This window comes from Manacus candei, unplaced genomic scaffold, assembly GCF_025592945.1.
Source record: "Manacus candei isolate 608988 ecotype Guabito, Panama unplaced genomic scaffold, ASM2559294v1 h1tg000074l, whole genome shotgun sequence".
NCBI classification, from domain to species: Eukaryota; Metazoa; Chordata; class Aves; order Passeriformes; family Pipridae; genus Manacus; species Manacus candei.
In genome coordinates this window covers 2,441,654-2,730,011 of record NW_026138122.1, presented here as the reverse complement: position 1 = coordinate 2,730,011, position 288,358 = coordinate 2,441,654, and the positions used below count along the sequence as shown (strand labels likewise).

The 288,358-nt window shown below is 39.3% G+C and overlaps 9 protein-coding genes and 1 long non-coding RNA gene across 28 annotated transcripts; 3 read left to right on the top strand and 7 right to left on the bottom strand.

Annotated features, from left to right (window-relative positions):
* Nucleotides 1-7,069: 7,069 nt before the first annotated feature.
* On the bottom strand, nt 7,070-24,654 carry CAAP1 (caspase activity and apoptosis inhibitor 1). Of its 2 annotated transcripts, XM_051809073.1 has the most exons (6): nt 24,488-24,654; nt 23,105-23,305; nt 21,520-21,604; nt 20,835-20,910; nt 12,569-12,642; nt 7,070-7,994 (listed from the first exon to the last, which is right to left on the bottom strand). In XM_051809073.1, the coding sequence occupies exons 1-6, from the start codon at nt 24,617-24,619 to the stop codon at nt 7,651-7,653; spliced, it is 912 nt and encodes a 303-aa protein (XP_051665033.1). In that variant the 5' UTR covers nt 24,620-24,654; the 3' UTR covers nt 7,070-7,650. The 2 variants fall into 2 exon arrangements, with proteins under 2 accessions (XP_051665033.1, XP_051665034.1); XM_051809074.1 differs by lacking the exons at nt 20,835-20,910; nt 21,520-21,604 and adding an exon at nt 8,969-9,045.
* Nucleotides 24,655-28,009: 3,355 nt separating this feature from the next.
* On the bottom strand, nt 28,010-47,355 carry PLAA (phospholipase A2 activating protein). The gene is made up of 14 exons (XM_051809027.1): nt 47,158-47,355; nt 44,721-44,914; nt 43,662-43,762; nt 43,451-43,571; nt 42,958-43,125; nt 41,829-41,964; nt 41,158-41,327; nt 39,482-39,639; nt 37,867-38,086; nt 36,860-36,928; nt 35,258-35,329; nt 34,572-34,673; nt 31,907-32,071; nt 28,010-30,456 (listed from the first exon to the last, which is right to left on the bottom strand). Exons 1-14 carry the CDS (start codon nt 47,304-47,306, stop codon nt 29,891-29,893), a joined length of 2,391 nt encoding a protein of 796 aa, XP_051664987.1. The 5' UTR covers nt 47,307-47,355; the 3' UTR covers nt 28,010-29,890.
* Nucleotides 47,356-47,423: 68 nt separating this feature from the next.
* On the top strand, nt 47,424-84,195 carry IFT74 (intraflagellar transport 74). 2 transcript variants are annotated; one of them, XM_051809032.1, is made up of 20 exons: nt 47,424-47,534; nt 48,066-48,207; nt 48,669-48,804; nt 49,288-49,336; nt 50,153-50,251; nt 50,420-50,480; nt 50,954-51,013; nt 51,958-52,019; nt 62,429-62,567; nt 63,516-63,578; nt 64,502-64,645; nt 65,744-65,784; nt 67,019-67,098; nt 69,780-69,833; nt 73,132-73,229; nt 74,128-74,254; nt 77,923-78,086; nt 78,651-78,776; nt 81,162-81,222; nt 83,027-84,195. In XM_051809032.1, exons 2-20 carry the CDS (start codon nt 48,091-48,093, stop codon nt 83,140-83,142), a joined length of 1,797 nt encoding a protein of 598 aa, XP_051664992.1. In that variant the 5' UTR covers nt 47,424-47,534; nt 48,066-48,090; the 3' UTR covers nt 83,143-84,195. The 2 variants fall into 2 exon arrangements, with proteins under 2 accessions (XP_051664992.1, XP_051664993.1); XM_051809033.1 differs by lacking the exon at nt 47,424-47,534 and adding an exon at nt 47,584-47,778.
* On the bottom strand, nt 52,551-59,301 carry LRRC19 (leucine rich repeat containing 19). 3 transcript variants are annotated; one of them, XM_051809065.1, is made up of 5 exons: nt 59,171-59,301; nt 56,714-56,806; nt 55,275-55,788; nt 54,875-55,075; nt 52,551-53,677 (listed from the first exon to the last, which is right to left on the bottom strand). In XM_051809065.1, exons 1-5 carry the CDS (start codon nt 59,195-59,197, stop codon nt 53,352-53,354), a joined length of 1,161 nt encoding a protein of 386 aa, XP_051665025.1. In that variant the 5' UTR covers nt 59,198-59,301; the 3' UTR covers nt 52,551-53,351. The 3 variants fall into 3 exon arrangements, with proteins under 3 accessions (XP_051665025.1, XP_051665026.1, XP_051665028.1); XM_051809066.1 differs by having other exon boundaries at nt 55,275-55,785; XM_051809068.1 differs by lacking the exon at nt 56,714-56,806 and having other exon boundaries at nt 59,171-59,287.
* A 7,128-nt stretch (nt 84,196-91,323) lies between the features above and the next one.
* Nucleotides 91,324-128,351, top strand: TEK (TEK receptor tyrosine kinase). Its single transcript, XM_051809021.1, has 23 exons — nt 91,324-91,630; nt 102,165-102,476; nt 107,509-107,619; nt 110,873-111,025; nt 111,868-111,999; nt 113,174-113,314; nt 113,510-113,638; nt 114,287-114,441; nt 114,717-114,858; nt 115,234-115,395; nt 116,208-116,342; nt 117,085-117,378; nt 118,649-118,948; nt 119,441-119,598; nt 120,861-121,071; nt 121,992-122,102; nt 122,418-122,608; nt 122,985-123,098; nt 124,031-124,101; nt 124,683-124,723; nt 125,840-125,936; nt 126,193-126,292; nt 126,404-128,351. The coding sequence occupies exons 1-23, from the start codon at nt 91,579-91,581 to the stop codon at nt 126,476-126,478; spliced, it is 3,387 nt and encodes a 1,128-aa protein (XP_051664981.1). The 5' UTR covers nt 91,324-91,578; the 3' UTR covers nt 126,479-128,351.
* A 13,119-nt stretch (nt 128,352-141,470) lies between these two features.
* MOB3B (MOB kinase activator 3B) lies at nt 141,471-233,639 on the bottom strand. 12 transcript variants are annotated; one of them, XR_007907990.1, is made up of 8 exons: nt 233,469-233,639; nt 213,008-213,104; nt 202,393-202,490; nt 193,898-194,506; nt 163,861-164,063; nt 145,351-146,265; nt 144,215-145,233; nt 141,471-144,007 (listed from the first exon to the last, which is right to left on the bottom strand). XR_007907990.1 is itself a non-coding variant. In XM_051809078.1 (6 exons), exons 4-6 carry the CDS (start codon nt 194,313-194,315, stop codon nt 146,236-146,238), a joined length of 651 nt encoding a protein of 216 aa, XP_051665038.1. In that variant the 5' UTR covers nt 194,316-194,506; nt 202,393-202,490; nt 213,008-213,104; nt 233,469-233,639; the 3' UTR covers nt 141,471-146,235. The 12 variants fall into 12 exon arrangements, 1 of the variants encoding a protein (XP_051665038.1); XR_007907988.1 differs by having other exon boundaries at nt 141,473-144,547; nt 144,990-145,233; XR_007907987.1 differs by having other exon boundaries at nt 141,474-144,547; nt 145,039-145,233.
* Nucleotides 219,663-227,831, bottom strand: LOC127480692 (uncharacterized). The gene is made up of 3 exons (XM_051809079.1): nt 224,706-227,831; nt 221,931-222,040; nt 219,663-221,600 (listed from the first exon to the last, which is right to left on the bottom strand). The coding sequence occupies exons 1-3, from the start codon at nt 224,994-224,996 to the stop codon at nt 221,396-221,398; spliced, it is 606 nt and encodes a 201-aa protein (XP_051665039.1). The 5' UTR covers nt 224,997-227,831; the 3' UTR covers nt 219,663-221,395.
* On the top strand, nt 227,816-228,728 carry LOC127480699 (interferon alpha-2-like). The gene has a single exon (XM_051809087.1). The coding sequence runs from the start codon at nt 227,816-227,818 to the stop codon at nt 228,188-228,190; it is 375 nt and encodes a 124-aa protein (XP_051665047.1). The 3' UTR covers nt 228,191-228,728.
* A 2,805-nt stretch (nt 233,640-236,444) lies between the features above and the next one.
* Nucleotides 236,445-244,492, bottom strand: LOC127480697 (uncharacterized). The gene is made up of 3 exons (XR_007907999.1): nt 241,962-244,492; nt 237,721-241,051; nt 236,445-236,841 (listed from the first exon to the last, which is right to left on the bottom strand). It is a non-coding gene; the product is annotated as an uncharacterized LOC127480697 (long non-coding RNA).
* A 12,104-nt stretch (nt 244,493-256,596) lies between these two features.
* On the bottom strand, nt 256,597-273,491 carry C9orf72 (C9orf72-SMCR8 complex subunit). 4 transcript variants are annotated; one of them, XM_051809042.1, is made up of 11 exons: nt 273,452-273,491; nt 270,900-271,385; nt 267,930-267,989; nt 266,940-267,035; nt 266,244-266,308; nt 265,420-265,492; nt 262,481-262,597; nt 261,553-261,788; nt 261,001-261,058; nt 260,367-260,476; nt 256,597-260,284 (listed from the first exon to the last, which is right to left on the bottom strand). In XM_051809042.1, the coding sequence occupies exons 2-11, from the start codon at nt 271,341-271,343 to the stop codon at nt 260,098-260,100; spliced, it is 1,446 nt and encodes a 481-aa protein (XP_051665002.1). In that variant the 5' UTR covers nt 271,344-271,385; nt 273,452-273,491; the 3' UTR covers nt 256,597-260,097. The 4 variants fall into 4 exon arrangements, with proteins under 4 accessions (XP_051665002.1, XP_051665001.1, XP_051665003.1 ...); XM_051809041.1 differs by lacking the exon at nt 273,452-273,491 and adding an exon at nt 272,954-273,073; XM_051809043.1 differs by lacking the exon at nt 273,452-273,491 and adding an exon at nt 272,868-272,917.
* Between the last annotated feature and the right edge of the window lie 14,867 nt (nt 273,492-288,358).

Sequence of the window (288,358 nt, the reverse complement as noted above, 5' to 3'; positions counted from 1 at the left end):
GAAATTAAGTAGTAAGACAAAATGTTGATTGCAACATTTTACCAATAAAAATACAGGGCTGAAAAGAGCAAATATTTTCTCTTCTTTGCATATCAAGGAATAAGCTATGAAAATATCTAATTTTTATATATGGGCATATATGTCATTGAGAACACTAGGAGTAAATGTATCTGCCACTTCACAATATAATCACAGACGTACAAAACCAATCCCATTCAGTTCAGTACTGCTTTTCCTCCTGTATACATGCCTTTTGTTTAACACATGATGAGGGCAGATAATAGAATTTTTCATGAGAGGTTTCTCTGTTCTTTGTTTAATGATATAATTAACTTCTTATAAATCTTATAAATATAACATAAAAATAAATAATATAAATATAAAATCTACTGGTCTGTATAAAATTTGGCATTTGGAGACCTGCTTAATTGGTATCATTGCTGAAGTAACAATGAATTAAAGTTACTCTACCAAAGACCCTTTCCCAAGATCAAAGAGATAGTGTGAATTGCAATTCTAACTAGGGTTACATGTCAACTGTATCAAACACTGCCTGCTGATTCTTGGCTTCAGCTTTCAATGATAACTGTTTATTATACCCCAATAGCTTTAGGAGCTGCCATTTTTCACTGGCTACAGCTCTCACCCTGGGTAAGCTCATTCCTTTTGGGGAGCTGATACTTAGTGAAAAATACTGGCAACACTACCTTTTTTCTGCAGCAAGTGGAGGTAAATTAGGGGCCCAGGGGTTCCCTGTTCTCTCCTCTCTATTGTTTGTGGTTTGGCTTCCCAATACAAATTTCAGTGCTAATTTAGGCCTGTAGCAGTGAAGCAATGTATTTTTTTAAAAAAATGGTCCACTAAAAAGTGTTTCAGGTATTCACATTTTTGACACATCATGCTTTCATGAGACAATAAAAATCTAAGTTAACCTCATTTCTCAGTTCTCAGACAGCCAATGTTTTCATTAAAACATCCCAACTGAGCAAAAGTGCAAGGAACAGGATTCACCAGACTGGAATGACCCTGACCTGCAAACAGGCAGAGATGCCTGCAGAGCCTCGTTATTCATGCTACAGGACCAAGATTCACCAATGGGGCATTCAGTAAAAACATGATCTATCAATTCCTGTACCAGCTTATTTCACCAAAAGAGAGTAATTTACTCATAATAAACATAATTATGCCAAGACACGTATGGAGGCACTCTAAGAACAATTAAAACAGAGAAATTTTCATAATGGGCTCTTCTGCAAAGTAGATATGACTTTTGTTATGTTTGAAAAGAATATGCAGATCACTTAGTGAAACAAATGAGGAAACTCTAGTGTTATGTGACCTAACACTAATATTTGGTAGGAAGAGACATTTGAATGGCCTAAATTCTATTTAAATCCTGATACCTAACTCTTTCTAATAGGGATTCTACCTCTTCAGAGGTGTCCAAACAATATTAAAGAGTAGGTTCAGTAATTTAAAAGCAATTTATATTGCCAAAATAGGGCCCTACTACAGTATATGCTTCCTATTTTAACTTCTTTGGAACAATATTAATAGGTCTATAGATTTCAGTACAAAGATAAATTCCATAAGAAACCTGTTTCTTTAAAATACCCTTTTTTACACAGTTAAGGCAATGAATTAATAATATTGTTTAGATGCACTAAGTATTTATAAGGATTAGTAGAAATCGAAGACAGAAAAGACATTACCTGCCACTACAACAGCAGAAGACCCCTTCAAATTTTCCAATACTGCATCTACTCAAGTTCCAGCATACCTCTATCTCAACGTCCTGATTAGGCCTGGAAAGTAGGTTGGAGAAGATATTAAATAATTAATATTAATTTTTCTTGGGATATAGTGCAGGTGGCTTCCTAAAAAAAAATAGCTTAAGAAATGCCTGTATTTGTAACAACCTGTAATGATACAGGAAGTGGTGCAGTCAAAGAAATAGGAGAATAAAGCATAAGCACTGGGATACGCAGTGTACAGAAGAATCCCTTTATGGAAAAGAAAATGCTACAGTTGTTAAATCTTGATGAAGAGCAACCTACCTGTCCCCAGCTCCAGAAAACTGGGTTATGCATCCCACTTCTGAGGCACCACATTAGCACTGAAGTAACCAGGGTTCCAATCTCAGCCTTCCCACTCATCTCATGACAATGACAGCATCACTTCATCCCTAAACTTCACCTTTTCAACTTTTCATCTAAGTACACAGATAATAAAACTTCCTTGCTCCTACCTTGTATTTGTCTAACTTGCAAGTCATTCCCCTTTACTTTCTGCTCCCATCCACTTTTTTATGTAGGGAAAAGTACTGCTTACAAATTGTTTTTACAGTTTGGGCTCTGCTCTTAGTACATCACTCTTTGAAACATTGTTAATGCAACACAGCCCCCTAGTGTGGATGCAATCCAAGAGTTTAATTCACATGGAATTATGAGGCTCTAACTTTAACCAGACTATACATGGTAACAATTACACTGACTTCACTTAAACAAAACAACCAACCAACAACAAAAAAAATAAAACCACAAAAAAAGCACAGCCAATAATCACATATGTAGATTGAAAAATTTAATAGCTAAAATAGTTTACATTTGGAGCAGTTCAGCTACCATTTATGAGTGAAGGTCTATATAATTTCAAAAAGAGGGAATTAAATCATGGACCTTAATTCTGATGGCTCACATCTTAAGGACTGGAATATCCTGGAGTATCACTTATGTTACATAATTCTGCACCACTTTCAGCACTTGGATTTCCCCTCTCATTCTATTGTGCCAACACAGCAAATTCAATCACGATGCTGCTCCAGGTTAGGAAAAGCAAATGGGCAGGATTCCCCGCTAGAATGAGCTTCCTGATACCCATATAAACACTAACTGTACAACAGTGGTACAGGAGGTAGGAGACAAAGAGGCAGCCTGGGAACAAGCAACCAAACCAAAATGTATGCATAGTTCCTCACCAGCATTCATATTCAGCTTAAATGTTTTTTCCAGTATTTTATTTCTGCCTGCCTTTAAGGCTAGTTTCAACCTGCTTGGACAAGCTTTTCTAGTCATGTCTCATGTCCTGCTTTCCTCTGGTGATCTCAGAAGAGTTTGTCTGCGTCTGTTCCACTCCCAACAAATATGCCTTCACTACAATCATGCAGAACTGCACCCAGTATTCCAGTGAAGTAAAGCTCAAGAATTTTCAAGCAAAGTAAGATTGACTGGAGTCTGAAAATGCAAGATGGAATGCAAGACTGTAGATTAGACAATTCACAGTGTTACATCTTCATCTAGAACAACTTTGCAAAACCATTAGATAAAAAAAAAATTCAATTTTGAGACTGACAATAATCAACAGATCCCAGGGAAAAAAACCCTACATTTTCCCAAATGTTTAAGAAAACAACAAGGCACTGAATGAATAGATAAACATTAAATTTTGGGTTTGTTTTGGGTTTGGGTTTGTTTTGGGTTTTTTGGGGGGAGGAAGGGTTGGAGGGCTTTTTAGATGATGGCTTGTGCTGTATAATGTAATAAACATAAAATACTTAGATTTAAACTTTTCCCTGTTTCACTACAGAGTCAGATTGATTAAATGGTACATGGTTAAACCTTCTTAAAAGCCTCAGATTTTTCTTCACACTTTTATATATTCTGTTTACATATTTTAATATTAATGCCAAGAAAGGCCCACGTAACCTGAGACTTGACCCCTCCAAAACCAAAAAAATCTAGTATTTTAGCATTTATATTTGGCCATAAATAAGGTGAACAAACATTTTTCTATATGTATATATGCTGTAGATTAACGTAGCAATAAATGTGAAGGTTTATATTACTGTGACTAAGTTGTAGGACTTCATAATCAGTTTTTAATTTGGTGTCTATGCTCCTATAGTTATGCTATTCTTTATGTTTCTGCATCAACTAACCACCTCATCTCCCTTCCTGACTAAAGGGTTTATTTCACAATTAATCTTCAATAATCTTCTGTGAAAAGGGCATATTTACCAGCATCAGTGATCTCATAAAGCTAAATCAGTGCTTATAGTTTTAAGATGGGCATGTGAAATACAACAGCTTATTATGTATGCACTCATGCACACAAAACCTTTTTTCAGTTGCTGTTTTTAGAAAACCACTGGCAAGCTTTATCCACAGATGAAAAAAAAAACCTACTTGATTAGGGAAACTGCTTTTGTAAACTAATATGTAAAAAATAGTAGTAATAACCAAGCAACCATTTACAATCTTTAAGGCTATGACCTTGTAAGGAATCAGCTGGTGAGAAGATATTTTGTCCCATTACAAGGTTCCCCCGAAGTGGCTGTTGTTTTTGAAACCACGCTCCCTCAGACAGACAGGGCTGCAGGGAAGTGCTACCCCGCTGATGCACTTGGTGATTCACAAGGCAGTGCCAAACTCCTCATGTTTAATGTGGCATTTTGACAGCATCCACTTAGAACAGCAGCATCCTACATCACCTACACAGACTGTTTGACTCCCTGTGTGCTACCTTCTACCACTTAGAAGAAACCTGAAGTTGATCAGTGATCAAAACTTCCATTTACTACAATTAATAATTAAAATAATTTTAAACAGCAAAGACCATATTTTATAAGATAGCTTAAAAAGAAGTTACAGCACCAACTCTCTTAGGCAAAATATATTTTGAGACCAAATACAGTAATGAAAAGAGTGTTACAAATGGAACTAAATATTTACTGAGGTAATGCTTGTGATTTGTCTCTCAAAACTTGCATCTTGAAGTCTAATTATTATTCTCTATGAAATCACCAAACCAGCAAAGCCTCTAAACAGAAATAAATACTTTTGGTTTTCTGGGGAGTCATGCCTTTTTATTTACCTAATGCAAGCATAACCAACCTCTTCCTCCTCAAAAAAGTACTGTGCTTCATCTATGAGGACAGCCAAAATTCATTAGAAACTATTGGTGTTGCAGTCTAGAATATGATCAAGATCTTTTTCATGCTGACCAATACCCAGCGTATAACATATTTTCCTGTCAAAATGGTTGACCAAAACCCAGTAATATTATTTTAAGGTTTCTACATAATTCATTACTTCATTTTACATACAAATTGCCTCTTCTTCCAAGTGAAATAATAAATTTATTTCTGGGGGGGAAAATTACAGACATATTTAAAAGTGTAATAAGCAGCTGTATAATAAATATTTTAAATATACTAGATTCTTTTAACCGTTCAGTGATATTACTCAATGCAAGAACCATGTAATTTAGCTGATCTTTTGTACTGTTGCTAAGCAGCAATAGTACAATATCCTAAAAATGAATTAGCATTTGTGTAATCAATCACATTAAGTATCTCATATGTTTTTATTTTATATTATTTTTGTAAACAGCTTAATTTAATTTTCTTGGAATCCTTCTCATCTTTTAATTTCAAATTTAATTAGGCTGTAATTACAAATCTTCTGTCATATGCATAGTAAACCTGTTTCCTCTCTGTCATCCTACATATTAAAGTTAGCATATGCAACTTCTTGATATAGACCTTGAAATAATAACCTTTAACAGTTCAACACGCTACAAAACAAACTTTTAGAAGTGACCTGGGAAACCAATAGGAAACCGAATGTCAGTTCAGAACTAAATGTCATATACCTCCAGAGAGCAGGCAGCAGAAGGCAACTACATTCTAGTTTATCATTACTGCTAGCAGTATGCTAGTTGCCAAATAACTGCAAATGTGTTGTTCTGTAGCACCACTGAAGGGACTTCATACATGTGGCTGTATCACTTCTCCTGGTGACAAACGAAATGTCCTTGCAGGTAAGCTTTTTCGTTTCCAGAGCAGGCAAAGTGAGGTATTCAGTGCCTTAAGGATTTAGGTATAGCAGCAGCAAAACATATTTTTGAACTCTGACACAGCTCCACAAGCCTGCCTTTACAAATAGGAACACATTATTTTCTTTTCTAATTACTTTTTTGTCTCTCTGGACTCAAATAAAATGCAAGTTCAGTAAACAGCTAAATGAAACTAACCAAAGACAACACACACAGATTCTCATACAGTAAAGTTACCTTTTGAATTGTATATATTTTTTTTTTTCTTACTTTCACTCTCCATTGCTAAAAAACAATAGAAAAATGTTGGTGCTGTGAATAACTTTACAGTCAGTTATACTTTACTCAGGTCACTGCCATCACTTAGGGAATGCACATTGAAATTTTCTCAGGTGAATTAAATAAAGGATTTCGTTTATAACCAAATTTTCACTATACTAACATTTTATAATACTGTTGATTCTAGAGGAAATCAATCATACTTTAAGAAATGTACAAGAAGGTTTCTACTGAAGACAATGCACTTGATTACCAACAGAGAAAAAGAAAAGGGTTTAAAAAGAAACAGGTAAAAAGGGAAAATAGAGAATAAAGGGAAAGAAGCAAAGGGATAAAAAGGAGGAAGAAAAAGAAAATTGTAAACCTTGAAAGAGAATTCAAGACATAATATTTGAATAGCACAAGGTTTGTAGTAATATTACAAAACAGCAAGTAGAAATTATCTATGCTACTGTCACAAAGTATGTAATTTGCTTTTTAAGTTTCAATCAAGGAAATATCAGGAGTAAAAATATTCAATACATCATTTTACTTAACAAAGACTACATTTGTAAACTTCATACCTTTAAAAAAAAAATTGATGTGTGCATGTGTGAACCACCACACAAATATTTTAATATGCATTTGATTAGCAGGCAGACACAAAACCAGCACTAATTCTAAAAAAAATTTAAATTATTTTAATTGTTGTAAGATATTACAGCATGAAAATTAATCCTAAAATTCAATTTACTTGTAAAGAAATACCCTTGAAGTGGATAAAAATAGAATTTTTTATTTTAAAACCTCATAAATAAATTAAATGTCTTTTCTAAAAAGCCATTTATACCAAAATTAGATGGATTTTCCTACTTAAAGGGTACATGAAATGACTACATCAGTTGAATGTTAAAAGCTCAAGGTCTTCTCAATGGTTTCATTGCTAAATATTATGCCAAATATTCCAAAAAAAAGCTTTATAGTCAGGAAAAAAAACCTGTTTTCTTTATTTCAGCTATAACACAGAAGACAAACAGTGGACAAGTGTGAAAAATTGCATGACAGGCTCTGTCTCTTTCAGGCACTTTCATAACTCTGAAAATAACATGTTCAACTATTTATTTGAAAGGTAAAAATCCTTCCCTTTAGGAATTCAAATTTCAGGAAATTACGCATTCTTTTAAATGAATTATCACTCGACTAGAATACCAACATGATGACGAGATGGGTCCCAAGGAGAAACAAGCAGTCCATTCTATGACTCCAAGTTGATACAACAACCTTTCTGGAAGGCACCAGGTTCCTGGCATACGTTGTGTGACTCCTTGAGGAAATAACCCAGTAAAAGGACACCTCATCTCAGGGAAGCACCAACCTCTGCTTATGCATGGCATGGAAACAGCACACTAAAGGCAACAAAACCAATGGATCACAGGTCAGGATACACAATACAGTCTGAAGGAGGAATGTCATACTCAACCCAAATACACAATAGCACTGAAGAGAACAGATGTCACCTTCTTCAAAGCAAATACTGAAAATTAAACCTAAGCAACCTCAGGGCTGTTTTTTTACATCACCAGCCTTCATCAGGGCCTTAATAGCTCTGGCCCTCATCTCAAGCTCCAGAAGCTCCAGCTGTTGTGCTGATGGCTGAACATCTTCTGATGGAGGAACAGCTAAGGTCGACGCTTTGGGCTCCTTTGGGCTGGACTCTGCCAACCCCAGTATCTCATTCACACTTTTCTCAATGTCCTTCTGAAGGTCATCTATCTGACCAGCTCCACTCCTGACAGTGTTTTCTTGCACATCTGGGCCATCTTCTTCATTGCATGGGCCTTCTATGTCACTATCATATGCATCTGCATTTATGCTGAGGACATCACTATCTTCTCCCTTGCCTGTAACACAAACACAGTAATCACACAGTTGCCTAATAGAACTGTTTTTATTTCAACTTACAAAACCATTTCTGCTTAAAGTACTACTCTACAGATTACGAGAGGGGTAAAAAGATCTATGATTATAAAACAACCAATTCCTATTCTTTTTGTCCTTCAACTTTTAAGGCTGATCTAATGTATACAATTGCTAATGCATTTTATGCCAATTTAAAAGAACATGCTGTATAGCAAAGCAGCAGTACCAGAAAAATTTATTCTATCCTATGAAGTTACATGACCTATTTTCCTAACTAAAACGTCTTAAGATATCACAAGAAAGCTTCTGCAGTGCAAAATTGATTATTGTTTATTATTTCTTAAGTAAACTTAATTTTCAAAATGCAATTGCAAAACTTATTCTCAACTATTTTATGTATTTCAAGGGGAGTGGGACACTGTAGTCAGGCACAGCACTAAAAATTAATAGAAAATCCACTTATAGTGCAACTATTCAGAATCTATCAAAAGTATTCCAGATGTATTTAACTTGATAAAAACATGGAGGAATTTGTGGCTTTGGCTTTTAATGGTGGCTGAAAGTTGAAGTATGTTTTTAAAAATGTGCTTAGAAGAGGCAGTGCAATAAAACAAAAGCAAAGGTCTAAAAGAACCTCAGTAGATGTTCTCACAATCCAGATACAAAGACACTTCGGCCTCAGAAGTTATTACTCCTTTACCAACCTTCGGATCTGTGGAAACTTACAGTAGGATTGGTTCCTTCTTAAAATAAATAATGTATATTCAGATGATGGTAAAGTTACTTATTCTAAAGACTTTATAGTAAATAAATCTTCATAATATAGGAAGTCTTAATATATATAAAGACTTCTTTTGGTAAAACCATTTTTATCACTTGCACAGGGGAAACAAATAAGGCTTTAGAAAAATATTACCCTTTCTTTAAACATTTTAATATGCCTTTAGGTACCCACATGCATTTGGTTTTAATCCATGAAAAGTGCCCAAAAACCTTAGGAAAGATCTATTTTTCTCGGGGTTTACAACATTCCTGCCATCATGTGGGTGTGAGGGAAAAAAAAAATCAATACTGGCTACTTGAAAAGCTATAAATGCAATTCCTCTGCTTAAAAAACAAAGGAAGGGAGGACCAAAATATCTCAAAATGGTTTTATAAATTATACATTTTAAAACATTAGTCCAAGGGTTTTACTAATTCAGGATTAAAGATTTTTTTTTACTATAGATACTTCAAAGAAGATATTCAGATATCCCATCCTGATCACTCCATGTCAGGCTATGATTTGTTACAGCATTTAAGTTCAGATTTAAGAATACTGCACATTTACCCTGAGAATGTACTCCTGATTTAGGATCTTAAATAGTCATTAATCTAGTACCTCATAACATGGGTTTATTGGATTACAAAAACTGGCCATAATACTGGTAAATACAGTATATTTGGGAAAATACACAGCTAATGTATGAGGCATGTCCTACATTCCAATCAAAGCTTAGAGGAAAGCAAATTCAGCTCATGCAAATGTGTGATAAGACATAAAAAGAAGTTTACAGATAACTTTTGGTCTTTGTTTTTTGGAAGACAAATCACAATTTTGAAGCAACAAAATCTAAAACCCTAAAATATAAACAAAGGTACAAAAAAAATCCTCCTCGCAGCAGTGTATATAAAAAGTACTCATAAGATGAACACATCAGGGTCTTCTTTTGATCCTAAGTAGTCTTGACCTGTCCCTACTGTGACAGTAACTTCAAGATTAATATTTCAGTTTCAGATGCAGCATTTCACATACTACTTGAGTTACCTTTGAATATTATTTTTTCAACTTGACTTTGCAAGAAAGATCAGAAGCAATGGGAATCAACAGGATAAAGAAACAGAAATTCTGCTGCCTTGCTGCACTTTATCAGTCAGCATTTACCTAACATGTTCATCAACCAGGGATCAGAAAGCTAGGTGCATCAATGGATCATAGTTCAAAAGCCTAAAAGTTAACTTCTGAGGATACTCATCCTAATTCACTGCCAAAGTTAAACTGACTTTGTACTGAATCTGGCTGGGATGGAGTTAATTTTCTTCACAGCAGACTCCATGTTGCTGTTTTTGGACTTTTTTTCTGAAACAGTGTTGACAACACACCAGTTTGGCTAGTGCTGAACAGGGCTTGCACAGCCTCAGGTCTTTCCCTGTTTCTGACTATGACCCCACAGAGAGTAGAGTGGGGTTGTGCAAGAAGCTGGGAGGGATACACAGACAGGACAGCTGAGACAAATTGACCAAAGGGATATCCTCTTCCATATGACATTGTGCTCTTGACAAAAGAAGGAGGAAAGAAGGAGGAAGGAGAGATGTTCAGTGTTATGGCATTTGTCTTCTCAAGTAACTGTTATGCTGAGGCTCTGCTTTCTAGGAAGTGGCTAAAAATCTGTCAGTGGGAGGTTGTGAAAAAATATCTAATTTTGCTTTGTTTCAGTGCACAGCTCTTGTTTCACTTGTTAAACTTGCTTCTTAAGTTTTTCTCATTTTACTTTTCTGATCATCTCCTATACCCTACTGAGGAACAAGTAATTGAGAGATTGGTATGTGCCTACTGCTGGCTGGGCTCAGCCCACCATAGGATTCTTTTTGGAATTAAATGGCCACATTAAGAAGAAACAAAACATTAAGTCCTTCATGATTGTCCCAAACTTCATAAGGATGAGGAAGGTGGGCAGAACAGTTATGTGTTCTATTCAGAATTTGGAACCTCCACTACTGTATAAATACAGTGTTCCTACAAGCTTATTAGTCTACAGATGTTTAAGGAGCTAAGGGGCTTTATTTTCCTCTTTTGCAGCTGTATTTTTACTCAGTAGTAAAGATCGTGGCTGGCATTTCTTATTATCTTTTTCATTTTGATAATTTCTACTTTTTCCTTCATCTACATTACAAAATTCACTTTAACACACTTAATTTCATTTTTAAATTTTATTTTATCCGCTTCTGCTTATCCTCTCATTCTATCCTTTTCTTCCCATAGCATCTCAGGCTGCAGCACAGCAGAACGATTGGAGTTATACTTTTTAACTTACATTGATATTCTTAGTAGCTCTTTAAAGCTAACAACTTGAGTGGAGCCACTGTTATTGTCCAAAGCCATCATGACACTTTGGTTGATTAAGTCATAAAAAACACCTATGCAATCACCCGCAACCATCATCAATTCCCTTTGATAACACAAAAGTGGAAGAAATCTGCAGGAAATCTGTCAGTTCTAACATCCCTCCATTTAGTACAGCAAGCAACATTTAAAGGATTCCTCACAAAGTCATAGCAACTCACTCCTAAAAGTTTTGATGCTTTTATTATGACTCTTTCCTTCTCCATTTAACTCCTGTCACTAATTGCTTCAGAAAAGAACACATTTCACAAAGTAAATACAAAAGACACCTCTTAGAAAAGCATTCTAAATTGTGAAAAAGAAGTTGAAAGACACAAATAATGTTACATTTGTGCAGAAGAGAAATCAAGCTTAGAAGAATTTGCAACATTCTCTGATTGGAAAAGCTATTTCTGATGTCTTGCATACAGCTAGTCCAAATGAAAATAAACATACTGAAACAGAAACACCTACAGTTCTAGTGCTTCATGCACAAACTAATACAAGCAGTTATTATTCAGTGCGGATTTAATGACTGAAATAAAATAAATACTGCTACAGGTTAAAAATACTATTTCCTTGTGTAGGAAGTACTCAAATGTGCACCACCAACTTACTTGCCTTTGCATCTTCTATTCTACCAATCACTGAATGTCTCACCCACTATAATTTTGCATTTAAAAAGAGAAAGTAGAGAAGACAAAACGTTCATCCTCAGTGGTTCAAAGACTTGAGTGTGTACTTCTATTGGCACTGATTTCAAGTAAAATATGCCAGTTAACAGGAGTGGTGGGTGTCAAGCACCATTTTGTTGGACCTTGGCTCTACACAATCAAAAAAGGAAAGGTATCATATATCAAGACTGAAAAAAGTGACTAAATTACAAGCAGTCCTTTGGCAAACAATTATTATAATGGATTTGTATGAATGCAAAAACAAAGTACTGTAGACTCATATGATCATTTCAGTGTAAAGTAAAACTGACACTCGAATTCAGCAAATAGTAATAGCAGTATTAGCAATCACCTACACATCAATAAACTTTAATGACTGAAGTTCCTCTTCAGCTGAAAAACAAGATATGAAGAGCCAAATGACCATTGTAAGAACTTTACTCATATCCGGAAGCTAAACTAGCAAATTTTGAAAAGTTGCAATTTGTTTCTACCCATAAAAAACTCTCCACTCCTACAGACTTAAGAAGCCAAAGTTCCTACAATGTCTTCTTCAATGCTCCCATCAACTTTTCTGTAATTGGGCTCAGGGCCAATGTTGTAACCCTACATCAGCTTATTTCTAAGAGAATACTTCTCTGTGATTGCAGCTACTATTCACAAGAGAGCTGTGCATAACCTGGAATCAGTCACTGAGCAACACTGAGAAAATGAAATTTCAGCTTTCTCTACTGCATACCTTGTTTTGATTCCTGACCTTCCAGTTTGCTGTCTTCTCTCAGAGAAGAAGTTGAGTCTATACTGTTGTCCTGTCTGGAAAAAATTAAGAACACACTGTAACCAGCGTAACGCACAATTTAATGTAACTTTTTAAAGAAACTAAAGAAATTATGAGGTGGTAGGCCAATAAGCCCACTGCAGGGAATCAAGGAAGAAGGAACATACAGAGTGTTAATCTGAGCAATTGAAAACACACCTTTTTTTTGCTTTGCCTAGTTATACACAAGGATAAAGCAATTATTTCCACTACATCCTAGCCTTTCAGCGTAACTATCCTCAGTGGTTACAGCTGAGGAACCACAGCTTCTCACATTAGGAGCTTTTCCCTAAAACTCGACATAAACTGTCACAGAGTTAAACGATTTGAAAAAACAACAGTTTCTGCTGCATTCAAATACTATTTACTGTTTTACTTCGAAAGTAAAAAGTTACTTTCATGAAGTTATAATTAGCCCACCACTACCTAGCTCTCCAAAACAACAATCTCATGGTTTCACAAAAGGATACTTTTAAATATTAAACTGCAACTGAGCTGTTACATTGTATCCAGTACCTGCATTTCTCTAGTCCGTCTATTTAAAGATTTCTACCCTTGACTTGTAGCGTTTCAATTGCATTGTACAAGGGATAAGGAGGAGACACTTCCGTGAAATGTTCATGTACTTCACACACTTAACACCTATTAGTTATAAAAACTGCGAAAATACAGCGAAACATGCAGGAAGGGCACAGGTGGAAGGACCCAGCAGCACAGGATGGATTTACGTTTATGCCATTTTTAGTGAGCATTTTAAAAGCAGAATTGCCCATTTCCTAAAATGGTACTGCTGGTGTGGCACTGATTTCATATACAGTAATATGGAATCAGTGCAACTATCTTGCCTGTGGGAGCTTAATAACACTATAAAAAGGAAGCAGTACTCTGGCACCACAGATGTAAATACGATGACTAATTGTCACTGGGTATCTGTCGAAGGGTCTCGGCTTGAAGGGGCAAAAAGGACGGACGACACACACGAGGATGGTGAGACAAAGAGATGTCTGCCTGCTCAGCGCAGCAGGCAGCCTTTTATTAGGTTCTCCCACTTCTACTTTCCCACACACACAACACAAACACATTTCCACAAAAACACTGAGGAATGCGCATCTGCACTTCAGCCACACAGCTCAAGGCTGTGTCCATGGGAATTATCTAACCGGCTCCACTGCTCCCACGGAAAATGGCCTAACACCCCGCAACACTCCAAACTCCTCAAGCTTCAGTTGTGGGGCTGTGACTTCACCCCACAACTAATAACTTGTTTTTCAGTAGTGGCCTTAAGGGTCTTCCTAAAATCGAATACTGATCTACTTTCCCCATGCTCTTCAAGTTGTCTTTTTTTCCCTAGGTGTTCAACATTTATGTCAGGGAGGAGAACACCGTAATACTCCTGGACATCCTGGTCTGAGAGGCAGCTATTTTCACTTCTATTTCTTTTTCTGAAGTAGCAAAGGCTACAAATCAACAAATTCTTTTTTTTCTCCCACCTTTTTTAGCCATTGGAAAATAAATGTGTAAAATAGTATACAATAATTGATTATGGAAAATGTGAGCTATTTTCATAATGCACACAGCACCCCAAAAAATAGATTTTTTAATGTTATGCACCTCAATAGAAGACAGACAAATGTACTGCCCAATGCCATTACAATAAACTGAGAATAGACTATTTACTGTGACAAATTTTTCTCAGAACTCAGTGGTATCCTTTCAGCTTGTTTTCCTACTTGGTCAACTCAACTGGAAACTACAAAGAATGAAAAATGTACACTTCTTCCAAGATTTTCAATGTCATGCATCAGTATGCAGATGCTTGTAATTCACCCTCAAACCTCAGGCTAGTCTAGCCAACAAGTAGGACGAGAGGTCTGGGAGTAAGGTATCAAATAGACTGGAAAATCAGAAGGTGAATTCCTAAAATACACCAGGCCCTGCAAGCAGGCAAATTCAGGGACCTTAATGGAGCACTAAACACTCCAGAGATCAATAGTCTGTCAGCTACTGGGGACAATCACAGGCCTGCACCTGCCATTGGACAGGCCTACATGCACAAGGAGGTCTGATCAGCAGCTGGAGTGGGGATACAAACCTTGTGGGCTTGTGTGCCAGCAGCTGGGGAGAGCTGTGAGCTGTATCGGATCTAGTCCAGCTACCTGGAAGGAACAATTTGATTTTTTCTTTTTTTCCTTTTTTTTTTTTTTTGGTAAACAATTCCTAGCAGTTTGTTATACTTAGTCACCTATCTCTTGACCAAAATAAGGTTGTGATATACCCTTTAGCAGAAGCTGCTTGGGCTGCCCCTGCTCCTACCCCATCCTCCTTCATGCACATGGTTCATCATTTTGAACTGAGTAGTCAGCTCTGCACTGGAGAGCAATATGTCACCAGAAAAAGCCCAAGCTTGCACCAGTAGCATCAGGCAACAAATTTTACATCTCTGGTACCACCTTGAGATCTGATGAGGAATTATAATCACCTCTTTGACAGAAAGAGGTGATTGAACCTCTACAGTTCAAACAACAGCTGTGAAATTATCTACACCCATTTTAACAGCCATGTAAAAAGAAATTATCAACTGAAAAAATTCACACACTGAAACTTGTAAAGTTTCCTCCTGTTTCCTTCATTCTATCAATGATTATACCAAAACCACATTCCATAAAAGACTACCTCCTTATGAGTAAAAGAATTTTTAGAACCCACAAGTACTTTAACAGCACATTTTACTCTCTCAGAATTGACAGGATTGGACTGTACTGCTGGTGAACCTCCACGACTTCCTTTCACAGGCAAGCATTTTGCACCATCTACTGGCCCACCAGATGCATTTCAGTCCAGTTCAGTTTTGCTTTCAATTTGTTAACCTTGTTTAATTTGTTTGCTAGTGAAAAAATATTTTTCCCCTAATTATCTATACTGTGGTTTAGATTTAAAAAGAGGTAGTACAATATCTTGTCTTCAAACAATGGGAGTAGAAGATATGCTAATCTAAAATTAAGGGACAGTACACAAATTTAATACCCTCTTCTTTCATGCTATGCTAGTGACAACAGTAATTCAGAGTTCCCTCTTTTTATCAGCCTTTAAAGATACTTCTCCCTCAGGGATGACAGTTAAGTTCAAAGTCCCTCTTCCAAGCAATAAACTCAGCATTTTTAATTTATTTTTTTAACAGAACAACAATTTCGCAGTATGATCTTTTCAGCAGAAAGAAGCTAACTACAGTTACAGTTTGTTGATGACAAATGTTGTAAATTAAATTTACCTTGTTTTATGTAGAGCATACATTTCATATTGGCATGCTCCACACCAGTGCAATGCTTACCTGGGTTCACACATGTAGATTCTGTATACCATTTGTTACAGGAATTTGCATAGTTGTCAAAGACATTTGGGTTTGAGGGTGAATTCATATCACAACTCCAGTAGATTATGCAAAGTGAGGTAAGACAGCACCACAGGTTAGGAAAAGGGCTACTGGCCATAGGCGTGGATGGCTAAGGATTAAGACAGTAGCACTGCAGTACTGGTGTCTGGGATACCAAGTTTCAGTGGTAACTGGGGTTGGAGACCAGGAGGGAAAGTCTTGTGAGGGAAAAAAATATCTTAATGAAGTGGACTAGAAGAAAGTCTGAAAACATGAGAGACAGTCATGCTGATACTTTCTTTACGGGGCTTTCAATAATCACTAAGAAACATTCACCTAAATCTCCTGTGTGAGGCTTGAGTTCAGTATCTCTGCTATTCTTGACATAAAGATGATGTACTGTCGTGAATTAAAATTTGCCTTTGCACTTAGTTCCAAGTCTAAAAAACATTTCTACAATCCCAAGTCCTTGTAAGATTCTTGCCAATTTTCATTCCAAGGATAGTTTTCAATGACAAATGAGAACTAAAATAATTATCAGGAAGCAATTAAAAAAAGTAAGGGAAAAAAAGTTCTCATAAAGTAGTGTTCCTTAAGAAAGGTATCTCAAATGACAGATGCTAATCAAATAGTTTAATGAACTATAAAAGTTCCCTCAGTCCTTCTATAGATGTTGTTTGAGGACATCACAAGAATAGAAAACACTGAACCAAATTAGCCAAATGCTAATGTATCTGTTCACTGGCTCATGTAGCCTGTTGTTTCAGTGATTCCAAATGGTGAATATAACCAAATTGTCCCCCTGGGGTAAATACCACATTGCAGTTCCATGCTTGTGAACAGCCCAGTACCCAGGAGCACATGCTAAAACAAGGCAAAACTTTAAACTGCCAACCTTTCTAAAAGAAAACAAGCAGAAACTGCACTTATGACTGCAAAGCAGTAAAAAGCCTATAAATTCTTTAAAGAGCAAATATTAAACTTCAAATTTTCATTCAGTGAAAAAAATAAGCCCATTAAAATTTTGAAAGCAAAAGGTCATTTGTTTACACACATGTGAACATATGATGACTATAATAATACTAGCATGCTTGTTCTTTCAATTATGTTTTACTATTACAGCATATAACTTACTTTCATTCCTTCTGCTGGAGGATATTTAAATAGCTGCATTTAGGGTTACAGGAAAGAAATAGCTCAAGAACATACCTCTTGAATGAGGTGGGAAGAATGACTATTTGGTTTCCCAAGGCATTATTTGGCTCCTTTCAATTAAGTATCTGAAATTTAACTGGAAGCTTGGTATACGGTAATTCTCCTGGTTTAATGGTACTCCATTGCAGAAAGTAACACAGAAACAGTAACAAAAATCTGAGAACTGCATAGACAAAAATCTATACAGAGCTCACAAGTAATGAAGTAATTTATTGCAACAGCAATTTCCAGTTACTGTCAAAAATAGGCCCTGTCTCTTCAGTTCTTCTGCACAGTTATTGCAGGATTTCTAGTGCTTGACATAGAAGAAGCTAGTGACAAAAGAGCAAATGTTTTACATGTTAATGGAAGCATGTGAAGCTTTTATAGAGCTGAAAAAAAAGCCCCAGGACTTCCTCTTTTGGTGGCAGAATGAGGACATGTGCAAAAACAACAAAAAAAGGAAGATCCAATTTACACTTAGATGTGATACCACCCAAAAGCGTCAGATAAAGATCTGAATTCTGCAATTTTCCCTGTACCTGGAGAAACTTCTCTAAATCCCTGCTGCTTTTAGCTGTTGGAGACAAGAAGCAGGTCTTTAGAGACAGAGAGTCATTTGCCTATTTTAGGGGAAAAAAAAGACACAGTTCAAACTGTACCCTTCTAAGGAAGCCTGTAAATTTTCATACACTTGTAATTTCTTGAGATGTATTGATTAAAACTTTCTGGATTTCTGTTGATATATGCACATTTCTGAGGTTTGTCTGTTTGGGGTTTTTTTAAGGACAAAAATGAAAAAAACAAATTGATGTTTCCATCAGCTAATACATTTTGGATTAGAGTAAGACTTGGTATTCACTTTTTCCCTTTCCACATTTACGCTTCCATGAAAACAACTAATACAAGTCAGACTTAAAACAAAAAAGCCCTAATGCTTTACTTTTGCAACATTAATAGAACGCAGGAAAAAGAAGTCAATCACATGAAAACCACAAGTAATGAAGACAATCTAGGGAGAACCAACAATAAGAATACAAACAGAGAAACTGCCTTTTTTGTTATGAAAAGTCTTTTCTCTTCTAAGAGAAGATAAATTCACCCACTTAAACTCAGATTATAATTATAAATATACTAACAACTGAAATTGTTAGCAATGCAGCATTCACTATTTTTTCATGATTGCATGTTTAGCTTCTCTGCCAGCTGACTTGTTGCTGAAACACAGTTTCTGAAGTTTTGTAAACTTGCATTTATAATTATTTACACACAGGTTGCAAAGAAGCTACCCTAACACCCAAAGATTAGCCCTAATTAGTAAAAAGGGCTTGTTACCATTTACAGTTGTAAAAGGATAATACTAGTCTACTTACTGAGTGCTGGACTTTAACATAAAACCTTAACTTTCTTTGTTTCCTCCTATCCCTTTATTTTTCTACCATCCAAACAGCTTTCCCATTTTGTTTTTTTTTTTAATGCTGGCACACAGCTGAACCTATGAGCCACGGTCCTCAGACAGCACCCATGTGTATAGCACACTATTTTTTAAAGGCAGAAGAAAAGCCACAATTCCTAAACCAACATACCTTGCCTGCCCAGTTTGAAGGGGTCTGAAATCTTAAACTCTCAGGATAGAGACAGAGATACAAGAGCAGGGGGCACCTCAAGCATTGTTTCCAAAAGGAAGCAATCTGCTCCATAACTATGATCAACATCTCTCATTCTTTTACTTTTTTAAAACACAATTTTTTCTTGATTTTGCTGTCAGTTACTGAAACCTTCCTACTTGACACAGGCGAATAGGTTAAGTGTCTTCAGATATCCACTAGTTAAAAATGGTAAATCCTTCTTGCTTTTCTTATTTTATTGTTTTATCCATTAATTCCCTCTTTTTAGATTTTTACCATCTCAAATAATTTTCACATAAGCAAGAATTTACCCAATCTACTGTAACTAAGGGTCATAAATACAAGTATCAACATTAGCAAACATCTTTTAGACACAGACCCACCTCACTGAAACCCAGCAGCACTAATCCTGCCATAACTCTCGAAGATAAAGAACATTTAATATATTTTGCAATAGTAAAGAGCTTGTGAATTAGGCCTTAAAAAACGCCCAACAAATCCAACATATAATTTCTCCAGGAATCAAAACCCTGAGGCATTTTTCATGGTTTATTTAGCCAAAAAGTTTGTCTTCTCATTCTATTTAGAACTTTGCTGGCAAAACATCAATCACTTAGCAGAGACTCCTTTACATAAAGAGACCATATATTTAGCATATTTTGTAATTTTTGATTTTCTCTATTTGCTTTTTTAAACAGTCAGCAGAGAGAAATGTCCAAATTAAGAAAACTAACTTTCATGTGTCCTAATACAGACCCTATTCACAGATCATGTAAACAACAAATAGCAAAGAGGGATACAGTGACAAATGGGCTCCAAATGGAACCTTAAAAGAAATAGTGTCAGAGGGTTTGAAAACTGTATCATGAGAAAAAAAATGAAACATAATTTAGTATCACTCTGTTTTCTTGTGTTTATATGATGAGATGCGATCAAAGAAAATTACTTCATTCAGTAACTGCATAGCCTGTTCTGAATCAGACAGAATCAGAAGTTAGGTCTCCGTTAAATAAAAATACTGACCAGAGTGTGAAATTTGGATTACTACCAATAGTAATTTGGATTACTGTTACTACTACTGTTCCCATTCAGTAGGTTTAGATAAACCAACAAAACCAGCAGCTAAGAGGTACTTGAATCTGCCCAATATTGGTGTACTGTCTTGTACTCAAAGATTCATTAAGTGTGCATTGAATCTGTGGACCAGCTGAAACCAGGTCAGTGCTGAAAACACAAAAGCTTATTCATCTTCTAGAAGCAAATTAGCCTCCTAAGATTTGATGTGTTGTGAGTGATAACTAGTAACTTTCTTTTCCCCTTCACTACTTCCACAGAAACTATCAAACAGGTGAACTCTTTCTGACAAAGAAATGGTCTTTAAAAAACAGACAAGCATTTTAAGAAAACGTTAAAAAGTGTTGGCCTCTACAAAAGTGACAGATGTCAAGAATAAGAAACCGGAAGCCTCTGCTGTTGAGAAGCCTCTGTTCTTGAAATGCTACATTCTACATCATCCCTAACAGAGGACACTGAGTGTCAGTGCTGCTTCAGCTGGGGCAGGATGAAGGACCAGAAAGAAAACAGAAGGGATAAATCTCAGCTGAAACAAAAACACACAAAATTCACTGACCTAAGTGGGAAGGGGTTACTTAACCTGCTTTAGCTCACACAAAGAGAGTTAACCTAAATCAAGAGCCCTCTGTTGCAGGCTTCAAGTGTGAACGTTTAAGTACCACAATTCAGCTGATGGGTAGTATGCCACTATGAACCCAGTTATGTGCTCAAGACACATTTAATGTTATAAAGTGACAAATTCCTTTTTGTAAGTTTAGTGCTTGCCAGTGGTCACAGATAACTGTCATTCAACTGGAGTAATTACTTCATTAAGGATATAGCACTAGGGTTTTTCAATGATATATTTGATCATTTCTTATGAAAAATCTCTGTATTGTTCAGTCTTCTTAAAGTAAGTTTAAGTGTTTTTTCTTTTACTCACTGACTGACTGAATCATCTCCAGTCTTGTCTCCTCCATTTGTCTCCTCGTCAGTATCAGAATCAGCTCCCATCCTGCCTAGATATACACAGTTTCAAACACGAAAATTTAGGAAGGTGATATAATTAATACTACATAATTAGGCTTACTCTTAATTATTAACTCTATTACAATTAGCAGAAGAGGATTTTTTTCCCAGTTAAAGCATAAGTTCTAAAATTAGACTTCATCAAAACCAAAAGCCTTATTTGTGAGCTTTCTGCTAGCCACATGGTTGACATTTTTCATTTATACTGTATTACAAAAAAACTTATTAGGTGTTCCTAGCACAATACTAGAGGTGCTAAGCACAGGAGACAGAATTAACAGCATGATACTCCACAAAACTCAAGACTTGAAGAGTTCCACTTCACTGAGAAGACAACAATATGTTTACAAATAAATTCTATAGCCTTTAAATGTCAAGTGGAAATTCAATAAAATAACAAAAAGCTGGAGTGTCATATCCTTAATCCAAGTACATGAACTGTGTGTCCTGATGGAACAGAGGGACTATGTACACACTAATATGTACTTAACAGTGTGTGTAAAGATGTATAAGTATATAAAGCAGCTAGAAAGAGTATAAATCCTGTTGAGGCAGACTATTCTCTGGTGTACAGTGGAGTCTAGAAGTTTAATTCATACCTTCAAGTATCTTCAACAGGTTTTTTTCAGATAACAGCTCCAACTGCTCCATGCAAAGTCTTTTGATTTCATCCATGGAACAGTTCTAAGAAAACAGGTAAGACAGACAACAAACTACTAAAAAATTCTGAGAAAAGAGTAATTCTAAACATAAGTAGTACTCCAACTGTAATGAATGAAGAGTTAACTTGGATTGCAAGCCCCTCTCATGTTATCTGCATTGATGCAACTGCTGTAGAAAACTAGATGTTCCAGTTTTGACAACTACCAGAAATAGCATAGGTGTAGTTTTTCTCTGAAAAATTAAGCAATACACAGTATCAGTTACTTGATGTGTGGCTGGGAGTTTCCACTGCAGCTGCAACACTGAGCATTATAAATACCAGACCATATGTGTGAAGCATGGGACAGCAAACAACTGCAGACCTGCTTACTCCTAATTCTCCATCAGTCGGGAGGAAGTGGATGACATAATTAAGCGTGCAAAGACCAGAGCCAACTGTTGAATACAAGTTCACAAACTGAAGAAAATACTGCTATTGACAACACACAGTTGCATATCACAACATTGAAAATAAAAGAAATATGTAAACTGTGATTCATCTCCCACGCTCAATACATCTGTCATACCTCTTGGTGACACAATGTGGTAATTTTGCACTTTCAAATGAGCTATGACACCACATACAAGTACCAAAATTAAGAAGTGCTGAACATACTGTAACACTCACAGTCCTACAGTAGGCTAGGTTCTATACCACCAGGCAATTTCCTTACAAACTCAGTAATGTCTTTGCTTTCGGCTGCTCGACCTCTTTTCTTCTCCCAGAGATGAGAAACGGATGAGACTGTATGCAATTCCATATGTGTTTAAAATGAAGAAATCCTGCCTCACTTATATTAATAATACAACTCATTCGGATTAGTTAAAAACTAGAGACAAAAATTTTAAAACTACTAACATCACACAAATGGCACTTCACCTTCTTCTGTACAGACTGCTAGCTTAACTTATTTTTTTCTATGTCCTGCTGTTCACAAGACTCAAAAGGCATATGTTCAAAGCCAGTAAAACTCTAGCTTTAGTCCACAGAAGTTACAGCTTCAGAAGTTGTTTATCAACACAGGGTTTTATTTTCTTATCAGACACTACTTTAATATCATAAAAAGAAAATCAGCTGACATAAACAGAAATCAACAATTTATTAACAAATCATCATATTAATTACTGAACAACATTACTGAATTTACTCTTTGCAGTTATGAAATTCCTTTTGCACTTAACTAAACAGTACAGAGAGATAGTAAGCCTACAGTTCATAAGCCTACAGTTCAGCAACAGCTGAGCAGTATAAAAAGGAGTAATCAAGAATAACTACAGCAAATCTTTAAACAGTCTCATTTCCAGTCTAGAAAAACTTCTTTACTTAAGAAAAGTACTTGACTTGACAGTGACTTCTTTACTTAAGAAATATACAGGTAGCTTTTAAATTCTAAATCCACTAGACTTAAGAGATGAACATGCTTTGTTACACAAGGATTCAAGATCATAACAAGTATATCAATGTCAAGTTTATTTCGGTACCTTTAAAGTATCAGGCAGCATCCTCTGTAGTTTCTTCTCCCCTATGACACAGAAACATTGTTGAAGCATTTCCTTTTTGTCCGCAATGTAGAAACTGACAGGTTTGAGTGACACTGTGAGATCTAATCCTCCTTCTTCTACATCACTGGGTTGTTCAGTTTCTTCCACTTTTTCTCCAGATGGTACATTGCATTTTGCTTCCTAAAATCAAGGAGGGCAAGTATTGTTTTAACGGTTTTTAGTGAATTAGAGAAGAAACTTACAGCTTCACCTGTGCTTGCAATAGTTTTCCCTTCATAATTGCAAGGTACATCTTAGTGTGGACTTCTCAGGTTCCAAACAGTGTTTCATATTGCAAAGTAACCACATTACAGAAGTTACATTTTTGATTACTGAAACCTCCTTATGTTAGGGAAATTTTTTAAATCTTCAAGAAACAAAGACTACCTGTAAACATTAACTGGGGAATATCATCTGCAAATACTAGCTGCTGCTTACATATGAAGGCACACTTTAAAGCAGAAGAAATCCATCCCTCTGATTTGCTGTGCAATTAAATCACAAGAGTTCATCATTTAAAGCTACCCTGCTAAGATGGAAATTGGCATATAATTCCCTGTGTGACACAGTCTTCAGAGAACAAAGGTGGAGTTAATATTAGAAAATGTATCTTCTATACATCATAGATAACTTCTATGATATAATAATATTAATAATAATAACAATAAACAACCAGCTAGAAATATATTTTGACAGCCTCAGAATTCACTCAGACGTGCATGTACTCGCAGTTTTGTACTCACACTCAAACACCACCTTGAGCAGATTCACCGTGCCACAAGCGTGAGAACCACGACCGGGGCCACCTCTGGGCTTGTGACCCATATGCCTTAACATCCCTTATACCCGGGAAAACACAGACCGGTCTCCTGGGGCGGTCCGGCCCGTGCCTGCCATGGTGCCCGTGCCTGCCACGGTGCCCGTGCCTGCCACGGTGCCCGTGCCTGCCATGGTGTCTGTGCCTGCCATGGTGCCCGTGCCTGCCATGGTGCCCGTGCCTGCCATGGTGCCCGTGCCTGCCATGGTGCCCGTGCCTGCCATGGTGTCTGTGCCTGCCACGGTGCCCGTGCCTGCCATGGTGCCCGTGCCTGCCATGGTGTCTGTGCCGCGCATCTCTCCGGCCGCTCTCTTTGCAGCCGCACCGACGAGCCGCGTAAGAACCCCCCGGCCCGGTGCTTGTGCCGCCAGCCGCTCTCAGACAGCCCTTCCCGCAGCCATCCCACGGCACAGAAAACATGCAGGCTTCCGCCGGTCGGGTCGGGACGCGCCCGGGACAGCGCAGGAGGGACGGCACCGCCCAGACCCCCGGAGCGCCCGCGATACCTCCAGGGCACCGTGGGTGGACTCGGTGCTCCGCCGCTTCCTGTCGCTGCCGTCCGGCCCCGGGGCTCCCTCCGGGCAGCAGGAGCGTGAGCGGCGCCGCTTCTTCTCCTTGGAAGATTTCCTGCCCGGCATCGCCGCGGTCTCACGGCGCGCCCGGGCCGCGCCGCCGCGGGGCGGGGCGAGGCGAGGGGGCACTTCCGGCCGCGGGAGCGGCAGCGCCCCCTGCCGGCGGGCGGGACAGGCCCCGGCCCCGGCCCGGCCCCCGGTCCGGGCTGCGCGGAGCCCCCGCCGGCGGAGGTTCGCGGGGCCGCTGCACCGCCGGCTTTCGGAGCGGCCTGGGGGTGTTTGCGTGTGTTCGGTCGCGCGGTTTCTTGGCGTTAGCGGGGTGACGCTACAACGGTTTCCAAACGTGGGCAGTCCACCCATTCACACAAGTATCTTTGATCTAGGGTCTAGAAAACACGTCTCTGACGTGGAGCGGCTGAGGGAGCTGGGTTTGTTTAGTCTCGAGGAGGCTCGGCGGAGGGACACCTCGTCGCTCTCTACAACCCCCTGAAAGGAGGTTGTAGCCAGGTGGGGAACAGTTTCTTCTGCTGTGCCTCTAAGTGAGAGGACAAGAGGAAATGGCCTTAAGCTGAGACAGAGCACATTCAGGTTAGATATTAGGAAAAAAAAAAAAACAAAACAAAACAGAATAATTCCTAGCGTGGTGAGGCATTGGAATAGGTTTCCCGGGGAGGCAGGGGAGTCACCATTCCTGGAGGTGTTCAAGATCTTCAAGTTCTCTCTCAACTTTGATAATTCTATGATGATTCCATTGTCTGTAACTACTGTTTAATCCTGGCCTTTTCCCAGTCTCTCAACCTGTTTCAGCACTGCAAGGACCTGCATACTTTTCCCTTGCCGGCTCTTAAGCATTGCCAATAACTTTGGAAAAACAGTAACTTTAGTTTTACTGTGATACTTCATGCGTATTGGAGAAGTGAGACACTAGTTTTTTTTCGGGGGATGCAAACAATTAGGAATCACAGCAGAGAAGCCTGTTAAAGGCAGGTGATCACTCTGTGCAATTCAGTCAGACACTGATCAGCCTTCAGCCACCAACCACCAAGATTAGCTATAGAGGGAATTTGGTCTGTTATCCTAAGGAGGACAGTTAGTTGAAAATGAAGACCAGGGTAGAAAAATGTCCATCATTACACGGAGCGAATTGTATTAAGAACCTCCTTTTCTGTGCAGAGATATGCAATTATTTTCTTCTTTATTTAATGCACTGGAGTGTCCATTCTTCTGTGTCTGTTTCGTTTCCCATATTCAAACATGTTGCCTTTTAGTTTGTTACTGTCCATTTTGTGTTGGATCTTCATCAAATGGGTGGTATTGACCTATTTAGGTAGAGATCTGCTGAATGCAAGTTGTACAAAGCTAGTGGTGATCAAAAGTGCTGTCTTCAGATGCATGGGCTGACATTGTTTTCCAAAAGGGTTAAAAGAATTTATTAAGTACCATCTGTCCTTTTTTCAGCAAGTGTGAGTCTCTGCAGAGGTGGATAGTGTCAGAATTGACCCTGATTAGGTCTGTGTTGTTAGATTACCTGGATGGGTGGGAATAGATCATCATATTTATCATCAGAAAATGACTGCCTTAGTGTACTCTGAAGATGGCAGAGGTAATGTAATTAAGAAACATTAATGTAGGGTCTGTGAGTTTGAGATGAAAATGGGATCCCCTGAGCAACTATGAGGAAAATAAAAGGTTAAGTAGTGTATGCTTAGGCATGCAAACTGCATTTTCAATAAATGCAGCACCTACTCATACAGAATACAGAAGCTAACTGGGCATGCTGATAAAAAGATTTCTGATCACAGGCTTCGAATTCTACTGTCAAAAAGGGTAGTTCATATTGAACGCCTTTTTTTCTATGTGTTTGATACAGATCAACAGTGGTGTGGTCCACATTTGCAAATTTATCTTTGCAATTGGAAAGTCTAGAAACAAAATTTCCCACCAAAACTGAAAGCTCAATCTCTACAGGGAATAAACATCAAAAATCCATTGGAAGAACAGGACATCTGAAAACACCCAGATACTCTTTAGGCTGTTAACAGCTGCAATTTGTTGCTGAATGTTTTATTTCACAGTCTACTCAGTACAAATTTTGAAAAGTTGTGAAATGTCTGCTGTTCCTAGACTTTGGATTTGTTGACAGTTTAAAGAGAAAGAGACAAAAAGAGGAAAGTGATCAGAGTATATAGTAGTGGATCACATTCAGCTAAGACAGGTTAACTATTTTTAAATAAAAAAACTTCACACAACTGGAACCAGCAGGTTGTAATATTTCCTAAAGCATTTAAATTTTCCTCTATAGTACTGATCTATGGTACTAGTCTTTATAGATTATTTGAGCATATTACTTTATAAGGAAATGACTGCATCCAATGATTCATGAATGGGTATTTCAATGTACAGTGCTTTTAATGAAATAGGTTTGCAGACTGAAGTTAGTCTATTTGTCTGTAGCCTGAACACAACTGAGTAGCTAAAAGTCTGCATGATTAGGTCCTGATGAGAGCAAGGTGCATCATAATAATGATTTATATAAAACCTTTGTGACACAAGTATCCCAATTTATGTAACTGTAGTGTCCATTTGTCTTGGCAAGTACAGCAGTTGGTGCTGACCTCCGTCAGTTTTGGTTCCTCTTTCAGTTCCCTAAGGCGGCATTTTGTACAGTGTCCTGAGTTCTAGTCCAAGTAGATCCCAGGTATTTCCACTTTATAAAACCCAAGGCATGCCTAACAACAAAGCTTTAACATGAGGTGCTATTATGTGCTGTTTCTTGTTCTAAGAGCTTCCATTCTAGCTTAGAAGCTTTGAATTCTTAGCAGAAGACACAACTTCTCTTTAATGGGCTCTTGAAGTTTCTCAAAACATACTTTCACTATCCCCCAATGCATCAAACCAGGACCATGCAGCACACAGATCAACTCCTCTGAAGTTTACTGCTCTAGATAGCAAGCCAGCTCTGAGCTGTGTGATAGGCATGTATTTGTTTTCAATGTCCTCTGGTCTCAAAAGATTGTACACCATGGACATCGTGCCTGGCATGTTTCCTCAATATAGGTTTAACATGCTTTCACTGAAACAGAAAATGCATCCTGGTGACATTCTTAAGGCGTTCTACTTGTTTGTGACCTCAGCAGCAGATTGTGTAGTACTTAAATGTATTTGTGTGTTTAGGTACATGCATGCTGACATGAACCACACTGGAGTTTGAAAACACAAGCAATAGCATACAATTTCCCACTCCCTCTGTTCCCTCAGACAATGCTAGATTATGGAATGGTTGGATACCACAGTACCCTTTTAGAAGCAGGTGTCTTTCTCTCCAAATATTCCTGGTCTGCTTTGTTTATCTTGCCTAATATGCATTGCTGCAGGCCCTAGAAGAAGGATTTTTTTCCGTGCCTCATCATTTCTCCGCAAATTTAATCAAATTTTGTAATATCTCTTAATATACCATTTCTTGGAGTTGCCAGAGTATGTTTATTAACATAAACATTAATTTTTGGTCTGGGAAATTCATGACAATTTTCACGTGAAGAGATAACCTGTAACAGAGCAATCCCACAATAATAAAATCAAAATGTTAAGACAAGTATAGTTTTTTTAAAATAGCACATGTACAAACACAGTTATAGAGCACAACATTTAAAAGCTAAAGTTTCAAGAACAATTGTATAGTAGGCAACCAAAATTCAACAGACAGGCACATTATTTCACAGACATGTTTCCTAATGGTAGCTTCTTAGATGCTTTCGCAGGAAGAGGTTCATCTACTGAGCACTGTAAATCCCCAATAATCTCTCTGACTGCCTAATACATGAACCTGCAATGGATCAAATGAGAAAACCTGTGGCTAAGACCATGATTAAGACTGTTTGTAAGGGTATATATCTAGAAATCCATCAACAGTGGACACAGTACAAGTGTGCAACTAAGAATCTGAGAAGGAAAATTTTCTGGAAGTAGTGTAGTAATTCAGACAGTTCAGGTAGATATAGAAAAAAAAAAAATAGTCAGAGCTCTTGGTCACATAAACGTTCATCTGTGGCAGATAACACAGGCAGGTATGTGCCAGAACTCATGTGCCAGAAAAGCTTGCCCATTTTTTTTTTTCATGTTTTCCATTCTATTAGTCTAATGAAAAATGTAACTGGAACATTGACCATCTTCAGTTTATCTTAATTCTAAATCCAAATGTAGTGCAGGAGTAGTAGAAGGTAACATTCCCCTTTGGAGCCGAACATCTTAGATCTGCTGGAATGAGCTGTAAAATATTATTTCCCCTTTTCACAGTCACCACAGTTATGAAGTTAAAGCTATTGCATAAAACTTGACTTTATATTCATACAGTTTAGAATATTTCAGTTGTAAAGAACCTGTAATGATCTAGTCCAACCGCCTGACCACTTTTTGGCTGACCAAAAGTTGGCATATCTTGTTAAGGACATTGTCCAAATGCCTCTTAAACACTGACAGACAAGGCCACGTCTAGGAAGCATCTTCAAGCTTCTGCTGTTCGATCTGTTCTCTGCACCTAAATTTTTCTCCCGTTCTTCAAGATGGCTCCTCTTCTTTTTAATCATCTTGAATTTTACAGCATACTTTCTGGAGTAAGACACTTGCTATGAATTGGTGGGGTATTCCTGTCCTTAAAAGTTAAAAAGTCAGGTAAAAGCTTCTGTAGAAGTTCACGCTATTTTACAAGCTGCAAGATACAAACTTGTGAGTGAAGGTCATCATCCATATGCAATCAGAGATTCTACCCCTCTAGAAGTCCCCTAGTTTTGGGTTAAAAAACAGTAAGAGCCACAAACAGCTAGCTTTTGAAAGGAAGTGGAGAAAAGCTGATGAAAAAATTCCTTACCAGGCTATTTGACAAGGGTTAATATTAACCAATGTTAACTAATAAGCTTGTGAAATGCACTACTGAACAGTTCTCAGGACCCCTTCACTGCTGACAAAAAGCAAGTCAAGAAACAGACTCATCATGCTGAAACAAAGAAATGTGGCTGGAGTGGGTGTCAGAGTTGACAGTCACTAAATAACAGGCATTTCCTACCTTTCCATCTAGATGACCTGTAAGTACTGAGATGGTTTGATCTTGGTGATCTATTTTGATCTGAGCAGTGTCAGGACTTGTTGAAAAGATCCTGTGCATCATACTCTTCAGAAAAGCAGTCAAATGACAAACAGTGAAAAAATTTTTATTTGCTCTGCATTTTGCAACAAATCAAGTGTAATTAATCCCCAGTATTTTCTCAAGTATAATCTGTCATAAAATATGAATAGAAGCATCTTTTTTCTGCATACACTGTGTCTCCCAAGTGCTAAAAGTTATTATAGCAGATTAAGAACAAATCTACAGCATTCTTTTACTTTAGCTGGTTCCGATACAGAGGCATACTTTTTTATTTGAGAGTCAACTCCAAGAGACTTAGCTAATTGCACAGCATTTGTATCATCACTGATAAGCGTCCCAAGAGCCACAAGGAGTCTAAAAACGGCTTCAAGGTCTTGAACAACTTCCATAACTGTGCTGATGGCTGATAAACATTGAGCTTTGCCCTCAACATTGTTGACTTTATGTAAACATACAGCATAGTTCAATGTCAGTGTGGCCAGCGCAATGTGGATGTTCTTATTATTGCCCGATTTAGTTTCTATTGCTTGTGTCATTATTTCATCCCTCTGTTCCATCATGAGCTTCTCACCTGCATGGCTGACAAAACAATTGCAAAGAGCTCTAAGTGCCAACAGCTGGTTTGCTTGCTTTCCTTTAGGGTTCAGAAATTTAAGGAGAAGGACGATTAATTGTACATGCTCCTTTTCACTGCAGAAGTTTTCATTCACAGTGGGATGCCTGACAGACAATCTAAGAATGTCTAGGGCCGGAAAGACAATATCTAAGAAACAAAACAGAACAGAATTTTAGAATTAATATTGCATTTTGTGCAAATGTGCCAGTGAGTTTTCTTTCAGATACAGCCCTTAGCCCTGTAGCCTGGGGAACAGACAATAACAGTTTCATGCAGAGACTCAGGTAAAGCACAAGTTGTTTGAAATTCATGAAGTTAAATATTGACAAATCCATTCTATTAACACTTATCATAAAAAAAGACATAACCCTTAATTTAGGATAAATACAGTGCTTTGCAGAAAATCTTAAATCTTTCCAAAAACTTTAATTGATAACACTGAAGGCAAATGTCTCTGAAAGCTTCTGACTAAACATCCCTACATAGACAGCACAACTACAAAACTGCTTTCAGGAAAAAAAAAAAAAAAGAGAAAAAATATTTTAATTACCTTCATTTCTGAGACAAAATTTGCAAAGAAAATAGAAAACAGGTCCTCAACTGATCAGCTGGAAATGATTTTAAGTAATCTGAACTAAAAGTTTGTTCAGTTGTATCCCCCCTTGTCTGATTTTTAAACATATCTGTCTCCTTGATCTCCTATTGCTATCCTATGCTTATAATGAAATCAAAGCTGAACCTGCCTAACTACTTACTGAGGATTTTCCTTCAGACATGCAGAATCTTCAGAATTAATGCTTTGTACAATAGAAAGAGAGTCTGGAAAGTATGACATTAGCCATTACCATAGCTCCCAGCTATGCAAAACATACTTTGATTAAGTGATGTTATATAATGACCATAAATTTTTAATACTAAAATGTTCTTCCAGCTAATTAATCTTGAACTCCATCTTCAAGAAAGCAGTTAATTTTCACCACGTTTTTAGATACTTGTATATGCAATGTATGCTTTCTTTCCAGAATGTGCCTAAATAACCAAAATAGCCTTTCCAATCTATCACTGCTGATGATACATTACTACATGGAATTATATCACCTCCACTTGCATTCATTCAGAGTGTCATTTCATCAATGCAGTTTTGACCACATAGCCTAGAGGTTCTGTAACTTCTCCCTTTCTACCACATTAAAATAAGAGCTACTTTTGATTTTTTTTTTACATAATTTATCTCTACAATTTCATCTCTCATTTGATAAAAACATATGATCCCAAGCTCACACTTCCTTGCTGTATTTCCAAACAAGTCTCACACATTTTTGAGGATGACTCTGCTAATGAAATAACCATGACTGATGTTTATATCAAGTTTCTCATTTACATTTACTACTGTGACAACAACGAAACCTGATAACCAACTATCAGTTTTGCCTCTGCTGTTGGTCAGTGTTGTTAGCACCTGTTCATCATCTGTTTTCTACTGAGGCTATCAAGTCTTTGAGACAGACTCTGTGTAATAAACAGCATAATAAGACTTTTTGTTCATGGTGAAGTGTTGATGAGATGACAGTACAAGAAGTTAACTGCAAGTGTCTACCTTCTGGCCAGTTAACTGCTCTCCATAAAGTCTGAAGTTGCTGTGCTGTAGGTGTTTCTGCAGAGGTGTTGCATGTTGCAGATAATAACTTTTCTAGGATTATCAAGTCATCTTCTGTAAGCTTATGTTCTTCAGCTGCTGTGCCATTAAGTTCCTTTAATTTGCCTGTAAAACCAAAGGAAGAGGCATGGCTTTCTGATAAGAGAACTTCACAAATCGAGATCTTGAATGAAACACTACAAAAGGACTTTACAAACAAGTAACAACTACTGTAATTGGGGTTTTTGGGGGGGTGATGAATTTTTGAACACTTTTCCCAATTTCATAATTTCCTATTTTAAATTTTCAATTACCACAATGATCACTACTACTAAAATCTCCTCTAACCATGCAACAAAAAGATTCAGAATTTGTTGAAAATTTCAGAAAGCGCCTACATAAAGAGAAAAATGCAGAAAATAAACACAAGACCATTAGAGCTTTCATAACAAATATGATTTCTTTTTTGTTCTTTCCTATTATTAGGTCATAGAAACAATGAAGAAACCATATGTCCTTAGTGTGATTACGGGTTTTGTATTTTTTCTTATTTAAGTTTGGTGATCATATTTTGCTTATGGCATGTCCTGTATTCAAACTTCACTGTGATTTAAAAATCCAAGTATTGGAAAAATCATTTTAATGTAATGGATTGAGTGTTAAGAACCTGCCAATCATGGTTCTTCCAGACATAATGAGGGCCATGTCAATAAATACACAAGCAGACAACATTACATTAGTACACCCTTTTGTTTTATAGTATGCACAAAAAAATCAACCATGGGCCCTCGTGGAAAGAAAAAAATACAATACAAACATTCATCTATTAAATCTCTCCCAGTCCAGCCATAATATTTACAAGTGTATTTAACCATGCGCTGTTACAAAACTGCGGGGAAAACACAGTAAACCTAGTTTTCCGATTCTAAACTTCAAAAAAACAAACAGCCCACTAAGCCTGTGAGTAATACCATTATCCTTCAAGACTACAGGATAAAAATAAACTGCTGCAGTATGTTTTAAAGACTAAGTGAAAGTCTTGGCTTTGCTATAACATGAATGTCAGCCAGTCTTGCTGTTCTCCCTCTTAGGAAGTTCTGAACAAAATTTTACTGTTAACCTGTGGAAAATCAAAAGGAGGCTAAATCTCTTTAATAGCCAAAACCTCCAGGAAAAGTATCTAGTTTGTAAATCCCTTAACTTCTCCTTGAACAAATAACAGAGTGCAACAAAATTCAGCACAACAGGATAAGGCTAATTGAAGATTCTGACATTTTTTTTAATCAGAAAATAAAACTTGAACAACATGTAAAAGAGCAATACCACAGATAGAAGGCTCCAGAGAGATCTGACAGGCTTGAGTAGTGGACCCATGTGAGCCTGATGAAATTCAACAAGGCCAAATGCCGGGTCCTGCACCTGTTTCAGGGTAATCCCAGACATGAATACAGACTGGGCTAAAAAGGATTGAGAGCAGCAGTGAAAAAAAGACTTGAGGGTAGTGGTTAATTAGTAAGTTGGACACAAGCCAGCAATAGGTGCTCACAGCCCAGAAAGCCAACTGTATCCTGGGCTGCATAAAAAGCAGCGTGGCTACCACAGCAACAGAGGTGATTCTGCCCCTCTACTCTGCTGCCTGTGAGACTCCACCTGTAATGCTGCATCCACCTATGGGGTCCTCAGCACAAGAAAGACATGGATCTCTTGGAGTGGGTCCAGAGAAGGGACAAAAAAGGCAACCACAGGGGTTGAAGACCTCTACTACAAGGAAAGGCTGAGAGTTGGGGTTTTTCAGCCTGGAGAAGAGAAGGCTCCGGGGAGACCCTACTGCAGCCTTTCAATTCTTAAAGGAGGCTTATGAGATAGAAGGAGACCTTTCATCGGGGCCTGTAGTGATAGGACAAGGGTTGATGCTTTTGAACTGAAAGAGACATCAGAACAACTTGCCCAGAGAAAATGTCAATGTCCCATTCCTAGAAGTGCTTGAGATCACGCTGAATGGAGCTTTGAGTAACCTGGTCTAGTCAAAGGTGTCTCTGCCCTTGGCAGGGAGACTGGACTAGATAATCTTTAAAGGTCCCTTCCAAACCAAACCATTCTATGATTCCATGGCTGTAAAGTCAGGAGCTTGCCCTCTTCAAGATGCTGGATAAAGGTGAACGTATACTTTTTCTAAAAACTAGAGTCTCTTGTTCCTAAGTTTCCTCATCATACTGGCTAGACAGGTAAACATTTTCAAGGTCTGTGTATGAAAGGGAGATAAAGAATTGAGTTTTAATATCTTAAAGGCAGATACACTGTGAGTACAAATAATTTTACAAAACCCTTACAGAAATATACAGAAACAAACTGGTGACAAAAAAGGTAGAGATTCTATGGAAACAAGAATACAAGGCAATGGAAAGGAAAGAAAGGACATTCTGTGTTAGGTAAAAGTTCCTGTGAAGTACTCATACTTCTAAGCCTTCAAATACATGCACCAACAAAATGATGAATGCAATTTTAAAAGGTAAAAACCAAGAAACATTAAGAAAGCTATGGGAAATCGCTTAGGTTTGTTAAAAGTTCAAATGTCAAGTTACTTCAAACAAATGAAAAAAGTCATCCTTGATAATAAAACACTGACCCAGTATCTGCGTAGGATTGGCCTGATCAAAGGTGACAGCATCCTTCTTCGGAAAATAAATATTTTCAGCTTTAGCTGCAGCTGACTGGTAGGCACCCATTCCTACAGAAATGCAATACAGAATGTTCAACAGCACACCAAAGTGTCTAACAGAGAACAATATCCTAGAAGTAATTCTCTGCTGCTGAATGTCACTCAGAAAAGTATCTTCTGGGAAAAAAAAATGAACATTTATGCAAATAGCTGTCTTTCCTTACATTATTTTTAAATTCAAGGTTTAAAATTTAAAGCAATCCCAAAATGTCCTCCCCTCATGTAAAAACTTACAAGTTTAAATTATTAACAGTGATTTCTTAATTATGCGAATCATAATTCCCACAGCCATTCATAGGAATGGGTGTGGGAACAAGCTGAGTCAGATGCACCTGCATTCAGTTAAGTTAGAATCAAAAAGGAGTATTTCGGCCTTGACCATGTTTTGATAAAGAGCTTGTGTACCTAATTCCTGCATGTAAAGCAAGGCTCTGTTATCCATATTTGCTGAATAATTTCCAGAGTATAAGCAGCTTCAGTCTGCTCATTATTTTTAATAAAATACCAATTTGCATCAATGCAGAATTCATGTCAGAAGAAAAAACAAAACAAAAGATCAGGAATGTTTTTCATTGGCAGAAATCATGTCTTACCTGTAAATGGATCAACTCCACCCACTGCAGCTCCTGCATTTGATGCTGAACCAGGAACATAGCGACCAGCACCTAAACAAAGATGTTAAGTTTTTTAACCACCACCACTGGTACAGAAGTAATATATACCTGTATTTAGTCACTAGTTTTCAAAAATCACCATTAAAGGGATTATCTTGCACTAAAGGAATTATAAAGAAATCTTCAACACTTCTTTAAGGATTAAATCTATGCCTATGTGTGAGGGTGTTGGTGATGATAGCATTCACTAGCTAAATGAGACACAAATGGGAGACCACTGGCATGGTCTCTGGCACCCAGAGGAGCAAAGGCCCTCAGCACGGCAGGTACTTATCCATGACAAGCTCCAGCAGGAGGCCACTGCTCAGACCTGCTCTCTATGTGCATGGGGCCCGAAGTGGCCTTTCCTGTGGGAGGTGGACTCTCCTTTCTGGCAGTGAGGCCTCAGGCGAGACCTCCACCTGCAGAGATCACAGACAAAGCCACACAAAGCATGGGAGAAGAGATCGCTGGACAACAAAGTAGAATAGGAACAGAGAAAGACTGCCAGGATGGGGAAGGCTGAAGGCTGTGGGTTTTGGCAACGGCATGAAGGCTTCAGCTCTACCTGTAGATCTGCAACTGCAGAACAGGCAATGCCCTGGCACTGGTTAGGAAAAGCACCCAGCAGGTGTTTCCCCAGGAGAAAGGCAAGTGACAGTGACAGGAGGCAGAGTGTCCTCCTGCAGGGTATGGAGGCACCCACTACTGACACAGGAGTATATCTCCAGATATCTTGGGATAGGCTTGGATCCAGGATGCCAGAGAGACATTACCAAGATTGTTACCCTGCTACTCTTCCACACAGCCATCAATGGTATTGCCGAGGAAGTCCTGATTAGTATCAAGGGTGATTAGAGAGCCCTGGGAGCCAGGGTGAAGGGCCCAGGTGGTGGTTTCTTTGATGCTCTCAAGAAAGCAAAATTGCTTGAATAGAAACGGACTCATCACGTAGGTCAGCAGCTCAGTGCATGGCTGGTTTTACTGGCAGAGCTTTGGCATTTATTGACTACAGGACCTTCAAGGAGCAAGAGCTACTTATCGCAGATGGGGTAAGTGTGAAAAAGCAGGGCTACAACTGGGGATGTCTCTGCAAACAAGCAAAGTTTGTTTGTAAAAAGCTATCAATAGCTTTTTACAATAGCTATCCCAGTAAGGATCTAGGGTGCATGGTACTTATAAAAATCATGTAATAAGAAAAAATGAGTGACAATGAAAATAGAGAACTACCTTTATGAACATCCCCATTTCTGTGTTGTCCTTGCGTATGGATTTTTGCAAAACAAAAATCTTATGTCCTTACCCTTCTGCTTTAGAGAGCAGAGTGACATGAGGCAGAACAGACAGCAGAGGGCTCTCTGCTATTGAACAGATCTCCATATGCTTTGACAGTGGCAGAGCCCACCTTACCAGGCAGTCCCACACTACTGCCCCAGAGAGCTGCAAGAAACAGCCATCTGGAGCCGAACATGGAATACAACTGAACACGATTAAAATACGCATCTTACATGCTAGCCAGACAAATTACGAATTTTACATTACCTGTAAATGGATCTGCCCCAGGTATTGTATTCGATCCAGATGAAGAGCCTGGAACATAACGTCCAGCACCTAGTGAAACAGCAAGAAAACCAGTGACTATTAAACACAGCTTGATGTTATTCAAATGTCAGTACTTTTCAACCAGAAGCAGCTCAGAAATAAAGCCAAACATCATATATGTCTTATTGTTTATTGTGGCATTATAGGAAATCTGATCCTATCCCCTGATGCAAACAAATTCTTCCATACTAACTGAGAGTCAGAAGTTTGTTTTCTGGCACATACGTGCTATATACTTGGACACAACCAAATCAAAAGCCAGACTGGAGCGAGTCCAGAGAAAGGCAATGAAGCTGGTGAAGGGTCTGGAGCGCATGTCCTATAAGGAGGGACTTAGAGAGCTGAGGGTGTTTAGCCCTGAGACAAGGAGGCTCAGGGTGGACCACATTGCTCTCTACGACCACCTGAAAGGAGGTTGTAGAAAGGTGGAGGTTGGTCTGTTTTTCCAGGTAACAAGTGATGAGAGGAAATGGTCTCAAGTTGCACCAGGGGAGGTTTAGATTAGATATAAGTAAAAGTTTTCTACTGCAAGGGTTGTCAGGCACTAGAATAGACTGTTCAGGAAAGTGGTAGAATCATCAACCTGGAAGCATCCAAGAAACATGTGGATATGACACTTGGGGATATGGTGTAGTGGTGAACACAGAAGTGCTAAGTTAATGGTTGGACTCAATATCCTTAGAGGTCTTTTCCAACCTTGACAATTCTCTGATTCTGTGACAGTGAGGTGATTTAAAACTGACTGAACAATCAGGCCCAGAGGGTGGTGATCAGTGGCAGAACATCTAGTTGGAAGCCAGCCACTACCCTGGGGTCAGTACTGCATCCACTCCTGTTCCACATCCTCATTAATGATCAGGAAGGTCAGAGTACACTCTCAGCAAGTTTGCTGAAGACACAAAACTGGAAGAGTGACTGATGTCATCATTTAAGTTTAAAATTTTTACCTGTAAATGGATCTGAAAATTGAGCACTTGAACTTAACAGTGTTTGCCCCTTAGTGTTGTCCATAATAAATTTCGCCACCTGATCCAGAAACATAGGATTTAGATCATTCTTTTGCAGGAAGTTGTATGCACTCAGCCAAGGATCATCAGTGATGTTATATGGCAGTTTGTAGGAAGGCCCACTTTCATTTACATCAATAGTGAAAACATAGTCATACTCCTTTAAGCGGAATAAAAACAAAAGCAAATTACAAGTTTGACAGCATTCTTTACAAAAAGATGTATCAAATGTAGACTAAAAACAGCCTAGGAATAAGCCTAAAAACTGTAACACTGTGATGTATCAATAGCAGTGATACTGCAGAATGTATCAATAATACTCTCCTACAGAGATTGCAAGTAAACATTTGCTGACTCCGGGTAAACACTACTTAGCACCAGCCAGAACATCAGTATGTTATCAAGAATGTTGCTACTCTAAATCCAAAACACACAGCATTGTACCAGATGCTAAAAAGAATATGAACTCTATCTCAGCCAAAATCATGAGAAACTTAAACCTGTAGTTTCCAGACTTCTCTGTCTCAAGAACAGAACACTGAGTAAAACAACATATCATGATAACGTTTGTGTAGATATATTACAAAATAACAGATGCACCACATAATTCTCATGGACAGCTCTGGCTGCCTGAAAAGCTACAGGGAAGTCAGATGCCTCAAAAAACTTCAGTCTTAAAAGCACACTTCTAATACTAAAAACCTACAATTTTCTAACATTCTAACTTTCAAAACATGTGAGTGAGAAAATTTGTATCTCTGAGGCATTTTTTCTGCCCCAGACAGACTTTTCTGTGTATATTTCAGTAAAGGAAACATTTTCCAGCTATCTTTAAGTTCTTTGGTTACTACAGAGAAGGTATACAGAAGGCCCAGTACCTAATATTTTAGGTAAGCCTTGCATTTTAAGTCATATGGTTCGCTTCCTTTGGAAAGGAAATTAACTTCTCAAGTTATTAACAATAAATAAAATAGAACTTTGTCGTGGGGTAAAATGTCAATAGGTCTTGGTCCAAGAAGAAAAGAACACACATGACACACAACAAGGTGATGAGACAGAGAGCTCGCCCGCTTCTACTTTCTCACACATATAATATAAACATATTCTTGGAAAAACACTTAGGCATGCAGCACCTGCACTCAGCCAAACAGCTTTAACCTTGTACTCTTTATAACTCAAGGCTGTGTCCATGGGAACTATCTAATTAGCTTTACTGTTCTCATGGAAAACAGCCTAACACTTTGTAATATTTCAAACCCCTCAAGCTTCAGAGGCTTCTGTGGGGCTTCACCCCACAGAACTTGATCATTTCTCTATTACTAGTTTCTCCAAAATAATTTGTCTTCGTTGGCTTACTCATTTTACAAAATGTGTTTCAGAAGTAATGAAGCAAGTAGTACTTATACTTCTACCTCTGAGATCAAGGATGACAAGAAAGTACAAAACAAATACCTATTTTCTACATTATATTTTATCTGAACAAAGACCGGAATAGATTTTAATGGGAAATTCAGTATTTTACTTAGGAAGGAATAAAACTAAAGTTTGCATATACCTTTCCTTCAAATAAAACTTTTCCAGATGTCTGTTGTGTGGCTCCGGCAGAACCAACAACATCACCAATCTTTATCCATCTTCCTTCACTAACACTCCATTGATATGCTTCTACTTTACCATTATCTTTAATAAGCCGTGTCTGTCCATCTCTTGTTCCTGTAGACAGAGTATAAGAGTTTGAACAATTTCAAGAATACAATTTACTTTAGGAAAGTCTTTGAATAGTGCTTAGCATTAAAAATGAAAAAAACAGTTCAATAACATGTAACGTCACAGCACAGGAAGTAAGTAGATACATGTCATGGTTTAACCCCAGACGGCAACTAAGCACCACTCAGCCCCTCGCTCACTCTCCTCCTGGCTGGGATGCAGAAGAGAATTGGAAGAGTAGAAATGAAAAAAATATGTGGGTTGAGATACAGTTTAATAGGTAAAGCAAAAGCCACATGCACAAGCAAGGCAAAACAAGGAATTCATTCACCACTTCCCATGGGCAGCCAGGTGTTCAGCTGTCTCCAGGACTCCCATCATGCTTAACGGTTACTTGGGAAGAAAAATGTTATCACCAAAATCCCCCCCTTCCTTCTTCCCCCTAGTCTATATCCCGAGCATGATGCCATGTGGTATGGGATATCTCTTGGGTCATCTGGGCTCAGCTGTCCTGGCTGTGACCCCTCCAAGCTCCTTGTGCACTCCCTTGCTGGTGGGGTGGGGTGAGGAGCAGCAAAGGCCTTGGCTCTGTGTAAGCCCTGCTCAGCAGAAATGAAAACATCCCTGTGTTATCTACACCATTTCCAGCACAAATCCAAAACGCAGCCCCACACTAGCTCCTATTGGAGATAATTAACTCTATCCCAGCCAAAACCAGCACAAAACTACACGTCACAGCAAGAACAGCAGCTATCTTGACAACAGCATTTACAGTTATGGTAACGGTATCTGCCACCAGACTAACTTGCAAAACCAACCCTTACTTAGGTCAAGTATTTCAAAAGTTTATCATTTCCCCAGGGAGATGACAACCAAGAAAGGTGATACTCTCCCATGGTCTTAACTAGATGCAAAGTTCCATATGGTTGTAAGATTTCTACTTGCTGATCAGAGCCAAGGGTTGAAATCACTGTTTACTTCACCTTCGGAAAAAGTATTTGTCTATTTTAGAGTAATGTTTACTGCTGCTTCTACTGCATTCTCAGGAATCTCCTGAGTACCTAGGAAGTGTGAACCGAGTTAACAAAAACTATCTTTCAAGCCAAAAGCTAAAGCAGAAAATTTGCACCTAATGCTTATTTTAGAGAAAAAAAAAATTCCACATTCAATAGTCCCTTTGCAAAATACCTGACTCATATACCGTTGGTATGGCTGGTGGAACAGATCCAAAACATCTTGAACACATTGCAGCATCCTGAATTCTATCTTTTTCTAAATTATCCCATAAGATAAATATTTTTTTACCATTCTAGTCTACCAAAAAAACCCCCAACAAACAAACAAACAAAAAAATCTAGAGTCTTGCCTCCAAAAGAATCAGTGGAATTAGTAGAGCAAAATTAAGCTGTTTCCTTCAGCAACCCTACTGAAAGTGATTAAAGCCTTAATTTTGGAAACTATTAAAAGTTCCAATACCTCCAGATTTGGAGGCATCTCTAAAATCACAGAAGTACACTAACTTACCACGATCCTTAAGATGTTCTCTTCCAGGAAGGTCATCAGCATTAATATCTCCTAAATCCCCAGTTTTAGGGTCAATGGATGCTTGGGAAAGCTCATTTTCAAAAGCCTGAATCTCCTCAGCACTTGCTGTACGTTCCAAAGACTCTGTAAACACTCTTATAATTCCATCACTGAATGGAGAGAAAACATTCAAACAGAAATAGGATTTTAAATATCACAATGATTACATAAATTCTAATGGTGACTTCTACATCAAAAGAGACCATCACTGCTTTTAATTACTCCTCTCAATTATTCCTATGGAAGGAATTTACTGTCATGCTAAAACCACCCAGAGAAGTAATCAAGCAGCTAACCCTGTCTTTAATATAATTTTAAAATCAAGATATGATATGCTTATCAAAAACATTCTTTACACAGTATTTATACGTTTATTCTCTGTCTATTCATGGTTTACCACATCTCCAAAGAATTCACTCTACCTCTCTAAGTCATACAAAATTACATTTTGGATGAAGTATAGCACATGTTTAAACTTAACACACACGTGCACATTTTGATGGCTGCATTTTTAAACAGAAATGAAACTGATACTCCAAGTGATGTTTTCAATTTCATCAAGGACTTGCAGATTTGGATCTACAAATATATTGAGAATAAAATCTGGATACCTTGCACCAACTACGATGTCACCATTGTCTAACACACAGCAGCACCACACAGACTGAGCTGGGAGTCTGATTGTTTGAGCACATTCCCCTTGTTTCCAGATTCTGAGAGATCTATCCTCTCCAGTAGTCACAAAATCTGAAAATAAAAAAAATATAAAAACTTCTAAAGTATATTTTTAGCATCCTGTGATACTAGATGCCATTGTGCAACTGGGTATCTAAAAATGAGAACAGTAAAAGAACCTTTCTACAATTTATTACTTCTCTCAATTGTAAGAAGAGAGTAAAAGGAAAGCCACTTCTAATCTGTCTTGTCAAGTGCATAAATTGCAAACTACACACCCAGGCAGGGAATGCAATTATGCCCAAGACAAACAATGATCCCTTCCTCCTTTCAAGAGTGAAACAATTTGGTAATCATCACTGTTTCATCTTGCCCTCAACTCGCACAGTTTCACATTTGTTTTAAATTGAGTTTTGGATGGTAAGCCTGCTTTTTAAAAAAACATGCATAAAGCACTCTCAAACGTCTACAACTCCTCAGTGAGGAATTCTAAGGCATAGGAAGTTTACAATATACACATCTACTTATATACATGCACTTTACCTGTTGAACAAATGCACAAGTGTCCCATACACCACATAAAGGTCACTGACTTGGAATTTCTTCTGCAACTGTCTGCAACAGTTAGTTCTAAACCTCTAAACCTCTATTTCTGAAAACAAGTGTAATTTAGCCTCATACATAAAATTCTCAACCTAAACTATTTATAATGCACACTGTGGGATTATGTAAATTTATATTATGTCAAACTGGTAAACCACACATTACTACTTTACTCCTCTGCAACAGTGCTGAAACACGGGTGGCAATTTAGACAACAGTCTTGCCTACTGCTTCACCCAAGTTTCACTTAAGGCTTCAATTAGCCCTAACCCAGGACCTTTTATCCCACATACTGCCAGAGCAACTCTGACACAGGTGTGATTTGGAGTCAATCACAGCACTTTTTAAAATCTATTTACACTAGATGCAAGAAGTAAATTAAACACTACCTGAGTTCAACACCAGAACACCCACGCTGTCACTGCATTTCATATTGGGTAATAGTCACAAAAGTAACCCTACCTTTACATTGAGGGAAAACAGAGATGCTGTATATGTAATTTGTGTGTCCATAGTACACCTGCAGACATTCTCCAGATATATGCCATCTTCGAACACTAGCATCATTAGCACAGGAAAGGAATTCTGTTTCACTGAGAATAGCTAAACCTCTCACACAATCTTCATGTCCTTTATAAAAGAAAGGAAAAATTTAATGCAGTTTTTCCTCTCTGTTAGCAGCAGTACACCATTTCTATTTAGCTCACATCTAAATCCAGGCAACAAATCTTCATTATGGGAGAAGTTAAAAAAAAAAATTGCTCACAATTCTCGTAAAAATCTTAGTCTTTTAAAAATCATGTGACTTCTGAGCATACAACTTCAGAGACTTTAAAAATCCTGCCCAAGTATTGTTCAATTTATCCATGGTTTGGTAAGGTTTTAATGTTTTGTTTTTTTCCCTTTTAAAAGAATACATTACCCTAGTGAAATTATCAACTACAGCAACATTTACCAGTGAATGTTCTTTCACATCTGCCTGCCTTCCACAGTTTTATAGTTTTGTCAGCTGAACCAGTCAACATTAATCCCTGTTCAGGAAGTATTTTCACTGCCCATATTGCAGCTGTGTGACCCTGCAAAAAACTCGACATTGTTAGACTTGTCAGACTGTCAGAATCAAATTCAGAGTACTCATTTTATATTCATGTAGAGGAACTTCATACCTGTAACGTCATCATACATCTGTCATTCAACCACACCTTGGCTGTTGTGTCCCATGATCCACTTAATAATGTGCCAAATTTCCCCGATGAAAGGCTGCAAACTGGAAAAAATATTCAAGTCAGAACTGACAAGTGTCCTGCATTGCCACAAATCTCATCCAGTAACTTAAAGAGATTAACTTGAGGAGATTTACTTGGTATCAATAGCATAGTTAGTATTGAGGAGGCTGGGGAACTATAATTGCACTGCAACCTAGAAAGAAGTTGCTTCAAAATCTCTCAGCTTTAGGCTACAAAATCTGAAATATTTTTGCCACTCATATTTTCAAATTTCTTTTAGTACCAGACCTCTTCTCCTCAGATCAGAATACGATGACAAGCAGGTTAGATAACCAGTCAAGATACAGAATTAATGCAAAGGTTTAGTTTTTAAGATGTCACAGAAAACCAAGTTTTTTGCAACAGGTGTTAATTTGTGTCCTCAAGAAGCAAGATTTTGTTAAAAAAAAAAAAAAAAAAAAAGTCGTTTGCTTGGAAGGCAAACTACTACCACCAAGAAGCTGTGATGACATTTAAAGATTCAGTAAAAAGATAATCTGAAAATGCTCCAGTAATCCAGTATAAAACTACATATTTAAAGCACCAATTAATGTTATATCCTTATCTATGCAACAAAATGGGCAGAGAAAGTTTATTTAGGAAGCTGACTTTCTCTGCTCCAATCAGCTTTGACATAAAAATTAAGTTTAGTACATGAAGAAACAACTGCTTCTTAAAAATGCAGCCCTTGGCAAAAGGGTAACAATTCTGTAAATTGTCATGAGTTCACATATGCAGTAAAAGTCCAAACATTCATCAAGATAAACGTGGAAGTCCTTGCCATGAATGGTCACTGCATGAATTAAAATTATAAAATCCTGTTTGCAGAGGCCATAATTGTTTGCTACATTATGTACCAAATAAATCAAAACTGAGTTTTATAAATTCAACTTAATTTCCTCTCTAATAAATCATGTTAACTTTCATGCAAAAAACCTCCAAAATAAAATTACTACATACCTGTGTTTTTATGACCCTTAAGGATGTAAAGAGGAGCTGTGCTGTCAACTGTAAAAATGCAAATATTATGATCATTGCCACCAGTTGCAATCAGTCCACGAGGATAGAGGTCACTTGGAGGTATGATGCACACGCAAGATACAAAATTTGAGTGGCCACTCATACAGTGCATTTCAGTAAAACCCCTGTTAAGACTAAACATACGAGACAATCAATTCAGAGTCATGACAAAAACAGTACTTTCAAGTCTTGAATTAATAACTATGCTTGCATTGTGCTAAATAAATACTATGGATGACCCAAAAGGAATGAAAAACCTAAGAGAAATACTATATCCCAGCATTCCTACCCAGTAGTCAATACTTAAAGCTCTAAACTTCGTTTTCTGCAGTGGTAGGCCTGAAAAGACTTAAGTTTTCATTTTCCTTGCAAACATTATGCCAAATGTGATCAGAAACAGTAACAGTTTACCTTTACGAAATCTTTCGCTGTCTTAAGACTCAAATATGTATCCCAATACAAGCTAAAATAACAGAGCACACAAATGAAGAAAGTCTACTGCTTGCCATGGCTCTTCATGAGGAGCACTGTAGAGGTTTAATAGTTAAATAGATCATAACTGATTTAAGCAGCACCCTCATTTCTTCACCCTGAGTGAAATTCAATAGTTATAGAATAACTGGAAGAAGCTACTTATTCCCAGTACAGGTTGTGGTGTTGTGTGCTTGGTTTGTTTTGGTTTTTCTTTTTTCTCTTCTGTGTTTGTTCCCTCACTCTCAAAAAACATAACACATCACACTGTCATCCTCCATAGTCTAATGCTTGGAAAGCTTGATATATGTAAGGAAATCATTACATTCTTTTAAATTCTAAAATATCTGCTGAAGGTACAGTGAGCAAGTGAAGGCAACACATCTTCCTGGCAAATCTAAACAATAAAACCACTATACAGCAGTGTGCTTACCCACTGAACCCTGGCTACTGTAATCCCCAGGTCTTCAGGGCAGAGAAAGATAATCATTACCAACACTATGACTCCACATAAGTTACTCATGTCTTCCTCACAGGGTCCTCAAAAATTATGGGGTAAAATTAGACTTCCTTTTCTGCTGCAAATTTCTGTGCAATTTAACAACTTCTTTCCTTTGTGATGAGAGATTTAACAAGACACACTTAATGAGATTAGTCTTCCTTCTCCTCAGTTGCAGAGCTCAGTATAATGACACATGTAAGCTTTCAGCAAATTTGCCAATCATCTGTTTTACTGGAAGGCAGTGAAGCTGCCTAGCAGCTTCAGAATGCAGTTCACAATTTGAAACTATAGTCAGAAGAGGAGGTACATCCTGTGTCTTCCAGCAATAGCCTGCATCTCCACTCTCTGCAAAGCACATTGCTTAGCAGCTCTGCTTCTGGTCACAGTGATATCTTGAAAAATTCACTTTATGAATTCAACACAACAAATTCAGTAGGAGACAACCCCATGCAACACGAATATCAAAAAACCTAATGTGTTTTTCGTTTTTCAATGCCCTTGTGTATTCAAACTTTCTGTGCAGTTTTTTGTTCATATTTCACATTATATCCAAAGAAGTTTGCTCAGCAAGGACAAGAAAAGATGGGGGTTTTTAAAACATTCAAAGCATACTGCCTTACTGGCAAAACTTAGCAGGAATACTTTGGCATTGAATACCATGAGGTGGAAACAACATTATTGACACCACCCAGAAAAAAGATGCCCAGATTTACTGGCATTGTTATCATCTGCAAAGCAAGCTGGAACACTGACCTACAGCTAACTGCTTAAACACATAAAACCTCCCTCACAGCAGGCATGCAAAAGTTGGTGCTGTTCAGTCTGGAGAAGAGAAGGTTGTGTGGAGACTTGACAGCAACCTTCCAGTGTCTGAAGGGGCCTACAGGGAAGCCAGAGAGGGACTGTTCATCAGGAACTGTAGTGACAGAAAAAGGAGTAATAGGTACAGATTGAAAGAGGGGAAATTTAGGTTAGAGATACAGAAGGAATTCTTTACTCTGAGGGTGGTGAGGCACTGGAACAGGGTGCCCACGGAAGTTGTGGATGACCCATCCCTGGAAGTTCAAGGCCAGGCTAGACAGGGCTTTGAGCAACCTGGTCTAGTGAAAGGTGTCCCTGCGTATGGCAGGGAGAATGGGACCAGATGACCTTTAAGGTCCCTTCCAACCCCTTCTCATCCATGCAAGCGACAATGCCACTCTCGGGCGCCTCCAGAACAGGGTCCCTCCGCCCGCCGCCTTCCCCGGCCCCGTCGGTTCAGCCGCCAGCCCCTGAGGGGGTCACGGCCGCGGAGACCACCCCGGGGGGGCTCGGGCGGCTCCCCGGCGGCGCCACCTCCGCGCCCTCCTCCGCGCAGGGCGCCGGCCGGAGCGGGCCCGCCCAGCGCCGCGGCCCCACACTCACCCGTCCGGGGCCCAGAGCCGCGCCGTCCGGTCCCGCGAGACGGACACGAAGCCGCCCTGCGGGAAGAGGCCGCGGGTGAGGCCCCGCACGTCCTGGCCGTGCCCCAGGAGGGAGCAGCGCAGCCGGAACGCGCCTCCCTCGCCCGCCATGGCGGCAGCGCCCGTCTGACACAGCACGGCCGCGCGCCGGAACCCGCGCCGGAAGAGCCGTCACCGGGCGCGCCTCTTGAGCTCCCCGGGACTCCATGTCCCGGCAGGCACCGCGCCTCTCTCGCGATGCCTCCCGGGAGTTGTAGTCCCCGCGGGCTGCAGCGGGTGGAGCGGGATTTGCGCCCCTCGCGATAGGAGCGCGCGCCGTTGCCGCGATACCGCGGCGCGGTGAGGGGCCGGGGCCGGGGCCGGGGCCGGGGCCGGGGCCGGGGCCGGCCGGGCGGGAGCGGCTCCGGGGTGATAGAAATCGGGATTGTATAGCGGATATAACGTATTTAATCCATCGGGGGTAGCGCGGTCGCCTTGGTGACTGGCGGCGGTTTACAGACCGTCTCCGGATAACTCAAGCGGTTATTTGCAACAGCGGCTCGCTTCTACTTTGTTCCGTGAAAAACTTGCGTTCTGTGGGCAGGTGCTGAAGCAATAAATGCCACACGAGTAACCCGAGAGCTGATTGAGCACTGAAAAGGGGCTAGTGCCTCACCTTACTCGCGGACCTTGCGTGGTCTTTCCTGAGCCCTGTCGCTGCCTCGTACCGACCGGTCAGGAAGTGCTCTGCAGGGTCCAAAAAAGCCAAATAAAAATAAAATAACCCCCTAAGCTTATTTTAATAAGGGAAAGAGTTAAGCTTTAAAGAGTTGGTCTCCGACAGTATTAAGGACCCCGTGCAAATCAAAGGACTGTTTCTCTTCTTTCCAGAGAGAAGTTGAAAAACAGACAGAAAATGGCCAGCAGCCACAGACCTCCAATAGCTCGTTCTTCCTCAAGAGCAGGAATAGGGCTGACCTCCAGGCCTACCTCTTCATCACGGACTCCATCAGCAGCCAGAATAGGAACAGCGGTATGTTCAAAACATTTATTATTAACTTTGATATATTTAGATTTTTATCCCTTTTTTTTTTTTCTGCTTCTTTTTTTTTTTTTTTCCTCAGTACCATCACTGGAGTTGGTTTGTTTTTTTTTTAGTTTTTTTATTACAAACTTTTAGATTTCAATTTTCTAGAAAGTTTTCGATTCTACTTTTGACTGAAAGGGGTTAAGGAGGTCCAGCATCAAAAGTTCACGTGGGAGACCTTAATAGCATTAGTGTTGCAGACAGATGGAACAATGAACAGCTGCTCAAAGGTAATCCCTTACCCTTCTACAGCAGACATTTGACTAAAGCTTTGTTTTCCTGAAGAGATGTAAATGCTAAAAGATTCTTATACAATGAGTATAGAGGCTGACTGATGTTTTTTGATTGCTTTGGCAATTCCATTAGGTAATAATTAGGAGGTTTGTCGTTTGGCTTTTTTTTTATAGATGCCTCCTAGTACGGCAAGACCTGGTTCTCGTGGTGGTTCTTTGACTGCTGGAGGAGTTTTATCATCTCAGATTAAAGTTGCAGACCGTCCAGTGACTCAACAAGGATTAAGTGGAATAAAAACTGCGATGAAAGGTATTTTGTATGGAAAATAGTTGTTGAGATATCTGCAGGTGTTTTAAAGGAATATTTAGGTGTTTAAAGGAAAACTTTTCATTGCTGTATAAATTCCAGAGTGAATAGCTGTGATTAAACGGAGTATAAGAAAGAAAATGAAGGTTAAATCGTGCCTTTTATTGTCATTGCTCTTAGCAGTCAGAGAAGACAAAGGCTTTTCTGTACCTGAGCTGTGTTTAAGAATCATTCAAAACAATAGAACAAAATTAATTGCATCTTCATCATCACTGCAGAATAATTAAAATATTGTTATATTGTAATAGTAGTGTTTTTCTTCACAACAGTCTAAAAATGCCTTCTTTTTTTTAATGAGATATCTGTTTAAGGACACTAAAATATAACAGTTTTCTGCCAGTGAATTTTTCAAATTGTTTTCATAATTTACAGTTCATCAAAATTGGTTTTTTTCTAACAAGATAACATATTGCTCTCCTTTATCAGGTCCCCAGAGACAGATAATGGATAAAACCTATTACCTTGGGGTACTGAGGTACGTGTTTACAATACATTCAAACTACAGCAGATTTAGTGCCCTGTTCTCTTTCATACCCAGAGTTTAAGCTTAACAATAGCGTGGGACAAGTGGTGTTCACTTACTGAACTGTTACATGAGTCCTGCTATAACAGTTAAGGTTATTTTACATATAGTTTGTAGGAAGAAAGGAACTTCATGCTTATGTTCAAGTACAAGTAGATTCCTTTAACGATCTGTTGTTAGGCTTGCTAAGTTAAATGCAATCCCATAGCATTAGTAAGAGGAGGGTCGTGACTTTGAGCTTCTACCTGTAGTGCTTGATAGGTCCCATAGCTCCATTTGTATGTACCATTGCAAACAAAACACTTTTTAGTGTACATTACTTGGGTTATACATTGAGCTAACAATGACAATGGCAAGACCTGGTGGAAACTCTTGTGTATGGATCTTTTTCAGTTGATCATAATGCAGGTTTGAATAACCAGTCCTAAAAGATGTCATTTTAAATGTGAATGATATTCACATTCTGTGAAGTTATCCTGTTTTCTGTCCATTTAAGAATAATTCACACCTGTTTCACCAGCAGGAACAAAAAGCTGATTAAAATATTTTATTTGACATCAAAGTTTTATAGCAACTGCTTATGACTGTCTGATACAACCACTTTGCTTTTTTCCTCACTTATTTAGCTCTTCTTTGAAATGCTGATTAGAAAGAGTGCAATGCAGTGAGATACTAATTGTAAATCTCCTGTAGTAAAATTTATTTTCTAGCTGTATTTTAGTAGTACATCCAAATGTTAATGATTTTTTTGTTGTTTTTTTTTTTCAGAAGCAAAACAAATGAACTCACAACAGAAATTAACAAGCTGCAGGAAGAAGTAGAAATGTACAAGCAAGAGAAATCTGTCTATTTGTCATACGAAAAACGGTAAGATGTATTGCAACTAATGCAGTGCTGACTTTCTCAGACACAAGACTATTCTTGAATATTGGGCAGGCTTCAAGGAACCATTAAATAATTATTTTTTTCATTTTTTTTTGTTTTTACGTATACAAATCTTCCCACCTTAAGTTTGACTTTTTCTTTTGTATTTAGGGCAGAGGCATTAGCTAGTGAAATCAAGGAATTTCAAGGTCAACTAGCAGACTTCAACATGGTATGTTGATGTCAAATTTTGATACTGAGTGCTCTTCCTTCTCTAATTTATTCTCTCATTTACTTTGTTCTGCTTTTGCTTTACTTCAGCATCTTTTTTATTGACATTTCTCAATAAAAATGTACTGGTTAATGCTACATTTATTTGGTTATTGGAAAGGAATGAGATGGAAGCTAAGGAAAACATAAAAAAAAGGGAAGTGTACTGTACACAGGAGAAATGGCTGCCTATAGATTTAAGAAATTGGTGTGAAATATTTCAGGGTTTAGAACAGCTACGTATAATGATGATTAGTTTTGTTAAAGACATGTAATCTGTTCAGATTCCCATATCACATTTTTTCCATTTGGAATAACTGAAAGTTTCTGTGTTTTCATGAACGCTATGCCTGGTTTATTTATTGATTTTTTTTTTTTTTAATTAAAAAAAAAAACAGGAGAGCAATAATAGGCTGGAATTCTGTCTCATTTCAGGTTATGGATATACTTAACACCAGTACAGATATGGCAGAAGTGAGTCGCGATTACAATATGGTAAGAATTATGGTATTTGCTATGTTTTAACAGTGTGTGTTACATTCTTGGTGCTTTGCATGCATGACATATCTAAAAAAGCATAGCGCTAATTTGAAACTTATCTATTTTTTTCAGTTAAATTATTCATAATATTAGCAACATGTTTGTAGTTAGGTGATTATTTGAAGTATTGCATTAACAACCCCATAGAGTTTCCTGTGGTGTACGAAACCGACCCAAATTATGATTGTTAAAACATCTTCTTTTTTTTCCTGGGAGCACTAGTCATAGGGAAGATAAATTCAGGTAAACTGCACTGCCTTTTAAAACTGGCTGGTCTTCTGAACATTTAATTCTCTTTTGTCTTCAGCCTTTTAAATGTCTCTTGCATAATAAGTATTAAATAGGTCTCTGACATGGCCAGCCACAAAAATCAATTAGTTTTTTTCTTCCTTTACTTTCTTTCTTTATTTTCTAGCACAGGTATAGTGTTCCTCTAAGTGTTAAGGCATGAATGGCATTAAGCATGTTTCGTTTCTTGTGATCACTTTGTCCATAAACAAAAGAATCTAGTTTCGGAAAAGGCTGTTTTGCTCACTTGAAAAATGATCTGAATATTTCTTGGTCAAAACAACTTTGTTCCCTGATTAAAAAAATAAAGACCCAATGTCTGTGTCAAGAAAGAAAAATGTTTTGCAAGTGTTAAATTTTCATTTTGTCTGGAGGCTGAAACAGTATCTTACTAAGTGTTCCAGGACTAGATCCCACAGTAACAGTAAGTGAATCGATTTCTCTGGGGGCGTTTAAAAGATGCATAGATATGGTACTTAGGGACATTGTTTAATGGTGAATGTGGCAGTGCTGGGTTAAGGGTTGGACTTGATCTTGGAGGTCTTTTCCAACCTAAATGATTTTATGATTTATTACAAACTTGATTGTATTTCAATATTATATCTTTTAAGTTAAAGGTTCAGAATGACCAAGACGCTCAGAGTATGGATAAAATTTTCACAGAAAGACAAGCGTAAGTACATTAAGTATGTGCTTCTCCAAAGCTGTTAAGACCATAACTGAACTCCAGAAAATGGAGGTGTTACTTCCTACCTCAACAGTGGGATGCATATGACACATGATACCTGAACAGTTTCGAGGTAATGCATTAGTACCAGATTGCAGCTAGAGCTCCTAGGTTTAAACTGCAGTAACTGCCCTGGAGAGACTTACCGTGTCGTCCAAGAAGTTAGGTGGTGGTGGAGACTCCTGTCTTGGCAATCTGCTGTCAAAGTCCTCAGTTTTGGGAGTTTTGTTGTGGAGTAACAGAGTGGGAAAAGCAAGCAGAAGTGGGAACTAAATCTTTACCTGCCTGGTAAGGTAGGGTTGTGTAGAGGGAAAGATGAGGACAGCAGGATTTTTCCAGTAGGAATTTGTAAGCCAGGCGAATGGCTTGTGTAGCAATAGGCTGAGACAGTGACTTTTTGAGATGTTTGATTTAGGGACAGGAGATGTGCAGGAGAACGATACATGATTGTGCTTGATACCACTGAAAGCAATCTCAAGAATGAGATTTTATATATCAATAAGCACTTTGAAAAAACAGTTTACCAGTTTATAACAAGTCACATTTCAATAATACTGTTGCTTTCAACAGCTCACAAATGTGTTTATTCTACTGATTAATGCATTTTTAAAGTGTTAAGGAAATCTGAAGAGAAATTACTTGGTTCAGTAGCAAACTAAGGTATAAAGGCATTAGGTACACTGGAATGATAATTTGTCATTGTACTGTACATACACATTTAAGGGAATACAGCAATTGGTCTTTCTTACTCTGCTAATTTAGGTAGAACAATACCTAAATGCTGTGTTGTATGATTATGTCGGTTTTGGCTAATAGACTACTGAGCTGTGACAACACTGATTTGAATTCAATCCCCAGTCTGACTGTGGTGTGCTTCAAAATGTTGGAGAAATTATTTTTCTTTTCTAGACCTCTTTGGAATTAAAGCGTTAGTGATTGTGCCAACTTCACTTGCTACTTTTTAAAGACTTGTTCATGTTAAGCAATATACAGTAAGCACTCCCCATACCCTGACATAAGTAGCCAAAAAGATTTTCATAAATCGTGCATTATAAGTATTTTTGCATGTTTTGAGGTATTTGTTGTACCAGTAATACATGCATACCACCACATTTTTGAACTTCATGATTGATGCAGCAAAACCTTGTTATGGATTTATCGAGATGAAAGGAGATAGACTGCATAACTTCATTTTGTATTGTACATGAGTAGTGTAAAATGGAAGTACAAGTGTTCTACATTTTTGAAAAGTCAGTGCATTATTCATTGTTTAAGACATTAACTCTCCTCATTTACATAAGAATCAATGTATTTATCCTCAATAAATCCATCTTCTCCATCCCCAAATGCATGAATTTTCTCAAAGATTACAATGGGTTCTTCACTGTTTGTACCCAGTACTGAAGGAGAAGGGCTCATGTCAGCTGAGAACTCCTGTTCAAACCTCTCTGGGTCATTTTCTTCCAGACGACGGTGTCGGTAGCTGATCACATAATGATACCATGTTGGGCATTTTACAGCAGTAAAAATCAGGAGTGTAGTGCCTAGGACAAATCCTAGGACACCTGCCAGGAAGGTCCAACTTTTGCCAAGAAGTGGTAACTCTTTAAAACAAACAGGAAAAAAGAAGTGTAATTTTCATGAGGAATTCTAGCAAGGGCTCTAGTAGGATTTTTTTTTCATGGTTAAATTGAGAGCTCACAAAATAAACAACGATAGAGAATTAGTGAGTGTCTGCAGAGCTTTAGTATAATGTTATTGCTATGCTATTAAGGAGTCAGTAACATCACAGAGACCAAAAATATATGTGCATCTCATATTTCCTAGTAATATAAATCTACCATGCATATTTATAAAACATAATAGTTTCAAAGTCAGATAAAGTTCCAGGAACACATAAAAGATAACATAATTTTTTTTCAAAATTTAAATGCAAAAATTAGGCTTTGGAAAAAAATGATCAGTAATTGACTTCAAATTCTATTTCCCAGGCTTAATTTTCTGTGTGGAGATGATGTCTGCACCCTAAAATATTATACCTTTTGTTTGGTATATGCCTTCAGTTGTGTTTCTTTTGTAGTAAAAATGTCAATAAGACTTGCCATTAGTCTTTATTTAGAAGCTGATTTTGTGTGCCTGCCACAGTTCTAAAATAGATTATAGCCTGGTTCAGCTACAGAAGTGTGTGCCAGTGGTGGCTTATGATTTGTGTATATATCTGTAGATTGATATGGATGCTTTGCCAAAAACCAAACTAGAGTATTAGAGAATAATGATGGAATTAACATAGAAAGGTGAGGAGAGTGTCACTGAAATTTCCAAAAAATATGTGACGGGCGCATCCATGTCCTTTATACCAAACACAGCTGAGGGCAGGAGTAAAATCTGTAGGGTCACACTTTCACATTTTAGGAAAACAACTACCTCTAAAAACCAGTTAGTTTGGGAAAAGTTTGTTGGTTTTTTTTTTAAATATATATATATTTTTTTAAGTTGCTTCCTACTTCTCTTAGTTAGACATCTAGACAGTTATTTGAATTTCAGGGCTTTGAAATTTCATCATCATTTTTCAATATCATTTGGGAGTTTGTGTGGTTTATTCATTTTGAACACTTACTCAGTAGAGCTTAATGTGCACCATAATGTGTGTGACTGTCTAACAGAACCTGGAAATATGCTTGTTCTGTAGCCCTGGCTTTTTATGGAAAATGGGGGTGTGCTAGGCATACAAAATGGTATAAAGTCATGGAACAGCAAATCAAACAGCTTACAAGCAGTAAAGTGAAGCATCTGTACATTACCTGCATGTGTTCCATTGTTTCCAGTGATGTTTGGAGTCAGAGCTGTTATTAAGGCACTACTTCTAAGGTTAATGACAGGAGTGGAAGTTACAGTGTTTTCTAAAGAAGTTTTTTCAATTTTGCAGTCAGCTGGTTGGATAGCCATCTTGATGGAGATTTCTTTCTTGGTTGGTAGCGTACATGTAGTGTTGCTTTCATTTTCTGTGAATGTGAGCAGTGAAAAGGCTGTGAGATATTGTTAATATTTTGGCACCCTAGTCTAAAAAAATCTCGTGGATAGCTATTGTATTACTGCAAAATGCAGGTAAGTTGATGGTGGATTTTATCCACAGCAGAAAAAAAGGAAGGTAAAGCTGTTCGGTGTAAACAAGTGTGAAACGCTGCTCTTACCAAAACTTACCCAATGTAACATTGGAGGCAGTTAGCCATATCTGTAAGTCAAGGAGGTCACAGGAGCAGATCCACGGGTTTCCAGCTAAAACAATTTTAATCAATTTAAAAGATGATTTTATATGAAGGTAGTTCAGTAAGTTACACTGTAGATTTAAAACCGTCAGGCTTTCTAGAGAAGTAAATGCATCTGAATCTAATTGAGCAATCATGTTATAGGATAGATTCAACATGGACAGTTGATTTAATCCTGCAAATGCTGCTTTATGAACTGTGCTAATATGATTGTTGCTGATATCCAGATTTATGAGTTTTTTCAGATTGCAGAAGCTGTTCTTGTGCAGTTCAGTAATCCTGTTTTTATTCAGATGAAGTTCAGTGAGGTTAATAAAACGTCCAAGAATCTCTTTGTCACTATCTTTTAAAGTGATTTTATTGTTTTTGAGGCTTAATTTAGTAACGTTTTGAGAAAGGTTGGTGGGGATATTAGAGAGGTTCTTTCCAGACTCGTCACAAATGACCTGCTGAAAAAAAGAGAATGATGACAATTAAATACTGTACAAAAGTCTGGTAATGGAGATGTCTCACTGATGACTGTTAAAGGCAAATATGATCTGGTATTTTTTCAATGCTACCACTTTAAAAGAAAAGTTCTACTGCTCTTCATGCAGTTTTATTTATGTCTTTCTTAATTAATTTATGGTCTGCTGATACATGAGAATTAATCTTCCTAGTGGATAAAGACCTGAAGTTCCTGACGACTTAGTGCTTTAACTCTGAGCTGCAAGGCTCTTTTTATGATGATCATCCAAAATAACCACTATGACATGCTATTTTGGAATTAATAGGGGCGTCTGTTTTAAAATTTGAAATGAAGCTTGACTGGGTAGAAAAAGGATTTCTTTCCCACATAATCTGGAAGGGTGTCACAGAGGAAGTTTATTCTGCAAATTAATTCAAGTACACCTTTTAAAATGTATTGTTTTAAAAACACCTATGTTTAGTCTTTAAAACATCTTTAGAGCAGACCCTCAACAAAACATTTATTATATTTTTTTTTGTATCACCTAAATTAATTTTAATTTTCTGTGTTGAAGTTTAGCATAGCTGCAGTCTTTTCAGATTGGAGTGTTTACTCTCAATACCTTGAAATACTTATGTTTTTTGAAAAGAAGAGATTTATTTATATATGTACAGGAGGCATTCCTTTTGTCTGTGGAGGAATTTGTCTGAGATATAAAACCATCTCAAATGTGTTTCAGTGATGATTCACCCACTTACAATGACTGCCATCAGTTAATTGTCCATTTCTCAGAAAACCACTTCTTATTTGTCTTTTTGTACTTCTTTCTTCAGGAATTTTATGTTTTTGAAACAGTTTTTAAAATGCCTTTTGCTTCAAGTGTATCTTTCAAAAATAGGAGTAGTTGACATCTGTATAAAACTTACAGTTTGGGAAGTAATGTTGCAGTCAGCAGTCACTGGATTCAAAAACAATGTTCCAACCCATATCACAAGCCAAGAATGTTTCATGTTTAGAGCCTAGTAAAAAACAACACTTTTGTATACCAAGACCAGAATACCAGTGTCTACTGTTGTGGTAGTTTAATAAATTAATAGGTATAGTTATTTCAATGACAATTTAATAAATTTTGTTCTACATAAATACTTGGAAATGCAAAATTAAGCAGAAAAACAGAGGCTATCAGAATTAATGAATTCAGCTTTCCCTTAATTGAGCCAAACTTAAAATCCAGTAAGCAAACTGTATCAGTAAATAAAAAAGGGATTGGTTAGACGAGTAAATAGGTAAAAGTTTCATAGATGTATAAAACAAATAGGCAGGGCTGTACTCATTAATATCCCTGACAAAGCCATTATGGGTACTGGAAGACTGTGCTAGATGTAAACTGCAGAAAGTATTCAGGCTGGCATGTTCTCCCTAAACACTTTCCCTTGTTGCCACTGACAGAGGCAAAATACTGCAGTAGATGGATGGTTGGTTTGTCCAGTCCAATTTCTTTTATGTTCTTAAATAAGTTATTAAGCACTTTTTATGAATTTTTAAGTAGTAGATTGGTATTTTAATCTCACTGTTGTCCCTAATATAACATATCATATGACATAAACCTGGACCTCCGTATTGCACGAAGTAAACATGGTTCAATCTCTTGTGATGGAGTTTTTGTACAGATTTCAGCTTTATTTTTTGAAATTCAGCGAAGTTCCTACAAATTTCCTACACAGTTCCGCTGTGACATTAACGTCTCTCAGAGGAAGTGGCACTCATTATTCTGTTTGAATTAGGCATTATTTGCAGGACTATGCAGGACTATGCAGGATTATTTTGAACTATGTCTGGCAGATGTTAAATCAGTCCCTGTTTGCGCCACACTTGAAGGAAAATGTTACGTAAAAGGTAGATTAATGTTTAATTTTTGCGTTTTTTTCTTAAGCATCTGAAAAGATAGAGGGTTAAGTGAATCTCAGTATCTCCTTCCAAGACTTCTATCTTCCAGAGTAAAAAAGACCTGAAAGCTAGAGTGTAAGGTACTTGCTTAAAGTGCTTATTGTGTCTTGAGCTGTACAGAGTATTCACTGAATTTAGCAGAGAAGAGTGGGGGAAATTACATAAGGAAGCTTAGTTGCATGAACAATGCTAAATACAGGCAGCCAGTTAGATTTTAAAAAACTCCACCATCCTTAAGGAAAGTGCCAGGAGGCCTCTGCTGATGAGAATGGAATAGGTGAGGTCATAGAACAAATTGATCAAGTCACTTAATAGCTTCTATATATTTGCATGTCTGAGGATTGACCTCATTCACCTAACTGAATCAGCCCAGAGACTTAATAACTTCTAGGAAAGAAGAGGAAGTTAAGAGCCACTTACTCTGCTCTGATCCATTGTGTATTTCTACTTCTGCTGGAAACTTACATTAAATACAAAAAGATTTCATAAACCTTTTGTACCTTTGAGCCATTATCAGGGACAAGGGGTGCTAGCATCAGCAGCCACTGTGGAATTATGTCCTGCCATAGGTATCGCTCTTGTCACTGATGGTACTGGTGGCCTGCATATTTTTGAAGCCAGTTTGTGTATTGCTAGTGGAAAACATGATGCAGTTTGAGAACTCCAGAACTATTTTAATAGTTGGAACTTAGGACATATTTGGTCCTCAAAGGCACTGCTTCCAAGGTATTTGGAAACAGAGTGGGTCTTAACCTGGTAATGTGGAAATACAGATTAACAGTAATATTGCACTTCACAGAGTTTAAGAAAAGAACTATCTTTAATAGAGTGGGGAAAATATATTAAATATTATTTTTAAAGTTTATCCATAAGTTAATAACAATCAAGTTGAAAATTTAAGTTGTACATGTGTCTTAGTGAAAAACAGTTCATAGTTTTTACTTTAGTTTCTACTGAAAGCTTAGGGGTTTTTTTACAAATGTGATTTCCTGCATTTTGTGTGCGTGAACCTGTATAATCAGTAGAAGAACAGGAAAGCATCTGTAATTTAGTTGCAGTTTAGCTCTTTACCAGAACCAGACTTTAAGAATTGCTGTTTAAACTAATTACTATGGGAAGAAACTCAACCTGGAAATACATTGGTAATACTTTACCGTTTTCTTGTAATTAGAAGTGCTTTCTTAAAAATTTTCCTCTGAGAACTTTGAAGATTTTAGCATTTAATAGGTGAGGTAATAGGCTTTATACAATCGGGTAGTCTGTTCAGAGACTGTTCCCCAGCTTTCTAATGAAGTACAATTTACTTAACAACTTTGCATGTCCAAGGTTCATAGTAATTCCTGAAGTTTTGAGATGTATTTGTTTCCAGACTAGCAACAAAGTTACACTAATAAATCTTTGTCTGAATTTTTAATTAGATGTGCCAAGTGTCTTACCTTTCTGTTGCTTCTTAAAGGCAGCATATATACGCATGTGTGGGTTTTTCAATGCACTGACAAGAAATAACATGGTGAAACAGCACTTTGTTTTGCTTCAACCTTTGTACTTGATGAATAACCAGGCAGTGTAAAAAAAATAATAAGCCTGGAAAATCCTTAGCAAAAGATTGACTAAGTTGAGCAACTTCTTATAATCGTCTTGGATTTAATTGGATCTGCAGCCAATAGGAATGTCTAATAGTATTATGCTGAAGTGTCAAGTTCCAGATCATAGAGGAAGCACTGAGTCAAAATGCCATAGGTAATTTACAAGCAAGTTGAGTTGTAATCAATAAAGAAATGCTGGAGACAGAAAAAGACTTGCTTTTTTTATGTGATCATTCATCAAATGAGGGAAATGTCAAGGTATTTGCATACTGAAGTAAAGCTCTCTAGTAGTTAGTTAAATCTGTGTTAATTCTTGTGTTTTGGAAGCATCATCAGAGAAGCTGCACGGTGTGATACATAAAGCTCATTATTTACAAAGAATTGCAAGCACTGTTAAGTACATGTGTTGTAAGGGCTATATTTCAGGAGGAAGTTCTAAAATTATATTTGCACTGATTTGGTAACATATATGTATATGCAGATTGAAAAGGGATTATATTGATACAAACACTGTGTCAAATAAAATTTTGCTTGCTTTAGTGCTCATTCTTTCTGTCCAATGCATACCATCAAACTATGGAACAGCTAAGTCTCCTTTCGTTCTCCATTCCTTTCAAACATGTGGCTGGAGATGTCATTTTACTTCACTATCCTTCTTTGATCTTATTGCCACTTTGTTTTTTTGCTTAACATCTCTTAACATTCTGCAACTTTTCCAAGCCTCATCCCTGGCTCAGCTTCATCCACAGTCTTCAAATTACTCGTGGTAATGAATTGTGTTTCTGTGACAGCCACAAAATGCCGACATTTTTATTACCTCTTGGAAAAGCAACCAGTTTCAGCCCTCTGTCAGAAGTTTTCTTCCAGAGAAGATTCATCACAACTAAATCAGACACTCCTAGTCTCAAAAACATGCTGGATCATCTTGAAGTATTTAGCCAGGAGTCCATATTACATAAGGAAAGGAGAGTTGCCTCAGGTGAAGAGGCTAGTCCATAGTGTTTCCACACACAGTTTAAATAGATGGGGCTGGAAAACTAGGGTCCTTTCCTTACCCAGCTGTGCATATTTGCAGTCTCAGGCATAGAGGAGAAATATACAATAGAGCTTGCAGACACTACTGCTCTCAAGAGTGGTATTGCCATGCCACTACTTCCATATGGTATTTTGGAACCCAGGAGAAATGTAGCAAACTGTGTTCTTCTCTCCCACCCTAAATGTTCCAGTGATCTCCAGGAAAAGGTACCGTGTTTGTACTTAAATACTCTCTCTAGTCAGCACTGCAGTCCCTCCAGGAGAATTACATCTAGTGTGGAGATTCCTTCTGGAATCAGCAGCTATAACATTTTCTTGAATTCTTCACCGCAATTTCTCTGTTCTTCCATGTCTTCAGTTGGGCTTGATCTGAGAGAAACTGTCACTGCTGAAATGTTACAACAGCTTTCATAGGCCCAGACTGAGGCATGAAGGAGTGTCCAATAGGGAAGTTACATGAAAGCTCTCTGCTCCCAGTTCCATGCTTTCCAGCAGGTCTTGTACCAAACTACTCTTGTAGCTTAAAAATAACTGCTTTCCACTACCACATGTAACATAATTATACATTCATAAACTAGTGTACTTGCAGTGAGGGCCTCATTCTTTGGACTGGATCTGAACCAACTGCTCTCAAGAGGGTGTTAAATTTAATGTCACAATACAACCATCCAGTATTTCTTGAACAGTCCCAATGCACTCCAGATTTGCTGCAGAAAGTGGGAGACCATCACTTTGATTTGTTTCATCATCATCATCAGAGTCCAAAGCATCTTTGCAGCACAAACTGGTCACATGACAGAATTTCTACTTAACATCCTCAGATTCTTGGAGAGTATAAATCTTTCTTGAAGATCTTCAAGGTATTGAAAACCTGCCTAAGACACTGAAAACCTGCTCTAGATGACCATGTTTGATTAGTGCACAGGCTGGACCAGATGACCTTCAGAAGTCCATTCCAACGTGAAGTCTACTGTGCTTCTGTGATATTTTCGTTATTCCCTTACCCTGAGATTGTCATTGTGCAGTTCCTCTATTTTGCATTATCTCTTAAGCCTGAGTGCATTCTTGACTGCAGTCTTTGATCCAATAGTGTCAATTACACAACTTACAACTTTCGGCATCTTGCAACTCAGGAAGAGTTAATGAAAAAGAGAAGAAAAAAAAATCCTGAAGGAATGTATTGAGCTGATTTTGTCATTCTCTAAGAAAGAATTCACTCTGGAAACAAGCAAACCATTTAAACAGTGTTTAAAGAACAGTGAAGGAAAGGAAGGTATACTCTTCAGAGTCTCAGGAGCTTTTGTTCATTTCTTTTAGCTGTGTTCTTAAATTCACTCTCTGGCTTTCATGAATTTCAAAGAAACTATTAGACTTGATACAACACAGTGAGAACAGTTCTTTATGTGTTCCTTGTTTCTGCTAAGACAGTTGCTTGTAGCTCACTATAGCTGCAGTGGTAGAGTTTTTATGTTTGCAACCTATTGATTTCCTAACAAGATTAAATTCATGAATCAAGAATTTCTTACTTATTGCATGGTTAAAAAACTGTGCACTGCTTAAGATGCTGAACTCACTCTCCATTCTTCAGAATTCTAACAATTCATTGCAAAAAGAAAGGCATCTTTTCATCATCATGTGGTACCATCAAGTCCTGATGTCTATATTATATGTTTTCTTTACGTGCATTCACAAATCACCTACCAACTTCTTTATTTCAAACTACCAGATGTTACTCTGGAAATTCACCTGTTAAGAGCAACTGAGAGAGAGTAGTCTGCTTTTACCAGTGTTGAGGCCTATGCAGTTAGACAGGTTGGAAGTGCTGGAAAGCAGTATGTGGGTATTGTAGGGGCAGGGAATTCTTCAGCTTCTGTATTTCACAGTGTGAATGTTTGTATAGCTAATCCAGCTCCAAGAAGATTAGATACAAGTGGGTAACTCCTATTTTTTAGAGTCTGGAGTTTTTGTGCTAAAGGACCATTTCAGTGAGGGTGAAGGAATACTGAAGTTTGAAATGAGTGCTTACAAAAAACATCAACTAGTAAAAGTTACAAGAACATTGTGTTTTTACAGCACAGAAAAGTTAATTCAAGCTGTAGAAGAAGATATTGAACATGAAAAGGTTGTGGCAGATGACATAATGAAAGATATGTCACAGGAAGATCAAGCTAAATATATGGCGATGAAGGCTGCTAATGAAAAACTCTCCCAGGTTGGTTTGTTTCACTCTACTTACCTAAAATATTTTTCAAGCGGGCTTCAAGGGTTGTAGATTTAAGTACAGAAGAGCTTTACAACAGACTAATAGAATAAAAGATCTTGCTGGTATCTTAATCAATTGTAAAAGTGCCTTATTTTTTTAAGAATAAACGGTGTTCCTAATTTTTCTTTTAAATTTGGGGACTGACATGCAGATTTTTAAAAGCCACTACAATGCTTACGTTTCATCATGTGTAAAAAGCAAGTAGAAGGGAAAAATAACCACAGCAGTTTTTGTAGTTCATCTGAGTAGAAAGTTTTCTTCTTGTGTACAGAATTGAATCTGACTAGGTTTTTTCTGTTGTTATTATTGTATGTCTCAATATATCAGAAAAAATTAAGTGGGCTTTATAAAATATTTGTGACTTCATTATTCCTAATGATAACAACAGGAGTAAGATTTCTAGGCTCTCTGACATGATCTACCTTAAGTTATACAGGCTAAAAATGTCTCTGTATAGAATATGCAGAGATGACACCAGTGTTTCCCAGCTGTCTTAGGATGAGCTGAATCAGTAGACAGGGCCAGTCTCTTTCTGGACTATGAAGAAACTGTGGTGGCTCGTTCAGATTTTAAAATCTGACTCTAAACTTCTGAAGTAGAAATAATAAGTTCCACTCTCACTACCGATTCTAAGAAAAAAATAGTAGAAAAAGGGCAATTTTCTGGTCATAGCCCAACTGTAAATAACAATGATAAGAGTAATAGAAAAGTTGGATGCTGAAAGTAAGTGGTTATTACATTTGAGTTACCTAAAGGAACTGGACACAGTCTTGTCTTTAAAATTTTTAAGAGCAGCAGTAAGATGCTTTACAGCATTTGATAAATACTAGGGTTTAGAACCGAAAAGTAATCAAGTAGTAATTTTTATCTGAATTTTGCACTTTTTTTCCTCTTTAGGAATTGGTTGTTCAACAGCAGGAACTGGATGTATTAAATGTAAAGGAAGAGAATCTAAGAGCTGTATGTATGATAAAAAGTGGTCTCTGTACCCATCTTCTCTGAACTTTAGTGTAAAAAATAATACAGTAGAAAAATACCAAATTTTTTTTCCTTAAATTTTCAACTGTTGCAGGATCATACCCTAGAATGGGAAGACAAAGCTGCCTCTCTGTTTTCCACCAATAATTTCTAATCAGTTTTGGGTAAAAATTCTTTTTGCTAGATGCCAAGTACAAACTTCTGATAGCAACAGTGAGCTTTCCTGGATTTAGTTACTCCTGCAGTGTCAGATGTTTTCTGTGACATTTGATGGATTTAGAATACCTCTCTAAATTAACATACTTCTTAAGGATTTTTGTGACTTAATTTTTTGATATATTTTAAATTTTCAGAATGTCTGAGATGGATTTTCTTGTTCCACATTTCAGTTCAGAAGCAACTGGCATTTCAAACACAGTGGTACCAGCTGATGTATTTTTTTATTCCATATACATACATAAATGCTCATTTTTAATACACTTTCATATTGCTAGATTGAGAACAATGTTCTCATATTGCCTCTTCCATGGATTAAAGGATCTCTGAGCAGAAAAATACAGTCAAAAAGTATATTTTTCAAATACTGTTAGACATTTTTCAGTCCTTTTAAATATTGTATATGGTTGGAAATCCCCTAGATATGATGAAGTAGTAAATCTACTCAGAAAATTGGCCTGAGGACAAACTCATAAAGCAAGAATTAGCTAATTGGGATATTCCATTCTAGAAGATGCAATATTGACAATATGGATTTTAAATTTTATTTTTATACCGTCTCTGTGCTTTTTGTAAGAAATAATCTTCACTTGTAATATACAGATAAATGTTGCTTAACTAAAGCATAATTTCTACAATGTTCTCTTGCCATCTGAAAATAGCTGGTAGGTGTTTGCTTTTCCCAACAGGAAATAGCACAATCTGGAGTGAAACAGGAAGCTGTGCATCTGTATGAAAAGCTCCATGAGCTCAAGGAACGTCGAGATCAAATTATTGCTGAGGATAAGAATATGGAATCTCCGCAGGAGGAAAGAGAGAGGTTACTAAAGCAGGCAAGAACATAAAATATTGCTATGTAAAAGATTCTCTGAGTCAGTATTTTTAGGGGTGATATTACTTGAAAGTACTTGAGTTTGAATCTTGCCTTTACTTGCATTCTAAGCAGCACAAATAATCTGAAATTATGAAGTTAATGAATTGGAAGGTTGGGATATTTCAGGTTCATCCAAAAGCTGTAGACCTGTTGGAGTGGGTTCAGAGGAGTGCCATGAAGATGATCAGAGAGCTGGAGCACTTCTATGAAGACACACTGAGAGTTGGGGCTGTTCAGCCTGGAGAAGGGAAAGCTCCTGGGAGAGAGACCTCATTGCAGCCCTCCACTACCTAAAGGAAGCTTATAAAAAGAGGAAGAGTGACTTTTTACATGGGCAGATAGTGATAGGACAAGAGGAAAACTGTTTTAAACTAAAAGATGAGAGAGTTAAATTAGATGCTAGGAATAAATTCTTTATTGTGAGGGTGGTGAGGCACTGAAACGTGTGGATGCCCCCTGCGTGGAAATGTTCAAGGCCAGGTTGGATGGGACCCTGAGCAACCTGATCGAGTGTGTGGCATCCCTGCCTGTAGTGGGGCTGGAGGGGAGGTGATGTGTGGGTTGGAAATAGATGATCTTTAAGGTCCCTTCCAGAACAAAACATTCAATGATTTTATGAAAACAAAATTGGCACAGGCAGCTTTTCAGCTAGTTGACTTGATCCAATTCACAAGTCATGTTGGTTGGGAAAACTGATCCAATTGAGCGTCTCTGTAACATAACTCCAGACCATATCCTTGTGGGTACTGAACATGGATACTAATCCAGGAGCAATTTAATCAGTTTACAATGGCCTATGCTGAGTTATGTAACTACACATCTGTATTATATGGATTATTGCTCTGAATGACCAGTGATTTTTAAATGTATGATTTTAAACATTTGGAAAAGATAACACTGGAATCATATCACTTCTTGTTGGACAATGTGACAGCAAGTTTGTGATTTCATGTGCTGAGTTTCTATTCCCTGTACTTTTAGAAATCTTTTTTTTCTTTTCCTTTTTTCATTTGTAGGTTTTATTTCGTATGTTAACATTGTCATAACTTTTTTATAGGTTAAAGACGATAGTCAAAAAATAGCAAGCATGGAAAGACAGTGAGTAACCCCATTATACTGTTGCTATCAATTACAGGTACACCCTAAAGACAGTTGAGTTCCATCATATATTTCTATAGACTTTTAGAACATCACCACATTTTCAAACCTGTTCTAGTGTTAGCATTCCACAGAAAATAGAATATATTCTTCTGTTTCAGGTAAACAACTTTTATAGTGATAGAACATTTAGATCTGCATAATCAGATACTTTCATCCCTTATGAATACTGAGAATATGCCCTGAAAATATAAATTGGTAATTGCTCTGACATAAGCTTGTTTAAGGCTGAAGAAGACATTCATCTGTAAAAAGCTACTCCTCTGGGACATCGATGAAGTTGAGGCACATTGCACTGCAGTCACATTTTGAAGTTTGTTATGTGTTCTCAAAACCTAAGAGTTACAAAGTTGCTTATAGAAAATTCCATTCTAAAGAGTAAAAGGGTACTGCTTCTTGATTCTTGGGTACTGGGCCTTTCTGAAGATTTGCAAGAAAGTCAAGTAAATTTTATGATAAACAGTTAAGTTCGTGGGGTATACTTAAAACAGTATAATATTTTGAGATTTTGATTTTTCTTCTGACTTAAATAAAATTTGAGATAATTCATGAAATATCCTAGAAACAAATTTAAGTTCTTTTAAGCTGTATTCCCAGCTGTAATTATTGGTTAATTTTTAATATGTTGATACTTTAATTAGATAATAAGTTACTTAACAGAATTTTTTAAAAGATACAATTACAAAAAATTATACTTGAGACTTTACAAAGAAATGTGTTTAAGGTAATTTCTTTCACACTTTGATTGATTATATAGCAGAGTATTTTACTTGTACATGGCAATTTCTTAATGGATTTTAGTGAACACATAAGTAATTTTTAAGGAGTACAGTTATTTGGTGCAGTTTACCAATTATGTTGTACCTTTGCAAAGCTGAATAGCAACCAGCAGAGGGACTAGTTGAGTAAGTTAAGAATTATGGATGACTCAACAAAAATTGTTTTTTAATAAAAAGGAGCAGCAGTACTTATATTTAATAGCTATGGGGACTAAAGTGACAGGTTACTTACATATACCTTTTATAATAACAATAATCCTCCTGATATTCTTTTGGTTTTGATAAATTTAGGTTTTGCAACTTTTATTCTTGATTTCTCTCTGCATTTTTGTCTAAAATAAAGTAAGTACTTTACAACATATTTTTAACCTTGATTTCCATTATCTGTTTGTCAGGCTGGCAGAAGTAAAAGAAAAATCAAACCATTTTAAAAAGGTCATTCAACAACTTGATATGGATCTGGAGAATCATCGAGGTAATATGACTAGAGTTGTAGCAAACTGTGCAGAACTGCATCTGTTTGTATGGTATATGCTCTGCCCATTAGTTGCTTGAAACTTTTAGGCTGATGCAAATGTCCATTGCTCATCAATATCATCACATCTAGAGGTATAGGCTTTTCCTTTCAAACTTGAGGAGTACCCACCTTTAGTGATGCATTCTTCAAGTTCATTTTGAAAATTACCAGATAAAATAATAGTACAGCTGTCTGGTTTCCTATCCAAATTTTATTTTTAGGACTGGTTGAAGAATAGAAGTTTATCCTTCTGGCAGCACTGTAGAACCAACTCATACGTAGAAATGCTTTCATTAATTGTACCTTCTACATTATCTGTTACACTGTCAATGGATTTGGAATTGAAAATGTTTAATAATAACGTGTAAAGCAGACAGAATTTTTTTAATACTAGTTCAGCACTATTTTTATCTCTCTTTGAAACTTCTTGGGTTGATCTTTGCAAGAAGAGTTTGAGAGCTGCCTTAAAATGGCCTTAATTTATACTTACCTCCAACAAACATGTGCTGTAGTACTTAGACTAGGTTAGGTTGATATTTCCTACCACTGGAAGTTATGGTTCTGGAGGAAATAATGTTAGTTTGAGCATAGGCCCTTAATAGTTATGAAAGGTTCTCCATAACATAGAGATTCATGCAATGGAAAACCTTCTTTTCATTTTAAGAAATCTTGTTCAGATAGGAATTACACAAAAATGTGCATACATTCTGGAAGGCTTTGTAACAACTTATTTAAATTTTGGAGGACTAATGAGTTGATGTGTGTCCTTTTTACTTTGTGCCCTTTCTTGGGCAATCAGTGTAAAATCTAGCTGTAAATTTCTTCAAGCCGAACAAATATTTCTAAATTTACCTCCAAACAAATGTTTGATACGTCTGTTTCTCGTCTTTTGCATTACAAAATATTTCATATTTCTACAGATTTTTCTTTATTTTTGCACAAATAACTTGTTAAGACTGTTTTGTTAGCTTTGTGTTTCCAGGTAATATCATTGCCAACTTTATTGTTCTTTAATCTTTCCTTTTTGTTTGACTTGCAACCCTTTCTCATTTTAACTTCGGAAAAATGCAGAAGGTAAGAAGTGAGTTGCTTTTCACATTTTATAGTTCAGTTTACACACTCAATTATACATTGCTGGACTGTATGTCTTTCACTGTTTTAGAAAAAGAAGTGTGTTGAAGAAGAGAGTTTAAAGCATATGTAGGAGAAAGCACATTCTCTTTGTCAGCATATCAGGAACAGTCAGGATATTCAGAATTAAGTTACCTTGTAGTATAGTATAGAGGGAGTTCATATGTTGTTATAACAGATGGAATAAAGAAGATATTCGCAAAGAATAGCTTAATAAACAGCAATGTAAACTCCCAATGCTATCTTTCCTAGTGAATGGAGAGAGAATCACAGAGGTCCATTGATACTTCTGCTCTAAGTCAGCATCTTGGTGTGCCTTTGAAATGCCTGTCCTCCCTCCCTCCCCAGTCACTTTACTTCTGGATTGGTATTTAAACGTTATTACAAAACACTCCCAAAACTTCAGCTCCTAAAGTTTTTTAGGTAAATATAAGGTGAAATAGACAGTAAAAAAAATATGTCTAAGGATTTTTTTGTAATGTTTTAGGATTAATATTTCAGTGTTAGAAACATTTCTGAGTAGGAAAAAATAAACAGAAGATATAAAAATAATTATTTTTAGTTTTCACTTGAGAAAATCTAAATAAATAAAAACTTTACCTGCTTATTACATGTTCCATATGCTAAAAGTTAACTTTAACTGATTAGTCAAAGCCAGGATTAACTCATAATGAAATAGACTTAACCACTCATAAATTGCAGGAGAGGGTAAGATATTGGTGTATGGTGGCGTATTTTAAAGAAGAATTATCTGTAAAGATAATTTCAAAGTTGCAGACTTTATTTCAAATTTTTTTTTCTTAAAACAGTTGACAAATCATGTAACTGTTTCATGGCTCATTATTACTAGATTTTTTAAGAAAAGGCTGAGTTATTAAGTATTGAAGACTTGCCTTGCAAATGAAAGAGAGAGTCTGGCAAGGAACAAAGCCACAGCTGCAAGGAAGCTGAAGCAGAATCACAGTCTCTTAGGGTCCCAAGAGTGTTCTTATTGTTTGTATATACTACATAAAGAGGAAAGCATGGGGGTGTACAAATAAAAAGATCCGGAGAAATTTGCTTGCTCAGTTATATCTGTACCTGTTTGTTTCTTTTACATTGTATTCTTTAAAATTAAAAGATTATCTTAAAAATATAAGACTCAAACAGTTAAAATTTTTGATATTTGAAATTTAAAATTAATTAAAAGAATTGTCTCCTTGTGACAAATATGTGTCCCACTTTACTAGTACATTTAAATTAAGATCTATTTATAGTCATACTGGAGTTCAGCAATAAAAGGTTCAAAAAATTGCACTGAGTCTGATTTATTTAGCTAAATATCTTTTTTTTTAATGTAAAAGTGCCTATGACATAGTTTGTTGAAGTGACTACATTCCATAACATAGGATTAGTCCTGTAGTTTCTAGGCATGTAGAAATTTTGTTTTTAAGACTGACATTTTGCATACATAAAGGAATTCAGGACTGAGACAATGTAAAGTTAAATCAATGTTACATCTCTTGCAGGAGAAGAAAATTGGAAATACAGAGAGCTCAAGAAGAGTGAAGAAAACATGGACAGTAAGTTGTCTAATATAATTTAATTTGGCCTAATTCCTCTAAAATACAGATTTTCTTGTATTGTCAAAACACAGATAATTTAGAGCTCCAAAGAACTATGTCCTGATCTTTGCATCAAGTTTCTGTGATCTGCCTCAGGGCAAGGTAATTGATATCTTAGGACTTACAGGACAGTCACAAATTTTTGGAGCATCTTTCAAGGCTTTACATCAGTCATTAAAGGTCTTAGGAATTGAGCTTTATTTTATGAAAGCAAGCTGAAATTAATTGATTAAATTATTAAAGGCAGAACTTGACAGCGAACAAATGTAGACATCATGTAATTCTTTAAAATTAAGGCTTCTGATATCTATTTATTCAAAATAAATGCTGCTAAAGCTTGGTACTTATTAGAAGGGTCTAATGTTGTAGAGACCCTAGTAGAAATTAACAGAGGATGAAAACAATTGGTTTTAAATATACCTTATTGCTGGTGTGCAGTAGTAGACAGCTTTCCAAAAAAGTTGGTCCGTTACTCAGCAAAGAGGGAAAATTATCAATAAATATGCCATAAAAACCAGAGGATATAATACCTTTTTTTAAGTATTCTCTGTATAACTTCTTGTTAGCATGATACTGAAAGAAAGGTCTCAGCTCACACTAAGGGAAGATGGGTAAGACCATACTTAGAGAGTTTCTGTGTTTTCAAATTACCAAATTTCCTGAGAAGCAAAAAGGCAAAAACTCACTTAATCTGGATTTTCAGTATGAATACAGACTGTGCAAGTGGGAACTCACAGTCCTTCTAAGTCTTTGGGTTTTGGTTCTGCTTCTATCCTTCATCAGAGGATATGGATGCAGTTCCAGGCCTGTTTGAGATTTGGGGGACCTGAGACCTGAGAGATTTGGGGGAACATGCAGGAGTCTAAAAGATGGGAAAAGAGTAAATATAGTACCTGTGAAGAGGAACTGGAGACAGGGAAATATATACCAGTCAGCTTTAGTATCAATTTCCAGAAAGAATGGGGAAAAACAAAGCAAGCAGACACTTTGTAAATGTTACAGAAACAGGAATATGAATAACAGTAGTATTGATTTGTCAAGTACAAAGATCTATTTTCCTTTTTTTGACAGAAAAATATTGCAGAATAAGAGAGGAACATCAGATGATCTGTACTTTAATTTCAGTACATCTTCTCCTGTCTCATGGTGTTCTTAGAAGCAAGCTAGGAAAATATTGTCATTAACCTAGACTGTGCATTCAATTAAAAAATTATTAATTATGAAGGATTCAATGCCAGAATGAAAGGTTGTATATTGAATAGAGTTTGCAGTGTGTTGGGTGTTCAGGTTAATCAATCAGATGGATGACAAGAGAGAAAGGTTCACAGCAAATACTCCATTGGAAAAGCTGAAGTCATGTTGGAGGACAGGGTTAGAATTTCATATACTTTTGGCATATTAGAAATGAGTTAAAAATGTTAAAAAATGATTAAGTGTAAGTTTCCACACTTGGGCAGTGTAATCAACAGCAAAAATGCAGAATAGGGAGCAGTTCACTAGGCACAGCTCTGTAGTATGGCTCAGTTAGAGTGAGGACGAAGTGAATGTGGCTCAGCAGTATCACACTAACGTGGCAGAGAAAATACCACAACAGTAGGTATACATGGGAGTGTAATTTGTCAGACGTGTAAAGTAATCTTTTTCCCTATGCATTGAATACTTCAGGTGGAGTACTGTCTCTTGTTCTGCACATAAAGAAAGGGGTGACAGTCCTGAAGAGAAACTGATGGGGGATGCAGAAAGCGTGACCTGCAAGGAAATATTAAAGAACAAGTCTTTTATTTTAGAAGATTTATGAAAGTTGTCAATTATCTAAAAAGGCTGTTTCAAATAACAAGTGAATAATTTATCTCTGTGTATACATGAGGAGAGAAAAGGAGTAATACATCAATAGTTGCAGAAAGATTTCAGGTTGGATGTTAGGGAAAACTTCCTAACATTAACATTTACCAAGCATTAAAATAGGTTGTCCTGGGAGAATTGTGGAGAATCCATCAGGAGCTGAGTGTGAGAAGAGTATAGACAAACATCTGAATTACTGACAGTTTTGTCCTCGAGCTACTGAATTAATCAGTTGAGCTCTTGCAGTCTCTTGCATTCAATTTTTTATGAATCTGTGAAACACGTAGTACTCAAATGAACAAGGTCAATCAGATAAGCGTTATTAAAAGGAGAGTTGCTTGTAGCAAAACAGTGAGATGAGATGTAAATATGGACCTTGCTTAATGATTCTAAATAAACTCAAAGATTTGCAAGAAAACACCTAAAAAGTCCAGAATGCCAGAGGAGAAAAACAGTAGTCAAGTCATATAGATACTATTCTAAGGTCCTAATTTTCTTGTTGCTGGCTCAGTTTTATAGAATTACATATATACCTGCGGATGTTATGTATGTTAGTTTTATTGTTTCATATTTATAAATGTGTGAAAATGTGTTTCTACTGTTGTCTCATCCTTCTTAAACAAGGACTTCTTCCCTTTTTCATGGACATAGACTCTTAGGTTTGCTGAGTGCTCCTGTGTGTGTCTAAGCCATGTTTCAGTAGGATACCCAGTAGGAGAGAAGTTATCGTAACTTGCAGCCCTAGGTGGCATCTTGCTGGACTTCTGACTTTCATATGATGTGTCCGACACCTTTTTCTTTTCAATATATCTGTGACCAGAAATACAATGTAGTATGCCTAGAACACAAATACAGAGTGCCTACCACCATTACAACTGTTGTCAGATTCAGTTGGACACTTACTAGAAAGAACTTAAATTACAGATATAGCTAAGAGGCAGCATACAGAAGGAAAGAGGTGATCGCAGTTGAATATTGGTCTCCAGGCCTTAGCAATGTTTGGCATTTAGTCCAGGGCATTAGAGATAATGAAGTCACCTGTTTCCTTTATTTGGTAGCCCATTTAGTTAGCTTTAAGAAAAATAAAGAGCAACAGCTACTGGGACAAGCATTTAGAAAGGTGTCAGAAATGATGGGGATGAAACTCCTTTCCTATAGTGTAACAACCCTCACCTAAACACTGTACAAGAAGGTGCTGACCTCATGCCCAATGTGTGTCTCTGGAAGAATTCTCCTTCATTCCAGCTGATAAGTTGACAAGTTTCAAGGTCTCTACCACCTGGCTCTTAAATAAACAATTAAAGTTTAATTGTACAATTTATCAATATGGTACAATTTTTTACTGGAAATAACAAAGGCATGTGCTGTACTCATACAAGTAAGAGCCTTCTTTTTCTTGTTTGCTGATCTCTAGATTTTCTTGAGACTTTTGAAGAGGTTAAGAAACAGGAATTTGAAAGAAAGGCCCAAATAGAAGCCAACATTGTTGCACTCCTGGAGCACTCAAGCAGGGTGAGCATTTCCCTCCTCCTGTGGCAAGCTAGGAATTGAGAAGCACAAAACAAGAGAGTGACTAGACGAAGAAGGATGGTACTCTTTAAATATTTAAATTTATCCACATAGTAATCTCTTAAGAGAATTAAACATTAAACCATGTACAACTGGAGTTAAAAAAAAAGGATTTGTTTAATTTCTTTCTGGGGAAAAAGTTGTCATCACTGCTATAATGAACCTTATTCCATTAATGATAAACATTTCCAAATAGTGCAAATAAAACTACTGCAATATATTGCTTACCCAAAGTTTGCAAATCTCAGTTCAGGGGTATCCTGTCATACTGTTACGTAACTGAAAATATTCCACTTTCCTCTCTGATCTACTAAAATTATGTCTGGAATACCCTACTATGTAATATTGAATGTAAATAATATAAATGAATAATGTAACACTTTAGAAATTGTTGGAATTTGTAGTCTGCCTTTTTTTTTCACTTCCAAGTCTCCTTTTCTTTTAATATTTTTGGTTTCCATGGATTTTTTATCTTACCGAAAACTTTCAGCAGAGTAATATTTTGATGCTATAATTACTTTAATTGTCTTTAACTCAGTGTGATATACCATATATGTTAGGCACTGTCACTTTAGAACCAATTTATATGGCAGCACAGTTTATTCTTGCTGTATTTTGTTTCATCTGTGCTGGCCTGTCAGGACATCTTTTATCAAAAGTTGGCAGAATGAAAGTCATTCACATTTAAATCACTTCAGAATATTTCCAATATTTTAAGTCTTTGTAGTATGAAAGCTAAATAACAGACAATGTCCTAGCAGAAGAGTTTTTACTTGTGCAGTTACCATTTGTTTTTTCAAAAATAGAACATAATCTCATTATTTTTATTGGTAACACACAGAATCTGAATCATATGAAACAAATTTCATCTGTTACAAATCAAGAGCTGAAGATTATGCAGGAAGACCTCACTTTCAAATCAAATGAAATGCAGAAGTCACAGAGCACTGCTAAGAATCTGGTTACAGGTGAGATCAGCAATGAATTTTTAAATTCATTTCTTAAAAGCATTAAGATTACCCACAATGGTACAGTAATAACATGTGGAAGATCTGAAAATATTGAAATACAGTGGCAATTGAGAAACTGAAACTCTTTTGAGTAACAAGTTATTTATATTCCTCAAGAGTATTTAATTTACTATTACCACTAAATGATAATCTTCCTTGCACAGATATAAGATAAACAAATGTATTTTAATACAGAGATATGAAGTTTTTGTAGCTGAAGTTTGATTTTTACTAATACTCACCTCAAAATAAATATCTTCCATGATTTTTAAACGGTGTTTAATAAATTGGAGTCTTCCACAGTTATCTAACCATGTATTATTTGTAAATGTAGTTCTTAGTATTACTTACTTGGGGTTTGTGCTTTTACAAAGGATATGTACTGTGGGCGAATAACTGACAACAGCAGTGAATAGCTCTCAAATTTTGAGGATTTGATTCTGCAAAGTGAACATTCGTTTTGACTTCATTTTCTAAATATTCTAAATGCCAAAAATTAAATGTAAGCATCTGCAGGATCCTGTCTGTAATTTCAAAAAGCAGACAGTATTTTTCTTTCATTCCCATAACAAGTGTCTATTTAGTTCTTTATTTGCATTGTTTATAGTAGGATTGTTCTCAAAGTTCTAAGTCTTTGCCAATATCATTATTGGTTCAGCAAACCTTTCCTTGTTTATTTGGCTGAAAGGAAGGGGCAAGAATTAAGAACCATAAATCATTTTGTTAGAAGACTATTACATGCTGTACTTTGTAGTAATTTTCAAAATAGGTGCCCCTGTTGTGACTTCAAATTAGTTGTAAGCAAATATGAAGTTGTTATGCACAAAATGTTACAGAATTTGATTGTTCTGTTTTGCATTTGAACGTTTAGTGTTCACTTGTCTGCAATTACTCATTTTGCAGTTCTAGTGTAGTTTAAAATGCTGGGCCACACATTAAAAGTTCAAATATGGCTTTTTGTTCTTTCATGTAAGCATCAATTCTGACTACTTTACAGTATATGGACGTTTTGAAAGCACCTAGTGCTACAGAGGCATTATTGAAAGACATATTTCTTTCTCTGCAAGGGGAGAGAAGGAAGTTACAGTGCATAATTTTCAGCAGATCGTTTAAATGATTCATAAGTAAATGTCTGACAGCAAGGAGTCACAGATACTGTAATAAACAACTTAAGATTCTTTCAGAAATGCACTGAATTTTCAGTTTGCACAGTTGAAGTTCTTCCTAACACTTTAATTAGTCTTCAGAATTCTTTTGTTGTGATTAAAATCTGGATATCCATATTTTCTTGTCATAACAAAAATATAGAATGTCCACCAACAGAACCCTTAAAAAAAATTAAAAAGAGAAGGAAACCATGAGGAGTAAACAAAAGTGCTGATGGCATAGTTTCCCAAAAATATTTCCCTGGGTCACTGTAGTTTGTTCTGAGAATTTGCTACTATGTACACACTGCATGCTAGACACTGCAGCTTCATGGCCTATCAGAAGGAACTGGGCTGCATCCTCTTCCTGTCTCTTCCTCTAGAGGAGTTCTGAGGTTTTTTCATTGAGGCTGCTGCTGGATAAGGATAAAATTCACCCCTTCCAGTTTCTTCCCTTTTCTCCAGAAAGTGTGAATGGATAGGAATACCCATTGCTGTCTCATCATAGTTTCTATCAGTATATAGATAGAACAGTCTAAGAACACTTTGTGCCTTTTTGGCACTTATGTTCTTACTACTCTTTACATGTAAAATAAAATTACAACCAGTCAACTATTTTATTATTTTAAAATAAAATATAGATATTAAACTACTATATAAAAAGTGAAAATGCTGTGATTAGGCCTAAATAAATCCTTAAGAACATCTAAAGTTGTTTTCTGCTGTTTCTCTCCAATCTGAATTTATTTTATAATTCTGGTTTTTACTGGTTTTGGTCTTAAAACCCTCATTTATTGAGGTCCTTAAGCATTTGTCTGTCTTTAAACCACAGTGCTGTAGGAACAAGAGAAGTAAAGCTGTGGTCTGTTCACTTGTGGTTTACAGTCTGTCACTGACCACTATTGGGAACTTTGCATTGAAACTATGGGCAGTTACAAAATATTGTAGGCACAGAGAAAGTGTTTCCTTAAGTGCTTTACAGTGGAAGGCAGACACTGAAGTGCAGACATGGAATGCAGTCCAAAAATTTTACTTTTAAACCCTTCTTTGTCTTGTATGGAAATTTTTTGTATTTATATACATGCTCTTTGCACATATAGGACCCTTTCAATCTTACCATACGGATGAGCATTCCTCAGGATAATTTTGAATGGTGCAAAAAAATTTTGGCTTGTCTTTTTTTTAATTTTGAGATTCCTAAACAAATCACCAAAACATTGTAATAAGCAAAAAATATTGATTAAAGGAAATCCTTCACTCTAAAAAATAAGCATATGGCATAAATTCACAAGCAGAGAGATGAAAATCAAAATCTTGCTATCACAGTGAGATTTTCCCAAATAAATCCACTGAGGAAACCATACCCACAGTTTTTGGAGAGGTGAAGTCTCCCTCTGTCACATAGGCACATCTGTTCCCTTCTGCTGTAAAGATTTATACTGCTCTGTTTAAGTTGGGGGCTAAATTTTCTACCTTTTTCCAGCTGATCAGCACAAATCTGACTGTGAGCAAAATACCCAGTCTATGCCGAGAAAAGTTTCTTTGTGTGGTCTCATCCCTCCCAGTAGCCCACGTTGCCTGATATTTTAGATTGTAGGAAAAAGACCTGCAAATTTGTATCATTCTTCTGAGTCAGACACAGATCTGAAACATAAGAAGGTTTAGCCATGTGTTTAATGTTCAGGAACATGAATAAAATACAATGACAGGGCAGGTCACAAAACCAAAACAAGTCTAGCCACACCTAGTCCTTCCCCACTCAGGGAACTTACCTCCAAAACTATGTTGATGTATATTTATTATTTTGTATCTTTTTATTGTTTCTTCTCTTATGCATCTCATGTCTTAACTGTTTCAGTCTTTGCAGTTCTCTTCATATAAGAATCCATCCGTATTTCTAATTCCCTTATTACCTGTATCTCTGTTACTTATTTTTAATGGAGTGTCAGAAGTAAATTCTGTATGTTGTAGCACTTCTTATTCTGTGGGTATACGGAAGTGTTTTTCTGTACAGAGTGAATGTTTAAAGAAAATTTGGCTATTTGTTCTCAAAAAACTAGGTCTTACCCACATACAAGCAGCATAAATAAAACAACACCTTGCTAAAAAAAACTAATGAAATTATTTCTTTAAATTTTCTGCATTATTGCAACTTTTTGTAAGTTTATCACCACTGCTTTAAGACCTGAAATTGTCTGGTGCTATAAACTTTAACAATGTGATACAAAAAACTTCACATTTTCATTACTCTTCGCTTATGGAGTATAGTACAGTTATTGTAATGTATGAGTATGACTTGTGGGATCGTGAAGATCACATTTTTTTCTTTCCTTCACATAAACAGTCCCATTAATATAAAAATCAGAAAGATACACAGGAGCTGCTTATATTGCTTAAATATAGTATAAACCATTACGTACTGGGCTATGTATTATGAAACAAAAATACTGTTAATTAGAAATTGTGTATCTGGTGATCTAGAGAGTCAAAAACTGCAGATGGACCTACAGAAGATGGAACTATTGGAGGGCAAGATGATTGGTGAACTGGCTTCTCTTAAAGACAAAATTGAACAGACAAAAGCAGAGTTGGAGGTCTACAATAATTTGCCAGCTCTGAAAGCATCAGGAGAAGAGAAGGAAAAGGTAACAAAAGGAATAAAACAGAATTTGTGTGCTTTTGAGCAGCCAGTGGGGGGTAATATGTGATTGAGAGTACTTCCTCATAGCTGATAGCTGCAAATGAATCCAAATGCTTCTCTGCTTATATACATGACTTACTAAATAGGTCCATGTAGCAGGCTATGAGCTGGATGCCTTTTGATAACTTCCTTCCACAAAATCTCCTCATTTTATTTTAATGATTCAGCTAAACTCTTCTGGTGTAATTTATGACTACCCAAACTTTGAATTTAGCAATCTAACACAGAGCACAAACAAAAAAGAATTTCCTATAAATTCTTAACGTCAACATTCCCACTTGTGCTCATAGAATATGGTCTAAGCCTAGAACTTGGTCAAAATAATTGAGTATCATTTTTAAGATAAAGCATGCATTGCTAGAGAAAAGCCTATGAGTTCTCTGTTCATGTGGTCTTCTTCTGAAAGGAAAAAAAAGTAGCACTTCGAAAGTTGAATTGAAGTAATTTACCTGAAGCTAACAGCAAATGAACTCATTAATCAGTTTGTGTTGGGGTTTTTTCTAACTAGAGACTCCAGGATGACAAAGAAAAATTAACAAAGCGCAGCCATTCTTTCAAGAAGATAATGGAACAGTTGAATACAGAGTATGAGACACTAAAAAAGGAGCTGCAAGAAAACGAGACACATTCTCAGGTATAGCTCAGATTACATATTATCCCCTTCAGCTGTTTCTTTCTCAGTTTTGGTTTTCTCATACACATGAAGCATTGTATGGATGGAATCTGTTTATTCCTTCTCAGTGAGTTTTCTTAGACATGTGTTTTAAGTGTGCAGCCATATTTTCAGTTTTCAAACAAAACTTAATATTATACCAATAAATTGCTTGTAAACTTTAGATTACTAAAATCAGAGATCGTTCTGAGCTTAAAATTATGTGACTTCTATGTTTAAGTGTTTGTATTAATCTTACTCAGAACCCTCCACCTTCTGCCCTTCCTTTGCTTGAGTAGTTTTGGGGACAAACTTAGAAGAAAGTACAGGGGAAAAAACAGTCACCACTAATCAGCTAAGATCCGTTTTGCTTTTGAAGTTATGATGGTAAGTTTTCTCTTGCAACCTGTGCTATTAATTTCGTTTTCCTTTTTCTAATTCTTCTGCTCCTTGGAGACCACTGAAGTTCTGGGGTTTGTTCAGACTTAAACTTTGGTATATGAGTATATGTACATTTACATTTAAAAAGTGAATCAGGAAAGGTGTTTGTAACCTCTTGAGCAACTTTGATTCTTCCATTATAAACACCCATTTATTCCTGTCATTTTGGCAACAGAACTTTACTGGCATAGAGGTTTGAATGCTCAGAAGGAAAACGGATAACCTTGAAATAAGGTGGAAATGGAAATTGATTATTTTCTGTGCATTTCACTGGTTTTTATTGCTTGAGGTTGTTGAGATATTTGCCCTTTAGAACTGTTATTTTTTTTATAATTCAGTTAAAAGCTGAAGGTCATATTGGTACATGTTTAAGTTGACTTTCTTCTGGAGTGAACTTCATGGAGCAGATGAGAAGGTGTAGCTCTGACTGAGGTATATGTATACATGTGTAGAACAGGATTATTATAATCACTCTAGGGTGATGATATAAATCCACAAAGCTACATGCCAAAGTCTGCAAGACTTCAGGTACTGTATATTTTTTATGCCAAGATCAGATTCTTATTCCTAGAGCTTAGGGAAATCAGAAATGAATAAGCAGTTAGGGTACTTGCATGATGAGGGTTAAAATTTTATATAAAATAATAGTTACACATAATTTCTTCAATTCATTAAGCTGTGGCAGTTCTATTTCAGTGTCTGCAAAAAGGACTTTTTATGTCATAAGTGTAAATATCATGAGAGTGAATAAAGTATATCTTATAACAGCCGATTGGTTGTTGCATCAAGCATTGTGAAGTACAAATACTGTTCATGTGTCTTGAGGGCTTGGGCAATTTTACAAGCAGTCAACTGGCCTCCAAGGAGTTACTATAAAAATACATTGAATGTTTCCTTTTATGTATATCAGACATAAAGTATTTCAAATCTAGGCTCCCTTACTGGCTAGATCATGTGTAACAACACAAAAGAGGCAGTAAAAATTTTAATTGGTCAGAAATATCTGATCTTGGAAATAAATTATTGTCGTGTGCTGTGAACTAGTACACTAGATAATTGATTCTTCTCTGTTAAGATTTGAGTAATAGAGCAACTATTTTCATATCTTCTAGCTTAAGAATAAGCTTTTACGTAAAATACTGCAGTATTTTCCTAATTTATAGGAAAATTTTTGATTTCCACTGAAAGTTTAGTCTCAGAATGATTTTCAGTTTTTACATTTAAAAATAACATCTTCATATCTTGAAATGCAGAACCTTTAACAGTAGCATCAGGAAAAACAAGTATAAAATTGTATTGTAAGGAAGCAGCCATCGATATAATGTCCACATTAGTTTCCTGTTGATGCTGAAAGTATTGAAGAAGTGCCAACACTTAACCCACACTCCTACAATCTTCTTGCTGCAGCTCTGTTCTTATCACAGCTTCTGGCATCAGACAGGAAACCTAACTATGGAAGTAAGGAAGTTTCTTCTGTGTAGCTTAAAGTCCAAGACAGTGTCAGGAAATATTGTATCTTTGGTGATTTTAGATCCTACTGATTCTAAGAAGAGATAATTTAAGTGATAAGAAGCATTATGAGAATTAGTATCTCCCTGCAGTGTTCATCTTTTTACTTATGACTTGCCTACATACTTCCTTATATGATGTCTTGAATTCTCATCTCATTTTTTCATCTATCACTGCAGTTGCATACAGTGCTTTTGTACTAATGGATTATGAAGTCCTAAATTATATGCAGGTTAATTTTTGGCAGCTTTGAAAACATTTTGACATTGTTTCTCATTTTGGAGTTTTTTATGTGAAATAACTTTGATCTTATCGGATGATAGAGTACAAGGTACTGATACAACATTTTTGGGAGTTTGTATAAAGTGTGTGTGTAGTAATTAGCATTTTAATTTTTGACTCTTTTTGTGTTTTCAGCTTACAAATTTGGAGAGGAAGTGGCAGCACCATGAGCAAAATAACTTTATGATGAAGGAATGTATCCTTTTCTGTAAGAAATAGAGTCAAATTCATGCACTGTATTAATTGAGGAAGAAGTCTGTTTCCTCCAGCAGAATAAGACAGGACAGAATGGGGAGCAGGAGACAGGGGAGGAGGGGAAAGGCAATCCTTTGCAAATGTCTGGTTAGCTGATAGATATTATATATAGCATGTGTTGTCTGAAACAATTTTACGGGGTCCTAAAGCATAAGCTTTGCTTTGCAGTCTGGAGTCATTCCTTCTGACTCAGTTTTGCCATTAAGTTTCATACAAAGTTCATCTTCATATCTGTCCAGTCTTATCTGAAATTAATCTCCAAGTGTATTATTGTTTGAAAATCTGTAGAGCATGGTGACTTTGCATGGTGTTTTGCAGTTTAACCCCCTGAAAATACCAGTAATGAAAAAGTAAACAATAAATTGTATACATTTAATGTTTTTCTTATGAAATAAAAGGGGAGTTGCCTACTAGAGGAAAAAAACAGGTGAATGTGTTAAGATATGACAAGGAGATGCTTGAGCTGCAGAATGGACATGACTGGAGGAACTGCACTGTAGCTTTCTCATTATGTGATTCAAATTAAAGGGTTATATTTCACTAATCATATAAGGCCTTACAAAACATGAGCAAAATCATTATTTGCTTATTTGCAAATGACTTCCATAAGATAGTTTTTGAAATAAGTGAAAGCACTGATGTTTATGTTAATTAGAATTGATGGTTCTTCTCATCTTGTACTATTTTTTTTTTATTCTCCATAGTTATGGTAGAGATCTGAGTAGGAACAAGCTGAAGTTTTATTTTGGGACAGCAAATTCACTGCAATAAACTTACTTCTTTAAAATTATTTGGTAACAAAAAATCTGAAATTTCTAAGATGCACAAAATCAGTGTTACGTGATTACAGTACAAATGTAATTGGTAAAGATAACATCAAAACTAGACTGTACCATCCAGTGTATTATGTTGGACAATGGACATTGCTATATGTCTCAGAAAATAGCACAGGAATATATTTCAGGCAATTATGTGATAGCTTAGCCATCAGAGAAATAATGGTGATGATGATAATAATAAATAATAACATATAATATATAACAATACATATAGTGTTGTCTTTTTCATATACCAAATAACCCATTTCTCATATCTGATAAGTGCTCTAATTCTTAGAAAATACATCTGAAAAAAGTCTTGGACAATGTAATCTAATTGGAGGTACCTCCTCTATGAAGGAGGCTCTACAGGAATGTTTCTTAAGGCAATACTGTTAAATAAAATCTTTCCTACAAAAAACCCTCTAAAAAAACCAAGAGAAAAAGTTCATCAGGATATTAAAGCATCTGCTAACTTACTATGCAATATTGCCTATCCAAGTACAGACCCTTATACAGAGTACTGTGTCTGCTTGGACTACTGGAAAGAGAGGGGCTGCTTTCCTGGACTGGGACTTTTGTAGGCAGGCTGAATGGCTGTAAATAGCTGAGTGCTTTGAAATGGTTTTACTTGCAATGTAACAATGGGCAGAGTCTTTCACAAGGGACCTATTGCCTGTATATATGAAAACAAAACTGACTGAGGCATGTAATCTTATTTTTTTTTTCCTACAGTGCTTGGCATGAGATGGCAGCCAGCCCTAGTAAATTAGTGTAAATCTTTTAGACCCAAGTGGAGTTTTTTCCATTATTTACAACACTTGCAGGTTTTCACAGAAGCAAATGTCCTGTATTGTGGTTCCCTTGTGATCTCTAATTGTGCTCATATTTATACTGGCAGTTTGTTTCCTTAATTCTTTTAATCAGTCATAGCAACAAAAAGCCAGGAGAGTGACTACCAGCCAATAATGAAGAACGTGAGAAAGCTGGTCAGAGAATACAACAAGGCTCTCATAGAAGCTTTACAGAACACCAAGAACTGAACCCAGGCATTTCCTTCCTGCCCCAATGGATCAACAATTAGAGATGTGCACAGCCGGCATGGAAAGCTGGACTACTGAGCTCATTCACTCACCACTGTGGTGACAGATATTCTTAAAAGTATTTTTCAAGGTTTTTAGAAGTTACAGGTTTTAATAGTATCCCTTCTTTTGCACTGTTTAAAATTTTTAGAAATAAACTTCTGAATTTTAGAAACTTGTATAAACAAAAAGGAAATACTGCCCAAAGAGTTACTGAAGCCCACTGCTAAATTGCACCTCAAATGTGAAATTTCAGTCTGCTTTACACGCTTAATTTCTAACTGTAACATCATCATACCATCTCTATTTAGATAGCAATTTATATCAAGTAAGGAAAACATCTAAGGATGACAAGCATCTTTTAAAGTCAGAATTGCTTCATAGTGTAAAAATCTTACAATAAAAGTAAAAAAGTAGTGAACTGTAGCTAATACTGATTTTGTGGAGCATTTTACTGCTGTAATATTCACCAGTAGAGGAAATAAAAGGGAAAATTATTTGTATTTTCTGCAAGGATTTTTTTCCTCTTTTTTCAAGCTGCAATGCCATATGCAACCTCTGACAAATATACACAGAAAGAGTTTCAACACAGAGCAAAACCAGGACTGATACAGAAAATAACAGTGTGGTTTATGATACAGACATTTCAGAAAACAAAATTTCCATTTATATCTTTCCCTCACATTCTACATGTCTGTATTTCTAAACTGCCTATTGATAATTTCCTTTACCTGGTATGTTGTAAGCTAGTCCTGGTCAAAGAGAAAAGAGCACAGTTGACTACAGATAGGAATCTTAGCTAGACAGGAACAAAAAAAAATGTACTAAAAAGCAGTGGGATCTGGATTTATAGTTGTTCTGCTCTCTTAGAAAAGTTTTCTGGAAAAGAGGTAGACTATGCACTTCACTTCATACAACTGGATTTCTGAAATAATTATCCAGTGTGCCGAGTCCATTAAAATAGTTCTGTATTTTTGTCACTAAATTTCTCCAAATCTGTGATTGGCATTTTGAGTATAAAGAAATATGTAAAACAAAAAGATTGAAGATTCTTGCAGAGAGCACGAGAGCACTGTGTTTGCAAATTCAGCACTGTAGATGCTGTTGCTCTATATATTTATGTCTGTATAACATCTAGAGATAATGGAACAGGATTTCTATAAACCAAGGACTGTTATCTAGGGGAAATTCCCACTAATGTCTCTTCCTTCCTGTCAGAGTTTCAGCTATTCCAGAGAGAGCCCATTATTTGCTGAGATAAAGTTGAAGTCTAATATTCTCACCAATGCAACCATCAGCCAGAGAGATCGCCTCCTGAATTCCACTTGTGCTAGAATAACATATTGTAATGAACAATGGAAAAAAGCTGCAGACTGAGTAAACAGACTACTTTGAATTTGCTTTCACTCAGGGCAGAGGAAGGTTTTATTCCTTGGTAGTGATTCTGTATGACAGCATGGTAGAGTTTACAGGGTTTAGTTCTGTTCCACAGGAGATGCCTGTCATAAAAACCTTTTCTCCAGCATGCTGTTCTTTTCTGTATTCTATTGAAGGATCCTCAGATTACCTCTTTCCATTTGAGAATCTCATCACTCATTTCTTTTTATAACAGTTCATCCTTATGGTCCTAAATCATGGACATAGTACCCATGGCTGAAAAGAGCTGTATGGATTCTAAGCTGTGAACTACTCAGCAAGTGTTTATCTCTCTCTGGGAGATTAATAACTCATTCCCCATAGTAAACTGAGTAAATTGTACCCATGTCACCCAGACTAAAGTCTCAGTGAAAATAACCTTTTCTTTAACTCTTTTTTTCTTCTTGTTTTTAAATACAATTTAAGTAGTACCAGACACACAATGCTTTTCCACCAAAGGTCATGTGTGTACATCAAGACACCAACTCAGTAACACAGGTCTCCCTACCCAGGCAGTCTTTCATTCATTTTATGCTGTGACTTCAGACTGGGAGGACGTTAATTAACTGGCAGCATCTGTGGGGTGGAGATGTTTAATACCTTTTCTGCTCACATCTCTCACCAGGGCTAAGTAGGGGTAAGGATCATCTCTCTCAGCCTGCCTGGCAATGCTCTTGCTAACCCACCCCAGCATACTGCTGGCCTTTTTTGCTGTGTATTGTTGGCTCTTGGTCAGCGTGGTGTACACCTGGAAGGGCCCCAAGGTCCTCCTCAGCAAAACCTTTTCCAGCCACTCAGCCCACAGTGTGTATGCATGCCTGGATTGTTCCTCCACAGGAACGGGACTGTGCATGTGTTTTGTGGAACTTCATGACATTCCTGGCTGCCCATTTCTTCACCTGTTTAGGTCCCTCTGAACAGCAGGGCACCCATCTGACGCATGAGCCACTCCTCTCAGCTTTATGTCACCTGCAAACTCCCTGAGCATGCACCCATCATCCAGGTCATTAGTGAAAAGGTTAAACAGTATCAGCCCCAGTATCTGTGCCTAGGGTATTCCACTACCGACTGGCCTCCAGCAGGACTTCAGGCCACTGATCACATAGTGAGCCCCAAGCCTGCCTACCTGACCTGAACTTTGTCAGCTTATCTGTGAGGATTTAATGGAGAACCATGTCAAGTGCCTTGCTAATGTTGAGGTAAACAACATCCACACCTCTCTTCTTGCTCACTGATTTAGTTACCCCAGCATGGAAGTCTGTCAGCTTGACTAAGCATGATTTCTGCTTCATAAATCCGTGATCTTTGCTCTCGATCACCTTGCCTTCATTCATGTGTCTGGAAATGATATCCAGTGTAGGTTGCTCCACCCCTTTCTCAGGGATTGAGGTCAAGCTCACAAGCCTGTTATTCCCTGTCTTGCTGGCATTCCTACTTCCTCTTGCCTTCATTACTTTTCATGGTGATCAAAAAAGCTTAGTTTTCTTTCAAAATAAGTTTATTTTTTAATTTCTCTTAGTGAGCTTAGAAGACAACATGCAACATTCCTGTGAGCAATTCTAGACAGGCAGAACACTGAAATTCTTTTTCAGTTCCTTCCACCTTAAAACAGTTAATGGCTCTTGGTGCTGGTAGGTGCTGTTTCAGAATCAGAGGGACATATTTCCGAGGTGAAGTGGTTGTAAGCTCTTACACTTCTATTTTTCTGCTACAAGTGTAAAACAAAAATACAGGGCATAATGCAGACCTTATGAGGAGGCACTAGCCTTAAGAATATCTTAGTTTGAAGAATAGTTATGAAGTAAGCATTTAATCTATTTCTCCTCAAAGTATCTACTCTGAGTGAACTCCTTGGAAACATGGCTCATGGCAGTAAGTTATCTGGGTGGGGTGGATGTAGCAATTGCCTGGAGTGAAAAACCCTCAGATTGTGAAGCAATCATAAAACTGGAGTTCACTTGAACATGTGCACAATGGTGAATACCAGCTGAACACCAAATAATACATATATATTGTATGTGATAACTGCAGCCAGACCAAGGTTGTGGAAATGCAGGTCAGTCACTCAGAAGGGGAACTGGATTATTCCCAAAGTAATTGTCACCTTTTTCCTCTTCAGTAAGGAGGAAGGAAGCCTTTAAGCATTCATATGTACAGAGATGATCTGAATTCAAATCCCAGCTTTAATCAATCATTTATTGGGATTGACAGTTTCGGAGCAGAGGAAGAAATGTTCGTTGGCCTGACTTGCTCTCTATATACTTGCTGGTTCCTCCTTCAGGAAGGAGGAATATCTGGACAATATGCCAAATGTGTGAAATGGAGGAAACATCCCGCATTTAAACAAAATAGAGTCAGAAATGTAAAATTATCTGCTCTTGTTTCCTCTTGTAAACCTAATTCCTTGAAAGCTACATTCAATTAAAGTGACTGAGTTTGATTCACTGAGCACCGGTATCTTTGTATCAGGCCCAAGATTTCTGCTGTTCAGCAAAGGATGAGTAAGGTGCAAGACCTCTGTCTCCAACATACAACACAAGTTTGCCCACAAATACTGCTTCAAGTGGTGTGAGGGGGACTGAGCATGTCTGAAAATTAGGAAGAAAAAGAAAATAATGATTATAGTAGAATAATGATTATCAGTAGCATCAGTCACCTAAACAGTTACACAAGACAAAATTCCAAATGAAGCCTTCGGATTTTGAGATTTCTAAGATTTCTTCAAGATTTCCAATCCCAAATTTGGAAGCAGAGGAAGGTAGACAGCAAATTTACCACTAAGCTGTACTTGTTGAATTCAGTTTAAAGTCAAAGTTAAATGATGCAGTCATCAAATAAAAATTACCATTAAATCATACTAACAGTGTGAGATTACTTCAGTAGAGGATAGTGGGTCCTGGAAACAGAGTATTAAGAATGAATTTTTGTAACCTTAACCGTTGAAAACACTACCCCTGAGTGTTAATTAGCATGACCCATTTCCTGGTCCTTGGAAGCAATAGTCAGAACTTCAAACTTCACATTCATTAAGAGGCTTATGAAATGTCTCTTTATTTCTCCAAATCGCACAAGTACAAAATCTGCCTCCTTAATGCCCTTTTTTTTTAGGCAGTCATATTTTTATTGCTGTGCATCATTTGGGGTGATTCAATATTAATATCCTAAAGATATTTGGATTTACAGTTGTTGCCATTAAGCATAAATACTCATTTGTTCTTCAAAATATATTGTAAAAAATTAGGTAGAAAAGTAGTAGTAGAACAGAGAAACAATTTTTTTGTCCTGCTGACAACAGGCAGGCCACTCTAAAATCAATACAAAGCCTTTTACAAAAAAAGTCAACTGACTCATAAAGTGAAAGTTTTCAGAGCATAGACATTAGACAGTCAGCCTGATGTCCTTCATAATGACTTTACTGATACAGAGGCCCTAAAGTACTCCTGTTTTGTTTTACCAGATGAACTTTCCCCTTGATAGAAACCTGACGATCCTGTCAGATCCTGTGCTTAAATCCATTGCAATAAATTCCCTTTCATTTCACTGTCAAGGAAGACAGGAAGGCAGTAGCTGACTGGCCTCAGTGGCATAGGCTGTGTTGCAGAGGAGAACAGGACCTGTTCAAGAAAAGAAGCTTAAACTCCACCATTTGTGAGCCTCTGTTTCACATTAGCTGATTGTGGTGAGTAATAATTCCTGAAGTTCCTTCACTGCCTCCTACGAACACATACTAACATCATGTCAAGGCCAAAGCAATGGCTTGGTTCCAAAAAACATAATACAACCAGACACTGCAAGAGGATATGTGACTTCTGCTAACACATCTACCTGATTAAAGAAGTGCAGAGTGGCATTGTTTCTTTTTCCTCCTCACATATTTCCATGCAGTACAGCATGGATGAATGGATTGTCCTTGAGACAAGTGAGCTGCTTATCTAAAGAGGAAAGCCTGGTGTCAGGAGTTCAGGGCACTTGACATATCATAAAATTAGCCTTCAGCAACCAGAGTTATGAAAAACCACGTTTAATGCTAGGGTTATATTTCCACGTTGAAAGACAATTTGTTTCCCTGCTGCAACTAATTTAAAAACTCATGCATGCCCCTGTGATGGGTGTTAAGTTAGATGTGAATTTTGGTATGTTTAAATCAGCAGTTAATCCCCACAAAAACTGATGTTCCTGATGATTTCTTTAGAAATCATCTTTCAGAGTCTTTCCAAGTGCCTCTAGAAAGACAAGGGTGTGACCCATGGGGCCCAAATACAGCTACACACCCCCCCTTGTCTCCAAGCACATGCCTTGGGCATGCTCACTGGCCAGCCTGGTAGTCAACAGCCCCACATGGAACAAAAGTTAGAAGAATTCAGTACCGTATTTTACTCCGTGTACCATCCTCACTTTTAGCCCAGTTTCTTTTACTGTCAACCTGGTTTTGCCAAAGGCTATTTGCAGTTCTTCAGCTCATTAATAGCTCACTGATCAGAGGGGTGATCAGCTTTTAGTTCACAGGATGGAAAATTGATATGACCTATTTTAGGAAAGGCTTACATTCTAATCACATGAAATATAACGATGAAAGTATGGAAGGTAGGGCTGTCAGACACTTAATTTTGAGAGAGAATAAACCAGAATACTGAAATACTTTACATTCTACAGTCTAGCAGAAGATTATCATGTGATAAATTTTGACATCAGTGGGAGCAATAATCAAACTGTGGCACTTAAAAGACTTCCAAAGAGAAACAGATTTAAGTTTAAATACATATTACACATAAACAAGTACTTCAATGTTTGCTGAATTATAGATGCTATTCTTTATTTCTTCAAAAATGAAATTTTGTAATGAAGCACAAAAAAAAAATACATGAGATGGTTGATGCTGATACCCCAAGCAAATTAGGACTTAAGTATATATTTCCTCTCCTCTGGCTTCAGAAGGTCTTTGGAACCTTCCTGTATTTTTGGAGTGTTGCATATTTAGGCTGTCCACTCTATCCTTGAGATAAACAGCTACCTTGTTGTCATGGCAGATGACATGATCTGTAGGCACAAGCTGGTTCTTCAAAAAAGAGTGAACAGCTAACCTGGCCCATTATGCAAACTGCAAAATCAGTATCAGCAGTAGCCTGTATGCATTGCTTTGCATTTAGATGCATTTCAAATGGAGACATGATACATTTCTCCTCATTGACCTCTTTACACCCAGGAAAGTGAGATTTAAATGAAAAGTTTAAAAACACCCCTAATCCTACAATAGCAATCTGAAGAACCACAGCCTTGACTGAAGTTGTTTAACACTTTCTTCCCTTACCCTCTCCTGCTCTCCATCCCTCAGTAAATTGAAAGACATTAAAAAAAAAAATGCAAGGATAGGCTAACTTAAATTAAATGAACAACAAAACAGAGTTATCCATTAGATAGAAAACATGATAATACTTAGTATCTGGTAATGCACTAAGTATTCTGATATTAGAGGGACCAATACCAGCAGGTTTATAAAGGCTAAGTTGCAATTGGAGCACGAGTAATCACTGCTGCTTCATGTCTAAGAGTAGAAGAGGAGTAGGTGTTCTCCAAAATCTAAGATGGACAAAATACATATGTGTATTTTAGTCTGAAATCAGACCAGAGAAATATCTTATATTCTGCCTCCTTTAAGCATCAAAACGAGTTTTATTAGTGTTTGGACCTCACACTGTGTTTTTGCAAACAGAGGGTATTTTCAGTGTAAGTTCCTGCTTGGTTTGGCTTTTGGTTACGTTGAGAATGGGGTGGCACATATAAGGAACACATAAGGAAGAACTCTGGGTTACTGCCTTGACATCTCCTGTGGTAGATGTGTGACACCATTCTGTCCACATGGCAAAAGATCTTGGGTGTAAAGGACTTCCTTTGTGAAATCCACACTACAATCAAAGGCTAAAAATATATTAAATCAAAGTAGGATCAAGCCATACCCCATTTCCAAGGTTATGCTGAACATTCCCTTTTCTATACTTCCATGTAAGTAATTCTGTGTGTTAGCATCTTGGCAGAACTACTTGGCTTTCAAATGCTATATTGTCACCCATCATGGTTAGTCAAGTGCTAAATAAGGTTACTCTTTATTTCCAGTTCTGATTATATATCTGAGTGCTGCCTTTCCATTTATTTAATTTTTTGTGTGTTTTTCTTTGTATTTTTTCCTTATGTTTTGCTTTAGCTTCTGAGACCTCCCTAAGTGATGTGGGCATTTTAATCCCACTGTAGTAATAATTGCTCTGTGTGTGATTTATTATTGCAACAAGTTTTCAGTCTGTTTCCAATTGTCAAATGTAAAGGAAAATTTTTTCCAGTAAAACACATGAACTAACAGAGCAGTTTGCTGGATTGGGTGGCTTTGGTCTATACTGGATTCAGCTGGCTGTTTTGTTACTGTTTACTTCATATTTTCCTTATTGTGTGCAGAAATGCATTGCAGCCAGCAGCTTACACACGGATTAAATAAATAGGGGAAAAGATGATAGCATCCTGAGAAGTTAGCAGACTTTGAGAAGGGGATAATAACACTTTACACCTACTGGACCTAGGTGGAGGACCTTTTTCTCGCACTCTCCCGCCTGCTGGAGGATTCCATCATTGTTCCTATTCTGCTGACTGTGACCAACAGCAGTCCCCCGCTTCTCCAGCAGCTCCAGATAATTGTTTTGATGTATTGCTGGATGGATGGGATTTGCACTGCCTTGCAGTCCTGCTGATACAAAAATGCCTTTAAGATCCTGCCTTTCCCATCCTAATCTACAAAGGAAACAGGAAAAAGGAACTTAAACTCCCTGTACTCAGACGGCAATGAGACTGTTCCAGCCTGCGCCAGTGCTCTGATTTCTTGCCTGTGACTTGTAAACAGTGTACCATGCAGCACAGGAGGAACTGGTAAAGGTCTACCCCGAGAAAAGGATACTCCATGAGCGACTGCAAGAACTGGATGGATATATTTTGGAAAGCATGGACCCTCTAGCACACCTAGTTCTCTATGGATTCAGCCTGTTGATTTCAGGTAAGCCTTGGCTTTAGCAGCTGTAGTGGATCTGTCATGTCTTTTTTGTTTCTTACACAGTGTGCAGGTGAAACGCATGACTCTATATCCTTTACTCTAGCACTTCACTGATTTAAGTGCTCATGCTTGTTTCAGTGAGTCCACTTCTCTCTGTGCAGAGCCTTCACTGTGAGTGAGGGCAGGACTGTGGCCAAGCTATTGGGGATGATTTAGGTACATGTAGAATACAGTGGTATGCTTTTAACTGTTGAAATCATTTCTTGACACATACTCATGTTGCAACAAGGTTTCTTTTCTGTCTAAAGGTATTAACTTTTTCATACAGCTCATAACTTTGAAATCATTGGTGTCTTTCCGTAAGAAATCTGTTCTAAATACAGATTAAATGTCACCTTTTTCTGTGACTGACTTTATGAACTAGCCGTGCTATTGATGTGTCTAGGTATTCCAGTATCTGATTTTAGATAAGATTCCACAACTGGAATTTAGATGAAAGTCGGTGGATTAAAGAGGGAAAAAATGCACATTATACAAGATCAATTAAAAACACTTCAAACACAATTAAACAGTGATTCAATATTATCAGCAAACATCATGAGTTCAGCAAGTCAAAAGTCAGTCATAAAAGATATCTGCAGAAACACGAAGATTATACTAATGCAAATTTAGTTTACAGTATTTGTAGCATTTGTGTTAGAGATACTTTGCTGAACCTATGACATGCAGAGTCCTGAGGAAGGCTGCACTCTTGCCATCAAACTTGTAGCTTCTCAGCATTAGAGTATTGCTTTTACAATCCTCATTTTCATTTCCTAGACAGTTTCTTCTGTAACGATCTTTCTGTAAAAAAGCAGAACACAGCTCATGGCAACCTTAGACTCTTAGCACACTCCTAACCATTTAATTGAGATATGCATAGGTTGTTCCATTCCATCTCACAGTAGAAATATAATGTGCTGTAAAACTTCAAATTGAGCTGCAATGAAAACAAGAAAGTACCAAGAAAAGGCAGAATTCCTCATTGCCATGCAACTTGCTTTTCATTTGCTTTACACTTCCCAGACCTTCTTGATTAGCAGCATGTTAACAGCTGTTAACAGTAAAAGTATGAGTCTGAGATGTTACTTTTGTCATCTATAAAAGGCTAGGGATTAATGCAGACAAAAAAACAGTGTTTGTAATCTGTTGAGATCATGTTTGGAAATATTCTTATCTACCAATTGCTGTAATAGGCTGCATATTTTTTACCAATCCCTCTTTTGTGGCTTCAGTTCCTTGATTGTTTAACTGCGCATCGATTCAACCTATTTAGCCCTCTGATCACTTCCAGCTCTACACTTTTAGGAGATATCTGGTGCTGTAAGCATTATGGATGGAGAGGAAAAGAAAGTCCAGTTACTCCAACTTTTTTTCCTTGTCTCTCCTGTTTCTCTGCGGGGTGACACGTACCTAATTGACACAGGAAGCAAACATCGTTCTTTAAGTCACAGGCACAGGAGAAACAAGAGCCATCTGCAGGGATTAGCTGCAAAAACGTGGAGAGCACAGACAGCTCAGCACCGAAGAGTTGCCAGTCACTGCATTTTCCACAAGGGCTGACCATCGAGGTGTGTGCTGTAGTCACACCCATCTCAATAGATCTGTCAGCTTTCCCGCTTTTGTTTGAGAATGATATCATGTTTCCTGGGGCGAGCAGTGGAAGACAATGCAAGCCCGTTTTCCTCTAGATACTGCAGGCGGAGTTCAGGAAAGCAGGAATGACATTCCCTGAGCAGGGGAGGCTTTACACTCAGCACAGACAGTGAACTGGCTTAACCTTATCCCTGATGACTGTGGGCTTCTCTGGGTGTGTTGCTGGGTAGGCACAAAATCCACTCCACCCTTTTCCAAGGTAAAAAGCACTGCCTTGGCTCTCATTACGAGAAATGGCATTTGATTTAGTGTCTTTTATTTTTAATAGCAGTACACCATTTGCAGATAGAGCTAATGATCCAATTTGCAAGGTGGTGTTCAAAATACACACAAATGCTCACTTTTGCACTGTATATGCTACAGCCAATGTTCAATTAAACTGACAAGGGGTTAAATTTAATCCTGTTGGGATTCTTCAAACTAGACTTAGTATCACCACATGTTTTTTCTTTTGGTTGATTATACTCCAATCAGCATTTTGGAGTAGCAAAATGATCCTACATCTCTCCTGAAGTATGGGTTCAAACACCAAGGTCATGGCTAAGTTAAGTTCTGACCAAAGAAGAGCTGCAGACTCACTTATTCCCCTGGGAGCAAGAAAGGAGTGTAACAACTTACTTGTCTTTCACCTCAGACATGCCTTTGACACCCTCAGATCATCTGGAAATCTGTTTGGAGCTTCTCACAGTGAGCTCTCAGAAATGTTCATGTGTGAGCCTTATTTTAGCAAGATGACCACCAGCAGTAAAGAATTTGTGAAAACCGGCAATAATTACTGTCAGTTTCAAGAACATTTCTTTGACTAATTCTGGCAGAAGACAAATATATCGCCAAACGTCTCCGTTCTCCAAGACAGACAGAATCTTCTGTGCTATAGCTTTGCCCTACCAATAGTCTTAGATCCAGTTGGATTTTTTAATTTTTTTTCTTCTGATTTAGCATTGGAACCATATATGGTAAAGATTATATTAGCCTTTTAAGAAAAGGTAACAGTAGAGTAAGTCAGTGCAGTGGCATTCAGTGGTAGCTCTTTATCACCCTGTTGTTGGTTGTATTTTCTTTGGGATCAGTAGGTGTTGTGAAAAAAATCCCAAATTTTTACCAATATTATGCGACTCATTTTCACATGTAGAAAATTGAAAAGCTTTTAATTGACATTACCAGACATACAAGCACCTTTATAATGCTGTAGGCTTTTAAAAATGACAAGTCAAAATTTTCAGTTGGACTGGAAAATTGTAACAATTCTGGTTCAAAACTTTTTTTCCTCTTGTGAAGCCTGACCAAAAGAAAACCTGTATTAACCTCTAGCTAATGCATGCCTGTGAGAGTGAACATGAACATCATTCTTCCCATAATAAAGGGATTAGGCCTATGTGGGCATCTTCAAATAGGCTGTTGTCAGATCAAAATGACACTTGAACTTCAAACAGTCTGTCCTACAGCTGCAGGACTGGGGTTTTGAGCTTCCCACAGCCAAAGCAATGGAGGCAAACTGCCTTTGACCTTTTAATCTCAGGTATTTCATAAGTATGACTAGGACGTTTTAATATCTGGTATTCATAACATGACTAGACATTACACTGATGCACAACCTTTCTGACACCTAAATTATCAAACTACTAATGTGAATTACAAGAGAAATTTTAAACCTAATTTCATTCTTTGTTCCTGAAGTGTATTTGATCTGTGAGACCCAGCAATTGCCTCTGCCTGCCATACTGCGCCTGGTTCAGACCTAGTGAGAGGTAGAGTTGCTCTCAGAAAGCTGCTGTTCCCAAAGGTCATTTCAACAGCTGGGAATAGTCAGGAGTTAAAAGGCATTACGTCAGACCCGGAGGAATCAAATCTGAAAGGGTGAAATGAAATCACACTACTTTCATAAGTGTTAACATGTGCAATTGTTTTAGATAAAATTTTCATATCTCTCTCTGTCTCTCTCTATATATACACATATATTGGTTTGGTATTTGGTCATAATTAAGATGGTTGGATAGATTATTTTTTTTGCTGAATGTTCGTTTCAAGGGAAAAATGAAGTTGTAGTGTTTTGCAGAGATTGTCTGATACCCACAAGATTTTTATCTGGAAGGCTTTAGTGTACAGAAGGGAACACAAAAGTCAGAGAGACTGATTGCCACTGAGCAGCTGGCTTTAGGGCAGGGGACAGAGATACTGTTAGGCCTTCATGTGCTCACAATGAGAATTACCTAGGCTGGAACCCTGATCTAGATTTAATATCCGAGATAGTTAGTTTAAGATCACAGGGACTTGAGCCTGTTTGGTCTAGACTCATCTCTTAAACACACAAAACCCCTGTTCAGCTTTCTGTGGAAGACCAAGAAGTTATTGTGTTATGAAGGGTGTTGGGTAGGCATAGGAGAAGTGAACCAAGAATGCACCTACTACTTGTGTCAGATGCAAGACCTATTTGAAAAATCTTGAAAATCTTACAGAAACTGCAATGAAGAACTGTCCTCCAAAGACAGTCTCTACCGTGTGCCAGTAGATAATATTTAGGGTGCTGTATCACTGAAGTTTCAGTGGAGATATAGAACAAAGAACCACCATGTCTGAACTAGAGACTTTCCTACAAAGAGTTTAAAATGCTGATTGTTTTTTAAGGATACAGTTTTGATAACTGTTCTCCAACTGTTAAACAAGGGTCATCTAATAAAGAAGAAAAAAAATCTATTAAAATTCTTTTTGTAATTCATCACTAGGAAATTATAAACCCTTTAGGGTATAAAGATATTAGATGTTTACTAAGTTCTGAAAGGATTTTCAAAAGACAGATTCAGAAATAGCATTTCTGTATCCAGAAATGTAAACTTCTTTCTTCAAGGCTGGTATTTTGTTTGCCTGGTATTTATTTATTTTTTTGCACTGCCAGCCTGTCTAATGAAGTGTCTTGGTTAATTTCTCCTTCAGAGAGCAACAAGTCTCCCTTGACAGTGCAGTTCGAACTGCACTTTTGATTGTGCTGATGATTTTCCCTTGTCTTATTTCCTGGCTATGCATCAAAGACCTGCCACTGGTCAGGGACTTTGGACTCCTTAGTCACAAAGTGTGCTCAGCACCAGAAACATCTGCCACCGCTTCACTCAGAAAAATCAGTAAGTGGCAAAGGAAGGCTACACTACTGTAAAGGCAGAAGTGCATCAGAGTATGTCCTTCCAGAAGTCAACACTCACACACACTTCCAGACAGCTAACCTTGTGCATGTTGTATGCACTGATATATCCTATGAAGACTAATGGTTTACCTGTGTTATTTTGCTTACTCCAGCTTGGCACGTGCCCGCACACAACAAACAGTACACATCTGTAGTATAAATAGTAGCTTCATAAGGCAACTTACAAGGACCAGCCTTGCTAGGGACATATGTATTTTGGTGTGCAAATACTTTCTAGATGATAGTACCCGTATTTGGCTGGCTTCAAATCCAACCAGATGCACCTGAACTACAGACTCATTCTACTCAAGCTTTTCCACATTCCTCATTCTTTTTCAGCATTACCTACCATATTGTAGGCTGGTTGTTCAACAAGCCATTTCTGCTGATAGGTTGTTTTGCACTTTACTTGCTTGTGGTCAACCAAGTCTAAGCACAAATCATGAGAAAGTATCTTTCTACATATTGGTTATTTGGTTATTACGCACACACATTTAGGCACCCTCCCTAGGAAACTCCCAGCCAAGCTGCAGCAGTGTTTCTTTTCTAGCTTTTTCACCTTAAAAGATTGCTTTGATTGGTTATGAAACAACTGACATGTAGAGAGAACAACAAAGCAGTTGCATTTCCTTCAGCTGCTCCAGGTGTACAGAAAGGAGGATAAGCAGATTCTCAGACAGGCAGCCCTAGTGGCTTTGACAAACTATTTTATTTTTCACACTTGTGCTCCGGTCTTCCAAGTGTTACTAAGTGGAAAAGTGATTTTCTGTCACTAATTTTTCATCTTTTAATAGTTTCACAATACCTTCCCTCCACAATAGTGCTCTATTTCTAAAGGCAGGAGGTCTTCATATTTGAACTGTGAACCATCCCACAGCTGCTTGGTAGCATCATGTAAAATACAAACAGTGAGTTTCTTTATATGGACAAAAAAATAGTTTTATTGGAAATACTGAGAGGTAGGCTATGTGCTAAATCAAAACCTTTTTTTTTCAAGCAGAGGGAGTGTTTGGTGTTGTTTAAGAAACTCGAAGGGAAAGAGGTCAATGTCTTTACAATTTGGGACATATGTTTTTACCAGTCTCTAAATGAGTTTTAAATCTTACACTAAGTGTCATGTGCAACTGACTGTTTCCCTTCCAGCATAACACCAAAACTTAGTGCAGATTCTATTTTTTCCCTGTTAGTATAGTATCTATATATTTTACATTCATATTCCCAGATACTTAAAAGCAGAAATAATTTGTGTTACAAGCAATACCGTTAAAAAAACAAACAAACTACCAAAACATTACCTATTATATCACCTTTTATTTTCTTTGCTTCACTCATGAAAAATGGGATGGAATTTACTAGAATTTTCTGCCCTCTCCTTCTCTCTTAAGTATTTGGTACATTAAAAGTATCAGTCTTTCTGCTTGCCTCTTACAACAGGTCTTCTTTTTCCTCTGATACACACCTAATGCCAAGCGAAAGACTTCCATCTTTGAGTCACTTCAAGCAATTAATAATAAAGCCCTACAAATATAAGGAAAATAAATACATAATTAGATGTGTAATGTCTAAACAATTTCTTTGTTTCCACTTCTACTTGATACTAACACCTAAAACTTTTACTCAGAACTTTGCATTCTCAAGACACCTTGCAAATACGACCTATGTCCATCTTATGTGTTTTTTGAGGAGTAGTGGAGTATGGTTATCTTGTGTTGGAGCTAACCACTCTGGCTGCTTGCTATGTAGAGAAGTGTTAAGCATTCCAGTGTTGAACATTTTTCCAAATAACAGGCAACTTTGCAAAGCCATCATTTTCTACACATTATGTAGAAAACACCTAGAATATTCCCACGTTTTCATGGGGACAAGACAAGGGTTAACAGTGTAAATCTGGAAGTATATGGGCAGGGACTCTCTGAGAGGAAAGAACAAATCATAACACTTTTCTCGTAAGAGTTGCTGTGGGTACTCATCTCTGGCATAAAACTATGTCAGCTCAAAATTGCCCCATTTTCTCACAAACTCTAGTGTCTAGCACCAATTCTGATACAGAGAAGCTATATTTTAATCTTTATCAGAAACTTTCTTGCTCTTTGAGTAGAATTGTGTCTTGACATGGCCTTGACAAAAAGCCCTCTCTAGCTGTCTTGTACCCCCTTTAGGAACTGGAAGGCTGCTACAAGATCTCCCTGGAGTCTTCTCCAGGGTGAACAATACGAACCAGCTAAGCCTTTCCTCATGGGGGAAGTGCTCCAGCCCTCCATCATCTTGGTGGTCCCACTCTGGACATGCTTCTACAGGTCCATGTCCATTTCATGCTGGCGACCCCAGAGCTGGATGCAGCACTCCAGGTGAAGTCTCACAAAAGCTGAGGGGCAGAATCATCACCCTTGACCTGCTGGCTACGCTTCTTTTGATGCAGTCCAGGGTAGGATTGGCTTTCTGAGCTGTGAGTGCAGAAATTTGTACTAGAGAAGTTATGAAAGATACAGCTGAGTATCTCACAGCAAGAGAGAGAGGACAATTTTGTAACTAAGAAGGGGCTAAGAGGGACTTGTTTCCCTCCATTTATTTTGCTGTCTGGGCTATAGTGCTGTTATTTAAACTTACTGTTTTAGAGAATGCCATTTTCTCTGTGCTGGAAAAGCTCAAAGCGCTGCACCACTGAGTGAGTGTCATAAATACAGGGCAATGAGTCTTCCTTGCATGGTATCTCCCATTTACAGCTTGGGCCTTTTGCAAGTGCTTTCTCTTCTCAAAATCTATTTGCACACACAGCAAATTGACTTCCTGATAAGGTCAGTTCTTCAAGGACCAGGGCAGGAGTCAAAGAACTTTTTCAAGACAGCACAGAGGATTGTCCCTGCTAAGAGGCAGTGTGTTTCCTGTCTGTACGTTTCATGCTTTTCTCAGAGAGATAAATCCTGTTGTCCTTATGTGGTCCTTATATACTCAAAGTCTTCATTAACATCAAGGACATGATTTGCCTAACTTTTGCCAGACTAGGCAAATTCCTTTTTAGCAGGCACCGTCGGGTTAGTTTAAGTTGCATTACCATAAAGCCTTCCTATCAGCTCCAAGGCCTTAGTCTGCTAGGGTGCTGTTGGTTTTTTGTTTGGTTGGGTTTTTTGTTTGTTTGTGGGGTTTTTTTCCCAAATTACACATAAAACATAGCTTTTCTTAGTGCAAAATATCATTCGGATATATTTTAGCTTTTATTTTAATGTATTCCAGCTGTGAATCTTTAGTTGCAAAACCATGCATGGCACATGGTTCCATACTTATGCATAGATATAAATTCACTTTGGAGGCAGAAAAGCCTTCTAGTGCTTCTCTGGGAAGACATGAAACTCTGTCTGTGTTCCTTCTACCTCAGTCAGATTGCTGGGTTACCCTACACTGTTTAATATAACAAAAAAACCCTATATTTAGACAGAGAATCAGAACACCAGCCATTCACCAGTGGCTAGATTTTGATTCATTCAGAATCAAAATTATAGATAAGCAATGAGTCTAACTTTTGGTTACTCTACAACTTTATTACACAATTTGTATTACTACAAGGAAAGAGGTGTTCCTGAATCTGATTGGATATTGCTTCACTTCATCTTGCATATGGATCAAAGGCAACATGAAAGCTAGTCCTCAAAATTCAGACTGATCCTACTGCTTTTTCTCAATGTATTAAAAGGCTGAGACGCAGGGGAAGAAAAAGGTGTTATTTTTACCTTTCAATCTTTGTTGGAAGCCAGAGGAACAGAGAAATGCTATAGAAAATGGAACATTAGCCCTGGATGAGCAGATATCCTCTGAAGGCCCCTGGCCCCTTGGGTCCATACCTCTGTATCAGAAAGACAAATTGGAAAGGCACTCTGTGACCTGTGGACGCTAGGCAGAAACATCAAAATATTCCAGTTCTGATCTCTAACACTCTGCCTGACCTCAACACAGATAATTGTATCAAGTCATGGAATTTGGATGCAAATTTGGTTCTGAGTTTCATGAAAGTTTGCAGAAACCAGGATCTTGCAATTTATGGCTTTAAGAATATGTCTACATGGCATGTGATCCTTGCTGACATAAACTGAAGGTGCTCTCAGTGCTGGTGATTGATGAACTGTATCTGCCTTCAGCTGATGCATCAGACCCATAGTAAGAGCACAAGTGTTCCCCATGTAAAACTAAGCGCCTTGAGATAAATGCCCTATAAAATTGATGAGTCTGGCCTAATTTCTATCACATACCTCTTTAACTTCATTCAAAGGATTTAGGTTTGCAATGTGCAGCAGGACAAACTGACTTTGCTGACCTGCTGACCTTTACGTAGTATTTACTTTAATGGCCATTGCATCCTTTCCAGAAGGTTTCCTTTCTCCATTATGTAACTGCAAGCTATCTGGGCTGGCACATGAAAGGGTGGTGGCTGTGGAAGACTGGTCGGGTGTGGTGAGTGTCAATGTGCTGTCAAGATACTGCAGTCCCCAGAGTGGTTGCTTGCATTGAAAGCAGAGGAGGACCTCCTCCCTTGGCCCAGAGCACTGCAGAGACACACGCAAAGACTGCAGTCAGCACTAAGACCTTTTGACCTCCCTTATCTAAGACTATACCCCTTCCTTCCCATCAGAGAAACATTTGGAAGCTGAGTGGCATTAAATATTAGGTCTCTCTGTGTAAATACAAAATACACTTGTATCCAAAGCAGGAAAATAGATGTGATGAATAAAAGAAATCAATTATTCTTCCTGTTTCAGCTGGAAAAAATGTTACTGTTTCCCTTCTCCTTACCCTGAATTTCAAAAATAAAGGGAAACGCCTATTATTTGCCAATTGTTCATTATAGAAGAACTGTATTTCCCTCCAGCTATTTGCATTTAAACAACTAAAACTGTAGCACTCTGCCAGTGGCTGTTTTGATTAGGCTTGTATCTATCATTTTCAAAGGTCTTCCATCTCCATGTATTTCTGGAAGTTCTATAAATCAAAGGGAGTAATTTAGAGTGATTTAAACCTAACCTCACTTAACTGGTGTTGCTGACTCGCTCTTTCTTTTTGAGAAAGTTGCTTTGTGCCATGGTTCTTGCCACTGTCTGTTAGGGCTTCAAATGGTTACCATGTGATTGACTATGAAATCATTAGTTCAAATTCATAAAACAGCTGAAAAAAACCACTACATGCTCCAAGTATTATAAGCTCCTATGACTGAAAGACATAACTGCTTTACATCAATTCATACATATTAAACCCATGTAAAAGACATACAAGAAACACTATTAAACTGACAACCTTATCATCTGCTGCCCCTGTTACCAGCAAAGCACTGAGGTATTTATGTGCACGTCTAACTAAACACAGATCTATCTGCTCCTACAACCCATGGTTTTCTCTGGGCTTCTGCAACAGCTCTTGAAAAAAATTCTACGTATTTGTGAGACTTACTGCCTTTTCTGAGAAGAACAAACCCCGTCTGTTTGTGTCATAAAAAGTAAATGCTAATGCCAGTGTAGCTGAATAGTTCATCTATGTTCTTGTTTTGCTCAAGAGCTATGCAGGGCACCAGACAGGGAAACCTTGAGTACAGGGTGAAACAGTTTACCTGGTGCTTTGATCATCCACACACTTGAAGTCTGCAGTAATTTTTTCTGTTTGTTTGTTTGATGCTTTTTTCATTAGGCAAAGTGGAAGCAGCACTGGACCTCATACTGATCAATTCCTTCCCTCTGGTGGGCAACTCCGAGACATCCCTGATATGTATCAATTCCAAATGGCGTTCCCGTGAGTCCATCACGATCAACCGGGACCAGGAGGATGTGACAAACCAGCACCGGGAACCACTGGAAGTCAATGAAGATTCAAAGAGAGCAGCAGCCAAAACAGTGGTGTGGAAGAGGGAACAGGCCAGGGAAACTATCGGAGCATATTACTGTGAAGGGAAACTCAAGGATGAGGTGACAAGGATACACACCATGAAGATGCCACTGCAAGGTACTGTATGGTGGTCAGATAACTGGATGACACTAGGTGCTAGTCATTTCCTTGTGGAAGTCAGTCAGACATGACAGGTATTCTGCCTGTATCTGGCTAGTGCCAGGGACACAAAATCAGTCAGCAAATAAGGTGAGCCCATGGAATAACATATGGCAATTCCTGCAGTGGGTTTTTCATATCCTGGACCCTTGATTCCTAAGTGAGCTTCCATTTTAAAATCTTGATAGGTCTGAAATGCAGATGGCTAAACATTACTATTCTATTTTTCTAAATAAATAGGTTACCTGAGCCTAGAAAATAATTGCCTTGCCTAAGGTCAGCAACATTGGATCTGCACATTCTGTGTCACTGTGAAACAAAAAAAAAAAGGATCCATTTTAACACTGGAAAGAAACTCCAGAGAAGTCTTACAAAATCTAAGAGGGTTATTCACAAAAACCCACTACAGATTTCACGATTCACTTGATTTCAGTTTTAAGGCTATGCATGGGAGAAAAAGCAAATATGGCAAGGGAGATAGTCAGATGAAAAGGTGGAATTTCCCAGGTCCAGCACAATACCTGTAAATTACAATTTTTTATGTGCAAAATTTCTCTTGCTTCTGGACCTCATAAGACATCTGGGACAAGGTTCTAAGAAGAGATCACCATAAACTACAGAAAAGTAAAAGAAATTTTGGGTAATTTTCTGTAGCACATCAAGTTCTCAAAACTGTGACTGATTTTTTTATAGATTTTACTGTGCTGCTAATGTTTTGTGCCATGGCAGCTGGTTAGTAAGGTGACTTTACACTTTTAACCTTTCTTTGTAAGGTTTTAGTAAGACCAATTTTTGTTGTTGATATCTCCTGGAATTAGACAGTAAATTTACAAAAGGAGGTACTTTGATTTTTCAGAGCTGCAGCTAGCTTCTATTTATTTCTTTGAATAGGGGTGTGTTGGAAGAAAGGTGCATTTTTCTTTGGCTTATGTTTTCTCTGACCAAATGTGGTCTTTGAAGGCTTTGGATTGGTCACCAAGAAAGCTCTGCAGATGCAGACTGACAACTCCATTGTTTCAAAGGAGGCTGCAGTGAGGAGGAGATAAGATAACAGTCCATGGAAAGTCAATATGTGACCTTGCCTGTGGCAGACTGCCAGTGAGCTAAGCACAGTTCTGGCTGTTCTGTTGTAGAACAACATGCATGGGTGGAAGAATGTCTTCTGAATCAATCAGTTCTTTGCACTTGGCATCTGTGGACCTAGGAGCAGAGACTTTTAAGTAATCAAACTTTGAAAGCTTCTTATGTGGCAGAAGTTGTCCTAACTAGAAGTAACATTCACACCAGCAGTTGGTAGGTTTCTTTGATTCATTTCTGGGTTTGAATCTATTTCTCAGATTTTCTCTGCAAAAGCTTTCACTAACAAAATTTGAACTAGCAAATCCTCAGTGAAGGTGCATAATCTGATCAGATTAGATGGGTGAGGAAGAGGTGCATCAGAAATCCTCAAAGCTATTAAAGTGCACAGAAAGAGGAAGAAGAAGTCAAGGAAGGACTGTGAAGTTTGGCAAAGCATTGGTAACTGGAAAACAGACCTCTTTCCACTTTACTGTTGTTGTCTGTATAATTTTTAAAGGCAGAATGCATTTTTCAACAGCAAAAATTGAGCAAGAGTTGAAATTTGCAGTTTCCCATTAGGGACACAAAAAAATCACGGGAAGAAGGAGCACTTCTGAAAATCCAGCCACTGTTTTGCATCCTCAGGGCAAGAAGTTGCTGAAACACTCACTAAGTGTTAATCATTTGGTTAGCCCCACTGAATTAGTGGAAACTGCCATCTGCCTGATTATATGCATATTCTAAGGTATGAAGACAAAGTGAGGATTTTTGGTGTAAAATATGTAACAGTAACAGGTTCATTTTCCTGATTTATTCTACACATCTGCTATTGTGAAAGTAACAAGTCTATTCTCCTGAATTCTTTATGCTCAATCATTATGGATACCCATAATATTCATACACGCAGTGAGAAGGAAAAGTTTATGCTTTATCTTTTCATGGGGAGTGGTGCTTATACTGCATACAGTACATATATATAGAATAGAACCCTATAGAGAATAGCCTGTTGTCCATCTAGCCAAATATAATTTATGCAATTTCTCTACACAATAAATGTTTATTTTCATGCCTATGATTGTATTTTCCCCACAGAAACTCAGACACAGAGTGGGAAAAGAGACAATAATGGAAACGCTAGCAACAGAGCATTATGGCACTTGTCCTGCAGCTCAGTTTGTTATGTCTCTATAAGGCATTGGCACACTCGAGATGTGAAATTGTGTAATGCAAGTCACAATCTAAAAATATGTTGGAACTCAGCCCAACAGGGAGTGTGCGTTTCTTTCCACTGCAACAATACCCTGAAGAAAAAGTGTTTTTGTTAAGCCTAACCAAATGCAAAGAAAAAAAAAATAGTAATACAAAAGTGTAATATCTTGTTAAAACAGTTGGTATTGCCTCACTAAATTTGGTCCAAAAACCACTGCAACTAAATCCCTTAGGATCATTTGTAACCAGTAATTTATTTTTGTGAAAGCTGTTGAATTTTTTTTTCTTATGTAGCTAATGATTTTCACTATGCATTTGTTATTAATAAATAGTTTCTAACTTGGGAGCTGACAGTAAGTTGGGATTGCTTGAAGTTTTTGTTTGCCTGTTTCTTATGAGATCTTATTTCATTATTCTCTATTAGAATTCTCTATTTCTTTAAGATATAAGTGCAGATACCAGTGTCTAGGTAAAATGACAAATTCTCAATAGATTCTCATGCATGTACTTAATATCAAGCAGGAAGAGTCCTGCTGAAATCAATTGTATATCATTTACAAAGGAATGAAAATATGTGGCAGAGGCTCAGAGCATAAACAGTAGAACTGCACAGGGGATGGAAATTCCATTCTGCAAAGAATTGTGAGTTTTCAATAGTTGTCTTATTTCTAATCATAAATAAAACATTAAAATGTCAAAAATTTCAAGGAAATAATATTCTAGAAGAGAAGCTGGTTTGGGCTGATAAAAATGTTTTCATTCTTGCTCAGATTCTCTTTCTTTAATTTTACATCACATAAGACAAACATTAAAATTCCATTCTGAAATGGGAATAATAAATTGTTCTTTTCTCAAATATTTCAAGAATATTATCTTTCTTTAACTCCTCAGATTTTACAAAATAGTATCATGGAGGTGCTAACATGAGTTCAGCCTCATATAAACCTTGATTTACCTGCTCATTTTTTACAGCTCTATTGTATATAACATATGACAGAAAGTTAGTTCATAATTTTTTTCTGTGCTTTCTGATCCTACCTCTGTGTATTTCTTTGCCACCAAATTTTGGCCACAGAGTCCAAATTTGTTTTCTGCATTTCCGTTGTTGTGAATTAAAGAATACTTTATCAACAGCTTGGTAAAAATTAACCAAAAAAAGGAGGCATGATTATAGATAAAAGGCAATTTTTGATGAATAAGTTGTCTAACAGTTCATACTTACTTGTATATTTGTTCCTTAAACAAATTATTTGTTGTGAAATAAATGCAACTTTAACAGAAATGGAACCTGTGCAAATGCAGAGCTGACTATGAATATGAATGCTCTTCTTCCAGCTGAAGCTCAGGGGGGTCTTCCTGTTGGAAAGGTGCCACTCACCTTTGTTGGGGAGGCAGGTGGCAGCAGAAGGAAAAATAGATTGACCTATCTGAGAAGAACTTGCACAGGAGGAACTCTTAAGGCTAAACAGCTTCAAAAACAGAAAGAGCAAAGGGACTGGTGCAAATCAATGCCTCACTCTCCTGAGTGCTCTAAAAGGGGAAGTACAAAGGTGCAGCAATTCTCACTCAGGCAAAGAGCTGAAAAGTTTGGAAGTCAACTTCACCTAAGAGGAGTTTTTTCCCCATATGACATATCAACAGCAGTATGGCATAAACATTCAGAGCTAAAAATGGACTGAAAACCTGAATTTGTCCTCAAAACACTTCACAACTTTCCTTTGGAATTTTCAAAGTAAATGAAAGGAAGTATCCTTAACTTCTAACTTGTTTCAAAGTAATATGGTAATTAAAATCACCGTTTCACTGGTTTAAAAAAGACTGTTTCTTGAGATTTTTCTGTCCCTTTTCCAATTGTCTTCTGAGAATATTCTTCCACTAGTAATGATAAGGAAAAGGCAGGAATGTTGTGAAAATCCTTCTATCTATTGCTTTCTTTTTTTGTTTAATCAAGAACTATAAACAAATGTGTAGAAATAGCTTTCTGTTTAAGCAGGAAAATGAATTTCAATTTTTCACTGGAAATTTGAAAAATATCACTGATCTAGACAGTCCCTCACATAGAATTTTTATTTTAATTGAGTCACATTTTCAGCTGAGAATATTTTGGTAAAAGTACCACTGCCTGTCTATATTATTTTTTTTCATTTGGTTCTTAGTGCAAGCCAACACTCTCTGTATTTTCAGAGAGCATGGTGAACAAGCACAAACCTATTCTATCTATGCATCTTCTCCAGACCCTGCATGATTGTGGTCTCCTGAACTATTTTGACAGTCCCACATCATAAAACTTAAATAGAAAAGAACTGAGTCACTCTAGGTATTTTTTTGCCAATGACAGCATGTTCCCTACAATACAATTTCCAGTACTTTATCCAGTCTGCTTTAAAAATGTCTCAAGGGATCAAGAAACTTGGGAAAGTGTTTTACAGCCAGTTAGAGCTCCCAGTTATGAAGTATTTCCAGTTACTCAGCCAAAAGTCCATTATTTTTTCATGCCCCAGGTTCTAGTGGCAATCTGTTGTTTCAGGATATAGGCAGTTCCTCTGTCTTTGCCAAACATAGATTGAGGCTGCTGCTGGTAAAGAATCAGTTTATGCTCTAAAGAAATTTAGATGTCAAAAGCTGGGTCAGGGTCATGCTGCAAACCATTCTCAGCTTTCAGGCCAGGGAGAAGAAAGTGACAATAACTGCTATTTACCACATGCTTCTGTTCTGTTTTCAGCCTCATTCTACCCAGTGGCATTAACTGTTACAGCAAATAAAGGGGAGCACGTGAATATTTCCTTCATCAGAATGGCATCAAAAGAGGAAGATGCAGTGATCTACAAGAATGGTAATCAACCTTTCTCGCCTTTTCACTTTCCTGCTATCATTGTCTTAGCTAAGTGCCAACTAACTGTTTTAAAGTTATTGCTGATGCTGCCCATGCTGTGTAACTGTATCAGACATAATTCCTCACACATTTAATGTTCCTAAGGGAGCCATTTGCCATATCCAGAATGTTGATCTGATTCGTTTCTCTTTCACCAAAATACCAAATCCTCTGTTTATACCTCTGCTTTGTTTCTTATTTTCCTTTTTGATGTCCTTATACATCTCCTCATATATATGCCTGGGTTTAGCTTTTGTTTTGGTTTTGGTTTTTGTGGGGGGGTTGTTGGTGGGTTTTTTGTTTGTTTTGGTTGGTTGGTTGGTTTGGTTTGGGGTTTTTTTGTGGGTTTTTTCCCTTTTTTTTTTTTTGTTTGTTTGTTTTGTTTTGTTTTTACTGTGCCACTGTGAAGCCTGTGTGCCTTTCTTTGCACTTCTACTGGTTTTCAAGTCATACGTTTTGTTCCTCAAATGGCTTTTTGAGGTCATTTTTCTTCTATGATACTCATCAGGCTGAGAAATTAATCACTAGTAGTCTGCTATTAGAAAGAAAAAACTGTAAACAAAATTTTGTCCTTATTTCATTCAGCTACAAGAATTAGTCAGGTTGCAGCTTTCATAACACCAGCTTTTCTGTATAACATGGGACCTAAATCACGTGTAATTCACTGTTCAGCTGTGTGTTGCTCCTGCTTGACACTTGGAAACGTGTGCTCTTTGCTATCTACCTCCTATAGAAATGTAGGAATATATAGGTCACTAAAACTCCCTGTGCCTTCATATTTAATTAGAATGTTAGACCCCAACAAATTATAGTTGTGGAAAGCACAACATGTTTACCTGATAGTTTAGCATACAGTAAGCCACCAGGAAACAGGGAGTAAATACAATAGGGTGAAGTAAGGAAGTGTTGACACACACTGAAAGAATGGTGCAGCGGGTTAGCCTCAACCTCAGTTACTGATTACCTGGAGCACTTTTCTACAGTCTGGAAGACAAAAATAAATAAAAAGTGTCTTTTAAAAAGGCAATATGCAAAGTAGAGTTTCATAAATACCTCCTTCTTTGCTCTTCAGAGATTCAGCTTTGCCAGGCACAGTGGGGAAAGTTTGCCATCACTTGTCATTTCAGGGTCTCTAGGAAATTTTGTTATTTCCTGTCAGCATTCTCTCATACAAGAGCCAGATGAGATGTTGGAGCAGGAGTGCTTACATCATGGTGCTCCCTTAGCTGGGATTCCATCTGGAAATTTGGCAAAAAGTCCCAAACTGACTCTGGAAAGTAGGTAAAGTTTTTCACCTGAGATGCTGTTGAAACAACATGCCTGAGAATTCCTGATACAGCAGCTGGCAAAGAAGACAAAATACGTCTCCTGCCATATGTAGCTGTTGCAGTCTTTCATTTAAGTAATTTAAAGTACCACTTCCCCCTTACAGGGCCTCACAATGGCTGTCTAGAGGATGAAACTGTTCTTCTAAACAGTGTTTCTCTGAGACATCAGCCTAACATGTGTCATCTTGGAAAACAAACCATAAAAAATTGAGCCTTGCTAACAGACTGTGAGCATACGCTTCTCTTAATGTTTTGCTGTCAAGTTTGTTACGCAGCTTGTAAGTCAAAAGATATCCAGAAAAAGCCTCACAGTTTCAAAACAAATCCATTCCATCATTGTTCTCTTAATTTGACCCTGTTTTCTTGGAAAACTGTTGTCATGTGTTGTCATGGACTGAAATGACCCACACTCTTTCGGCTGTTTTGGTAATGATCCCCCAGCAAAGTTTCATGTTTTTGGCTGTCTGAAATTTGGCTATAGTCAGATTGCTAGTATGATAATACTCATGATCACAGACAGTAAAGGTCCTGCTTGATGCTGTTTACCTTTTAAATTATTTCAGAAAGGTGAAAAATATGAAAAAATGTTACATTTTCAGTGTAACTGTTAAGGGGATGTAGAAGGTAAGGACATTTGGGAGCATACCCATCTGTTTAATGGTCATTCAGCCATTCTAGCTGGCAAGTCAGAACAGGATCAGGCTGTCTGTCAGGGCTGTTAATGTGAGAAAGTTGGGGTTATGCAGCCTGGAGAAGAAAAGTCCCCAGGGAGACCTTATTGTGGCCTTCCAGTACCTAAAAGGGGTTGAAGGAAAGCTGGAGAGGTACTTTTGACAAGAGCATGTAGTGGCAGGACAAGGGGGATTGGCTTTAATCTGAAAGAGGATGGGTTTATATCAGATACTAGAAAGAAATTCCTGTATGTGAGTGTAGTAAGTCACTGGAACCTGATCTAGGGAAAGGTGTCCCTGCCCATGGCAGGGGGTTTGTAACTAGATGATCCGTATGGTTCCTTCCAACTCAAGCCATTTTAGTGAGTCCCCTATGGACATGCAGTACCCATTAAGTCACAGTGCTGCTCTGTGGGCTTGCTGGTGGTTGGCTCTATTTGTAGAGCGTGTATGAGCACATGCACATATATTTTAGTGAGAACTGGCTGGACCTGGCATTAGCTGACAGCAGCAGCTTTGCTCTAACAGACTGGAGTGGAAGGACTCCCAGAGGTCCTGAAGTTCAATGGATGCAGCTTCTCTTTGACAGCAATCAAAGTTCAAATGTTGTTATTATTTCCACCCAGAAGGATGGGAGAGACCAAATGCTATTGCCTTACTTAGCAAATATTTATGACCAACTGCAGCAACTATAGAATAACACAGATAAGCCCTTTGGTGAAAAAATCCCCAACAAAACAACATAGAAGAGACAGAAACATGTTAAATCTGGGAAGATAAAGCTGTGCTCAGTTCTTTCTGTTTTGGTCTCCTCAGTAAGTCTTTGTGCTGCTCAGACTAAATTGGACCTGGCTGGCATTTGCTATTGAACTCCAGCTACCCTAAACTCCTTATGGATCATTACCCCTCACTTCAGAAAATACCAAGAAACCAAATGAACATTTTAACCACTAGACTCTTAGCAAAGCTGAATGTGAAGTTGTTCATCCATTTCATATACTAAATCTCCTCAAGATCCAGCTGCTTCTTTACTCACACCTCTCAGTTATGAAAAACCAAGATAGCTAAAGAGCTGCCAGAAAATTCATAACTAATAAGTTGATTCTGCTGCTCAGCCCATCCCAGCTGTCCCTCTTCAGTAACCAATGCAAACTGACTTCTGCATGTAGAGGGTGAATGACTTCTGTCTGTGGTATCTGTGTGCTCCTTTTCCAGGTTCCTTCATCCACTCTGTGCCCAGGCATGAAGTGCCAGGGGAGCTGGAAGTATCCTACCCTCAAGTTCAACCACACGATGCAGGGGTTTACTCTGCCAGATATATAGGAGGAAACCTCTTTACCACTGCTTACACAAGGCTTATTGTAAGACGTAAGTTCCATTAATATGTGCTGTTGATTATTTTTTTAAAGTCATCATGAACCTGAAATGAAATATTGTGCCCAAATAAGGGCTAAAATCTTTTCTAGCATACACTGCCACCAGATTATGTCAGAAGAAATTTCTTCCCATGGATCTTTGGTACAAGCTGATATTGATTTACACAGAGAGAAAAATTAAAAGTCAGATTTAAGTTCAATTCATCTTAGCTATTTCCAGGAGAGCTAGTTCTTTTTTCAGCATCTCAGCTTTTTAAACATCAAGTAAGTATGAATGAAGGCTGCCATTCTCCACTGTGTCTCCCTGTTCTCTGTGGTGGGCTATATTTAAACCTTATTTATTTTAAGATTTATCATCTTCTTCACAAACTATCCTAGCCTTAGTTAGCTCTTAAGGTTCATTTCCTAGTGGATGAAAAGATGAGTTTGGATATTTTCCATTAAGTATTCTAAATGTCTTGAGGCTCATGCTGCTGTGTCCATTTTCATCAGATATAAAGAAAACTATATTCTATTAACTTGGATAGAAATATAAAATTTATATGAAAAAATAAAGAGCTGTTCAAATATCTCACAGTATAGAGAAAATGTTTATGATGGTAACATAACATCCACAGGATACTTCTAGGCGTTGCAAATGAATTAATGTAGCACCCCAAATTTGAATTTTGAAGCTACTCCCAATTTACTAATTAAAGTGGTCCAGTTGGCTGGGGGATGGGGGTTCTATATGGATTGTAATTTTACATATTTTACTGTTTGTCTTAAAAATAATTTTACAACTTGATGGATTACTAAGAAGACAACAAATATGTCATATTTTTCCAAAAAAAGGATGTGAAGCTCAGAAATGGGGCCCTTCCTGTAGCTCCCATTGTCCTTCCTGCATGAACAATGGCATTTGTCATGAAGATACTGGGGAATGCATCTGTCCTCCAGGTTTTATGGGAAAAACATGTGAGAAAGGTAAGTAAATAATGCTTTCAGAGGTTGCTTATTAATTTGTTCTGAATAACGGGAGTTGGCATATTATTGAGGGAAGCATCATATGGAGTAGCCTTGTTTTACTCTTTAAAGCTGTAATATTTACAACTGGTGGTGGAGACAGGACAGAGTTGGGTGAGATGAACCCTGAGTTACTAAGGCTGCTCTTGTGGTTGTGATTTAATTTCTCCCTCTCTTCTTTTATTAGAGATTATTTTGCTAGGGAAGATTAATATTTCCAACACTTCTTGATCAATATGACAACATGTTAGACAATATCTTCTAGGCTCTAGTCTCCTTGTCTCACAAAAGGCTGGAGCACATGATCTTCCGAGGTCACTTCCAGCTGGGACTGTCCTGTGATTCTCTTGAAATGAGTATGCTCAATGCTACTGACTGACTGCTAAAGGCGTGGCAGAATAGGAGATCTTAAGGATACACTGGGACTGGGAAATATGTTAGAGATTCCCTGGCTGCTATTGAAGAAGCAGCTAATGCGCTCACAGGGTGCTTGGTCTCCGTAGGTGCATATCGACAGGGTATGTCTGTTTCTGCATATCTGTGTCTGTGACAACAACTTTGGATTCTGGAAGAATTAGAGTAGGCATCACATTGCTTTGACCTCGCCAAGCAACTTTTGCATTCATTTCTAAATACATATCTTTATATTTGACTGAATTTCAATGCTGCAAATACTAGAGCTAAGCTATTGAAATAGCTGACACCCTAACCACTCCAGGGTAGCACTGCTCTTATCATAAAAGCAAAACCTTGAGATCAGCAGCTTCATATGTGCTGACCTCTAAGAAAAATATTTGGTTTTCATGGCACTCTTTGTCTATTTTACATTAAAAGGGCTTATAAAGAGGGTTTATTGCTGTTGCAGCTGTGTCACCTCCTATCCAAAGCAAGGGGTATTTGGCTGATAGATCCTCACAGTGAGAGAGTTATGTTTGTTTCTGCTGCCAGTATTTACCTTTAGAACAGTTGTGGCTTAAGTTGCTATAGTTGTTAATATACATGGTATCTGAATGGTCAAAGTGATATTTTTTATTTAAATTCAACTTTTCTCTTGTCTAAAGCTGTATCATTAGAAGCACTAGCTCTTTTATGGACAGTGCTGTTGGCTTATACTTTCACCCTCTCCCTCCAACAGCTTGTGGAGCCAACATGTTTGGCAAAACATGTGAAGAGAGTTGTAAAGAAAATTACGGCTGCAGAAACTATATGTTCTGTCTACCGGATCCATATGGTTGTTCTTGTGCCACAGGGTGGATGGGACTGGAGTGTGATAAAGGTATAGTAAAATAAAAAAAAAAAAAAGTGGTGTTCTGGATATAGGAAATACAGAAGGGAACTAATAGGATTTTAGGTGATAGGTAGGATTTTTCACAGTCGTGATTTTACGAGTCGAGTTTCAATCATGAGACCGAAAACTAGTGGAAGACATTTTCTAGTACCTTTGCACTAACTGGAACATTTGTACTTGCAGAATGCAAACCTGGTTTTTATGGGTCGGATTGCAAACTTAAATGCAATTGTCACAATCGAGGGACATGCGACAGATTTAAGGGCTGCATCTGCTCCTTTGGATGGCACGGTCTGCAATGTGAAAAAGAAGGTAAAGCAAGGTAACACGGTAGTAAATGGCTTTTCCAGTGTAACTGAAACAGATCCTAATGCTGGTAGAGCATTACCACTCCAGGCTGGTATCCTCAGTCTGCCCATTACATTCCAGGGGCCCAGACAGTTCTGTACAACCTCACTGCAATACAGTGTTTTAAGCCTCTGACCTATATGTTGCGTTTATCAGGATGATATGCTATCAATTAATCTGATTTTGCTTTCATTAGGGGTAGATTTTCAAGCTTTACTCCATAGGATTTGACACTGACCTTAACATCAATCACTGACAGAAGCTGTACATCCAGCTTTTTTTTATAAACAGACAAAATGGAAAGCAAGTAGATACTGTACATTCAGAATATGTATGCAATATTTTGCCATGGCTAGGCTGCCTGTGCTTTGAATGTCAGTGAGAAAGAGAGAAGAGGGGTGGGGAAAAGAAAGAAGAGGCCTTGTTCCTTCTCATATTTATGATGTAAAAATGCTGACTGCGGTAAGTCTGATTCTTGCATATGCCCACACGAGGGAAAGCAGAACCAGTCACCCACCACTGCCTGTGCTTATTGTACACCTAAACCTGTTTTGGTCCTGTTTCCTTAAAGTTCTCTCTGAATGATGACACAGTACCATATATCTTCTGTAGGTTCAGCAGATCTTTCACCCCAGATAGAAAACTTACTAGATCCCGTAGAGCTCAATTCTGGTGCTGAGTTCAAGCCATTTTGTATAGCAACTGGGAAGCCACTTCCTAAATCTGAAGAATTCAAACTTTTGAAGCAAGATGGAACCGTCCTAAGGGTAGGTTCCTGATTAATTGCTTTCTCTTATTTCTACTGTTTATATTGACTTTATCTGTGGTTAATGAACACTGATGTTTTCAAGCATAATGTGAAACTTTGATATCCTGAGGTACCCCATGAATGCCCATATGAAACTTATGGAATTGGCCATTTCAGATGCTTATTATCGATACCACTAAACTCAAGATGAGTTTCTTAATTGTGAGAAAGTATCATTGGAATATTCCAAAATGCTCACATTTTTTATGCCCTGTACATGTTTTGTCATTTCAGCCTGCCCGAATTTCCACCAGTAATCGCTCTGAAGCCATGTTTACAATTAATCGAATCCAACCCCGTGATACAGGAACCTGGGTTTGCAGTGTGCAGACAGTAGCAGGAATGGCAGAGAAACCATTTCAAGTTACAGTCAAAGGTAAAAGCAAGAATCTCTTCAAGACTCTTTGTCTCTCTAATTTTAAGCACAGCTTTACATCTGGCAGAGCCTCCTGTTCTCTTCACTGCGGGATAAGGTCTGAATAAATGTCTCCAGTCAGAATATGAACAGAAACTCTTTATAAGCAACATATAAATTATGATTATTGAAAAAAATAAGTGTGATGGTAAGGTTTAGAAGAATACCCACTTTTTTTTTAAATATCTAAACTGTCAGCTTTAGGCCAACTTTAGGCTATCTACTTTGTGAGAGTTTTGAAGAACATCTCCCATTTCCCTGCAGATTTAGGATATACCAGAGTCTTACTGGTAGAGGGAGCTAAAAGGCTGGTTTAATACTTGCATTCTTGTTCAGTTCCTCCTGTGCCACAGTATCCCCCAAGACTGACAGACAGTGGACATAATTTTCTCATCATTAATATCAATGCCGAGTTACATCTTGGAGATGGACCTGTTGTGTCAACAAAACTTCTTTACAAACCAGCAAAACGTTATCAGTCCTGGATGTCTGTGGAAGGTAAGATGGCATTCTTTAATTTTTTTAAATGGAAATTTCAGCTGAGAACTGAAACACCACGTGGTGTCTTTTCTTGATTAGACTGAAAAGACTCTTTAGCGCATAGCAGTTGATTCTTTTATGACTGGATGTGTGACTCTGTTTAACACTAAACATAATGTTCATGTGAATGTGGCACACCAACAGCGGTCAAAAGTGTATATTCAGTTTACAGGAACCAAAGGTTTTCCCCTCCTTCCCTATGATTAACTGCACTTACTGCTCCACCCAGCTGTTAAAAACTCCTATGTAAGCAGCAGGTTTTCAAAAGTAGTGAGCAGTGTGGAGATGTCTTTGGAGCATCTACCATCTTGCTTCATGTCAATTGTGCCCCTGGTGAGATAAATAACTTACCAAAATATTTGTCAGGAATTGTATGGGCAGAATGAAGTCTGCTTATGAGTTAGATGACCTCTTCCAGCTATGCTTAAACATTTTATGCATGGCTTAAAATACTAGACAAAACATTACAGGAACTTTAATAAGTAAACAACTACTGTTACTAATTCAGCATAATGAAAGATCTGCATACACAGTGCACACTGCCTAAGCAACAAGTCTTGTTTTGTCCTGAAAGAAGGGCAGATGAACAAGTGCTGGGTTGGAGCTCAACTTAAAAATATTTATTTCATACTTCTAAATAGTTTATCTTAGTGAATCAGGAAAAGCAACAAAAAAATGAGCCTGAGTATTTTATCTTATATTTCCAAACCTTTACTTAACATATTTCAGCATGGGCCACGGCTTTACTTTCTTTTGACTTTTGTTGTCAGTAAAAGGCGCAACTAAAAGACTGGACAATCTGGAACCCAAAACAGAATATCAGTTCTGTGTTCAGCTGAGTCGACAAGGGGAAGGTGGGGAAGGCCATCCTGGACCACAGGCTAGCTTCACAACAGCTGCACTTGGTAAGTCACATCTTGGGTTTTCACAAAGGGGGTGTTCCCGCTGTTATCTGTGGTCTGTCCCCTGATCTCTGCCAGAGCACTTTCATTTAAGCAAAGAAGGCTGGACCTGAAGTAGAGTCCTTCAAAATAACCTCAGGCACAGGGATTAAAAAAAAAAAAAAAAAGTAAGGAAAAACCAAAGCCAAAAAAACTGAGGTGAAGAAAACCACAAAAAGGCAGCTATTATTTTCCCTGATTTACAGATGAGGGATTTGGGAATGGAAAATTTATATATTTTGTCTGGTTAGGCAGTAGAGTTGGAGGTACAAATCACTTCTTCTGCAGTTTTCCCTCTTAGTGTTAGATAAATTTGCTTTAAAAATGAAGAAGTTTGAAAAAGCGGGAAAGATTTTAGTCCACCGAGGATAGATCCCAATCTGAATACAGACATACAAAATAAATGAGGATTGCACCAGGAGCTATCTAACAAGACAACAACACAGTTGGTTTCTCACATCTAAAAAGTGCATCTGCAACACCAGCTCACTGAAGATAAGCTTTTGTTGGCACAACAGCTATTGATAAGATACTGTGGGACTATCAACATCTCTTAGATGTAACTTCTGCCAAATTGTGTGGGGTGTCTGAATTACCCTATGTCACCCCAGGCTAGGGCAAGAGGTTGGGAATAACTGGTACTCCTATTTTAGCTTACATACCAGACATGAAATGTTGTTCCCTGTTTCACTGTGGCTTTTCCAAGGTCTTCCTCCACCAGAAGGTCTCACTCTCTTTCCAAAAAGTATGACATCACTGAATTTGTCATGGCATCCTTTAACACTGAGGACAGAGGAGGACATTCGTGTTGAAGTGGAAAGGAAGAGCGTGAATGACAACGGTGACGAGAGCAGTGTTATTACTCAAGTGCCAGGAAATATGTCCACCCTGATCATTAAAGATCTTGAGCCTAGACAGCAATACATGTGCAGGGTACGGGTGAACACCAGGTCCCAAGGAGAATGGAGCAACTATCTGTATGCATGGACTTTCAGTGACAGTAAGTGCTGATTCACATCCTTCTGTTTAATTCTTCGTCTTTCTCCCAGTGATCAGACTGATTGTCACTTGATGGCTATGTTAAATATAATCCTTTGCCTTGGTAACACTTAGTTCCTGACGATCACTTGTGGTTGCTATTGCTATTATTTTGAAAGTTCGGTGTCCAAAGAAATTCTTTTGGAAATTATCAGGAACTAATAATGATTTTTTTTTTTTAATGAAAAAAAAAAAAAAAGGCTTGAGAATCCACATCTTCATTCCAGTGCAACTCATGCTTCTGACACACATAGCATTTTTTCCTTCTCAGAATGATGGGCCATGAGAGTTCACTACTCCAAGTTCTTTTATTACGCAATTCAGCTATGACAATACAGAAATAGTCAGCACTTAAAGAAGAGGAGAAGATGTAATGCAAGGTAAAACCCCTGTGAGCAAAGAGTAGCTAAGTGTGCTATACTGAAGACCACCCTTGAATTCCCTGATTGAGAGCAGTGTGCTTTCATAACGCCACAACAAATGCCCTATCTGCATGAAGTACCATCTGAACAGCTGTCCCTCTGAATGGCTGATGTGTGCCACTGCCCATGCCACACGCTGGAAAGATGTGCTCCTTACAAGTCACGTGAGGATGCCCTCACTGAAATCCTACATGTGTTAACAGAAGTATCAATGGCTGTCATGGGACACTCCAGTTTCCTGAGCTCTGATGCCAAACTGCAGTAAGAAAAGCATAAGGTTACTGTTTTCCACGAGAAGGTACTTAGCTCAGCAGCCATGGCTGTGTCCACAAGTGTAGCACTCACCCCTGCTGGTGGTTTTCTGATTAAATATTTGGAAATGTTGGTACTGATTTTCCTTCCTTCTAACAGGCTGTATCCTGACAGGTAATTTGCTTCTTAAAGCAGCGAAAGTATGGGACATGGGAATTACAAGGGAATGATGATTCAGTATAGAAAGGAATTAACCCTTTCTGCATTAATCTGAAAGCAATTTTGGTGTGCTTGCATACAGACCAGATAATGTATATCTTCATCCAAAGATGTTATACCAAAGGCCACTCCAACCTCTGCTGGAAGTATGGAGTAGTACAACAAGAGTGGCAGCACATCAAGTTCATATAACTTGCATTCAGTTACCATAACTCATCAACAAAATTCTGCTTCTGTTTAGCACAGCAAAAGCGCTGAGGAAAGTGTTTTGCTCTCTGTGAGAAGGAGAAAGAGATGGATGTATACTCCAATGCTCTCTGTGTTTGTGTTTGTTCTCAGGAATCCCTCCTGCACCATACAACATCAGATTTTCTAACACCACAGACACATCCTCAGTCATCTCTTGGACAGCTGCTGAGGGTCACTCCATCTCCTCCATCATCATCAGCTACAAAATTTATGGCAAGGCTGAGTACAACCACATCGATATTATCATAAAGAATACCAGCATTACTCAGTATCACCTCAAGGGCCTTGAGCCAAACACAGTGTACCAAGTTCAGGTTAATGCTCAAAACAACATTGGCTTGAGCAACCCAAACACATCGTTTGAACTGAAGACTCTTCCAGAAACTAAAGGTTGGTTAATCCACCACGCTGGACTTGCATAAACCAGGTCTGGTGGTGTAAACTAGTTAGCTAAGACAGGGTCATAATATTAATTTTTTAATTTTAGTTTTCTTTTGCTCTTAACTTTGACATACAACACAGCACCACTGAAATTCAATTCTTAGTTCACTGCATGGCATTGGTGAAGTGACAACATCCACAATTTGTGTGGATCCACTAGAAAGGGCCCAACAGCTCATAAATTAAAGGATCGTCATATAATAGGTCTATTAGATCGCTGAATGTGACCTCAACTCTGCCCTGCCAGAATGCAACAGAATCTGCAGGTGCTCATACACACAGAACTCAGTGAGCATCCAATGTATGTGACATTTTTGCAAAACAAAGAGATGCCTCCTTATGTCTTTAAACAGTTTACAAGGCAGGAGTGTCTAGCTATACATTGCTAATGTATAGCTAAATTCAGAACAATGATGAACTCCTTATGTGCTTCCTCAACAGCTCCCTATGAATCAAAAGGAGGCAAAATGCTGCTCATTGCTATCCTTGGCTCTGCAGGGATGACCTGTGTAACAATTCTCCTGGCCTTTCTCATCATGTTGCAGTTAAAGAGAGCCAACTTCCAGCGTCGAATGGCTCAGGCTTTCCAAAATGTGGTGGTGGGTTTCCAGTTTTCCTGTGTCAATTTGCTTATTAACTTCAGCTCATATTTTCCCCTTTTTTTTTCCGATTTCTTTTTCCTGAAAAATTTCCTTCCCAAATACTGTCTTCTCTTGATGTGTGTAATTAGCACTGTTGTAAAACTTTTCTGCTAGTGACCCCAGAGCTAAAGGAATCACAGTTATAGGCTATGAGGTAGAAAAGCTGGCTTGAAGAAAGTTGCACATCATTTCCCTTGCTCCCCTTTCTGCCTTGTCACACCTGTGTATGTCAAGTACATAGTCAGAATGGAGGAGCCAGTTCTCCCTATACAGTCATACCTGCTTTTGAAAACTACCATATATTTAGAGTTGCTTTTGAGCATCAGCAACTGCTGGTGAGTGCTGGTCCATTTTCAATCTGAGGACAGCAAAGCAGGACCAGTCAACGGTGACATCATAGTTCTGGCTGGGAGGAAATTGCTTAAGGTTGTTAACATTACATGGAGATGTCTCTTTCTTTATACACATGTATATATTTGTATCCTGCTGTAGTCTCCTTATCACTCTGCTTTCCAGTGCTTTTCCCTCACTTCAAAGGGGAACCTGTGAAGCAAAATGAAACTGGGCCAAAGAGCTCCTTCACAGGTATTTGAAAAGATGTTTCATGAACAGGGAGCCAGGGGTTCTCCAAACAGATGATCAGTCCCCAGGCCACACAGAATAGCTTTGGCTCCTTGTCCTGAAACTTGTCCCACAGAAGTATTTAATGAGAATGTGTAACTGAAGAGATGTCTCTTGGAGATGGAGATGTTGCCTCCTTATGGAGAAGATAATTTCCTCTCTCTTTTTATTTCCTTTCTACTTCTTGCCTCACCCTTCCTACTGAACTTAACCAACAGAATTTAACGAAGCCTAATATGAGATAAATCTCAAACCTGAGACTTAAAATTGGTTTCAAATCAGTTTTTCACTTTATTTTTGCCCATGTCCTTCACCTCCAAGATGATTATAAATTTGGTCAGGTGACCCAGGTCTATAAAGGTACTTACACATAAATTATGAGTCTGAATAATTTTGTGGATCTAGGCAGAACTGCTTGTTGCAGTTTGTGTCTAAAGTAGGTGTGAATGCCCAATGTACTCACTTATGTGTAAGTAAGAGATGGATTGGGCTCTGTGTGTGTATATGAGTGAGCACACAGGTATTTGGGAAAGGTAACTAGAGCATTGCTCGGTGAAGTAGAAATCACAGTTAATATCATTTGCTTAACTCTGTTGCAGAGGGAAGAACCAGCTGTACAGTTTAACTCAGGTACTCTCACTCTGAGCAGGAAAGCCAAAAACAGTCCAGATCCCACTATATATCCAGTTCTTGAGTGGAATGACATAAAATTTCAAGATGTGATTGGGGAAGGTAACTTTGGGCAAGTCCTGAAAGCACGCATTAAGAAAGACGGCTTACGCATGGATGCTGCAATAAAAAGGATGAAAGGTAGTAAAGAGCAGAAATTCTGTGACTTAAGAATTTTCTCGGCTGTTTATTTCAATTGTTTCTCTGTCATATGAAATGCTTAATAGCCCTCTTCTAAAGCCAAAATAAATATTCAAAGTTGCTCGTTAAGTTGTATCAGCTGTTGCTAGGCCAAGAGTTGTCAGACTTTATTTCTGCATGGTCAAGTTGGTTTCTATTTCTCCTTAATGGTTAATATCATTAACTATCATGTGTTTTTCAATTCATAGTTCATAATGAACTTCATGTGAGTTCATCTGCAAAGAGGGATGCATTTAATAGAGTGAAGCACAGAGCTAGTCTTGCAGCACAGCATTTGCTCTCCTTGCTTTACCGTAGCCATTCAGAGACAACTGTATCTATATATCCATATGTACACACACCATCAGAGTCATTCCTTTTCTTCTTATTCATTGGCATGACAGCTACGTTCCAGGCAGAACTAGAATACATGCAATATTGCAAGAATGTGCATATTTTATTGCAATTCACTAGATCATTATCTAGGCAAATCAAGAGACACTCTTAAGTAAGATGATTAATGTAAAAAGAGCCAAGGTCTGCATGCAGGCAGAAATAATCAACAGCAGAGATATGGAAAGATTTTTTTTAAGCAGCTAGTTTTCATATGATCTGCTACAACATTTTACATTCTCAAATAGAAGAGAAGTGACATGGTATGTTAAAGATGCGGATTGCTGCTACAGATATTAGGTTCTGACATTTCTCCTTAGATTGAAAAAAATCTCACTTTTTTCAGTAAATACTAATGTACCTTAGAGTTTTTTATTGGGGCTGAAGCAGTAGTGGCCGAGGCATCTCAGAGTACTCATAATAAAAAACAACATGGTTAAAAATTCAGTTCAAAGAAAAACGTAAATGCATGCTTATATGATTTTCAGAGTATGCGTCAAAAGATGATCACAGGGATTTTGCTGGAGAACTTGAAGTTCTTTGTAAACTTGGTCATCATCCCAACATCATAAATCTTTTGGGAGCCTGTGAACATAGGGGTAAGATACTCTTGAATACATGAACTTTAAAATCCCCCATAGTACAGTCCATACAGGCCATAGAAACAATAGCTCATAAGCAGGTCTGTCTGCAACATTTGTTCAAAAGACAACTAAATTTGTGTTTGGATATACAAGCTATCCTTCAGAACTTATGTTCATCAATAGCTCTAAATTCTCCTCTACTTCTAGAAATTAGCCTGTTTGGTGTTTCCCCTCTGGTCTGTTTCATGTTTATTTCTTTTTTCACTCAAGGCAGACTATTACTGATCATCTTTTAATTTGTGATATGCTCACTATCTGATGTTTCATTAGGATATCTTTACCTGGCTATTGAATATGCCCCCCATGGAAATTTACTGGACTTCCTTCGGAAAAGCAGAGTACTAGAGACAGACCCAGCATTTGCTATTGCCAACAGTACTGCATCTACACTTTCCTCTCAGCAACTTCTGCATTTTGCAGCAGATGTTGCCAGAGGGATGGACTACTTGAGCCAGAAACAGGTCAGTCTTCAATGGTCTACCCACTGAAAGCAAAGGAAATAATTTTTATGAGACTATATCTTTTAATGAAATCAAAATAAGGTTTTAATTTTAGCTTCTATAGCACCCACCAGATGAGATTTATTTTCTTGTCTTCACTTAATCCTATCAGATACTATATCATGGGGAATCATGAAAGAGGCATTAAAACTTACAAACAACATGGTAGTTAACTGCTTTCATCTTCAGATAAAATGTTCTTGGTAGTGACATACCGTGGTAATTCATTTTATGTTCTTATTCTGAATGTTTGCCACTTTCAATATAGTGCTAAAGTAAAACATGTAAAGCTCACTGATATGGAGGTGATTTTTTTTTTTTTTGGTATTTATTTTAGTTTATTCACCGAGATTTGGCAGCAAGAAACATCTTGGTGGGAGAAAATTATGTTGCAAAAATAGCTGACTTTGGCTTATCAAGAGGTCAAGAAGTTTATGTTAAGAAGACCATGGTAAGGATCAAAACAAACTGATACAGGCTATTTTCTTAATTTTTGTTTTCTTGTTCCCTACTTTGTGTTTTCATATAAACAAAAATGCAAACTTATAGGTATTACAGAGCTGATTATTTAAATATTATTCACTAAAATGTAAAATATATATATCATGTTTATTAATATGCATGTGTTACTTGCAAATAAATTCTTTACCATGATTAAAATATAAAATGTAATTTAAAAATTATATTTGTGAATATGGATGACAGTAAGATAGCTGAGGCAAGCTGGTTTAATTCTATTGAGCAAGGCCAAAGTTAGCAAGAGAGTAACCAGCAAGACAGTGGGTATGTCAGGATCTGTGAGCTGAAAAAACAGCTGCCCAGAGCTAACACTTCGAAAGAGGGAGATGTGTAATAAGTATAGTCCAGAAATAGGACTGTGTTGTCAAGGCAACAGGATTAGTCAGAGGCATGCATCATAAGACATCACTCAGGTATTATTTACATTTTGTCTTGATGCTGGTTGCATAATTTTTTTGTTAACTTTAGTGTGAACTCTCCCTTTGGGAAGCAAATAATAAAATCGTGGAATGGCTCGTGTTTGGAAGGGACTTTAAACTTCACGTAGTTCTAACCTCCCTGCTGTGGACAGGGACATTTTCCACTACACCAGATTACTCAGAGTCCCATCCAACCTGGCTTTGAACACTTCTAGGGATGGGCATCCCCAGCTTCTCCAGGCAACCTGTGCCAGCGCCTCACCATCCTCACAGCAAAGAATTTCTTCCATAAAAATGCACAATTTGAATACGTTTATCTACTTGATAAAGTTTACTTGCATGAAGTCAGTTTTCATTAAGGTAACACAGAACAACTGTTGGCATACAAATTGCAATATTGCTGTTTCAACCACCAGCAAATAAACTTTCATGAAATAATTTCCAGGGACGGCTTCCAGTGCGATGGATGGCAATTGAATCTTTGAATTACAGTGTTTACACCACAAATAGTGATGTGTAAGTATATGTTCAAGTGGCATTTTTAAAATAAATATTTTTCAATATCAAGGAAAGTTTGATAGTCACTGTTAACTCAAAACACTCAGTGGTCATGTCAGCCTGAGTGAGCAAAAAAAAGCAAAAAAAATGAAACTCACAACTAAAAAGTTCCTTTTATTTCTTCATCAGTGTCTGACCAAGTTGTATATTCACAAGCTACTTGGTTTTGGACCACCACTTGAGCTACATTTCTCATTTGAAATCAGAAACCTTATGAATCTTTGGGAGACCCAGAGGAACTTGGTACTTTAGTTAATAAATTGAAAGTTATATTTGGCAAAGCAATTCTGTAAATACAATATTTGCTGAGAGCTCACAATCTAACAAAGTTCTCTGGTTGACTCCGAGTGGATTAATTTTGCTAATTTTCCTGCTTTCTGATTCTGTGCACACTATCATTATACAAAACTTTATAAAAAATATAGAAGAATGTATCACACTTCTCCGTGTTCCTTGAATACTAGCAAAACTATCTACCACTTAAAAATACTAAATCTTGTTGCATTCTTGTTGCATTTCATAATATCCCTCTGTTTCAGATGGTCATATGGTGTCCTGTTATGGGAAATTGTTAGTTTAGGTAAGTATCTGAGTTTTGTACTGCAAAAATAAACAAGCCAAGGTAGCTCCATTCACTCAGTCTTTTAAAAAATATTGCTTCACAGCGTTTAATTTTTTTTCTGTTTTATTCTACTAAATTTTATTTCGCTTCAGTATACTTGGAAATGCAATTTTCCATTTTAAATGAGAAAGAGCCATAATGTCTGTGTTTTCATTGCACTATAAAACCCAAGCCATACCTAAATATAAACTTTAGCATATCACGTGATATATAGACTTAATCCAATATGTTTTGAGTTTGATGGGTGGCTTTTCCTCAGCCTTTCTGAGTTTTAAGTCAAGACTTACATTTCAATGACCTCGCAGGGCGGAGGAGTAATAATCTCCTACTCCAAATATTATTGAAGAAAATTTTTGAACGTTGATCTTCAAATAAAATTTAGAGTTGATTTCTGCACACACCTCTATTCATAACGATTGTGGTACAGCCTCAAACCATTCAATGTCATTGTTTTACATCTCCTTTATCATTTGCCCTGGACATGTGTCCCACAGTCTGCTGGCCAAAAGGTACACACTCGCTGAGGTGCACATTGCATACTGGACTAATCAAGAACTCTGCATTTCTAATTTGTTTTCAGCTTTCCTTAGTAAATGGGTTTGCACTAGATATGGATGGGAACTAACACACTGCAGTGTGGGAAATCAAGTCTAAACTATCAAACACCTGCAGAAAGGAGCAAAACCAGCTTGACAGTAATAGCTCCATGAGTCCATACCGGATCCTATTCACACAATACTAATCAAGGAATGACTTGCCTATTGACACGAAGGCTACTGGAAAAACAGTTCAAATACAATCAGATGCAGGCTTTCAGATTTGTAGGGAAATTTAGACCAGGCCCACAGATGATAAAATCTGATACTTAGTTCTATTTTTCTCTTCAACACTGTGTATCAAGCAGTATGGAAGCATTAACAACAAAAATGTAGCTGCAAAACATTCCCTAACATTGGACGAATTTACCTGTTGCTATGTCAGTCATACTTTTCCATTTCTACTATGAAATTAAACTTTTTTTTTTTTTTGTTAAAACCCCCTTCTGTTTATGACAATGGTTAAACTTTGCCTTAGGTGGAACACCATACTGTGGAATGACATGTGCAGAACTATATGAAAAACTGCCTCAAGGGTACAGACTGGAAAAGCCTCTCAACTGTGACGACGAAGTGTAAGTTCCTGCCTCAGCTCCTACCAGATACTCTGTTCTTTACACAACATGACTGGGCTTTAACTCAAAGAGAGCCTTTTTGCTATTTCCGAGTATGATAAAATTCTTTTCAGACAGTGACCAGCTGTGGAAAATGCAATTTCAGCTATGTATAAATCCATTTTCCCCTGAAAAATGGAATGTGCACAATCTTTCAACAAGCATGAATTTGCAGTTTTAATCTAAACTATCAAATGTTGGTGTTTGATTTTTAAAGGTATGACTTAATGAGACAGTGCTGGAGAGAGAAACCATACGAAAGACCATCATTTGCTCAGATATTGGTGTCACTGAACAGGATGCTAGAAGAAAGGAAAGTAAGAATGAATTCATAGAAAATAATTAGGCCATGAATAATTTCAATATTATTGAGGTTTCTTGAGGTAATGTACCTTGCATCACACTTTTTCTCTTTATTTCCTTCCCAGACATATGTGAATACTACCCTATATGAGAAGTTTACTTACGCAGGCATTGATTGCTCCGCTGAAGAAGCTGCTTAAGAGGGGAAAAATCTTCATTCATCAATGATGTATTGAAGAAAACCAAAATTCAATCTGCTGGAGCCCAAAATGTGATGTGCTGTGTAGAACTGTGTATAGCTCTAACTGTATATAATACATCAATACTGTTTTACTACAGTTATGTATGTGTATATCACACAGTAACCTCTGCCTTCATAGGCTGTAGAAGTGTATATACTGTTCAGATCAGGAATAGACTGAAGTCATGAAATCTTCTGTTTCATATGCAGGGTTTTCTTTTTTCCTAGTTATGTAGATATAGTGTCTACATACGTATTGTAATGCATTAGGTATTGCCATCTTGGGGTTTTTTTATATTTTCCAAGAGCTACTGATAGCAAAGTGGTAACTTATTGCAGTATTACATTTCATTTCATTGTGTTTCAAACAAAAATGCTAAGATCAGTGCAACAATGAAAGTTGTAATACAGTGTGCTCACCAAGGATAATTAAGAGAGACTCCTATTGGAATGTAAAAGTCGGCTAGTAGAAATTATCTACTTCAAAAATTCTATTCACACCTGTACGATACAAGGCATGCTACTGCTCTTTCATTGCCCAGTTTGATGGTCAGTTTTTGCCCATATGCAAAATATACATATGTTTTGAATTGTTTAATGCTATCAGAGGCAGCCATGCAGCAACTATCACAAAGCACAGGACTGAGGAACATACTACATATTGTCAACCACATTTTTACATCTGAGACATTCAGTTTGTGTTTCATGTAATAATTTCACTGCATAATTATAAATTACTACCTACTATATACAAGCAGGGCTTACTTACTTTTGCTTATTTTACTCCCTTATGCAGTCTGCAGTATGGTATGGCCTCTTAAAAATATGACACGAAAATGCTTCAAAACAGTGATATTTGACCTGTCACAAAGGTCTTTCATCCTTAGGCGACACAAACAGAGGCTTGATTGTCCTGAGCTTCTCATGTCAAGTCAACCAAGAGGGATTCGGTGGACTTATCCTATCCAAATTTCACACATCAGCCAACCTCATGTTTTGCACATATCATCCCCTCATCCCCTTGTGACTCACCAGCTCATAACTGACCATCGGACCACAGTGACCTCCCAGATGTGTGGATCAGGTCATCCCCTAAGACTTGAAGAAAGATGCTTGAGGGAGTAAAAGATTTCCCCTTATGATACTTACTTTGTGGACGGGTTTTTGATTGGTTTCAATATAGGTTTATTACAGCAGAGTATAAACATTACCAACATACACCAGGCTGACTCAAACAGAAGCACCAAGAGCCTTATTAAAAGTGAATAAGCCAACAAACAAGGGTGCTGAGATGACTTGTGTGGCCATGAGATAGGCAGAACTTGCACTGGTGCTAGGCGTAAACTAGGAGTATTTTGTTGGGGATTAAAGTAAGTTTACTTATAGAATATTAGATATTAATTGTGTAGGTTTAAGTTTAATTGTAACTTGCTTACAGTTTAGCACGAGTGGGCCCTGCTCAAAACTTAGTGTAGGTGAACTTTAAATGAACTCTGTTCGTTAGCAGGAATTACTAAGCAGGGGAGGAAACAGAGAAAGACTGGTTATCTTCAGATAAGGGTTGAGACCCTGGAGTCCCCCAAGGCTGCCCCAGGATGGAAGATAAGAGCAGCTAATGGCACATGGACATGGAGAAAGAATCCAGTCAGGTATAAGAAGACCCTCAACCATAAATCACCATTGGACCAAGAGGCATGTACAGGGCACATGAAGAGTGTACGAAGATCTTGTGCACAGACTGTAAGGGTGTAAAGGCCCAGGGATTTCTCTGTTCTGGGTCCCACTCCAGTGGCATCCAGCCCAAGCTGAAATAAACCAACTCTGCCTTGGAACCTAGGGTCTGAACTCTTCTTTCACATTTACAGAGTGCACAGATTCACTGGACCAAGGGACAACTCCAAAACAAAAAAGAGAAACAAATTCAAATATATATTTTTCATAAAAGACTAGTTGGCCAGGGTTTTTTGAAGCATGGGCATTGCCTTTTGCAGTCCAACTGGGTCCCTACAGATCAGTGAGGTGAATAAGAACAGATTTCCAATGGGTGTTTTTTAGACTTCCAGGCAAAGCTGCTAACAACTTCTGCTGGAACTGCTCCACTTTATGTACAGAATTTTTCACAGGTCTAAACAGCTTCTTGTCTCACATAATTCTAACAAGCAGACACAACTGACTATTCTGTCGCTTGATGTGAACTTCCTCTTCTGTGGCAAATTTTCATATAGACCAATATGTCACATAAGTAAAGAATCAGAGTCATTCATCAACTCAATGGGTTTTAATAATATCTTCATTTTAAGTGCTCAAGTCTCACTGTAAATTTACCTGAAGGGCATTGAAGTACCCTTACAAGCATTCTTCATTTAACATTGTTGCATGCATTAACTTTCTAATCTGATGTGATATTTTTTTAATTACTATTTAAAAAAAATGCACAAAAAATCAGTTTTTCAAATACACAGCTTGAGAAGTCTCTATTCAGTCTACACATCACAGAAGTACATTAGAAGTAATAGAAACTATTAGAAACATCCATTAGTTCTGTTGCAGTCTCAATTACACAAATTGCTTCTACACTTGAAGCATGCACTGGGTACCCCAGGTTAAAGAGCTAGATCTTACCATCTGTTATCCAGTGCTGCAAAGCCCGATTTAGGAGGGTAGGTGGTATAAAAAGGTTTTCAGCTTAACCATGAGCAGGTTGTAGATTCTGCTTTCCACAGCATAATACAATAGAACCCTCATTTTTCTGGATGAAAAGTGAGGTATAACTACCCTCGGGGATGTCTGACTTCAGCTAATCTGCTCAATTGCTGTACTTGTCCCAGTCCTCAATTACCCAAAAGGAAGCACGCATCTGGCCTTAAGTGGCAGGGATATTTAATTCTTACTTCTCTGTGGACAGTCTGTACCTGACACAACTTCAAAGTCAAACTGTGCCCCTCTCTGCTAACCAAAATATAATGGTCAGGCATTTGCTGAAACTGACATACCAAATGTTGACTATTATATACCTTTCATCAAAATGCATAAATACCTGATGGAAGGAAGCAAGGCAGATGGAAGCAGAGTCTTCTGAGCAGGATCCAGTAGCAGGATGAGAAGCAGTGGGCATAAATGGAAATCTAGGAAAACAGGTGGTCAAGATATTGAAGAGGTTTCCCAGAAATTTTAGAGTCTCCAGCCTTAGAGATATTCAAAACCTGACTGGACACCATAGAGGACTGGAAGTTCAGAACCTGGTTGGAGCTGCATGGGTTGGTTCAATCACTTTTGTTTTGGCAAGCTTTGTGGAGTACATTTCACTCCTTGTACTTCCTTTTTTTTTTTTTTTCCCCTCTTACCTCCAAAAAAGTAACTTCTCTTACAACTGAAAAGAAATGTGATAGTGGAAATTATTTTTCTTTCCCTATTCCAGATCCTCATGGAATTCACCTGTTGCCAGAGAGGGCTGAATCTCTGCCTGACTAGCAGTATTTATTGACTTTGGGTCTCAGAAATAAAGATATTGGAAAAGTCATGGAAAGGTCTTTAATTTAAGAACTGCCAGTCTTACCAGGTACACGCACTTGCTTAACAGCTGAGATAGCTCAGGAGTGATCACCATGACCCTTGTTAAATGAAGAGGGGAGGGGGGTTTCTCATGACCTATTTCTTTGTGCCATCAGCACTGACTGCCCACAAAGCTCTCCCATACATACTCTTCACTGCTTCTCCAGTTTACCCATCATCCCGATAAAAACTCTTTGTAAAATGGATGTGAATAAACACAGTTTGTGATTTTGTGATTTCCCCTCCTAGACCAGAAAACACATTTCAGTCCTATCACGGGAGAAGAAACAGAAGCATTTTGGGAAAACACTGGGAAAAAGATCATGCCAGTGATGGATTTTATAAGAAGCACCAAAATAAAGGTGAGTATCAAATTCCCTTTCTGATGTGTGGTGTGTATGGCCACAGAAGCCTGGGTGTGTGTGAAGGATGAGTGTTTCCTGGGGTGTACTACATGCTGCACGTGCTCCTCCTGCGTCCAGAAATGCTCTGTGAATTGTACTAGGAACAGAGTTCAAAAAAGGTTTAGATACTTTCAAAAAGGAGTCCTAATGATTTCACAGTACACCCTGTTTATCGAAAATCCATTTGCATGCAATTTTCTCCAGTCTTTACAGCCAACCATATTATATTTGTACTTCACACAGCCACAAACCGAGTTACTCAGTACATTCAGTACCCACAGTAGACTGTGGTATATCACCAGGATCTCCATCAGGAGTGCATAATTGTTACTCGTAGCATTTCTAGTGATTTAGATCCTGATCCCTATGTGTAAGGGCCAAAACTCAGCTGTCATCAGGAAGGAGCTTGATGGGCTTAAGCAGCAAGCCTTGGGCAACAGGGGCTGAGGGAAATTCCATCATCTAAGGACCAGACATGACCCAGTGTTATGCAACCATGTGGATTGTCCTATCTCCTGCAGCAGGATATGGAAAGACTTTGTGATGATGCTACCTGTCTATGCAGAAGCCCCTTTGTTTTCTCCCCTCCTTTGTAATCTTTGCTTCTGGAAATGTTAACCATCCTCCCCCCAGTGTAATCCTGGTTACTGGAAATATCAATCCTCTTCCCCCAGATGTAATCCTGGATACGGGAAATGTTAACCATTTTTCCCCCATATGTAATCCCTGTTACTGGAAATGCTAATCAATTGGGTAGTCCTCTAGTTGGCATAACCCAGCCTCCTCATTAGCATATTCTGCCCCAAGACCCTTAAATAGTGTTTTGCCTGTTCAATAAAGATTCCAGTTTCTGCCCCCAAATCTGGGATTGTTTGGACCTTTACACTTATGAAGTATGTGAAATTACCTTTACATTTGTTACCACCGTATGAAAGGTATAGTAGCTAATTCCCTCCTTTCTGCAATGAAAATTTAGGTTGAATCAGGGAAAAAAAAAGTGGGAAAAGCCAAGGAACAAACCTACTGCACACACAACACCCTGCTGCTGCAGTGCTATGACATCTCAAACAAGCATTTCGGGCCTGTGATGCATCTCTGCGAGCTTCTCTGGGCATATCTGTGAGCTGTAGACAACTGGCTGTAGTGGATGTGAAGAAAGCAAAAAAAAAAACCAGTTTAAACAGAATGTGGGACAACTTAGTAGGTGGTGGTGGGAGGAAACCATCAGTCCAAAATGGCCAAGTCCCATCAAAAATGGGAGCTTTTTGCTACTGAAAGATTCTTATCATTCAGAGACAGCTCAAAGAGAGTTCAAAAAGCACACAAGAAATTTCAAGCACAGCTTAAGGCCAAAATGGCACATTTCTCAACTAGCTGCATGTCACTTCTCTTCTGAGGTTCTCCTATTGATGGAACCAAAGCTACAGCAAAAGATGATGTGCTCCAGGGACATTTTTAGAAGCGGACCTTCGTGGAACTAGTTCAAGCTGGCATGATTTGGATTTTGTCTAATGGGAGACAGAACACAGGACAGACTAGAAAGACACTGGTGTCTGAGGGTTTTTCCACCTTACCATGAAATGGGTTTCCTTAAAATAAGGAGGTTCTCCTTCCACCATTCTATTCCCACAATGCCAAGTGACCAGATGTCCACTTCAGGGCCATATACATCTTTTGTTACATATTCTGGTGTCATCCAGTAAAGAGTCCCGACCAACAAGCTCCGTTTGCTCTGCTCAGGAGTGAGGTGAGCACAGAGGCCAAAATCATCTGAGGAGAAAAACAAACATCGTTAAACCCAGTTCGAATTAGGAAACCAAGCAGAAGAATTCTCCCTTCAGTCTGAGAGTATAGTGTTCGATTTACCTGGAAAAGTGGCCATGCTCTCTTTCCTCAGGGCTGTAGCCAAGGAAATACAGAATTGGCCACTTCACTAGAAGCTTTAGATTGTAACTGCATGCCTCTGGAAGGGACACACACAAACCAAGGCCATTCTTGACACCTTGCTCCTCATGATACCTTTCTGCACACTGCAGCTCTGCTCTCAGCAGCACGGGTCCCTCCGCTCCCACAATCAACATTTTTGGGTAACTGGCAGTCAGTGTTACAGAGCCCCACATTGCATTCCCTGAATGCTGTGCCAGATCAATAATAACCACCCATTTTGACAGATCCATCCATGCTAAGAAGAAGGTTAGAGCTTTCGAGGTCTCTGTGGATCACTTGGTGATGGGAACTTTTTCCTTGCCTGTTTATTTGTTGTAATGGGCTGCATAGAGTCTAGAGAGGAAGAAATCCCTAAGGGGTCTCCTCTGGTAACAGTATGAAGTGGATCACCTTTAGGCAGGAGGTTGCCTGACAAAGATTTTATTGCTAGCCTTGGCAGCAGACTTGGAAATTAGTCATGTTTCAGAAGCAAACACCATTTTGGGTGGAATGATATTCTCTTACACTGAGGACTGTGATAACTGAGTCCCTATTTGTCTTTGCTGTTAGTTTAAAATTCTGCCACCATGTTTCCTTATGTAGGCAAGGAATGCACTACAGACAGGCTCCAATCTAGAGAAGCAAAGTTGGGACATTAGTGTTTTTTTCATTCTCATCATCTTCTTTCTTCTCCTATTCCATATAATCTCCAGATAGTGCTACTTTGGAATAATCCAGAAAATGAGTAGTTAATAACTCCTGAGTCAAATGTGTTTTGGTTTTTTTTTTTAAAAAAACCTGTATGTGATGATGATTTGACAGACTGCAAAACATGTTTCCTGCAACAAGTGACTAAAAGCAATTTATTAAATTATAAAGCAATACTATTCCCTTTTTTTAGAATGTTACCACTGTTTAATTAAGAACTCAAGAGTCATATGGCACTGTGTTTCTAAATACATCCCATTTCCAACAACTCTGTACATGCAGGACATTCAGGAACCTTCTCCTGCATCAAGCTCCCATATCACTCTAACCTGCAGCCTTCATGGTACAGCATACCAAGCAGAATATCCCTCAATCAGCATAAAAATTTATATATACTTCGAAAATGAGGTTCCACTCTTGGGTCTGGAGTGTAAGATGATGGTTGCAATGGTTAGGAAACCAACAAGTTTTTGTTGTGAACCAATTTTTTTTTCCTCTTCCCCTTGTGAAACAGTGAATCTGAGTCAGAGCCAGCCAGAGAAACAGCTGAGAGTGTTTGATGGTTATGTTCTGACTTTATCCTGTGTGGCTGCTGGAGATTCTGGACAAGTTCTACATACTTTTGCCTCCCATGTGCTTCTGCACCTGCACACAAGCAGAACAAGCCAAATTGTAGTGCTAAAATGGTGGAAGAGAATGGTCTTACTGAGCTCTCTGAGGAAAAACTTGATTTGACTAAAAAATAACGAGAGAAAGAAGTATCTCCTGCCTTTATTTTTTAAAAAAATATTTTGATATCTAGCAAAATGTAAGCTCTATAATAATTTGTACCAGAATAAAGTTTTGATTAGAACATAACATCAGGCAAAATACATTTCCTAGTTACGAATGGTAAAAAGACTAGCAAAATGACTTTCATAGCGGAAACAGCGCTGCTTCTCCGGAGGTTATCCTGGTCTTTATGGCTGCTCTTCTTAATTGTGAGAACTGGGATACGCTTTCAAAGGTGGGATATGGTGACACCACCACACTGAGAGCTGTCTTCAGGTAGCCAGAGGCAATCAGAAGGCAGCTTGCCTGAGAAGACCACAAAATTTACACTGGAGGAAAGAGGACACTGACTTAAAATAATACCATTATTATTTAGTCTTACAAATGGAGCTGCAGAAGGACTAAACAGCTTTGCTCCCACATAACTCCTCGCCCTTAAACTCTGCTGAGTGTAGCCTGGGGGAAAGGGTGCTGTAATTTGTAATAGATCCTATTAAAAAAAAAATTGAAAAGAAGCTTTCTCCTACTGAAGAATCTTATTGTAACACACATCCTGAGATTTTACCTACGAGCATAAGGCTAAACACAACTTTCAAATTTCACCTTTATTCTTACTTGACTGTAAGATATAACTCTTTCAAACACGTTTCTCATTGCAAGGTTTTTGTGCAAACTCTAAAGACATAGTTTCAAAATGTAATATTTTTCGTTAAAATAATGCAGAGTGTAGAACTTCTGGTAATATTTGGCATGGTTAACTTTAAATGAAAAACCTGGGAAAGGTAACCTATTCCTAATCTGCAATAGTTTTTCAAACTAACTGTGACTGCCACTGTGCCAGAGCCTTTTAAAGAAATTTTAAGGCACAAGAATCTTTCTAGCTTAGATGAAGTGAAAAAAGAGTAAATAGAGAAGATCCAAAGAGCCAAAGGCTCACATAAGTAAATGATACAGCTCCCTCTGCTGTCTACAGGAGGATGTCAGGTTTTTAAAAGGTAAATTAAAAAAATGCACACTGAGAGAAAGAAGTATTGCAGAACAAAAGTATGAATAAAACCCAGAGACCGAGAACAACATAATTATATTCAGACAACAGAAATCAATAGATTGTAAAGATTTATTTAATCAGCACTTTCATTAGCTGAATTACTGTCGATTCACATTACATTAATGAGCAAGAATTTTGAAGCTGACAGAATAACTCAAAGGTGAGAAGGAAGAGTATTTCGGGTGTGGCACATACTGATCCAGCCTGTATCCCTTGGCAGTTCAGTAACATGGTTTTTGACTCAGTGAAACTGACTGATCTTACAGCCATCACCCTTCCCAGAGGCATTTCCTTTTGGTTGCAACAGTCACCACTTTTCCAAATTTACACTAGGACCTGAGCACTTGAACCCTTTTGGTGTAAAATGTAACATGTCTTTTTTACCATCAGAGGTGAGTGTATCTCTCTCTGGAGACGAAGAAAGGTTGAACCTCTGATGGAGGCAGACCATATTCAAGTGGTAAATCCCACACTCCAGGGGGGAGGAATAACACAGAGAGAACTGGTATGCAGTTATTCCCTCCACATTCCAGGCAGGGCACAGACCTGTCCACAGAGAATTCAAGGTAAGATTAAGCATAGTGTGGTGGCACTTAAAATTCAGGTTTATAGCCAAAGCATTCTAGAAGTAATTGATTGACTAATTCACGAACAGGGATATAAAGCAATGTTAAGAGCTACCAGGAAGTTGTAGTACAAGACAAGAGCAAATGTGATTTTGAGCTGAGAGGTTGAATTAGCAGAACTGGACACATGGTAAATAAGAGGCTGTGGAAAAAAACCAGGTAAACCACAACATGACATTGAAATTATCTAGATTGGTTATGCATGCATTTTGCTTCCATATAGAGAAAATTAAGAGACATATCTGTATTACACAGATAATCCATAAAAGGTTTAATTTCAGGATACCTGTTCTTAACTGTCTTGTAATTGATCTACAAGAACCTAATTGTCTTATTATTTGCTTTTCTCCTTTTACCATAGATCACCAATTCTCTTCCATTTTCATTTTTCAAGAAGTAATTACACTGCCTGACACCTTAATGAATAAGCATTGCTACAGGAACAAAGTTAATGAGATCTATCTTTTTAATTTCCTGTCATGGTCTTTGAAAATGCATTATGTTCCACAAACAAATAAATATTCTGCTTGGGATTACATCCTTCATCTCTTTGCCCTCAATGAGTGCTCCAGAATGGGACCAGTTGAGTGTTCACAAGAGCTGATAGTACCTTCTGCCTGTGGACCATCTTCTCCAAATGATATAATTTTCTATGATTTTTCCCAAAACAATACTTGTTTTGGGAGGCACTAACAAAAAATTGCCCCAAACACACCAAAAAAAACCCCAAACAAAACACCCAAAACTCAAAGAGAAGATAATAAAATGTGAGGCATTTATTACAAATCTATGAAATGATTTCTGATCAGAAATTTCATTCTGCCCATCAATTACAGAATTAGATTTTTAGTTAAAGCCTACAAATAGAGCATGTTGCATTTCACTTGGAAAAAAAAATACAGCTGTTTCTATCTCATGACTAAAAAGATATATAGTGATTACACAGCATCCTTAAGCATTGGCAGTTCCACTGCCATTTCTAGCATGATGATTCCTTGCCATAGCTTTACTCTGAGCAGAATTTTAATAATTCACTTGTACAGACTTGGGTTAGACATTCAAGAAAAAGGCTTAGTAACTTTAGCCCAAAGAAAGAACCAGACAAAAGGATTTGGACATTTCCTCATGTTTTTCACATCACCCTAGGACCAGAATAAAAGGCTAAAAGCAGTGCAGCACAGACACTTAAAAAAAAAAAAAAGAAAAGCAAACCAACCAAAAAAAATCCCCTGACCAACCAAAAAAAGAACAAACCAACTTGAAGTGCACAAACTCTGGACAGTAGAAACAACTGTAGAAGAGACATTCTGATTTAAATTCCTTTAAATATAAAAGTACATGGGCAACAGCTGATATTTTTTTTTCGTATAGGAATTAGAAGAGTAAAAAAAATCTATTTCAGAGTTTGTACTTGAAAAAAAAAAGTAATAGCTAATGGTTTCCAGCTGTTTCACTAGGAAAAGTTAAATACCATAGCTTTCTTTATGGTCTTTTATTCTTTTGTTGATTCAAAGAAATAGCTTTCTCTTTCACTCACTTGAGCTGCATGTTTCTCTGCTCTGTACATCTCTCTTTCTTTTTCAGGAAAGGAGAAGCTTTTTTCATCCTTCTGAATATGGCCCATCCTAGCTGGATCTTATAATGACACTCTGGCTGGGCCACAGACCCAGGAAATAGCCCAACATGTTAGAGCAATTGTTTTGAATGAATACATTAGGCCTATTTCGAATCCTGCAAAAGCACCTCCGAACTAAGAACGGGAAATGGCAATAGAGTTCAGTTCCATTTGCTATTCCAGTATGTGAATGAGTGAGTTGCTCCAGTAAGGCTTTTACACCACTTGTTTAACAGAGGTCAAATTTTCAGACATTAGTTTGATCTTAGGTGTGAGTTTTGAGGTCTGTTATGTTCCTGTTCCAGTAGTTTGACCACTTTTCAGAGACCAGTTTGGATCGTGATGACTTGCGGAAATGCAAGAGCACACAAATCAGAAGTAACAAACTGAAGACTATTTCCCAGCACCTGAAGTGGCAGTGTCACAAACAGCACACCAGGCTGACCTTCTACATCACCCCCAGGTCCCCAGAGTAAATCCCTCAGGCTGTTTAATTGTTTAGTTAATTTTTCTGTGCTGTATTTTACATTTTGGAATTGTTTTTTTCCAGTGGGCTTGCATGAAGTATGATTCCTGTAGGCCCAGTGAATGAAATCAGCTTGTGGAATGCTGGCTAATAGCAACAGAATGCTCTGTCAAATTAAGGTAGCACTTTTATCAGAGTTCCTGCTTATTTGCAGGAGCATTCAGGTTGTTTAGGATGGGAACCCCGACAGACATTATCCCTTGTCCTATCACTACATGCCCTTGTCAAAAGTCCCTCTCTATCTTTATTGTAGATCCCATTTAGGTACTTCATGTCACCTCTTTGAGAAGGATGAATGCAACATATCAGATTATTAGGATTTGGGGGGGGTTATCAACTGGTATATACTATTTCTCTCTTCACATTTGATCATGTCATAGCTCCTTAAAAATTAGCCAAGCAAGTAGGCAGATTAATTTGCCATAGTCTCGATATGGTTGTTCTGGTGGCTACTGGGATGTCAGGTGACAATTCTTGGGCTTAGGTGTGCATGTCTTACCTGTGTGTGCCACTGAAACTACAGGTAATAGTGAGAGTTTTTAGATTGCACTGTTAGCTTATTTCTCTGATCATTTCCTAAGATAAGTGTCAGAAACAGGTGGTGGAATAGTTTTCTGTATTCTTTTCACATAGTATAAAGTGCACATGCACTTAGTTTACTAAGCACTTGTCTGGTGGGAGCAGAACAGAACAGTTTGTGGAAACATCTGGTTTTTACACCTGGAGCCAGGAGAGGCTTGAAAGGACTGTGAGTGAAATGCGCTCCCGCGCAACACGGTAGCACAAAGGTTGGACAATCACAGATGACTTTAGACCTATCTTCAGATCGAGGTCTTCCAAACCTGGGCCAGAATTCTGTTACTATATCACTTCATCTCCTGACTGTCTTTTCTCTCCTGTCTTTTCCCTCCTGAACACTGATGCCACTGTGTAGAAAAAAAAATTGTTTGATGATTCATCTAAAATGACAGCACCACCGAGGCAGAGGCTACAAGCCATAAAGGATGCAGCTCAGTTCAGTGCATTCCCAGCCACTTTGCTGTTTTGCTGCTCCATCCACATAAAGGTAGGTGTGCTCAGCAAACTCCTGCCTTCACTTGGTGAAAGGGATGACTTTTCAGAAGTCGGCCGCTTGCTATGAACAGCAATGACACCTACAAGTGCTGCCAGCTGGTGACATTTGCCCCTTCTAAGTCAGGAAGTAACATGATAAGTGCTTAACACTGAACTAAAAAAAAAAGTGTCCTGATTTACAGAGCTGACTAGCCTACAAGATTTTCTGGTGCTCTAGGAGTATTCTGTGACACAATTGCTGCTGATACATTATAAATGGCAAGTTTCAGAATGGTCTGTTTTTGGTTTTGTGTTGTTGTGGGTTTTTTTACTGTTTGACTGATAGAATGTGATACATTTGGCTTACATCAATGCACATAGTCTCCTAACTACTGCTACCCTTTGTGCCATATTTATTAGTGAATGGCTAGTAATTACCCACACTATGGCTTTTAGGGGTGTAGGTAATGTGTGGCTTTTACTGTGCCTCCACTCACTAAAATGTATTCACCATGTGGGTGACACCTTCAAATGACTTGTCAATTCACTTGAAATGCTCTAATTGCTGTGACATATTAAATATAATCCAAGGGCTCAAACCATGAGGGCCATCTGTTCCATCAGATCTATTTGTTTTTAAGCAGTAAGATCTGTTTGTTTTTCACCCCACTGCCTGCTTGGTTTGCCTCACTTTTATTTTGTGCCATCTCTGAGGACTGTGAAGAGCAGTTTGGAATAGAACCAGAGGCTGAACCATGCTTTGGCATCATATTGTGCAGCAGCAGGAAAAAAATCATCCCACTTACAGTGGCAATGACACAGCTGAGACCACTTCTCCAGAGCAGCAAGGTGTGCAGGATGCAATAGCCATTCTCACTCCTGCCCTGCTCCTTTGCTTCTCAGCTGACACAGTGAATTGCCTTCCACTTGCTGTTCAGCTTTCACTGCTGCATGGAATCAGGATAGGGAAAAAGAGGAAGGCATGCAACAAAGCTGGATAGGAAAAGGTTTCCTGCAGCTCTTTCCCCTTGACAGAATAGGTCTCTGCTGGCCTAGACAGGGAAATTGAGAAAGACAGACTAAAGAGCCCTATCACTGCTGAAGAGCCCAGACATGCTGCAGTGATTGCAGGCTCAGCACACCACTGGATTGCAGGCAGTGTTGGCAGTTGCTAGTCCAATGCCAAACTGAGAGCAGGGTCACTTTGAACAGGTTTTTCTTATGTTTAATAGGCGTTTCCTGTACTTTACTTTGTGTCCATTGCTTCTGTCATTGTATACCACTAAGAAGAGCCTGTCTTCTTCACTCACCTCATCAAATGTTTATACGTAGGGATAACAACCCCATGGGCCTTCTCCAAGGTAAACAGTCCCATCTCTTTCAACTTCTCCTTGTGTGAGAAATGGCTTAGTCTGTTCATCATCCTTGTGGCCCTTTTCTGCACTTCCTCCAGTCTGTACTGTCTCTTGCACTCATGAGCCCTGAACTGGACCCAGTACTCCAGGCATGTCCTACCAGGGCTGGGCACAGGGGAAAGATCAGCCCTTGGCCTCCTGGCAACACTCCTCCTAATGCAGTCCAGGAGGCTATTTACCATCTTTATCATGAGGGCAGATAACTGGGTCTTGGTCAGCTTGGTGTTCACCAGGGCCCCAGGATCCTTCCCTGCCAAACTGCTTTCCAGCTGGGAAAATGTATTTCTCTGCATATACAGGCTGGGTCTGCTCCTCTCAATTGCAGGACTTTGCAATTCCCTGTATTCAACCTTATGAGATTCCTCTTGGCATTCTTCTCCAAACCATTGAGGGCCCTCTAAATAGTGGCACAGCCCTCTGCAGTACAGACATGCACATGCTGCCCTGCAAAGCTTCCTGCTACTCCTGCTATTGAGCTTCTTTCAGCTTGTCAAATTCCTCATCTTACCTCACAGCTGTTTTCCTGTTACTCCATTAGTCCCAGGATCTCCAATCTTCAGGTCCTCCCCATATCAGACACACCCAAAGTCCAGCATCAGCTCTTCTACTGGGTACTGTCTCTACAGAGCCATTCTTAACCCCTATGTTCCTGCTCCCCTCAAGCTCTGCTCCTGGTTCATATTAAGTTCATAGTAGCTTTATATATAATAATGCACATATATATGTCTTAAGAATCAGGCCAAAGAGAACAATGCAGTGCTCTCTAGGACCATATGCTCCATATGCTTGAGACAGTTTCCATTGCCCTATCAGACCTTAATTTCCTTCAATGGCTGCCAAATTCTAACAAAGACTCTTTAGTTCTGTTTTTAAGAGATGAAACTTTGCCTTGAACTGGCTTGGTGCTACTTACACATCCCTCCTGTCTTGGGAGTGTCCCATCAGGAATCAGCTGAAGAACACGATGAAACCCACGAGTTATCCAAGTTCACAGATCTGACCAACAAGAACAAGCAGACCAGCTCAGCTAAAGAAAGGCTACCCACATGCCTAGTCTGACTGGTGTTGGTAAGAGGCTGGCCAGTTTTCATTAGCATAACATTTGGTCCATTTTTCTTGGTGTCACACTGATGACAGGAGGGCTGTGAACAAGTTGGTGAGTTGGCAGTGATGGATCTCACTCAACTCCAAGTTCTGTAAGCCTGCCAGGGAATTCTACCCTGTGGTACAAAAACCAAACACATTTTTCTTCCTGAAGAGTTAGATCCCAAACAACTTCACAACACTTCTGCCAGAATATGTTTATTTTATTCATATTTGTATTCCATTGCTTCATTCCCTATGATTGGGTTGAAAAGTAAACTTTTATTTCAATGACTATAACAGTTAGTCTCTCTTCCTACACAATTCAACCATTGTTTAGTAACAAACAGAACTAAAAGAGCCTAAGACACACATGACATCATTAAAAAAATATTAACACACCAAGCAGCGCTGATGAATGGAGGAGAAAAAGGAATCAACTACTTATTTTTTTTAGAAAGATGCATTCCCCTTAAATATTAACAAAAGTAAGAAATCTATTGTGTGGGGAAGAGCAGGGAGGGTACATATGCATATGCTGATACTTCCACATCCATATGCCCACTCAAACACACACACACACACACATACACATACACATACATACACATTTATGTACATATCTATTTATCTATCTATCTATCTATCTATCTATCAATGTGTGCAGGTACATACACAGACACAAGTATCAGACTAGACAAGTAATTTATTTCTTTTCTCTGGGAGAATATAACTTTTAATTATATTAATTACATCTTCATTTAAAACAGGAAAACTTATTAAAACACAGAAAAGAAACTTTAAGAGCTCTAACTTATTTGGCTAAACCTTGGAAATCACTGTCTATTTAGCATAAATCACATAAAAAACTAACTTTTGATCATTTTAGATTTAAATGTATACCACTTTGCCCTTGGAATAGTCTCCATAATTATTTTATTGTGTCTTTTATTAAAAGTGTCTTTTATTAAAAATTTCTTACAACATATACGAAAAAATGTCTAAATACTGACCACTTGTCTATACTGGGTTCCCCAGTGTTATCCCCTTTCTAAAGCCCATAGAGCATATCATAGCAAGCATATTTCTATTTTGTATGTAGTGCCTTCTGTTTTGCTGCTCTTGCAGGTACCTCCTGCTCTTTTGCTTCTGGTTTTCTGAAGAGACAATGCACAGCCAGTCCTCTCTCTTCAGAGGGCACCAATGAGAGGTAGCCCTTCTGGAGGCACAGAGAGAGGTGAGAAAGGTACTTTTTGTAACAGCATTGTCCTTGGGGAAGAAAAAAGGAACACTGAAAGGCAGAAGGCTGGTCCTGAGACCTCAAGAACAAGCAGAAAAGGGAAAAAGCAACAGGAAGGAATTGCTTTTTGTGAGAGGGCTCCAAAATGTGTAATTTATTCAGCATGAAGTACAAAAGTGCTAAAACATCCCTTTTGGTCTGCTCTTAATAGAGACTTGGTAATAATGGTCTCTCGATTACAAAGGGTACCATTCTCTGTATCTTGTATCTATGTATCCTTTGCCCAGACCTGGAATTTGTGATTGCTGGGGACAACGTTTACCCATTAAGTTTCTGCACATCTTGAGCCCTTGTCTGTAGGTCCCTGTAGAGTTACAAATTAACTGTTTTCTCCTCTTTCCTTGCCTTGTTCTTATTGGATCCACTGGTTAAGAGAATCAAACACCTTGTCAGGTGCTTAGAGCTTGAGTTCTTCGAGAAAACTCATTAAGTTTCATAAGTCCCCAACTTCTGTCAAATCAGACAGAAAGCATTAGTTTCCCCCCACACTCTTTGATAGACCCTGGGGCTCCATCCTTCATAAAACCTAAGGGAGGTTAAGATTTTTTTCATGTTACATTTGCCACTATGGTGACACTAATCTATGTTCACACAAAGCAGAAGTTAATTACAAAATCTCTTATTACAGAGACAATCAAAGAAAGCTTAAATGTCTTTAACCACTAAAGGCAATTTTGATATCATAGGAACCTTTCGCACTCTGAAGTAATGCTGAGTGTGGTCTCAGTGGTCTCCTTCTTATAGTGCTTTAAACCTTAACACTAACAGCAACTCTAGAGGTAAGTGCCAAAAAAACCCTTTTTAGGCAAGAAGAACAAAACCCGGTTGAAGAACAAGAAAGATGATCAAAAACTACAACAAACAACGAATCCAAATAATAACCTCTTTCTCCCCTCTCTCCTCTGCCTTCCCCAATCCTAGAAACATATGGAATGCTGGGACTATTAGGAAAATACGTAAATGATAAGATCTGGTAGAAAGACTAATAACAACCAAAACACAATTCTGTCTGTTTGTGGTCCTGAGCAAATTACTGATGAAGCTGGGATCACAATATCCAAGAGGATGCTGCCCCCTCTCCTCTATGGGAAGGAGTAATATGACACTTTTATGTAGTGATGCCACAGTCCAGACATTATTCTTATTGGGTTATCAACTACTGGGAGAAATGGCCCATGGCACGAGATGGCCAGGAGGTGGCTGAATACCTCTGCTGTGGAAGCAAGAGTACCTGTTGGGAGATACTCAGTCAAAGGCCAAACCCTGCCATTTGGAGGAATCAAACTCTCTGTTCTTCCCAGTAGAATAAGCAAGCAAAACCAGTACACTTTGCACTCCTTTGCAGCTGGTTCAGCTCCTGTGTTATAACGGGGTTTTCCCAACACAGGAATTTCGATCATGTCAAACACAAATCCTCTAGGGTTCAATTATGCATTTCCCTCCTTTGCCTCATACAGTGTGCTGTACAAAAAAAAGAAAATAGTTTAAGAAAAAAAAAGGAAAACACTCCAACAGATAAGTTTTGCATTCACAAAATTAATGCATTCACCAGGAATGTAATTCTGCTTAATCTTCAGACTGAGCTACAGTGAACAGACTCAAAACAGCATATAGTAAGTAGTGTAATAAAACGAAGAATAAATTGTGCATAAATTATACATAAAATACCATGTTTTTCAATTCCACACATTTGTCTCTTCATGTTAATCTTTCAAATATCGTGCTGTCCAGCCAGAAGAACACCAGATGGCAACTGTCCGCAGCAAAATTCAAGAGCACTGTATCAGCTACAGCTCCATGTCAAGCAGTATCACAGTCCAGGCACTTTGGAGGAGTTCAAGAAACCCTTTCATATGCAACTGAAGTTGTAATTCCAGGCAGTTGTCATCTACATGAACCACATGCTATCTTCCAAAGATGGAACATTTTTCATCTTCTTTAAAATGAGGCAACTAAGCTCAGCAGTAGCTGTGGCAATGAATTCCACAAACTAGTTATAACCTGCAAAAGTGCCAGCAGACCAGAAATTATCTGTGTGCACATTCCAATCCCCAAAGAATTAACCTGATTGCAAAGACCACCAAAGGAGGTAGGAACACTTAGGTCCATCCCCTTGAAACCAAAGGATAAAGTCTTTTGCATAATTCTAAAGATGCAGAAAAGCCTCCACCACAGCCACACTAAATGTTCACAGACAAAAGCACTTTTCCCCAGCAAGGATGTGATCACTTATACTTACAAGCCCAGAATTAAGCAAGCAGGCAAGTAAATCAGAATGTGCTACAACACAAGCTAGAAAAGGTTTGTTGTTATTCTTTAGAGTCTGCTAGCCTTCTGTTTCATCACTGGATACTCCAAGAGATTTTCTTCTGATGCTGTCTCAGAAGATGTAAACATATCTAACTCGGCTGAGAAGAAGGCAGCAACAGGGTTCAGCACTTACTCAGGAAAAGTAATCTTTCACAATAACACAAGTGTGCAAAATTCCTTACAAGGCACAAAATATGTAGGTGTGTTCCACTGGATTCACATTTATTCAATAGTCTCTCTCTTGTGATCCCTCTGTTAAATATCACTTTTTTTTTTTTTCAGAAGAAAGCCTCCTCTATTTGGCATAGAAGACTTGATTTACTGCAACAGATCCTTCCAGGCTGTCCATACATGTATTAATTAAGTTGGATTGAGTTCTGGAAAAAAAATTTATGTTAGTCCAGTATGGAAAGGAAGTCACACTGCTGGACACTGTTTAGATGCAACAGAAACCTTCAATTATTCCCCCCTGCTCTACCCTTTATGCTACTCACCTTTACTGTATCTTCCGCCAAGTTACAAAAATTAAATTTCTTTTTCTCTGAAAAGATGAAACCTTAGGGTGATTGAGAAGGATCCTTTTTCTAAGGGAACAGAAGGCTATGAAATTACATGACAGATTGGTGTATTCATAGAGTACTTCAGGAAAATGCTGACTACAGCAGAGATACTGAGCAGATTTGCTGTCAGTCACAGCTTAAATTGAAAGAAAATACCTCAGCACTGCATAGCTACATCTGGATTCCTGCTCAAGTAATTGAGATCGAAAACCCTCCCATTGTCATTCAATTAGGAGTCACAATGAAACAAACTGACTGATCAGCTGAGGGACATGGCTGTCTTCCTGGAAACACAAGGCTCACTGGCATTTGGGAATGGGGGCCAAGCCTTGGGTGGCCTGGTGCAGGGTGGGGGGCATTAAAGGCTAAGTCTTCTTCGGTTTCAGAATCTCTTAATAGTCTGCTGCAGTTAGGAAAGAAAGCACATACCAAGAAACAAAAGAAAAAGAAAGTAAGATTGCAGCTAACCATACAGTTTCATTTGAAAACAACGAATCTGGAGGCCAGCCCAGGGACCTGAATTTCAATAACGCTTTAGCAGCAGGAGCACTGCCATTGTTTGTGGCTGAAGAGGTTCTTATTCCTAATAAAGGAGCTAGAACTAATATGACTATTCTTTTTCTCAGTAATCTATGTTGCTCAGATGAGGTTCTTAGCAGCATCTTCAGGGTTAAGAACACTGACAGTGGAAGGAAGCAAATAACTGTGGTTCCCAACTTTCAGGGATTAACAAGCAGGCTCAGTCCGTGAGGGCTGTCACATTCTTGAACTCTGCAGCAGGAAGGAAATTGGACTTTACTTTTCTTCAGTAGGTAGTTTTTAGTGACACATCCTGGTTGTCATCTCTTTCTGTAAAATGAGAAGGAGAAATAAAAAAGCAAATGGCATTTGTGACAAAGTGTGCACAGGCCTCTTCTCTGTCAGTATTTCTGCATCTCTGCAAATCCAAGTGGTTTTATATGCCACCATGGTTCTGCCTCTCTCTGTCACTTTCAAGGAAAATGAACATAACTGGCAATTAGCATATAGCTTTAATAACCTAATAAATCCCTAGCCATGTCAGGTAAAAGGTGCTGCACCCCCCCCACTAAAGAAATAAATCACCTGCAAATGCCAGAAACCTTTTAATTTAATATAAGAATAAGGATTCCAATCATTCTCATTGAACCTGTTGCCAACATGAATCCTAGATATACCTTCTTTGTCTAGTTATTTCTGCCTACACATGGACAAAAGGGCACACGGACACAAATCTTCTTGAGGGCTTGATCAGAACTGTGGCTTTCATCTCTAAAAAGGGGTCTTGAATCATTCACTGATTCCATTAGGAACTGGGGTTTAGGATCCACATAGAATTTTATTTGATCTGATTTACAGGCACTCTGATACAAACTCTCTGATAACTGGCTGCTCCATTCTATAAAACTTCATATTTGCCAGCAGATTTTTCTGGAAAGACATTATGAGATGTCTGACCAACAGCCATCCACAAAAATCCAACCACTCAGCATTTCCCTTGGAAAACCTATTTAGAGTTACAAAGCCTGAAAATTTCTTAGATTGCTTGAGTAATTTGTTATAAGATAATTAAGATCTAACGCAAACAGCTTTGTGACAGTGTTGTAACTGTATCTCACCCTGTGTTTAGCAGATTATTTCTCCACCTAAAATCCTACACAGAATGGTAGGATTCCTCCCCACCCCCCACCCCCCTTCATGCTTCCAGACCTTTAACTAGTTTTTCTTTCTTGTAAATTCATCTTGCACTATTTGCTATTTACATATAACACAATGGAATGTTGTCATTTGTTATTAAGACAATGGTAATTAGTACAGTAATTTATACAGTAATGTGTGATCTCCACAGTAAGTTGAATCAGTAGTTACTTCTGTAATTTGTTGAAGGTCACAAAGGTGACTTGTTCATGGAAAAATCTGTCTCCTTTTGTCCTTAAATGTTCAGGGGAGGGAGGTTGGGTTGTTTTGTTTTTCTTTCAAACAGCTGCACTTAGTCTTATTTCTTCAGAAAAACGAACACCAAATGCAGAACTTACTACAACTCAGCACAGTGTTGGACAGCTTCCTATTGTTTTATACACAAGCAGATACAAAATGCCTCCCTGTCTTCTTTGTTTGGGAGATCAGAAAAAGCAACTATGCTAGGAAATAATGAAGGGCAACATATAATACACTACTGCATCCACACCATGACAACTACCATTGACTAAAGTAGGTGTCTAGAAGCTAAAATCCATCAGGACTCAGTTTGATGTGAAACCATCAGGAAAGTCTTCCTGGGAAGGGCAGGGCAAGCCAGGGCAGTAAACATAAGCTCTGATGTGGTTTGACACCACGCAGAAGCTCTACTGACAGGGCCTGACACCGTTTTCAAAGCTGGTTTCCCCAGTGGAGGATGCTCGGTGCTGCCCAGTGGTCTGCGCTCAGAGCTGCCTCTGCAGGGTGGTGCCAGGGTTTTTGTTACAGGCTGAGGAGGCACCCACATTTCAGGGACTGTGTAGCACCTTCCTCAGCAATATCTGCTGCAAGTAGATAGGAGGTGAAATACAATCATGAAGTATTCATTGCCACAGTCTGTGTACTCTTCACAGATTTTAAATTATTCCTTTTTTTTCCCCTTACCTGAAGATTAATTAGGTGATAATTAATTTTTGAGGCATTTTTTATCTTTGCAGGTCCCTAAATTTACACATACTCAGTGTCTGCATGTCCATAGTGTACTACCTATGACTACAGCTGATAGATTTGCGAGGTAAAACACTACAACTTCTTTCTGCAGCTGCTGCTGAACAGCTATTTGCAGTCAGGCAGTAGCATCTTACCGGGAGTAATGCAGAGTGTATCAGAGTCATTACAACCTGGGCCATACTCCTTTAGGCACAGTGGGAGGCAAACCACAACAGCATCAGAGGCAGCAGTTTAGATATGGAAGAATGTCTCCAGGAAAGAGTAGGAGCCTAGATGACCTATGCATAAGATGTAAACTAGATGGCCTTAAACCAGTTTGCCAGGGGAGTCATGAAGCAGGAACCTATCATGCCATTCCTAACTTTTTTGAAGAGGCAAAATTTATTTTGTATAGTAATACAAATTATCTCCAAGTCTCTCTCTCCCTTAATTTCTGGATTTTTGTCTGGTTATACAGTTACATCCACAGTCTTCTCCCTAAATCCTAGTTCCCCACCCTATCAGGAGAACACTGCTGCAAATGGTCCTGCAAGTTTCCCCCTGCTACTACCTAGCAGGCCTTCTGTCCCAACAGCTACTTGGCTACTGTTTTGGAAATGCTCACCAAAGCTGTAAAGTCAGAAATACATTAACACTTACAAAATATCAACATCTCTGACGCACAGAAACATTTTCTTTATTGACCTATATTGTTACTGGTAAATGAAGGACACAGAAGCACAGTCGCATGGCATTCCTGCATACATGTGCTTGAGCTTTTAGTGATTTCAGCCAATGACAGTGAACTATATGAGACTTAAAGAAAAAAAAAAGCCCATGATACTTGTGATAGTAAATCAGTACAAGCTTTGTGAGAGTGACCTACTTCCACTTGTTATTTTCTTAGAAGAACTTAAAATAGAGAAGAAAAACAAACAGGAAATGGTTTCTCAGAGAGACTGATATGATTATGACACTGGTGAAGAAAAAAGCTTCACTCAAAATGCTGGTGAGAATGAGAGGAAGGGTCATACCCCCATGTCCAACCTTGGCTGGATGGTAGCACGAGGTATGCTGTGTGCTGCAGAGCCCACTGCTGAGCTTGTTACAGAGCAAACTGCTCCTACTTGCCAAACTCTGCCCCCTCTGAGAGACTTACCTTTAAAAATTAATCACCCACTCTTCACAGAGCCTGCTGGAATATCTCTCATGGATTCTGACAGGCACCAGGGACCTTAACACACAGTCCCACTGCACTTAGTGGAAAAGTCCCCCTCAAACCTCCACAGAGATCTGGCTCCTTAATTATTCTGGTGGTGCACAGCCACAGCTGAGCACTGTCTTTAAAACAAACTCAAAGCTGAACCTTCTTCAGTGTTTCCTGAGTCCTCCTGGTTTTGTGCTTCTCTGAAACTGTTCATTTTAAACTGTGAAAAGTGTACAGGTATGTTCTTGACTACCAATTATCAATTAAAAGCACATAAGGGTACTCCCAAACATGGGAAATGACAACTATCTGTTCACTGACTCTTCTGAGAAGGCACCAAGACTCGAAATGCTGACTCTTTGGCTTAAGGTGTTATGATACCCAATCTCAGCTGGATATTAAATGAAATACAAATGACAGACAGACAAGGGAACCAGAAAATCAAACAGAGAGACACAGGTACACACAAACATCTGAAAAGATATTTAAAACTTTCAAAGTCTTTCTGTGCTGACTAAACACCCAATCGACTGTTAGGAGAAACTCTCCATACCAGAGCTTTTGATAGCCAATGCACTTCCTCTTGAAAATTAATTACCAGATGCTCCAGAGTATGCTTCTGTATTGTTAAGCCTTAAAATCTATAATATATAAAATTGTAGTATAACTCACTTGTACTTTTAGTTTGCTAAATACCTTTGTATCAGATTCCTAAAATGCTGTTAAACATTCTTGTTAAGATTTCAGCAAGGTGAAAAACACCTTACCTGTAGAAAAGTACACAGAATAAGACATAACAGAGTCACACCACTTGATATAACCAGTCAAAACTACTCAGAGGCCTTGTAGCTGTTCCAAGGAGGACACAGATGACGAAAAGTATGAGGGCTGGGAGGAAGGGGTGGTTGTTTTGAGACCACAGACTCAAATTCGGGAGGTGTGGCAAGGGTGGTCCAATGGGAGGGACAGTTTTGGGGATGGGTGTAACCAGTGAGGTAATGTCCAGATATTGTAATTAGATGGTATTATAAAATTGTAAAGGCCTATACTGTGCGGGGGTGTAACATATTTTGTGCACCTATGGTGGTGCCTCAATTAAAGAACTGCTTTTTGCTTTTCTATACTCAAAATTGTCCAGAGAATTATTTCTCAGATTTTAGGCAACAATTGCTGCATTCAGACTTTTCCTGCTCTCAATTTTGGATTACATACTTACCTCAAAAAATACAGGCAGAAGTAAATGCTGTTTTTCAAATCCAAAATTCAAAACAGAAATCTGGACCTGTTCTATGTGCTGAATATGCCCAAGACCAGCAACTGAGGAGAATTTAACACAGAACTAACTTCTAAGGAATGCAAAGAAAAACTTTTGCTATTCTTTGTCAAGTCCTTGAAGTATTTACTTATTTGCTGAAGTTAATGTTAACAAGTCATTTTGTAAGCACTAGAAATTTATCTGTTTTGTTAGTATTTATGATTTCCTGGAAGGATGACTTCCTGAATATTTTTCAGGGAGTAACAAGGTGATTTCACAGATGAAAGGAAAAAAGCAACACAGTCCTAAAAGGGTAATCAATCCTTATCACTGATGGATGTCTTGTCCTCTCCCCTCCATAATGCTCCAACACGCATCTCAGATAGTTTCACCACATAAATCTTTATCTAACTATTTTAATTTCTATTCCTCAGCTCACCTTTAAATGCAGCAGGAAAAGAATGGAAAAAATCCTCATGAATGAGTAGCTGAAGAAATCTTTTTAAGGTGACATACCTACCTGTGGGGAGATGACTGAATCTGAATGGATTACAAGAAGAATGAGTTCCCAATAGATAATTACAGTCTTCTAAGAAAACTGTGTTTCTGTGCTTATATCAGTCAAATACAGAACTGGCAAAACAAAAGGCAAAAACCCTCCAAACTGACATTGCCTTTGTACCAGTATTTAATAGAAGCCAGGGGTCTGTCTTGTACAATACCTGATAGGAAAGTGGGAGAAGTGACATGAGTAAATAGTACAAATAATAGTATTCTATAAAAACGCTAGAAATAATAATAAATGCAATAATGACCTTCACTAAAACCAGGGTTGCATTAAACACTTGAATCCTCCCTCAGTGTCTGTGCCCCACCCTCACCTCCAGTTCCCCAAACTGAAGCAGAGCACGGCTTGACTTTACCCCTCCTCAGCTCCTCCTACTGCCAGTAAGCAAGCCTAAGGATGGTGGGGAAACAGCTTGTTTTAACCCTTTGACAACTGTTTTAAACAGTGAGGGTTTAAGATGTATATACCAGTGTGTCAGCAGACAAGTGGTCAAAGTATTGCCTCCTGACAGGCAGGGATACCCACTCCAGGTAGGCTTTTTTTTCCAAGCACCAATCAGCTTGGAAGACCTGACCAAGTGCCCAACAGCAAGGAGGTGCCAGCAGTGGACCCCATGCCAAATTCACTTGCCCAGCTTACTGACTTAGAGAAAACAACCCTCCACAGGTAGCCACTCATGTCTTCAAACACTGCATCTAAAGAAAAAGAAAAGTGTACAGCCTTAACCACACCTTTATAGTTAAGGAACTTAGTATATGTGCAACAATCCTGTGAATAAATACACAGTGTTGGGCAGGGAGAGAATACACAAAGAGCCCTTCTGATCTCAGGTTTAAGACTAGAAGGCTCTGCTGAGCTGACACAAGCATCACTGGGACACTCCTTTCTCCTTTCTACATTCGGCAACAGAAAAGCAAGACACAGCTACAGGGAATCCCATATACACACAGAGAGGCCCAGTGATGTACCAATGGAGCCAGTTCACAGTTTTTTAGTAGCTCAAATCAGAACTGCAGAATAAGCAGATGAAGAAGAAAAAGGCTTGTTCTTCAAAGCACAAATGGCTATGAATTCTGCAGCTTTTTCTTGCTGCTTTCTTCACAAAGGTTTCAACAATTGACAAGTAATTATAATGTGAACAAAGCTCTTTGTATCCTGGTGACAAAAGAGGTTGTTTTGTATGGAATAGCAGAGATCATGAGGCCTATGATCCCGCGCTGCAGAATTGATCTATATTTAGACAGCTAATTGACCAGGATAGGAAGGCTGAAACCAGAACTGTAGCAGTAAAGTCATCTACAAAACTTCTTTTTTTCCCTGGAATTTTTAGTTAGAACTATGCCCTGAGTACTCATTTAGAAATTGGATTCTTCAAAGCCACTGAAAAAAATTGCTATGCTTCTTTAGTTGCCCCTGTCTCTACAACCTGACTGAAAAAAAACCCCAGTACACCAGTAATTGCTATCCAGTGGGTATATTGATCATTTGAGTATTTTTTTTGTTAGGTTTCAGGACAACTTCTACTTGAATGAATCTCGATTATCATGATGCACAGGATTAAATTAATCTCTCAGACAATCTCTTTGGCTTCAGGATAGTTATTTTGAAGCTAAGGACAGCCTGACAATAATCCTATTTGATTCTTCCTGAATTTGTATGATGATGTTTGCAGGACACATATAATACTCCTGTCTGCAAATGTAACCCATAATCACTGATGAAAAAGGCATTTTATCAGCTGACTGCAAGCAGGAACAGGATCAGGAAATTACACTTCCAAATACACCTCTGAGTAGGGTTAGATCCAGGTAGATACAAAGAACATGTATTTGGATGACTGATTTGCTTAAAGGCAACATATTTCAAGGAGATATTTTCACCTTCTATATGCTTTTATCTTCTGTAACAATAAAATAAAAGTTAGTTTTAGTGTATCTTACCCTACTAAATGGACTTTAAATGTGTTGCTTTTTGCAATGAGTTAATGCAGAGTGAATAAGCAAACAGTAAAACTGTATCACAGACGTTTACAGAAAATTTATCAGGAGATATGTTACTTCTCTTCTATGAACTACAGTTTTGTTGCATACAGTAGGTATTTTGTATAAATGATTTTATACATTAACAGATCTATTTAAATGGGGCAATAAATATAGTTTTCCTTTTTTTTTCTTTTACAGACCTGCCAAGTTTTGTGACACTAGATTTTTTTTCTTTTGACAATTAGAAAAATTGGACTTGCTGTTTCTTAGTTTTCTGGTTTGTGTAGGTTTAGAAAGAATAATAACAGCCCAAAGCAACACTCAATAAAAAAAAAGAGAAGAAAAGAGAAGAGAAGAGAAGAGAAGAGAAGAGAAGAGAAGAGAAGAGAAGATTTGAGAAGATTTGAGAAGATTTGAGAAGAGAAGAGAAGAGAAGATTTGAGAAGAGAAGAGAAGAGAAGAGAAGAGAAGAGAAGAGAAGAGAAGAGAAGAGAAGAGAAGATTTGAGAAGAGAAGAGAAGAGAAGAGAAGATTTGAGAAGAGAAGAGAAGAGAAGATTTGAGAAGAGAAGAGAAGAGAAGATTTGAGAAGAGAAGAGAAGAGAAGATTTGAGAAGAGAAGAGAAGAGAAGAGAAGAGAAGAGAAGAGAAGAGAAGAGAAGAGAAGAGAAGAGAAGATTTGAGAAGAGAAGAGAAGAGAAGAGAAGAGAAGAGAAGAGAAGAGAAGAGAAGAGAAGAGAAGAGAAGAGAAGAAAAGAGAAGAAAAGAAAAGAAAAGAAAAGAAAAGAAAAGAAAAGAAAAGAAAAGAAAAGAAAAGAAAAGAAAAGAAAAGAAAAGAAAAGAAAAGAAAAGAAAAGAAAAGAAAAGAAAAGAAAAGAAAAGAAAAGAAAAGAAAAGAGAAGAGAAGAGAAGAGAAGAGAAGAGAAGAAAAGAAAAGAAAAGAAAAGAAAAGAAAAGAAAAGAAAAGAAAAGAAAAGAAAAGAAAAGAAAAGAAAAGAAAAGAAAAGAAAAGAAAAGAAAAGAAAAGAAAAGAAAAGAAAAGAAAAGAAAAGAAAAGAAAAGAAAAGAAAAGAAAAGAAAAGAAAAGAAAAGAAAAGAAAAGAAAAGAAAAGAAAAGAAAAGAAAGAAGAGCAAAGTATCAGCTATTGTTTCACAGTTAGTTTCTGCTTCTTCAATGTTTAGCCACACTGAAGACATTTGTAGGGATAAGTTTCTTGAAAAATTTCCTGTTCTTGCTTTATTCTGGACTGTTAACTACAACCCTTTTTTTCATTGTATTAATAATCTCTTTGAAGCACAAATATGGTGCTGTGTATTGCAAACTGTGAAATGTAAATTAATTTGGAGAAGCCCTTTTTATTCAAAAGGCTATAATTTACAGTCATTAGCTAAACTTTAAAAGAGGACTTATGTGCTGTCCTCCTTACCAGCAACAGACACCTGTACTTATGTACCCACAAAAGAGAGAACTGTATCAAAGCACCAGGCAGCAGAGAGGTTGGTTAATCCAGAGCACCAAAATGAACCACTTCAATCCCTCTGATGAGCAGATGACATATCGAAAATTGTCACTAGGAAAGTCCCTCTGTCTTGAGTTCAGCGCAGGCAAGGCAGCTGATGTGATAAAAACATGTATGTCAGAAATTACACACTAGAAAATCTGACATAGCAGTGCATTTTGTGACTCTGCTTTCTTTGAGCATCAAAGCTGATAATTCTACTTTTCAGCAATGTAAAGTCCTAAAGTTCTCAATTCCCCTCTAATTACTTGGAGGACATGGGAAAGATGGCATTTAGCTATGACTGGTTTCTTGTTTAGTTAGTGATCAGATCCATTTCTTGAGAAATTCTCAAGTACAGTGCAAAAGAAATCCTGTTGGAAATTATCCCCATATTTGGATTGGGGGCAGGGAATGCTTGGTTTCTTTGTTGTTGTTTGCTCTTTGGTTTTTGCTTGGATTTTTTTTAGAATTAAAAAAATACTGTTTTCTAGTTGGCATCAGTGACAAGCCTTGCCTGAAGAGGAATGCTTTTACCAAAGCAAACAACCAGGAGAGGGGAATTAAGAGAAATTATACCTCAAGCTGGTTTCGTGAGTGTGTGTATCTATATTTGGATAATACCTGAAGAAGTACTCAGTCACTCTACCAGTTTGTGATGATAAAGCAACTATAAGCAGCAACCTTGCAGGAAAACTGAATTATTAGATAAACTAATGGTGTGAACAAAGAAGTATATGAATTTTGAACAGTTTTAGAATAGTTGTATGCCTACATTATGTGCCTAAAGAGAACCACTGAAAGCACGCACGCACACACACACACACACATACTCTCTCTGGTAAACAATCTTTGACTCATTTATCTGTATGTACAGTGCTATTCGGTTCCATTTAGTAGAGGGCATGGTGTGCAATTTTGTGGGAGGATAGACAAAGCCATAACAGAGAAAGGATGGCAAAGTCGGGTGCCAGCTTCTTCAGAAGGAGCTGTTTGGGTTGTGCTTATCTGTTCTTAACCAGAGTGGCAGGGAGTTGTCAGCTCTCCCTCTGAATGGCCCAATGTCAAGGCACGAGAAAACGAGAAGATTTTCATACAGAAGCTCACTGATACATTTTTTGGTCAGAATATGTAAACAACAGATTATTTGGGCAATGATCAGTTATCCTTCTGGAGCATGAGTAGCATCTATGACTCTGAACAAGACTGAACTTTACATGTTCCCGGCCTAAAGCTTAAACCAGACAGACAGAGACACAACACACTGAGACACCTAGAAGGATAAAAAGCCAGAGATACCTTTAAAACAGTATGTTAATATTATTGTTGTCCTGCGTCTTCTAAGTGCTGTAACACAAGACATTTCAGAAGGATCTGAAGGACTGTACTTCGACAGCAATGAGCAGTAGTATAAAAGTAGAATTGGGTAGCTATAAAGGACAGTGAAAACAAGAACAAGTGATTATAATGAAACTAATTCTCCTGTACTTTTGAGCTAAAACTATCCTCTGCTGACTGACAAATAATTTATATTTCAGATTCTACTGATTTGTGGATACCTTCACACATGAAGACTGCAAGTGGACGTATGGAGATAATGGATAGGAAAAGTGCAAATTCTAATTTTCAACATAAAAAAAAAAACAGCTAAGCAGAAAAACCAGTGATTTGAAAAAAAACCCCAAGTGAACTAAGAAAGGTATACTTTCATTTTAAATATATGCTTGAAAAGTTTGTCTGCAGGTGAAGTCTCATTTAAGCATCCTGTTTCACTCAGTTGTGCTTTGTCTGAGTGCACCTGTGTCAAAATACCAATACTTTGCCATGTTTTGTTAAACCTGGTACTGCTGAGTTTTCCACTGTGAGCACTGGATGGGGCTAGTGCCAGACATGCTACGTTTACAGTATTTCTACTATGTCTATGGCATTTCTGGAAAAGAATTGCCTGATGAGTAAACTTTTTTTTTTGTGCTATAGACAAAGATGCAGCAAAGTTGCTAATTATTTTGTGAAAAGATGTAAATTAGATGTGTAGTAGCAGCTAATTGGGCCTCACGCACATAGGTGAAGTGACAGAGCTGGGGGACTGATATTTATGCCTTTCTGTAGCCCTGGCAAAGCAAAAAGCATAAAAGAGAAGTTCTCAAGTGTTCACCTGAGCATCACATGCCTACCCAGAAACAAACAGGGGACTGGAGAAACTCATGTAAAAACAGAGACTTCTTGATGTGGTATCCTGACTTCTGTGTGATAGTTACTTTCAAACAGCTCGAAATATTACACCAAAATGTGATTAGAAATGAATGGAGGATTTTACACTGAGAATAATGGAGAATAAGGCAAGAAAATCCTACTGTTCTTGTTTATCCTGCAGATGAACTCCATCCTCATGGAGGCAATTACCAGCTTCACCATTTTTATACACTCAGCAACACCGATGGTCACCACTTCCATCCCCAATACTATTCAGTTGCTACCATGGCTGATAGTCTCTCTAGCCAAATAAAATCAACATTTCAACAGTAAGTAGAACAGCACACAAGAGTAATATACTTTTCTATTTTTTCTCAATCAAGTGTAATTAATATTTTCTATTCTCATTAAAAACTGTTTATAAAAATTGCCTCGGAGAAAAATGTCAGTGTTTTCACAGGATGTGACATATAAAAAAAACAACTTCTGGAGTATAAGCAAATTAGCTGGCCATATTCTGCTGTCTATTACCCCTGCCCTCAGAGGAAAATTTCACTACCATCAATAGTTTCCAGTTACGTAGGAATGTGCTGGGAAACAAACTGATTTGCAATATATTTTTGGATACTTCTGAAAGTGCACAAAAGGAAGTCTTTGCTCTGTAAGAGGACACCACACTGGTTAAACAGAAAAAAGACTGGCCTGACCAGGTGAAGGACCTTGCACTTGGCCTTGTGAACTCCACAAGGTTTGCACAGACCCACCTCGCAAGCCTGTCAAGGTCCCTCTGGATGGCATCCCTTTTCTCCAGCATGTTGACTGCATCACACACACATGACCGCTTGGTGTCATCAGCAACCTTGCTGAGGGTGCCCTGGATCCCGCTGTCCATGATGCTGATAAAGATGTTAAACAGTGCCAGTCACAAAACTGAGCCCTGAAGAACAGCACTCACTACTGGTCTCCACTTGGAAGTGGAGCCATTGACCACAACACTTTGAGTGTGACCATCCAGCCAATTCCTTATTCACCTGTCCACCCATCAAACCCATGTCTCTCCAGCTCAGAGAGAAGAATGTTGTGGGGTCGGTGTGAAATGTTTTGCACAACTCCAGGTAGATAATGTCAGTTGCTCTTCCCTCATGCACCAAATCTGTAACCCTATTGTTGAAGGCCACTAAATTTGTCAGACATGATTTGCTCTTAATGAAGCCATGTTGGCTGTCATCAATCACCTCCCTGTTTTCCATGTACATTAGCATAGTTTCCAGGAGGATCTGTTCCATGATCTTGCCAGAGGTGAGAATGACTGGCATGTAATTCCTCAGGTCTTTTTTATTTCACTTTTTAAAAATAGGGGTTATGATTCCCCTCTTTCCATCAGTGGAAACTTTATGAGACTGCCACAACTTCTTAAACATGATGGAAAGTGTCTTAGACACTTGCTTCGCCAGTTTCTTTAGGATCCATGGATGTATCTCATCAGGTTCCACAGATCCGTGCACCTTAAGGTGCCTTAGGTGGCCTCAAACCTGATGCTTTCCTACAGCGTGTGCTTCTTCATTCTCCCAGTCCCTGCCTTTGCCTTCTGTGACTTGGGTGGTGTGGCTGAAACACTTTTTGGCGAAGACTGAGGAAAAAAAGGCATTGAGCAGCTCAGCCTTCTCCTGGTTACCATGATTAACCATGCCCTGGGTAATCAAGTCTCCCATTTCCTTCCAGAGAGGGCCCACATTTCCCCCTCATCTTCTTTTTATCACCAACATACCTACAGAAGCTTTTCTTGCTGCCTTTGATGTCCCTGGACAGATTCAATTCTATTAGGACTTTAGCTTTCCTCACCTGAAGGGTGATTCCTGTCTGCTTGGACACCCCCCCTTGTAGGGGGGCTACCCTGTCCTTACTTCCACCTTCTTCAGGCTTCTTATGTAGTTTGTTCAGGTGCTCCTTGTTCATCCAAGCAGGCCTCCTGGCATTTTTGCTCAACTTTCTCTTCATCAGGATGCATTGCTCCAGAGCTCGGAGGAGGTGATCTTTGAATGTTAACTAGATTTCTTATGCCTCTCCTTACTCCAGGGATTTATCCTGTGGTACTCTACCAAGAAGATCCCAAAGGATCTTGGCCTGAAGAGGCCAAAGTCTGCTCTCCTGAAGTCCATGGTAATGAGCTTGCTGTGCACCCTCCTCTGTGCCTGAAGGATCTTGATCTCCACCATTTCACAGTCATGGAAGCATAGGATGCCCTTGAGCTTCACATCCTGGCTTTTCTGGGTGAGAACAAGGTTCAGCATAGCACCTCTCCTTGTTGGTTTCTCTATCACCTGAAGAAGGAAGCTTTCAACTCATTCCAGGAACCTCTTTGGTTGCCTGTACCCTGCTGTGTTGCCTCTCCAACAAGTATTGGGGTGGTTGAAGTCCCCCCTGAGGACCAGGGTTTGTGATGGTGAGGCCACTCTGATTTGTCTGTAAAGGGTCTCATCTGCTTGATCTTCCTGGTCAGGCAGCCTGTAGACATTACCCTCACAGTAATGTCACCTGTCCCTGCCCTCCCTTTAATCCCTGCTCTCCCTTTAATCCTGACCCATAAGATCTCACTCAGCTCCTCATCCATCCCCAGGTGATGCTCCAGGCACTGAAATTCATCACTGACATAGAGGGTGACACCCTCTCCTCATCTTCCCTGCCTATACTTCCATTCTGATACTCCATTCATAGCAGCTATCCCACCATGTCTCCTTGAAGCCAGTAAGAGCATAGCCCTGCAGGCGTGTGCATGTCTCCAGTTCCTCTTGTTTATTCCCCATGCTGTACTCCTTCGCACAGCGGCATTTAAGTTGACCCCCATGGGAGTGTCAGGAATTCCTTTGTGGTGCTCTCTAGATGCTCTCCTCCTGACTGGTGACCCCTCTTCAGGCTCTGGGCATCTGTTGTTGGCACTAGCATCAAAATGGTAGGAGTGGGATGGACTGATGTTCCTTTCCCCTGGCACCTTTAAATTAAAGCCTGCCAGCTTGGCAGGCTTATGGCCAAAGATGCTCTTCCCCTTCTCTGACTGATATCCCTCATCAGCCCCTGGTAGACCAGGCTTCTCAAAGCTTGCTCACTTCCTCTTTTTAGCACTGTAATTCCTAAAGCAACAGCAAAGCAAATCAGTGAACACCAAGTTAAGGAACACAGGAAGTTTTGATCTTCTTATTTCTTTTGTATGTGGTAAGGATCCAGTTTGCTGCTGAAGGTAGGAAGTAGGAGCAAGCTCTTTTCTCAGTACAACTCTTATTTCGTGGCACCAGGGTACTTTGCAAACACTGTTAAATTCAGGCTCACAAGACTTCCGTCAAATGCTAAATATTTTTATATTCCACATAAGAAGAGTCATAAAGAGAGCTATTACACAGAGATAGGCAAAAAAAACCTAAAACAAAATTGGAAACAGAAAGTACATATGACTTACACAGATTACATATGACTTACTTAGAAAAGGATGCTTTGTATTGGGCAGGGTTTTGGTAGCAGGGGGTTATAGGGCCGACTTCCTGTGGCAGGAGGCTATAAACTGTCCTGTGCCAGCCATCTACTTCCAGCTGCTCCTGAAACCACTGCAAACAAACCCACCAAGAGCCAAAATTTCAACTAGAGAAGCACACAGTGCCTCTGCACACAGATATTTAAGAAAGCAGCAGCTGTTAAAAGAAGAGGACAAATGATGGTACTGTTGGGATGTGGTTGGAGACATACTCTTGAAAGTCGTGTGCCAGAGCAGGTATATCCCTGAAGGAACTGTGGGTCATGGGGAATCCGCACCAGAGCAGGGACACCATCCCACATTAAACCCTAGCTGGAGTAAGGGAAAACAAATAATAAGAAGGAAGCAACACATACATACATCCCCCCATCTCCTTCATTGCCCCCCACCAAAGAGATTAGGAGTAGCTGAATGTAATGTGCAGCAAAACCAAGGTGAGTTGAGACCCAAAAGCAGGGAGGAATTTTTTACTGAATTAGAGTTTGGGGAAGAAAAGTGTTTCTTCAGCAAGTGTTTTTGTTTAACTGGGTTTTTTTCCTCAATATCCAGATCTGTAATCAAAAGTTTTTTGTTAACCAGCAATAAATTAAGTAAAATGCTACAAACCAAGACTGTTTTGCTCATGATGTGCTTATAAAGTTACAAGGTATAGCTCTTTAATCCAACATACTATGAAATATGCTGATAGAGAAAAGAGATCACAGGAAAGAAGTAGAGGGCCATTACTTGCTGTAGCTGCACTCCTGTTTGAACAGTAAATTTATGTGCTGAGGCAGCTGCATAAGGATTCTCACAAAAAAGCATGTTTAGATGCCGTATTTGAAGTTGACAAGCAGTCATCTACACAGGGTGAGGGTGAGATGGAGGTAACAGGCACCTCTATGCTAGGCAGTTTTGGCCATGGGAAGAGGCTCAAAAGTGAATTAGGGTGAACTGCTGCCACTGGAAAATAAAGCTGGTTACACAGAGAGCCAGCACAAAGCAGATGCCACGTCTTGAAGCCCAAAAAGTTTGTTTCCTGATAGCCTTCCCGTGAAGGCATGCCTTAAAGGTCTTCTGAGAGCTCTCATGGTCCTACCTTGTCTGTCTGTTAGTTGCAGGAAAGGACAGATACGCTTTCAGACTTCTTCTTTTTCCCTAAATTAACCAAGTGGACAAGTGTTTTTCCCTCACGACCCCCTCTGGGGTCAATGACCATGTCACTTTCCTTTTTCGTGCCCTCATAAAACAATTCCATGAAAAAGTCAGGAATCTGTCAAATTAACATACTGGTGGGGATGGGAAAATGAAATACAGCATTTTCAGTTACAGCCTTCTCTTTCATTGCAGAAAGGGCAAGTTATGCAACTCCCAGAAGGGAGGGAGAACCTCGTTTGACTTATTTGCTTCATTTCATTTTATAGCTACCGCACTTGGTTGCAAAAGGCTGATAAAATCTATTTAAAACACAGAGCATAAGTCCTGCAGACTAATATTATGATTCATCTACCGCCAACTTCCCCAATTATTCTCCCTTCTTAAAGTCATGTTGATAAATCAGTTGTCTTCCCATTTATTAAAGCATGTGGCAGTCTGTTTATTTAATCATGTCTTGGCCCATTTTCTAATAAAGGGAGATAATGTGGGCTCATTTCCTGTCACAGTGAACCTGGCAGACCACAGGTTGTCCTCAACCACCACATTAAAACTCAAGATTATTTGTAATGTCTGCTTTGTCTGATAACTCCTTCCCTTCTCCCTGCTCAGCTGAAGAGAAAAATACAGACTTTGTCTTTTTTTTTTCCACTTCTGCACTGCTGACATCCACCCAAGTCAAGGACAGGTAGAGGGAAACAGGTGAAACATTTTTCCAGGAGATGGTGCATCCCAGCAAAGTCAATAATACTGCATCATATCATGATCCCACAAATAATTTTGTGAAGGGATGGAATGCTGGAATGCAAAGAGAAAGCACAGGTGAAGCACATTCCTAGCTTGCTCTGCAGCTGGACTTGGCCCACCTCCTGGACCACTCTGGCCCCAAACCTTCACCTGTCAGCTTAGTGCAGGACTACTGCAAACCACCAACTGCAACATTAAATAATTTTTATGTTCTCTGTATTACAAGCAAGCAAAGTTCTTATATCAGCCTTAAGATCACCTCTATTCCTATCTCTGAGATATCCTGCTTTCCTATCTTGCTTGTGATTCACCCTCAGCATTTAACAGCTATAGCTAATTTAGGATCACTAGTCTGGCAGAGAAATTCTCTTTTGCAGGGCCTTCTTCTATCCCTTAGGACACACTTAGATCGCATATTAAATTCTCCTATGTAGAAAGAAACCATACATACATTTCAACTTATCAATATAAGCCACATTGAAGTGCCTTTCAGTGGGCTTTATGAACTGTTGAAACCAAGATGATCAATTCTATCTCACTTCACAGGCTGACTCCAGTCAGCATAAGCATATACAAGAACCACACCTGCAAAAGCTCCAGTTCCTGCAGAAACACAGGCAAACATCGCTTTGCCACACTTTTAGAATTGTTTCATATCAACTATGCTATACATGTCCTTTCAGTGTGCCTTTCTGTGAAACAACTGAAAATGTCATGTGGGCCTGGGTAGCCCTTTCTAGGTGACACATCTTTGAGCAGGGATTTGGACTACAATGCCAGCCAACACCTCAGCTGTTCTATGATTCTGTGTAAAAAAAGCAATTAAAAAAATCCCATTGTTTCCAGCACTTCATAACAAGCTGTATAACACAGTATTTTCCAAACTCTGACCTATGGAGAAAAGGCTCCTTGATCCCTTTTAAAATTGGCTAAATGCCCACAGTGAGGATTTGAACATAAACTGCTTTCTGAATTATGTCTTACTTTTTCTTCTCTGTTTTTATTTTTATTTTATTTTATTTTGCTTGCATTTGCAACCAACAGCATAAGCAGTTCCATTTCTGGAGCCTTACTTTTGGAAGCAGTGAATTTAATTTTAATCTATATCAGTCCACAAGGAAGTGTCTCATTTTGTTACACTGCTAATTATCTGAACCTTTGTCTGACTCCATCTGCCTCACTTAAGATTTCAGTGTGCGCTCTGGAGCTAACACAATACCTTCACAAACACTTACTTAAAGATTAAAAAAACCCTCACAATTCACCTTTATATAGATAACTATTCCCTTCACATATGACTGCTATGACTGCCATGCTACTACCAATCAATGAAAAAAGACAGAATAAAATTATATATTAAATATATAGTACAGGAAGAAGACAAATGAATTTCTTTTTTCAAATGGCAGGATTTCCCATTTTGTACTTTTCCACACAAAACACATTACACTTTTCTCTTTTTACTGAGGTTCACACAAATACTGCAGGAGATGGAATAGGTCTGTGCACAGAGGCAGAGTTCATCCCTTTAAATTTCCAGTGTTGAACCACAGACCTTATTTCTAGAGGAAACTCACTGCAACAAGTGTGAGAAAAACTCAGTGAAGGGAGGAGAAGAATTTTCATGAGCTTTTCCCCAAACCCACACTTACCAAAGGCTCTAGTTCTTTGCGGTCTATGAGGTTGAGCTCTGTCACAAAGTAATAAAAGTGCTTGTAACAGGTATTGATGTGGGCCTCAGCCCCCATGAGGATGATACGGTCGAAGTGATGGATGTAGACATGAACAAACACACGAAAAAGCCGACAGAGAATCTTCTTACAGATCTGAAGGAAGTTCTTTGGAAAGGGAACACCTGTGAATAAAGAAGGTAGGGTTGTCATAAAAATCCTGTCATCCTCACAGGACAAGAGCCTTGGAGCAAAGTGTGAGATTTTAACTGCAAACTAGGGTATGACTTCCTAGGCCTCCTTTCCAATCCAGAAGGTCACTTAATGCACACATTTATCTGACGGCTAGCACTAAAGATAACCAAGTACTTAAGCGACTTTAATGGATCAAGACTAACAGGTACTGGTCCTTTATTTCCCTGCATAATTTAATGGAGGAACATCCAGTACCGTAACATTCAGAAATGTGATTTTCACTGCAGTGCACACCAACCCATTAACATCAATGGTTTCACATCATGAGGTGGCTGTTCCCCAAGCTGATACATACAGAGCTCTTCCTAGAAGTAATAGACACTGCTCACCTTACTTAACAGCAGTATTTCACAGTATCAAATATAATAACAAATTTGAAATAACTGACTGAAGGATAGACCCCTTTGCTTTCAATTTCCTCCCAGTTATATGTACCAATTTGCTTGTTCCTTTAAAAGAAAAATTCTTTGAGGAGACACAAGAACAGTCCTAAAACACCTTAGAAGTTCAACTGCTTTGTAGCTGGAGACTCCAAAGCACCTGCAATAATAAAAAGCTAGGCACTCACAATAGTACCAATAATTCCTTCAGAACTGCCCTTCATAAAAGACTGATCTTGCATGGTATTGTACGCCACTGAGTTGTCTCCAAAAAAGCTTAAAGGTTCATCTCCTTCCATGATTGTCCCTCAGACATGATGATTCAGTGTCATGCTCAGAACTCTACTGCTGCTTTGCTTTGTTGCAGCATCTCCTGACTTTCTGGTTACAGTTCATGTTTGAGTTGGATTTGAACCACATAAATGTAGTTATTGCTTCTTAAAAATTAAAAATAAACCTCGCAACCAACCAGTTGGTTTTACTCCCTAAAAGCCCAGCTCATGCTCTGAACAAGAAAAACATTTATTATTTGCAGAAAGAAGTTGGAGATACTACATTAACAAGCTGCAAGCTTTCTCATTTTCACATTTTAGTCTCCTGTTAAATATTGCTCAGCACTCATAGGAATGAATGAATGGACAGACTGCACAGTTCCACTGAGGGTGATGTGAGAACATGCAGTGAGAATTTCCATATCGAAAACAGATTTTTGACCGCAGATGACATAAATTATCAACTGTGGCTGTAACCAGTCTGGGTCCCATCGACATAAACATGCACCTTATTTTGGACTCCTGGCCAGGGAGGTGCCAGGATATATCTCCTGTGGATTTGAGTGACCATTGGTGTGTCTGTTAGCATGTGAGTGGGGAAGCACATCAGCCTGCAGAAGTGTCCTGTTCAGTGTATCCCTGAACTGCCTCTACATTTGCCATTGCTGAGGTGCAGATAATGTTGGGAAATGTCTTGGGGATTTTGCCTTGAACTGGGTTCACCAGGGGAAATCCTTCTGAAATAATTTCAAGTAGCTTTAGAAATGCAGTGCAGCCCTTCTTATTCCTGATATACAAACCAGGGATCAGAAAAATAGCTACATCTATTAAAGCACAACTACTTTATCTTCTTAAGGAATGTTTGCTTTTCGTTATCACATCCATTCATTTAAATGCTAAAGGTATTATGGAAGGTCACAGAGGAGAAGGCCTGAATGCTCAAGACATGAACTGAGACATGGTTAAACTACAGAAATGACTGTATGTACAGATGCCTTGGCAATATTTGAAACACAACTTCACACAATTAGTCAAGCACCTGGATTGTAATAAACAACTGTTGTTATTTCCAAGGGCAAAATAAACACAGTTTATCAAAAACATAACAGAACCTCCAGTTAGTTGCTTATTAACCCAGGAGGATCACGTTCCAGCCATCAAGCATGGCTAAATTCAGGAATGATTACAGAAGCAGCCTGCTTTATGTTTTTGCAAAATCAACCCAAACCAGAAATTTAAAAATATACCCAAGAAAATGTTAAGCCTTAAAAACAGGGGAAGGGGAATAGCTGGCACTTTTCACTGCAAGCTGGTTCACTGAACTGAGAGATGAATTCTTGAAAGCACTGTATTTTCTGATCCAGAATAGATATGACCCAAAAATGAAGAATAATTAGTTTTATCTTCTATGGGCTGACATACAATTGTTACTGAAGAATGTTCCTGTAATAAAGACATCCATACTTCTGTATTAACTGACTGAAACAAGGTGAATAAATGAAGCTGACAAATTCTTTAACTTCCCTGCAGCCCATGTTCCCACTCTACAGTTACAGGTAGTAAGTGCACAGGCCACAGAGCACTGCTTCTGCTGCAAGCAAGGGCTTTCATCTGACAGCTTTTTAGATGTGTTAGGTAGTGAATTTGAGGACATGTAAGTAACACATAGAAAAAAAAAATAAGTGGTATAAAACAGCCTAGGATGCATAATAAACTTACTGTGTTCCCACTGCTCCTCACATGCATCAAGTTTTCAGACATGTTGTGTAGCTTCATTTGCTGTGGTGGAATTTCTCCAATTTTGCAAAATTATTTCATTTACTCTCAAATAAACCGTGAAACATTGCTACTATCACAAATATATCATCTGGGTACATCAGAATAAGTAATGGCTCCCTGACTTCTCTCTCCTTCCTGTAAAACTGATTTACAAACTGACATGGTGGCCTAAAAAGTCAAAAACTTTCTCCTAGTATCACTGAATGCAACTGGTAGCTGTGTGGTGAGACCCCTCAGCCTTGGAGAGCCTGTCAGGCTGTCCCTCTGTTCCTGGCATACAGAGGAGGCTCAGTGTCTGGTCAGTATCTAGGTACAAATGAGCATATGGAGGTGGCTGCAGCCCTATACTGAACATACACTCTGCTGCTCTCTGCATTCAAAACTAGACGTTATTCTGACCTCAATTACAACAGAATGAATCCAAAGTAATGTCATCAAAATTGAAAAATTCAGAGCAAAACTATTCTAGATTTATATTCTGAGGTCAAAATTTGGCCTAATGTTTTGTTCCCACTGCAACTGCTACAGTTATAAATAAATCAACCACAGAACATAGTTATTACAAGTGGCTCTTGGGAACAGACTAGCTTAAATTTAGATCTTTTAACTTGTTAAGGAGCCTGTTCGCTGTCCTTCAGCTCAGCCACAGTAGCCTTCGCCTTAGAGTCACAGAATCACTGAAGTTGAAAGAGACTTTCAAGATCATCCAGTCCAACCATCCACCCAGCACTGTCACTATAATCCCTAAACCCCTAAACACACCACCCATGACCGAATCCAGATGCCTCTTAAACACATCCAGGGACAGTGACTCCACCACCTCCCTGGGCAACTTATTCCAATGCCTGACCACCCTAACAGAGAAAATTTCTTTTCTGATATTTAATCTAAATGTCCCCCTCCTCAGTTCGAAGCCATTTCCTCTTGTCCTCTTACTGTAGCATGGCAGAAGAGATAGGCTCCCACCTGGCTACAACCTCCTTTCAGGGGGTTGTCAAGAATGATGAGATGCCCCCTGAGCCTCCTCTTCTTGAGACTAAACAAACCCAGCTCCCTGAGCCATTCCTCATAATGACCCTTCACAAGCCTTGTTGCCCTTTGCTGGACACGCTCCAGCACCAAAATGTCCTCTCTGAAGTGAGTGGCCCAGAACTGGAGGCAGCACTCCAGATGTGGCCTCATTAGGGCCAAGCAGAGGCAGGGGGATCACATCCTTCAACCTGCTGGCCACAGTTTTCCCAACACTGACTACTCCTGATAACCTTCTTTTCTTCTACATGCTTGTTTATGACCTCCACAATGAGCTGTTCCATCACCTTTCCAGCGATGGAAGTGAGGCTGACTGGCCAGTAGTTTCCCAGATCCTCCTTCTTGCCCTTTTTGAAGATGGCAGTGACATTGGCCTTCCTCCAATCATCAGGTACCTCTCCCGTTCTCCATCATTTTTCACAGATGATGAAGAACGGCAGAGCAACAACATCTGCCAGCTCCCTCAGCACCCACAGATGCATCCCATTGGGGCCCGTGGATTTATGGGTGTTAAGTCTGTCTAACCCAACCTTCTACAACCAGGGGGAAGTCTTCCTTTCTCCAATCTTCTTGTACCTCCAAGGTCTGGGACTCCTGAGAGCCATGCTCAGCAGTAAAGACTGAGGCAAAGAAAGCATTCAGTAATTCCACCTCTTCTGTGTCTTCCGCCACCAGGATTCAATAGCAACCCCTTATTTTTCCTCACCTTCCTTTTGCTGATGATATACTTGTAGAAGTCCTTCTTGTCCTTTGATGTCCTTTGCTAGACTCAATTCCAAGTGGACCTTGGCCTTCATTGTCACATCCTTGCATACCTTGACGATGTTCCTACAGTCCTCCCATGTGGCCTATCCGTTTTCCATTTCCTGTAAATTACTGGGAGCTCCCTGCTCATCCATGCAAATCTCCTGCCCCCTTTGTCTGATTTCTTCATCATGGGGATACTCTGGTCTTGAGCTTGGAGGAAGTGGTGCTTAAATGTTGACCAGTTCTCTTGGACTCCCTTCTCTTCTGTGCCACATCCCATGGTATTCCTCTAAGTGTCTTTGAAGAGGCTGAAGTTAGGTCTCCAGAAGTTTAGGGTTTTGCTTCCCTCATGCAAGATCCTGAGTTTCACAATCTCATGATTGCTACAGCCTCCAACCTTTACATCTTCAAGCAGTCACTCCTGGTTTGCTAGCACATGATCCAGCAACACACATTTCCTAGTTGGCTCCTCCACCACTTTTATCAAAAAGTTACCTTCAATAATCTGCACAGACTGTGTGTGCTGGGCCCTCCAATGAATATCAGGGTGTTGAAGGCCCCGAGGAGAACTAGGACCTGTGACCATGAGGCTCTTTCCAGCTGCCCACAGAAAGCCTCATCAACTCCTCATGATCAGTTGGCATATATGTGGTGGGGGGAAACAGTTTTCCCCCTGAAGTTATAAAATGGTAAAATCCCAGGGGGTGGTGATCCTTGAGGTTTTACCCAATGAGCGCTTTTGCAAAATATAAACATATCACAAGCAGAATGGAAGAGAAGGTAGTTGTAGTTGTTGTAGAAGAGGTAGCCATGTTGTAGAGCCACGAGGAGAAGCAGCAGCAGCCCCAGCTGGGGGGCTGCAGGGACTTGGAACAGTGTAAAACTGGGCTAAGTACCTGTAGCTAGAAAACTAAAGAAGTTTTCTCCACTGTAAGAAGCAGCAGGAGCAGCAGCAAACACAGCACTGGCCGGAGAAACGGTGGCAGAGAGCCAGAAGGAGATAAGAACTGAAGAAGCAGCAGAAACAAACATGCAGCCGAGCAGGAAGACACAGAGTTGCCCGAAGGAAAGAGAGCCAGCAGCAGAGAGAGAGAGTGTTTGGGTAAGAACTGAACCAAAAACCCCAAAGTCCTTTTGTGACCTTTCCTAAGTGGAGAGGATGGACTCCTACTGAATAGAAATCCTAAATGCAGCAGCACTGCAGAGAGGAGCTGAAAAGCTCAGGTGTCCTGGAAAGCTGGACCGGGACGATTAAAGGAATGTGGAGGGGGTGACCTTGGCCCCCCTCGCCGCTGCTGCCAAGCTAAGCTAGCAGCCTGAGATCAGAGCACAGGAGCTCTGACAGAACTCTTGAGGCAAAGGCCTTCAGCTGAAAGCTGCCTGAGATGTTCTGACTCAGGGGTGAATCCCCTGAGGAAGGGACCTTCATGGGATGTCTTACACCCCATGATATGACGTGGTGAAGCGAATTTTGTCCCTGCTACAGTCCACGGAAGAGAAAGACCCTCGCTTGGAGACGAAGGGTCAAGAGGGCTTGGATACCCCTTGTGTGTACTGGTAGAGATGCAGCTACAGCTGCTGTATGGAAGAGAGAGAGATAGACTGCTACTCTGAAGAGAATGCTGCTCTGAAAGTGGAAAGGATCTTTCCTTCTTCCCTCCTGGACTTTTATTTGAAAAGGAGAAGAGATTTGATCCATTGTAAATACTGTTTTGTCATGGTAGAGGTAGTTAAGATTGTATATAATATATTGTAGTATTTATTTTGTACAGTCATTGTAATATATAATCCCTTCCCCCCATTTTGAGTCTCGTGTGGTGTCTGGAAAAACCATCTCACACTAGGTTGAGATATGAGAGGGGGCTTAGACTAGGGAATTAGATTTTGGGGCTCTCAAACCATGACAATATAGTAAACACTCACAGCAGTGCCACCCATATTAGCCTGTCCCTCAATTCTCGAGTCATTCAGCTCTCCCTGGGTAGAGCTCAATACATTCCAGCTGCTCTCTCACGTAAAGAGCAACTCCACCACCTCGCCTCATTGACCTGTCCTTTCCAAAAAGTGCATACCCATCCATGACAATATTCCAGTCATGGGAGCTATCCAATCATGTCTCAGTAATTGCAATGAGATCATGGCCCTGCACATTGATTTCTAGTTCTTGTTTATTCCCTATGCTGTGTATATTTGTATACAGGTACTAATAAATATATTATACAAATAATAATAATAAAATTAAACAACCAGATTCCTGAGAGGTATAAGAGGATTCACCATAACCAAAAACATCCTTGATGTGGTTAGCCCTTTGATCCTCAACTTGAGAGGCAGCCAAGGAACATCTGTCACTGCACTGGTTGGTATGACCTACTCCCCAGGAGGAAACAATGGCAAAAGCATTGCCACTTTGGACTCCAACCCTGAGTCCTTCAGTTTAAAGCCTATCTCACCAAACTGGCCAGCCTGCTCCCAAAGATTCTCTTGCCCTTTTTAGACAGGTGGATCCCATTTCTCACTAACAGGCTACAATTGTTAAAGCACAACCCATTGTAATAAAAAGCAAAACCTTCTCAATAGCACCAGACACAAGAACATTGATCTGCACTGTGCATCTGCTTCTGGTTGTCCCAATTCCTTTAATCAGGAGCATAAATGGGAAGATGACTTGGGCACCAATGTTTCTCATCTGCCTCACCAGGCCTTCATGGTTTTCCTTGATTCTACCTATTTTTTGGCTCGTGGTGTCATTTGCACCCACATAAAAAGGAATAGTGGGTAATAGGCCGCACTCTTGACAATTTGGGGTGCCCTCCTGACAACACGATGAATCTCAGCCCCCGGGAGGCAGCAAACATTTTATGACTCTCTATCAGGCTGGTAGGTGGGTATCCCAGTGCACCTCAACAGACAGTCACTCACAATGATCACTCCATGTTTCTTTTTACAGTAACCTCCATGCACTGCTGGTGCAGGTTCTCCCTTTTGGCCTTGTTTGTGGACATCTAGAGCCTTTAAAGCATCATATCTGTTTTTGCACCACAGCAGCATACTGGAAAAACCACATTGTTTCCCCTGACTCCTCATATTCCTTTAACCTTTTTGCTTCTGTTTACTTGCTGGAAAAGGCTACTCCCCACAATGAGCAGGGTTACAACTTCCAAAACTCAACTTGCCTGATCCACTTATGAACTTCTTAACCATCAGAAAATAGAGAGATTTTCTCTTTCTTTCTTAAATTGGCCAGATTTAACCCATAGTTGTCTGAGGCTATCAACTTCATTCCTTACATGTTCTTAATTTGCTATCAGGTGATCTGCTCCTGTGCTGGAGTGAGCATCCAGATCTAATCTGTCCCTCATCAAACAGACATACAGCATAGTGCTGGCAAAATAAATCATGACACTGATCTGTTTTCTTACTTTGTGTATTCCACATACATAACTGCAGAGAGCATCATGGCCTTCCCCTCATGACATTCACTCCCTGAAGGCACAATTATGACTGCTATCAGCTCATAAAGCTGGTCACAATGACATGGGAAAGTGTGCTGACCATCTTATGCAGTGATTAGCAGTAAGTTAATGGTCTGCTGATTTTAAACACAGATGTTTTAATGCCATGATGGAGGTCCTAATTAAATCCCGCTGATACAAAAACTGTTCTTAGTACGATGCAAAAAAATAAATGGTGGTATAAGAGACACTCAAAGTTAAAGCAACTAAATTAGGTGGGGCTAAAGGAAGGTAACTAAAGGTCTGAGATGAATGCAACAGGCAAAAAGTTTATCTCATCTGACATATGACAATCTTGAATCTTCTTGCTCCAATACGCATTACAATCTCCGTGAAGATGTTCAATTGCACAGGTTAGAGATGAAACAGAAGAAGAGTCATTATACAGCTGGTCTTTATGGTCTGATTTTCTCTAGGCAAGAGTCAGAACCTATAAGGTCACAGAAAGATAATACTGAGGAACCAGAGAGAACAACCCAGCCTTTTGGCTGTATGTTACATGTGGTTCTCAACTGGCTCACACTTCTGCCTGCAGTCTGCAAGGAAAATGACTCCCTAGTTAAATCTCTGGTGATGCCAGATGCATGAGCACTTTTGATGTTCAGTATTTGTGTGGTCTGAAGTCTTGCTTTACTCAAGGGAAGCTGGTAAGTCCTTTCGCAATTGTGCATAGAAATTTTGCTGCACATTTGAAAGTCCTTTTTCAGGCCACTATCATAATTCATTCTTTTTTAAAAATACACATGGGGAAAAAAAAAGAGACTGAGTTCTCCACTAGCAAAAGCATTGACACTATACTACAGCAAACACAGCTTAAAAACATAACAACCTGGTAAAGTAAGAATAATTTCCAATTTTGTAATAAGTAGCAAGAACACAGCATTACTGGAATCTAACAATGTGGAGAAGGTAGCTGCATAAAACCCTTCTGCTCGTCCTCCTATGTACCCAAAGCATAAGAATTCGCAAAATATGTCCTTTGCTGCAAAAACAGCTATCCTGATCTAAGCTGATGTTTAATGTTATCACAATGTGCCAGTCAAGGAACTGTCTGTCCAAAGGACAATGAAAACAATGTCAGTTTTGCTGGACTTTATTCCTCACATAGATAAGCAGACAGCTGCAAAATATTAGAGATAAACTAGACTACCATGTACCTACATCCTCATGATACTGCCCTCCCTTCTGCTGTCAGATCAAAGAGAGCAGAAGAAAGGAAAACACTCCTGAGATTATATGGCTTTTTAAGCAAAATGATGTACTTTTCTCTTTTTAAGTGGGATTACTTCTAACAGTGTTACTCTTGAGAGAATAAATCAGCAGGCAAGTCCACTGTCAGTTGTTCAACAAAAGTATTCATGTGCTGTTCTGGAGAGAACTCTACATGGAGCAGGTCACAAATCAGAAAATTGTTGGAAGCTTTGCGGTATTTAAACATACATAAAAGCTCTCTCTGCTGATGTATTTCAAGAAATGGGTGATGGCAGTAAAATGTTCCATTTAATTGCTAATTTCACCAGAAGACAAGTCTTATAATGCAAATACTGTGAAACAGCTAAGTATGCAAAGTATCAGAACTGACTGAAATGAGAGGACAGAGACCTAAATTCCTGCCCTGCATAAGCCAGATCCCTTGGATTTTATGCAAATTTACAATGGTTGTTACTTGAATGCAATCTTACCTCCTCCTCATAAATGATTACTTCTGCTTCTGCAGATGAACAGAAGATAAGCACTGCACTGCCAGAGAGAACACTCTTGCCTGTTCCAAGCAAGGTTAGTCTTACCCCAGACAATAATTAGGCTGATAAAGCCATTAGAATAGATCTACAACTCTTCAAGACAATGTGAACATTGCCATAAAAAGCTGCAGAGTCATGATTATGTGTCAGTGTAACTCAACCACCTGGGAAGACCCATCTTCACCATAGTAACAAAATGAGGTCTGTTGGATTGCTGTATTTGAGTAACTTTGTATGGCATACATACCTACACACATATATATATATATGTATATATATATACATATATATATTCTAAATTACCTTGGAGATCCATTGGGATAATTTAGAGAACAGAAACTATAGTACAGGAGACCAAAATGCAGCCTCTTCTGGGACAGAAGGTGTAGCAGCCATTTGGCAGTGTAACAGCTTAGGATGGGAAAAAAAGAGTTTATTAACCCAATAAAAGAACGTAAGGAAAAAGTAAGTTCATACAACACTGGAGCCTGGCCAAGTTATCAACAGAAAAATGTTTCTCCTCACCTGGTAGAGGTTTGTTAATAGCTTTGTTCCTACAATACTTGCCAGGGACTGCCAATTTCTGGGTAACGATATGGTTTTGGCTTTCCACACTAGGTGCTAAGTCCATGCTGATTTACAACAGCACAGCCTAGAATAAAGTCCAGTGTCCTCAGAGAAAATTCTGCAGGCTGATGAGCAAGAACCAGTTGAGGCTTTCAAATCTGCTTTTATATGTTTAACTATTTTTGCTTTTACGATATTGCTTTTACGATATTGTTAAAGGGTGGTAAAACTGAATGAACCTATCAGTGAAGAAAAAAGAGCCAGGCAGCCCCCTCCCAGCACACTCAAGCACTCCTAAACATCAGAATGCTAAGCCAGATTCACCCTTCAGAAGAAGTAACTGCAGCTTGAGCTATTCTGTCTGCAGGTACTGCCAGTCCATGCTCTTGTTCAACTGAGGATCTTCCCAGGCACTTGAAGTTTTGCTTCCCTTGTTTTCTCAGAATTGCCTCACTGGAAGAGGCAAGAGTTTCTCCCTTCCATGCAAACACTAATGGAATGATCAGCACATGCCCAGTATGCACTGATTGCATCAGGTTCAGTTCCAAAGGCTTTGGTGACTCTTTTCATTTCAGACCAAGGCCAGAGAAAGTAGTGTTGTCTGCCTTTTACATATCACTTTTTTTTTTTTGGCAGTATTTCCAGAGCTAAGAACACTTAAATCTCTTTCTACTGTTTTGAAGGGAAGTATACTTATCAACAGAAGACTGATGAATCTGGGCAGTACTCTTTATGTCATCTTGAAGCCACTGTGCTGAAAGGAAGAGAAGCCTTGCAGTGGCAGAAGGCAAAAGAAGACATAGCATAACTGTAGCCCAGTGGGTCAAGTCCTTCTTCTTGAACTGCTCCTGTATTTTGCAGTAAACATTCATCTGAAGTAAATATTCATCTCATAGAAGAAAAGCCATTTCAAATCACTCTGGAATAGGAGTACACAGGACTTTACATTCACAGATGACAGTACTTTCCAAGAAATTTCAGGTTATGTCAGCAAGCATGTGCACACACTTACAAATCCACGCATGGAAAACACTCCCACACACTCATACAGTGAAGGCTGCATAAAAGCTATCATTAACTGACAGGTTTTGGATCCAGCATATTTCCAAAAGAGGAATTAAAGTCATATAAAGAGGATTTGAATATTTTGAATGCATATGCCCCTATAAGACTATCTTTACTGTTAAAGTATAGGCCAGTGATGCTTGGATTTACAAGGCACACAAAACCTACTATTGCCCATGCAAAAGGAGCCACTAGCATTTAAACAGATTATTCCAACATGAATAGATAAGATCCTCTCTCCAGATGCCTAGGGCTCCATCTGGTACCTGGAAATCAAAGGAAGCTTTGCCACTAATTTCATTGAAAATTAGTCTGAAAAATCAATGAGAAAGAGTATCCTACTTCTTTTAAAGAGAGAAGGTAAGCATAATAATAATTTTTAATGTCATTATCAAAGAACAATTACAGAAACAATCTGAAAGGTTGAATAAACTTGACCTTAAACCAATGACTTTTGCAAGATTCATCTGCTAAGAAAAATTTTGAAAAAAAATAAGTCAGTAAACATCAAATGCCCTACTGGATCAAAAGCTTTCAAAGAAAACAAAAAAAGAGTTATTTTAAGACATAACTAGTCAAAAATAAGTTGATTTGGTCTATTATCAAACCCAGCTCAGAAAGGGAGGCACTCTGATTAGACCAGAGTAATAATATCTCTTCCTCAGATTAAAGGGTTAATACAATCTGAGTCCTTCCCTAACTCAGCATCCATCATCCAATTTCCATTCACCACAACTATGACTATAAAAGATTTTTGACAGCCTCAAACACTACCTTTAGAAGAAACCCACTAGGCCCCACTAGTCATGGGCAAAACCATCTTATCAGCAGACCTTCTAACTACTATATAAAGAACATTTCTACATTGCAACACCTTCAGCTGCATGAACTCTGCTTTGGGTCTTGAAAACTGTCTGTAAACATCTACTGTTATTTCATTTCATGCCTACTGAATATCACAGAAGTGAAAGGAAAGTTAAGACAAAGATTATTTTAGCTTAATATCTTTTTCTAGAAGTTAGAAGCTAGTTCTCAGGAATTAACTACTACTTCATTCACAAGAAGAACAAGAAAAGTCACTAAGCCTTAATTTTCATAAATGGAAAGCTTCAAGAAATTCAAACAGAGAATTATATGATGTTTCTTCAGGGTGCCTGTTTTCCACACAAATCAGTAAAATATGTTTTTATGAGAAACAGTATACACCTCCCACTGCACTCCTCAGACACACAGTGGGTACCAGTTACACTTCTGCTTTTCCCTTCACCTGGTACCTGAAACTGAAACGCTGGTCAGATCCTCACATTGTTTTCATTACACACGGACAATATAACTGAAGGTGGAACTTATGGGGATTTTTTTTTGTTCATTTCAGCACAGTTATAGAAACCTGCAGTAAGACCACGTGCCCTTACACCAGGCAAGGCTGACTATTCCACTTCAGTAACAGAGCTAAACATACACTTTTAAGTTTAATGCTAATCATCTGAGTAGCAAACAGTCATTTCTCTTCATGTTTAATGTCTGTGCATTTTTACCTATAGGTTTAACTTTACGTGATCTCTGCCACTGCTCATATGGTGCATGACATCAATTACCTTTTAAGTTGATGGGTATGCATATGGAGACACCTAACTAACACAACCTGAAAGCTAAGACATTGAAGGACAGATAAAACTCGTGTGTAAAACCTGACAAAGAGCAGGCAGCTTTAGAGGTATCTGGACACTTAGAATTTCCTGTCTCTAAAACGGGATGAAGGCTGAAGGTGGTCTTGGTTCAGCAACTATCCTTAAGCATAGACCCTACAATGTGATAGAAATCAGCAGGCATGCTGAAATTGCCATGAAGTTTAAGCTTAAACTAACTTAGTAGTTAGCTTAAGCTTCTTTTTTTTTTTTTTTTTTTTAAGTTTGCTTACTTTTAGGTAGGTAAAGCTTAAAATCTACTGAAAATTATGCTTTCTGATTTCTGGGTGATCCATGTAGAAAAATGCACATTGCTCAGAACTGGAATGGAAAACAATGAGGTTGCTCTATCACAGTATTTGTAAAAAGGACAACTGTAGTTCTCCACAAAAATACAAGCTCTAGGAAGAAATGGAACAATTATTCTCCATTGATCATTTCTGCATAAAGCTTTACTCAGACTCCCTTTTGGATGCTGCATAAAATGTCTGTGGACACTTTTTTCTTCCAAAATGACACAATTAGTATGCATGGAAGCCCAGGAAAATTATGTCCAGAATTCCAGAATTTCCTATGATTGTACTGCCTGGCCAAACACTTCAAAGAAGGAAGGTGTACCTTAAAAAATAAAAAAAAAATCTTAAATAAGTTGGTTGCTTTGTTCCTGTAAAACTAGAGGAGCTGCTGTACTATGGGACGTCTGCTAAACTCCTACATTTGTAAAGTGGTAAAGCTTCTTAAAGTAATTCAGTGCACATGAGGTGAAAAGTGAAAGTTATATGGGATGTCCCAGTGTAACAAACATTTCTCATTGTAGTGTTACAAAATTTCTTACCTTTCTATTGCCACCCTTGAAAATCTAATATGATTATTAGTAATAAAGCTTATAAGGGGAGGGGAAGCCAGTTGCATTCAGTGCTCCATGGAGCACTGCATCAATAGCACAAAAGATCTACTACACTGTTAAATATAAAGGAGATTTTCAGCTTATCATCCACAAATGTGTTCGTCTTCAACAAAACTTCCAGCTCAGGCAGACAGACCATGCAGCACAGCAGATCAATAGGCTATTACTGCTTCAACCTGTCACCCCACTCCCTTCACACACTTTGCTATTATTATGATATACTGAGCTACCTCTAAAAGTTAAATCAGTGCTGGTTTACTGGAACGTGCTGAAAAGTGCAGCATTCTGGGCACTGGTCCACAAGCAGGCTACAAAGGAAGTACTGTCTGTCAGAAAGGTGCAACAGACAATACAGAACAGCAGTAGCTTGGGTTATGTTGCTTCCATTGTCTCTACTTATTTGTCCAAGCTGAATTAGATGTAGAGGTAAATATATCCAAAGGACTTAAAGGTAAATATGAAATTTAATTCATAAGCAACATGAAAACAACTGTTCTGGTTCAAGTCAGTATTCTGTGTATGATGCTTTCTCCTCATGCCCTCCTTGCCTTTGACCACTTTCAGCTCAAGTGATTTGCTGAGCCTCCTACAGATTGTCTATTCAGTAGTAGTATGGATTGCTTTTCAAACTGACTCACCAGCTACTCCTTAAATCTGTCTGTAGTTCTTCCAGTAACATTTTCCTTTGGCAAGGTGCTCCACAGTCTGCCCAGGACTGTGTTATCTTGTATGCCTTACTCTCCCTGGTGAGTTCTTGGGTTAGAAGAGGCAGTAAACAGGCAAACCCTGCCTGCAGTGCTCATACTATACCCTGCTCATCAGACCACCTCTCTAAGACATCTCTAAGCCAACTCATCTAGTCCTAAATCAGAGGCATTTCTAAAACTTTGCTTATTGTTCTTGCCTTTGCTGAAACTTCTCCAGTTTCAACACTTTCTTTGTGATAAGAAGAGAAAGCATGGGAGAAACAGGGATTTACACAATTGTATAATTATGCTTTTTGGTTTGCTCCAAATTTGTTATCTAGTTATTCTTCACATTTGTTGGAACTAACGGTCTTTCTGAATCTGCATGGTAAGAATCACCTCAGAGATGATTGTTTTACACAGAAATCAGGACTACTTTCTTACTTTTCTACACTGAATTATATCTGCTTTTTTTTATTCCTCAGTATATAAGTAATCTCATAGTATTACTTTCTGCAATCCCTGTCCTGCTACCTTGAATAACTTCATAATATCAGCAAATGTTGCTCATCCTTTTTCCCTGCTTACCTGTGACTATGTTAAGCAACTGAAGTCCAAGCATGTCAAGCTGCAGAACTTCACTGTTGACCTTCTTCAGTTCCACAGTGGAACTATTTATTCTACCCCTTGCCTCTTTTCTAGTCAGTAATTTATGTATTTATGACCTGCAGTCTCAACATTGTACAACAGCATTTACTATATGTATCATAATTGTGGCATGATCAAGAGACCACTTTTTCCCAAGGGAATTCATAAAAAATAGACAAAGAACAAGGACTAGACATGGAAAAACCTTCATATAGTGTCCTCCAATTGTGTTGGTTCTTAAAAAAAAAGAAACCCATAGAAAAACATCTATATATTAGGAGGTAAACTGAGATAATTTATGTGACAAGGCAATAAGTGAGTTAGCCAAAGAAAATCAAGTCATCCTGAAACAAATTTTCCAGAAAAAGGATAACTAATGTACAGAAGAAAATGACTCTATGATGATAGGTCTGTTGAAAATAGATACAGGTTTTTGAAACCTTTTTTGTTGGCTATCACCATACCCATGCTATCATGACCAGTTATCCAGTTCTCATAATGCAGTTACACAGCTAGGAAAGGTTCACATGACATAAAAAGAGGGTGTGAGGAGAGGGAGATGAATGCAGACACAAAAGGTAATGGAGGAGATGGATATCACTAATAAAAATAATATTTGGGTGAATTGATTCAAGAGATAAAACAGATCACCAGAGGGCAGATCGACAGGATATTATTGAACATCTAACTCCTAAAGTAAGGCAACAGCAGGAAAGCTAATTGTTCCATTCCCTGCAGTAGCACCTCACTAGCAGGAAGCTAAGATTTTTCTGAGATAACCAAATTCAGTGGCCACTAAAGCTGGATTACAATCTACTTCAGCATTCTCCGGGTTCTTGCTCTTTATTGTGTTAGCTCACCCATTAATAATACCTCAGCCTACTTGACTTTCCTTGGCAGTTATTCGTAGTCAGCCACCCATGGCACTTTAGCCATTTTCTGCTATTTCAACTTAGTGCTAAGGTGTATTGCATCACTGAGAACTAACCTGCCGCCCTCAGTTGCAAGGCTCTCCTCCCACTTCCTAGATCACAGAAAACTCTTACAACTTTCCTACTTTACTTTATTCCTTCAGGTAGTAAAGGAAGGAAGCTAATGCTGTGTATGGCCTTAGGCTGAGATTGTCCACTGCCCTGAATCATGTGCTACCTCCTATAAATTCCCAGCATCCAGAGTGTAGTTACTTAAAGGAATATCTTGTTCCTGTCATTCACATACTGACATTATCAAATCATTAATAATTTCTGAAAATTTAAAAGCTGCTCTAAGCTTTTCCTTTTCCTTTGAGACCATACAAGTTAAAAGTAAACATCAAGAAAGTTTTGCACTTCTGCTAAAAATAAAAAAAAAGGAAAAACCCAATTGAAAATGCAGATAGTGTTAAAAAACAACTGAAATATAAATTGAAAGCTTTGTGGCTGTCTCTCTTGGAACAATCATGTTAGAAAAAAGGCACCATGAGGAGTTCAAATGTGGTACACAGTCGATAAGTTTAATAAGTATCTTTAAGTACCATTAGATAATTTTACAGTTTGTCCCTGGCCAGAAAGGGGAAGTGGGCCATTAAAGATGCAGTATTAAGAAAGAATTATCTGCCAAAGTGAGCAGAGGCTGGTTGGCTGAATTAGTGGCTGAAGTCTGCAACTGAGAGACTTCACACATTTCTCTGTCTGTCCCAGTCAACAGGAATTAACAACAGAAAGTTTAAAAGAGAAACCAGTGTCCATTTTGCTCTGCAAAGGGTATTGGAAGTTCACATAGAAAGACAAACGACTTGCCTTTTCGGCATCATATTCTGACAAATAGGTTATCAGTCAAAATTTCAGTCACTGGATAACAGAATTGGTGGTGGAAGATGACAACTTTGAATTTCCATCTGGGTGATTAAATCTAGACCAGATGAATATAGACATTATAGAGGAGAATGCCAGGGACATGTAGCAGCCAAGAAGAGACAAAGTACAAAAAAGAGAAAGAGATAATTTGTTTTATTCAAGGAGAAATATTATGAGGTATTTTCATTATAATCACTGAAGGAAAAAAAATTAAAAATAATCTGTAACTAGTAAGCCTGATCCTCAATATCTGATACTTTTTGTAGTCAGCCACACTAGTGTGAAAGCAATTTTCAGTTTCAAATAATTCAAAGGTTATCTGTGATTTGATTCATAATCTATGTTTCCATCCTATCTTTTTCTCTTTGCCTACAAGACACTGGTCTATTATCCAAGATATATTTTATGAACAAGTGTGTGTAAGTACCTACACTCTGGGAATTTTTACAAAAACAGATTTTGCTTGCCACACCTCCTGTTATCCCTCCCCAGAGAGTCACCTGCCTGTGTCTCCCAACAGCTGTCAGTTGCACTATCTCAAGGGATTTCGAAAGAAGGGGGCTGTCATCCCCCAGTTACAGCACAGAACCTTTCAGCAGGGTCAGTTTCAGACTAGTTTGCCACAAAATTCCACTTAAAATGTAGTTATAAGCACATCAGAAATTGTAACATTTGTTCTAAGCAACCACATTATAAACATTGGTGGAATGATTAGAGGGCTGCAATGGAGAGACGCGGGTTTTTAAGGATGAAGGGGCAGGAATGACGAGGTGGGGAAGTGACCTGCTGTGTAAAAGCAATAGAAATGCAAACAGAAATGCCCTGGGACAGTCAAGAGCTTCTGTGTTAAGACTAGTGGCAGACCAACACGGGCACTGTTGTAGTGGGTACCTGCTATCACCTGCCTGCTCAGGAGAAAGCAGATTAACACATTCAGCAAACAAGTGGAAGTTTAACATCACAGCCTCTGGTCCTCCAGGGGAACTTTAACCCCCCTTAAGATCTACTGGAAGGGCTGTCCAGTAGGGCTTATGTAATTGGGATACTTCTCAAGTGCATTGCAGCCTCCTGGAACACGTAGTGGAGGAGCCAAGAAGGGAAGGTGTTCAGCCAGGTCTGATACTTAAAGAAGACAGAAGAAGACGATTGGGAAATGTGAAAGTTGGAGGCTGCCTCGGCTGCAGTGACCATAAAATGGTGGAAGTCAGGGTCCTAAGAGGAAACAGGAGGGCAAAAATCAAGACCACAGCCTTGGACTGCACCAAAGTACATTTCCACTTCTTCAGAGACGTGCTTGGAAGAATCCCAGGACAAAGTCCTGTGGAGAAGAAGGTTCCAGTAGGGCTAGCTGATAAGCAAGGATCACATCCTGTAGTTCAAGAAAGGTCTGTCCTGACAAGAAATCAAGCAGAAAAATCTTACAGAAGAAAATCTTACATCCGCAAGATGGATGAGCAAGTTGCTGCTAACAGGAGTTGAATCTGGGAAAGTACGTGAACAGCAACAAAAAAGGACTTTACAAATATATAAACAGTAAAAAGAAAACAAAGGAAAATATGTGTCTGCTGCTGAATGGAGCACAGGAACTGGTGATAAATGGTACAGAAAACTCAGTGCCTTCCTAGAGCTCAGTCTTTACTAATAAGTTTGGCCTTCACAAACCCAAGGCCTCTGAGAACAGAGTGAAAGTATGGAAAAAAGAGTAATTACCCTCTGTGGAGGAGAGCTAGCTTGGGAAAAAGTTAAGCATACTTGAAATGCATAGGTCCATGGGGCCTGAAGAGATGCACCCAAAAGTGCTGAGGGAACTGTCAGTCATGGCAAAGCCACTCTTGATTACCTAGGAGAAAGCACAGATCACTTCTATCTTCAAGAAGGATAAGTAGGAAGTGTGGGCAACTCCAGGGCACTGAACCTCAGTCTCTAGGAAGGTGTTGGAAGAAAGTTTTTCTGGAACAAATTTTTAAATTCATGAAGGACAAGAAGGTTTTGGGAGTAGTCAGCATGGATTTACAAGGGGAAAACACATTTGTCCAACCTAGTAGCTTTTACAATGAGGTCACTATTTGGGCACATAAAGGAGGGAGCAGCTGATTTTCTTTACCTTGCTTCTAGTGAAGCCACTGTATTTCCACCCTCACAGAAAGCTGACAAAGTACAGGTTAGAAAAGTGGACAATGACAGGGATCGAAAATGGGCTGAGCTGCTGGGCCCAAAGGGTTACTACCAGTGGCATGAAGTCCAACTGGAAGCAAGTCAGGAGCTGTGTACCTCAAGGCTCAATACTGGGGCCAACACAGTTTAACCTTTCCATTGATGACCTAGATGATGGATCAGAATACATCCTCAGGAAGTTTGCAAATGGCACAAAGCTGGGAGGAGAGGCTGATACACCAGATGGGTGTGCTGCTGTTCAGAGGAACCCAAGGAGGCTGGAAAAATAGGCAGAGAGAAATCCCAGACAGAACTCTCAACAAGGGTAAATGCAAAGTCCTGCTTCTGGGGAATAACGATCAAGGCACCAGCACCTTCTGGCAGTTGCATAGCTGGAGAGAAGCTTTGTTGAGGAGGACCTTTGGGTTCTGGCAGATCAAGCTGACCATAGTTGATCAATATGCCCTCAGGGTGAAAAAGGCCAACATTGTCCTGGGTTGCATTAGGAAGAACACTAGCAGCTGGTCAAAGGAGGTGATCCTTCTCTCTACTCAGCCCTGGTGAGGCTGCACTTGGGAGTTCTAGGTCCAGTTCTGGGCTCCTCAGTAGAAGAAATACATGAATTTAATTGAACTGTGTCCAGTGAAGGACCACAAAGATTATCTGTAGGATAAAGCAATAGCTTTCAAAGTCAAAAAAATAGTCAAATAGTAAAAAAAAAGCCTTCAAAAAGGCTCTATTTTTTTTTTGGTATGATCTCTGCAGCTGCTTGACATAAAATTCTTTGTCAAAGTAGATATCCAGTTTTGTTGTCCCATGCTACATGCCCCATAAAGTGGGTTTGGTGCACTACAGTGGTACTGGTGTATGTCTAAAGATCCCACCTATTGGAGAAATTTTCCCAGATCTTTAGGACAGTTTTGGCTAAGAATTGAATACAATGAACTGATGAAAAGAACTGGGCTTTTTTTTTTCTCTGTTTCTCTGTTTTGGCTTACACACTCTGAAATACTTCCAATGACAGAAATCAATAATTTAATGCTCCCACTTATTCCATATAAAATCAGCCAGATTTTAGATTCAGAAATCTCACTGGAAGTCTATCACAGTTAGAGCCTGACTCTGTTTTCTTATATTTATGAAACCCAACGTTATGATACCGATACAACAAACATAGCTTTTGTAAATCAGCCCTATAAAATCTCCCATAACGAAAAGCCTGCTCAAAAAAAACCCAAATAGCATTGTCACCAGCATTCATGTTGAGAATGAAAAGATTTTTAAATTTTATTTAAAGAGGAACTCTTAAGACACATTTTAAATGGAATGAAAAGAAGTTTTGTGTGCATTAACAGCTGAGGCCTTATAGTAGGAGACATGCTAGGATAAGCTGGGGCCGACGACAGGAGAGATTAACAAGGAAATCCTTCATTTTAGCTGAAGGCTACATTTCATGCGATGATTTTTGCATCTTGAATATATATATCATTGCTTGCTTTACTGTAAAACTTCTCAGCTCATGTGCAAGCAGCTGAATGTTTTGAAAGACATCCTCAGTGTCCTGCAGGAGGCATGAACCATGCCAAACTAAAACTTTACCACAACCCTGGTGGCAAATGTCCACATGAGTGAATAACCCCTTTTTCTTTGAGTCAAGAAGTTCTTGTTTTTTTTCTCCTTTTCTACTGTTGTTTTTTCAGAAGACAGTTAAATTACTGTATCTTCTTTTTCTTTTTTTTTAATTTTTTGACATCTTTTGCCATGCCTTGGGACATTTACAAATGTTTGTGATCTCTGCAGCAAAAATATATACTGTTAGTTAACTGCTACTCAACCAGCTCAAGTTACAACACAACCTGAATACTAAAATAAGCACTGGTTTTTAATCAAAAATTTTGACTCCAGATGTTTAAAGAAAGGTAGTCATGGAATGCAACTAATTTTAAAGCATATAAATTCTAAACAGATGTATTGTTTTAATGCCCAAAAGTTCACTGGCACTTTTCCCAAAGATTTGATGTCACTCAGCACATGCTTTGGAAATGTATCTGCTTCTGAGTGCTACAAGCTTCATGATTTAGGGATTTGTCTATTAGAGGACTGAGTTCTTTTTGTTAAGGCTGACTGCAACCGATACTTTAAAAACCACAATCACCATTATTTCACCATGCTAATGTTGACAGTATACATTTATTGGTAAACTATCATGTTTCTCAGTTCAGCTGAACACCAGCTTCTTACAAGAAAAGGTGTTTCTTTCCATATTCAGATGAGTGATTTGTCTTTCAAAGATAATCTGTTCATTGTCGTCCCTTTTCCCTTCCAACTATTAGCTGTCTTTGTTTATTCCCTTCTTGATTATCTGACTCCAGATGTCTCGGCAACCTTCCTTTTGTTTCTAATGAGTCAAAGTGCCACTGGTTCACATTATGAGAATGAAATACAAGTTTCCACTGCATATTTTCAAGCATATGAAAGGGCACAGCCTCCCTGGAGCTCCTCAGACATGTGACTCAATGTGAGACGGAAAGAAAAAAAAATCATGTGTCAGCATTGTCTGTAAAGCCTGTTTCACTCCTATTCCACTGTGTTACTGAGATGCTCTGAGTGTTTATCAGGTCTTTTCTAATCTCTGACTTTCCTGCAAGGGGGTTTTTCTGCTCAGTCATACAAAATAGTCACTGAACAGGTATCATATTCCAAGGATTCTAAGCATGACTCAGAAGATTTTCCAAGTGAATCAAAACTTCTAAAGAGGGACACGTGAAACACCACAAAGATCCATTTGCACATAGAGGAACCAATTACCAGTTGGTAAATCAACTGCTGGAGAGCACTTTGTGTTAGTCTTCAGGGAAAACTGAACAACTTAGACCTTGGTTTTTGTGGCTTTTCTCTACTCAAAAACAATTCTCAGAGTTCAAATGAGTAATTGCAAGATGTGGGGTCTCATACAAACAGTGCCAAACACAGAAAATTGTTTGATATTTCCACTGCCTTTATGCTGCGCATGTAGGTTTTGTGGCACTGTAATAAGAATTTTTACAGTAAGGGTTGTTCATCTCCGTCACACAGAGCCTGTGAATGACCGTCAGGCTGCAGAGCCCTTCTCTGGGGATCCTTTCGTTAATGTGAGTTCTAGCATAACAACAGTCATCTGGCATCTCTCAGGGCAGTGCTTAGGCACACAGAAGGTACATTAACTGTCAATGGAAAAGTGAAGTTTGTTGCTTCAAGACAGCTTATGCAGTCCTGTCCATAAGATTTGTGCTCCAGACCCTTCACCAGCCCTTCCCTGGACACGCTCCAGCACCTCAATGTGCTTCTTGTAGTGAGGGGCCCAGAACTGAACACAGCAGTTCAAGGTGGGGCCTTGCCAAGTACAGGGGGAAGATCACTGCCCGGGCCCTGCTGCCCACACCATTATGATAAAAAGCGTCACACATGGCTTTTATCCACACAATGGGTTTTTAACCATGTATTTTTTACATACATATTTGACTTTCCTCCAAAAAATACCTATAAAAGACAGGAGAAGCTTACTTAAAAGCAACTAATGAGTTTTTCCTCTCCTAAGGTTTCTGATTTTGCTCTATTTACATACTCTATGTGAATCTGGAAGGCCAAAATTCTTTTTGAAAGATGGTCAAACTTAAAGGCAGTGTTGGTGCTTCTGGCTGAAGCAAAGACCTTGTCCTTGACTTAAACTTTCCAGAAGTTCCCTTAGAAACATGCTAAGTGGCAATCTAGCCACTCCACAGTGAAGTCAAATTGAGACTGTACTTAAACAGGACAAAATTATTTTAACTTCATACCTCTATGACTATAGTTCATTCTGATGATTGTTACTATTTGTCTGGGGAAGATCCCCCTGAAATACATCTCTCCCTTGGTTAGATTCTGAATAAAACAGGCCCCCAAAGTACCAGTGTTGTCCTCAAAAGACTGACCTTAAGAATGAAAATACTTTGCGGGAGGAGGGACTACCATGAATTTTCTACTATATTTCTGAGGTTAAATAACAACTTTAATTTGGCAAAATAAACAAAAAAGTAGTCATCAATAAAACTTATACTTGTGAGTCTTATTTTGCTTGGGTTCCAAACAACGAACCAGCAAGGTCATTATGATATGTAAATTCTACTCCCACACATATTCGGCTTTGCAGCCTATGACACAAAGTCTGTTATATAAGGTTTCAAATAAGAAGCTATTCTCCTTTTTCATAAGGGAAAGGAATGCACACAATTGAAGAATGCGAAGTACTCAGTTCACACAAACCCATTTTCCAAGGCAAATCATGTGCAAGGCATCACATTTCTCACACTCTTGAGTTGGGCACAAGCTCAGCCCCAGCATGCCATAGAATTAAGACACTGGAGACATCAGGCCTGCTGTGAAGGTATCTAAAGAGAAGAGGTCACCAGCTCAGTTAGGATAGAAGCTGTGGTTGCAGACTTGCTGATCCTCTAAGAGACTAATTTAAGTACTGTCCCACAGCATATGCAATCATAATGTGCTGGAGAGCTAAATTCCTCAAGAACAAGGGACATAGCAGCTACTGGACAGACCACTTCAGTTCCCACGTGGGACACCACTTCTTGCAGGTGCTCTGTACTTCTTTCTTCCTCCCAAAACAGTATGAGAGTGAGCAGCGATCCTGAAACCTTTCAGTTTTTGCAAACCCAGCTAACACATCCCTCTCCCCACGAGCTTTCCCTCAACCATTCCTGCTACCACTGAAGTTCTTCATTTTTTTTTTCTTTCCAGTTTCTGGAGCATGGAGAATGGAAGAAGAAAAATACTGAGACCTGCTTTTCTACGAATTAGAGAAATTAGCCCTTAATGATTACCTTAATACAGAAAATATGGCATATGAGGCATCAGACTTCTAATATACATCCTCCAGGTGAGCCAGCAGTCCTTCATACCAGGAGTGCCAAATTCTTCTCATGCAAAAGCAAAGAATGTGCAAAAGAATTTGTACTTACTTTCTACTGCAAATACTTTCTATTATTATCAGAACTAGACGGAAGAATTAATGAAGGGTTAACTCACATGTCTTAGCTGGAAGTGGAGATATACATACCTCAAACGGCGCATCCAACAACAGGTAAAGAGGATACACTAAGCAAGTTACCTGGAAAAGATAGCTTTGGGAGCAATGACCTGTCTGCCAACAATGACTGGGCTTGAGGATTGCCTAGACTACTCCTAAACTTAAGTCCCTATTCTTGTATAAGTAGAATACCTAAACTACTCAGGGTACTTTAGATATCAGACAAAAATAGGGAATCAAATTGCTCCAAAGTATAATCAGTCTGCAAGAAAGTAATGCAATGCTATGAAGACCAGATAGGCAGCTTCTAGTAAACTGCATCACTCACCATCCAGATGGGGTCAAGGCAATTTTCATCAATCTTCTGTGATGATACTCTCGAAGGATGCTAAGTTTGTGGGCTGGTTCATCCGCCAGCTTAGTTTACTTAGAAGCATCAGTTAGATCCTGAACCACAGGAACTGGAAAAATGGGAGAGGAGGAAGGTCTGACATATAATCTAGGAGTAAAGTATCTATCTGATATTTTCCAGGTACTTAGTGGTTAATTCAAAGCTCTTGGCAAGCACATCCATGCTGAAGGAGTGATCAAGAAAGGGCAGCAACAGGGAAAAGAAGATAAGAGTTACAAAACAAAATTGTTCTATAGCCCAAATCCAGCAATAGTGTGGTAGGTGTAAGGATTAAGCTGAAAGGATTGTTTGGATTTTACATCAGTCTTCAGGTGGTAGCCTACAGCTATATGTGTCCACCACTGAATGACTGAATGACCACTCTTCCTGCCAGCAATCTTCCTGCTCCCTGTGGCCCCTGGTGAAGCTTTGCCTTAAAAAAAGAAAGAAACAAACCATCTAAAGAGATTATACATTTTTTTTATTGAAGGGCAAGTGTGCATGAAGCAACTGCAGTTCCTGGATAGTGCAACTGCAGTGGCTGGGAAAAAATGAAGAAAAAGTATATGCAGCAAGTGCCAGCAAATGCCACTTTGTGCACACCACAAACACCTGCTCATACTTTGGAACAGCAGTGAGACAGGGATAACTGCATGAAAAAGCAAATGAAGCCACTCTCCTCACATTTCTACAGGCTGTATTGTGAAGAGGCCTTTGCTCAGAAAAAGTAGTTGAGCAGAGCCTATTCACCAGTCAGCTGCTCTCCTGTCCCTGCAGAAAAGTGACCTAATTGGTAATTTTTATTACTGGATAGAGATTCAGAAAAATTCTAGCTCAATACTAGTAAGAAACCATTGAAAAATCTGAATCATACCTGCAAGGGCCCTCCAGAGTCTTGCTCTGGTTTTGCAGATGCATTGTTGCAACATATTGGGCTCCTCTTTTGGAAGCAGCATCACACACATGCTCTGTGCAAAAAGCTCTGAAGTTGACAGCTATCAAAATTTACTAGTCAAACATGGACCAGCCAGTGTATTTCTAAAGATACAGTAACTTTTCAGCTGCAATCCTAGCTTTAAACATTTTAAAAGTATGTTTTCATTTTGATAAGCCATAATTAGGCTATTTTACTACAGTAACTTAATAACCCTTTAGATCCTCCTCTACAAAAAGTCTCATAACTTAAAAATGATTTTGTACTTCCTTTAATGTCAAATTTCAGCTTCTTACACTGCTTAACCAGTTATTAATCAATTTAGATCTTGTTCCTCAGGTAGCCTGGCAGTGTTGAAATTAGATTTAGGAGTCACAGGATAATTAGGGCTGGCACAGATTTTGGGAGGTTTGCAGCCCAGCATGCTACTTTATATAGCCATTGGATCAGATTGCTCAGGGCTTTATTCTGCCTGGTCTTGAAAACCCTGAAGGATGGAGATGACACTGAGATCCTGGATCCGAATCTCACTGAATTATTGATATGGGTCAGAATCAACTCACTCTGTGTGTGTGTGTGTGTGTGTGTAAGGACTGGGCCTAGACCTGCAGGTACATGTGTACAGTTCTCCAACCTGTGCTATGCTGGAGGTCAGATGAGAATAAATGCCATAATCCCCTGTGGGCTTAAATATCTGTGTATTTTTCCCAGTGACTCTTACAACAGAAAAAACTCCATTTCATTCACTAGAAAATCCAAACAAGACAGAATTGGTTAAGAAAGCTGCTTGCTTTCTTAACTCCTTTTTTGACACTGTCCAAAGTCATACGATGAAAGCTGACGATTACAGTTCAAAAGAACCTGCATGTGTCTTAAGGATCTACTGTTTTCAACTCCAAAATATTTCTTCAGACTGTTTACCAAAAAAGCATAGAGCTGAAAAAAGTAGAGAGTGGGAAGAAAAGGTACTTGGAGGCTATAAAATATTTAGATTGTCTATATGAGCCTGCGAAATATAAGCCTTGAATAGTGTTAAATTGTGAGATTGCTAAGTGCCTGGAAAAGCAATTACTATCTACTGAAGAAAAAGAGTTTACCCTAAAGCCAAATTAACCTCAAGCACACTACAAAAATGCATGTTTGGGACTAATATGGATACCTCCACCACAGCGGCCTGAGCAGGCACACAGACTCTCTACTCTGTTCTGTTCCTGCATTCCCACACACTGAGGGCTGAGATAGGTCTGCATGTGGTTACATGCAGAACTTGTTTCCAGAGCTGTCAGTCTCTTACGTGCCTTAAATCCACTTAAAGTGGATAACAGAAACTGAGAATAATGGAAATGTCTGCAATCCTCTACAGACTGTGAGGCCATTTTACAAGGACAGTCTTTAAAGTTTTGCTATACAAAGAAGTAATCCTGGTACTCAGCACCTGTTTTTGTCACCTGCACACAATTCTTGACAATTCTTCTATTCCCATATGAGGGTCCCTTGTTTTCTGCCAGGCAGCTCAGTATTAGTAGGAGAGTGGCTGAGAGAAGAGGCTCTTTACTAGGAAATGAATAGACCAGAATGACTGGAGGAAGAGAGGAAATAGCACCAGACAACAGGACGTAGAGCAACTGGGAAGAGGCCAGAGGCCGTAGTGTCAGTGTAGGCACTGAGAGGGTTAATACAACATCTATAACATTTATAACTCAACTGCACTTATGGTCTTTTTTTTAAACCACAGTGGAACAATACCATCACAAAATAGAAGATCCCCTGCCACCTGGCCATCCCTATTCTGAAATTATTTTTGTTGAAACTAGCTCTTTGGTGAAAACTGTGCTTAATCGCAGTTCTTGAAAACTCTTTTTAGATAGTTTGCATGAGATATGTCAAATGAAAGAGGAAAAGTTTATTAGGATTAAGCTGAGAAAGGTGTATTCAGTGTTTCTGTGATCAACTCTTATTAATCCAGTCTGGGTCTCTTCACCAAACTCATTTGCCAATGGAGAAGTCAGCCCAAATACCATCCACTAGACATACATTTTTCAGAACAATTATCTGCAGACTAGAAAGATTCAAATTAATCTCTTTAAGTTACAGCCACTCAATGCTTTAAAACTGTTGCACTATTAGTAAGGACATAGATAAGCATGTTTTGTTTTCTGAGCATATCATCTTCCAAGATCTACTTCAGCTGCTTAAGGAACGAACGATCATTATTTTCATTATTTTCAATCTGCAAATAGAGGTTTGCATTAGTACTCTGCCTCTGAACTCTTTGGTGTATCTAACTAGAGGCTGCTGCAGAATATGTAGGAACAAACAGTATCAAACACAATAACAAAGGTTCTCTCTCTGATCAATTGTGAAATACAAAGCATGTAACAATACGCATGCCTAGTGACTGCATTGCATTCAACAGCTTTATAAGCAGTACTCAGATAGGATGGTAGGTAGTATCATCTCCATTTTACAAATAGGTGATTGATCTGCAAATAAATCAGAAAGATTCTCTTGAAGGAAAAGGTTACTTACCCCAGGAGCAGATCCAAGCTTCCCACTGATTGTTTTGAGTGCCTAACTAGGGATTTGCCGACAGAAGAGGAACCCAGAGGAACAAATTCAACACAGCATGTATGTTTCTGAATTGTAAGATCTAAGGCCTGCCAAGCAATTTTACCAATAGTTTCATATGAAAAACAGTGAATCAAAAAGATAAAGAAAAGTGTGCAGGGGGTCAGTACAGTATCTGCAAAAAAGGCTCAAGAGGAGGGGAGAGAGGAATACAGGTACAAGTGCCGCTCTATGGAATAATGTCCCAAAGGTATCTAGAAAACCTCTTTATAGGACTGTCCAGTCATCTTGGTCTGCAATATGAACATAGCATAGTCCAACACTCCATGAAGGCTCAAGCAGAGTTATCCCCTTCATTTGGGTCAGTTCAAAGTGAGACAAAGACGTTTATGGACATCAAGGTTTCCTGTTTTGACTTGTATCAGAGTTAAGTTCCATTCTAGAGACCACAGGTCTTTACCCTTCTTCAGTTTCTTCAGGTTTGATTTAATCAACAACAGCAGAAGCTGCCGGGAGGAAAAAACCTGTAGATTGAGAGTATTTACTGATTCTTAGGCTTACAATAGGTGAGCCATCAGGATAAAAGTTCCTCCAGAAGTATCTTACTACAAATAAAGTGGGGAAGCATGTACAGCTGAAAGCTTGTGTGTTACAGATTATTTGTTTGTTCAGTAACCCATCAGCATGCCTGTGTGCTACCTGCTCCCCATATTTGCTGACATACCACACTTCCTGCATATGCAAACCACAAGAAAACAGAGCAATACTGGAATACTCTAAGGTGGAAGCTTGGTATAAAAGCCTGCAGAAATGCCAGTGGAAGCAAAATCACATATTTCTCTGCATCTTCAACCCACATTCAATTTAAAAAATCATTCATCCTGATGAAACATAAACCAACAAATGCTTGAGAAATCAAAAGCACTTTTCACTACACTAAATACATGATACTGCTTCTTCTGAAATTCTCCTTCTTGCTGTGTTGACAAAGTCCAAATTAAAAAATACAGTTACTCCATTCTTCTACCTATCAGTATAGAACTGGTAGGAACTGGGAAACAAACCACAAGTTTGTCCAGACAAATAGCTGTCAAGGTTGAGAATAATGTATTTCAAAGGTCAGGAATGTGACAGACACATCATCTACCAACTAGCCACAGGTTCTATCTGTATATAAACTGCAAAATATTGGGCTGAACTAACCCAAACATATTATTTTCTTGTTTGGAACCAGTCTGGGCCAAGTAGTAATATACAACATCTCACAACAAGTTCACATCTTACAGCAAGCTCCCAGCTTTTCCACTTCAAAGCAATAAATTATGACCCACTAATTAAAACTGCTAAAAATCATGTAAGTACATCGACATCTCTAAGGTACCTGTCTTTTTTTTTTTTTGTAATTTTTTTTTCCATACAGCCACAATTTTAGTTTTGCTTTCCATCCACTGTAAATACTGTATCCATTCCGGATCTGTCTAAGTGGACAGGCAAAGTGCAAAGCCATGCAAATTTGATTAGCTTACAAGAAGGTATTAATGCAATGCTGACGACCCTCACTGATTAACTCCAGAGGCTCACCAGAGACAAATATTTAAGATTAACAAACTCCACCCTATCCAGCAGCCACAGTTAACATTTCATACATTTCCCATTATTTCTGAACCCTCCTCCTCCCCACCTGCTGTTTAATGACTTGAATGACTTGACTTCCCTAAAAATGAAGGTGGGAAGAGAACATGCTTAGCACACAGAATGAAAGGCAGTTCATGCTTTAGGACATCTTCCTCGCACTTACTTACTCTTGTAGGAAATATGTTCTCATTGTTGATTTGCATCTCGATCCAGTCCATGAGAAGATTCATATATTGGGGTGCTGGCAATGCTGTGGGCTTCTTGTACTTCAAGTCATCCTGCCACCGGTACTCGTACTTAGGGCCTCCAGACATCACTGGGCAGGTCTTCTCCGTGCAGAACTCACAGATAGTTCCATAAATGAGGTTGATCCTATTGAAGAAGTCAACCACATGAACAGCCACCCAGTCATTTTGGTCTTCTCCACTGGGCAACTGCACAGCTGCTTTCAAGTCCAGGCCTGAGTTGAGAGACGCCTGTGCTCGTTTGTGAAGTTCAAACCTCTGGGTTCCAGGCTCAAACTTGCGTTTTGGACGGAAAGTCTTATCTTTATTAAAGACTTGCTTGAGTGCTATGGACATGTCTGCTAATCTTCTGCTCTGCAGCAGCTGGCAGAAATGCACGTCTGAGATTTAATGCAGGTATCTGAAAAGAGTTGCTCCCTATCACAGGTCCTCCAGGCCCTGCTCTTTTTCCCAGAGAAGCTCGTATCAACTTTGGAGCAATCTATCAGCTCTTCCTCTTGAAAGCCTCCTCAAAAGGCTTCATGTCCCTAAGGATATAGAAACAATACACATCAATGGTAAGTTCGAATCTGATCTTGACAGTTTGTTACTGTTTTACCATAATTTTCTAGTAATTATAATCTGAAAATATGTAACAAGCTAGCCTTAAAAACTGGCCAACCACTAACTTGATGATGAATTCAAAGCAAAAAAAAGGTGCCTCATTTTTCAAAGTATTATGGAATTAACTTCTCTGTTCATTTTAAATATCTACCCAAATAAAGGCTCTCAAGTTATAAAGTTGGGATTTCAACAAACCTCGTATAATCTGATTTTAAAACCAACCTTTTAATTTTGCTACATTTTTACAGAGATCATATAGAATATAAAATATGTGTGTATAAGTTTAGTAAACAAAATACTATGTGACAATTTAGAAGGTTTATCTAACTGCTGCTGAAGTGACCAGTGGTGCCTCAAACATTTGCCACAGCTGTACTGCTCTTCTCTGTAGGGAAACGAAATCCCCAGGCAAAACTTCTTATTTGTTCTCCATTTTAAATTACTGAGCAATTTGCTTTTGCAAATGTCATGGAACCTAGTTAGAGTGAAAACTACAGTATTGCACAGAAATAACTCCTGTTTCCCACAGAACTGCATGGAGATTGTTACTATTCTTGACCCACCTTCAGAAATTCAGTAGTGGACTCAGTTTTCTATTGAATTGTATAGAATTATTAGAAAGTAATTGTAAAGCTGCCGCTTTTTTTGTATAGCTCTATTCATCTTCTCTACAGGGGAATACTTGGCATTGTTGTTCTTACAAAAAGAAGAACTTAGACTTTGTGTTGTTCCATCTAACCTACTCTGGCAACAAAGAATGGTTTTAATAGTGAGACAGGCTGCATTAGAGCTTTGTTTACTCCTATACTTGAAAAAGAGTATATCATCACTAAATGTAGGCAATTAGTAGGTGATAGGGTAGATAGGTGCTGTCTAACAAAAGTTAGACTTTTGTTTTAGTACTGAAGATTTTATGAATAAAGGCAGAGAACAAACATTTTATTCTGTGCATTATTTAAATTTGCACAGAAATACCAAAATCGTATCCTATCAGCAGCTGATGAATTCTTATGAGATTTTGTTTGTGCCATTGTTTCATTTAAGAGAAATCATATCCATGAAAATTTTACTAGGCTGTGTGTGCCTAGCACTAAATTCTTCTGAAAACAGTTGCCCAAAGTTTTGCCAAGGGGTGAAACAGAAGAGAAAAAGATGCTTCTTTTTTCTTAATCACCACGAGAAAGCAACACCTTCCTGAGCAAGAAGAAATTTGGTGTGCTACACCCTGTGCCCTCGCAATAGGATGTAAATGCCATAAAAAAATCCTCTCCCAAATAGTTGAAAGATTAGCTTTCAGCCAATTTGTCAGCAAGCAGCAGTTACACAAAACCAGCAGAGAAGTGCTTTTTTTAACTTCTGCTGATGGCATGATGAAGGGATACTCCAGTTGTGACTTTATAAACAGTCATTCTCTCTGAGCCAGCAAAATACAAGCAGTTCGGGAATGAACTCCAAGGAGATTACTGTCATATCTGACACACCCGTTCAGTAACGTTCAAAACCAGAGATCCTGCATGATCAAATCCAGAGATCTTGAAATCTGACAAAGGTCACGGAAAGAAGACTTTAAAGAAAACTAGCCTTGAACAGTTAAGCATTGGCAGGAAATGAAGGTACTTTTAAACAGTCAACAGTCAACTTTGCCCTGCAGTTTGTTGTTTGTTGCTAAGACCCATAACCTCCAGCTCTCAAATACTCTGCAGCAGACAGCTGTTTACTTAAAAGCCTTTCAAAGAATAGGCAAGTACTGCTGCATAGACTGAGCTTGTGACTGACACACATGGAGATGCTGTGGAGCCACTGTCCCAGTTTGCAGTAATAAGGAGGTTAACTCCAGAGTTTCACAGCTCAGGTAACTACTTGTTTTCCCATTTTAATATACCTGGTGTTCTTATGTGGCTACTTTGACCTTTCTCACCTGCAACTATTCACCAGAACACACAAGGTATTTTTATTTACAACAATAAGCTGAGCACCAAATAAGACTCATCTTCAAAAGAGACATTTTAAAGCACAGTACTCACTGCTGTTGAACTTTTCCCAGGAAAAACAGAACATATAATATTTTATAAACTATTTTCTGCTGAATATGCAAACATAATTAGTCATATTAAATACATACTGTTTCCCGCTACTCTCCATACATTCAGTAAGTCTGCACAAGACCAATTGAAACAGAGAAAATGCAACCAAAACATCTTATTAAGCAAACAACTTATTATCTCAAGTCTTCTGTGTACCAGGAGTTACATGTTGAAATTGTCTGTGGAAGCAAACTCACATTCCAGTCAAATTCGTCTCAAACACTCATCCAAAAGATTACTCTACTGTGTAGCCAGGTGAAACTGTTCTTTAACTCATCAAGGCAGAATCAGGCCAAAGAATTTCCTATACATTTCCTGTCTGGAGAGTTTTCTTTTCAGCATCTTGCAATAAAAGCTAAGGGGTTTCCTTTTTCATCTTTCTGTAACTTTACACAGTACAAAAATACATTCTATCTTTGCAAAGCTTGCTTGTAGAAGCCAAAGTCACTACTTAGCTTCTCTTAGAGAGATAGCTCTCTCAAAATGTGACTGAAGGCTCTGCAATGCCAGGGGACGGACAGACTTGCTTTCTCATGCATTTTCATACGCAAGAATGAAAAACAGAAAAGTGTATGACCTGAATTTCCCAAAAATACTGCACTGAATCAGCCCTCTGAAATATCTTTTTGCATCCTGCTTCTTGATGGAATTTGCTGTCAAATTAACCCTTCTCTTCACTCAAATGCTAACAGAAATGAATGAAGAAATAAACAAGAATTTAGGTTTTTCTGAACAAGTTAAAAACAGCATCACCATTACTTACTTCCCTAGACTAAAGAAGCTTTCACTTTACCCACGGGAGATAAATGAACAGGCCCACCTAATTTTCAGAAAAGATTAAAGACAGAGACTTTAGCTTTCTTCTCCTTCAGAGGCTGATGCCAACAGGAAAGCTCTAGCCAAAATCTGTGGGCTCTAAGAGCATCTTTACTGCTTAGGTAACAAAGAGGCAGGAGTTAATGGTAGGATGGCCACTCCTCTGCTTAGGACTGAATCACTAATCCATGGCAGGAACTCATTCACCATTAGACTTCTGCCATATTGCTGTACTGTTTGAGTCAACAATCAATGATGAGAGGTTTGTTATTCCATCCCAAATCATATACTGTCAATTAAAACTTTGTACTGGAGGACAAAGACGTGAATGAGAAATGGTCCCAGTTTCATTATCTCAGTTGGTGTCTGGAGATGTACTTCAGAGCTGAAACACTGTGAACAATATTGTGGTATTGGTTAGACTGGATCACAACTCCTTGAAATCTGTGGCATAGTAGCAGCCACCCTCATTCCACATAAAATTAAATTTGACTATTGCTAACAGATACTTTGCAGATTACTGTTGTATCATAGTAATATCCGCAGGACTGCTCCTGAATACTTGCATCAAAAGTGATAGAAACTGGCTTCTGGTCTTTTATTACAGATCCTAACTATACAATGGGGCATAAGGAATGACATTGTCAATCATGATATTTGGCTTAAGGGTATACAGAGACAGTGTTCTGCATGCTCTTCTGAACTAGATGCTTAACATATGACTGTCCTGACAGGGGCAGCTCAGAGAGGCAACTCCTTCCAATCATTCAGTTTCTTTTCTTTCTTTTCAGAGCAATGTATTTCTGAAAGTTTGTGACAGTCATCAACATCTTTTCCTGATGGACTATTCCAAAACAAAAATAATACAATTGAGTGAATTTCCTTGCTGGCAGAGCCATGAATGAGAATTGTAAGCACAGATTAGGAGATGCTTAGAACGGAGAATCAGACCTCACAAGCTCCATCCATGGCATCAGCACAACAGTGATCAATATTGTCGCCAGCCTTATGCACATACAGAAACAGCAATTCAGTCTAAATATCAGATATACATCTGGAAATAATAAACCAGTCCTGTCCCTGCAGATTCCACTAAAAAAAAAATCCACAGCAAACCACACACTGTGACTGCCATCCTATCTGAGTTAAATACCTGAGTTAAAAGCATACTATATCATTTTGTAATATATTTTCTATTAGATAATGGGTAACAAGAGTGCTAAATGACACACTGTTTACAGACAAATACCTTTCATCACAGGAGTCTAACGAGCAATACACAAGCTTTAGGTATCTGCTGGGAAGGTAGCTGATATAATTCTTGTTTTATTAACCCAGAAAGTGAGGAAACATGACTTCTCCAGAACCAAACATAGACTGAACTGTCTATCCAGGAGGACACTATGAAAACTCACTCTGCATCATCTGATGTTTACATTTTTCTCTCCAAAATCTAAGTCGCCATTCCTTATTCTTTCAGGAGTGGTGCTGGTTGAGAGGCAATTTCCTCTTCTCTAAAGCTACTGGGATTACTTTAACTAAGAACCACAAAAACAATATAGCATCATCATATTTTCCATGAACATGTTAGGCAACGTTAGGTAGAACAACTGCATTTTTGTGCCCCAGTGCTTTATTTGCAGCAATTTAATTTCACTTCTTTCAACAAAGTTCCTGGTTCCCTTCTATACAGACTACAAAAAGAAGCCACTCTTTCCTTTTAGGAAAACTGGTTATACAAAAAAATTAGAAGTGACTTCAACAGAGGTCATTTCTATGATGAAGCTGTTTGACAGCAGCAGAATCAGTTATAACTATTCAAATCTTAGATGATAAGTGCTATTTTTTTAATGCAATTGAAGCACGTTTTTTAAAATGGGGAATAACTGTTTGTGTTTTAACAGAGAATTGACCTCTCAACCAGTATCATTTAATACAAGTATTAAATCCAATTACATCTCATCTGAAGTTCTGTAAAAGTACACTGATCACCATGAAGATACTGTAAGTACCCTGGCACTTCTTCACTAGAAGTTTATATTGTTACAGCATTCAAGGCAATCTAGTCAGTAACACGGACTTACTGTAGCATACAGTTTAAGGTGAACTGAAATAGGTATCTCTCAGAACTACAGTAAAGAAGCTGCAAAGAATACATGACTTAGAGTACACTGAAGTTCAGCCTCTGCTCCCCTGTCATCCAGGAATTTAAGGTCTTGATTCTTATAGACTGATAGCTGATAGTCATGCAGGGGTACATATGACTACATTTTTTTTCCTGAAGACTCAGTCCAGCTTCCCCTTCTCCCCTTTCATGTTCCTACCTTCTTGTGATTTCCCACATGATGCCTAGCCCAGGCACCTATATATCCCCTTGCAGTGAGCTATATGAGACTCAGATGTAAACCATAATAATTAAACAAACCACCAATTTTTCATCCCAATCAACTTCTTTGATCCCATGTTTGGCCACACAGAACAGGGAAAAGGACAACATAAGGAAAGGTCTGTGTTGAAGGCAGAGAGTGAGACAGATGGAATAAAACCTCATGGGAGTGGTTATTTAGCCACGGCCATTTAAGTGAATCACAGTGTTTGCCATGATAATTTAAGACCTCCCAAACCTTTAAAGCACATGGGAAACTCCCTTTAGCTCAAGTAACTACAGAGGCTGAAGTCTGACAGGGTGACAGATCACAGTGAAGCATGGAGTTCTGACAGTCCCCTTCAATCCTGTTTTTTTATTACACACTCAGGTTTTTCCAGTTCTCTTCCTGGTTCACAGGTTGTTACTACTCTGAGCTGTGGCTAGCACACGTGCAAGCACAGTCACTAAACCACATTCTCTCTAAGTACACAAACAGCCTCTGCCTTCAATTATCAAGCTCCTGTGACCTGCTACATCCTTCCACCACTGCCAAAGCAAAGGCTTTTTGACTTGCATGTGCCTTGTCTCCTCAGCTGCTGTTACAGTCATAGCTCTTGTATACCTGCAGCTGACCGTACCGGTGGATTGAGTGGGTCAGCTTAATGCAGTATGAGTAGCAACAGAACCACCTCACTAACCCTGCCACTGCCCAAATCCCTCAGTCTCTATGGATGGAGACCTCACCACAACAGCGGATGGTTGATATGCTTTTGCAGTATGAACACTGAAGCATTTGCTGCAACAGAGAACCGCTATCCTTCATTCCTTTAAAAACAGTACACAAAAGACAGGTGAAATTAAACTGTGGTTACTCTTCAAAAATCTCTTTGTTCTGTTCAGCTTAATTCCTAAATGTACATTCTGGCTTTTAAAAGCACTGGCACAATTGAGTAGACACTGAGAGCATTAAAATAGGATTTCTTGCTCACTCCTACACTATCAAACCTACACCATCATCCACACAATTCCTATTTAAAAGCCTAAAACTAAGTTCACTCACATCTGTAGAAAAAATGCCAGTCAGTTCATACGAATGGTAGGGAATAGCAAAATAAGCACACACAAAAATGTGTTCTTAGACCTCATGTCAGGGCCTCCTGTACAAGGCAATAAAACTGGCTTATCTGCTAGAAGCCAGTAGTTTATGCCCTAGAACTTCAAGTGCCGTACTCTGTGCAGTGGCCAAACTCAGTTTTATTTTTGGTCTAAATCTTAGCTTTAGGAAACCACGTATGTGTTCTGCTTTAAGAAAAGAAGTCTAAATAATATGTTCCATCTCAGTGACATTTCAAATAAAACCACTCATTTTCTTGTCCAATGAAAGCACACAAAAAAACAGAGATACAATGTCAGAGTCAAGTTACAAACACTCTGCTGGCAGAAACCAATAACTAACACTCCATGAAGAAAACAGGACTTCCTGCAAGCACAGACATGGAAAACAAGATGCAAAAAGGTCAGCTGATACCCATTCAGACCCCTTAGCCTCAGTCTGGCCTCTCCCGCCAAAGCTCAAGTTAATGTGGGTGGAGGGACAGCAGAGAGGCAGGTTGGTGACATAAAGCCTCAGCAACTGTCCTAAGAAGTTCATGATATCAGAGGTGTTTTCCAAAGCAAAGATCTGCAAGGAGGCTATGACAATTTCAGCTGGTGTGCTGCACCCCTTCTGGCAAATTGATAACTCTCAACATGTGCACAATGATTTTCAGATGTAAAATATTACCCTTAGCTCCCTGCTTCTGAGAAACAAAATTTGCCTAAAATCATGTGGGAGTGCAGCCCCTTGACTGTAAGTAACTCAAAAGCGATAATTTAATTGTGAATATCTTCCAATTATTTATACCATAAATCTAAAACCTTGTCCTGAAACAGAGCTTCAGCAGATATAGCATCCAATGCATTAACCTTAAAACACAGCTTTGCGTATCAGAAAAGCTAAGTGAATGAAACAACAGAAGAAATCTGTTTCCCATGGTTTGGATCAAAGCACTCAATATAGCATATGGGAAGAATGGCAGCAACTACAGTTGATCATGGACATTTTCAAACCCATACCAAGGAGACATAAAGTCAAGGTATTTGTACACATCTTCTGAAGAATGCAACATATTTCACAGATCTGAGAGATGATGGTTTTGTAGGTCAAGGGCCTGCTGGTAGTCTGCAACTTGGCAAGTGATATGATGCTTTAGCAGCATGCAGTCACGTGGCATAGCCTCTGCAAGTGATGGCGGGGTCATAAGTGGCTAGTTGTGGGAACTGTGCTTGCAAAATTCAAAGAAATAAATCATCCATAGTGTTGATTTGTATGTTTGTCTTAACTCGCAGGTCTAAACTGACTTGATGGCCGAAGAGATTTTTCTATGGAGAACAATTCTGATCACCACCCTGCAACCTTTAGCATGTTCAACCTTACCATTTGGCCAAAAAGACTTAATACTATACACAAGGGGAAAAACAGAGAATCTGCCAAATAGAATACCTGGGGCAGGGCAATAATCCACACTCCAGAGCTCTACATCAGTAGTCTTGCAGTACTCATTGGAGGAAAAAACCTGTTTTCTTTGCCAACTGTGACACCTGAAATACGAAAGCAAGTAAAGGAAGTCAGAAACATGATATATCAAATAATTAGCATTAGAAAGGACAGATGAGAGTAGTAACTACCTCCTCCAAGGACTGCCAGCCTCCTCTCCAATTCACTATACAACTGTTGCTGTAAGGAGGATTGTTCACCTAGAGAGAGTTTAGGACAGAAAAAAAAAAAGTGCTGCCCTTTAATGCAGTTTAGCAGACATTAACTAGCCATATTGACTGGATAACTCTGCACAGACCATAAAGTACCAGCACTAGAAGACCAATGTGCTAGCAGTATGTTCTAGAGAAGATCTGTGGAACTGTCTTCTTTCCCTCTATACACTGAAAAGTGACCAGTTTATGACTCTGCTTTTCTAGTGAACTAAACTACTTTCAAAGCCCCTTCTGCATACTGCTTAACCCGTATTGTACTTCAGAAGGCATTTAACACAGCAAACAAAACTAATCACAAACTGACCTGGAAGGAAGGTTTGGGTGTTGTTTTTTTTTAAGTTTGTCCCTTTGGTAAGCACTTTATAGGAAAAAGGACAGTGTTTGATTAGTCTTTACAGCTTCTGGTTAGAGTAACTCTCATACAGCACTATCTCTGCTTCTAACCATGCACACAAAAGATTTACTGTGATAGATACAAAGGACCAAGCTCTTAAAAGGTATGAAAAGAGGAAAACTTCCTTCAGTGAAAGTTAATAATCTCCCTTCTCAAACCAAATTGCCCACAGCTGTGGCTAGTAAATACCCAATACTACAGAAAAAAAAAAGGAACAAAAATCATTATCCATTCAACATATGAAAGTAACCAGCAGGGAGGGTTAAGATGGGTTCTCTTCTCTACAACCACAGCAAGCAGTTTACTCTGAAGCAAAATGAATGAGCACTTCTTGTACTTGTGCAGCCACAGCTGCCAGCACACAGGGAGAGCACAGCTGACAATCTCTGAAAGATCCATTTGAAGGACTCCGCTTTCCACTACAGGGCTCCCCACAGCCTGGCACTGCTCAGTTTAGCTTTAACCAAGAGCCAATTGCTGATTTTTATCAAAAATTGACTAGGTAGCTGGCACAGTTTGAATGTGGGAGTTGTCAGGTGGCTAAGCTTCCTCCTACAGAACTAGTTTATGCAGCATGTTTTCCACACCACATCCCCAACAATTTCTAACCAATTAGAAAGGAAACCTAATAGCTTCTTGTTTCTACTTGTACATTTTTTGTGTGTAGCACATGCTGCGACTCAACAGGAAGGTCTTCACCTATCTCAGGCCCCAAACACAGCAACACCTTTAAAAACTTTTACTTGGTGGAGTAATTAAAATGTCAGTAGGGAAGTTCTGTGATGATGTTTTCTCATGAACCCTTGAAACCTTAAGGCCACTTTACACCACACCTCATCCCATGACTTCACAGAAGAATTTTAGCGGAAACTGCTAAAAGGCAGTCCCAAATCTTGGCACTTGTTAACTAAGTGTAGATGCTGGGGAACATACATTGCAGGACAGACTGTCTTATCAAAGACATGTACAAAGCAACAGGTTTTTACAATGATTACAGCAGTGGAGGGATTCACAGCACCTCCACTACACCACTGAACACGTACATATGACCTATATACCAGAAAGATTCCTATAACCTCAAAGTAATATTGCATACGACTCTCACATGACACTTAAGACACCAGAAGCAGAGGTTGGTTCAGAGTAATTATAGCAAACAAACAAACAAACAAACCACCAAAAACAACAACAAAAAAACCCCAAAGCAAAAAAAAAAAAAAAAAAACACCAGAATAAAACCCCAAAAACTCAGCACCTCAAGACTCAGCCCCGAGGAAGAAATAAAAGAAAAAACAACAAAAACAACAAAAAACCCACCCCAAAACCCAGATCACTGAAGAGAGAAAACAGGTGAGCAGGAAAACCAGCACAATGGTGGAGAAGTCATTGGAGTAAACAGCCCTGTACTATCTGCACTGCCTGCACTTAATCTGAGTCTTCTATCATATTCTTTTAACAGGTCACCCCCAATTTGAGAATCTGAATATTTGGCACTTTACTATGCATTAATATTCTGCTGCTGAAACAGTGTCTTAAAAGAAAATCCAAGAAGTCTTCAAGATACAATATTTGCAGATAATCTGGAGAACCTTATCCAAATCATAATTCATACATTCAAGCTAATTGTATTTAACTGTAGAAAAACAACAATAAAGAATATCCTCTCAAAACATCACTTACTGTTTATTCTTAGAAGATGATGAGCACCTGAGCTTTCTATCCTACCACAGCCTTCCCCTCACTTCTGTACAGTCTTCCAAATGGGAAGCACTTGGATCAGCACCAGGCTTTTCACCCATTTATCCAGACCACAGCCTAAATGCAGTCTCACATCATAACAGAAAAAAAAGTATATGTTATATTGTTGAATGTCTCCATGCCCAGGTTCTGTATCTCCTTCCCTCTCCTACTTCCTGCTAGAAATGCACATGCTTCAACATGCAAAAAATAATGATGCTAAGATACTTTTTTTCCCGCTACATATTTAGCACTTCTATTACATAGCTTTATTATATTTATTCTAACATTTCATTTTATCCATTTGATAGAATCTTTAACAATACTGAGAATGCTGATTAAATTCACACAAATTTTAGCACTTGTAATTTATTCCTAAATTAGCATTAAGCCAAAACAGCCTTAGACCTACTGCCCATTAGGATGCTTTCATCGTTTTGATTGCTTCATATATAAGTGATTAGGAAATTGCATTGCTACCTTGCTATTCTTTATCCCATTTCAATTACATCTTTTGCCACTCAATGCATTCCATACATTTATGGTTTTGATCCAGTCCCAAATTATTTGAGTACACCCAGCTGTATCACACAGTATCTGCTACGAGAGAGGCAGATGCCATCAAAATTTTTGAGGTACTAATCACCAGAGAATCCAAGAGTACTCCCAAATAATAAATCTGTTCTCTGAAAAGAATGCCACCCAGCTGACTGACTGAGAAGGCTGAATCCCTATCCTAACATGGCAGGGATTGAAGTCCAAACTTGCTTTAGAAAAGTAAGTGAGAACCGAAGCAGCCAAACAACCAAGTTTCTAAACAAGTAGTTTTTGAGGGAGCCACTAACTTGAAAATCATTACTCTGGTTCCTGCAAGACTTGAAACTTCAACTCGAGATATTTCTTTAGGAGTCACCAGTAATATCTAAGGAGTACCAAGATACATTGGAGGTATATCTGCAGATGTCATTATTACAGCCAATGAGATGGTAATTATTAGACAGTTTCTCCCATACTGCTTCATATGCTACATAAATCTCAGTGATGCTGTAAGATCAGAAAAAGATTCCAAAATGCTTCCCTCTTTTGTTCCTTCTCTATGAGTAATTTATATCCCTTCTATTCCTGTCTTCCTTTCAAAACACCCTCTTCATTTGCCTTGTGCTTTTTTTCCTTTCTCCTCTGCTTCACTCATCCAGAAACTGCACCAGGCTTTGGTTTAATTCAGAAGGTTGACAGCAGGCACTAAAGCAAAGACTGCTGGCTACACCCCATTTTGTCTCTATTGAGTTTCTAACCCTACCTTCAAGCATGGAAAACAATCAAGCAAACAAAGATAGTGTAAACCACCTACATTTGCTGTCCTTTATATCACCATGTTCAGACGGGTTCAGTTATTAAATTATTGCATATGTGTGGAAGTACATGCAATTAGAGGATTATCTGTCTTATGGACTTCCTGTTTTAAGAACAGGACAACATATTACAAGTTATAAAGCCTGTAAGACCAGAACCTATCACGCAATTCTTCACCTGCTTACTCTAAAATAAAAGGACATCAGCTCCATTTAGGCCAGAGCCAGACTGATGTGACACACATGGGAATTCAAGATAAAACACACTTCGTTGTGATTCATTATTTAATACACCTGCTTAAACTGGCATGAAAAGTGTGTTTATTAAGTGATATATAAATTTAGAGAACATGGTCACTATAAAGAACTTGATAAAATACAGGAGAAACTTCAAATTCTGAATACACCAGTTATAATTACAATGGAATAATCTACTACTGCCAGAAAATCAGGATTTTCCAAATTTTTCTAAGTGTCATCATTCTTCTCTTTCTTTCAGCTCCAACTTCTTTATTGTAAAATTAATATGGACACTGGTACTATATTTTCCAGTAATTACTAAAAGAAAAAAAAATTAGTCAAACCAACAGACAAAACTTGCAACACCCTAAATATGTAAAAATAAAGACCTAACTTGCAATGCAAGCATACATTCACATTCAAATATATCTGTTCAATCACCATATTGAACAGAACCAGTTAAATTAAGCTTGCAGCAGTAAAAGGGTCATGTCAATACATTTCCACAACAGATAACTTTTAGAAATCCATTCAGACCTCCCTAATAGGTTAACTGAGATTTACTTTACTATAAACATATTGCTAAATCTTGTGAATGCAATAAAAACGTAAGGATGTTTCCAAAATGGCCTGATGCAAACTGTACTATTCCAGTGTAATTTCATGAAGCAGGTTACCTCTATGGAGAGGTATGTAGATGCAGTATGTAGCTGTTCTGGCCTACAGAGATACAACAGGTTCCCTTTACATCTTACAGATTTTATTCAAAGCTTGTGTCTTTGATGTAATCACCAATTTTTCAGGAGACATATCCACGGAGGCAGAATATAACCTTGATTTCTAATACACAGGTACCCATTCAAAACCCCTTAAGCCTAATGACCTAATACCCTGAAAACCTCCTCAGAACAGATGTTACCTGTGGCAGGTTGGACACATAAAACTAAACTGTTGACAGCAGTCTTTCAATATACTGACTCATATTTCACCTGTGTGGCAGAGATACTCTATCTAGGCCATGAAACTGCATACTCCACCCCTGAAATGTGCCTTGCACAAAAGAGATTTCAACATATGGCTGCTAAGGAGTAAGGGGTAACTTTATATGCTCGCTTCTGCTCTGTCCCTTTATCATTAGGACTGTTAGATTAATTGCATGGTTTATTCAGCTATCAGGCAGATGTTACAGAACAGCTTCACTGAAAAAAATGCAGGAAACACTACATCAAGCTTTATGCTTCTTGTCTACTTAAGACTTCATAATGTTTTGGGTTCTAAGACATTATCAGATGAATTAGGCTAGAGTGCAAGTGGTGTGCTGCTGTACTACTGTTCACAGGAGCACTAAAAGATGAGACTTTGCTGGAACAGATTCCAAAGTGCAGGCAGCAACCCAAAGAAGTGAATTGGTTCAACTACTTTTTTAAAGTGAATGTATAATGAAATCGACTGAGGAAAGGGGACATCTATGAGGAATACAAGGAAGCAGCTCGCTGATCCAGGCCTCAGTAACCTGGAAATCTAAACCAACCCCTACTGTTATTCTACTGTCTACTTTGAGTTGAAACACTAGCATAAACACAGAAAAGATCTTCAGGAATAAACTTTGAGTATAAAGACAAATTCTCATTTTAGCTACAGTTGCCCTAAGCAGAGAATAAGAACTGAAGCATGCTTTGTTTTCCCAAGATGGAGGTAAAAAGAAGCACAGAATAGCACAAAACTGTCCCGTGAAGACAAATTTACAATCAATTTAACACCTTCTTAAAGTAATGCAATGTCTTTTGGTAGGTAAACATGTTCTTACTTGTTAGAATTTCAAGTTAATTTTCTATGTTAGTTTTCCCAGACTGAGTGTCAGTCTTCTCTGCTATCATACCCATACACGTTCTCCCATGTTTACAGATCTGAAGAAAGTATCTGCTAGCAGTAGGTTCCTTCAGAGGAACACTGTGACAATGACTCTATGAAACATTGTAGTATACAAAATGTTACAAAATAGTACCAGTCCCTTTTACCTATTTTTGTTGAAGGAAAAAAAAAACACTTCTGGAAATACTTTACCTGTCAACCATGAGATACAATGGGATGTTAAGGACCTCCTAATCGTTTAAGAAACGGTTCTTAAAGATGATTTAATATTTCAGAATTGCTTGCAATTGCTCATTTCTATAGTATTGTACTAAACCAGCCCACTAATGGTAATTCAGTCTTCTTTCTACCTAGTATAAGAGATAAGAGAGTAGTCTGCAGGGCAAACAAAGATTTGGCCTTCCAACATGAAAAATCATGTCAAAAATATATTTTCAGTGGAACTGATTTTTTGTGGGCTTCCCATCAAGGGCTTTTGAAAACAAATCTTGGAATTTAAGAGTCTGCGACACATTCAAAAAAATATCTTTCTCATCTGATGAAATATACTGGATCATTGTACATCCATTCCTTTAGTTTGACTAATAAAACAAGTCTGACCTGTCTAAAGATTAGCTTTGATCATTACAAGCAGTACAGTTTGTGCTGAATTTAATATGAAAGCCTGATAGTATTACTGTAGCAATATAAAAACAATAATTAGGACATAATTAAATCCCACAATTTACAAGTGGCAGGGCAATATGAACAACACAACAACGTACTATTCATCAGTTTAATTTAGTGCATTGCTGAGCACAAGCCCATACTAAGAACAGCTAATGGCCCTGCCTTAGAAATATAATGATTACAAATAGCAACTCAGCAACTCCACTTTTCTGGACAATATGTCAAATTACATGGCATAATAAACAATCGCACATATTAAACCAAAATAATACATGAACAAAGTTCTTAACAAGCAACTCCAGAAACTCTCAGTTACCTATGAGTAGCTTAATTCAGTAGGAAGCCATTCATGAAGAACAGAAAAGAAGACAACTATGCTTCTGGACTGACATGGTTGAAAATGGACTAAATTCAGAAACAGCATAGGACTGAACAAATTCTGACTGTATGATTTACAGGGACAATACATCATCTGCCAGTGAGCCAATTCCACACTGAGCACAGCCTGATCCCCTAAACCAACTGACCTGGCTGGCACTGATGCTTCATCGCTGCACAAGGACAAAAAAAGTGTTGGCTTTGTGGTTACCAGCCCAGATCAGTCCTGGAAGTGTCACTACACTACACTCCTCACAGTATGAAAGCCAGGGAGGCCTTTTGGCCCTTTGGAGCACACTGGTCTAGCATTATGTTCAGGCTATCAGTGCTCCCATAATGCAGAACACTGGTGGCCCTAACACAGATAAATACAGTAGTCCAGCAGGAAAAAGTGCAGCTGCCACTGCCATGAGTGAGAACATGGCAGAAGCTAAAGCTCTTGGGTAGGCCGTGTGGGTATTGGTCTCTTCTCCCAGACAACCACCAGCAGAACAAGAGGGCACAGTTTTAAGCTGCACCAGAGGAGGTTTAGGTTAGACATTAGGAAGAAGTTCTTTACAGAGAGAGGGTATTGGAATGGGCTGCCCAGGGAGGTGGTGGAGTCACCGTCCCTGGAGGTGTTTAAGAAGAGGCTGGATGTGGCACTGAGGGCCATGGTCTAGTAGACAAGGTGGTGTTAGGTCAAAGAGTGGACTCGAGGTCTTTTCCAACCCTAGTTGATTTTGCAATTCTGTGATTCTCTGTAGTTATTTTCATAGCAAAATACATAAGTCTGTGGTATTTATTTCTTCTTGGACGAGGCATTGGGTAGTGGTAAAATACAGAGGGATTACAGTTAGAACCAAGACAATTGACAGCTTGAAATGATCTTACACAGCCTCCACTCACACCCTTACAAATACAGGCTCCCAGCAGGCACCTCATTTTATTTTTGTTGTATTGAATAGGTTGCCATATGACACTAGGCATTATACTAAAAGGGTCTAACCAGTTGAATTCAGACTCTCAAGCCTAAATCCTTTACCTAATAAATCACATTCACTCCCTATTATTGTGTGAAGCTTTCTATTGCAGCTTAAATTAACTTCTTGTATCTACTTTCTCTTAGCAGACATCAAGCTATGATCATCTTTTAATCCTAACTAGTTCCTAGGTAAGGAAGATAGGACAGACTTTGGAAAACAAAGCTGTATTGGTGATGCACAGCGCTCTCTCCAGGTCGTTATTTATTTAGTAAGTTTTGTTTTGTTAACATGTTACATTACAATATGATACAGAACATAGCACCTGGAAAAGAGGTATCAGTTACTGAGGTTATCACAGCAGACTCTGCACCTTTGTGCCATATGGGTTCTGCAGCCTGTTTCAATGGGAAAGCCTTGAGAATTTTGGAGACTGGCTCTGCAGCAAACCTATTTGTTTGAGTAGGAGAGCTGGGTTACACAAGCATCTCACAGCTCCTGCTCCAGTTGTACTGCTAGGAGATGGATCATTATAATTTGTAATTATGCCTAAAAAAAGTGGCCTGGGACTTTCATTTGGGTGATTGCATTTTGTAAAGCAGCACACACCAGAACTCAAGATTTTCTAAAGCAAAAAGCACAAGGAAAGTTCTGCATCCTCCAGACCCCTCATTAAAGAGGAAGAAAAGCTGCCTGGATAGGTAGTCAGGAAGGAATGCAAAGTCATTTTGCAAAGGATTTTGAAAATAAAATTTTTTTTTTACTTGCTCCTCCGCTCTCAGAATACTAAAGGACATGTACTCACTGTGCTGTGCACTACAGATACCAGCCAGGAGTCAGGCTTCAACAATCCTTGTGGGTCCCTTCTAACTCAGGATAGTCTGATTCTATTTTTTGAGGCTCATCCTATTCTTTTTCTCCATCAGCAGAGACAAGATGCTTCAGCAGAAGGCTTTTCAGCCTAAGCACTTTTCTTGCAAGATGAGGTCTCTTAAAGGTAGTTTTGAAGTAGGATTTGTTCAGGGATTAAAATGGAACGTCACCAATATCATATAAACTATATGTTAGACTTTAGGATTCTCTCATCCCCTACATGCCCAACGGAAGCACACTGCCCCTGCAATCTGTCACATTTAGTGACACTGCAGAAAGCAGTACACTGCTAACAGAACACACCAGAAAAATCTAGGAGGTAAGAAACTATACCTGCAAGTATAATGAGCTGTACAATCCAAGAAGGATGTTCCTTCTTTATAATTCTATAAAGGTCATTAATGTAATTAAGTTGTGTTTGGTATTTTTATCAGTACAATAAAACAAAAAAAAATCAGATTATAAAAGCTACTTTATGATAAGAGTGAAAGACCAGTTTTTCAAAAGACTGCTCTCTTTGCTGTAAGATATAACCACAAAAACCTTATCAAAACCAATCCCTCAGTCTCTTGTGTAAAAAAATACATTTCCTCAAGTGCTGTGGGAACAGCAAATGAAAGCAAGAAGTATGAAAGCAAGTCATTTGTCCAAGGTCACACACCAGGCCAATAGCAGACCTAGAAAGAAAAACATGGTTGCCTCATTTGGAGTTGCCATCTGTTCATAAAGCTAGACTCCAAACACATTCTTTAAGCAGACTTTGGCACCACTGTTTAACTCAGCTTGAACCTGCTCAACAAAACAACATATGTCCTGATTTCCACTGAATAATGATGTCTTTTGGATTTAATAGATTCACACTGGAAATGAAATGTCTGGACATTTGGACGCCAGAAAAATGGACAGCACAAGCTTGACATCTTCTAATCCCTCACGGATTTTTTTTCTGTGGCCTGCTAAGAAATTCCACTATTCTTAGAGTCTCAATGTCATTCAACTACAATAGGCATGTCATGATTATTAAACTAGCATGTTCAACCTGCAAGCAGAGCAGAAAACAGTAAAAGTAGAAGGTGCCAGCTCAAGTTATTGGAAAACATATAAACCTGACTCATTAGATTTTTTGGGATAGATGGAAAAGGATGAATTTGATTTACTTTCTGAGTTCATCTTTGCCTCTTGCAAGTACTCCAGTCCTTCATCTAACTGCACAACAGCCACCTTTTCTTCACTGTCTTGTTTCTTATCTGTGGAAACTCCACCACTTTCCAAAGGAATTTTTCAGACTGAAGAGATTTCTAAGGCATTGCCCAAGATCATTGTCTGAAAACAGTGAGTTCTGAGGAGGAAAAAGAAAAATGGTACCAAGGGGCAAATTTAGTTGATGAGAGAAAATGCAAAACCTCCTGAGGGTCCAAGACCCAGCCTCTTTTCAACATAGCACATCTGTCCATCAATGGGTGATTAACAGAGAAGTTACCGATCCCCCTTGGGACACCTAGAGTAAAGCTCTCTGAATGTCTGAACATATTCAGGTGATTTTTGTACACCTTGTGTGTAGGTTTGGACTCTACCACAGTGAATGATTTTCTGGAACCAAGTCCTTTGGAACAGGGAAACAAAATGCATCCTCAATCTAAATTATCACCATCCTGTTGAAGGTAGAAATCAGGCATCCATTTACCATTAACACTGCTGGTGCTGACAACCACAATAAAATCAAGGAAAAAAGTAATTTAATCCAGGAAATTACTTTGTTCAAGACCCTGTTAGAAATACCATGCATTATATTTATAAATATATTACTTATATGTGTACATATTACTTATAAGGATATTCCTTAAAATAAACTCCTTAGAAACAGCTTACCATTTATCTTCTGTGCTCAAGATCCAGAGGTGTATGTGAGTATCCCTTCCCAAATTTCTTTACAGAGATGCAAAGATTTAATCCTTCTGGCCAAAATCTGTCCAGTAGAAAAAAAAAGTATGTCAGTGCTAAGCACTGAGTGCTGGGAGTTTCCCTTCCTTCTTACCCCATGCTGGAGTTAGAATAGGTGCATCACATAATTATTAGTTGCTTGGTAGGCAGCAACAGTTGTCAACACTCTCCCTGTAGAGCACTTTGAATTAAGTTGCTGCATAAGACACAGGAGAAAAAAAAAAACCAAACCAAACAAAACAGAAATCACCCACCAAGTTAACAAACCATCTTTCTGATCCGCAATCATCTCTTTGTGGATGAAGTAAGACCTCTAAAAAGCAAAGTAGCCCACAACAAGGAGACAAGAGGGTAGAAAAAGCCATAAAGCCAGAACAGCACTCTACCTTTGCTTCTCAAGATACTCTTTACATCTAAAAAAATGGGAAATAATGCAAGAAAAACCTTACTCTTTTAGCACCATAGAAATTTGATGCAGGTTACCTGGAAGTTACTTCTCTTCATCACCTTGTCAAGACACAAGAGTTTGTTGACAGAAAATATGTTGTTAGTATCAGAACTGTGCAAGTATTTGTTTTCCGATGATGTAGAGTGTGGAGGACCTGGATGACAAGTCAAGGATTTTTTTACCAGCTGTAGGTAATCAAAACTGACACACCTGCCTAAACAGCAGTGTACTTCAGAGGTTCACCTGGTAACACCTTGTGGTTTAGAACCTGCAAGAGAAATTTCAGTTGCTTCACCCTTCAATACAGAGGTGTTCCACAGCAGATAAATCCTGCTGCATGAACAGCAGCTCCAGGCCGTACTAATTATAAAGAAGTTTCAACCCCTTCAGTATGTTGTTACATAGTAGGTGAGTGGTTTGCATCTGACAGTAAAATACTGTTATTGGTTTAAATTCCTCTCTCATTAGTGCTAAGTTTCTGCTATAAATCTCTGTAAAAACAACAGGGGAATTAAAGAAAGAAGCTTTAGGAAAGTTTACAGCTCTCAGGATCTCCAAGCCAGGTTATTTTTAAGTCAAAAGTAGTACTTGACTTAAAGGGGACTTATTCACTGAGCCCAGTTTTAGTTTGTCCAGGAAATCATCAATCTCTCAGATGATTGCTAACCTGTCAGAAATAGGTGGGGCTTGGGGCCCACAGCTACATTCACCTTGCAGCATTCAACATTTACGCTAATCTCAATGTTGGTACAAATCCATGTAGCTAATACGATATATGGTTCACAGAAGGTGACTACCAGGCTTGAGACTGATGGTGTAGCTGTTTGGTCAGTGTCAATCCCTGTGGAATTGGGATGAGTAAATCTGTAGCAATGCAGCTTGTTGGGGCAGTTTGCCATAGTACCTCTCTTTGCCTGACATGCAACTGTCCAGGGAGAAATTCAGACACCTACACTTATTATTCATCAAAGGTTTTAAAGCTGTCCTTCCAACAGACTTTGAAACAAGCATTACAGTGAACTGGTTCACAGCTCCAGCACATCAAAAGTTTCTGTGTTCAGAACAAAACACTGATCTATCATGTGCTAGCCTGTTCAGTTGCCTGTCATGTGTGCTAAGTATATGACACAAAATAAGCCTTGGTATCAATGACCACTAACTGCATTGAATTAAAAGACACATATGCCAACTCACTAATTCCAGAAGTGATCTTCTCCCATATCGTCCAATCAATCTCTTACTGAGCAAAGACTAAGAAAGGGCCTAGGAAACACACCTAGCTCTTTCACAGACAGACTTCTGCAAAATTCCAGGTATCAAACAACACAGTACCAACAGTTTTCACTCTGGAGTCACAATCTACACAACAAGTGAATCACTGAATCCATTAGGGGTCTTCAAGCAGGAGGTCCAAACTGTTTCTGCTGTAGTGTGAAGGGAGGGTGGGATAGATGACCCACTGTGGCCCCTTCCAACCTTACCCATTCTGTGATTCTGTGAGGATGGATGGTACCCTAGGTACTTCTATGCACATGACAGACAGGCAACAGATAGCCTTATTTTCACGGAGCTACATGAGTTGTTCCCAACCTGGAATCTGTCCTGTTGCAGGAATCTATGTGATCACACATCCCTGGCAAGGCTTATGAGAGCCTTCAACAACAACTTTTTACTTGATAATACATCAACCACAGAGAGAAGTGTTATTGTAACTATTCAAAATGTCAACCTTTAGCCAAAATCATTAGCAAGGTAGGCTTTTAGAACTGCTGGCAATGACCATTTTCATATATTACTAACTCCCCAGGGGAAACAAAGCTAATCTGAAATACTAATATATGGGGGGAAGAGGGGAGACAGGACACATAGACAGAGACAACATGATGAGATAGGGACACCAGAAAAAAAATAAAACCCCAACCAAATACAACCCCCCCCAAAATAAACAAGACAACAACAACAAAATCCACCCCAATGAACAAGAGGGATTTGGAATGGTTAGGACTCCTGTTGTTAAACCAAGCCAATGTAAATATTCTCAGTTCTCACCTTATTTCACAATAGTTCACAAAAGTCCACAGCAGCTACACTTGACAATAATTGCTTAGACTTCTTTAATTCCAAAGACATATTATCTATGTGTGCTATTAACTTAAAAGAACTTTTAAAGTGAAATATGTAATTATATCTCTATTACATTTATCAACTGATTTCCTAGAAACAAGACTTAGTGCAAGTGTCTGTCTTGCTAACAATAACTTTCCAAACCATCATCCTGCTTCAATGATGTTTGACAGAGCAGTTCAAATCTCAGAATAAACTCAGTCCTTCAGAGCACACAAAATTAGCAGCTGGATGGGGATGAAAACAAGCCTGCTGATCACACTAAGGAAAAACATGATCACTTACCACACAGAATTATAGAATAGTTTGGGTTGAAAGGGACATTACAGATGATCCAGTTCCAACCTCCTGTGGGCAGGGAACCTTCCACTAGACCAGGTTAATCAGAGCCCCATTCAGCCTGGTCTTGAACACCTTCAGGGGTGGGAAGTCCACAACCTCCCTGGGCAACCTGTTACACCTTCACAGTAAAGAATTTTTTCCTAATATCTAGCCTAAACCTGCCACCCTTCAGCTTAAGGCCATTCCCCCTTGTCCTATCATTACATGCCTTTGTGAAAAGCCACTCTCTAGCCTTCTTGTAAAGTCCCTTTAGGTACTGGAAAGTGCTATAAGGTCTCCCTGGAGCCTTCTCTTTTCCAGGCTGAACAGTCCCAGCTCTCTCAGCCTGTCTTCATAGGAGAGGTGCTCCAGCCCTATGATCAACTTGGTGACTCTCCTCCTGACTGGCTCCAAAAGGTCCAGTCTTTCTTGTGTTGGGGACCCCAGAACTGTTTGCAGTACTCCACATGGGGTCACACAAGAGCAGAGCAGAGGGGCAGAATCGCCTTCTTCGCCTTGCTGGCCATGCTGCTTTTGATGCAGCCCAGGATACAGTTAGCTTTCTGGGTTGTGAGTGTGCAGTTCTAGGTCATGTTGAGCTTTTCATGCACAAACACCCCTGAGTCCTTCTCCACAGGGCATCATAATTCATTCTCCACCCAGCCTGTCTCTATGCTTGGGATTGCCCTGACCCAGGTGCAGGACGTTGCACTTGACCTTCCTTGTTGAACTTCATGAGGTTCACACAGGGCCACCTCTCAAGCCAGGTCCCTCTGGATGGCATTCCTTCCCTCCAGTGTCAATCACAGCACATAGCTTGGTGCTGTGGAATGTAATGGGTTTGTGTGGCTGGGTTTTGGTAGTAGGAGGGCTACAGAAGTGGCTTCTGTTAGAAGCTGCCAGTGGAGCCAATGCCAGCCGGCTCCAGGACAGACTTCCTGACACTGGCCAAGGCTGAGCCAATCAGGAGTAACAGTAACATCTCTGTGATAATATAATAAAGAAAAGAAGGTTGTTGCACAGAAAGAATTCCAGCCAGGGAAGAGCGGAGTAGAGACCAAGGTCAGTGCAGAAGGAGGGGCAGGAGGTGCTCCAGGCACCGGAGCTGAGGCCCTGCAGCCCGTGGTGCAGCCCATGGTGGGGCAGCTGTGCCCCTGCAGCCCGTGGGGGAGCATCAGGGTGCAGAGACCCATCTGCACCCCATGGAGGATCCTGTGCTGGAGCAGGTGGATATCCCAAGGAGGCTGTGACTCTGTGAGAGGCCCAAGATGGATTAGGGTCCTGCCAGAAACCTGCAGCCCGTGAAGAGAGAAGCCCACGCCAGAGCAGGTTTTTCCTGGGTAGCACTTATAGCCCTGTGGGGGACCCACTCCAGTACCACTCATTGGTGAAGGACTGCACCCCATGGAGGAGTGACCCATGGACAGCAGTTTGGGAAGAACTGCTGCCCGAGGGATGGACTCACTTTGGAGAGGTCCATCAAGGACTCTCTCCCATGGGAGGGCCCCCACAGGAGCAGGGGAAGGACTCCTCTCCCTGAGCAGCGGCAGAAACAACAACTGACTGTAACCCCCATTCCCATCCCCCTGCACTGCTGGGGGGGAGGAGGGAGAATACGGAAGGCAGGAGGGGTGGGGGGAAGGTGTTTTTAAGATTGTTTTATTTCTCACTCTTTGGGTCTTATCCTGTTAGTAATAAATTTAAGTACTTTGAGTCTGTTTTGCCCATGAAGGTAATCAGTAAGTGACCTTTCCCAGCTGTTAACTCATGAATCCTTAGGTGTTTCTTTCTCTCTTCTCTGTCCAGTTGCAGAGGGAGAGCGAGAGAGTGGCTTTAGTGGGTACCTGGCATCTGGCCAGGGTCAACCCACTACAGTCTTTTTGGTGGCCTGTATGGGGAAGTCATAAGGATTTTGATACAAAGACAGTGACTGGGAGAGGTAACTGGTAAAACAAGTACTGAAAAATGTTAGAGAATAAAATGATCGTGGGGAGTTTTTCCTGTAATTGTGCTAAAGGTACAAGGGGTGGATTTTGTATAAATTGTCACCTTTAGTTTGGTGTTATGATGATGTTATTTGATTTTTGGTGAGGGTAAGTTTCATTATATTCTGTTTTGGTTGGTTTTTGTCTTTGTTTATGTAAGGGAAGGTTGTGTGATGAATGTGGGATTTAAAATTCTTAAATATGTGATTCACAAAGGCAAGGGGTGGAACGATCAATTGCTTCTCCTGCCCTGCGTACACATCCCAACAGAATGGAGTACAAGATCTGAAGGGGTGGAAGAAGGCCATAAAAAAACATCTGTGAAAGCACGGGAGACAGTCAGATACGGGATCTGAGCATGATGCAAATGGTATGGAATAAGGAGTGGAGTTTGTATTGGGTCTGGCTGAGCTGGAGTTCATTTCCCCACAGTAGCCCTCACAGTGCTGTGCTTTGCATTAGTAGCTAGAAGGGTGTTGATAACACACGGTGTTTTGGCTCCTGCTGAGCAGGGCAGCACAGCATCAGTGCCGTAACATTCCTTCCTCAGTCGAGGGCAAGACCCTGGGAAGGGACCCAAGTAGGCCAGCAGACCCAAACCGACCAAAGGGATATTCCATACCATAGGAGGTCAGCTCAGATATAAGAGCCAAGGCAAGGAGCAGGAAGGTGGGCATTCATTGTCTAATGGTTGCCTGCTGAGGAACCATCACGTGTGCTGAAGCCCTGCTTCTCGGGAGTGCCTGGACATTGCTGCTGATGGGAAGTAGAGAATAAACTGTGTTATCTTTTGCTTTGCTTTTATGTGCCCAAGCCTTCACTTTGCTTTTGCATTAAATAAACAGCCTTATCCCAACCCATGAGTTGTTTTCCCACCTTGCTTTCTCCCCTGTCTGGCTGGAAGGGCAGTGATAGAGCAGCTGGGTGAGCACCTGGCCCAGCCAAGGTCAACCCACCACATCAGCAAACTTCCTGAGGGTGCACCTGATCTCACTGTCTTTGTCCCACTGACAAAGATATTGAAGTGTGATGGTCCCAATACTGACCCCTGAGGGGTAATCACTGCTTTTCACTTGGACATTGAGCTGTTTATCACAATTCTTTGAGAGCAACCACCTAGACAATTTTTTTTATCTACCAAGTGGTCCACCCATCAAATCACAGGATATTCCGTGTTAGAAGGGACCCACAAAGATCATCTAGTCCAACTCTTAAGCCCACAGGGCTTGAACCTGCAACCTTGGTGTTATTAGCACCATGCTATAACTAACTGAGCTAAAGTTATGTTAATAATGTTAATGTGGAATAATATATCGTGGAATAATATTAATGCAAGTTTGTAGCCTCTAATACTCATACAGGCTAATATACAACACAGATTGATTTGTATCTAGCACCAACTCTGTAAGAAAGAGGTCTGTAGCACACATACAGTAGCCAGAAATCTCAGGTTAAACTGGTAAGTTTTTTAGCTTTTCGTTAGTTTGGTTTGAAATGGTTTTGATTTTTTCTACATTCTGTACCCAGTCTCACATCCCAGTACTAGAGATGAGGAGCTGAGACACTTAGCCATGCTAACGCTTTCCTCTGTGGATGTCACAACGGGACAAGATCACAGGGCTGCTTCAGGTTGTCTTCTACACAGCACAGGCTCCTAAACTCAGAATACCAGTTTCCAGCCTCTTAGTGTCATGTCTCCTTTTAAAAGCAGGTCCTGCTCCCATACTAATAGACATGTTCTTCTGGTCATCCCGGTGTGCCAGCACCACCTCTACTCCGATTAGCCAGCTCAAGGTAGAAAAACAGGCAAAAAATTTTCATCGTCATCACCATCATCCCCACTTGGAGAAAGGGAAGGGGATTGGCTTTTCAGTCAGATTAGTTTCCCAAGCTGAAACATTCCTAAGGCCAAACAGGAGAGGAAAAGGACCAGCTCTTTGGGTAGAGATAACGATTAGATCAATTTGGCTGTGTGCAGTAAAACTTCACCTTGCTATCATCTGTGCTCTATTAGAGGCTTGCTCTCAGGAGTACTTTGACTGACAAAGATCTCTAGAAACATTTTCAGCATGAAACATTTCCTCTGCAGTTGGGGTAAACAAATCAGTGGAGCCTTCCCTATCATGTTTATTGGATTCTGTGATTCAGGCCTAAGGGTTTGTCACAACCCAGAGAAGAAATATAGTGATGCATATGCTCTTCCCAGAAAGAAAAACACTGCTCAGCAGGAAAACCAAGCAAATCTAGTATGCCATTTTAGTTTCTTACTTCACAACACAAAAATTCAATTTTAACTGGAGCAGCACTAACTAGTACAAGTAAGAAAGAATTAGGAACTTTGTATCTTCTGTCATTGGCATGGCGTTTTCATGACTGCTATTTCACTAGCTGCCAAGATGACCTTTTTACAGACAGATGAACAATAATGGTAGTCTAACTGTTTATTACAATTGATTGCAAGCAGATGAGAATACTAGAGTCACAAAAATCTAACATAGAGTCTGACAGTGCAGCCAGATGGAAATTCCTTTGGAAAGTCAAACAGTCCTTCACTCAGAAAAATACTTAGAAATGGAGTTTATTGAGAGGGCATACTGCTCTTCAAGTGCAGGTCACAACAGAGAAGTGTATTGACCAGCTGCTTTTTAAACATGACCAGTCCTTTGTATCCCTCTATTTTCACATGCTTTTTCCTACCCAAACCACCCAGATCCCTTTCTTTCCCTGCCTTTGGTTTCTAGCCTAAACATCCCATAATAGGTCCTGTGCAATCCCTAAATGCTCTTCCTCTGCATCTCATAATGTGTCACCTACCTCCAGGCAGCAAACCCAGGAAGTCTGTGAGGTGCTTCAGCATTGACTCATCTTAATGCATGTTTCCCAAGCCATGGAGGTGAAGCTCCCCAAGGACAATACTGGAAGGGGCCCTTCCTCAGTATCCTTAAATTGGATTTTGCCTGACACTGTGTCCCTGTGCTCCATCCGGTTTGTAGAGCTAAGCTGATGGCTCCTGTGACGGAGCTGGGGGCAGCTGGAGAAAGTGTTAGTCAGGCTCCTCCACCTGCCAGTGTTTCTCTGCACTACCTTGTGGAGAACAGGCAAGTTTTTATCATACAAACTAATGCAGTTTCTCACCATTACTTCTTAAGCAAGAGAAGAGGGCAATACTGAGAGAAACAAAGACAATCTAGAAATTATTGTAGCCTCTTTCTCAGAATTTAGGGTTATCCAGAAGCAGAACTGATTTGCATTTATCAGGCCTCAGCCATTTTTTTCCTCCTTTTTTTCAGCATTTCTCACAATGCTCCCATTAGAGAACCCCAACAAAGAGCCTGGGTAAAGCTGAATAACACTCCCAATCACGTAGTAACTAGGTATATTAACTTTGTAAAGATGCAGTTAAAATACAGGAAAACCAAGACACTTTGAACCTCAGAATCACTTAGGGGAATTGAGATCTGGAATCTCAGTTACATTCAGTTGACTCCTAGTCTTTTGTACTAGACCTGTTGCTTCAGCTTTAACTTCTGGATTTTGTTTTAGCTCCCATGTGAGGCACAAAATGTTCATGTCCTCATCTTCTTTGGCACAAAACGGGATCCAGAGTCCAAGAGTTCTTAAGCCTTCACTGAAGCATGACAGCCTATGAGAGCACAAGAAGACATTTTGATACTCACACTTGTTGCAGACATACAAAATCTGTAATGGAGTGATTTTAAAAATCATTATTACTATTATTATTTTAAAAACCCCAAACACAAGATCCAACCAACACGCAAAAAAACCCCCAATCAACCAAAACCAACACAACCCCACAACCATATTCTATCTCACTAGAAGAAAAAATGGTTATTTTAGCAACTCTGGGTCCCTTGACCAAACTCCAGAGAGTTGTTTCAGAGGCAAGAACGTAATGTAAAACAAAAGCCTGAAGCACTGAAACAAATGCAGAGATATATAGCTTCTGACTTACTCGTTCAAACCACTCTTCTCATTCCCACAGGCAAAGTACTTCCATACTTGCACGAAGTGATTAAAAAACATCCAGTGTGGGGTGCTTGGTCTCAGGGTAGGTGGTCTGCACTACAAAATAGAATGTGTATATCTCCTTTCTCTGTTTTCAGGGAAGAATTGTTTTAATTTAGAACATCATAATCTTCATGTGGGTCCTCAAATATCCCCAAAGTAGGACGGTTACACACAGTATTCTGCAGAGACAGCTCAGCTACTCTGGGAAGCAATTGTCCTCACTTGTCCCTAGATAAGCAGCACAAAGCCAGCAGGTCTCTGATCCCTAACACTGGCCTGAAGGTTCATACACAAATATATTTTCTCATTTATCACCTACAATTGCCTCATACTGCTTAATCTTCCCTTGAAATTTTAGTTTTTCTTCACAACAACCAAATAGCTCATGGATCACCTATGAAATGACAATGAGAGGAAAACAGAATAAAACTGCTGAACGGCAAATCAGATCCACTTTTGCCATGGGCCACAAAGCTGTTTCTCATGTTGCTTTAGTGGATCAAAGGAGTGGTCCTCACTCAATTTAAACTGATGTTCCATTTAATGCAAAGGAGCCATGCACATGTACACCAAATTAAAAAGACATCTGTGGCAAATCTATGCACTAATTCTACCATAGCCTTCTTGTATCTCTGTCCAGTCTTTCAAACACAAAGCTACCCTTCCTACAATTTCATTCATAAATTAACTTCTCTGAAGACCTCTGGGTGTAGATAATTTGTGACAATACCACAATATTACTACACCATTAGCACCAGCAGAAGCAAAACAAGAATAATCATGGGAGAATTACTATATTAGTAGGGTCCTACTGTGTAACTGCTGAAGTCATGCTCTGGCTTGCTAGAGAAACTGCTTATCCATAGCAATCTTTCACTCTGTCAGATTATAGTAGGACTTCCCAAGCATCAAAAGGATTTATTTTCCTTTTAACAAAATACTTTCTAATCTCATCTTGGAATTCCTTTACTGCTGCCATCTGGTTTAACCCCAGCTGGCAACTAAGTACCACACAGTCACATGCTCACTCCTCCCCATTCCCCAGTGGGAAGGAAAATCTGAAAGAAAAGTAAAATCTATGGGTCTAGATAAGAACAGTTTTATAAGTGACAAAATTTTTAACCATTACTATTATTAATAGTAATAATAAACAATAATAATGAGAGAGAGGGGAAAAAACCAAGAAAGACAAGTGATGCACAGTACAATTGCTCACCACCCACTAATCAATGACTAGCCTGTCCGGGAGCAGTGATAAATTTGCAGCTCTTGCCCAACTCGCCTCAGTTCATACACTGGGCATGATGTACTATGGGGTGGAATATCCCTCAGGCCAGTTTAGTCAGTTGTCCTGCTCCCTCTTGGCTTCTTGTGCACCTGCTTGCTGGTAGAGCTCAGGAAACAACAGTCCTTGACAGTAACAGCCAAAACATCAGTGTGTTATCAACATTATCCTCCTACTGATTCTAAACCACAGCACTGTACCTGCTGCTAGGAAGAAAATTAACTCTATCTCAGCCAAAATCAGGACAACATCAAATATTCCTGAGCGTCAACATTTTCATATATTTTTCAAATATTCCTGTAATTATGCAGGCTGAACATAAAGGTAAATTATTTTGGTTCACTTTTAGATTTAGCAATCCTTAAAGATACCCACAAGAAGAAAAGCAAATCTGCCTTATAACTTCTGCTTATCTTAATGTTCAACCCAGTCTTTTTTTCAGCTATCAGTGACTTCTCATACTGTGATTACAGCAACCAGTTAAAAAGGCTGGTACAGCACTTGAGGAAGCCAGCAGTACCCAGAAACATGGCACTTTGCTAGTGCATATTCAGGAACCAATCAAGCACTTTCATTTCAAGCCACAGTGCTTATATGTCACTTTCTCGGAATGTTCATTACAAAAGGCTGAAACTGCTTTAGGCACTTACAATTAACCTGCTGGTGGCCACCTGCAGTCCTACTACAACCTATCCCAAAGACATGGCAGTCAGAGGAGTACACTGGCCAGACACGTGGAGACAAATTCCAGCATTACACTGGCTGGAGTGGTCCTGATGATGGAATATCTTGCTAGCAACACAAGTGAACTCAGTCTCCTTGAGAGCTTGTTTTCATGGGAGTGATGTCAAGGTGCTAGAAAGATTAATTACTTGTGAATAGAATGGCCTTGTTAAGGTTTAGGGCTTGCCATGCTTCAATGATCTCAGACCTAGAGGGAGATCAGCAAAGCTTGGGGAGTACGATGTACTCCTGATAGTGGACACAAAGAATGCACAATTTATGCGCCACAAGGACATTCGGCAATACTCCCAAGATAAGGAAGTAACTAACACAGCCAACTTGGCAACTGAATTGCTCTTCTGAGTTCAGCTCTGCCTGGGCAAAGGGGGAGATCACAACCACCAATTCATGGACCACTGACTCAAGAAACCCACCAACTCAAAAGAAGAGAAAGACTTAGCATGAGTCTTATAGAATTAGACTCATTCTAATTCTAGAATGAGTCTAGAATTAGAATAAGAAGCGAGGGAATCATTTAAGCAATAGAAAAAAAGAATACTAATTAATAAGAGAACTATGTAACAAAGTGTCTTTATTTGCTAAAATGTAAAAATAGTAAAAAGGTTTTATAGACTTTATAGACATTTCATATACTGGCTTTGTGGATTTGCCACCCAGCACCCCTTTCTGCACAGAACTGTAAATAAATACCTTGACTCTGTGCGCAGACCAGCCTCTTGCATACCAGGTGAAAGAACCCATTTTGAGACAACAATCTTGGCGACTTAGATGAGAAAACCATAAAGCCTCGCCTGGATCATCTTGCTGCCCCCGGCAAAGGAGGATTGGATCGGACAGGACTCTGACCAGTTTGATCAGGAACTCCACTGAATCCTCTTCAGTGCTGGGGCAGTAAGTGACTCCAAGGTGTAACATTCCAGAGGTACTGGAGCAAGAACAAAAGTGGGATGAATTCCTGGACTGGTAAGTATCAAATTTCATTTTATTGTACCTGATCAGTGGGATTGGTACAGGAAAACCGCAAGCTCTGTGTATATCAAATCAGAAGAATTCATAACAGAGGCTGTGATTTTATACAATAATAACAATATACGAAGGGGGGAGGCATCCTTCTATCTTTGCCAGCACAGGGTCAGAGCAGTGCATTACTAATGATGGGGGTCAGAACTGGGAAATAAATAAATGCCTAGGTTTTGGAATTGTTACACACAAAACTGTGTGATGGGAGAGAGTGCCTCCCCTCTCTCTGCTGGCAAGGAGTCAGAGCAGAGTGTAATAAAACATTTGTACTGGAGGTCTGGACCTAAGGATAAAGGAGTTGGGTAATTCTCTACTGGCAAACCAGTCCACAATTCTACCCTGTAGCCCTCCAGGTTGTATTCTGAAAAACTGGAATAGGTTGTGGAAGATCCTAAGACTAAAGATAAAAGGAATAAATATTGTAATCAGTAGTGGCCTCCTTTTAAACTGGAGAATAAAGAAAACAGATTGTTACAGTTTTATATTTTCTTAAGAGTCAGTATTATTTTGTTGCTGACTTGGTAAATGGGGTATGGTTTGGTTTATGTTGATGCTTTTATGATATTGTATAGATATGCAGGTATTCAGAAAAAGTGTGCATTGGGAGGAGATATGCTGATGCCATGTACTAAGAAGGAGAAAAACGAAGATTGTATATTGTGGAGGGGATAAGCTGGAAGATGTGTGAATGTTACTTCCCTCCTTTTCTCCCCATATAACATTGGGGTGAGGATGGATAAAGAGAATATGGCTCAAAATAAAGACCATATGGGAAGAAAGGATTTTAGTCTTGTTGCAGGCTAGACTCAGGGACAAAATCAACCAGTAATACAGGTGTCTTTAGAGCAAGCAATGAGGGCAAAGAGTCTGCCAGTTTTTGTACATGTCCTTTTTATTACTTCAGATTTGTTGAATTTGAAGTGATCTATGGTTTGTATTGAAAGAATCTTGAAGGAATGTGTTAGCTCTTGGAAACTGTCATGCTAACTGAGGAGATATGTAGGCTATACTGCATACCTTTTTACCGTGGAAGAGAAGAGTGGTATTACAAAGGTGAAAGAAGCAGAACAGGCTGGGGGTTTGGGGTGTGAAAGGCCCCTACTCACCCTCCAGCCCCCCCTCTACTTTTGGCCTGAATCAATGTGCTTATTTGTGGGCAGAAAGGATCATTTAGAAGATGTAAGCATTATGATGCTGCAGAATTTTTTACAACGAATGAGGGGGGCTGGGGGAAAATATCAGGGAATCTTCATCACACCCTCCAGTTCCAATAAAACCAGGGAATGAAAAAATAGATTTTGGATTGATAGCAGAGCCATACATTCAGCAAAACTATCTGCATGGGTCTGCTAAGTAAAGTTACAGGACCAGTTGTTGGAACAATGGTAAAAAGAGCTTTACAGTTGTTCTTACAACTCATGGAGTGGACAGTTGAAGATACTAAACTGAACTCACAGTTTCTATATGCCAGATTGTCCCCATCTATTGTAGAATGAGATTTATTATGCAAGTTAAATGATCAAATTGGAAAGCTCTGCATCTCACAAGAAAAGGCATGGGAGGCTTGAATCTGTTTACTAATGACCCAGACCTCAGAGAAACATGAGGGTCAGAGGGAACCAAATAACTCAGAGCAATAAACCAAACAACTGTGGAAAAGTACTTATTTGATTGGTTTGGATTTAAAAGATGCTTTCTTTTGCATTTCAGAGGATGAGCAGAGCCAGACTCTCTCTTGCACATCAGGTGAAAAGACTCATTTTGGGACAACAGGAGGAGGCTTCAGAACAAGAGTTTTCTAACTCTGAAATTTAAAGAATTCCTCTTCTTTACATAAAAGTATGCTTTTCTTAATGGTTCTAAACATTTAGGCTGATTCCTCAAGTAATGAAGTAGAACAAATCCTCTCTGAGCATTAAACTATCAGAGATTCTGAAGAAAAAGGCATCTGTCTTAAGAGTTGTATATACTTCTTTTTTTGCCAACAGAGTGACAGAAACACACGCCCCTAGTGAGCCAATGCTTGTGTCAATAACAGGGTTATTTTCTAATAAAATTTAAGCCACTTTCCAAACAAAAAAATTTATCCTAACAAAAAAGACACTTGTTCTTAAAACAATAAAATTACATCTTGCTTTGATCGCATATCTGATAGCCAGGGATGTGATTTTCACAGTCTTTGCCAACTTAAGCATAAAAGTAAAATTTCTCAGCATAAAGCGCAACTGCCTGTTCTAGTAAGAATATGAGGAGATTAAATGCTCTTACCAGATTCTAATCTGCTAATCTGCCCATGTCCTCTGACTCACCAGATTGACTGATTTACTCTATTTTCAATTAAATACAGTCAAAGAAGAAATGAGCAAACCTTTGCAATTGTGTGAAACTGAAATAAACAGTAAACCTTGGCAGGACCACAGTTGATAGAAAGCCCAATTCCTAGAAAATGAGTAATACCCAGCATGTCACACAGAGGAAATAAATTCAGAGATGTGAGAGAGAAGCATGAAAGCAAGACAAGACAACCATGAAACTGCAAGCTTACAGATCTGCAGAAAGGAAAGGAAAATAGTGCTGACCGCTTCATCAGCATGACCATCTCAGTTCAGAGAAGTCTACTGCAAATTTGCATTCTACTGGCATTGTACATCAAAATCTCGCATCCAGTTTGTCTTTTCCAAGGAATCAAAATGAACTACCACAACATGAACTTACTGTGGAAAATGGGTGGTTATTTTTCTCAACAATGTCTCAATGAAACAACTGATTTCAGATTTCCCATGGAGATTACCAAGATCCCACAGAACAGCAGACTGATCATCTATGAGTTTCTCCAACATATCTTCCAACTATTTAGCAAGAATCTTCCTGTTGATGCTTGGAATACAAGCAAGATCGACAAATTCCAAAACGGAATTCATCATCAAATTGAAGAATTGGAGACATGTCTGTCAGAAGAGCAATCAAAACTAAGAAACAACTTTCAAACATGGATCCTAAAAAGCTCTATATACAGCATAAAAAAGTACTTTAAAAGAATCACCAGTTTCCTACAAGATAAGCAATACAGCCACTGTTCCTGGGAAGCAGTTAAAATGGAACTGAGAATGTGTTATATAATTTTTGACAGTCTTATGAAAAAAAAAACTACATAAAGAGGTAAAATCTTCTATGTTTTGTTTCTTTTTAAGAACACAATAATTTTCCCCTTATTGATAGGTTTTCAATTTCCACATTTTAATAATTTTCAAACTGATAACTGGGGCTTGTTTTCAAAAAATATTCAGTTAAACATGTAGAGTACTCAATTGAAGGGGCACTTGGTATCACCACTTCTGTAGAAGATAAGATCTTTAGAAGTGTAAGTGAATATTGCTCCTGTATTCTCTCTTTGCACTATAAAAAAAGGTTTTGCAGTCTTTCCACAGAATAAGACAATAGTTTTACAACCAGAAAAATTTGCACATGGACATTATATATATATAATATATATATATGCACATAAATTTATATACAGATTTACAGTATATTCAATAGCTACAGCACAGATTTTCAGAATATGATAATTCACAATGCTATGTAAAATATTTATCTGTTCTATGTACTTTAAGTTCATAAGTAAACAAGATTAATCTGAAAAGAATTACTATATGGACACAGATGCTAACAAATTTCTTTCATTCCTCTCTCACCTTTCTTCCCTTCATTCAGGATGAAGCAAGCAGTACTTCAGGTTATTGTTTTCATCAGTTTAACTATTACTCAAGATACCCTGAATACTCTGAGTCTCAGTACCACTCTCTATACATCAGAAGACTGGATGAGTTCTGACATGAATATTTTTATCATAAATGAACTGTGTCAAATTTGAATGTAAGAGGAAAAGAGTTAAAATATTTCTGAGACTTCTGGGACTGGGGAAGAAAAAAGGAATTACTCTGAGGAGAAAACATTCGGCGTACTGTTACCATTATCTGAGGACGGAATCTCAACATTTTGCCTGAGAAGTTTCAGGGCTGGACAGCAACTCTGGTCCCATGCCTTTCCTTCACTCAAATGAAACATAGATCTATAAATCCCTTCCCATTTAGCTATTATAATGGAATGGTATTATTATTCCTGGTTCCAGGAACACAACAACAGGATACTTACAACTGCCTAATTTTAGGCATTTAAGTTAGATATTGGGCTAGAGAGATCAGGTTCCCCAGCTTCCCTCTCACGTGCTCCTGTTTTACAGAAGGCGGGAGGCAGGGAATGGGTTTCAGACTCCTGAATATAATTCTACTTTCAATCACCAACATTACAGCTCTGTTCTTAACTGGCTTTTTAGGGAACATATGATCAGATTGGCACACAGGTAATGTTATATTTCCAAAAACCTCGTTAATCAATCTCTGGAATCCGTTTTGTTAATTTAAACACTTTGCAACTATGTTGACACCACAGTGACTTTTGATGGCAGCAAAATATGTTCAAGCACACTTAAATCTGAATTTATTTTTTTTTAACTTGCTGCTTTTAATATATGGTTACTGTGGGGAAGTAACATTGCCTAATTTTGGATATCAAGCTTAAGGAAGCTGATGAACTGAAGCTCACGAACTTGAGGTCTCCCTATGTGTAATGCACCACACAAGACGATGTCGGGTTGCATGTACCTATATCTGTGCTGGATATCCTTCTCTTTGCTCAAATCTCTACTTAGATTCCAGTCTCTGAAAGGCTAAGAATCAGAACAGACTTCAGCAGATACGATTGATGACAACCTTCCATACCCTATCAGATTCTATCAGTTCTTCATAAGATCACACCGTGTTTTGGTTAGGTAATGACAGCACTATGATGAAAAAAACCCCATCCCTGGACACTGTGGAAGCATTAACTCCCTTCGTCTGCACTTCTGGGGAGGTATTCCATCAATCTAAAGCAGATATGCCTGTTAAGTCATGCATTCTTTACTGTCAATTGTGACTTACATTTCAAAATGCATGGGTTTTTCTGAAGGGGAGAAATAGAGACCTCATTAGGTAATAATTGGGAGTATCCAGGTAAGCTTAACTTATTGATATCAACTAAGCATTTATAGAGAACAAGTGTTTAAGAACTGCCTATGCTAGCTCTCTGCACAAAATCTCTTTTACAAGTTGAAATTAATTGCATCTTACAGAAGAAAAAAGAAGTAATTGTAATAAACACTATTTTCATATTTCTCACATGGAATTCAGTGTTAACCCTCAATGAGGACACATATGCAACTTTCTCTTCCTATGGAAGGAGTTGCACTTTCCGAGACCGAATAAGGTCTTCTACTATTTCAAGTCAAACAACCTTAAATCTTGACTGTTTTTCCTTACACGAGTACTTAGAAATGAAGTACTGCACTTTTCTATGAAAAAAATTTAGACTGCTGTTGTTACATGTAACTATTACAATTAAATTTTTGTAACGTTTGTAACTTTGAGTCATTACTGTGACTGGAGACCCAAAGAAACAAAAGCAGGACTGCACAAGAACACGTCTGCTTTTTCAAGTTTTTTAGTTTGTTAGTTTTGATACCCCTGTGGATAAACACCACTTCAATGTCTACCTTAATGAGGCACTCTAATATCACGCTAGTGAATATAACAACAAAGGTAGGAAAAAAAGACACTAAAATGAGAAAATAAAAATGGTATTCAAAACTCTTAGAATTTTCACAGCAATTCAAACCCACTTAAAATTTCTTTAAAGAAAAAGTGACTATATTTCAATATCCCCTAAGTGGACAACACAGAATAACAGTGAGCAAAACCTCTTCTACTCTTCTTGACTGGTCCAAACTCTTTTAAAAGAGCCTCTCAGTTATTCTGTGTATGACTGACTCATCTTCAGGCATACCTGCAGTTCATTTGTAAGCATTTTTCCTTTAATATATCGATATGCTAATTATGCATCACCGAAGCAGCTTAGTGGAGTAGTAAGGTGATAATTCCTCTGGAAATAAATTTAATTCTACAGTAGTTAGCATTAAAATTCCAGTTATATGTTACTCATTTCAGCTTTCTCTCTCCACCTTATCTGCACAGGCCTACCTAAGCCCCTGGCTCAGAAGAGGCTCACAAGATACTTATCTGTCAAAGGTACTACTGAAGCACCTAATCAATCCCGAGATAATATCCTAAAACAGAAGAATGAAAGTAACATTGTGTTTTGACTATAAAATATTCCATCTGAGATCTGTTTACCGAACTAGTGATAAAGACTGAATATTAAACAAAGTAACATATTTTTCCCTGTAACATTTTTAAACAATTGTTGTTCCAAAGCACTCTGTGATCCCAGTTCTCAGTGCACTTGGACCTCTCTGCTTCTCTGACCCAACAATGCCAAGTACTTTGCTGGCAGTTGATAAAAAAACATTTATCAGCAGAGAAATACCAGCAAAGGAGCTGAAGTGATTTGGTCCAGTCCCAAGTTCCACATCACTCACTAATGCACTCTAAGCAGCACCAGCTACTACCCCAACACACAAGCAGACTGAATAAAATCATCATTCCAAGATACTTGATGACAAGCAACATCACACTATTCTGCACCCACCTCATTTTCTCTTTAGCACTTTCTGGAACTCAGTATTGCTTGACTGTACCTGGTCTACCTTGTATCCCTCTTCTTTCTACCCTACGCCCCTCTTTCAGATGTGCAGGCTCTCTGTTAAAAAAGAACAGTTGCCTCCCTTTTTATTTTTTTGTGCCAGGAATGCTCTTTTCTCTGCCCCATGACATGGAGAAGTACAACTGTCGCAACTGTTGGTCCACTCAGAGGACCAAATCTTGAGTAACATGCTTTGCTGTGGAAAGGGGGGAAACAGGCTCCCCCCCTCTATTTACCACAGCACATCTCCAGTCTGAGATGTCCAGAGGATTTTCTCACAAATATCCTCTGTTATATACAGATTATATCTGTGTTTAAAGTACAGCTAAACGACTTGGAGAACAGAAACACAATCCTGTTGTTTATACAAGAAATCACTGCAATCTAAGCACGGGTGGGAAGGATCCTCAAATACACTTTATACCTGATAATCATCCAGCTAACTTGTTCTTGTTCCACCCTGGTTTAGGACACGCACCTGCATCAATCAGAATATTTTGCTTATGAGAGCTGCCCACAAGTAGCCCCAGAACAGGTTGATTTGCCCATCAAAATGGGAGCAGGAAGGCCCCTACATCTTTAAATGTCAGCTGGTAGTGGTCTTGCCAGAAGAAAGAAAGATGACCTGCAGGGTCAATTAGTTTCAAGTAGGACTCTCCAAGAGCCTATGCCAACCAGTATTGCCCTATGTTTGCACTGCAGCTTTTCTTTTTTAAGCCAACAGCGCACACCTCTAGGGTTTGCTACTCCTTGCACCAGCCATTACTCATTTCTCCATAATAAGCCCTGGGTCAGCCTCTGAGAAACCAGTTGTCAGATCATCACATTTTGATGCTGCAAAGACTTTCAGAAATTTCAAATACTGAGTTTCAACAGTGAACAAGGAGTTTAACACAAACCATTTTTCCTTGAGCAACCTTGCAAACTGAAAGCAAAATCAGTACCCTGAGCCTGGGTCGCCACAACTAATAGATCAGGCAGATCAGGTGCATGGCAGGTTTCTCGACAGACTAACTTCGCCCCCAAGATTAAAGGAACTGTGGGAAAATTGACATTTTTAACAAGCTGCGTCTCAGCGTTTGCCACGCCAGAACACAAGCTCCCGGCCCGTGGCGCTGAGCCTCCCATCCCTCTGCTCAGCACGAGTACAGCAGGACCAGCACGCAGGGCTCGGACCTCGCCTCCCTGTGCCAGGGCACGGTGCAGGAGGGCGGCGGGAGCCTCTGCGCCCAGCCTGGGGGCGGCTCGTCCCGCTCGCTCCCGGCTCCCGCCGTGCGGCAACAGGTCCGCAGAGCCCGCCGCTCACAGGCGAGACCGAGCCGACTCCTGAAGCTCTGCGGGGAAGCACGCAGCGACCCACCTCTAGGAGACGGGCTGGGGAGGGGAAGAAGGAGAGCACTTCGGAAAGCGCATCTTCGTGAGGGCTGCGGGCCAGCCGGGGGCTGCTCAGCGCGCTCGCAGGCTCCGTCCCGTCCCCTCGCGCGGCGCCCACCTGCCGCTCCGGCCCGGACCGGGGCGCGTCCCGCCCCCGCCCCCTCCTGAGGCCGGCGGGGCAGCGGGAGCCCCTCCCGGCGGGGGTGGACACCGGCCGTGCCCCCGAGCCCGGCAGGCCGGGCCGCCTCCCCGTGGGGTCGGGAGGAGCTGGGGAGCGAACCCGGAGGGACACTTCTCCTCGGACTGAGCGGAAAAGGGAACGGGCGAACGCGTCCCGCTCCCGGCGGGAAGTTTGCAGGCGGCGGGACCGACCCCTCCCCGCTCCCCCGCGTGCGCCGCCCCGACCCACTGCCGCCGCCGTACCTCCCACCGCTCCGGGCGCCGTCGCTGCCCCTCCAGGTGCCTCGCTCGCAGGACAGCCAGGGAAAGGACGCCGCAGTCCGGCACGGCTCTCCCGCGTTCCGCCAGCCCCGGCGGTGGCGCGGCGCTGCCCCGCCGAGCTCGGCTGTGCCCGGCGCGGCCGTGCCCGGCCCGGCGCTGTCCGCCCCCGCCCCGCCCCGAGCGCCTCCCCCGGCCCGCGCTCCCGCGGCGCAGGGCGGCCCCTGGCGGCCCCGGCGGCGGCGCGGACATGGCGGCGCACCTGCCCTGCCGGGGGGCGCGAACACGGGCCCGGCAGCGGCTCCACTCCGCTCCCGGGGTGCCCCGTGGCCTCCCAGCCCGTGCCACGGCGGCACACTCCCCTGCGGCCACATCCGAGGGGCAACCCCCGTCCCTGCAGAAGCACGGAATGGCCTGAATTGGAACGGACCCACGCGGATCATCGAGTCCAACTCCTGGCCCTGCCCGGGACACTTCCAGTGTGAGGAGACTTTTCCAGTGCTCAGTAACCCTCTGGGTAAAGAACCTTTTCCTGAAACCCAACCTAAACGTCCCGTGACTCAGCTTCATGCTGTTTCCTCGGGTCCTGTCACTGGTCACAAGGGTGAAGAGATCTGTACCTGGCCCTCTGCTTCCCTTTGTGAGGATGTTGAAGACCACGATGAGGTCTCCCTTCAGTCTCCTCCAGGATGAACAGACCAGCTGACCTCAGCCACTCCTCATGTAGCTTCCTCTGCAGACAATTCACCATTCTCATTGCCCTCCTTTGGACCCTCTCTAATACTTTAATATTTTTCTTATGGTAGCCAAAACTGCACAAGGGACTCAAGGACTCACCAGCACAGAGCAGAGGAGGAGAATCACTTCCCACAAGGAAGAGGCCCAATCCCCCACCACACTGCACAGAGTTTGGGGAAAAACTTCAGTTTAGGCAATAAATATGGAACTTTGACCTAACATGGAGCCTCTGTAATAATAGCAGAAAAATGTCAGCCTCCATGACCCCCTTTCACAGGGCTCCTCACAGACACAGTGCTTTGTAGGATTGTGCCCTCTGCAGCAGTATCCCTGCTCATGTGGTGGTCATCAGCATACACCATGGACCATGGTCCTTTACCTCAGGGTTAGAGGATAAAATAAATAATATTGCTGTTTTATCAGCTAATGGAATTTTTGGTTTATCTAACCCATGGCATTTACAGGAGTAGGTTGATATAAAACCATTTGTGTAGCAATATCTACCTTCACAGTTACATTGATTTGATTATCTCAGTAGGGAAGAAAACCCAACAATAACACACATTCTGCCAGCTGACTATATATATACAGCTTGGGCAAAAAGTCCTTTCTTTTTCATGCCTACAAAGATTTCTTTCACCTTCCCATCTGACCCGTCTTTTCACTGACAAACAAAAAAAGGCAGGAGGTGGGAGGGAAGAGAGGGAGTAACAGCAGAGACCCAGTTCACTGCTACTCAACTAAAAATAAAGTGGTTATATGCCAAATTCTCTGTTCTTAAGTAGAAAAATTTTAAACCCAACAGCAATGCTGACTGAGTTTGGGAAATCCTGTTTTCACTGAATGAACAAAATCCAAATCCCCCTGTTTTCAAGTAGCAGAAACCCACAAGGGACCATACACCCTAATGAAGATGCAAGACAAAGAATCATGCAAAATTGAAAGTGTTCTTCCGTGAACAAGAGCAGCATGGCAAGCAGGGACAATTATCCCTGTGGACTAGTCAGTCTGACCTCTGCAGGAATCACATTGCAGAAGGCATGGGGGAAAGAACTGCCCACTTTACAGGTTTGGACAAGATAGCAGCAAGTCAGCAAGGTTTGTTGAAGACCGGCATGCCTCCTTTCCCTCTGTGAAAGGCAAAGGAAGATGGCATCTTTTCCCTGCTGTGGACCCCAACTGTCCCGTCACAGAAGGGCCCAACTTCTCTTTCCTTTCAAATGGGAGATGAAGGGAGGCAGCAGTTCCCATGTGGCAGAAGAAGAGCAGAACCTCAGCTAGCCTGAGTGAAGGTGAATGTGTAGCCTCTTAAGTGAGAGCTTGGTTTAGGAGCTATTGTCTACCAAACCAGAGAAGAAAAGGTGAATGGGTAACTAAGAGGCTGCAAGCAGGTTGTGACTGGGGTGGGAGACTGAGTTACTTGGAAGGAAATACCCTATTGTGACTGATTAACTTTTATTTCTAAATATGTGCAAATAAAGATAATGGAAGTAACCCTTGCACTTTTGCAAACACAGCAAGAACTGTCTGAAAAGCGACCCTTTTTGAAACAACGTTTTAGTTTTAGTGTGTCAGCCAATAGGTGTTTCTCACAAAGCTTTCTGAACAAATAGCAGTAGAAATAATCTTCTTTCTGATAGCTGAATGAACAGGTTTAAGTCATTGGTAGAACTGCTTTGTTATGTCATCACCAATTCCCTGCTTCCAGGCAGTGAGTCAGTTCTTTCTTTTTCCTGAGCTGCAGCCTGGTTTGACACTGACATTACTGTACCCCATATTCCCATGTACAAAACTGAAGATGATAAAATATATGTACAGAGACTTTGTGGGATCGCACCCCTAAGAAGGAGTAGATAAAAGAAAAGAAAGTGCCATACTCAAAATTTCCTAAAGTATTTGGAAAGACTTAAACACAGTATTAGGACAATGCCAGGTCAAACCCCAGCAACACAGTAAAGCAATTTTCAGTCAAGTTCCCTGTTAGAACGACTGAACAACCAAAACAAGCTACAGTCTTCCCATTATCCCCAAAGGTTTAAATCCCTCTAAATACTCCGTGGAATGATGTTTCAAAAACTCAGCGGGTGTAGTTGACGAGATGCATTTGGTTATATAACCTAAAACAGGGACAGACAGTGCCTTTGAGGACAGCATTTTCTTTTCTGTGATTTATAATAATTAAAGCATATCAAGAACCTGCCAGCTTTGCTTAGGAAGGATTTATTTTTGTGTCAAACTAGAGTCCAGAAAGGACAAACTACAGACACAGTTCTTTTCCTGAACTTCAATCCACAAACCCTTTATTTTCTAACCACCACAAATTACTAGAGTACTTAAAAGCACATCAAGGACAGCTAACTCTCTGTACAGGAAGATGCCTGTCTCTCCCTTCTCTGTAGTCATGGTGTACTCTGGATCATTGCCATGGCCACATTCACCAGTATACTCGATGGAGGTTGCTCCTTTGCTGCTGGGAGAGAAGCCAGAGACTAGGACTGTGAACCCAATCAGTCAGTTTACTTCAGCAGAATTTAACAAGCAATTGATTCAGTCATCTATGGCCTATTATTCTAAGAACATGCAGTGAAGATACTGAAGTCAAGGGTCTTTCCTCTTCCTACTGCACAAAATACACAGTTCAAGGAAAAAAGAAAAAAAAATTGTATCTTCAGATTAATTGTTGTCAGTACAAGCAAAGTGAAATGCAGTTTAATTTGGCATGAAGTGGTTGAGGACTTCTGAATAACTTCCATTGTTTAGAATCCAGAATGGAGAATTATATAGATGGGACAGATCCCATTGGTACAAACAATTTAAATTAGTGGGAACAACCTGTTGTGATGTTCCTCTGTTTGGTGCTGGATGTGCTTAGATGCTCTGAAAGAATCAAGATCTTTGAAGTGGAACTTGCAAGGGTTACTTCCCTGTGGCCCTTCTCATTTTTTGTTTTGTTTTGGGGGTTTGTGCCTGATAAGACTAAATTCACATTGCTTTCTCCCTAGATCACAAAGTTTATGTACACCTGTTTGTCTACTGTGACAGAAATTTGCATAGGAACTGCTGGAACATACAATTTTTGAAATTTGTATCTCTTAACTGATTTTACAAAAATGTCTAGCAAAATCAAAGTTGAAGTAGGGACAGTTGGAAGAACACAAACGTGTATGAAACCAAGATGCTATCATAAACTCTGTTTTTTTGGGAAAGCAGGGTAAAATTAAAGCCTGCCTCATCCTCTTTCCTTTTTCAAGTGGCCAGCTTATGGTTTTGATTTGAGTCTACAAGAGATTGCTGTGGCTTTGTTAAACCCAACTTCAACTTGGAGATAATTTTTACTCCATTCTACATCAAATTTAACTGATTTCAGCCCTGAATCAGCTGCTCTATCCAGATGGAGATACCAGACTGGCCTCCGCCAGTTGTGATGTCAGCATGGACTTGAGAAGGGCTGGATACACAAGCACAACGCACACAGCAATGGTCAGAAGGCATTTATTACCTCAGCATCCCATCAGCAGTTCCCACGTAGTTTCCTGAGCGAGGTGATGCTTCAGAATTTTTAGGATTTTTAGCTTTTTGTAGATTTTAAGGTAGCTGTGTAATAAATATAGATTTAGTATAATTGTATAATCTCTCACACTTTAGAATGGTAGTTAACACTTACAAACTCTATCCCCCACCTCATACCAAATCTTCTAAGGCTTGTTTAGTCTCCTTTCAATGTAGGACTGTAGTAAATACATCTTGTTTAAGAACATACGCACCCCAGGCCTGAACAACAAGATACCATCATTGTCAAAGCAACCCTCAAGCCTGGAACTCTGGAGAAGCTCCAAAGGCAGTACGTGCTGTGAAGAAGAGGAAGATGAGTAAGAAAGGGGTCTTGGAACCTCTGACTCAATTTCCAGGGAGGTGTGCCAAGGGGGCAGATTTGGGGAGGATCTAGGGGCAGATAGTTCTTGGATCAGACCACAAATTGTGGAACCCCTGGACACGAGGGCATGTCTTTGTACTCCTTGCACCAGAAGGCCTTCATTAAAGACCTGCTCTCTATCTTATCCATGCTAATATTGTCTGGAGAGGTTTTTTCCTCCCAATTTTTCAGGCATCAGAGGAAAACAGCAAGAGGGGAAGTCCCTGGCACCATGAAGTGACAGCCTATGGTGGAGAACAGTGGGAGTGATTTTATGAAGCTTTTTATGTGAGGTAGCACATGGGCACCAAGTGTCATGACTACATGGATAACCTTGCAAGCTATCACACAAAAAGTGCATGACACACAGCACATTTTGGGGAAAAACAGCCAAAGGCAACATAAGCAAAAATGTATTAAAATATAGAATAGTGATCTTGACAAAGCACAAAGGGTTTCATTATAAGCAATATCTGGGTCATTGCTATGCTGGCACCCATTGCCTATCTCCTCACCATTCTTCTGCTCTTAACTGTACATCAGCTTAAAGCAAGCCAAAGGAGGCCATTGCTAAACAACAGCTGGCAGAATCAGCTGAGGCATTTAAGAAGCTACTGTCCACAGCAGCTTATTGCCTCCCATTTGCTGATGACTAGCACCCACAAAGCTGAGTTTGCTTTCCTGAAAAATAAAGCATCTTCATTTAGCTCAGCCACCATCAGTGGCAGTCCAGATCAGATGATTTTGCATTGAAGTAGGTTATAGCAGGCTGTCATGTCAGGACTTGTAGGCACATGAATCTTCAAATGACTGTGACTGAAAAAAGCTTTATAATGTAACTTAAACAACTCCATATTGTTTTGAAGTAAGTATTGAAGCCTTTGTGTTTACCAACACTCAGTTGTGTGTATGTTAGGACTGGTCTTACTACTGACTATAAGTTACAGAGCCTTACTAAAACCACAGGACTATGCCATGCTATGGCCTCTGAGCACATAGCCAGTGGCTTATAGCTACACTGTTATCAGAAGTACTGTGTTTGAAAGTCCTTTTTTAAGTTAAATAAAAACCACTTTTTTTAAAAAAAAAACAACCAAAAAACATTTTACAGCTATTAAAACCAATACTCAAGGTACAAAGGTTGCCTTGTGATGTGAGGAAGGAAGAAGGAGAGATTACAGCAAAGTACTATATTAGAACATGCCTAGCTTACTAGCATTTTTGAGTCTGTGAAATATCTTGAATACTCAGCAGAATATCTTGAAAGGAAGAGAACATTGTGTGCCCTTTGTGTTTGTAGAGGAGATCTTCTATGTTCACCTTTAAAAGGGTTTTCCTTTTTCATCACCAGCAGGACTTAGTTTCCCTGTGCCATTTGTAGAAAAGTGGTAAAGCAAAAAAAATGGAAACAGACAAACAAAAAATTCAGGACATACAGAGAATCAGTCAATGAAACTCTGAATAGGTTCAAGCCACAGTGCATTCAAAACCAAGTATACTTTCTTACAGGATTTTTCTACCTCCGTACATTCCTTTCAGTTGGTAGCCTGGAGGGTACTTCATGGCAGTATCTGTCAGGAATGAACTGTGATTTTAACAGCTCTTCATTGTTCACAGCATAGCTACACTCTACACAGTGCTGAGCATTAAGTTCTAACCTAACTCTACATTACTCCGCAGTAAATGCCTGCTGTCATAAGGACATACTCAACACAGTAACACTCTTCCATACCATACTATATCCTTGAAATCCCTATGTATGGCACAGATCTAGTATAGTTGCTTCTCGGATGATTCTGACAACATACAGAGTATTCTCCAGCCCAGGCATGGCCACAAGAGGCAGTTGGTTGGGCTGCAGAGGCTTGGACTGCAAACAGCTATGCCTGCAGGGCTGGGATGTTTGCACCTGTGCTGAAGGCAAGCTGATGCTGGTGTTGCCGAGGGAGTGTCTGAAGTACAGTGAGGCCAGAACTGTCTTCCTGGGAGCTGGTACCACCATGATGCACCTGCTGCTGCAAACAAATGTGTCTCTTCCACATATTCATTACTAGCCATATTTCTAGTCCCTAGGCACCTGATTTAGAGGGCCAGAACAACTCAGATGCAAAAATGTGGACTCCACCTCCCACCGTGTGGGACAGATAGACAGTTTACCTTCCTACCATACACATGTGCTCCTGTGATTACAAATAGAAAGAGACTGTTTCTCTCCTATAAAAAGAAGATGCGGAATTCTTCTTTCTTTCTTTCTTCCTTTCTTTCTTTCTTTCTTTCTTTCTTTCTTTCTTTCTTTCTTTCTTTCTTTCTTTCTTTCTTTCTTTCTTTCTTCCTTTCTTTCTTTCTTTCTTCCTTTCTTTCTTTCTTCCTTTCTTTCTTTCTTTCCTTCTCTTTCTTTCTTTCCTTCTTTTTCTTTCCTTCTCTTTCTTTTTTTTTCTTTCTTTCTTTCTCTTTCTCTCTCTTCCTTCGCTTTCTTTCTTTCTTTCCTTCTCCTTCTTTCCTTCTCTTTCTTTCTTTCCTTCTCTTTCTTTTCTTCTCTTTCTTTCTTTCTCTTTCTTTCCTTCACTTTCTTTCTTTCCTTCTCTTGCTTTCTTTCTTTATCTTTCTTTCTCTTTCTCTCTCTTCCTCTCATCCTTCTCTTTTTTTTTAATATAGCAATACATCTAATATATTTCCAAATGGTGTCAATATTTGTAGTAGAAAGTCTGCTTCAAAGTCCCTAGAGGCACGTTACTCTGGTTTGCCTTTTTTTTTTTTTTTTTTTTTAATATAGGAAACATACATTGAAATTTTTGATGTTAAACAGAAATATTATGGCAGTAAATCTTTTCTCTATTATATTTAGGAACTGTGCCACCAGTCCTGACTTTTCACATGTTCCAAAGAATCACACCCTGGAAATCTCCCACTGATACACCTGGTAAAAGAAGATGGTTTGTTAGGGGAGATTTCAAACAGCGTTCTTGCTATCATGAGTAAACACAGAATCAGCTTTTTCATATATTGACTTTTTTTTTTTACATTTAATATGGCTTTCTGCAATGTTCCAGTATACACAATATCGTGGCAAGCAGCAGCTGTGAATATTGTGTTATAAAAAGCACTGTAATGGCTTTACCATCCTTTCAGGTGGCTTACAGAGCATCCATAAACAGCTCGTGTATAATGGCTACTCCTCACAATCAGATCTCATCATTCCCAGTCCTGCCAAGAGGCAGATCATGAGAAGGGAAGGCACAAGAATTCTGAATAAAACCATTGGGTGGCCCCATGACAGCTTTATTAGGGTTTGAGCCTTTTTTTTTGTTGATGTTGGCCAGAGATTATGATGATCCTGTCAAAAGCCTATTTTTTGGTTCAGTGATTCAGAAAGACAGCTATTCCCTTTGCTGATTGTCATAATAATTATAGTTGCCCGTAGAAAAATTCATTTCCAGCAGCTGAATGTCATCAGCAAGAACATTTGGTGGCCTCGTCGTGGTGCCAGAGGCCTAAGTATGTTTTGCTGCACATGTGCCATTAGATCCCTGCCTTTACTCTGACTCTGTCACAAGTGCCTTGAGAGTTAATTATCTGTCTGGGCTGCAAATTTGGCAAGGGGGGGAAGAAAATAACCCGTATTTATCTGAGGTCTGATGCTGGTATTAATCTGTGGATAGGGTGCTCAGATACAGTTATTGCTGTCAAAACCCATGGCACTGCCTCACAAGAGTCCTGTTTTGTTGGGAGAGCAGCTGAACACCTGTGAATTACATTTGCTAGTGGTTTCACAAGTGAAAGAGAAACACTGCTGAAGTCAAGAGACCTGCCTGAATCATCTTGTTTACCTTGCTGCCTGTCTGCTTCTGCTCATCTGTGGGATATTCTCACAGTTTTCTCTGGCTGGCAGTTGATGGAGAGAGGCAGATACTTGTGTATTTCTATAGTAACACAATCTCTTTGATGTTGGCTAAGCAGCATGAATGATGCTAAAATCAAAGAGGAAAACACAGTACCTAGAGGGAAAAGACAACATGTGACCCAATTATTAGCCTTGCTTTTGCATTAAGCAAAATTTTCACAGAGTCACAGAATCACAGAATATGCTGAGTTGGAGGAGACCCACAAGGATCATTGAGTTCAACTCCTGGCCCTGCACAGGACCATCCCCAAGAGTCACACCACGTGCCTGAGAGTATCACCCAAATGCTTCTTTAACTCTGTCAGGTTTGGTGCTTGGACCACTTCCCTGGGGAGCCTGTTGCATCACCAAACCACCCTCTGGGTGAAGAACCTCTTTCTAATATCCAACCTAAACCTCCCCTAACATCCTAGAACTCTCCAATGCAAAGTATAACCCCTCTGCTGGTAATAGGTATTGCCTTCCAGATTTTACCTTGAAGTACATGGAAACAAGTTTTATCCAATTTTAGCAGCATAAACCAAGAAAATCTTCCACTTCTAGCAATGAGAACATTATATGTTTATGTGAAGGTGACCAAGAGTGGAACTTGGTGCCCTTTGTCCCTCTGAGATTAGAGTATTGTTTGCCATTCCTGTGCAGCAAAAAGTAAACAGTAAAATCCAGTTACTGTTTCCTCTGAGTCAAACACTGCTCAAGGCTTCTCACGGGACAATGGTTATATTCAAGATGCTCTCTGAATTTACTTCTGCTCTTATAGTGGCAACATCTCTTTAGGATTTTTTTTTACTGGAAATGTGTGTATTAGAAAGAGCTAAAATCTTACTACATTTTGAAAAAACAGAAGTCCCCTCCTTTGCTTTTCTGAAACTAGTGGCAAAATCATATCTCCTCCTGAGATGGCTATAACATTAATGTAACATGAAGGGACTCAGGACTCTGTCAGGTCCACAAAGCACACATTGGTTCAGTTTCTGACTCCATTAAGAGCTATTTGATGGAGGATTTTCTTTCTGTAATGTGACTCAAGTCACATTACAGAAGAGGCCCAGCCAAAAACAATGGTCCCATAATAGTTGAAGGATATCTCTTCAACAGGTGAAAATCCTTTAGAGCACCAGACAGGGCAGCCTGGATGCTTGCTTAACCTGAGGACACCAGATGAACTAATGAGCCCTCCGCAGAGGAACCCTCTCCTTCAGCCCTTGCTGACAGTGTTTTGCAAGAGGACACAATGCACAAAACAGCCTCATCAGGAGAGGAAGCAAAGAGATCTCCAGGTCTTACCAACCATCAGACAAGCTTATATTCTCACTTAGGCCAACTTACCCACCAGTATTTGCTACAGTAGGAAATGAGAAAGAGAAATGTTCTGTTTAACACTGGACACACAGAGATGAGAGAAAGATATAGCTACAGTGCTATGGAAAGAGGAAATTTCATACTCAGAATCCAGCCTGACTCCTTCCTGGTGCACAAGAGCTACTTAAAATACTCTGCTAAGGAAGGCTACTACTAGATCTGATTCCAGGTTTTCTCCTGATCTATTTTCCCTGCACTCTTAGAAGCCTCCATGGAACTTCTCAGCTCCTGCTTAAAACTGCCATGATCCTTCCTCCATCTGTATTTGCAGCAGATCATCAAAGGATCACATGCAAAGTCCTGCAAACTGCCTTCTTTGCCCAAGTTCCTGGTGATCTCAGTATGTATTAGAGAGTCTATATCCCTTTTTGAACACACTCCGAATTATTTTTCATGGATAAACATTAAGTCTATGTAGTGTTAGCTTGGCCTGCCATTTATTGGGCAAATACCATAGGAAAGGAGGAAAAATATGGGAGTGGTGCAGAATATCACTACTCTTTAAATATTTCTACCATATTTTGAAGAGAGACCAGCCATGAATCAACTTCTGCCATGTTTTGTTCCTAAATACTTGACAACATTTATGGAGTACAGAAAAGTTCACGGTGTCTTTCAGACACTATGTGTCATAAATGACACATCAGAGCAGTTTCGGTATGAACATACACTTTAAAAGGTCCCCACACACACAATGATAATTATTTTTGCTTAGCACTTAGTCTTACCTGATGAGTGTTGACATAGCATTTTGACACTTATCAGAAAGATATATATGGAACTGGAAAAGCTGTGGATTAATGTTTCAGATTCAGGCTGGGCCATTCCCTACCTAGCCCTAATCTCTCCTTCTATTTAATGACACCACTTGGACACCAAAACTAATTTGGATCCTGGCAGCTCACTTAAGTAGGACTTTACGACAGGAGAGCATTACACTGCTGCTCAGACAGCTGCACTGGCTGCCTAGAAGTCCTGAGGGAAAATTCAAAGCTTTCAAGGCCCTAATTGTTTTGGATCTGGTTATTTTATCATCAGAAGAGGCACTCAACATTGGGAAGCCTTGATATAAAAGAGAAGTGGATTGCAAGGGCACTTGGATATTCAGGTCTGTTCATACACAGATTGAACTCCCACATGTGTAATTAAAGCCTATTTTCCAGTCTGACGACTGGGAGAGGGAAGGCTTGGAGAAGCTTTTTGCAGCATGTAATTAGTTTAGGAGCTCACTGCAATAGCATCAGCTGGTGAATGATGAAATTCTGTAATTTTGAACATTATTATTAATTAGGAAGACTATACAGTCCTTGAAAAGACACTTCTGGTGTTTACTTCTTGTAAAACATACCTAAATAAAATATACTCTTAGAAATTATTCTTTGAAGACTCCACAAGTCCAGAATGCTAAATAACTTAAATTTGAATTCAGACTACCATGACAAGACAGGCCACAGAGCACAATGTCATGTGTTTCTCTAAAAAAAAAGAAAAGTTACTACACCCTTAATTCACTCTCTTATATAATGACAACCCTGCTGCTTTCCATACAAGGAAGGTTGCCTTACAAGCCAAGGCATGGACAAAGTGTCAATTTAGAGAAAGAGATGCACATGCTTGCATTGGGTGTGCAGACACCAACATGATTGGACTGATGACCCCACCAAGGGCTCAAACTCATACGTTTTGCAGTGGGAGCATAAAATCTTAAAGTTATTTCTTTACCTGCCAGTGGTTCAACCTGAAGGTTGCAGGTACAGCTCATTTCAGTTTTCAGCAGGGATCTGTTGACTAACCTTACATGCACTGGCTAGCAGGGCAGAGTAATGTTTTTCTTTCTGCACTCTCTTTCACCGTGTGGATCTATGGGAACACCAAGAAGAACACAATAACTCTCCATTCACATACAGCAGTATCACCTAGGTCCTACAAGTTTGCAGCGTTATTCCTACCACAGAAGTTGAAGGAATGGCAAGGGCCCTAACTGCCTTTAAAAGTACACAAGATAGTCTTTATGAACTAAGGGAATGAGGCAAATACAACTTCAAAACAGTTAAGCCGCAAGGCTTATGTTTTTCAAGGTGACTATCTCCTTCAAAGAACTCTCTTGATAATAGAGGCACATTCATAGTCTAAAATCTCGTCTTAAAGCACGACTTTCTTTTTTTTTTTTTTTAATTAATACAGTAGCTTTAATAATAGTCCCATCTCTCAGAGCAGCAATTTCATGACTATAGGTAAAATATGATGTACTTATTCATTAAAGAGCAGGTAGCAGCACATCTTGTCATCTCCCTGAGCTATGGAAATGTGAACTAATTCATCACAAGATAAAACTGTGCATTACAGCTGGTGAAAAAGACTAATGGAAGGGAGTGGAGAATGCATTTCAAAATACAGAGCTAGTCTAAACATCCCTGTGGATTATCTGCAGTGGTACAATTTGCCTAGAAAATATCAATCTCTAATGAAAAGCAGAGGGTTCAAATAGATAAAATAAAATGTGCATAAGTGGGTCCTGCCTACATGCAGAAATCTTCTTGGTATAACTCCAATGGGATTCTACAGACCTGAGCATGAAGCTCTGTGCAGACACTTTAATTTGTTTTTGGGGTGACTATGTTATAAATATTTATGTAAATGCATTCCTAGACTACATAAACTAATCACAGTTTGATATCCAGATGGCCAGAACCCCTTTTACAACAGTGTAATGGGAAGGACTTCAAATCGCACTGAATATGAAAGTGAAGAGCAAAACTAAAGTTTCAGCTCCCAGTTCCTTTTTGCACCTTAACCAAGAAAGTTCAGTCCACACTTTTCTGCCCTTGCTGACTGTGCAATAGATATACAGGAAGATAGAGAATGTCATAATGCTTTAATTTCTTCTATCCAGAGGTAGATGACAAAAAAGACAGTTCTTTCTGTCACTGGAAGCTCTCAGCGGCTGCTGAGTCAGAGACTTTTTACTCTAGAAAAAAGATTTGGAACTGAAGAGAAAAAAAGATCAGTGTCAGCCCCAAAGTGTCCTGTCATCATGGATTACAATCTCACAGTGTTAGATTCTAGGAACTCAGCTGGGGACCACTGGTTTTGGTCCCCAAGTTCCACCATAATTTTCAGATTTATGCATTGTCACTTGAGCCTTTCTGAATTGCTGGGTCCAAAGAGATGTGTCTTTTTAATCCAATCAAACAATGCACTCAGCTTCATTGTCCAATGAAGATCTTGACATGAGCTAGCTCATGGCAAAACATTCTTGACAGGTATCTCCAAAGTAAAGAGACAGAAGAGGTCTCTGAATCACCCTGGAGGTGATGTCCATTCACAAACCAGGACCAATACTGTAAAATCCGAACTCCAGCTCCTACACAGAAGGAGGAACCAAAGGAAGAGCTTAATTCTTATCTGAAAGTATTTGAATTACTCTTGTATTACATGAGAGAGAAAGTTTTCCTGGTATATTTTTCTAGGTCTATGTAATTGAGGGGTGTTTCTGATTTTTTTTAGTTACTAAATGACTTTTATGAATTACTTGAAGTGGGAAATTGTTCCATCAGGACTGCTCCAGTCCAGCTAGTTCTGTGATCATTTTATCGTAATGGGATCCAAGGGTGTAGTAAACTGCATGCAGAAACATGAAGTATTCAGAATGCCTGAGATTAAAGAACAGAGAAATTTTAGTTTGTCAGTTTGGCTCTTTAGCAAGTGAGACTGCCGCTTCTATGGTACGTAACACTTATCGTATAAAATAACTAACAGAGTGTGCAAAAATGTCCTTGCACTTTCCTTGAAGTGAAAGAGTAAAAAGCCTAAGAGAAGTTAAATCTGTTACCATTTTCACAGTTCAGCACTTACGGTATAGACAATGAATGGCAAACAGGATAATCCCAACTAAACCAGCACTTATGCAACTGAATCACTAAAAAGAAAATAATCAGAATTCTGTCTTATTTGAGTTGTTTTGTTGGGTTTTTTGTTTGTTCACATGATGATTTTTTTCTTGTAATTGTTATACAAAAACTGTTACAATGATTTACAGTTCTCATCTCACTGTTTCTAAGTGCCTTAATGAAAATTAGTCATATGGCAGATTTCCAGGAAGATAATTACTAAAAGCCTTGTTTACTTTCTCCTTTACCTTCTGCTTCTACTTCTTCTTCCATTTCCCCTTCCCTTTCTCCTGAAAACCACTATGTCCAGAAAAGGGAGCAGAGAAGCTAGTACTCGGAATTACATGTCACTTCCCATCAGGAAGATTCAAGAGTGACTGTGTTAACATTTTTGCTACACAGCCAGCTAGGAGGTCTTTGTGGTTAACAAAGAGATTTACCTGCAAAGGAGAAGGACAGGGAAGACTTAGGCTGGTCTTTTTTTGGCCTTCCCCAAGTGTGTGAAGATCAGCATTATGGAAACACCATCAGGTTTCATTGCTGATTTTGGGTGTCCATATGAGCAATCCTGTCAGATGCTGATGATGTGTCTGCATCATCAAGGCTGTGAGATACTGTGCTGCAGAAATACATTACAGAGCAAGCCCAGCTTTCTTACTGACAAGAAATTATTTGTCTCAAATTGACTTTGGGACATGTCTGTGCTCGGGGCAAAAAACAGCTGTTTTGTTAAGTAAAATTTTCTACTTTCATGAGTGTTTTCTGCCACTCTTGAACCCACAACAGTTATCATACGATCCCAAGAAAACTTCACAGCAAATCAAATGTCTCACTAAATAAAACAAACCAGTTCTAAAACTTAATAGACCTTGAATAATTCCCGTTCTGAGCCATTTTTAGCTGGTTTCAAGTGGCTCACCACAATCACTTAGCACTGATTAATGAGGTATAAACCTCATCACCTTTTATCTCTGCAGCCGCCTGCCTGTAGAGTCATTTGTACTTATCAGAGCAATCTCTTAACAAGAAAAGAAAGGCAGCAATCCAGAGAATCAAAAAGCTGTCTAAAGTCCACACTATCTAGATGACTGCGCAGTCACTGGAGCTGTTTTTTCCAGACACATTCCACAGATCAAGCTGAAACCCTGGGATGCTGCCATGATGTAAGCAACATCCTTCCAGCTTGTGGTGAATGGCATTTAGCTTTCTCCTGCCTCAGAAATCATGGAAACACATGGATCTTGCCCTTGGTTTGCTTTCTTCCCCTCACCTATACCCTCCTCCTGCCTGGAGCCAAGCAGATTTCAAACATGAAACACTAAAAATATTCTGGTTCTGAACACTGTCCTTAAGTCAGCAAAATCTGCACTGCTTAACACGGTCTCATGGAGTATAAGAACCAGATGGGTCTTGCTTTTGTTGGAAAAAAATAACAATGCTGTTTTAAATAATGGCTTTATTTTTCTCCAGCCATTGGCAAGACTTGACATGCAGAATAGTCAGCATTCCACAATTTCTGCCCACAAGCAAGTGTGAAATGGCTCCAAGATGCCTGGCTTCTCTGTACTGTAGGAGTTTTTTTAATGAGAAGCCAAACTTCTAATAATTGGAGATGCTGCAGCACAAAAAGCCCTTGGAGAGGAATCATGCTACACTGGAAACACAGGAACCTACAGCAATTAACACAGTAATAATTTGCTTTCTGTATACTGATTCAAGCAAATAGTGAAAAACTTAAACACTAAGTTTTTCTACAACCTCATCCTTTAGTTGATATCGAAAGATATATTTCAGTCCACCTCAGCTGCTTTTGAACAAGTCATACATCTTTACAAGCATTTAGGTGTAGTATAATAGTTTTTAAAATTCATCTTATAATAAAGAAATACTGAAATATTTGCTGAGGCATGTTCCTGCCTTCTTTTTCTGATGTATGTCTTTCTGCATGAATTTTCTGCTAGATATAAACATTAGCTGGAAGAGAGGAGAAAGAAGGAAGGAATTGGGTAAATGCATTTCAACAATCTTCTACAACAAGAAAGAAAAGTATAATAATCAATATCGGATATGGGGGAAAAAAATAGAAGCACATCAATACAATCATTCTAATATCTATTTAGTTTTCACCATTCAGATTTTTTTTTTAAAGCCAAAAATTCAAATTCATTTATGATAAATCCAGGTCATTTTTCTAACTGAGACGTAGATCTCAAAGCAGATTACTTCCTGCCCCATGCCATGCTTCCTTTGAAGATAAAAATTGGTTGGTAGTCCTTTCTCTTCTTCTTTTGAACTTCCTGGATAACTAACCCTTTCATTTTCTCTTTTTGTGCACTTATACCCATTATTTGTAATCAGGGATCTGGTCAGAGGGTAGATGTGTAGCAATGTTTCAGTTCGTACCAGGAATACTTTCCTAAAATCATTCATGTGATCATCATCTTTCCTCTCTGTGGTTTGCCTCACTCAATGGCCTATATAAAATGAATTGCATCCCATTAAACAGAATGGGAAGAGATACTCCAGCTAGTGAGCAGTCAAGGTGTGGAATGGACCTAAAACTTGTCTGAAGCACTGTACTGCTTCAGACAATAGGGACTTCAAGTCCTCAGCACCAATTATTTTGCTTTAGGTAACCACTCCCACAGTGTTTCACCAAGTGCTAATGTGATGTAGCAAACCAAAAGACATATGTTTGAGTAATCACACAGGCACACAGTAATTCTCAGGCTGTTCTGTGCCCTGTGAATTCATATGTTGATTTTTGTCTCAATACTGGGGTTGTCACACACAGCTTTGACATTCTGTTTCCCTTTGCACCCCTTCACCACCGGGTTCCCCAGCACACCACCGATGGTCTCTTGCTGCTTTGCCCTCTTCAGCATCCTTCAGCCCTTTCTCACCTTCCAAGAAGGTTTTGACTCAGTTTCCCTGACCTCCATAAATGGATTTTTTTTTTTTTCTCCTCACTTGGGAAGAATTTCATGCCTAACCAGTCCAAGTCCTCCTCCTTCCACCCAAATCCTTTGTTGGCACTGAAGTAAATGCTACCCTTTCAGCACAGTGAGAACCACACAGTTCATTATTGCTGTGTCATTGTACTGTTCTTCTCAGCTTCTTCCTCAAAATATTCTGAGAAATCTCTTTGCAAACAGAGAGCATTTGAAATCCCACTGGCTGCTCCTTGATTGGTTGTCACAGGCTCCACCAACTGCAGCAAAGCTGTTTCCAGCAGCTGCCTGTAGATAGACAGGAGGTCTCTGTGCACTGAGCAGGGCAGAGGATGGCTTTGTGACCTCTGTCACCCAAGTTATCTAAAAGCCTCCCTTTCACAACCCAAAGAACTGATCTTTCATTGCACAGCAGAATAACACTGGCTTGTTTTGAAGAAAAGTGGTAGCCTGTTTGGGTTTAAAAGCAAAAATGTTTTCAATCTCTGCACAATCAGGCTCTTCAGAGTTCAGATAAATGGTTTCAAGTGAAAAATTCTTAATTCTTTCCCATTTAAACTGTTTTAAGGCCATGGGGAGATTTCTCCTGTCATAGTAAAAACCTCTCTGTCCTTCTCTGAGATGTAAAGGCAAAAGTCATAATTCTAATAACAAGGCCTCATGGGAGGCAATCTGGGTTCCCATCCTGCTCCTCTTCCTTGGGTAAGCCACATTCAGTCTGGGACTCAGAGAACCAAACTGCTGCCTCTTGGATTCTTCTTCAGTCTTCTGCAAAATAACTTCTCTTTCTCTGAGCCAGACTCCAGCATCTTTTTTTTTCCTCTTTAAGCTCATTTCACAGTGCCTGGCAACAAGGCAGGTGTGGGAAGTTCAGCAAACAGCTGAGACCACCGTGAGCACCTGCTCTGCCTGCCTGCACAGACGGGACCTGGCCTGCAGCTCTCAGAAGCGGGGCTGAAGCTCCATTTCAAAACTGCTGCTCTCAGGTTTCTCTGTGATTGCAGCCTGTGGTTTCAGCATCACCCTGGCAGTTTTTAGCTGCCTCGGAATTGTTGCAGTTTCCAAACATTATGCTTTGTAAAAGGGTTGTACTTAATCTAAAACACATACCTTTTGGCTTTTATCCCGATGCATTCATTGGTTTTGTAGTATGTGACATTACTAGGTATCAGAAATTAACAAAACCAAGAGACAAAAAAAAAAGTTTTTAGCAAAATGGAAGGCACCTCTGGTATTCAGTTTGTGAATTTGCACTCTCAGATAAAATTACCATACAAGAAAGCCACATAAAAGTCACATAAAAGCTGGAACATTTAATGCAGCCTTCACCAACATAACCATCTGCTCAAGCACTGTATAATTTTCTTTTATGGTACACAATCTCAATTAATGAAACTCCATAATTAGAAAACTAGATATACTCTGACACTACTGTGTAAAGCTATAGATTTGGCCACCTTTTTTGGTAATAAACGTATTTACAAGCTGACACTTCCCTGGAACTAATTAAAGATATCATGTTGTCTCCATATCCATGAGACCAGTCAAACAGACATTGCTTTTCTCATGTGACAGAGTGATAGGTTTGCTCAAAAATGGGCAAAGAAATCTACTGAAACATGAAAAGGTGTGAATGAAAACTTGATGATTAGTTTGAAAAGAGACATACTGAAAGTTAATGGAGTCTATTAGCTACAAATTATTTTATATTAATTTTTTTCTTAAATGCATTATCAGAAAGGTTACTGGAATGCTTTATTGTATTTTTTTTCATATCTTCACAGTTTACATTTTGTTTGTTTATTTTTTATATGTATGTGAAAAATTTGCCTGAAATAAAGATAACTGTAAATACAGCTCAGCCAATTGCTACAGTCATGTGGGCCACAACTATCCTAAAAGGCATTCAGAAATATAGCTGTCTTTCTGTGGAGAACTTGAGGGATGGTAAAGGGTCTGAAGTACAATCCACATTTTATAAAGCCCTATGGCAACTATTAGCTGGCATCAAAAAGCAACTTTATTTGATGTAGTCACAGGAAATCAAACATCCATAAGTGCAGTGCAGTGAAGACATGATGGCATGGAGGAACTCCCTGAACCATAACCACAGGCTTGTTTTGTGAAGTGCTGTGCCACTAACCTGTGTCCCTGTACCCCATAAGGAGCCTTGTTAGTGACTCTGTTTCCCCATCCTGGAGGTCCTGGCACTGAAAACTTGGCTTCCTGCACACTATGGAGCTCATACCCCTCTTGGCCTCGGCATACTGGAGATCTCATGGGGTGCATGGTCCCACAGCAGCTAAGGTCCTAGAGGGGACCTGTGACAAAGTGAAACAGAAGTGTGAAAAACAAGTTACTCTGTTGATCTGGTATGTAAACTCTTGGTTCATATAGTGAGAACCTGCTCCTGCTTAGTATGAAAGAGTCAGGGGAATGGAGGTTAAAGTAAAGCAATTACGTCTACTAAGTACAACGAGGATGAAGTGAACAATGGTAGTGGAGCTTTGAGTACAGAGCCACTCAAACTGAGCTCTACTGATGGTAAAGTTACATACGCCCAGTATTGCCTAAGTGATAGTATCAGAAATACCAAATTTGGATGTAGATATAGCAAAACTAGGATCAATGGCAAAAACCAATCAGGTGTGGTGTGCTAAGAGGAGCTTGGTGGAGTAAAGAAGATGCAAAAATGTCAAAAATGTCAGCAAATATTAAAAAAAAAAAGAGGAGTGAAGTATGAAGTCAGGTAGAGAAAAAGGTAATCCTCTAGCAACAGGAGTGTGAATGTCTGCAGACAGCAGTGATGCTGACATGCATGCCCCAGACCATTGGCACATTTCCTTCTAGGTTGACCATTAATCAAAAACATGGTAATCAGTTTGCATCAGCTACCTTTCAAGTCTCCAGCCTGAAGGGAAAATGTTAGACCTTGGCAGTAATGATGCTAAAAGCAGACTGAACCCAAAATGTTTTTCAGCCTGCCAGTGACCAGTTCTCTGCCAAAAATTGGTATGAAGTTAATTAGTCATTACTTATTGTTCAGGTCCTTTGTACTCTCTGTTTTGTCTGTGCAGCTGTCCTTAGCTATGAAAAAAAAACCCAAAAGGCCAGAAGGTCCTTCCTCCAGATCCTAGGTTATCAGAAATTGCTTTCAAATACTGCTTTCACGGAGACAGGGCAGAGAATGCCAGCAGGAGATGAAGTGATGCAGGATTAATCTCCAGTGAAGAGGCAGCCTGAGACAAACAGAAATCTCAGCAAGGACAAACTGTTTTGCATCCCTATGGATGAATGCAGAAGGCTAAACCTGCAGTTTCATCGGTCAGCTACACTCCTGAACATTTCGGCAGCAGTAAAGAATTATTGTATGTATAGGTGGCAGTAGTAAATGTCAGTATTCCTTGACCTGTAATTTCTTATGTTGCTGCTTCTACTGAAAACAAAAGGTCTGGCCGTCAGTCTGTTTAACTGACACAGGAAAAGACACCCTCTTGTACTATGAGACCATTTCCTAAATCAAAGAGAAGCTGCCGTTGAACTCACAGTTTCATCCATTAGCTTTTGGCTGTGGTAAAATTTCAAACATTTTGGCTTTTTATTAGATAGATTAGGGCTGAAGCTTCAGATGTTTGCCTTTGAGCATCATGTTTTTCCTTCGAAACTCCAAAATATCCAAAAATATATTAATTGATTTTACTTACTTACCCTTGCTTATATGTCTCCATAACTCTGTTTAAAGTCTTTTCTTCCTTGCTGTAGAGAGATGATTCTACAAAATTAGAGATGATTCTCCTGATTAGCCCCCATCTTTCAATTAAAGGACAAGCATTAATTTTACCATGGTACACCCTGTAGAAGCTACACCCTATAGATGCAGTATTCCTACACTTTTTATTTTGGGATTCATATAGTAGCACACCCACAGTTTCACTGGTGAACCCAGGGCCACCTTTAAGTTTTTGCAGTGAAGCTCTGGTCAGGACGGACCAGACAATTCCATGAGCAACATTGATAGGAGCTGGCCTAGACTGAGCAGGTGGTTGGACCCACAACCCTCCAGAGGTCACTGCCCACCTCAGTTTTCTCTGGCTCTAAGGAACAATGGCTGCAGCCCATCCACCAGACTATAGCACCACAGGACACCTCGGGCTGGCAGGGGCCTCAGGAGGCCTCCATTCCTACCCCTGCTCAGAGCAGGTTCAGCCCTGGGGTCAGACTAGGCTCAGGATGTTATCCTGTGGGGGCTGGAAACCCTCCAAGTGCGGAAATGGCACCACCTCCCTGGGCTCATGCACACTGCCAAGCTGTCCTCATGGGGAATAAGATTTCCTTATCTCCAGTCCCTCTGGTTCTGCTCAGCTCGCTGCCCACCAGGACCCAGGGCCTTCTCTCCAGAGCTGCTCCTGGTCTCACAGGCATGGCTGCCAGAACTCTGCCAGCCTGGGGCATAGCTGCCCTTTTCCCCTGTCCTTTCCTCCTGATAGTCCTGGTCCCTTTGGACAGCTGCCCTGCCCTCATGTACATTGAACAGTGGTCCCTGCCTTGGCACCACTTGTAAACCTTAAGGTGCACTTGGTCACCTTCCCAGGTCACGGATAGAGATGTTAAACAGGACAAACCCCAGGCCAGACCTTGTGAGACCCCACAGGGCACCAGCCTCCAGGCAGATACAGCCCAGTGACTATCACCTGAGTCCAACCACCCAACCAAGTAGTCCTCTGGGGGGCCACCCACACACCCCCCAACATCCAGCTTGGTTACAGGGACATTATGGTAGGGTGCTGGAAGCCTTGCTGAAGTCAGCTGAAATTGTATCCTGTTTTTCACATATCCACAAATCCAGTCATTTTATCACAAAAAGTAATGAGATGGGTGAAGCATTTTTCACTTTGTCAAGCTGTGCTCTCAGTTGCCAATCACCTTCTCCTTCCTCATGTGGTAAGACATGAGCTCGAAGAGGACACATGCCAGGATTTTTTCAGGTACCTGAGTAAAACTGGTCAATTTACAGTTCTCCGGACTGTCTTTTGGCCCTTTTCTAGTTGTCTAGGGCCTCATACATCTGCATGACAATAGAGACAGAAATATTTAAGAGAAGAAAACAATTATCAATTTCTGTACTGCTGAAGTAGAAATTTCTCTTTCCTCTGATATTTTGCTTTGAAAAGCTGACCTATGTTAATTGAAAGACAGAAGTTCTTGCAGGGTGGCTCTATTATTTTACTTAGAACTGAAGTCACGCTTACTTGTTGGTCATTATCAGGATTGTGTCCTTTTTTTCATACTTCTGAGCTTTAACTGAAAGTCTTCTCTGTTTGGAATCTCTAGACATACACGTGAACGGCACGACTTTGAAAAGCAAGACAATTACTTCCTTTAGTCAAAATATCAGGTGAAGAACTTTGTAAATAAGGACCATCTGTGGTGGAATTCCCTTGGTGTTTTGTCCAAGCAGGAGGTGTAACAGGAGCTCTATCTCAGGACAGAGATAAACGACACAACCACATTCTACTCATGGGCAAAAAACCTTCTCTGCACTCTTGACGCATATGGTTTGTGCCTCCTCACTGTTGAAGAGGACAAAGGACATGCTTTGTAAGTTCTGATGAGACAACAGAGGTGAGCAACATGCCTGTATAAGATAGTCCTCATGCTTCGGACCACGTTCCTTTATCTTCACAGATCTGAGAATAGGAAGAGAAAGGTCTGTAACACCTTTTCCCAGAAAAGAATGCAGTGTCGAAGTCCTGGCATTCTATATTGGCATATCATACTGCTGGCTTAGGGATTAGAACATCACCAAAATGCCTATTCTGTTTGGAATAAAACTGACATTACAGCATATTGGTATACAGACTTGGAATATCCTCTGTGGTCCTCACAAATCAGACATTCCAGTGGATATCTTTCTGTGCTACCTTTATGGGTATGCAAAGACGAGGAATAAAGTGCTAGTAAAAATGCTCTAAAACGCTACTTCCCTTTCAAATCCAATGGAGGAAATAAATTTGCCATTTTCTTTTAAATGTAAGGAAATAAAATCTTGAAGAAAGGTATTCACTGACTGCTAGATAAAATATATGGGATTAAAGCTTTTTAAAAGTAGAGGCTAAATTCATATTTGAGCACATCAGAGGCACAGCAAGTCTCAGCAGTTTCAGCCTGAAACAAGTAAGTCCTTAACAGAAATGGCAGAAGCTAAGTAATATATGACTTTCATCAGTGACATTAACATCCCAGTATAATTTTCAGTTTAACAAGAAGGAAGAAAGATTTTTCCTTTAATTAAAACGATAAAAGATAATTATGCTATCAGACACAGACCGGAAATTCTCTGAAAAAAAATCAGCAACAGTTAAAGTCAAAACTTGTGCATTAATTTTATTAGTTTGTTTCCTGAGCAAGATTTACAATACAACATGCAGATACATTTAACAATGTACTTCACTACACATTCTGCACCTGTGACAGGGCACTTGTGACAGCTGTGCAACAAAAGCAGCAATTGAGAGGGGTTGTAGTTTTTAGTAATTTCAAAGTGACAGGATCTTCAGTAAACAAATATCTTGATTGTTAGTAGTGTCAGTGTTAAGTTTCCAATACCCATCAAGCTGAAAGGGTTAATTTCAGCAGCAGATTTAAAGCTCCTTAGATTTTGGCACAACTTCTAGGTTAGAAGTTTCAGCAGTGTTTATTAAATTTCTTTCACTATCTTAGACATGACAGTAAAAACTTAAGCAAAATCAGGCTCTTTTCTAATGCCTCAATTAATTGAAAACACAGAAGGGAACGGGAATGGTAGGAAGACTAACAGAATCTCAGCACAAGTTACTTATGTCAGCATAATTCTGACAACTTCTTTTGATGAATTGCCAAGCTCACTGCAAGAGTCCTACATGCATGTACAGCAAAAAGATGGCTCCACAAAATGTAATTACTTTTGCAACCAGGTAATGCTGATGATGGTCATTGACAAAATGCTGTGCAGTTGGGGATAAGTTCCATGTCTTTCAGAAGCTCTAAAGCTCTAATTGCAAATCTTTGTCTTTCAGAAAATGTAAGGGAATTTTTGTAATGAATCTAAGTAAGGGACAGTATTTCTTTTAAAATCCAAGTGTTAGACATTTCAGGAAAAGTTGTGAATCTAACTTCTGTTATCTTTTATGCCTCACTGCATGAAAGTAACACTAAAAAGATATCTTGAAAACAGAAACCTGTTAACCAAGGAGTGTCATAAACAGTGTAAGCCATAAAGCAATCGTGGCTTCTCCAATCACAAGTGCAGCTCCTTCACAATGAATATTGAGTTATAACTTTATACTGAAGCATGACACAAATTCCTGTGTTTGATCAAAAAGAGAAAAAATACAACAACATGCAGTACAGATGTACCCCTGATTTCAGTGTAACACACATCACCAAAAATAGTCTGGATTTCAACCGACACCACATCACTCTACTTTCTACTGAGAAAGAAAGGTTGAGGCATACAAATAGAAAATGTGTTTTTATTTTCAAGCGAAAATAGGAGGTGTGCTAAGCTGAACTAAGAAGGTAGTCAAGCTTAACAACGAGAATTAACTTAGTAAAATACTGATCACATTAGTTCATAGCTGTGCTCGTTTCTGAATTAAGGATTGCTAAATATATTATTGGTGATGTAAAATTAAAAAAATACTGGTTTATCTTTTAGTTTGCCCATCATCTTGGTGTTCTTTGGGAAGGTCTAATACTTTAATTTGAATGTTTTGTCAAGCACTGGAACAGGCTCCCCAGGGAAGTGGTGGCATCATCGTCCCTGGAAGGGTACAAAAAATGTGTAGATGTGGCACTTAGGAACATGGTTTAATGGTGGACCTGGTAGTGCTGGGTTAATGGCTGGACTCAATGATTTGGGAGGTCTTTTCCAATCCAAATGATTCTATGAACTTTATTGAAACTGACAATGGAACTACCAGTAGCAGTTTACAGACAGAAAGACTGACAAGTGCTGTGGAATCATAGAATCAGTTGGGTTGGAAGGGATCATCAAGTCCAACCATTGATCCAACAGTGCCATGGTTACTAGACCGTGGCACTAAGTGCCACATCCAGTCTTACCTTAAAAACCTCCAGGGATAGAGAATCCACCACTTCCCTGGGCAGCCAATTCCAATGCCTGATTACCCTTTCTGTAAAGAATTTCTTTCTAATATCCAACCTAAACCTCCCCTGGCACAGCTTAAGACCATGCCCTCTTGTCTTGCTGATAGTTGCCTGGGAGAAGAGACCAACCCCCATCTGGCTACAACCTCCTTTCAGGGAGTTGTAGAGAGTGAGGAGGTCTCCCCTGAGCCTCCTCTTCTCCAGGCTGAACAGCCCCAGCTCCCTCAGCCTCTCCTCATAGGATTTGTGCTCAAGTCCCTTCCCCAGCCTCGTTGCTCTTCTCTGGACCTGCTCCAGCCCCTCAATGTCCTTCCTGAACTGAGGGGCCCAGAACTGGACACAGCACTCCAGGTGTGGCCTCACCAGTCCTGAGTACAGGGGAAGAATCACCTCCTTGGACCTGTTGGCCACACTGTTTCTGACACAGGCCAGGATGCCATTGGCCTTCTTGGCCACCTGGGCACGCTGCTGGCTCATGTTCAGCTTCCTGTCAATCCAAATTCCCAGGTCCCTTTCTGCCTGGCTGCTCTCCAGACACTCTGTCCTCAGCCTGTAACACTGCAGGGGGTTGTTGTGGCCAAAGTGCAGGACCTGGCACTTGGCCTTGTTGAACCTCATCCCATTGGAATCAGCCCAACTCTCCATCCAGTTTGTCCAGGTCCCTCTGCAGAGCCCTCCTGCCTTCCAGGTGATTGACACTTACCCCCCATCTTGGTATCACCTGCAAATTTGCTGATGGTGGACTTAATCCCCTCATCTAAATCATCAATAAAGATATTAAACAGAACTGGGCCCAACACTGATCTCTGGGGTTACCACTGGTGACTGGCCACAACTGGATGCAGCACTGTTCACCACCACACTCTGAGCCCGGCCCTCCAGCCAATTCCTAACCCAGCACAGAGTGCAGTGGGAGACACCAAGTTTTCAGTTTTGTGTTTTGGAAGAGCTCCATAATGCTGGATCGCTGCACACTTCACTGCAGGATGTGCACAACAACACATGACAGAGTATCCTGGTTGGCACTTACATGCACAAAGCTGCTTGAATAATGACCTAGTTCCCATGTGCAGCACGCTGCTGTTTAGGTTGCTAATAATCAACAGCTTGCACACAAGAATAGTACCTTGTAGTATATTAAAAATTCCAAACGCTTAAATGCTCTAAAAGAAGGAGCCAGCAGTGTTAAAAAGGGAGATAAGGGAATTTTTATATTCAGATTAGTACCACATACATATGAACAAACACTTTTAAAAACTCTTTGAAACTCTTGGAAAGTGCCTATTCTGAAACCTCCATGATTGGGGACGACACATGTATTGTTTTCCGTGGAAAAACTGAAACTACTGACACAGCAGAACAGGGAAAAACTGACATACACTTGAAGGAAGTTTCTGGGGAATGAAAATTAAAATGCTTCCCTTTATCGTACACCAAAACATGTTCAGATTTATCTACTAAGCCAATATGGCCAAGGATCCTCTGGTAACATTTACTTTTACAGTTAAAAAAAGCACATAGAAGAGACAAAGGCATTAAAATAATCATGCTTGTCTAGCTAAGCTGATATACCCTCTAACAAGACCCCTCCTGCTTCGGACACACCTTAGTGTTACTGAGCTCCTGAGGCCACATCCTCAGTCGTCAATGATTGTCACCAGTGTGGTGTCACACTGACAGATTCCGTGCAATATCAGACACATGGAGAACTTTAAAACGTCATGAGCATATCACGTTCTTGTACACTGGTATAGAATGGCCTCCCAAAGATGAAGGAATGTAGACCTGGTTTAATCTTCTCAGCCAATGCCATTATTATGTTAAGATCGCCCTCTGCTGTTAAGTCAAGATCTACCTTCAAGCTACGAAGAGACTTAAAAGGTTTTTTTCCTTTTTGCCTGCAAGAAAATAAAAACGTGTGTTGTAAAAAAAGGCATAAGAAGTTTCTCAGAACCTGATTTCTATTATCTGTTCACTTACGTGTCATCCTCTATGTATTTTATTAAAGTTAAGGCTTTTCTGTGCAAGACCAGCAGAAATTGTGCAAGGAAAGTACTCCTTAGAGACAAGCCAGGCTTCAGGTGAAAGATCTGTTGAAAATTATATCAGAATATTAGGTAGACATGGAAATTCGAGAACCATTTTAAGAATGTGGAAAATAAAGAAACATTGCAAGCACATGTAACATATCCTTAATTATAGCAAAGCAGGCAAACAACAGCAGATTTTTGCATACAGTCAACCTGCTTGCTTAGTTTTCTATCTGCTCAGATGCAATACATTAAGCTGTTTTACAATTCTGTTTGGATACAATATTATTTTTCTTTTAAGTTAAAATTATCTAAAATTATTCTCAGTCAGGTAGCTTTCTCAGTACTGTAATTGTTGACAGTGTTGCACAACAATAGCAAATGTGCATTGTTTTTCATACCTAAGCAGGAGTTTCAGTATTATACTAATATTTTTTTTCCTACTTGTGTAGAGACGAATCACAGCAGGAGTATGATGAAGAGCTACCAAACCAACAAATGACCTATTTGCGTTACATTATCTGTTACTAGATCTCAAAGTAGCCAACGTTAGCTCTTGTTCTTTCTGAAAAAGCAACAATTACCTGATCCAGAAAAGCTTTTACTAAAGTATCTCGATGCAGGATATCTTGAAAGACATTTCTGTAGAAAAGAAAGGAAACAAACATGTAAGGTAACACCATTAAGGGACTCTAACCTTCCAGCATCTGAGCAAAGCAACAGCATTACTGTTTACAATCTGGTTGAAATTAGAAGATAATTTAAAATTTTAATGGTTTCTGACATTTTTAAAGCTAATGCAGAATTTTAAAGCAAAACTTTCAGATGAAATTAAATAAACCCAGGAAAGTCACTGGGCCGTGCACTTAGCCCTGTTATAACCCTAATTAAACAGGCAATAAAATTAACATAGCATGGTCAGAATTAGCACTGAAAATGAATTTCAATAATATTTAATGCAACAAAACTACTGGAGGACTTGGTAAATTCCTCCAAATCAAATGTAACTACCAGCACTGAAAGAGCTTCTCAAAAGCAAAAAAATTTCATGTACTTTATTAGCAAATGGGCTTTCTACCCATTCACTCTCCTGTCCCAAATCAAGTCACTCTGTGAGATGTGAGAGGAGTACGTACAAATCGGGTGTAAAACTCTCATCAGTGTGGATAATATGATCTTGAGACATTTCTTCATCTGAATTAGCTCTCCAAAATGCTGTCAGCTCCGACCTCATGTATCGTCGTTGGTTATAGATGTGCTCGTGACAAGGGGGCATCTGCTTCACTGTATTGACATCCACATCTATATGTGTGGTAGGGTATGGGGCGTACATTACTTGACGGAAGGGCAACACGAAGCTTCCTGTTGCGTCCTGGTTTAGTGAAAAAAAAATATTATTCCAGTTAAAAGTGCGAAGCTGTACTGGAACTAAACAATATTAAAGCATCATGCCTAAATTCTATACCCCATTTGTTTAAACATATTTTATTAATGGTTGTATCCTAGTAATAAGTCCTTAACACCGGATGATTCCCTTAACATAACAGTGAAAACAGTGACCTGTGTATTACAGTATATCATCACCTGGCTCATAAGCCCATTAGCATTACAGTACTATATTTATCTGGTAAGTTCTGACTGCTCACCAGAGCAAGAAGCATTGTTTTTCTATTCATCTTCACACATTGTTGTAGCCTATTTAAAATACTTGGAAACTGCAGGACTGATGCAACTGTTCCTTCTTCGGTTTTGGTACAACACAAAAACTTAATGCTTTTTGGGATTCCAGCCCCAAGAGGACAAAAGAGTATAATTATTGTACCTCAAAGTACAGGAACAATTCTGAACAATCCTCAAAAAACAGATGTATCATGGAAAAGACTGGCTGGGAATTTTAACATGCAAATAGTTACACGGAAAGCCACAGGACCAGAAAAGAACCAAGGGAAGATGACATATTTCTTCGAACATGAATGTGTGCACGCGTATGCACATCGTATGCACAAACACACTGGAGGATGTTCTTGAACTACAGAAGAACAAAACTTTCCTACGTATACTTACTTTAAGTAAGCCTTGAACAAAAAGTCCTGACTCGTATTTGAAAGATGACTCACTTCTACAGAGCCTGGAACACTTTCGTTCAGATGGTGTAAGAAACAGACACAATGTTCTCACAATCTGCATTAAAAAGAACAGTTTTGAAAAACATTAAAATGTAAGGAAGTGAGTCTGACTAGACTGTATTAGGCACTTCAAATGATGAACAAAAGTTGACAACACTTATTAGAAAAGCCAAAACTTTACCAAGGCCACAGAACAGTGACATGCTTACGTTATTAAGCTGTACGCCATGCTATTCCAACTTCTTGTCAAATGATGAAAAAATCCAACACTCTTTTGCAAAGTGTGCTTTTCATCCAATTATGTAGAACAAATCACTTTTGCATTCTTCTACCTCTACTACATAAACATGAGCCACTGTGATTATTTTCCTAGCCTTTTAAGTCTCTTATTTTATTCATTCCATACTGAAATAGCAGTTATTGTCTCAAATCAGGCAAGTCAATTTCCTAAATAAGTACCCATGCTTATTTCCTCAGTAATTTCCTTAAACTCTCAATTAAAATGAATACAGGTACTTCATTATCCATTTTCAAACTCCTGAAACAGCCACCAGTAATCACTCCAAATACAAAATGTATTCCATTCCATTCTTAACCCGCAGTGTCCTATCTGTGTCTGAGGTGTTTGAAAAGGCTCTATCAAGCACAATGTCTTTCTGCAGTATCTAAAACAATGACAACAGAGTTTTTGACTGATGCTTTTCGCCACAAGATGCCACAGGTGTTTTTTACTTCAAGGCACGCTAAAGTATGCCATTAAGGAAGCAATTACTTCAGAACAGTTGTACCGTGACACAAGGAGCATGCTGCTGATAAGAACACGCGTAGAATTAATGTATCAAATTTACCCTGGATGTATCTTGAGTCTCACACTCTTTTACACTGTTTTTTTTCTATAGTGTTTAGCTTATTGATACATAATTCTACATATTCATAACCATTTAGACCTTAAATCCTTTTCATTAACTATTTCATGACCTGTAAGCTTTTTATAACTACCTACGCCCTTAACATTTCTTTATATTATATATAGTATGTGTGTGTGTGTGTACGTATATAACATAACATTTCCAATAACCTAATAAATCTTACATGTCTGAAGACCTACATATTAACTATGGTTAGCTGATTTCAGCTAAGATCTGAGAATTTTCTTCTCTCTGGTTTCCCTCTGAGTTTCAGCGGTTATTGCTGATTTGACCAGAGGTGCTTTAACACCATTGCTAATACATATAAAACAATGCATCCCCTCTGCCCCAATCTTTATAAAGGACCATGAACTGTTTCTTTCAAAACATAGGTTTACTAAAGATGCTTTGAATTTTTTTAAAAAAAACTGTTATATTTCTTTGTGGAAAGGAGACCTACATACTATGAAACATATAATATATAATATAAATAGTTTACATGTAATGTATAAAATATTCAGCAGGCCCACTGTTTGCAATTTTTATTTCACACTGAAGAAATATATGTAGGGTCCACGAAACACAAGCAGCCCATGATGCAGAAGTATGTTTATTGCCCACTGCTAAGATGAATTATGCAGATACTAATTGCTTAAGAGTATACAGACAATACCAATTGATGTGGTTATTGTCTGTACACTCACTGTTAGCAGTGTTCCCCAGGACTCAGTTTTGGGGCCAGTCCTGCTTAATGATGATCTGGACATGGGGAGTGAGTGCACCCTCAGTAAATTTGCTGGGTGAGAGTGTTGATCTGCTTGAGTGGTTTGAGTGTAGGAAGGCTCTGCAGAGGGACCTGGACAGACTCAAATCAGTGGACAAAGGATAACTGCATGAGGTTAATGAGGTGAAGTGCCACATCTTGTACTCGGGTTACAACAACCCCCTGCAGTGCTACAGGCTGGGGGAGGAACAGGATCGGCTGGAGAGCTGTTCAGCACAAAGAGACCTGGGGGTGCTGATCAACAGCCAGCCCAATATAAGCCAACAGTGTGCCCACATGGCCAAGAAGGCCAATGGCATCTTGGCCTGCATCAAGGACAGCGTGGCCAGCAGGACTAGGGAAGTGATCATCCCCCTGTACCCGGCACTGCTGAAGCCACACCTTGGGTACTGTGTCCAGTTCTTGGCCCCCAACTTTAAAAATGACACTGAGGTGCTGCAGCATGTCCCACAAAGGGCAACAAGGCTTGTGAAGGGCCTAGAAAATATGAGGAATGGCTTATGAGGAATGGCTCAGGAAACACCTCATCATTCTCTACAACCCCCTGAAAGGAGGTTATAGCCAGGTGGGAGCCAGCCTCTTCTGCCGTGCCTGTAGTGAGAGGACAAGAGGAAATGGCCTTAGGTTGAGGCAGGGGAAATTCAAGCTTAATATTAGAAAAAAAATTTTCCCTGTTAGGGTGGTCAGGCGTTGGAATAGGTTTCCTGGGGAGGTGGTGGAGTCACCATTCTTGGAGGTGTTCATGAGGTGCCTGGATCTAATGCTGAGTGACATGGCTTAGGGGATACAGTGGCAGTGCTGGGTGGACAGTTGGACTTGACCATCTTAAAGGTTTCCTCCCCCCCCGATGATTATATGACATAGCTGAAATGGATAAGCCAGTCACGTCTCTTCAATTTGTATATTTTAGCTAAAGAACCTAATTTTAAAAGCTCAGACTCATTTACTACTCATATACTGTATCAATTAAATACATTGGTTTTCTTATAGTTGTCAGAATGCAGCTGATAAGGCAATTTTCAGGCAGAATTATCATCCGCAAGACCAGTCAACTAAAGATAGCCAGATAACAGTATTCCTTCCTTCTTCAACCTCAAGTATGTGTATAAATAAACTTTGTTCCAAGTAACACACTAACACTCCTGACAGTTAGCATTTAAGTTCAGTTTTTGGAAAGTATGTTACCTTATTTACTTTTTCTGCACTGCTTCCTACAACTACTGAACAACCACAGGTCTGCAGGTGTGAACTAATTGCACTGCAAGTAAAAACAAACATAGGTTAATACATTTAATCAAACTTTTCAAATGAAACAATTATCATCTTGACAAGAAGAAAAAAGTTCTCCTATAGCCTATAGGTCCATAACCATAGGCCTATGGTTACCTTACCTGTGTAACTGCTAAAATGCAAAAGTTCAACAGTTTCTGCAGTATTGAAAGCATATGTGATGCTGTATAAATAGAGGGCACTAACCACTACATAAATCAATGCAGTTACACAGGAGATGTTATGAAAAGTAAAAGAACATCAATTAAAACCTATGAAATACGCTTTCCTGCAGGAAGAGACCAAGTTGCCCTCAAGTTCAATTAGTTCCACTTAAACATTAAAAACGGGGGAAAAAGAGAAATACACAATTCAATAAGCACTCTATACACATAACAATATTTATACACAACCCAGGTTTTTTGTTATTTCATAAAAATGTAAGGCTTTGACTTACAGTCTCAAAAAATCAAATATAAGTATCAAAGAAAAATTATATTTGTATCTTTGACAACCATCTACAGAGATGCAGCTATTAGCCCAGAGTCATTATTCTAAAAACACAAAAGCCTTTATAGCATTTTATAGACAAAAATCTCAAAAAGCCAAATATGTGTCACTGTCCCCCCTCCTAAACTATTCCAATACAAGTTCACATGCACATACAGATAGATACATTTAGATGCACACACAAGTTTAAACCATTTTACTACAGCATAAATCAAAACTAAATTTCATACTTGAGAAGAAAGCCTTCATGGCAACTATCCCCAATGTCATCATCATTTAGCACTGTGTCACTTATCTGAAATACAAGTAAATATACAAAAAAGTTAGACAAGGATCTGAAACATCTTCCAATTAATTGATTTTCACTTTTACTGATAGTTGGGAACTTTTGGGGAACTATTTGAGTTGCAAGACCACAATCTTAAAAAGACCTTCTGACTTCAGACAAAGAATTTTAAAAATGAGAAAGTCACTTGGTTATTACATGTCTTTCACCAGTCACAAGTCAGGTTCCTCCTAGTGTTTTTTTATTTCTATGACCTTGTCCAGAACACTTTAAATTAGTGAATGTCAGATCACTTCTACTTCTTCCATATAGTGAGAACACTATAATGCGCTGAAAAAGGTATCAAAATCAAATCCATTTATCTGTCCATTCATTTTGGGTTGCATCAAATAGTCTTTGCACTCTTAAAATGGTATCATCCTAAGCAGTTAATTTTGCTAAGTGCTGACCATAAAAAACACTGCCATTCCCTACACCACTTAGAAGAACTTGAAGTGAGACAAAGTTACAAGAATTTAGGAAAACAGTGGCCTTTTCTCTGCCAAAGTGAGTATCAAAGCAGAGGGTCAAATTTACTTTTTTTATCCAGAGGGCTAAAGACACTTTTTTTATTCAGAATATAAATAAAACAAGGACTTACATCTATTTCTTCTGGAACACTGTGTGATTTCATAGATGAAAGGAGTTCCATTACAGGAATGACTTCTCCTGTCAGCATTGGAATGATGCTCTGACCCTGCACAATAAATAAAATGCTTGAAGGAAAAGCACATTGGGTAGTGTTCAAAGTTACTAATATGAACTTGCTATATTACATGCAAAACATCGCTAACTTCCTATTATTTGGAACGGTGGTATGAGCAGAAATTGATGCATAGATTTCTTGGGCTTTACTCATCAATAGACATGAACTGGAAACACATATTTGGCTTCCCAACATCATGTCTTAAATGTATTTCTGGGGTCTTATGCTAATTTTCACAATCACTTTTGATAGGCCTAGACAAGAAGTATTTGGAGTGAGCTGATCTCATCATCCTATATTACATGCAACCACTGTTAAGCATTTTACATCTAAGTCTGATGTTTTAACAGTAACAGGAAACCAAAACCAGGCACATTAGTTATTAACATACAAGAATACTTCTCTGATTTACCTATCACAAGAAACTGAAGCCACAATTTCACATTTAGAGTTTCAGAAATCAAATTCTTTTCACAGTCTTATCCATTAGGTCTCCAACCACATTCCAACATGACACTCTGTACATCTCTGTAACTCAAAAAGATGACCTAACCTAGTGAAAAACCAAACTTGATGGGAAGCCGGCATGACTCTATGAAAGCTCCTGCCTTTATAGAGCTTCACGTTCAAGTACATGACTTTCCTCTTCTGAAAGGTAATATTCTTCACAGATTTCCCTAAAGTGATGAAATATAGTTTCCTTCTACTTGATCACAGCTCCCATCATCCTATCTTCAAAAACTTTGAATCCTGTGCATGGCACATCATCAGCTAGTCCACAGTATCTTCCTTGATCCCAAAAATAAGCAGCAGTTCTACAGTCATCAGATGCAGCCAAACAGTTTTGTGATGGTGTGCCATATCCATGAACCAGGTGGCCCTTACCTGATCCTCCATTCTTTCTGTGCCTTCCAAGACAATCTTCTGGAAGTGTTCTTGCCTCTCCTGAGCAAGAGAAGCAGTTAGATACAAATGCTCTGTTATTTGTTTATGTATGTATGCACACAACAGTCAAAGGGTACAGTTTCTTCCCCGTGGAGTCATGCTTCTAGGATTCAAATTTTGAGGTTCAAGTCTCTTTTCTTTTACAGAGTTGACTTTAGCAACAAGTGATGTCATGCAACAAAGATCAACACTCCCTGCTCTGCCCCCCATCAAGCCTCTCCCACGCTTGGGCAGGAGTAGCAGGATAGAGAGCGTGTGATGACAATGACAAAACATGAAGTTTCTTCATTACAGATCAAGAAAATGCCAAATGATTGGATTATGGTGAGGAATTCCATTTTATGTATGAGAGTTCCTGATGCAGCAAGAGAAAAATAAGATCTCCAGAATGAGAAAAGTTATTTGACCGGGGAGGGTAGGAAAAAAGGACTTTTTTCCCCCACCTCTTGAGACACTGACAAGTTTTCAAAACATTGTCTTATTAACCAAGTATAGGAGACATGAAACTCAAAATACACAAAACACAATGTACAAGAGACTGAACAAAACTCTGAAAACAGACTCATCAGCAGCTGAGTAGCAAACTACATTAAAAATGAACTTAGAATGGAATCAAGTTACTATTCACAAAGAAAATTCAGCATTAATCACTGGAGCAATCAAAACACAGAAAATAGCAGATGCTGAATGAACTAATAATATGTTTTGCTAGAAGTTCACAGGTTATTGCATTGTTATTGGTTACTCATAAGTTTTCTGTGACCAATCTACTCAAACTTCAAGTGGGAAAAGAGTTTTCAAGGGTTTTTTTGAGTAGATGAATAGGGAATAAGCTAGAGTAACTTGTCCTAAAACTTGCCCTAACCACCCAGAAGACACATCTTTGGATAACAATACTGAAACAAGATTCCTTCACATCACCTCTGCCCTTCAGTTCAGTGTCAGAGAAGTAAGATCCTTGACAATGATTTTAAAAGAAGTCAGTCTTCATGAAGATAAGGCTGAACAAATGGTGTAAGCCCCATCTTTTTGGAAACATAACTCCTCAAAATTATTAGACAAACATCTAGAATATAAATTGAAGTAGATGAAAAGGGTTTCTAATCCCATATTGACGACTTGCTTTAGAGTTGCTTGTCCTTCTGTGACACTCTGAACACTGCTCCATGTTTCTACTAATCCTCAAGTTCAGAAGGCTTCTTCTCATCTCAAGTCTACCTGGAACTGCTGTCTGCCTCTACACAGAACCAGTGAGAGCTGATAATTACAACTATTAGAACTTCCAGAACAGGTAGATAGCTCCTTTCAACATTTTTTGTTCTATTTTATATAACCATAGTTGTTGAACTGCCTCAAAGCACAAACTACAGAATGAACATGTTTTAATTCATTATTATTCTACAACTCATGCCTAGATTTTTATCTACATTTTCAAAGCAGTTTTCTCTTCTATAGTTAAAAATGAAGAACTGCAGATATATCCAGGGATCTTTGATTGTCCTTCAAAAAAAAAAAAAAACCAAAAAAAAACCACCACTAAATATCTATTTCAGAATGCATCACTCTCTCAGCTAACCCAGCTGACCTATCTGCTTCAAGAACATCTGAAAAAGAACAAAGAACTTAATGACTAATTTCTGAGGAAACTAGCAGAAAACATTCTTTTGTCATTTTCAATGCCACATGTTTTTCCACTGTGAAAACATACCGACATGGATCAATGTCCAAAAACTGAGAATGATGGATAATCCTTATTTGACCACCCATGTTAGAAGTCAGTACAGAGGGCACTAAATGACAGAAGCAATGTAATCAGGAACATGAGACAGCATTCACTTACGTCAAAAGCACTAACATCCAGCAGGCTTTTAGAAGATTGTATTAGGAATGAAATATTTGTGTTTCTACTGTATTGAAAACGAACTTTATATATTATCCCTCCACTAAAAAGTAAGCCCCAGAAGTATGAAAAGCCAATGTGATGGAAAGCACTCCCAGCCATCATTAGGCCATACAGCAAAAAGGAAACATCACCACAAAAATTAACATCAGCTTGTTATTTCTGTAATCTTAATTAGTTCAGATAAAAGCACTCAAAAAGGAAGTGTACAGTATGTTGTCTGCAGATGGTAGAACAGAAGAGGTACAAAAACTTTATCAGACAAGTGAGCATTGGCATACACATTACAGCTGATGTGCAATCTACTGTTCTAAGACAACCTGGATACCACGAAGATGACAAACATTTTAATTTTTATTATTAGACTGTTACTTATTTTAAAGAAAAATACATAATAATTTTCACTTAATAAGGAAATATCCATAGTGTCCCCAAAAGTCAGAGTTCCAACTCTTCAGAAAAATTTAGCATGGTTTCCTTTTTGAGTTTCACAAGTAAATGTATTTTTGTGGTTCTCCCTTTAGTTCTACACAGTTTAACCCCTGCCAAACTGTTTGTTAATACTCTTTTTTTGAAAAATAAAGCTGTAAGAGCAATGACAGCATTAATTGCATTGGTTCCTTTTTCTGGACCTCAGCAGCGAAAACCATGATTTGAAACACAAAACTTTACAATTTCACCTAGCTTAATACACAAATTGATACAATTAAAAGCAACTACTTAGATGAAATTCAGAGAGATGAAAAACTATACAGGACACCTGAGACAGCCTCGTAGAGGTTATATAATATTACAAGGATAAATCATGTGGCTAAAAATCTCAACCTTGTATTTGCTGACATAGTAATTTCATAACTTTTAACCTTCAAAACTGTGTACTTGTAGAGGTTAGTCTCCTTAGAATTTTTGTAAGTTTTGAATTGCTACATTAAAGGTGTCACAGAATCTCAGTTTTTGCTTTTTCACATGACAATCTAACAACTGATTTTAGTAATGAACAATTAACCTACCTTGTGCATCCATATTCTTCCTTTCCTTATGATATGTGTTAATCTATCCACGCACACTCTGTGAAGCGGCAGGTAGAAGCCAAGTTCACTTTGTGGAAGTATAATTGACAGTCCATATGTGCTTCTGTCTCCATTCCAGTTTCCATCAAAGATTAATGACACAATGATTACCCTTTTTTCTGCCAAAACAAAGAACTTCACATCTATTGCACCACTTTCTGCATTCCGGAGTATTTCTCCATTCAGAGTGTGGTTAGCAAGAAAAGTTATTTCACCATCACTGAGAAGTACCTGTTCTGTCTTTGGAGCCCAGATATGCCGCACTCGGGGGCCAAGAATATTGTCCCAATAAGCAAAAGTGGCAGCTAATAAAGGTGACTCGCCGTTCAAAGAGATCTCTGTTTTAGCAACTGCAGGAGACGGTGGTGGACAAAGAGCTGACATGCCTGTTTCCTCTCTCGTGTGTAACTGAAATGCTCACATCACCTAAAAAAAAAAAGTTTTTGCAGGAAAAAACAATAAATTAGAGCAGACCTCATTATCATCTCATCTTATTTTTACATGACCAGATATTGATAGGACAAGGGGGAGATGTTTTAAACCAAGAGAGGAGATATTTAAATTAGATGATAGGAAGAAAATTCTATGAGGGTGGTGAAGCACTGGAAGAAGTTGCCCAGAGAAGTGGATGCTCAGTCCCTGAAAGTGGTCAAGGTCAGGCTGAATGGGGCCCTGAGCAACCTGATCTGGTGGGTGGCATCCCTGCCCAGGGCAGAGTGGGTTGGAACTAACTGATCTTTAAGGTCCCTTCCAACCTAAGCCGTTCTACAATTCTTTTGTTTCCAAATAAGACTCTCAACCTGACTTTTACACCTGAGATTTCACTGTTGTCCTAGTTAGGACAGCTGAGATCAGTTCATCATGGTGGGTGTAACCCAAAACTGTATTCTATAGCCTTCTATGTCATTTCCCAGAAACTAGACTATTGTTGTCAATAGACTATTCGCACCCTCTGCCCATAGAGCCTGACTCCTCAGGCTATAAACTAGGTGTTAAGAGGCCTGTGAGATAGGAGGATGTTTCTGTCCTCACACCCTTTGTGAAACTCCCCGCCCTGAGGGGAGTACCAAGCATTCCTGCCTGAACTGGAGGATATATAATCTTGGAGTTTTGGAACATTTTTCAACCCACTCGTGGGATCCAGAAGAAGGCTGCATCTCATCGCTCTCAACCAGACTTAGACCACCACTGGACTGCGATCACCACTTTGGCCAGACTGCAGCAGCTCTTCCACCAGCAGGTTCTTCCCCTCTCCCTTTACTTTGGACTCAAACAGGGCCCAAGGAACACCACTTTGTTCATGCCGCAGGGTACTGGGTTATACATTTGGGTTTTTGTGGGTTGAGACCAATTGTTTGTTTGTATTATTGTACTTACTGTATTATTTTAATAAATTGTTATTCTGACTTATAATCTCTCCTTTGAGTTGAGTTCATTCCCCCTGCTGGTTAACTTTTAAACCAGCACAACTGTAGACTTTATTAATTCAGGAAGCGTATATATATATATATATGTATACGTTCCACATAATGAAGAGGTATGCTTTACAAACGTTAATCAGACGCCAAATAGCCTTTACTCACTACAGAAGTATGAGGAGCCTGCACAACACACAACTTCTGTAAGGAGACTCACACGATAAATACATCCTTTACATCACGGTGATGTGCAGCGTGTTGTGATACAAGGCAAATGCTCAGCACTTTATAGAATGTACTGATGCATAATTCTTTATCTTATGCAGAAACAGTCCTTAAACATTTCCCCTAGCAGTGTCCCCTGCAGAAGACAACAGGAAGTTCCATCTCCCCTAAAAGTTATGCTACAGCCACAGGAAGACATTAAAAATAAGTTTTGCAAACAAACGCAACCCAGGACGGAAAGCTGTAACAGCTAAACCCCACTCACCTCGAGGAAACCTCCCATGACCAGAACTCAGCTTTCCTTTCCCGTCTGTCTGCAGCACTGCACAGGACAGGAGAGGGAACACCCACCTTACTACAGCAGCTCTAACTCAGCAGACCTCTATCTGAGCTTCTTTTTCCTTGTGAGTGCCCCACATAGGATCATCCAGGTGTATTTCCTCACAGCAGGGGCGTAAAGCCCCTTTCTCTCCCGCTCCTCCTCGGGAGCCGCCAATGCCCCGCCTGGGGAAGTCGAGGCCCACTGACTTGGCCATCTGACACCGCGATTTCAGGGTTTTCAGGGAAGACAGGGCGCCAGCCTCTCGTGCCTCCCCGCAGTGAGGGGCCGACCGGAGGCTCGCTCTCCCCACCGCCTCTCCAGCCGCGGCACCGCCGCGCTCCCGGCCCGGATCAGGCCCGTGTCGCACCCTCCGGGTCTGGTCTGAACCTCCCGGGGAGGCGGATGGGGGAACAGCTGCGGGGAGGACGCTGCGAGGACACCCCGCTCTCCCCCTCGCACAGCGGAGGGGCCGCTGGCCCGACCCCAGCGCCAACACCCCCCCCGGTCCGGCCCCGCGCCCCCCTCACCTCCGCTCCGGCCGCCGCTCTGCGCCTGCGCCGGCCCGCCCCGCCCCGCCCGCTCCGCGCGGGCTCCGCAGGCGCAGCAGCGCCGCGGCCGGGGGGAGCGGGTCCGTGTGTCCCGGCCGGGGGGAGCGGGGCTGGTGTGCCTTCCGTGACCCAGGGAGCGGGGCCGGTGTGCCCTCCGTGACCCAGGGAGCGGGGCCGGTGTGTCCCGGCCGGGGGGAGCGGGGCCGGTGTGCCCTCCCCGGACGGGGACGGAGCGGGGCGCGGCAGGCGGGTCACTGCGGGAGAGAACAGCCCCAGCTCAGTGCGGCTTGTGGGGGAAGCCAGAAGCACCGTGTGCCAGGTGCATCCGTTTGTGGAGGCGCTTTTAAGCTTTAGAAGAGGAAGCCAGCAGCGTCGGCATTGGGTTACTGTTCCAAACGTGCCGCATGCGGAACGGTGGCGGTGCTCGTGGGTGAGCTTCGTTTAGTTTTGCAGGTTTAGTTTTACCTTCCTCTTCCTTGCGCAGTCCTGTCTGAGGGCCTGCAGGGAAGCCGTAGAGGGACTGTGTGCTAGGAATTATAGTAATAGGACAGGGAGTAATGGGCACAAATTGAAAAAAGGGGGAATTTAGTTTAGGAATTAGGAAGAAATTTTTTGCTGTGATGTTGGTGAGATAGTGGAACAGGTTGCCCAGGGAGGTTGTGCACGCCCCATCCCTGGCAGTGCGCGAGGCCAGATTGGACAAGGCCTTGAGCAACGTGGTCTAGTGGGAGGCGTCCCTGTCTGTGGCACAGGGGTTGGGACAAGATGATCTTTAAGGTTCATTCCAAACCCTTCACATGTTATGATTCTGTTATTAAAATCACCATCGTCATGTGTAAGAGACGTGTGTATTTACAGCCCAGAAAGGAAACCTGAGGAATAGTACCATGAGGTATCCTGAGGAGTTGTGTCTTGAGCAGCTTGAACATGTCCATACAGGAAGTCTTAATAGCATGCAAGAGACCTGAATTGTGCTTTTTTTTGAGTCATACCCTCCCAGTTTACGCACAAAAATCACCCTTCTCAAAATTCTCAGAATCACAGAATTGTTAGGGTTGGAAGAGACCTCTGGAGATCATCTAGTCCAACCCCCACCAAGGTCGGGTTATCTAGAGCTGGTTACACAGAGATGTGTTCAGGTGAGTTTTAAATGTCTCCAGAGGAGACTTCCTGGGCAGCCTGTAAAAATCCCTTTAATAATAGGCTATTGTATAGCATCACATTGAAAAATGTAGTCTTCAGCCAGCTAAAGTTTGCCTTTTATGTTACTTGAATTAATGACTTTAAAAATAAACACTGAACATAAAATTACTTATGTCTTGGATTGTAATTTTAGCTTCTTAGAAGCAGAGCTTCTAAGAAAAGTAAATGACCAGAAAAAGTGTATGCACCCATTACACAAAAACTTGGAGGCATGGCAGAATTAAACTCTAGTTTTAAAAGTTGTTGCTATTTAATTTGTTGAATTCAAAGATTAGGCATCAAACTGTGGAATTTCACTACTTACCTCTCGTCTAAATGTTAATCTGTGCAGTTTATAAAAATAGGTTTTGTGTCTTTAGTTAAGATGTTATAAACTGATTATCATGTAGTTGTAGACACCAAGCTCTACAGTAAGGAAAGTGCAGTTGATATTAGATCAGTGATGATGTAGCATAAGTGAGTCTCTCTAAGTGCTGCAGTGCTAGTGTTGGCAGCGTGGAATTTCTGCCTGTCATAGCAATGTGGTCGTTGTCTTTTTCTTTTCCTTTGCTTTTGCCTAATTTCTTCTCACAGAGTAACAATCCTATTGCATATAATCTGAAGAGACTAACAGTATTTCTGCAGGTGCCTTTTGTGGACAGGTCAAAGAAGGTACAGGCTGCAGTGCAGGCAGATATTTTTCCCCTGACAGAGGGTACATCTGGCTGCAAAACCTAATGCTGCACATCTGTAAAGAAATTAGAGTATGCAACACCAAGAAGATGAAAATGAGCTCAGGCACTGAGCTCAAGCAAAAACACATCAGTTTTTTTTATTTATTATTCTAGTATGGCATCCTGAAGTGTTATCGTGACTGATGTCATGCTTTAAAATAAGGGAGTACATAGGCAAAAAGGGAAAGAAATAAACCAAAATATAGTGGAATTCAGGTGCTCAGCCTCATGGAGAAAGGCCATGGAAGCATAAGGTATTACCTAGCTGCCTTGCTGCAGTGAAACCATGCATGCCCTCAAACCAACACAAGTCTGCATCGCTGCATAAAACTGACCTTGAATAAAGCTAATTTCACAGTAATAAAATGAATCTTTTCCAGCCAGCTTAGATTGCCACAAAATTAATACCCAAGATAGAGGAGAGCAAATGGGAAGGATTGGTTGTGGTTGCAAGAAGCAGGAACACTCAGTGGCAGTGTGGAAATCAGTGCTGAGGTTGTGGTTTATTGCACATATAAACAACATGAAGGCAGGTTTAGAGGAAACAAAGCTTGGCCTCCCTTATCCCTAGCTATTCAGTACTATAAGGTGAATGATGGAACTTTCATCAGTACTTCTGGTTGATGGTTCAAGGCTGTAGTTTCACATCCACATTAAAACCAGTGAAGTGTACTTGCACTGTCACTGCATGTTTATTGAGTATCTTGTTACTAGTTTTAACTCGTTTTTAGAAACACTGGCTTCAGGAGGTGCTGGAGCCCATGCAAATTTGAGCTTGACCTGTGAATATAAATTGATTTCACACAACTTCTAGTATTGATTCTAGCTGCATCCCACCAGATGTTTGTGTCTGAGTGGTGCTATCTCTGACTGCTCTCATGATGTTCATACTTCACAGATCACAGAACCAGAGAATCTGTCAGGTTGGAAGGTACCACAGTGGGTCATGTGGTCCAACCTCCCTGCCCAAGCAGGATCATCCCAGAGCACATTGCACAGGATTGTGTCCAGACAGATCACCTCCAGTGATAGAATGCTATGATATTAAATGACAGAATGCTATGTTATTAAAATTATTAGAAATGTCTCTGCCCAAATTAAGGTGCAAATAAGACCATATGCCAAAGTCAATAGTATGGATTTTATTTAATAGTAAATGTGAGGCAGAGAAAGAGAAATAAATAGGAAAAAGGAGGAGCGGGGAAGAAAGAGAGTGACAGATACAGAGATTAAATACAGAATGTGTCACCACTCCATAGAACTCGGTGGCATCCCATGGGTCCTCTTCTTCTAGTCTGCCTGGTGGTAAGGGTCCCACAAAACATAGAGTCCAATGGGGGAAGCTTTGCAGTCTCCTGTGACAGGTTCTGGTTTTGTTGCATCACTTGGATCACAGTGCAGCCCTCTGGTAGTGGAAGGCCTCAGGAATGAGTCGGGTGGGGGGCACGGGGGAATCTTTCATGGTTTATGACCCCTTCTCAGCTGCCTCTTGTGTGAATGTCCCGTGTATATGTGTTCTTTCTGGAGGGGTTGTTTTACTCCTTCTGCTTTGTGTGGAGAGATTTCACCATCACACACCCAAACCCCTTCTCTTCCTTCACCTACTGAGCTTTGTTTACTTCTCCTTTGACCTGAGATAAGTAGACAATAGTCCTATCTCAAGTTCTGGTCACCAGTCAGGAGGTGCACTGGTGGGGTGGGGAGGGAGTGCTTTGGTTGTTGCTTCCTTGCAGTTTGACAAAAAGTCTTTCTATGATTTTGACAATGGTTAAGACATTAACATTTCAGTCTATCACACAAGGTATTTTATCCTTTTTTTTTTTTTTCCCTAAGCCTTTTACACACAGAAAGGGTAATTCAATCTCCTAAAGAAAAGCGTTATGTCTCTTCCAGCCCACATGACTGGTAAAATTACTACAGAAGATCTATATAGATGAATGGTGGAATGAAGAATATATGTGACAAAAGAACTTTCAGCAAATAGCTATGTTCTGGGAACACTCGGCTTCCTCACCTATCCTGTCTGGATAGGTGCTCCTAAATTTTACAAAACAGCCGTTCAGCTCCGTACAGGTTGGATAGATAGACTGTGGATTTAGGTCATAAAGATAATTAACTCTTTCTTGGCTGCTGAAATCACCCTGAGAGTTCCTCTTCAACAGTCACAATTTGAAAAATGGAAAACCAAATTTAGTGTCTTAAAAGATGCCTGGCATTGATTAGAAATACTTAAAATTAAAAAAAATCCAAAGTGGTGCTGTTTTATTTATGAAGGAGCAGTGGTCATGTGATCTCTGAGTGTTTACTTGATTCCAGAGCTGTTTTCAAAAACACAACAAGACAGGATCTGCTATAATAAGTACCAAGGTAGTTTTGACTTGGCAAAGTGTTAGGAATGTGGAGTCCACACTATATTACTGCATCATCAGTTAGAAATAAATAAATTACAAAGCTAAAGGAGAATCCACCATCGAGATATACCCAGCTGTGTTGTTTTATTGGAACACCACTGATGAAGTGTATTGTCTCAACAAGATAATAAATGGTGTTAAAGAAAACATGCAATTACCCATGTAGAGGTTAGCTGGCAACTGGAAATAGACATGTCACTTTCAATAAATAGCAGATAATATCCTGTGAGATACATATATATATATATATATATTGTATATATATATATATATATATATATATATATATATATATATATGAGATATACTTTGTAAAACCAAGTTTCTCATAGCAGTAAGAGCTCAGCTAAGTTAAGTTTCCATTAACCAATTTTCTGTTGAAAACAGCTGTTTTCCTCTGGTCTGACCTCTTCCCAACCCCAGGTGAGTGTTCCCACTCTCCTTTTTTCGCTTGTATTAATGTTTGTGTGATAATACAATCGAACTGCATCACAGATCAGTCTTATCTGTCTGAAAACCAATTTCTATTTTGTTTGGGCAGGTAGGCAGGCAAACCTTACTCTGGGAATAGTGTTGTACAGAAGCAAGCATATATCATTATGTCATATTGATCTTCTAACAATGAAACAAATTGGTCATAACCCAAGACCGTATTTTAAAATGGGAGATGTATATTTTGAGAAATTTTCAAGTCTGAAAGATGCTGAAAAAACAACTTCAACAGAAGGCTTCTTCAATACATGTTACAAATGAAAAAGGCAGTAGAAACTGTAGCAGCACTGCTTGTTAGGACCATTACATAAACCACTTCCTCCTCATTTTCACTTCTTTTGTTGAGTTTTACTTCTCTTCTTGGGGAAGGCTCTGAGATGTATTGACGAAAATCTGTGGAAACATGCTGGTTTTAGAAGTGATAGATAGCCCCTGCAGTTTGCCATTGAAGTGCTTGCTGCTGGCAATTAGCAAGCACTAGCTAGCAGCAAGGAGTTTTAAGCAGAGGAAATCTTGTCCTTTTCTCACAGGCTTATGGAAATGGCCCAGTACTACTCGATTAGGATAGTCAGATTTGGGAAATGTTTTAAGATCTTCCCTATGAGTGCATTAGCCTTTATCTGCCAAGGAACAGTGGAGTGTAAAGTACTCCCGTGGATGTTCCAGCTACCGTAAAAGGCACTCTTGAACTTTGGGTAGCAAAACAACCCAGGTACTTGCCATCACCATGCAGACTGTGCTAAAGAATTACATTTCCTTCACAACCAGGTATGGCTGAAGAGGGTTAGTCAGGAAGTGTGATGTTTGATGGACACTTGTATACTCTGCTGTTTGTTCATATACAAGTACTTTTATTAATTGAGGAAGGGAAGTCAGGAAAGCCAGAAAAAGAAAATTTATATATTTTTTTTTAAGTCCAAAGATTTTCATACTAGGACTGAAAATGGAGACTTTAGTTTGTTCATGTTTTGGATCTAAAATCACATATTTTGCAGTACCTTACCCAGCTATTTTAGTGGATCCACAGAATCTTTATAAGCTCCAACACAAAAACTTTTGAAACGTGGCATTTCTGTACTTGAAGGTCTTTATTCTTCCACTTTAAACATAATACTAAGGTACACATTTTTTTAAATCATTGATTTTCTATTTCATTATTTCCAATGTGATTTCCACTTGAAAAGAGGACACTGATTTCAAAGGCATGTCCCTTATCGCTGTCAGAGGTGTTACTCTACCATGCTAGATGTAAGGAATGCTTATTGTTTCTGAAGGAAGTATGTAATGTATTACAAAATTACTATCATATTCTCTCAAGATATATTTATGTACACTCTTAAAAAGCGTGGCAAGATCTTGGTTCTATTTTATCTTTGAAATGGGTCAGAGAGTTACTGCAGAATCAGCAGAAGCTGGTTAGTAAGTAGCTGGGTAACAAGCCCAACATGGGTAAGAAGTTTTCTCATGTGGTACCTGTGGCCAATACTCAGAGGTTTGGTGAAACCATCTCCAGAGGAAGAGGTAGGGGCTTTCTAAAGTCAAGGTTTTGTGCTAAGGGAAAGCAGCAGTGTAGTTCAGATATCACTGCTGCTTTGGTACAGCCTTACCAGGTCTACTTGGTACATTGCTCTGTAATCAGAAGCAGTTTCCGTAAGACTTCATGTAAACTAAAGGTTTTGGTCAAAGGACAAGCAGATTTCCTCAGGGGTCATTCGAGGTCTGTCCCAAACTTGAAACCAGCCAGGTCACAACTGTCAACAAAAGCAGGCCTGTCTTCTGCTGAATTCTCTGTAATTGCAATTTTCTGTAGTCAGTCCACTCGATTAAATCACCAACTGTTACAAATCTGCTTTTCAGTATTTTTGCAATAAGAATCCATTTGTTTTTCACTTGTTACCTTAGCTACATCTATATGTTCTTAGTATCACCACACATTAAAGCAACGTACAAAGCTGACATGATAACCTTTGGTAGCGTGATACATGCTTCACACAAGATGACCACACTCATGGAGTAATGAACCCTAGAGTGCAGCTTGATTCAAAACATAGCAAACAAGGCTGCAAGTAAGGAGATGGGATCAGCTGTATCACAACTGCTTTTGACAGATTTTTCACCAACCTGATCAGCCATGAAAATATGGCTTAGGTTTCTTGTTCATCGTTACAAAGGATTACAATGAGGAACTACAGGGGATTTGGAGGGCTTGGGGATGTGGCAGAAGGCAAATGTCTACATAAAAGTTGTGAAAACCTGCTAATGCAGATGAGCCTCATTCTCACTACAAGAATCATTTTGGTGTTTCATGTGTTTCACAGTGCTCTTTTAAGCGTAGCTTGCTGGACTTTTATGATCACCCACTGCTCTAAAACTGTAGAAATATTCAAATCCCCATTGTCAAAAGAGGATTTCAGTGTTCTGTTTATATTTACTAACCTGAAATTAATTACAAGTGAACTATGCATTCAGGATCAGTGTCAACAATATCATAGATAAAGTGATACTAAATGCTTTCAAAACACTGATAGCCACTTCCAAATTTTTATAGGCCCATCTATATTCCCACAAAGTTACAAAGGCATCCAGGTATGCTGCCTCCCCCCAGTTAAATGCTTGGTGTTATACGAAGGTCACAAGCTCATGTCCCCTCTCCTGAGTATCACTGTGTGTGACAGTGTATTCAAACTGTACCTGCACCAGTTCCAATCCTGCAGCCCAGACCCACATGCTGCTGAAGAAAACCCCTGCAAAGTCCCATGGAAGCATGCCAACGAGGGTTCCCTCTGCTGTGTCCTTCACAGAGATGGGATGCAAGTGCAGCTGCAGCTAGGCTGCTCTGTCTGCATCAGCAAGTGTCAGGGTGTCCCAGGGCTGCCCTGGCTCTGCTGTCCTTCCCACTGCAGATGTTTCTGCTGCTTTGATGCTGCTTTTAAGGATGACTCCTTCTTTTTTTTCCAAAGTCTCTCTTAATTACCTGATTACTGTTTTGCCCTCTGACAAAACAGTTATCTGTTATCTTTATCTTTAGCATTATAGGTTTTGGACGCCCCCTGAGACAGTTTTGGTTGTCCCATTCATATTCACCATTATGCAGATGTCCCTATCTGATCCTTTCTTGTTATCTGGCTGTTTGAGACAGAAAAGGGGCATTGCAGGCATCCTAGCAATCACTCTCATACTCTAACTCTCTGAAATCTGAGCAGGGAAGTAACTACAGAAAGATGGTTTTACAACTGAAAGGATGAGGATCTGGAAGAGTTCTGTCTGATTGCATATTTATAACTTGTCCATACATTTAAATGTATTTAAGTTTATAATGCACAAGGCATTATAAGAGTAAAAACCAAAGCATGGAACCTTAAAACAGGCTAACACTTTGGATAAAACACACTGTCACTTTGATTTCCAGGTGGAAAACACTTCCACACGTACTTAGAGGGCTGGTCACTCCTCCCTTTTAGGTGTATGACATAGCATTCTGTGTTAAAACTCCAGCAACTAACTGGGTATGGCTTTACTGCTATCCTCTTTATGTCTCTGTCACTGATTTCAAAGCTCCTACTTCTAGAAAGGAGCAAACTGTTACCAGAATTTCCCGTTCAAAGGATTAGGGGGCAATTCCTAGAAGCTAGATAATGTCTTTGTTGCTCTGACAGTGTTTTGAACATGTAGTCCCTTGGTTAAAATACTTAAAGAGAGTCTCAGTGATACTGGTGTGTTCTGTGCCTGAAATGGCACCAACTGAAGGGTGATCACGAGTTGATGAAGCTGTAAATGTTGAGCTAGTCTACCAAGCTGTTTATTTGGCTTTATTGTCTCACTGGCAGCTCATTTAAATCTCCACATTACAATTCTTTTGCCATTATTGAGACATTTTTGGGCATTGAAAACTCTGATTTTTAATTCCTACAAAAATAGTATGGTACCCAAAATTTATGTCTTGGTAGAGCAATATGTTTACCTCTTTCCTGCTTTTCCATCTGTTTGTGATAGAAGATTCTTCAGTTGGATTTCATGCAGAGCATTCTTAAGAACTCTTAGGTATGTAAACTTCTTTGTACCTCCTCTTGAGCTAAACAAAATTACTACAGCTATTTTCCTACAGCTCCAAGGCCAAAAAAATATATTCCACTCCACTTAGCAAGACTAAAAGTGCATATCCAAGTCCTCCTAGATCCACAAGCCACATAGCACCTACCTCCAAGCAGTGGCCCTGAGAGTAATTTGCAATCAGAAAATGGCAGTAGTTCTTCGTTGAGGGATAGCTGGATATTCAGCTAGACAGCAAAGCAGTGAAGAGCTTTGGCATTCGCTGCTGGCACACTTGCTGTCATAGTTAGGCACTTGATTATCCAGCAGCCCTGTCCTCCTGTCCTGCTACCATCATTGGCTGCAACTCCAGCACAAATACTGCATTTGAATTTTCCAGAACTATATGTGACCCAGGAGCCACAGTCCTACACTGAACTGAGCAGTGAAGAAACATGATGGTTTATTAGGACCATGGTAGTTGTTAAGTCACATAGCCTTTCTGTATGGGAAAATACTTAAAATGCAGATACAGCTCAGCACTTTATTATAATCAGCTGGAAGGAGCCACATATAAGTCTGTTTTTCCATATGGGTGGGTGCAAGCCAAGTATGTAACCACAGGATGAAGCATTCACGGGCTGCATAGATCTTAAGACTGTTGAGGGTGACTAAGTTTTTTCAAGCACCCACATAGCTGGCTAACAATGACATCAAATGTGTTTAGCAAGCCCTCTGAGCTACATGTAAAGAATTCTGATCAGTGTGTGGTGCCAGGTTAGAAATACAAATAGCATTTTATGATACTTAAAATGATTACAGATACTCATTCATCTCTTACAATTAAACAAAACAGTGATACGATAGGCAGGCTAACCTTGGGTATTAATGAAGGCTGTAGAAGTAAAACTGTGTTGGAGATGTTTTTATTTTGCTGTGTCTTGTTTCATTCTCTACATTTGCTTTTACTTCCACTGGGATCAGTGGCAAAATTTCCTTAGATTTGCAGGAGAGGAGAGCCTTGCCTTGAGGCAGTGCAGGATGCTGACTGCAGCTGTCAATGACAGCTTTATCTTAGAACAGCAATGTGGGTACAATTCAACACTGCCTCATAATGTGTATGATTATTTTCACTGAAGAAAACATTTGGTAACTTTCTGCACCTTAATTGATCCTGCTCTGAAGCTTGATAACAGACTCACACTTCACATCTGCGGCATTCTGTCTTGACTTCAATGTTTATTTTCTCTGTCCTTATCTGTCAGACTTGATCATCTTGTTTGGTATGTTTAAATATTAGAGGGTCTTTGTAAGCGATACTGAAAAAAATGTGTTGTGATTCATCAAATATTTGTTTTAGTGCTTGATTGACTGGCTAAACTTGCAGTCATTTATGGTAGGTTTCTGTCTTACAGAGACTTATGTCTACATAATCTAGTAATGCACTTTTACTAGAGGTTTTAGTTCTACTTTATTTTCATGTGTCACTGTCATGAGCATGGTGAAGAAAATATAGTGTGTTTGGATACTGAGGTTTTAGAAACAGGTGGTGTTGGCACTGTTATCCTCCTTCATAATTTTACATACATATTCATTCCCAAAGTCACATTCACTCAGTCTTGACTTCTTTCTCACTGGGGAGATTGCTCTTCCTTCTGGAGAGTTGAGGGGAAAGTGTTGATTTTGTGCTTTTCTGGTGCTTGCAGCTACTGTTCTTGGGGTTGGGAGTGGCTGAATCCCCAAGCATCCCTGGGCTTTGGGTGCATTTCCAAGGAATTTTCCCCATTTCCAGGGACTTTTACAAACTTGCTTTTCTCCATCTAAATATTATGTATGTAGAAACACATGTGATCTGCCTCGAAATTGAGGGGTTTGCCTTGTGTTATGACATGTGTCTTTCCTCATTGGGGGATTTGGTCATGTCAATTCTATTTAGTCCAAGTGTTACTACGTTTTACAACAAGCTCATACAGGTTTTAGCTAGCAAAATAACAGACCTGTGCTCAAGAAACTCAGGTGCTTAGTTTTGGACATTCACCCCTCACACCTACGGCTATCTCCTGCCTGCTGATGTTAACAACCTAAGGTGTTGTCCATGACAGTTAAAAATACCCACACTTAAAAGGTCTAAACCCCTAATTATTCTGTGGTCTACTTTCAATTTTTCTTGTCTTGTCACTGAAGAATCTTATCCTTACTTTCTTACCCATTTTTTCTGGAAACATGACAATAATTTTCCATTTGGGATTAAATTCTTAACAGGCATTTTAAAGCTGCTCTGCTATGTGGCTTGTTGGAAGGGGCCTAATGAGGCCTTATTGTTATTGCCTCAATGTTATTGCCTCATTGCAAAAAGCAGCTTTACTTTTAGATGATGCTGAAAATAATTCAGTTTCAGACTAAGTTCTGAAATTTGAGGACTGGTTGTAGCAGTGAGGTACCACATAAAATATAACAAATATTTATATTTAAGAAATATAAGAAAATACTCAGATAGAAACAACAAAGAATATACAGTATTGCTTTCTCTTCAAAATCAAAGAGAAACACAACTCAAAAATGGGTTATCCATTCTTTCTGTTTTGGCAGAATGCTGAAACCTCAGGAGGCAGTTTTGCCTGAGAAAGCAGCTTGGATTAATAACTAAAAATAGTAATGCATCCAGGGAGCAATAAAACCAGTAGGTTAGAATTACGGCTCTAAGAGCACTCTTTTTCACCATTTTGTGACAAGCATTTGTCATTTCTGCAACACTTAACTCCATAGGAATTTGTCCCATATGTCTCTTAAATTTTCACCGTAGTGTAAGATTTGTACACTCTCACTGATGAGGTTAATAATTGTTTTCTTTCCAAAATGCAGGACAAAGTAGCTGGTATCCCGGGCAGAAGTGCGTAATAGAAATATGAGATATTAGGGCTAAAGTTCAGGTGATGAAAAATAAACTCTTTCCAGAGAAGTAGTGAGTAAAAACAGAGTAATTTTTGTTCTCATACTATAACATCTAAAAATACTAAGAGAAGCACTGAATTTGTTGAAGGAAAAGGCGACACATTTTCCTCACTACTGGTTCATTTTTCTTTCAGGATTTATTAATGGCAGAGGTATTAAACTCAGATGTTGGAAGCAAGGATTGAAAGGCTATAGTTTATATTTTTTATTCAAAACCAGTCAGGATGTAAGATCTGAAATTTTGCTTAAAAAAATAAATTAGAGACCTTGAAAGTTATTTCCCTGTTCACAGGCAGATGTAGGTAATCTATCAGTCATCATGGTTACTGAAGCAAGACAGGAAAATTGCCCTGTGTTTTTTGTCCTGTTCTAATAGCAGACTTTACAAGAAGCTTGACACACTGGAATGCTGAATCTGCAATCCTCATGCTAGTCTAATAGTTGTGAAAGACACCTTTTCATATGTTTACTGTGTTCTATCAGGAAATGTAAAAAAAGCGGCAAGGAACGAGCTCACCTCTTACTAAAATAAATATTTGAGACCAGAATCTGTAGCAGGAGTTAACAGTCCTTGCAAATAACATGCCCCTCACTAATGAGTTCAAAGCAGCCCAGCTGCTAAGAGGATGTAAGGGAGATGGGTAAGTGACAGCTCTTTCTGACAGTTTGTGCTGGGTTTTCATGGCAAGATTTTGGAAGCAGGGGGGCTACAGGGGTGGTGGCTTCTCTGAGAAGATTCCCTTTCAACCTATGGTGAAGACCCTGGTGCCAGCCTGTCCCCCTGCAGCCCATGGAGGTCCATGGTGGAGGAGATATCCTCCTCCAGCCCGTGGAGGACTCTGTGCTGTAGTATGGATGTCCAAAGGAGGCCGTGACCCAGTGGAGAGCCCATGCTGGAGCAGCTTTGCTGGCAGGACTTATGACCCCAGGCTAGAGCAGTCTGTTCCTAAGAGACCACAACCTGTGGAAGGGATCCTTGATAGAGCAGTTTATGAAGAACTGCAGCCTGTGGGAGGGAGTCACACTGAAGAAGGTTGTGGTGGGCTGTCTCCCATGAGAGGAGTTCCATGCTGGAACAGGGGAACAACGTGAGGAGTTCTCTCCCTGAGGAGGAAGGATCAGCAGAAACAACATGTGATGAACAGACCTCAGCCCTCATTCCCAATCTCCCTGTACTTCTGATGAGGAGGAAGTAGAGAAAAAGGGAAGTGAAGTTGAACCAGGGAAGAAGGCAGGGGTGGGAGGAAACGGTTTTAAGGTTTGGTTTTACTTCTCATTACCCTACTCTGATTTGATTAGTAATAAATTCAATTTATGCCCCAAGGCAAGTTTACTTTGCCTTTGATGGTAACTGGTGAGTGATCTCTCCCTGTTCAACCAACAAGCCTTTTGATTATTTTCTCCTCTGTCCAGCTGAGGAGGGCAGCGATAGAGCAGCTTTGGTGGACACTTGGTGTCCAACCACAGGCAACCCACTGCACAGTTACTATCTGACACTCCAAGTTTCAAGTTTTATTTTTTGAAAATTTTAAATTTGAATGCGCTCTCTTTTGTGCCACAGCACAGCTAAAGAAACAGGGCAAGGTATGTCATGACCTGTTGGTTGGAGTGTGCTTTTCACTCAGAGAAGAACAAAAAAATATCCTTTTGGATTCTTTTTTTTCTAGAAAGCCCTAGAGCACTTCCAAGACTCACATATTTCCTTTCTGCTCAAATTCCCTTACAACAAGCAGACACTTTTTAATTTTAGTGCCTTTTTTGAATACATGGAAGTGAAGGTACTCATCTGATCAAAGGTATGTTATTAATGTTGCCACTGTCAGTTGTTTAACTCTGTCTTTGTAATTACCATTCAGATACCATGGGAACTTACACACAGCAGAAGAAATTACTTCAGAGAACTAGCACCTCTGCCCCAGTAGTTCATATGGGAGCCAAACATCAGCACGCACCGTTGTCATTATATGAAGTGCACTTGCACTTTAGCAGCTCTCATATGCTTGAAATGTCTATGGCAAGAAGGTCATTTAGAAGAAACACTGTGGTTTCATTTGATATCTCCCTTACAGAAGGATCACTGTAATTTGATGTGCAGAGGTTTCTACTGTCTGGTGGAGTAGGTGGAGTACTGCTGACCTTCAGGGCTATCAACAAAAAGGCCCTGTGTTCCATTTCCTCTTATCTACACCTTTTGTCCTGTCTGGGGAGTGGTATTGGTAGCCTGGCCTGTTACCTAGCAGGATTTTCCAATGTCTAGGTGTCAAGCACCAGCATCCATGGGCTCTGGTGAAAGCTGCTGACAACCTAAAGATGTATGACTGTGACGAAGTCACGTGCTTTCACTCTGAGATGACATTTCAAACAATGTTGAGACACGCTTATTGCTAAACCTCTTCTGAAGATAAAAGTTCAGTTTCCAGAGTATCTTTCAGGATGTGTATTGAAAATAAAGACAAAAAAGTATCCCCACGATATTACCTGACTCACACTATTCTGTCAGGGAATAGACAAACAATTATTGTAGTTAATTAAAAATATCCAAGAATTTCTGTGACGTAATACTATTTATAAAGTTGTTGAATAAGTGAGGTAGGTCCTTCTTGTCCTGTTTCCCAGTGTGTGACAGCTAAAGTCTGTTAAGATGTCTTTGGGGTGGTTCTTTGATTGCCACTTGCAACTTAATGTGAATTGCTGTCCTGAACAGGGACAGCAATTTCCTGGAGCACAGCTCCAACTCACATACTGAGGAGAGGTATTTCTATCTTTTTATTCTGGTTTGTGCAAAGCAGCTGGGTGGTAACCCACAAAGGCTCCCTGGTCATCAAAATTTTACACTATTTATACATTTTAACAAACAAAGGCATAAGCATTCATTGGTTACAGTTTCCATAATTTTTTCATTCTTGCTACTCAAACCCCTATTTTACTGGTATATCTCTCACTTCTCATGCCAGTTAATCTGCAGACACGGTTCTTCCTTCCATTTGATCCATCTGGGGTCCATTTTGAGTAGGTGGTCAATGCATCTGTGGTCACAATCTCCCACTGCCAAAATTACCTTTCCCAGTTACTGCACAGTCCTGCTG

Bases quoted from the DNA above. Each gene is read 5' to 3' on its own strand.
- TEK (XM_051809021.1), top strand. From the start codon at position 91,579: ATGGACCCTCTAGCACACCTAGTTCTCTATGGATTCAGCCTGTTGATT. The intron at 117,379-118,648 runs GTAAGTGCTGAT...GTTTGTTCTCAG, and splicing joins TGCATGGACTTTCAGTGACA to GAATCCCTCCTGCACCATAC. The intron at 123,099-124,030 runs GTAAGGATCAAA...AATAATTTCCAG, and splicing joins TTTATGTTAAGAAGACCATG to GGACGGCTTCCAGTGCGATG.
- PLAA (XM_051809027.1), bottom strand. From the start codon at position 47,306: ATGGCGGGCGAGGGAGGCGCGTTCCGGCTGCGCTGCTCCCTCCTGGGG. The intron at 34,674-35,257 runs GTAAGACATGAT...GCATTTCTGTAG, and splicing joins TGGAGTTGATCCATTTACAG to GAATGGGTGCCTACCAGTCA. The intron at 32,072-34,571 runs GTCAGTGTTTTA...TTGGTTTTACAG, and splicing joins CAATCCTACGCAGATACTGG to GCAAATTAAAGGAACTTAAT.
- CAAP1 (XM_051809073.1), bottom strand. From the start codon at position 24,619: ATGCCGGGCAGGAAATCTTCCAAGGAGAAGAAGCGGCGCCGCTCACGC. The intron at 23,306-24,487 runs GTATCGCGGGCG...CCTTGATTTTAG, and splicing joins CCACCCACGGTGCCCTGGAG to GAAGCAAAATGCAATGTACC. The intron at 12,643-20,834 runs GTGAGTAAAAGA...AATTTTTTCCAG, and splicing joins GGAGATGATTCAGTCAGTCA to ACAGGACAACAGTATAGACT.
- LOC127480692 (XM_051809079.1), bottom strand. From the start codon at position 224,996: ATGAAATTTGATACTTACCAGTCCAGGAATTCATCCCACTTTTGTTCT. The intron at 222,041-224,705 runs GTATTTATTTAC...TCTATTTTGTAG, and splicing joins GGTCTGCGCACAGAGTCAAG to TGCAGACCACCTACCCTGAG. The intron at 221,601-221,930 runs GTAAGTCAGAAG...GTGCTCTCATAG, and splicing joins GAGAAGAGTGGTTTGAACGA to GCTGTCATGCTTCAGTGAAG.
- C9orf72 (XM_051809042.1), bottom strand. From the start codon at position 271,343: ATGTCAGCTCTTTGTCCACCACCGTCTCCTGCAGTTGCTAAAACAGAG. The intron at 267,036-267,929 runs GTAAGGGCCACC...TTTATTGTGCAG, and splicing joins CAGAAAGAATGGAGGATCAG to GGTCAGAGCATCATTCCAAT. The intron at 260,477-261,000 runs GTAATTGTTGCT...AATTTTCAACAG, and splicing joins TAAAAGCTTTTCTGGATCAG to ATCTTTCACCTGAAGCCTGG.
- LOC127480699 (XM_051809087.1), top strand. From the start codon at position 227,816: ATGGAGATTACCAAGATCCCACAGAACAGCAGACTGATCATCTATGAG.
- LRRC19 (XM_051809065.1), bottom strand. From the start codon at position 59,197: ATGCTGCCTTTAAGAAGCAACAGAAAG. The intron at 56,807-59,170 runs GTAAGACACTTG...GTTTTTTACTAG, and splicing joins CTTTAAGAAGCAACAGAAAG to GCTCTAAACATGAAACATTC. The intron at 55,789-56,713 runs GTAAGTTTTATA...TCTTTTTTTCAG, and splicing joins GCAACATTACTTCCCAAACT to CAGGTCATTTGTGACGAGTC.
- IFT74 (XM_051809032.1), top strand. From the start codon at position 48,091: ATGGCCAGCAGCCACAGACCTCCAATAGCTCGTTCTTCCTCAAGAGCA. The intron at 50,481-50,953 runs GTATGTTGATGT...GTCTCATTTCAG, and splicing joins AACTAGCAGACTTCAACATG to GTTATGGATATACTTAACAC. The intron at 81,223-83,026 runs GTATCCTTTTCT...TCTTTTAATCAG, and splicing joins TAACTTTATGATGAAGGAAT to TCATAGCAACAAAAAGCCAG.
- MOB3B (XM_051809078.1), bottom strand. From the start codon at position 194,315: ATGTCCATAGCACTCAAGCAAGTCTTTAATAAAGATAAGACTTTCCGT. The intron at 164,064-193,897 runs GTAAGTGCGAGG...CTTTATTCACAG, and splicing joins CATATTTCCTACAAGAGTAA to GTGTTCCCTTTCCAAAGAAC. The intron at 146,266-163,860 runs GTAAGTGTGGGT...CTCATTTTACAG, and splicing joins GCAAAGAACTAGAGCCTTTG to AAAGAGATGACAACCAGGAT.